At 38.1% G+C, this 288,358-nt stretch overlaps 1 protein-coding gene across 1 annotated transcript; it reads right to left on the bottom strand.

Annotated features, from left to right (window-relative positions):
* Positions 1-94,249: 94,249 nt before the first annotated feature.
* Positions 94,250-233,013, bottom strand: LOC109099811 (leucine-rich repeat and fibronectin type-III domain-containing protein 2-like). Its single transcript, XM_042742951.1, has 5 exons — positions 232,108-233,013; positions 191,735-191,869; positions 141,822-141,896; positions 110,892-112,287; positions 94,250-98,350 (listed from the first exon to the last, which is right to left on the bottom strand). The coding sequence occupies exons 4-5, from the start codon at positions 112,265-112,267 to the stop codon at positions 97,387-97,389; spliced, it is 2,340 nt and encodes a 779-aa protein (XP_042598885.1). The 5' UTR covers positions 112,268-112,287; positions 141,822-141,896; positions 191,735-191,869; positions 232,108-233,013; the 3' UTR covers positions 94,250-97,386.
* Positions 233,014-288,358: the final 55,345 nt, after the last annotated feature.

The following is a 288,358-nucleotide window of genomic DNA, read 5'->3' as shown; positions in this document are numbered from 1 at the left end:
AGATGGGGAGACAGCAGAAGCACGTGCAAGTAACCCCCGATCTACTGTTGAGCCTTGGCTTTTAGTGGACATGTACTATAGTGACAAAAGGGCCTGAGGCACTGCAGTATAAATAGAGTCTATTGAGGATGCTGTGCTGTCATTCAGCAGCAGAGATTCGAATCCCACCCAGCTGCATGGGCTAAGGTTCCTCAGTTTAGACAGTGGTTGCGGCTGGAGAGTTCGTAGTTCAGTGACCATGCCCGAACTTGGCGGCACAGTTCAAAACAATTGTCCAGTCGAATTGCTAACTCCACCAGATAATCCAGGTGAGCAGGGGGCTTGCGAGCATAGATCTCATCCTTAGGATCTATATTCAGCCCCTCCAAGATGCGTGCCACCAAGGCCGGCTCATTCCACTCACATGTGGCTGTCAGCATGAACGGAACTCTATGGGGTAGTCTGCAACGGAGCATCTCCCCAAGTGCAGCACCATGAGCAGACAGGAAGCCTCACACCTGTAAACAGATCGGTCAAACACCTTAATCATCTCCTCCTTAAACAGGGTGAACTGCTCACAGCACACAGCCTCTGATTCCCAGATGGCCTCTCCCCAATTGCTTGCTTGCCCTGACAGCAGAGAAATAATACAGGCGACCTGGACATAATCATCATCGTAAGTGGATGGCTGAAAGGAAACACAACCTCACAATGGGTTAAGCCCATTCAGTGGGCTCACCCACATAACAAGGAGATTGTTGACCTTGGGTCAATGGAACTTTGTGATGCTGGTGGGCTAGACTGGTGACAAAAGTGAGTGGTCAAATCCGTCACTAGGGCAGCCAGACTCTCCACAGTGTGCTCGACTGCTGACAATTCCTTTTTGTGTCTGTCCAGCTTCACTCCCTGCAATGCGTCTGCTAAGTGGATAGGCATCTCCTTTACTGGGTCCATGTTGACCAGATAATTATGTCAGGGAAAACAGAGGACTGAAGAGCAGAGGTTAGTTCAAACTCTGTCTGTATTTACTGAAGATAACTAAGGCAGTCTGCCATGCACCTGCACTCTTGGTGGTCGCAGAACTGGTAGAAAGCAAAACTCAAACTTGATAAGAGAGGTGAGGATTGTGGGACCTGGGGAGGACAGCGGGCATGTAGAGGACAGAGCACAATCAGAAAGAAAGAGAGAGCACAGTTAGGATTACAGGTCTGAGAACTGATAACAGCCACGCAGACAGAGAGCACAATCCCCAATCGGCAGAATCAACAACATGGGCACCGAATGTGCGAGCGATGTCAGACAGCAGGAAAACTGGGAAGAGAACAGTTAAGAAGTATATGACAATACAAGACAGGACTAAAGGCCATTGTTTACACCCTGCCTCCGAAACGTCCGTCATTCAAAATTCGGTTCGGGTTCGATTTTTGCATTTTTTGCATCCATAGCAAGCATTTTGAAAGGTGTTTTTACAATTCAGAGCCACTGTAGTGTCAATTGTCAAATTCATCCATTTCGTCTCACAGCAAAAAGCACTGTAAAGATTCTTGTGCACTGAGTTCACATAAATCGGTGGTCTGTAAGGGAAACAGGTCAATTTAGCTCAAAGGGAATCATTTAAGATTTTAAAGGGAATTTGAACAGAATCACTGTTTCACGGCTGATCACTGAAACGTCCAGCGATTCATTGAATGGGCCGTTTAACATCAAATCTGCACTGGATATTAATATCCAAAGTATAGTGAAAACACTATTAATTAGCACAGTAACAAGATCAGCAGTTTAAGACATTAACTTATGAATAATTAATAAATAATAATGAATAAACATATAAATAAAGCTGTATTAGATAAATCTAAGACATATAAACTAATCTAACACATAAGCACATGCACTCACACATTCACACAAGTTGCAGAAGATAGAAAGTTAGGAAAGGATGAGTTTAAGAGAATGAAAATGTGGAATCCCAAGTTTACAGCAATACGTGAAATTGCATATATTATCATCCCCATGGATATACCCATGGAAGTGTGGGATGCTATACCACCATGGCCCCTTCCTCCAGTAATGCCACCGTGGGGCACTACCTGGCCTCGCTGGTTCTCAGTTCTCCACCCCGGTGCTATTCTTCCCGGAGGTGCATGAGGGGCTTAGCAGGTCGTGGAAGGCACCTTTTTCTACTAGTAACCGACCTGCTAACTCCTGCTCCCTCACCAGGGATGGGTGACCCGGAGAGAGAGAAAACTGCTCTCTGGGGGATGGTGAATGCACCTCTCCCTACCTCGGAGGAGGGCCGGGTGGAGAATCTGGTTTCCAAAAATCTCGACAGAAGAGCAGTTTTCTCTTTCTCTGGGTCCCAAGAGGGCAAGGAGAGTTGCGGATGGACCAACACCAGACCACACTCATCCTCCTCTCTCGCCAGCAGGCAGCAGTGGGTGGTTCGAGAGTGTCAACAAAGGCCCTACTCACAAACCCTCTGCCAAACCATGGAACCAGGTAAGCATTGTACCGCACACTCAGACCCCTTTTCGGTCTGCCCACGGACCAGGTTCCTGTGTTCCACCTTGCAGCACCTCTGCAGGTACATTGGTGGTCCCCCTGGTCCAGCTTGTATGGTGTCTGGGTGCCTGGCTACCCAACCATCTCGCTGGCTCCTGTGGACCATCAGACTCGGCTATGCGATTCAGTTCACCCGGCATCCCCCCAAGTTCAGCAGCATCCGCTTCACATCAGTGAAGGTGGCCAATGCTCCTGTCTTGCGTGTGGGGATCACACTCCTACAGGCAAAGGATGCGATAGAGCCGGTCCCTCCAGCCAATATGAAGACGGGGTTTTATAGCACCTACATCATTGTACCCAAGAAAGGTGGTGGGTTACGACAAATCTTGGACCTGCGTGTCTTGAAACGGGCCCTTCACGGTTACCGTTTAAGATATTGACGCAGACACGCATATTCGAGTGCATTGAAGGACGAGCATATCAGTACAAGGTCCTGCCCTCCGGGTTGTCCCTGTCACCCCATGTTTTCACAAAAATTGTGGAGGCAGCCCTTGTTCCCTTAAGTGTGCAAATTCCCAACTACCTCGATGACTGGCTCATACTAGCTCAGCCTCAGGAACAGTGCGAACACAGGGACTTGGTGCTCTCACACTTCAGCCGGTTGGGCCTTCAGGGCAAACTCTCCTTGATGCAGAGCATCTCTTTTCTCGGTAGTTGGATTCGGTTGAACAGACAGCACGCCTCATGCAGGGACTTGTTGTTGTTGAACTGCCTGAATATGTTCAGGAGCAGGATGGCGGTCCCACTGAAACAGTTTTTAGAGGCTCCTGGGGCATATGACAGCTGCAGCGGCAGTAACATCCCTGAGGCTGTTTTATATGAGACCACTTCAACACTGTCTACATGGCCAAGTCCCGAGGTGGGCATGGCAACGTGGCACTCACTGGGTCCAAGTCATATTGGCCTGCCACTAAACCTTCACCCCGCGGTAAGACCTTGCATTTCTCTGGGCAGGAGTGCCCCTAGAGAAGGTCTCCAGGCATGATGTGGTTTACATGGATGCCTCCAGGACGAGGAGCAGGTACTGTTTGTGGCACCTTACTGGCCCACTCGTGACAGCCCCTCACTGGCAGACTCTTTTGAGGAAGGTTCTACTGACTCAGAGACGAAGCACCCTGTGGCACCCGCATCCAGACCCCTGGAAACTTCATGTCTGGTCCCTGGACAGGACGCAGAGTTTCTAGGTGACCTACCCCAAGAGGTAGTTGACACCATCAGTTCGGCGTGTGCACCATCTGCGAGACACACTTACGCCTTGACATGGAACCTGTTCATCGAGTGGTGTTTCTCTCACCGAGAAGACCCAGGACATGCCAGATCAGGGTTGTGCTTGCAGCAAGGGTTGGAGTGAAGGCTGTCTCCCTCCACCCTTAAAGTCTATGTCGCTGTGATTGCTGCTAACCATGCCCCCATGGAAATGAAGTCGGAAGGAAAGCATAACCTGGTCATCAGGTACCTTAGGGGGGCGATAAGGTTAAATTCTCCCCGGCCCCCATATATACCCTATTGGGACCTGTCTCTAGTGCTCAAAGCCAGTATAGTGGATGCCATCACCCTGGCTTATCAGGCATAGGGTGTACCCTGCCCGCTTAGGTTGCATGGTCACTTTACTAGAAGTGTTGCATCCTTCTGGGCGCTGGCTCGTGGCACCTCGCTGACAGATATTTGTAGAGCTGTGGGCTAGGCAACCCCCAACACATTTGCTAGAATCTATATCCTTTGTGTGGAGCCGGTATCCTCCTGTGTTCTCACCTCAAATAGGTAGAAGCACTGAGAGGCCCCAATTTAATGTAGGCTTGCTAAAACCGCTCCAGAGAATCCATACTGTAGACCCTGTCGAGCTCCTCCATCCCCTCGGCAGCCAGACGTGGCGGAACATCTGGCATCAGGTCCTCACTCAATGAATCTGTGAGAACCGGTAGAGGGCCGGGTTCCATATGTAGAGACCTAAGTGGATCCCATAAGTGTAAAGTCCATGGTATAGCCTCAGAGCCCGTGTTTCCCAAGCAGGCTTCTGCCATCGCCAAGAGGGTTACAATCACCTCTAATCTTCCATATGTATGAATGAGGGAATGGAGACATCACGTCCCATCGTTCGACTCTTTAGCGAAAACCTGGTGTGCATTGCACCTGCTACCTTTCTATGCTCACGCTGTGATCAGCGGCAGCTGGATGCAATCATCACATGCCAATGTGCATTGGCTTGTTTAGTTGCACTCAAAGTGGATTGGTCGCTCTAAGCGAGATCCCAATTCGTCTGTCATTATGTGATGTGACGTCTCCGTTCCCTCCTTCAGGGAATGAGGGTTACTTACATAACTGAGACATTCATTAATAGTACAGTCGTGGCCAAAAGTTTTGAGAATTACATAAATATTAGTTCCCTTTCAGTCGGTCACTCTCGACACCACGTCGGTGACCGACGAAAATGGGATATCGCTTCGATAGACCAATCTACTTCGAGTGTAAACTTAAACGAGCCAATGCACATTGGCATGCAATTATTGCATCCAGCTGCCGCTGATCACAGCGTGAGTATAATAAGGCAGCAGGTGCAATGCATACCAGCTTTTCGCTTCAGAGCCGAGCGTTAGTATCGTTCTGCTCAACTGTGTCTGCTGTAAACTACGAGTTCAGCACGCTCTCGGAAGCTTCGTGTGTTGGCGAGACGGCGCTTCAGCGGTGGTCGTTCCAGCGTCGAGTGGATTGCACACTTCAGGCTGCACTACCCCCTGTCGTGTTGCAAGCGGCCAATTCCCCTGTGTGCCTCAGCACTAAAAGAGCATTTCCTAAAGAGCAAATAGAGCTTCATGGGTGCGTCTTTGTAAAGACGACGGATCGTCCTTATAAGGATGCCGTTTCACCCGTGCGTTTCTGGGTGCGGTCGTTACCTGGCAACGGGTGATGGTCACGATTGCTGCCTCACGTGTCTGGGCAAACACGCTGAGGTAGCTTTCGTGGATGATTCATCTTCTCTCTGCGGGAAGGTGATCATCTCGGAGCTGCAAACCAGGCTCTGCTTCCTTCAAAAAAGGGGGCGGAGTCCCGTTGCCGCTGCCGCGATTTGGGGCTCGTTCTGGCGGCCGACAGATGAAAACCATTTCCAGCAGTAGCACGGGCGGTTTGAGGATTATAGTGGTGGCAAACCCCGCAGGGAACCAACCCTCTGGGGACCATCACTCCTCTTGCATCTCCGATCCAGAGGAGTAACCCACGGAACGCGCTGGGCCCTCTTCAAAGAGCGTACCAGTGGTATCCAGTGGGCCTCCCCCTGACCAGATGTCGATCTCAGCATCGGAGGGAGAGCTGTCAGATGAAGATTCAGCTGTGCTGCTGCCCTCTGGGACAGTGGCGGAGCCTGAATTGGATCCGGAGATGACAGCTATGCTTTCCCGGGCCGCCGAGAGGGTAGGGCTCGAGTGGAAATCTCCACCGCGTCCCGAGCCCTCGAGGCAGGATGATTGGTTTCTCAAGGTGGCGCGCGCTGGTTTTCATGTATCTTTTGTGTCTTTGTATCCAAGGTGTTTCTCAAGGTGGTTCGCGCCCCGCCCCGGTGACTTTCTTCCCCCGAAGTGTTGGCTGGTGGGCTCCTCCTCCCTCACCACCCTCGATGGCAGTGCAGCGAAGGGGTATTCGGTGATTCCCCCAGTGGAGCGGGCGGTAGCGATGCAAGTGTGTCCTAAGTCTGCCTCCTGCTGGCGGGGAGACCCGGGCTTCCTTCCCGGGCCTATAGGCATTCGTCTGGTCTAACCGGCGGTGCCTATATGGCTTGCGGGGGAGCTGCTTCTGGCTTACACGCTGTGGCGTTACTGCAGGTGCACCAGGCCAAGGCACTGAAGGACCTGCACGAGGGTGGTTACGATCCAGAAGTTCTGAAAACTCAGAACCGCCACTGGCCTCGCGCTCCAAGCGACGAAGGTCACCGTGCATTCTCTGGGTCGTGCGATGTCCGCGCTTGTGGTCCAGGAGCGCCATCTCTGGCTGAGTCTGGTTGAAATGAGGGACGCCGACAAAGATCAGTTCCTTAATGCCTGTGTCCCAGACCGGCCTCTTCGGTGACGTGGTTGAGAACCTGGCCCAGCAGTTCTTGGCTGCACGGGAGCAGACTGAGGCGGTCCAACCTTCTGCCCGGCGGGCAGCTGCTGCCTCCACCCGTCCGCTGGTTGCAACGCCCCAGCCTGCTCGTCGCCGAGGGCGGCCCCCTGCGTCCACCCGCTCCCGCGCCGCATCCGCAGCAGCCTCCAGCAAGTGGCGCCGTAGAGCTGGGCATAGGCAGGCCGCCCCACCCGTCCTGGCCCCCGTCAAACCTGGCGGTGAGCGGAAGAGCAAGAGGCCCCGGGACGGGTGGCCCAGAGAGAGGTAGCCGCTTTCTGGGGGATGGTGAAAGCACCTCTTCCTCCCCTGGAGGAGGGCCAGGGGAGAATCTGGAAATCTCGACGAGAGAGCGGTTTTCTCTGTCTCTGGGTCCCAGGAGGGCACGGAGAGTTGCGGACGGCCAAACACCGGACCTCACTCATCCTCCTCCTTCGCCAGATGGCAGCAGCGGGCGGTTCGAGGGCGTCAACAAAGGCCCTACTCACGCACCCTCTGCCAACCCGTGGAACCAGGTGAGCCCTGCACCCCTACACTCGCACCACACTCAGGCCTGCTCACAAGCCGCCCGAGATGGGTCCCTGTGTTCCACCTCGCTGCCCCACTGCGGGTACGGCTGTGGTTCCGCTGGTCCAGCTTGTACGGTTTCTAAGCGCCTGGTCAGCGCTACCCAGCCCGTCTCGCTGGCTCCTGCGGACCATCAGCCTCGGCTATGCGATTCAGTTCGCCCGGCGTCCCCCCAAGTTCAGCGGTATCCGCTTCACTACAGTGAAAGCGTCCGATGCCCCTGTTCTGCAGGAAGAGATCGCAGTCTTACTGGCGAAAGACGCGATAGAGCCGGTCCCTCCAGCCGATATGAGGACAAGGTTTTACAGTCCCTACTTCATTGTACCCAAGAAAGGCGGTGGGTTACGGCCGATCTTGGATCTGCGAGTTTTGAACCGGGCCCTTCATCGGCTACCGTTCAAGATGTTGACGCAGAAATGCATCTTCGGGTGCGTCCGTCCCCGAGATTGGTTTGCAGCGATCGACCTGAAGGACGCGTACTTTCATGTGTCGATCCTTCCGCGCCACAGACCTTTTCTGCGGTTTGCGTTCGAAGGACGGGCATATCAGTACAAGGTCCTGCCCTTCGGGCTGTCCCTGTCTCCCCGTGTCTTCACGAAAGTCACGGAGGCTGCTCTTGTTCCCCTCAGAGAGCAGGGTGTTCGTATTCTCAACTACCTAGACGATTGGCTGATACTAGCACAATCTCGGGATCAGTTGTGCGAACACAGGGATCTGGTGCTCCGGCACCTCAGCCTGTTGGGCCTTCGGGTCAAATGGGAAAAGAGCAAACTCTTGCCAACGCAGAGGATGTCTTTTCTCAGTATGGAGTTGGATTCGGTCGAACAGACAGCACGCCTCACAGAGGACCGTGCGCGGGTCGGTGCTAGCCTGCTTGAATACATTCAAGAGCAGGACAGCGGTCCCACTGAAACTCTTTCAGAGGCTCCTGGGGCATATGGCGGCCGCAGCGGCACTTACACCGCTCGGCCTGTTACATATGAGACCGCTCCAGCACTGGCTTTATGGCCGAGTCCCGAGGTGGGCGTGGAAGCGCGGCACTCACCGGATCCAAGTTACACCGGCCTGTCGCCAAACCCTCACCCCGTGGTCAGATCTTGCGTTTCTCAGGGCAGGGGTGCCCCTAGAGCAGATCTCCAGGCATGCTGTGGTTTACACAGATGCCTCCACCACCAGCTGGGGGGCCACGTACAACGGGCATGCAGTCTCAGGGGTTTGGACGGGCCCGCAGCTGCAGTGGCACATCAATTGCCTAGAGTTGTTAGCAGTGCACATTGCCTTGAACCGTCTCAAAGGTCACTTACGAGGCAAGCATGTGCTGGTCCGAACGGACAACACAGCGACCGTTGCATACATCAACCGACAAGGTGGTCTGCGCTCCCGTCGCATGTCACAACTCGCCCGCCACCTCCTCCTTTGGAGTCAGAAGGTTCTGAGGTCTCTTCGTGCCGTTCACATTCCAGGCCTGCTCAACCGTACAGCCGACGAGCTGTCTCGAGCAATGCTCCCAGGAGAATGGCGACTCCATCCCCTGACGGTCCAGCTGATTTGGAGACGGTTCGGAGCCGCTCGGGTAGATCTGTTTGCTTCTCCAGAGACTGCTCACTGCCAGTTGTTCTACTCTCTGACCGAGGGAACTCTCGGCAGGGATGCACTGGCACACAGCTGGCCGCGGGGCCTACGCAAGTATGCGTTTCCCCCAGTGAGCCTTCTTGCACAGACACTGTGCAAAGTCCGGGGGGGACGAGGAGCAAGTCATACTAGTGGCACCGTATTGGCCCACACGGCCCTGGTTCCCCGAACTAGTGCTCCTCGCGACAGCCCATCCTTGGCCGATTCCTCTGAGGAAGGATCTACTGACTCAGAGACGGGGCACCATTTGGTGGGATGCGGAGGTTCTAGGTGACCTGCCCCAGGAGGTAGTGAACACCATCACTTCGGCAAGAGCACCGTCTACGAGACACACTTACGCCTTGAAGTGGAACCTGTTCGTCGAGTGGTGTTCTTCTCGCCGAGAAGACCCCCGAAGATGCCCGATTGCGGTTGTGCTTTCCTTTCTGCAGCAAGGGCTGGAGCAAAGGCTGTCTCCCTCCACCCTCAAAGTCCAGGTTGCCGCTATTGCTGCGTACCATGACCCCGTGAATGGGAAGTCTTTAGGTAAGCATGACCTCGTCATCAGGTTCCTTAGAGGGGCCAGGAGGTTAAATCCTTCCCGGCCCCCCTCCATACCCTCTTGGGACCTGACTCTGGTGCTGAAATCACTACAGCAGGGCCCATTCGAGCCTTTGCATTCAGTCGAGCCAAAGTTTCTTTCATTGGAAAACTCTGCTCCTGCTTGCACTGGCCTCCATCAAGAGGGTAGGGGACCTGCATGCATTTTCGGTCGACGATTCGTGCCTAGAGTTTGGGCCGGCTGACTCCCAGGTAATCCTGAGGCCCCGGCCCGGTTACGTGCCCAAGGTTCCCACTACACCCTTCAAAGACCAAGTGGTGAACCTGCAAGCGCTGCCCCTGGAGGAGGCAGACCCAGCCCAAGCTTTGCTCTGTCCCGTCCGAGCATTGAGATGCTACGTAGACCGGACACAAAGCTTCAGGACCTCAGACCAGCTCTTTGTCTGTTACGGAGGCCGGCAGAAGGGGAATGCCGTCTCTAAGCAGAGGATGGCCCGCTGGATTGTGGATGCCATAGCCCTGGCTTATCAGGCACAGGGTGTGCCCTGCCCGTTCAGGTTGCGAGCTCACTCAACAAGAAGTGTTGCATTCTCCTGGGCGCTGGCTCGTGGCGCCTCGCTGACAGATATTTGTAGAGCTGCGGGCTGGGCGACCCCTAACAAGTTCGCTAGGTTCTATAGCCTTCGTGTAGAGCCGGTATCCTCCTGTATTCTCACCTCAAACGGGTAGTGGCACCGAGAGGCCCCGGTTAGTGTCGGCTTGCTAAAACCGCTCCAGAGTGTCCGTACTGTAGACCCTGTTGAGATCCTCCATCACCCTAGGCAGCTGGACTTCGGGAAGGATGGAGCCTCCGCAGCGTCCCTGTTCCAAGTGGAACGAGTACGTTTTCCCAGTGTTATCCAGTCTCACCCAGTGAGGTAGTGCTTTGACAATGGTGAGTGGAGCTACTTGTTCCGAGCCCCGGCCTACACCTAATAGGGGCGCAGGCGGCTCGCACAGGGCACTGGAAGGGGCAGCACCCATGGCGCTTTGGTAGGGATCCCATTTTCGTCGTTCACCGACGTGGCGTCGAGAGTTACCGAATGAAAGGGAACGTCTCGGTTACGTATGGTAACCCTCGTTCCCTGAAGGAGGGAACGGAGACGCCACGTCCCGTCGCCATGGTTGCTGTACCACCGCTGAGCCGCCGGGTCTCTGGCTCGGCTCCTCAGCGAAAACCTGGTATGCATTGCACCTGCTGCCTTATTATACTCACGCTGTGATCAGCGGCAGCTGGATGCAATAATTGCATGCCAATGTGCATTGGCTCGTTTAGTTTACACTCGAAGTAGATTGGTCTATCGAAGCGATATCCCATTTTCGTCGGTCACCGACGTGGCGTCTCCGTTCCCTCCTTCGGGGAACGAGGGGTACCATACGTAACCGAGACGTTTTCAAAAAGTTTGCTGCTAAACTGCTTTTAGATCTTTGTTTCAGTTGTTTATGTGATGTACTGAAATATAATTACAAGCACTTCATAAGTTTCAAAGGCTTTTATCGACAATTACATGACATTTATGCAAAGAGTCAGTATTGGCAGTGTTGGCCTCTTCTTTTTCAGGACCTCTGCAATTCGACTGGGCATGCTCTCAATCAACTTCTGGGCCAAATCCTGACTGATAGCAACCCATTCTTTCATAATAACTTCTTGGAGTTTGTCAGAATTAGTGGGTTTTTGTTTGTCCACCCGCCTCTTGAGGATTGACCACAAGCCTCATCTGGGATTGAGATCTGGGGAGTTTCCAGGCCATGGACCCAAAATTTCAACATTCTGGTCCCCGAGCCACTTAGTTATCACTTTTGCCTTATGGCACGGTGCTCCATCGTGCTGGAAAATGCATTGTTCTTCACCAAACTGTTGTTGGGTTGTTGGAAGAAGTTGCTGTTGGTGGGTGTTTTGGTACCACTCTTTATTCATGGCTGTGTTTTTGGGCAGAAATGTGAGTGAGCCCACTCCCTTGGATGAGAAGCAACCCCACACATGAATGGTGTCAGGATGCTTTACTGTTGGCATGACACAGGACTGATGGTAGCGCTTCCCTTTTCTTCTCCGGACAAGCCTTTTTCCAGATGCCCCAAACAATCGGAAAGGGGCTTCATCGGAGAATATGACTTTGCCCCAGTCCTCAGCAGTCCATTCACTATACTTTCTGCAGAAGATCAATCTGTCCCTGAGGTTTTTTTTGGAGAGAAGTGGCTTCTTTGCTGCCCTTCTTGACACCAGGCCATCTTCCAAAAGTCTTCGCCTCACTGTGCGTGCAGATGTGCTCACACCTGCCTGCTGCCATTCCTGATCAAGCTCTGCACTGGTGGCACTCCGATCCCGCAGCTGAATCCTCATTAGGAGACGATCCTGGCGCTTGCTGGACTTTCTTGGACGCCCTGAAGCCTTCTTTACAAGAATTAAACCTCTTTCCTTGAAGATCTTGATGAACCTATAAATTGTTGATTTAGGTGCAGTCTTAGTAGCCACAATATCCTTGCCTGTGAAGCCATTTTTATGCAACGCAATGATGGCTTCACGCGTTTCTTTGCAGGTCACCATGGTTAACAATGGAAGAACAATGATTTCAAGCATCACCTTCCTTTTAACATGTCAAGTCTGCCATTCTAACCCAATCAGCCTGACATAATGATCTCCAGCCTTGTGCTCGTCAACATTCTCACCTGAGTTAACAAGATGATTACTGAAATGATCTCAGCAGGTCCTTTAATGACAGCAATGAAATGCAGTGGAAAGGTTTTTTTTGGGATTAAGTTAATTTTCATGGCAAAGAAGGACTATGCAATTCATCTGATCACTCTTCATAACATTCTGGAGTATATGCAAATTGCTATTATAAAAACTTAAGCAGCAACTTTTCCAATTTCCAATATTTATGTAATTCTCAAAACTTTTGGCCACGACTGTATATTCTCTGTGGCCTGTATGATTTTAAGATCAATTTTAAGATTTGCAACCCTGGCTCCAAATGCATTGTGTTTCTTTCTTGAGCATCTGTGAATGTTTTTATTTATTTATTTTTTTTTTTAATGGAATTAGAGGCAAAGTGCCTCTCCATTGGTGATGGGAACTATATGTGATTTGAACAGGCTGCTCTGGATTAAATCCAGGATGACATTTACTGTATATTGTATTCTTGAATTGACTGTAGTTTGATATTTGTCTTTCCACAATCTCTGCATTTGGGATTTTTGGTGGGTCAAACATAATAAATAAATAAATAAACAAACAAACATCAGCATAATCATATAATTGATGTAGAAATATTGGCATACTCCACAGCAGAACATACCAGCACACAGTGGTTTTGGTGCCCATCCATCTTGTGTACATATGGCCTCTGCTATGGTTTTACGATATCCAGACACACAACTGTAAGAGTGTTTTGCTCCCAATTTCACATATCCCCAGTAGGATCTAGACATATGCTTGTCATGTAGATCTGCACATGCAATCTCTGAATAAGTTTCACATGCTTTTAAGAACATGAAATGAAATCATCCCCAAATTCAGAAGTATTTATCTAATCTTAACTTCACAAACAGATTTATAATCCCACTCGACATTATCTTTGCATCTAAATTATGTAATTGTTTCTTTTGTAAATAATAAACCAGTATTTTTCAGAGCAGGTGATCTCCACACTTTCTCCAGCTCTGAAAATAGTCTTTCCCTTTGGATTGATCTTTTTTACTCTCAATGTGGTTGGCTTAAGCTCACAAGTTACAGCTGTACAAGACATGATTCTATAGAACTAAGGGTAAAAGAGATAAAGCATCAAAAATCTGCTTAACTCTTATTGGTCTTTCGCAGGTGATAAATAATTGACTTTTTTTTTTTATATATCCAAAAAGCAAACAAAAAATAAATAATAAATAATAATAATAATAATAATAATAATAATAATAATAATAATAATAATAATAATAATAATAAAATAAAAATAAATATATAAATAAAATAAATAAATAATAATAAAAAAATAAAGGTATGTGAGTAAGTAAATAGATAAATAATAGTTTTTGATAAACAGAGTACATTTTGGTTTGCATATATAGACCTACTGTATTATTTTTATTTATTTATTTATTTAGAGTGCTGTATTTGTTAAACTACACTGTGAAATTATTTTTCTAAGTTGTAAATGAAACAAAAATTATTGGAGTGTATTTTACAAGAAATAACTATTTCAGTTTTTCTAAGTCTCAGTCTAGACTTTAAATCTTAATGTTTCAGTTCATGTGTGATGCTACCATATGCTATTATGGTGATACCAGATGCTATTATATGACTTTATTATATGAGAGAAATAAAACAACAAAAAATAAAAAGAGTGACTTTCAATATATCATACCCTCACAGATAGGGACAACATTGTTCCATCCTTGAGCTGTGCAGGTACAGTATGCTGATTGGTTCTGCTTGTCATTTTAAACCTGTTAACACAGTGTTTTACAAGTATACAGATTGTGAAACTGATGACAATTGTATACATTACATGCAATAAAAATAGAATAAAAAAGCATAAAGCACCGGTGGCGGCTCGTCTGAGAAGGCAGGGGAGGCACAGCTTCCCCAAAATTTTGAGGTGAAAATGAGGATGATTTAATCAGGGATTAAAGCAAAAAAAAAAAAAAAAAAAAAAAAAAAAAAAAATCCTGAGCCTAAACTTATTTCTGGGGGCAGGGTGGGGCGGGGCTGTATCACTGCTTATCGACACTAGAGGTGTGAGAATACACTTAGCTCATGAGATGAGACAAAATACAGATACTTGGTTTACTAGAACGAAACAATATTTTAATATTATTTTAAAGAAATTTTCAATGACAAAATATTTGTCTTTAAATTACAAAAAGTAAAACAAATGCAGTTGCATTTAGAAATATTTTAACTAATTAGGACTGTAACTAACGATTATATTGAAAATAGAGTAATCTACTGATTATTTTGACAACTGAGTAATCTGACATTTTTTAGTTACACAAATAGACCTAAGTGAAAACCAGGCTTTAGTATGACTATTTATATATATAAACTAACGATGAGGCAATAATAATTGGCTCAAATAAAATATCAAAACCAAGAAATTACATGATTGTTTTGAAGAGCACTGAGCACTCGTACCTTCATTGGTAAAAAAAACAAAAAAAAAAAAAAAAAACAAAAAAAACAATAGCCAATCACCAATTGAGTGCTCACTTTCAGCGCTGAGGAGTGTTGAGAAAAGAATCCTAGCAGGGGAGGCTAGCCTCCCTTCTGGTATATCAACCAGTCATCACAGAGGTGTAAATTACGTGATATTAGTTTGAACATCTCCTGCTGTGCTGATAATTTTTTACAATGTAGGCAACTTCTGATAGGTAGCAATACTGAATATTAGATTGCCTCTCTTTTAACACAGACTTTTAAGAAGGGATGGATGTTTGCTTCAAGTGATAGGCTGTATGTGTGTCATTTTCTTTACTTTTTCTGACTGAAAGCCACCAAAAAACTATTTTAAAGTGGTTAAGCAAATAATAATAATAATAATAATAATAATAATAATAATAATAATAATAATAATAATAATAAGCAGGGACCCCCACACCAATACAATTAGTGTGCTTCCTTTATTTGAAAACCCACGAGCTGCCACTGTAACACTTACAAAAAAATAAATTTATTCACGTGTGCTATTAGTATACCTATTCTAAACTAAAAATAGGAAAGTATGCTTTTAGTTTACTTTTTATGTACTTCTCAGAAATGGGCTTTATGTACTCCTCATAAATATACTTACAATGACATTTAAGTATACTTATACTTACAAAAAGTCTAAATATATTTGAACTATACTTATGGTCCTAGAATCTGTGTTTTCATTGTTATACGGTAGAGGGCGCTAGTACACATCTTCTGTACAGAATTTAAAAAAAAAATGAAAGAAAAAGTGAAGAAGAAAAAGAAACAACAGATACTAACCATAGACAGTAAAAGAAATCGACACAGTGACCCCATTGGATTCAACAGAGATAAGTGAAGTCAATTAGAAGCACGCACTTCCTGGGGGTCGAGCGTACTGCGCAGACTCAAACTGAGCTTGATGACGTAGATGTGACGTGAGTAACCTGTCTGACAATTGTAAGTCTTCTAACAGCTGTGCCAAGAGAAATCTGAATCACCCACCGAATCTTGCAGAGACGGCGAGCGCGAACAGTAGCAAATTTTGGTAAGTATTCTGGTTAATTATTTTGTTATTTTGCATAATCACAATCCCCCCGATTGCCTCATAGACATAGCTTCTCCTCCTGTCCATATGGTAATTTCTCTACTGTGCGACAGAGAGTCGCAGGTTATGACACAATCGTTAGCCTATTTTTACAAAAAACGCTTCTACGTGGCCATAACGTAAGATACAAGGTAATTGGAGCCTTTTATACATTTTTGTGTGTATTTAGAAATAATTAATGGACAGATGGAGTCTTAAAACGCCTCAGATGTAAAGTTATTCGCTGTCAAAGTGACGCCAAAATGAATGGGAGTCAATGGAATGCTAACAGCAAGTGGGGGTCCGCTAATCAATGGCAGCGCCCGGGGAAGCTTCAATAAAATATGAAACCCTGCCCCCCTGATAATAAAACATGTAATCTAACACGATCATCTGACATGAAACAGCATCAAAACTGTAACGTTATGGAATATAATGTTGACCGATGAAGAGGTAATAATTACAGTCAAGCTTTGGGGTGTTGATCGACTCCATCTACGTTTTGATTATCATTCTGAATCCAATTCATAGTCTTTTTTTAGCTTTTTGTTCAAAATGTTATTTCATTATTTTTATTTTTTATTTTTTTAATAAACTTACCTACATTAAAGTGTTAAAAAAAAAAAAGAAATGCATGAAGCTAGAATAAAATGCTTTTGTTTACAAGCAGATACCCTGTTCTTTCTTTGGATGTTTTGTATGTTCAGTTATTCATATAACAAAATACAGTATATACAAATTAAAACCTAAATAGGGACATAGTAGGGTACTTAAAGTATGATGTAAAGTTCACTTAAAGAAAACTTATGAGTATACTTACAGTATAAATCTACTAAACTAGAAGTTTACTGAGACTATACTTCAAACTGTACAAAGTATTTAATTAGTAAACTGTCAGTATACCTATAAGCTCACTTTTAGTATAATTGCATTGCAAACTACAAACATAGAGGTAAACTAGTTGTGTACTCAAAGTTTGCTACTTTTATACTTAAAGTATACTTAAAAGTATACTTTTATATACTAGAAAGTGGGCCAATTTAGTCCCAAGGAGTATTGAAACAGTACACTTACAAGTATACTACTAGTACACTGATATTTGTATACTTGCTACATAAAGTATACTTAAAAATATATTTGAACTTTACTTAAGTATACTTCATAAAATAAACTTGAAGTATACTACTTTTTGGTAAGGGAAAGCACGCATAAAGAACTTCAATTATACACAACTGTTGCTTCAAAACAAACTCTGTTCCCTTTATAAGTTTAAAATCACCATTTGGTGTGTTGCCTGGGTGATTTTTTTTTCTTCTCTGCAGAAATCAAACAACTTTTACTTTACATGATAACACCGATTTAATAGAAAACAACCAAAAGCCGAATCCAATAAGTTTGACATGAACTCTCATTTTGAGCTCTCTGAAACTCTTGCCTGCTTGGAAAATTGTTTGGAGTGTTTACAGTGTTTGTGAAAATTGTAATGTTTTTTAATTGTTTTTGAAAATGGTCCAATAATTAAAAATTGCATGGCATGATGATTTTGTCATTAAACTTTTATTTTTGGAAATAATCAAAAGATCACATTAGATCACAGTAACCAAATTGTGTATAAATATGGTCTGAAATAAATTTAAAACAATTACTACTCTGAAAAGGTGAAACGAATATGCACTGAACATTACTGTCCACAAGAGGGAGGTCTTACACTGCACAAACATTTATGTGCTGGTTATTGGTAAATGGAATGGTGGTGTATTTACGCCACATTCAGGAATCCCAGAAAACAGCCATGAGAGATCAGGGAGAGCTTATGAAGGTAGTACAGTCTTACAAGTAGCTGTCAGTCAACATAAGCACTGTTGTTGTTCTTCAATATTATTATTATTATTAATTGTTAATTGTTTTTTAATTTTTTTATTTTTTTTGTATATATATATATTAATTGTAATTACTCATACAATCATACAAAAACTATATTTTTTTTTTTTTCTATCTATCTATCTATCTATCTATCTATCTATCTATCTATCTATCTATCTATCTAAAATTTATGGTTTAGGTAAATTACTGTCATCAAGCAGATTTCATGAGTGGTGTTTTAGGAGATGATTTACTTGACAACTTGAAATATTTGGTCTTGACAAAGATAAGGACAACAGAAAAGAAAAAAGAGAGAAAACACATCTATGGCTTCAGATGAAACTATAACTGTTAGAAAAAAGTTGCGCTGGATGTAACACCATAATAGATAATGATAGTTTAATGATACACAATATAGTTTGGAGGTTCTGCAAAAGCAGGCATATCATAAGTTTAAAATGTCTGAAGTTTCTAAAGTTCAAATTGCCTGTAGCTAGTTTTGCTGAATCTAACATGAAAGTGTCAAGTACCCGTGATTAAAAGTATTCTCATCTTTATGTGAGGTGTCAAGAAAAATGCATACTTGAATTTTTGAACTCAGACCTGTTTCATCAAGCAAGCACACATATATCATTTTAAGCCATTTTAAGTCATTGTCATTTACAGTAGGTCACGCTAAACCTTTCTTCTTCAACTACAGGTAAATGAACCTATTTGTTTAGTGATATAACTAATAATATGCAATACTTTCATGTATAAATAAATAACAATTCAATCATACTCCCTTATTCATTAAAATGGGATTTTCCAACCAACCTTTACTTATTTATTTATTGTATAAAATGTGATATTACAATCAAGTCTTTCTCAGTTTAGACATTTTAATGACCCTAGCACATACTGTATATATTTATTTTACCACAGTTTTGTAATACTCTGTCAGTTATAAAGGAAAGTGTACACAATTTTACAACTGGCCAAAGTCTCCCTAAAGACTCATCTTTTGACAGCAAGAGCTGAGGAAGAGAATGTCATGAATATAAATTAGAAGACAGTGGACTAAAAGCTACCCTAGACTAAGAGCAAAGATTTGTCAAGCAGTAGTTCACTTCATTCGTAATATATTTAACGTCCATAAATAAATGAATGGACCTAAAGGCAGTACCTAGTTACTCTTTTTTAATGCTTCCCATCTGAAATCACCCAATAGCATGAGCAATACAATAATTCCGATGTAACTCATGGTAAGAAACAATCATGCAGTTCACATTCAGTTCAAATGATTAAGCATACTTGCATATGCAGCGTATTTCAAGCAATTTACTGTCATTGTAAAGCTTGTGCAGAAATGCCACACATGAAAGCATATGATGTGTTGTTAATTCAGTCACACACAATAAAACTGTCATGACAACAATTCATATTTATCAGTAACTGCATACATGCACAGGTGATTCATTCATTCATGTTAAGCATGAAAGACGGCAGCAGTGGCAATGGATAATGTCAGTAAGTGGTTTAACCCAACTGCTGTACAAAGAGTTTGCATGGTGATTTTCTATTCAAACAAGTCTCTGTTGGCCATTCCTGAGAAAGGATGTACTATACTGTGCTTAAGGAAACTTTCAAGTTTCAAAAGCCATGCAAATGATATCTCCAAGCATTATGCAGTATGCAGTAAACACAACATCTAACATCATTCTTATGATTTTGTCACTCTCTGTCTCAGGCAATATTGGTTATTGTGTATTCAAAAGAAATTCAAGGCTGTCTCTATTTCTAATCTAATCACCCCAGATAAATGGACTAAACTGAACATTTGACAGGTGTCTAAATAGTTTAAAAATACCAATATTTTGAAATCTGACATCTGCCCCACAACCTTTTTTTTTTTTTTTTTTTTTTTTTTTTGACAAATACATCTAGATAAATCAGCTGAAGACAGATATTCCAAATGTTATGCCATAAAAGAAAACAAGGACGAAAAACTGTCTCAGGCATTATTGGTTATTGCGTATTTAAAAGAAATTCAAAGAGGCAATTGCTTACAAAATAAAAAAAAAAATATATGGAAATATACTTGAAAATATAATGCAATATATTACAAAATACATTCATATATACAATAAACTAGTATATATGAATAAATATATTGTCATATTAAATACGAAAAGAAGCAATTACTTATGTATTATTCAATATTTTGGAATATGTTAACACAATATATTATTCCATATATTTTCAATATTAAATAACTGAATATACTTATTGTTCTTATATAAGACTGCTTAAGTCTTTCCATCAATGTGTTTTTTGTCTTTACATAAAAATTCTAAGATCTACTTCTTGGCAACGCTGTCTCTATTTCTAATCTAATCACCCCAGATAAATGGACTAAACTGAACATTTGACAGGTGTCTAAATAGTTTAAAAATACCAATATTTTGAAATCTGACATCTGCCCCACAACCTTTTTTTTTTTTTTGACAAATACATCTAGATAAATCAGCTGAAGACAGATATTCCAAATGTTATGCCATAAAAGAAAACAAGGACGAAAACAGAAAGGAACCGCTATGGTTATTAGTAGAGTACATGCTGTTCAGAAGCACATTGGCAAACAGTGAGACCCAACTTGGCATGATTTGATCAAACACAAGCAAGAGAAGTCAGATATGGATTTGCACAGTGCAGTCTCAATGTTTTGTCTACCTGTTTTTATATTAAATAAACAAAAAATATCTTTATTAAATTAAAATGACATTGGATCAGACATGCAGCACTGCTAGTGGATATTGCATGCTCCTGGTTGTTGCTGTGGAAATGGGAATACTCTGCTCATGAAACATTTGTAAGGAACATTAATTAAACATTATCTTTGTCTCTTATGGATAGAGTTTTTTTTTAATGACAGAGCTATATATATATTAGCAAGTTGACAGCATGCTGTGCTTTAGCAGGTTAACACTAACAATGACTGTTAGACTGTCAGCATGCTCTCAGAAAAGCTGCATCTATATTCCTCCCCTTCAAAGCATTGCTAAAGCCATCAAAGCACCACTTTTGTAGCAAATCAGCCATCTAAAATAACAAATTTGGAGGAAATTGCTGTCAGTCTCCAAATATATTTAATTGTTGGTCTACAGTATGTACACATTCAGACGTATGTGTACAGCTGTTAATATTTTTCATAATCTTGTGCCATGAGTGTTGCATGTTTAAGACAACATATCAAGTAAAAAATTGTGCATTTGTTTTTAAAATGCATCTCAACATTTGCTTGTTTCTTTTTTTGAATGGTGTGAGAACTATTCCTGTGTGAATAGCCCTTTATAGTGATAAACAGAAAAATAATGACTCAGTGATGTGAAGTGATTCTGCTGTAAAGCTCTAAAAAGACAATAGTAAACAGTCATTATCAGTCATATTCAGTTCCCTGTTGATTCAGTTTGTTTCTATAACTGTAAGGTTAACCAATTGTGGAATTACTTAATTAATCTACAGAGCAGCTCTGAAGAAAACAGTGATGTCATCATCAAGCTCACTTCTCATCCAAATAGTGTCTGTGTAGTCAAGTCAAAAGTATTGCAAATATTAAGTGTCTATTTAGTCAATGAGGTCTTCGCAGAGGATCTGTCTCTATAACTTGTCTAGTTGTCATTGTCTCCGCTGACATTGAAGGATATTGTGGTTGTCTGTAGGTGCTGATCCACTGTCTGGTCTGGATACGGGCAGGACCCGGGTGACTACAGTAACCTGAGAATATAAATGAGAAAGACCAACTAATATTAACATAGATGCCTGTAACAATGTTCAAGTTCAGGGAAGAAAAAGGATGGAATGGGCAGATGTTTAACATAAAATGTAATAATAAATTAAACAAACAGCAAAACGAAAGTAATGGATGACTGATACCCAAACATAAACAAGACAGCAACGTATATGTCCCAGGCCTGGTCCTCTCTTGTCCTTCACTGTTGGCACTCCTCCTTTTATCCTTCCGGAGCTCCTTCATGGGACTCGAGACTGGTGTGTGGATCTGGTGTCGCTCATTATCATTTTCTTCACCAGCCTCGCTCTGCTCCCATTGCCCTTGGCCCATCACAATGCCATTCCACTTGCATTATATCCAGTACATCGGATGTTTTGGAAAGTGTTTCCAGTTCCTGTTGACCTAATTTATGCATCCTAACAATCCCATAAGGGATTTGAATGTGTGTTATGTGTATGCTAGTTTTATCCGATTAAATAATAATAAGATGGCGCAGAGGACAGCTGTGTGTTGGTGCACTTTGTTTTGTGTTGTTTTATTTGTTAAAACGGTCTTTTGTGATGATACATTGAGCTCGTACACCAGAGAAGAGCTCATGAACATTAGAGCTACAGTCCCTATGGATTTATTTCCCATTTTCATCGACACATCCGTGAGTTTTTTGGACATCCTGGTCAAAGGTGCGCTCACCTTTGCATATGCAGTGAAAACTCTGGAGGAGGGGGAAGCGTGCTGGTGCGCTCGTGCGCCTCCGCCAAAGCGAACATCATACTGTGCAACAAAATGGACGAACTTCAGCTACTGGTAGGAAAAAAACAGAGACTTTTCTTTGGCCTCAGTCCTGTGCTTCACTGAAACGTGGCTGTGTGAGCTGATACCGGACTCTGCACTGCAACTGGCAGGATTCCAACTCTTCAGAGCGGATCAGTGTGCGGACCTTTCAGGAAAGACAAAAGTTTTTATACTAAAGTTGGATGGTGCAATGATGTGACAGTGGTTCAGCAGTACTGTTCTCCTGATCTTGAGTCATTTTTCATTAACTGCAAGCCTTTTTACTTCCCACGCGAGTTCGCTTCATTCATACTGGTCGGTGTTTACATTCCACCGCAAGCCAACATGCAGGACGCAGAGCGTACGCTTGCCAAACAGATGCTGTGTGTGGAGCGCACAAACCCGGACTCTTTTGTTATTGTTCTTGGTGACTTTAACAAAGGAAACCTCACAAGTGAACTCCCCAAATACAGACAATCCATTAAATGTCCTACAAGAGAGGAGAACATTCTGGATCACTGCTACACTACAGTAAGCAGTGCCAATCACGCCGTCCCACGAGCTTCACTGGGTGACTCTGACCATGTCGTGGTCCATCTGATTCCTACATACATGCAGAAATTAAAGCTTTCCAAACCTGTTGTGAGGATATCAAAGCAGTGGACGAGAGAAGCTGTGGGGAATCTTCAGGCATGCTTGGATTGTACTGACTGGGATGTATTCAGGAATGATACCATCAACCTGGATGAGTAAACAGAGGCTGTGACATCGTACATAAGCTTCTGTGAGTTACAACAATAACAAACCCTGGTTCAAAGCCAGGCTCAGACAGCTTAGGCTAGAGAAGGAGGCTGCATTTAAAAGTGGGGATAAAATCAGGTTTAAAGAGTCAAAGTACAAGTTTAGCAAGGCGGTGAGAGATGCTAAACATATAGAGTCAAAGTACAAGTTTAGCAAGGCGGTGAGAGAAGCTAAACTACTCGTCTGGAAAGGACTCGCCAACGACTGGCCAACAACCTGAATGAGTCTTACTGTCTCTTTGAAAGACAATGGGACAGTCCTGATACGATCCCCCGTGACACCAGCCTTCAGCTTGAGCTTGAACATCAGCTCATCAGCTTCACCACAGCAGGAGCTGAGGCCTCTTCACAGCTCCATACCTCAACTGCTCCCTCCCCCTCCAGCACCATCACAGGAACGTCTCTCTCCATCCAGGAGAAAGATGTTAACATAGTTTTCAATAGACAGAACCCCTGGAAAGCAGCTGGACCAGACTCTGTTTCTCCATCCACCCAGAAGTACTGTGCAGACCAGCTGTCTCCAGTGTTTGCAGATATCTTTAAGACCTCTCTGGAGATATTTCATGTGCCAGCCTGCTTCAAGACCTCCACCATCATCCCTGTCCCCAAAAAACCCAGGATCACAGGTCTAAATGACTACAGTCCTGTCACCCTGACATCTGCAGTAATGAAGTCATTTGATTGCCTTGTGTTGTACCACCTCAAATCCATCACAGACCAGAGGCAGATCTACGGGGTGGCAGCTGCCACCCCTGGGATACAGTCTTGCCACCACTGTTGCCACCCCATTTATAAATCAGATAATATTTTTAAGTATATTTTATGTTCATAGCCTACACGTTGAAGGCCAAGGAGACCCGCACCAAACTCCTCTCAAACAGAAATTGCTGATTTAGAATCCCCTCCCCCTCACGGTCACAATGGTTTCACCCATCACCAGCATGGCAGCGACCCCCGCAATACTTTGTTGTCTCATCGAATTTTTCTATGATCGTCAGGTCAGATAAGGGTCTAACATTAGTCTAGCTCTTTGTGTGTGTTTAAACTACTGCTGTCACAAAATTTTTCATATGTTTTCTGCTTACAGTATGAAGCCTCACAAATGCCTGGCATCCATAAATGTTTATCTTGGGCTGAAATGCCCAAACTATAGTTGATATGAATTCCATAGTTCCTGTGGATTTTGAGGTCTTGCCTCAGAAAATTGTGTTTTTGATGTTTGCCCTAAAGTGATCAGCAGTTTAGAGAGAGAGAGAGAGAGTGTGTGTGTGTGTGTGTGTGTGTGTGAGAGAGAGATTATGAATGACATTCTTATGTACATTTTAAGTTGTTATAGGTTATATTGTATAATATATATAATAAATCCAAAAATAATGTTTGACTAAAAAGGTACTTCACTGAGTCTTTATTAAATCAGAGGGAAATGTTTTGACAGTCATGGTTATCATTGCCAACAATCCTGCATTATAATCTTGTTTCAATCCAGATAACCTAAATCTATTGATGGCTTCTGTTGTATGACTAAATCTGTCCATATTTCCTCAAAACTCACTAGAAGACATCATTTGAGCGGTCTTTTTAAAAAAAAAAAAATCTCCTGGGGAGCATACCCCCAAACCCCCCAAGAATAGCTTTTTCACACAGTACAATTTAAGTATAGACTACACAGACTGTTGATAGTGATTACACAGAGAAAGGGTCCACAATTCACAGATTAAGACCCACACCATCCAAAAACCCAGCTACATCTCTGATTTGACTCCCACTCCGTGTAATATAGTGTAGAGAACAAAACACATTCAATAAAAACCGTAGCATTTTAAATTATGAATAATGTCCATGACCCCCCTCCTGAAACCTCATGCCACCCCTTTGCCACCCCAGGAAAAAATCTCTAGATCCGCCACTGTCACAGACCCTCTCCTGGACCCCCTGGAGTTTGCCCACAGTCAACAGGTCTGTAGATGATGCAGATAACATGGCCCTCTACTTTATCTTTCAGCACCTGGACTCCTGCAACCTTGCATTTCTTCAGGACCTGTACAATCCAGGACCCTGAAGCAGAGGGTTAAGATTGTGGCAGACACTTCTCGCCCTGGACACAAACTTTCTGAAGCACTCCCATCTGGCAGAAGACTGCGCTCCATCAGGACCAGGACCTCATGCCACAAAAACAGTTTATTGCCATCCGCAACTGTACTTATCAACAATACCCATGACCCATCAGGGGTTCTTACTCATGCCCATGGACATTACACTTGACACTAAAATAAATAAATAAATAAATAAACACCATACACACACATGTTGTTTCACACGTGTTACATCAACACACACAACTCTGGCTGCTATATTCTCATATTCTCACATCCCAGACTATAAGCTTTGCACTGGCTCCTCACTGCACATTTTGCACAATGTTCAGGAATGTACAAATTATGTTTCAACTGTGAAAATTTGCACTACCCCACTTTACATATTCTGCACAAATGTAAGAGTAAATGTTCATGTTTATTTTGTATTTTAATCTCGTTTATTTTCCCCCTACTCTTATTGTATAGCTTTTATTTGTCTTGTTTTAAAATTGTTTATCTCATTGTTCTAATATTTATTCTTGTTTTTTTTTTTCTTTTGTCTTTGTCAAGCACCAATTTACCAAGACAAATTCTTTGTACATGTATACATACAGTACTTGGCAATAAACCTGATTCTGATAGTTTAATCTAGATTTAAAATATATTTAAAATAGATTTTAAAGTGTGCCTGCCATGCAAACAATGCTAGGAAAAATAAGCAGATCTAGCAGTTTTAAAGGCCTCTTTGAAGGTTGAAATACTATCCTTCCAAGTAATGTAAAATACCTTTAGTATAAATACTTCTAATACTTCTAGTTGTGCTCCATTTTCTGGGTTGTTTTCTTGAGGGTATGAGTGTGCTTGTTATACAATGGTGACATACTGTTCTCCTTAATATTCTTTAAGCATATAGGAGCAATAGTAGCTGGGTTTCCATCCAAATGTGAAGTGAATCTTTTTCGCAAAAAAACAAACAAACAAACAAACAAACAAACAAAAAAAACAAACAAAAAAACATGCAAATTATGTGTGTTTCCATCAAGTTTTTCGAGTGTATGACAGTGGTTTTTGGTTATCTAGTAGCCAACAGTAAATAAAAAAAGCAAGCATAGTAATTGTGAATTAAGGGATTAAATCCAACCCCCCCGAAACTTCGCATTTCCATCACTTGTTTCTGATGCAATACTTCAAAATGCACAAAACAACATCTGAGATGTATCTGAGATCTGACATGCCATTACCCTGCTGCAGAATTTCTACGCCATCAACACTGATTCCATGACACTATATTAAATATGATTAAAAAAAATGTGTGTCTTGACACGTTTTGTAATTTTAGAAGGACTATAATTGCTAATCCCAGTTCACTAATTTAAAGTATTTCAATTGGCAGGTTTTAGCCAGGATTCCTTAAGACTTCAACAAAATGTGCAATTTCAGTAAGCACACTGTTACGACATGGATCTATTAAACTTGTGTACAACATGCATACAGACTGTATGAACATGGCACTCTTTGACTCGTACGCTACGACATACATTATGATAGAAGAATATAACGTCATAAACATAGTGGTAAACAAATAGCATGGTGAATCACACTTTGGCAGTTGTAGTTTTTATGTGTGGTGAAAAAAAAGAGGAAGTGGTGAAGAGGTAGGGATAAGAGCTTGAATATTAAGCAGCTTTAAATATGATTTCATATCACATTTTTATTGGCTGGTCAGTAGACGTAAGTTGTAGAAGCAAACACACTGTGCAATGCAGTGGTGGATAAAGTACCTGAAACCCAAACTTAAGTAAAATCACAGATATCTTACCAGAAAATGACTTTGGTAGAAGTTGAAGTCACCATTTAGAATATTACTTGAATAAACGTTTTAAAGTATGTGATATTTATTGTACTTAAGTATGAAAAATATATATTTTTAAATATTAAACATACTTGAGCATTGAAAGTAAAAGAAGTACAGTAAATGCAAAATGAAAAATGAGCAAATAATTATATATATACGTTTATACACAGTTTGAGTAGCAAGATTGTGTTCAGTTTTAACTCTTTCTTCCATTTTGTATATTAGGGTAAGAATAAGAGGTACTTCATTAGGTTCTTAGTCTCTTTCATTCCAACATTAGAAAACATTTCTGGAATCTGCATCTGAAGTGATATTTAATGTATTTACACAGTTTAATGTATCTCAGAGGGGACATGGATGCATTTAACCTGCAGTTACAAATGCATAAATAGTGTTTTGTTTTAAACATAACCCCTTGAATACTGATATTCAAAACGATTTAAAATATGCAAAAAATGTGGACTTAAAACCGCCAGTAGTTGGCTGCAAGTACCTGTTAATGAGTAAGTCATTGAGATTCAGCCGATTACTGCTGATTTATTCAGGAACAAAGCATTTGACCGTGTTAATGAGTGAGTCACTGAATCATTCATTCGACCGATTTGGTCAAAAAGCTGATTCATTCAATAAGTAAAAAAAAAAAAAAAAAAAAAAAGAAAATCCCACATGCATTTTTGCCATCTACGAATTAAGAAAGCCTTGAATTTAGAGTTATAATAGATTAACCACGTGCGTGCACTCTCTGTGTGTGTTTTTGTGATATACTCAATATTTCAGATCGCACATCATTACAACAACACATACCATATTATTGCATAAGATATACTGTTTATCACACACCTCAGCCTTGACTTGAGGGGAAAATGAAATCACACAAGGATGTGTGAGCACTTTGCACATGAGCAAAGGTTTATTTAAGGAGCCTAACTTGCAAAAACCAGATCACTGATTTGTTAAAACCTCCTCGCTTGTAGTCTGTGTTCTTCTGACTTTATTTTTTAGTAAGTAACGTATATGCTTTGGGGAAATGGATGAGAGTAAAATAATATATTTTAATAAGGAAATGTAGTGGAGTACAAGTGAAAGTTGACAGAAATATAAAAGCTCAAGTAAAGTACAAATACTCCCAAAAAATACTTTTTTTTTATTTTATTTTGTTTATTACTTATAACTTTGTTACATTACACCACTGGTGCAATGATCATGCTGAAATTCTGACACTGTCAGAAAATTATCATAGGATATCTTTGGTTGCAAGACTGTGACAACAGCTGTCTTTGAACCTCTCTCACCATACAGCATAGGACCACCGATTAGAAGCCATGATCACAGAAATTGGCATGATTGTTTCACGATGGCAATTTTTAGTCTGGGAAAGCTGAAAATTGTGCAGTGTCTCTGGCTTTTTATGGGTTTGGGAGAGTTTTCAACCATGTCTTTGATGGGGTTATTGATTCCTTACAAAAATTATCCATGGTTTTATAATAGTAAAAGTGTAGTAACCATGTTTTTGGCATATCAATTACCATTTGTATAACCACAGTTTTACTACAACTACTATGGCTAAACTATGGTCAATGTAGCTAAACCATGGTTAATTTATGGTTATCGTGGTTTAACCATGGTAACCATGGGTTTTTGGTTTAATTTGTAGTAAAACCATGGTTAATTTTCTTAAGGGATGGCAAATGCTGGCTCAGATGATTTAGCTCCAGCTCTAATCAATACATGTAAACAAGCTAATCAAGGTCCTCAGGATCACTAAAAAGCTACATGCAGCTAAGTTTGATCAGGATTGAAACCGAACTCTGAGAGTAGATATCAGAACTGCCTAGCCCTACATTGAGTCCATGGCTGTATCTGAAATTCCATATTTACCTACTATATAGTAGGCGAAAAAGAGTATGTGACAAAAGAAGTATGTCTGAATTCACAGTAGTCTTAAAAGAGTAGGCAAAAAGTACTAGGATGACCTACTGCCGTGATTCTGAAGTGTGCATATGATGGGCACTTTACGATCCCATGAGACCATATAGGAGGATCTATAAATGGCAGTGACGGAACGCAACTGATGCTAGTTGGTCACGTAGCAATTACAACATCGCAAGTACATCCAGATTACATTCGTACTACACACATTCATGCGATGTAGAAAAGGCTATGCTCTTTATGGAGTCATGAAGTAATTTATTATTCAAAAGAGCACCTATTCAAGAGAGAATGCAAATTCGGACACAGCCCATGTCTTGTCTTCTGTTAGGAAGCGGACACACACTGGATGTATGCATGACAGAGACATCCAGATGTTCTTTTACAAATGTCACCCACAGAAACAGGTATCATTATTATATACAAATTATTATATACATTATAAATCAACACTGGATGTATGCATGACAGAGACATCCAGATTGCTCAAGTGCAAAGACCCAAGTGTGAATATTGGGACAGGCACTCTGTTTACTGTAGTATGCGGTAACCACTACAGTTCTGTTTCTCTACAAATGCCACTGACTGTCATAGAGTGATAGTGCACATTGAGACGTACAAGCTCTAATGTCATCTCATAAAGATGGTGGTCATTTATGATTTTATCCCTTTGCCCAATTTCTAAGCAGTTAAAATGAGCAGGTTAAAATGGTGTTGCAACTCACCCCTTGTTAGCAGCATCTCATCGCTCCTATACTGAAAAGAGTGACCTTGATATTCTTCAGAAGTTCATGTTTTATGTTTCATGTAGTTAGAATTTTGTTTTTTATGTTTCTTTTTTATCCTTATGTCATGCAAGTTAAAAGAGGAGGTTTTTTATTAAGGATTTTTTTATTTTTATATCTTTTGTTTTAGGTAGCAGTGTATGCGTTCAGGTTTAGCATTCATGCTGCAAACTGCCTCAAGCGCTATCTGAGAACAGATATTTTTCTACTGTAGGACTATGCACACTGCATGCTAACGTAAAGAGCTACACGTGTTGATTCTACCCATCACGTTGCAGACAAGTTCATAATATAACAATCTCCATTTCGCATGAGCTCAGCAAAGCCCGGTGTTGCTTTGCCTTAAAGGGATACTCCACCCCAAAATTAAAATTTTGTCATTAATCACTTACCACCATGTCGTTCCAAACCAGTAAAAGTGCTGTTCATCTTCAGAACACAATTTAAGGTATTTTGAATGAACACCGGGAGGCCTGTGACTGTCCCATAGACTGCCAAATAAATAGCAGTGTCAAGGTTCAGAAAAGTTATAAAAGGATGCGCTGTTTTCATTCTAATCAAAGCTAAATACATGTAGAAACAGTGGATCTTTGTGGCGCAGATGATAGAGAAGAGGATACGCAGCATACGGTGATATGGAGAGAAACAGAGGAGACTGTCACAGGCCTCCCGGTTTTCATCCAAAATATCTTAAATTGTGTTCCGAAGACGAACAAAGCTTTTATGGGTTTTGAATGACATGGGGGTACGTGATTACTGACAACATTTTCATTTTGGGTTGGAGTATCCCTTTAAGTCAATGTGAAAGCACTCCCAGGAGCTCCCAGGTCTTAGAGCTTTAAAGTATTGGACCTAAAATGTTCAACTTTATCTGCCTCTGACTCTCCAAATAAACATCAATAAACTGCCTCAAGTCCAATCAGGACGAGAAGGGTCTGGCTGCAGACTTGCACTTGCACTCTCAGACTTGCACTCTCAGACACTTGCACTTCTGCTAGCGACGTCACTTGCAGTCTTTATTTTTTTTATTTTGTTCTATTTATTGATAACTTTTTGTTTGAATCTCTCAACATTTTACAACAGTAGCCAAGTGGTGAAGACAAGAAAAAAGAAACTAAATTACAATGTCACTTGCAATCGCTACTTGCACTCTCCGCTACCTGTGATGTCACTTGCAATCAACACAAATCGTGCATGTTGCCAATGGAGACAAGACGCTGTGGTGGTGATTAAACGATTAAAACTAAATTAGTAGGCCTACTACTATAACATACAGGGAGGGCAGGTCCTGCAAGAAAAAGACAAGACCGGCAAATCTGTGGCCAGAACACCAGAATATGAACGCTTGCGCAATGTCTCTCGCTAAGCGTTTTCCTCCCGTAGAAAAAACAAACACTTAATATGGCATAATGTATTAAGATACATTAAGTTCAATTAAAAGACCAAATTCGATATATAGTTATTATTTAATGTACTACAAGGCAACCAAATGGCTATGAACACAATGCGCAAACTTTGTCCTCCCATACAGCAAAATGCTTAATGTGGCCTAATAACAGATAAAGACAATTCAGTAGGCCTACCCTATATGTCTTGTTGTTGACTCAACATATATACAGACCAGCAAATATGAATGTGCATTATGAAATGCATTAAGTGATTTTAAAAGGATCAACTCCGTACAGGCAAGCAGACGAGTACAGAACGCAGTGTGTTAAATTGTGCATTAAACGTTTTCCTCCTATAGAAAATCATTATAAATAAAACCCATAATGTAGCTTAATGGACAAAGACAGTGATATAAACGAGTTGTAGACAGTTTATTCTATATGGAAAAATGCTTAACGCAAAACTTTGCGTGTTGCGTTTATTCTGGGCTCACCTGATTTCCTGTACATATTAGTTATGTATTTTAATAATGTAGAGAAGCATATTGAGTTTGGCCTTTATCATCTTAGTCCATTATGCCACATTTTGCGGTATTTGAGGAAAATACTATATACATATTCATTATATTAATGAACTGTATATTTAATTTGATATTTTAATAGCATCTTAATACATTAAGCCATGTTAAGTGTTTATGTTTTTCTACGGGAGGAAAACGCTTAGCGAGAGACTACGCACAAGCGTTCATATTCTGGTGTTCTGGCCACGGATTTGCCGGTCTTGTCTTTTTCTTGCAGGACCCTGTACGTTATAGTAGTAGGCCTACTAATATAGTTTTAATCGTTTAATCACCACCACAGCGTCTTGTCTCCCTGGCAACATGCACGATTTGTGTTGATTGCAAGTGACATCACAGGTACAGTAGTGGAGAGTGCAAGTAGCGATTGCAAGTGACACTGTAATTTAGTTTCTTTTTTCTTGTCTTAGCCACCTGGCTACTGTTATAAAATGTTGGGAAATTCAAACAAAAAGTAATAAAAAATTCAACAAAACAAAAAATAAAGACTGCAAGTGATGTCACTAGCGGAAGTGCAAGTGTCTGAGAATGCAAGTCTGAGAGAGCAAGTGCAAGTCTGCAGCCAGACCCTTTTGATCAGGACATTAATTTGGTAGTAATACCTACAGGAATCACTTGATGGCACTGTTGGAGAAATGATTTGGACCAGTCTTATCTGCACAAGTGATTGCAACATGACTCAAAATGAACATCTAATGATGTCCAGTGATGAATTGAGATGTACATTCAGAAAACTGGTCAAATTCATCAGATATTTGAAATATAAAAGACACTGGCATGCTTAGGGTCTTACATGTAGATTTATTCCCTCAGTAAAATGTATTGTGACCAAAAGGAATGAATGATACTTGGGGGGTTTAGAGAGACTAACAAAACAGCCCAATATAAGCTCTTTTATTCTACACGGAGTGGGCCTAATGGGGGTAGACATATTGAGGTTGCATGACCAGCAGAATACTACTTGCTTTATCTCGGTGACACCCTGTAATAAATAAATAATGGCTGACTGTGAATACCACAATTCTACAAAAGCATTTTCAATAGAAATCTTTTGCAATAAGGTATAATTATTATTATTATTAAATATCTGTGTTGTCTTTTGTCAAATACTTAAATTTAACTAGTTACTTCAATCAATCAGAATACTGTGTTAATATTATTTTCTGAATAACACCTGTTCTCTACTGAAAAAAAAACTGTATGTGCCTTTCTCAAACTGCACATTTTGCAGTAACATTCCCTAATCTTGTAGGAATTTCACTTTATCCTCTAAGAATCCTTTTGGATATTGTGTGATCTGTACCAGATCCCATTTTGTTTTGTGTGGGTATAATATATTGCTGCTGGACAGGTAAAAGAAATCACAGGGGGAGATTTTTTGTAAATCTTTTGATATCTACCAGAACACTTTATTCTATTGGTATCATAATAGTCCTTTTGGAAATATGTGTTTTGAAAGATCTCTCTCTCTCTCTCTGTATGTGTTATGTTGTTGTTGTTGTTGTTGTTGTTTTTTTTCTTTTAATATTGAAATTCTGTAACACCCATTATAGGGTCCTTAAAGAATTTATTGATCTCATCATCTTTGATCTAAATCATCTTTACCTCTGAACAATGCTTGCCATCTTTCCTGACAACAGAGCTGAACAGAGCTGAGGCTGTTTATAATGTTTAGTCTCCTCATTTACAGTCTGTCAAGACTCTCTTAACACTCACATACGTCAGCACTTTCATCTGGAGTTTAGGTGAGAGATCACTCACTCTCTACACTTGAGTGATAGTGGCACGGTGGCCCATTGAAATGTCACAGACTCCCCAGGGTCGAGCTGAGGAACACCGAACTCTATCGTTCTGCTTCTTTCTCTTTATCCACCAGCTAAATGTGTATGCCTGCAGAAAGGGCCACTTCCTGTCTCATTTACACTATTCAAATAGACCTTCATTAATTCACCACTCAAGACTTGCTTCATTACCAGGTCTGTATTAAAAATACACATAAAAGAGAGAGGAAGTGAAGAAACGTGATATCATTGCCTACTCACTGAACTGATAGAGTCACTTGTTTGTGCTATTAAAGTTGCTTGCCATTCTGCTGATACATGCAAATTGGTTACAGTGCTCTTATTTTAGGATTAATCCCAGGAGCTTCATGCACCTATTTATTTTGAGCAGGCACAAGTTTCAGTCCTATTTCACTTGACACCTTAGGTCGATATATTCTGCTCAAAAATAAATAAATAAATAAATAAAAAACTTATCATAGTATAACATTAAGCCAGTTGAACTTCATGGATATCAGTCTAGCCAGTTAGGAAGCATAAGTGAATGTGAATCTGTTTCACCTGTGCACTGGAGAGGCAACAGCAAGACATCCCCTAGGTGGTGGACAGAGACAATTGCTCTCTTTCTCAAGAGCATGGAGGAGATACCTCAAGATGGGTCTTTGGCCAAGGAGAGCTGGACAGGACCATAGAAGGGCAACAACCCAACAGCAGGACTGATATCTGCTCCTTTTTGGAATAAGAGGAGCACTGCCAGTAGCCTACAAAATGATCTCCAGCAGGCTACTGGTGTGCATGTTTCTGGCCAAACTGTCAATAGCAGACTCCATGAGGGTGGCATGAGGGCCTGATGTCCTGTGTTTACAGCCCAGCACTGTGCAGCTCGATTGGCATTTGCCAAATAACACCAGTACTGGCACCCCATTCTCTTCACGGATGAGAACAGGTTCTCTGAGCACATGTGACAGATGTGAAAGAATCTGGAGATGCTTTGAGGAATGTTATGCTACTTGTAACATCATCCAGCATGACATTTTTGGCAGTGGGTCAGTGATGGTCCGTAGAGATATGTCCTTGGAGGGTTGCACAGATGCTGGTGCAATGGGTTCCTCCTGGTGCATGGCAATGCCTGGCCTCATGTGGCCAAGTAGACAGTTTCTGAATAACGAATGCATTGAGGCCACTCACTGGCCCTCACATTCCCTAGGCTTTAATCCAATTGAGAATCTCTGGGAAGTTATGTATCGGAGCATCCTAATTTACCAACTAGAACCCCAGACTGTCCAGGAGCTCATTGAGGACGTGATCCAGGTCTGGCAGGAGATCTCCAGGACATCATCTGCCATCTCATCATGAACATGCCTAGATGTTTTCAGGAGTGTATACAGGAATGTGGGGGCCATAAACATTTGCTTTGATGAAATTTATTCATATTCATATTTGAATGGTTTTTAATTCATATTTGAATGGCTTGTAATTTCTTTTTTCTTTTTTTTTTTTCAACTTTGATATTCATTGTGATTTTGAATCTAGCCCTCAGTGGGTTGACGCTTTCGGTTTACATTGACCATTGTCAAATATTTTTGAAGCAGTGTATATAATTCGGTAAGTAATTCAATTGACATACTCATAATGCAGGAAGTATATTTTTGACATTATAGTGTCAATTCTGAGTTTTTTTTTTTTTTTTTTTTTTTTGTCAATCGTATGCACAAAAAAGTGCTACTCTGTAATTGTTACTTGATTTGACATATATAGAGTAGTTTTGTTAGTATAAGTGAATGTATTTAGATTGATTTAACATTTTAATATATATATACATACAGTATATTACATTATGGAAAAACCTGTCATGATGCTTGTAAAAGAGTACAGCTGCTCAAGCAGTATTTTCTTTTCTTGGAAAGAGAATAAAGCAGTTTTTCTCTTCTTGGGTCCCTCCTACTTTGGACTTGTGCTGCAACCACTGTATTATCAGCTGTGGTCGCTAACCATTAGGCTGCCACCATTCAATAAAGACAAAAGGGGCAGTATATGATGTGAAACCTGAAAAATACGGTAATGGAAAGGGCCGGAAAGAGCAATTTAGTGGGCCAGTACAGGTCAAGACAACCTGTTTCATCAGCTTTCAGTGATGAGTCCACCTGTAATTGTGCACAAGATAAATATCAGACATGCCAAGGATTTCAGGTCAGGACCACATGTTTCATCATCTTTCAGAATAAGTGTTTTTTTTTCTTTCTTTTTTTTCTTTTTTCATGAAACTCTAGGTAAGACCCAGTGAAATGTCTTAATAACTGCAATTCATTTTTTTTTTTTTTTTTTTTTTTTTCGTGTTGCTGATACATTACCAATTGGACATTAGAGCACCTGCCTCGTTTTCAAATATGCAGTAGTTTTTAGTTTACATCACAACAATGACATGTTACTGACTAATAATTGTCTATGCCAGGTGGTATTAGGGGGAGGGATATTCTCATTTTAGAGAGCTTTGATTAAAAGTACATTTGCATGTACCTGCTAATTAGAGTAACTAATTAATTTGAGATATTCAGAATACAGGTACTGTATACTAGTGACATTATATTGCCATTATAGATTTTTTTTTTTTGGGCATTTTTGCCAGACAACATTTAATTATTATAACATTTACTTTACCTGGAAAATTTGTCAACATTAAACTGTTGGATTAAAACCAATAATGAATAATTATTTCTGCATTGTAATCTTCGTCTTACTAACATGTTTATTCCATAAAAACAAGACTATTGCACATATTATGACTACATAACATATGACATGTACATTTAGTGTAATATGTGCCATGCCAGAGGAGGGTGCACAACCCCCCGCTCATACAGAGGATGCTTCCTCCCAAAGATTTTCTCCCTTTTCACCTCAACATCTTATAGAATTTTCCCACCCTTTGTCATAGTCACCTTAGACTTGCTCACTCTGGGATTTGTAAAGATCTATGTTCTGTAAAAATGCTGTGAAACAATATGTGAGTGTGAAAAGTGCTATAAAAATCGACATGTTCCTGAATCAAAGCCGTCTGATCCTGGAACAACACTCCTTTCAATCAATCAGCTTGTAGGTTAAAGGTAAGGGTTGGTTCTTACCAGTCACATCACATCAGTTTAGGGGTAGCTAAAGTTTAGAGCTGAGGTTTGAAATAAGTTTAAGACTAAGTTTTTTTATTTATTTATTATTTATTTATTTTTAGCAAAAGTTAAAAAAGGGAGAAAATAGAAATAGCCAGACTGTTTCTGTGATGTTACATTATTGACCATACATCAGTTGAGTTTGTGCAAAAGAGATTCCACCTGAGCATTGTGCTACTGGATTATTGTTTGCTGCTTTTCTTGCCTACAATTCCTCATGCTGTTTGTTTGCTCCTGAATGAGAAGTTCAATAGTGTGAGTAATTACACTTGGGGGTATTAATGCATTTGGATGAGCAATTATATTGGAAACTAATGTGTTGATCAATAGATCTGCCTGTTGAGCGCTGTGCGTTCTGCTGAAACAATCCAACCAATCCTTAAAGAGTCAGTGAGTCTTTGCTCCGGCGGTAGTGATATTTAGTTGAATGGAGGAAATAAAATATGCTCTCAGAGAGCAGAGACAGAAAGACAAATCAACACTTTCTGTGTTGATTTGGCATTCATTGCATGTGGTTTGGCACCCTAATTTGGAATCATGTGTAGACAAATTATTTAATATGGTTAAATACATGCATAGTTCATCATGGACCAAAAGGCCATGAAGTAGCAGTTGGTGGTCAGTGTGTGACTCTGTTAAATACAACTGTGGCAGACTGAAGGATTAATAACTGAGTAAATGTTCATCTAATATTAAAGTAATTTATCAAATGAGATTAAGAAATCCACCAGTGTGCTTCAAGTCTCATTACAATTCATGAAGTCTCATTTCAAAGCATTCATTGGTTTTAATCAGGTCGTACACCTATCCAGGTTACATATATTATTTTCATACATCACTCATTATTTTTCCTCATGACCTCTGTATAAATGATTCAAATATGAACAAAAAAGGACACCCAAAAAAAGACTGATATTGTGGAGGGATATGAATTTCATAGTCTTATCACACTGCATTGAAACATGGGTTGGAATATTTTATGCATCTATTCAAGCTAAGCAAATGTGTGTGATAAGCCCAAACCCTGTTGAATAAGATTGTTTTATTTTTGTTTTTGTTTTTTTACACAAGAGCAAATATGTGTGTTTGTTTGGAAACCTAAAATCAATAAAACCAATCCCTGCTCAAGTCTGACCAAGCAACCAGAAAATGTTCTACATACAGTGTTTTTTCCTTTCATCACACTAAATGAGCAGATGACCAGAAGGCAGTTAGTGTCTTTAAAATAACTGAATGCGTTTGAGTGTGTCATATATATCCCAACTAATCAAAAGGTTGGGATGAATTGTATTTATTTTATTTACAGAAAATTTGTGTAATGTATTGTAATGTAAGAGACAGAAGACCCTATTACGCATTATTATAACGTACAGTCATTATCTGAGATGACAGCAGTTGTGTTTGAATCAGATTTGAATGAAATGACTGAGAGTGTGGCAGTGTGATATGAGAGATGTGAAAAAGAAGCACTGACCTCAAATACCCGGATGAGTGGTATGTTGTTCGGCATTAAATTTTTACCTTGAATGTTGTGACTGACCAATCAGAATCAAGTGTTCCAGAGAATCATGTTATAAACACAAATAACAGATGCTAACGGTAGCACCTTGCGCATTGTGACGCCAGGCACAACTCAAGTGTTTTTTGCTAGTTTCAGCCCAACGCAGTTAGCATTCTCATGTCCAGTGCCATGTTGTTTAACCCTCATCCATCCCTCCCAAACCTATAACAAAAGTATCCCTCTCGGGTCAAAATGACCTGAAGGCTAAAGGCCTTCATATACTTCAAACGAAGTTCATTTTTTTTCTTCGTTTGGGGACAAATATAAGTTTGAAAAGGCTGAGTGATGGTATACTGTTTCCGAACATTCCGACACCCCCGCGCTGCTGGAGGCACTTGCGCGAATGCCTTAACCACATTGATGCTGTATCTAGGCGTGAGACAGGTACCAATGGTTAGAATATTATAGACAAAAGAATAATGATTAGGAGCAGTTCAGAGTCAAGTATCATGTTTGCAATACAAAAGAACCATTCCATTTTTTACATTTAAGTGTGAATGGCTCATAGTCTGAAAACTTTAGCATGATGTGGAAAAAATATTGGAGTCATCTCAATAACACAAACCTCTTTGTTACTTTATTTTATTAGTGTTAATTTATTTTATTAAACTGGATAAATTATTACACCTTTTTATATTTTATGTGATTTTATAAAAACAAAGGTTTATTATTGTATGTTCTTTTGGCATTTCATTTATTGTATACACATACCTTTTAAATTTGCTTATTGAAAGAACAACAACAGCAGCAGCAGTATGGTGTAACATTTATTTGAAACACATGTATTTGGTACTTGTTACCTTATATCTTATACATTATACATTATAAACATTATATACATTATATATTTACTCTTTCCTTTCATTCTTTTCATGGCTTTGGAAAACTTGCATCCAATGTTTCTCTACATTGCTTTTTGCATAACTCAGGTTGTCGGCACCAAGCTTCGTTGCAATTTCTTTCTAGGAATTAAATGCTATCTCTAAATTTTTAAAATCTCTCTGCGAACGATTGTACAGGTGCGGATATATCTGTGGCAGTTCAGCTATTCAACAGTGTATTTATGTTGCTAGTGACTTGGAGATGTTCTCCTGCTAGCCTGACCACCGCTGAATGAGAAATGAACCAGAAAAAAAAAAATCGCACGTCAAAGAAGGTGGAGTTCCAGAACGCACCCACCAATTGTGCAATCGTGAGTGTACCATGTGTGTGTTTGTGAATGTGTGTGTGGGTTTGCGTGTGTGTGAGTTTTTCTGCATTTTCATGCACTTGTAAAAAACACAGTTTTCTCGTAAATTCCATTCATTCTTACGTGAGTCAAAATTACCCATGACACTTTTGTTACATTTTTATTGCACCCATTTAAACTCCTTTGTGTGTGTGTTTGTGTAGTCTCGGTGAAAGTGTGACAAAAGTAAAGAAATATTGGACCGGTACGATCAACACCCGATTTTTGAAAGATTTTTTGAAAATCATTTTCGGGTCAAAATGACCCGAGGGACGGATGAAATAGCAAATGCACTTGTACCCATCTGTTCATCCATGGGTGTGCTGGTCTGAAAACGAGGTGTGTTCAGGCACATTGTTGGCACATTGATTGGCAACTGAAAATGATTGAGCCATTGACCAAATAAAACCTGGTCTAAAGTCAATGGCGCAGTATTTTAATTTTTTTATTTATTTATTTAATATGTGATAATATGTGCCTATAGACGGGTGCACAACGCGTGTGCAATCCGCTTATTAAACACACAGAGATGCGCAACAGCGCACAAACAACAGAGATGAGACAAACTAATGGAGCGAGGTGAGCCGCCTAGCCGGGTGGTGCAGTGACAACAATCTCTCTCTGAACGTGTAGAAGACGAAGGAGATTGTTGTTGACTTCAGGAGAGTGCACACCCAGCATGTTCCTCTGACCATCAACGGTGCGACTGTGGAGAGAGTGAGCAGCACCAAGTTCCTGGGTGTGCACATCACAGAGGACCTCTCCTGGACCGACAACACTGCAGCACTGGCCAAGAAATCACAACAGCGTCTCTACTTCCTCCGCAAACTGAGGAGAGCCAGAGCCCCACCCCCCATCATGTACAACTTCTACAGAGGCACCATCGAGAGCATTCTGACTAGCTGCATCACTGTGTTGTATGGTGCCTGCAACGCGTCCTGCCGGAAGACTTTGCAACGCATAGTGAGAGCAGCTGAGAAGATCATTGGTGTCTCTCTCCCCACCCTCCAGGACATTTACGGAACCCGTCGCACTTGTAAAGCCCTCTGCATCACAGGTGACCCCACCCACCCGTCACACAGCTTCTTCAGTCTGCTGCCATCAGGGAGGAGACTGCGGAGTCTCCAGGCCAGGACCAGCAGACTGAAGGACAGCTTCATCCATCAGGCTGTCAGGAAGCTGAACTCGCTCCCGAACTTGCCCCCCCATCCCTCTTCTGCCCCAGGCACCACTGAACTATGAACCCCCCCCCCCCCAGATCCCACATCTCCAGGTCCTTCCACCCCCCCTCCCACTTACATACGATGACATGCACCAGTCACTTTGTGCAGCATTGGTCTGCTCACTACCTCATTCACCATGGAACTGACGTCATTCTACCACCTCATCAGTCAGTTTAAATAAAATAACTGCTCTTGAGCCCTTTTGTCACTTTAATCAGACTGAATAAGCTTTTTCTATGCACTAAAAATCTTTATTATCTTGCTTTATTTAACTTTATTTTCATTTTTTATTTTATGTCTTTTTTACATTCCCTTATTAGTTAGTTAGTTAATAGTTATATCTTATATTTTATATTTGATCTAGATTTTTGGGCTCTACTGTTAGTGTTATCTGTATGCACCGGGGGTCTGAGAGTAACGCAATTTCGATTCTCTGTATGTATGTACTGTACATGTGGAAGAATTGACAATAAAGCAGACTTGACTTGACTTGACAAATATGCCAAATATTAAAAATGAAAGGATTACAATATAAAATATTATTATTGTATATTATTTTCAGGGTGCTTTGGTGTTATCTGGCTTGTCCTGTAAATGGTCTGCTCGCGCACTTTAACCTTGCCATTTTAACCGTTTCCTCTCTGGAGATGCATTCAGTCTTTTGCTCTTGCAAATTCCACTATGTAAATAGCGAATCTGCCATGGTGCAAGCGCAACTGGCTTTTAAAGGGAATGGGATGAGACTCTCATTGGTTTATTGCATGTTACCCCCAAAACACACCCATGACTCATTAAGAGGATAGGTATGACCATTTTGGACCATGACCGCCAACTGTTTTTTTTTTGTTGTTTTTTTTTTTTTTCTCGTTGTTGAACTAGCACAATTGGATTCAGACACACCCTAATGCACCTGCAACATGTGCTTCAGAACATGCCCTTAGATCATTTTTTTTTTTTTTTTTTTTTTTTTAGTTGTTAAATTATGAAAATGCAACATGTGCTTTTTAACCTGCAACATGTGCTTCAGAACATGCCCTTAGATCATTTTAGCTATACCTAAACTTAACAACTAATTTACTAACTATTAATAAGCAGCAAATAAGGAGTTTCTTCAGGGAAAACTCTTAATAGTAAATTTGTGTTCCCTATTCTGAAGTGTTACCATGCTAACTAAACAGATAAATAAAACATTATACATAGTATACATACATGGAAATAGAAATGGACATTTTATTTTCATATTAGTATGGTTATCAGTCTTACATGTCAACGTAAATGTAAAACCATATTACCAGGGGGTTTCACATCATAAAGAAAAGTGAAAAAAAAAGTGTGACTAAACTGTTAATGTTAATAATGGTTACTAAACTGTTTTAACATGACCTAAACAGTGTATGGGCCATCAGCATCTAAAAACTGTTAGTATTCAACTGTTAGTATTCAACAAGCTAATTCTTACGATAAGCAATAATTAACAATTGTGTCAGTTTTTCCTAAATATGTATGTGCCTCTCTGCTGGTATTAGTGTGTCCCTGTCTGCCCTTAAGAAGCTCCTACTGAGAATAATTACTTACTGATAAAAAAAAACAAAAAAAAAACAAACAAACATTTAGTCTGTCAGTCATCCATTCTTTTAATTGAAACAGTGCTTGGAAGCTGTCACTTATCATTTTACTGCCAAAGGGCTCTAATAAAGCCCCATTGCTATGATCACTTCAAGAGCATTTGAAAATTAATTTTGCAAATAAACAAAGAAGTCATAAAACAAATATCGTTGCCTCACTGTATCTGTAATTAGAAAATACCTAAAATAAGAGTTTGGGCACTTCAGAAGATTCATAGTACTGCACGCTTCTCTCATTCTGAGAGTAAGAACAGCTTGGATGTTCAGCTTATAGGATGTCTTTAAGGTTCTAGGAAACTAGCTTTCTCGTCTTGGCTTGCTGTCAGTCAGCTTTTTCACAGTCCCTCTTTGTCTATCCCTGCTGTGTCAAAGAAGCTGCAGAATTTTTTAAAGTAGACTTGAATATTTCACAAGCGGCACCACATGGCCAGGACCTCCTTTCAACAATAGCATTGTTTACATTCTGTTTTGATACTGATAAAAAAAAAAAAAAAAAAAAAAAAAAATCCCCTCCTCTCCCTTTTATTGTCTTCAGAATGTATTAGTTTGTAATGACCTATTTTTGTACGAACGAGAGCCTTTCAGATTCTTTTTGAAAACAATCCCTATTATGTGTGATTGAGGAACAAATAAATAAATAAATATTTAGTGATGTCTGTTTCAAAGCTGAGAACGTTTTATTAATAGCTTCCATTAAACTCTAAATCCATACCAAATTCAGATTATCACACAACCACATCTTAAGGTTCAATTTCACAGGGACTGTCAAATATTTGTGATGCTGTGGCATCTAAATATGCAAGACCATATGGTGTCTCTAATGTTTGTTACAAACAGGCCAAGAGCACTCTTAAGAAAATCAAAGCTCAGAGCAACAGCAGTTAACAGTGTAAGCTGTATACATCAGTTAGCCATGCTCATGTTACATTGCATGTTACATCATTAGGTAGTCTTCAAACAACCTAACCTATGGTGATATGCTGAGAAAAAAAATATATATCTTTTGACATGTTATTAACTAAGAACTCAAACGCTATTGCATAGCTATTCATAGAGTTGCCAGATGGATGTTCATGAAAATGATTATTATTAGGCCTGTTTCGCACCACACGTAAGCACTCCATATTTATTATGGTTCCCATATTAACAGGTTACAGTATTCACACTGCCCTCAAAAGCAGCTCTGGTCTGTGTAGCAGGAGCTGTAAAAGTGCAGCTGCAATTACAGTTCCGGCACTGAGGTTATTTTTGCACATATCACACTGAACTGAAGTAAAAGACAAGTTAGAAATGCACTTAAAACCTTCACAATATAGGCTTTTGTAAAGCAATATGAATTAATTAATTAAACTAGATTTATTTTCTTTGTTGTTTTTTTTCAGCATATTACCATGGGTTAGGTTAAACTTCCTATTAGGTTAGGCTATAATTAGGTAGAATCCATTGATATAAATGACTGGATTGCTCATTGCATTCTAATGAAGTCACTGGAAATGTTCAAGAAGCCATAATGATATTCCCTACCAACAGTGGGCTTCACTGACTGACAGCCAAAGACTAGCTTGTAGTATCTTTGGAATAAAGAGCTTTTAGAATGTTAAAAACCTATTCTTATGAAGTCATTTTTGAGATTTTTGAGTGTTAAGTAGTGGTCGACCGTTATTGTTTTTTTGACAGCCGATGCGATATCTTGGAAAGCAGAGTGGTCGATATAAAGCCGATATATATATACACTTCACAAGATCTCACAGCTGGATTCGACTAAGTTTTCAAGGTTTGTGATATTAAATGTTCATTAGCCATTCAAAGATTTGTTTAAATGATATAAATGAGTATTTGCTTAATGCTAACGTCAAACAAGAATGTATTATAATATTTGCCTTTCTATTACTAATAATATAAAAGCAATTTTTAGAATACTTTTGTACAGTGCTTTTATAAATTAATTCATTTGTTTAACCATTCTGGTTATTAGATGAACTTCTATCTGTATTAGACAGAACTGTTAACGATGACAGTAGAGAGAGAATATGAGCTGTGTGCGCTCAGGCACTGCCTTTCTCAGCGCCATCAAATTTATGTATTAGTCATAACTGTTATCGATGAGAGTAGAGATTTTGATTGGTGATATATATGTGGACCACTAGAGGAAAGCAAGCAATTTGGATGCTAAAGGAAAAGAGGAACCTAATTAGAGCTATATCAAAAAACAGTGTGCATGGACAAATGAGGCAAAGATTAACCTTTTTCTATGTGATGAGAAAGCAGATATGTGGAGAAATAAAGAATAATCATTAATCTTTTACCCCCATGTTGTTCGAAACACGTAAAAGTTTCGTTCGTCTTCGGAACATATTTTCAGATATTTTGGATGAAAACCGCGAGAAAACTGGACACTTACACTGCCAAGGTCCAGAAAAGTATGAAAGACACCATCAGAATAGTCAATCTGCCCTCAGTGGTTTAATCAGAATTTTATGAAGCAATGAGAATATTTTTTGTATTCGAAGAAAACAATAATAATGAATTTATTCAACAATTTGTCTCCGCTGTGTCTCTCCGCATCTCCGTAGAGGCATTTTGGAGAACATCCGTTGAACGCAAGCAGCGTACGCTCTTCTGTGTCAGCCACGCTGCACAGATGTGCTGTTTTTGTTCAAATCAAAGCGTAAATACATGTAGAAAACAAATCCTTGTGTTGCGGCTGACACAGAATAGCGTACGCAGTTTGCATTCAGCAGATGTTCTCCAAAATGGTGCTTCAGTGATGCTAATTTTGTTTGGCTTTTTGTGTGTGTCAGGTTTTGTACATTTATGATTTAGTTTGTCAGGTTTTGTATATTTACGATAATGTCAGATGATTTTTAATTATTTGCCATCTTGTAGTTATTGTATCTTTTCAATATTGGTTTAGTAACTGCATTTTGATATTCAGTCTGTACATTACAGATTCCCATAATTACGAAACTAAATGTTTTAATTACATGTTTATTTCTAAATGTAGGTTAAGTCACATGGAAATTTGTACCAGTGAACAAAAGAACAAAACTCTTATTCATATATCAATAGAGTTCTCACTATGTGCTTCATGCAGATTACTGTAATTATCTTAATAAGCACACACCTCTAATTTCATCAGACCTGATATGACTGTGCACTTGCAAACCATGGATGGCTTGACTTGAGTCATCATACATATTTCCGTTCTGTTGTATGGGTGTCAAATAAATAATTGATGTTTAAAAGACACCTATTATGCTTTTATTTATTTATTCAAATGTTCCTTTAGTGTGTGATATAGCTGTTGGTGCATGTTAATGATCTGCAAAGCTACAAATCATAAAGTCCACACCAAAGAAATTTCACCCAAAATGGAAATTAGCTGTTAGTTTATCAAGAACTCCAGTTTCACTATTTTCCAAAACTGCAACCTACCTGGAGTCTCTAGAAGAACAAGGTCTCAGGTTCTCAGAGACATAGGTTAGGTAAAGAATCCTACAAAATGACTCTCACTTAATAAGAATCACAAGTGAATACATGAAGACTGATTTTTTATTTTTTATTTTTTTTGAAGTTCCCAACGTAGGTTCGGGAGGAGCCTAATCATTCAGTCCTGTCAATCATCATTACAAGCCTATATAAGCAGCACTCATTGCACCGTCCCAGCATCGATTCTTCTGACATTTGTCCCTGCCCTATCCTGTGAACAGTGTCCCAACCCGAAGAACTCCAGCACTTCACCTTTAATGAACAATGTTACGCAAAGGCTCTCTTAATCCTATTCTTCAGCTCATAACAAGGAAAATCGAGCCCATCAACGACCTCCTGCAGTTTTGCTATCCTACAAGATAGTGTTATAGGCTGTTTTTGCTTTTGTTAAATGTATAATAAATAAAAATAAAACAGATAGAATACAAAAAGATTAGATAATCTAGTGTTTTTTTTTTTTTTTTAGAAAACAAGCAGTTAGTTAATGAGTCTAAAGGGGGAAGGTTTTTTTTTTTTTTTTTTTTTTTAAGAAAAAAACTTGAATAGAGAGTGCTAGAGCTAAAGGGTCAAACAAAAATGGAAGAAATGTGTTTTTAGCCGATTCTTGAAGATGGTTAAGGACAGGTCATTACACCAGGAGGGAACAGTTAATTTAAAAGTCTGTGAAAGTAATTTTGTGAAAGTGATTTTGCAGAATGCAAGTTTTGTCTCCAAAGCATTTATAATGATCTGATGCCTAAGAGGTGTTCTTAAAGGTCCCATGTTGTGAAAATTGAAATTTCCACTGTCCCACCAGACAACATCGCATGCATGCCATTGCTGAGCAACAACAACATGGAAACATGTCGTGAATGCACTGTTCAATCAATGGATGTCAGGAAACTACATCATTGCACAGGCTTCTGAACAACATTAATATAAGAGACCAGTGGCTAATGCTAATTTATCCGGAAATACCACAGCAATTTAGTTTGAACTTAACCATCTGTTCTGTACATTTCACAAGTGACTGCTTCGTCAATCAGGCACAGTTCAATGCCAGTTTTTCAAAGAAGCTACTCATCAAATATGCTACAGTCCCTACTTTGTTGAGTCCGACCTCAAATCTGCAACCCATAAGTAAACTTCTCACAGATTTTAAGTTACATTATGGAGCCAGCATAATCTGAAATTATAGTTGTAAATGATTATGCAACGCTAACATGATGCTAACATCAACTTACTGTATCAGTAGGAAAGCAATAGTTACATAGCTTACTGCATTCGGTGTTGAAAACAAACAAACAAACAAGCAAACAAACAAACATCAATTACCATTCTGAAACATCCCGTTGTAAGCATGTTTGAGGAAATGGTTGTTTGTCTCCTGTCGTCGCCGATTCTGGGTCTGAGTTCGGCTCAAACATGTAAGGCCAGATACCATCTCCCTCAGCAGTGACCATCATTACCAGTGTTTCTATTTACCTTACTTGTGAGTATCACCAAGCACAGCAGGATACCGCATACATGACCCTAGTTACCTGTGGTTGGCCTGGCCGTGCGTCACTCAGAAAACAACAGGCTAATCAGAAGAGAGTTTCATGAATATTTATTAGACAGGCAAAAATCGACCTGTTCTTAGCAGAGCTCCTGAGAGAGGAGCTGTAAAAATATATTGCGGTGGTTTTTGGTACTTATACCGCAAATATATATTCTTAAGTACATCAAAATCTATAATAAAACTCCAGAAAGGTGTAAAATACCTGTATGTGACCTTCAAATGTATAATGGCATTGAATAAGTGACAAAATAGTGAACTTCTCCCACCACTCTTGCAGCAGATGTCATACTAACTTCCATTTCTCACTGCCACAGCAATGATTTTGCATAGCACTCTCACGCAACTTCATATACTTCCTTCCAATTTTGCAAGAGCAGTGTTTTCTCCTCCAACTATTTTTTTTTTCTTTTACATCACTGATTTCTCACTTCTTTACTACAGGAGCCCTCTCCATTCTTAGCCCCCCACCTGCCTTATATTTTCCCAATGCAGCAACAGTGAAATGTATTCTGCTTATTCTTGGGGGCAGAGGGATTGAACCATTAAAGTTATCTATACTTGTATCACCAAAACTACTCGCAGTTGATTACCTACATGGACAACTACTATCTCTTATAAATGATTAAATACAAAATGAATAGTAGTTATTAAGATTGATGTGGTTTGGAATTGGTCAAATGTGCTTGGAAAAAAAAATTATCAGAATATCTACTTGCATAATAATTATGCACACACTGTATCTAGGTGTTAGAATGTAAAAAAAAAAAAATTTATATATATAAAAAAAAAAAAAATGCATCACCCTGTTCTGTGCTATTACTGTATCCAGCTGAAAGTCACCTTGTGCAGTGTTGAAGCAAATTGTTGTTGATGAATCAGGATGCAAAGTACAGAGTCAGAAGACAAGGAAATAGTCTGATTGATGCGGAGAAACTATAGTGCTGTTCAGTTTGTAAAAAGGTTTATTACACGGTTTTATGGAATACTTGATTCTGATTGGTCAGTTGCAACATTCCAAGGTATGTTATCCCTGGATAAAAACCTGTAAAATCTAATAACACAGGCTCATCCGGGTAACAGCAGTCAGCGCTGTACTCTTGCTTGAACTATTTTTTTTCTTGGTGGAAGCTTTTCGTTTGTTTAGCTAATAAAATATTAAAACTTGATTCAAAATGGTGTACAATTGTTTAATTATGTCATCCTGTTATCGCGGACTCGCTCTCGTTTCATACAAACGCAGCTGCTGCCATTTTGCTACGATTGTTTTGTACGCTGTAATGGATTATAAGAGAACTAACGAACTGGTAAGATTTGAAAACATTTTCGTCTTAATTCTTTTATTGCCTTAATTAATAATGTAATACATGGTTTGCCTGCACCCTTTCCCTTAAATGTCCGTTTAGTTTGAATTTGCCGCTTGTTCGCAACTGCTGTCTCCACGAAAGCTTTGCTTTCAAATATTTCAACACAAATCAATATTTTGCATCTAATTATTTACTTATGTGGCAAGTAGCCATGTAAAAAACGGGATAATGTACATCCAGCCAGTTGTTCTCACAGATTAAACCCCTTCAGGCTGATGCAATCAGATCACCCTGTCGGGGTTTATTCTGCTAGAACAACCGGCTGGATGTACATTATCCCTTACTTAATCTATGAGTTCCTTCTTAGGTCTTAAAAACTACCACAAGAATGTGTTAAGAAGAGTCACTTTTGGAAGAGCAGGTCAAGTTTTTCAAGGCAAAGAGTGGCAGTTCAAGAACTTTTAGTGCCAGTAGATGAGATTTTAATGATACAGAACAGATCTTTCCACATGGAGTAGTAATGGAGGAAGAAATGTGTCAAATTGAGTGTTACCTGCCTTGAGTCATGCCTAACATTGATCCCATGCATTAGACTAGGTTGACTCACTGTTGGCAGAAGCAAGAACCGTATTTTAAAAATCTTATGTTGGACTTCAGTGATACCACTTCAGCCTACTAAAATCTGTGTCAGTTAGAAGAAATACCAGCCTTTCTACAGTATTAGTAGTATCAAATATCGACTGAGTGATGGGCCTTTCAACACAATATATGTGTGCATGTCTGTGAAGAGCGCTCTCAACATGTCTCTGCCATTAATATACTGTATGTTCTCATATACTGTTGATTTGTGTGAAAGGAATAGTTCACTAAAACGTAACTTTTGTATTATGACATTGATTGTGAAAATAAATAAAAATTGATCGTAGACTATAAACGAACTATACCAAAGTTGCATGACTTCACTATTGCCACCATTAAGCCTCAGACAACTCAGTTTTTTTTTCTTTCTCATTTAAATAATTTGTGTGTTATTGCTTTTTTGTTTTGTTTTTCTCATGCTTGTTAACCTTTTTTTCTGTTATGTGTGGAATTTTGTTTCTGTGAAACACATTAGGTAAGATAAGGTCACCCCATTTATTATTATTATTATTATTATTATTATTTGTTTTTGTTAGAGAAAGTAATGTTAGTTATTGCATATTTTACATTGAAGACCTTTCTCTGTGTTGAATTTTTACGAACAGAAGAATTACTGGGGAGTATAATAGTAAGCATTTACTACCTCTTTTAGACCGCCCTGACAAACATAAAAAAAGCTATGTTTATTTAATTTTTGTTTTTTTTCCTGCAACTGAAGTACCTCAGTTTTGTTGTTTCCTAATGAGTATTTACACTATATTTTACACATTGCACACTTTTGCACAGCCTGAAAGACTTTGTTGAAATTTGTCATGTCTTAAGATTCTCATGTGATTTGATTTTTTTCCAATTATTCTTTACTTAAAAAAGTGTATACTGTATTTTGTTATGAAAGCCACAATTGAAAGTGGAAGTGACTTGACATACAGCCAAGTATGGTGACCCATACTCAGAATTCATGCTCTGCATTTAACCCATCCAAAGTGCACACACACAGCAGTGAACACACACACACACACCGTGAACACACACCTGTAGCAGTAGGCAGCCATTTATGCTGCGGTGCCCGGGGAGCAGTTGGAGGTTCAGTGCCTTGCTCAAGGGCACCTCAGTCGTGGTATTGCCGGCCCGAGACTCGAACCCACAACCTTAGGGTTAGGAGTCAAACTCTCTTACCACTAGCCCACGACTTCCCCAAAAAGTACAGAATGTGCAGAATGTGAGTATAGAATGTGCACATTTCAGATAAATGTTCAAGCTATATATTTTATTTGCATTAGTGAGTTGATAAAAATTTAACTGCTTGTGTAAAATAAGTACATAATATAATAGTATCGAAAAATCGAGCTATATAATCATTAATCGAATCATATTGAAATAATATCTTATTGTAAATATCGTATTGCTGAGTATGAGAAACGATATCATATCATATCGTGCTGAAGTGTATGATTTAGATGGCTATTATGAACCTGGAAATGTTTATGTTTATCTTTTATGTTCACTTCTCCCTCATTCCTTTAGGCAGCTGACATAAAATATCTTCTTTTGTGTTATATATCGAGATACTTCAAAACATTCCAGTACGAGTATCCAGTAGTTCCCAATGGTGGTGAAACAGGAATCCTTCAGGAGCATTTCAGTCCCTGGGCCAGTGAGGATGCTTTTGCCTTTGGCATAATGGAACTGAAACAAGTGGAAGCATCTTGGATTACAGCATGCTGTGATAGGCCTCCTGCTCTTGGACATCAGGTAGGTTGCTTTTGCTGTGGCTTTGTTGGGTCTGTGGATAAATCCAAACACTCATTTTCAGACAGATGACATAACATAAGCTCTGGCAAACGTTCAAGGAACTCGTTACCACTAAGTAATGTGCCATGCAACGGATGTGGTCATGATTAGTCATGGCCCTGATCATATTGCTGGTGTAATCAGTCACAAAATCCTCCACTGAGATTATCTCCCTCAAATCTGTCTGAAATATACAGTCTGATCAATATGTTCCTGAATGTTTGCAGGATGTGGCCCTCGTTTAACAAATCAATTTGTAGAAGTGCTGTCATGTTACAGCACGTGCCTCCCTGACTGCATGGCACAGTGGCCTCTCAAGGGCAAATATGCATTTGTGGAGAGTTTTTCTCTTATTTGTGTAGGTTTTTTTGTTTTCTTCTTGTCCCACCACAGATTCAGTTGACTCTTTCACCTTATTGTGCACCTGTGCACTATGAGCTGGGAGACACCTTTAGGTGAAAAGCATGACAGAAAGGATATTTTGTTGTGTTGGATGACAAACGCGGCATTATAAACACTGGTATGTAGTAATAAATCAGTGCAAATCATTTCACAGATGGCGCTGGTGATTTGGATTGCCTCCAGGTGATTGGAGAGGTATGTTTTTGCATCAAATACAGACATGAATTAGAAAGATTTAGCACTAATGTATGCCTATGTGCTTTTAGAAGAAGAGCTGGGCGTATGATCTAGTGGCAGGGCAGTAGGGTGCTTAAAATGCACATGATTATGTTCTACATAACATAAGTAGTTCTGTGTTTAATATCCTTGTTGTTGCTAATGGTGGCATTGCATAAGTTGGTTCAGTCTTTGCTATTGAAAGTAAAATAATTGCATATATTATTCTATGTCCTCTTACGAACTCAGACTGAGTAGCTGTTGTCTGCTGTACTGTAGATTACTCTGCCGCACCATATTCATTATTATTATATAATTATTATAGAGTGACCATGATGAATAATTTTCACAATAAAGAAAATGGTAAAGAAAAAAAAAAAGTTGTGCTTAGTTTAGATACTGTACAGTGCTGTTTCTTTATATTTATATTGGTTGCATGTAATGATATTAAATGTAAATAATCTAAAAATGGCATGTGGTGTAACCATCAAGTCAAAAAAAAAAAAAAAAAAAAAATGTACACATGCACTCAAACAATCATTTAGTTCCAAAAAACATTTTTAAACATGTTAAAATGTTTATCTGATGTTTTGAATGTAATGACTTATTAATTAATAAACATAATAATGTTTTTGGATAGTTGCACCACATTAAGTTTTACAACCTAAACTAACCTTGTCTTCTAATAATAATAATAATTATTAAAAAAAAAAAATAAAAAAAATACTACTACCACTGCCACTACCACCACTATTTTTAAAGTTGTGACATTTGCCAAGTATGGTAACCCATACTCGGAACTGGTGCTCTGCATTTAACCCATCCAAGTGCACACACACATATAGCAGTGAGAAGTGAACACACCGTGAACACACACCCGGAGGAGTGGGCAGCTATATATCCAGCGCCTGGGGAGCAACTGGGGGTTCAGTGCCTTGCTCAAGAGCACTTCAGCCATGGGTATTGAGGGTGGAAGCACTGTTCATTTACTCGCCACCCACCTACAACTCCTGCCAGCACCAAGACTCGAACCTGCGACCTTCGGGTTATAAGTCCAACTCTCTAACCAATAGGCCACAGCTGCCACTATTACAAGTCCAACTCTCTAACCAATAGGCCACAGCTCTACCACCACCACCACCACCACCACCACCACCACTACTACTACTACCACCACTACCACTACCACTACCCCTGCTAGCCACTACAGTAAATGCATAAACAGTTGTTTAAGCTTACTTAAGAAGTTAGAAATAATTTACACTACTACCACCCACCACCACCACCACTACTACTTCTGTGTACCATACCACCACACCACCACACACTACCACTACTACTTCACCACCACCTGTTAGAAATAATTTGAGTGTGTATGTGTGTGTGTGTGTGTGTGTGTGTGTGTGTGTGTGTGTGAAACCTGTTTGAAATGTTTCTGTAGCTTAAAACAAATTATGTTTGTCATGTATGCAGTCCAAACACATTCATACACACTAAATACAGATACACATACACATACAGATACAGATACACATTCACATACACATACACATACACACACTCTTCTTTCTTTTGCCATTTGCCTGGAGACAGACTGATTGCAGGTGTTATCCAGGGGTTTGTGAAATCTGAACTGTGGTTCAGAGTTCGTTCAGGCCTTACAGCCTTTACACCTTCCCTGTATTGTTAATTAGCATTTCATATCAGAGAAAACACGGACACCTGCCAAGACATCTTATGTCAAACTATTGTCTCGAATCACTGGGGATGAAAAAAAGAGAGCCCTTTTAAGTGTTTCCATGGAGACAGTGTAGCCTACAACAGTTTATAAGAGGTCATGTGTCAAAATATTGTCTTTTTTAGTTTTTGATTGGAGACAGTGTAGCCTACAACAGTTTCTTAGATGCCACCATCTTATGTCAAACTATTGTCTCGAATCACTGGGGATGAAAAAAAAACGAGAGCCCTTCTTGCTTCCATGGAGACAAACACAGACAGTGTAGCCTACAACAGTTTCTTAGACACCATGCTCTGCTTGAAAACCGCTGAATAATTGTTATTATTAAGTATAAAAATAAATTACAAGGCATTGACATGATCTACTTGTCAACTGAATCAGCTGCTAAGGAACAAGCTTAACCTGAGGAAATTACCTTGAAATTGGAATTTATGCTCAGAAAACATCATCACTGCCAGCAAGGACTATCTGGATATCTGACACAGATGAACAGAGAAATATTTTATGTGCAAGATGACTAGCAATGAAAGTATGAATAAGCCAGTACATTACTAAAAAATAATATAATTTCTTCCAGTGCAGCAAGCACGAAAGTATTAGTTTTTTTTTTTTTTAAGGACATTATTCACATGGATTTTGATTTGTTTTATTTATATTATTTTTTATAATTTTTATTTTAAGACTATTATATGCTGAATGCTGAAAGCAGAATAGAGCTCTCCCAAAAACAATAAATATCATTCATCTCAAAAAACCTCTTTATTTAGTGAATCCAGCACTAGTGTGGACAATGTGTACAACTGTGCAGTTGAGCTTCTTCTTATTTATTATATTATTATTTGCATAACACAATCTCTGAAGACACAGGTTAAACAGGACATCTGTTTCTTTTGTATCTCCCTAGTTTTCAAAGACCTTAAAAACAAGGATACAAAGGAATACTCATTTATTTGACTTAATGCAGCTGCTCTGTTCTGCATAGCACCCTGAGCATCTGCGCTGTAGCTCCTGTCTGCATGTGTGGCCTAACTGGTGCTCCCCCAAGAAACCAAACTGGATTGTTAATAAACAGGAATACCTCTCAAAGGACTTTAAATGCAAGATAGCATGTTTGTGAAATGGCCTGTGGCTAAGTATGCTGGGGAAAAAGCAGTATTACCAAGTCTTTTGAGTGTTGATTAGCAGAATGAAAGGCATTCTCTGGCATTACGTTTTTCTGGCGTTAAATTACTCATTCTGTCAAAATAAATTATGTGCTCTCTACATTAAATAATCGGTGTCCTGAAATCAGCGGTATATATACACATTTTTCTTCAGCAGAAGTGGTTTGTTTGCTTAGTTTGAAGGAGATTTACTTGATTTTATCCTGATTTATAGCATTCACATATTTGTTTAGGACAACCTATATGATAATTCCATGTAAAGTTCTGTACTTTAAATAACTACTACCATGCATTCTAGTGATTATGCAACCCAAATTAGCTAATCATTGTTACTTTTAATTAAGAGAATAAACCAAACTGACTAATGGACCTAGAAAGCATTTTGCCACTAACAGCAGTTGTTTATAAGTGGCCATAATGTGTTTAAATAGATCTAAATGTGTCCTAAAATTCTATTTAATACATTTTAATCATCAGAAGCTATCAAGTTGATTTTAATTATTTAATTATATTTTTTAATACCTAATGCATTCTGAGCAATCTATGAACTGACTCTCCTTTTTTGTAGCTTTTTATACTGTATTTAAACTATACAGTATTTTTCTGTAATTCTATTAATACTTCTTCTACATGCAATCACTCCATTGTGTTTGGGTATATAACCGTGGAGATAGACACAACATCAATAACGTGGACCAAGAATCCTCTTATCAATGTATAGGATGAATAGAAGAGAGAGTTAAACTTTTCGCTAGGGCAAAGAGTTTCCCTTAATGTCTGCCTATTCCATGTCCAAACAGTCTTTACACACATCAGGTGAGAACTGTGGGAAATTCAAACTAATTATCTCATGTAAAAACCAGCCAGAATCTGAGAACTGCTGCATGTCAGGGCCACAGGGATTGTATGTGGGTGTTTAGATCATTCCCTACAGGAAAAGGCTTGCGTGTCTATTTATACTGATGTTCTGCAGAACTAATCACAGAAAACTTGTTGACAAGACTTGAACATTCTTGGTAGGTTTGTAGGGATCATCTAAAAAGCAAGTTACAAAGTGACTCTAATTAAATTAGTTGCTGAATGCCTTTAAGTTTGTGCTGTTACTTTCAAATTAGGGATATCAAAAATACCGGTACACTTTAAGCCCCCCTACCCCCTCAAAAAATAAATAAATAAATAAATACAATAAAAAAATAAAGATATCTTTTAAAAATAAGAAAAAGGCAGTGATAATTCTCTGCTAGAACATTATTGTTCACTGACATTTTCTTTAAACTTTAACTGTATATATATTATACAGTATGTAGGTCAACACGTGGTCTATAATTGGTTCAGATGTAAATAATTTTAAATAATTTATATAAGATACCATTTGTATGTTTATACTTAGATCCCATGAGCAATTTTCTGCTTGAGCCATAGTAAGCAAATGGTAGTCTCTGAACACAACATTTTAAAAGATATAAAACTGCTTTACTACATAGACACATCAAATATTTTTTATCTATGTTTTTTACTCATAACTTATTTATTTCATGGTGGTGAAATCATGACATACCCTGTTTTGCTCTAACATACGCATAAGGAAGAAGAAAGTAGGAAAGAATTTTAAAAATTTAGAAACATCATAACAAAGCAGCTGTGATTTCTTTAAGACTAGGCAGTAAACCTGCATTAGAATTACACCAAATAATTTATAAATAATCCATGTAGGCTCCATTTGGCTACTCTTGGTGCAATTCATTATTTTAATGAATAAATAGTGCAAATATTGCCACAACATAAAGTCTATTGGGTTAATCAAAGTCTGCTTTAATCAGCTTTACTGAAAGTATGCTTTGAGTCTATGGTAAATCCTGTAAAATAAGACTATAATTTACAAAATAATGGTGTGTGCCTCCACTTTTTTTATACATATAGAGCAAATATTGCATTTTCATATGAGTAGAGGATGTCAGATCCAATTAAGATGGACTGATATTATATTAAAAGGTAATATTATTGTACAGGTGAAATCTCCAGAGATTGACATGTGATTACATTTTTGGTGACTGTGAAATTAACCTCTATGCGCTGAGTGGATGAGATTAAATTCATTGATTCACTGCTATTCACAACGTACATTTTGTCAGAGTTTTCAAATGCCACCTAACGTCTATGTTTGACAGAAGGAAGTTTATTTATTTAAGAATAAATAATTTATTTTTCTTTACACTGGTTTACTTTAAATTAAATTTCTCTATTTCTGTATAACATGTCCAGTTTTGGGGAATCCTGTCTGTCTTTTTAGACATTTATTTTTCTGCCTTCAATGATTTAGCTAATATTTGTTTTTACAATGTATTTTATGCTTATTATTGTGTTTTTAGCTTAGCAACATGCTAACAGATTCAAGTTTATTGGAATCCACTATCATATGCACTTCACATGAGAAGTGATATTTTAAATTTGCTGCCTTCGCAGAGTTCACATATGAGGTTTCATATGTGTGTGCAGGTTTTGCTGTTCTTGTGAAAATGTCTAAACAAAAATAGCAAAACCTGATGACATAACCTTGTCAGGGAGAAAAAAAAATTGATTTGTACCTGTAGGGGCAAAAAGTAGAGTGTGAGAGAGAAACAAATCCCTTGATTTTCCCCTGTGGTTTAAAAATGGGTCGTGGGATTGTCCCCAGTTGCATATACCAGTGTTGCCATCCAAAATAACTTTCAGAGTATGTCCTGCTTGCGATGAAGAATGTACTTCGAGTATAAATAAAATAAATTTCTTAAGCATATGAGTAGTATGAATAGTTCTATAAGTAGGCATAGTTCTGTGACCTACAGTTCAAAACTAGCTGATGATTAGCTGAGATGATTCCTTTTCCATGACTTAATGGAATTTGGGTATATTTCACCTTGTGTTTTATAAAAAGTTTATGTTCTGTCATACTACTCATCTGACCCACTGTATGTTCGAAGGCAGAAAATATTCAGATAGTCCAGTCCCACTCCAAACTCATATCATTGGTTGAGCCAACTGACCTGGTCAAACAAGACTCACACACAGACTCACATTTCTTTCTGAGAAATCAACTTATGAATGGTTTACTTGGTTATTTCTTCATATTAAGCAGAGATGTGCACTTCAATGTAGAAAAAAATGGACACATCAACTTCAAGTACTCCACAACAGGAAGTGCAGAAATACTTGAGAGGGCTAGAGATTCAATTAGTCTCCTAAGTCATGTGAGACATCGTAATGGGGATTCAATATATGAGTCTTATGAATGCACCCCACCACTGCACACCAAAGCTCATTTGAGTTAGTGAGACCAATTATACTTCCCTCCTACCACCACTTGTGTTATCCTCTTAGCTCAAAAACCCTGGGTTGATGGGAGCGTCTCCAGCCTTCCTGAAAACGGCTCTAAAGATTATTCAAATGAGTGTATTAAATCTATTCTATTTTAAGACTTCTATCCCTCTGTGTCCTGTTTACTTCAAGATTTTGGACTCCATCTGTAATCTACTATCTGAGGCCAGTCTTGGTTGAGTAGTGTTTACTTATTGATTACAGTTCTTTCTGTGGGTTTGGCAGTTGCAGCTTAGATGCAATCAAGTGAGATTTAATGAGTCCATGCATACAAATAGACTTTCCCTCTGCCCTGTTTTGACCAGTATTGATTAACTCTCCTGAGTTATCAGGCTGATCTGCAAAAGGGATCAGTCATTTTGTTCGCATCATGACACTTTTTCTGATGCTTGTGACTGTGATTGACCATCCTTTTCATGAGGATCTTAGGCAAAACTAACAAGGCATAGCTTATGGCTATGTTAGGCTTCACACTTCTGCATGGGCAAGGTCATAAGTAAATGTAATAAACAGTGAGGAAGAGGATGAACAATCCATGCCACACCTGAAATCATAAGAAGAGTTTCTTCGATCTCATTATTCACTTGCCAACAGGCAAATTCCCTCCAATATTAATGCTGTAAGGGATTGTATTACTTTACATCAGTAACTCTTAAGTCAAATTCCTGTTTCCAATTACATTTATTGATCATCTTGTTAGTGTGACTGGAAATGTTAATCAGTTTATTTTTTCATACCTACTTGTATGGTGCTTCTCAGAATTACATTATTAACCAATCAATGTTATGTTATTATTGATCACTGGTCCAGAGAGGAGAGAGAATATTGTAACTCTGACACAATATCAGTAGAAGGAAGTTGAAATATCACATTGAAGTAAGCTCTAAATATTTATTCCTATTTTCACATTTCAGATCATTATAATTGTCCATTAAAAAAAAAAAAAAAACCTTGTCTCTTTGTGTCTTTTGTCTCTTGTGTTTAGACCACACAGGCAAACATGTTTGATGGCTAGCCAGTTCATCACACCAACATAAACACGAACACATGGGGAAGTCGTGTCCTAGTGGTTAGAGAGTTTGACTCCTAACCCTAAGGTTGTGGGTTTGAGGCAATACCATGACTGAGGTGCAAGGCACCGAACCCCCAACTGCTCCCCGGGTGCCGCAGCATAAATGGCTGCTCACTGCTCTGGCTGTGTGTTCATGGTGTGTGTGTGTTCACTGCTGTGTGTGTGCACTTTGGATCGGTTAAATGCAGAGCACAAATTCTGAGTATGGGTCACCATACTTGGCTGTATGTCACTTCACTTCACATACACCAATTCACCTACTGTTGGATGTCTTTAGATTGCAGGGATGTACTCTGCAAACAAGCAAACTTCACACAAAAAGTCCTGGTTCAGCTGAGACGAAAACCAGGGACCTATCTGCCTCATCGATGCCTGTGAGATATGATTTATATCTGGACCTGTCAGCAACTCACAGTCCTGCAGTGTTAAATGTATTTTGACTGAAAATGACATCATCAATGCCCTACAGCCAATGAGAGAGTAAAATAGAGGGCAAGGGAAAGTTCAGGTGGCGGAGTCATAGATCTGCAACAAAACACCAACATACATGGCATCTGCAAGCAACCATCTCTCCTTCATATTCTTCTTACCCCCCCCCCTTTTTCTCTTTTTTTTTTTTTTTTTTTTTTTTTTTTTTTTTGCTGCAAACCAGCATAGGCACCTTGTATGGCAAGCTTGCGAGCTACAATTTCTACATTAAAGAAATTCATAATTTCTCTGCATCACTTCTCAAATGTTTGATTCTGAAATGTAGTTTGGATACCAGGAGTTGCTGACATGCCCATAATGAGTGTAATCTCTAGGGAGAGGTGTGTGCCCCTGGTGGACAAGAGAACAAAACAAAAACAATCCAAAAGACTTACATCAAGGGTTAGCATGCCATTGTCAAGCATGTCATTACTGGTCAGGCAAAGGAGTAATCAGCTCATGAGTGATATGAGCAAAAGTGATTAATATTAAATAACTTTATATATATATATATATATATATATATATATATGGGTTGAGTGTTGAGATTCTGTCACCATTGTGACATAATTTGCTTTAAATTAAAATTGTCTTCTAGATGTCACAAAAGATGAATGGCTCATTATTTTAAGTGTCATGACTTTCCGTGCCTAAAACTTTCCACGAGAGAAGCTGTATATTATAGGCATTGTTTAAGTAACAATGCCTGTACTGGTAATGTGAACATCTCTCTCCTGAGTTTTGAAGGAAACAGAAAAATAAAACAATATATAAAGAGACAGCAGTCTTGTTTTGTTTTCCCCTCTTTTCTGATGCCATGCTGTTCCAATAGCTCTGGGCAATTCACAGATCCCTCAGTGAAAAGTAAAAATACTTTAGAACACAGTTCTTCACTGAGTTTGCAACAATCTTTGATGTGTGATTTTTTAAAGAATAATTTAGCTTTGTCAGTTTCACAAATCTTGGCAAAAAATGTTAAAAGTGTCCTCAAATGTCTGTCAGTAAACTCACATTTAAAGGCCAAATGCATTACTCAGCACTGGGAAAACTGCAGTGAAAGGACTAAAAACTGGTGATTGTAGTAGAACGCAAATAGTAAAGAACCAGTAACTCTCAAGCTCTTTCAACCTAATTTTCTAGTTGAAATACACTAAGAATACACAACAACATGGCTAGTTATCAAACTGTTTAGATACTGTGTTTAGAACACTTGCAGTATAGTGCAAAATAAGTTTAAACACATTTTTGTAGCCTGACAGTAAGCAAGTGACATAACATATAAACATAAACATAAACATAAACATAAACAAACATAACTTTCATTTGAGTATTAAGTTTCATTAAGTTTAGTCTTCGGTAAAGTAATAGAGTCTTCAGAACATGAAACAGCATAACACCGTGTCTACACCCGATGCAAGCAGCGCGACAAATCCCAGACAGGAAACTGCTGCTGTGTTCTATTTATGACGTATTGAAACAAATTTCAAATGACTGTCAACGGTCGTTTTGTCATGTCCAGTGTAGACAGACTTTAGCTGTTGCGGTGCGACAACTGTCACGTCCAGTGTAGACACAGTGTTAGAATGACTGGAATTACAAGATAAAAGTGGTTAGACAAAAGTGGTTAAGCATGTGCGGTGGATACAGCTTCGGGTAGAATGAAGGAAGCACTCGCAGGGATGCTGGAAGTATGGCAATGAGACACAGCGTCTAGAGATGTGACGTGAGCCAGGAATGCAAGTATAGAACCTGACAACATAAACAGAGTGAACATCCTGCAAAGTCCTGAAATCTAACGGAAGATCAAAAATCAGACGCAACCCTCCATCCTTCTTCTGAACAATGAAGTACTGACCGTAGAGCATGGACTCTCAGTAGAGAGGAGGGACCACTTCGATGGCTTCCTTCCTCAAGAGAGTGTTTACTTCTTGTTCCCTTAACAGAGCCTGCCCGGAGCCCACCAGAGTGGGAATCAACCCATTGAAAGGAGGCGGAGGAGAACCAAACTGAATGTGGTAGCCTCTTTCTACAGTGTGCAGAACCCATTGAGACACATTTGGCAGAAGCTTCCACACTGCCAAATAGTCTCCTAGGAGAATCGATCTCTCGAGACTGACCTCTGGTGTACCTAGCTCGTGTGAAGCAGTACCAGGAAATGATGGATCTAGCTGAGTGGCTGTTGAGGTAGCTCGTACCGCTATGGTGCCCGGAGTCGATCAGATGACTGAGAGAAGTGCTCGCTTGTACACATGCTGCTCCCTGAAGCACGTGGGTGGCAGGGCTCGCACACTGCCCTGATCCCCTGAAAATTGGCAGAGAAAGACTGTATGAGGTGTAGCCTCCCCAGAGGGGCCTGCAACTCAGTCCTGGAGCATGGCCCTGGCCCGAGTCCTCCTATTGGGCCCTCAGACATGTCATCTCCTTGGAAGACTTAGCCTAACACAACCAGAGCCTGCTTGGGGCAGGACACAATCAAATACATTTGGCAGGGGCTCCCATACCACCAGGTGACCTACTAAGGGAACTAGTCTCTCGAGACTGACCTCTGGTATACTTATGGAGGACTGGCAGGGGAAATCCTGCCAGAAATCCTGGGCCATAGGCGTCAGGATGTTTTATTCGAAACCTGTCCAGCGTTGCATATCTATCTTTTCAAAGTCAGATGAATATACAAACAACCAGACAAGTAAATAAAGTCGTATTATGATAAAGAGTTAATATAGAGAATCGTGAATGACCATACCCAAGGCAATGCCTGAGTCACTTGATTCTACATTGAATAAAACTTTCTTCCCTCAAAAAGAAATGCCAGCGGGAGTAGAAATAAACATCCAATGTAATGTTTCCCTTTTTTAGGGACATTTACAGAATGAACACAGCCAGCCCCCTCAAGACCTGACTGTGTGTGCTCTGCTCCAAAACAGACTACACATAAATCACATAAATCCCCACCCCTTATTTTAGTGAAGGCAGGGAGAACGAGCAATCCAAAACCAGTCTGCTCATATGCAAACAATATCAATCTTCTCGGAGAAAGATAGCTGCAGCAGCGAGCTCTCACTCAAAGGGAGTACTAGGGAGTACAGAAGCTGCCGCTCTATCCACCGCATGCACTTTTAAGTTGCCTGGTCTCTATATCACCCCGTCCGTGACGTCCTGCCCATCCATTGGACTGATTACACAAGTGAGACAGTCCAAGATTACACAAGTGAGACAGTCCAAGACCGCTTACGCTCTCTTCCTCTTACAGCTCTCGATGGCACCGCACATGGCTGCTTCAGTGCTTGGCTCTCCAGTGTTTTTCCTGTTTTTGGTTTAACAAACACGATCAGTTTCACCAGGGAAGAACTGCTGAACATTCGGCAGAACACCACAAGATCTTTTACCGGATTTCAATTATTCAGACGTTTTACCGAATGTTGTTATTGGAGGAGCAGCGGCGCTGATCAAACGCTACAAGACGCGCAGACGGGGACAGCGAGCTGGAGCGCTTGTCAGACTTAGGAAGCGCGGATTTTGAACGCCGTTGCCTAGCATCCATCTGGCAAATCTCCGCTCTCTACCCAACAAAACGGATGAGCTCCTTCTGTTCTCTCGGACAAATAAGGATTTCTCACACTCTGCTGCTCTGTGTTTCACGGAAACCTGGCTGAATGACGCCATACCGGACAGCGCACTCCATCTGCCAGACTTTCAGCTGTTTAGAGCAGATTGTGACGCAGAATCAACAGGGAAATCGTGCAGTGACGGGACATGCTTTTACATCAATGAACGGTGGTGTACAGATGTAACTGAGTTAAAGAAGATGTGCTGCTCAGATCTAGAAGTGCTCTTTGTCAACTGCACACCGTTCTGTTCGCAGCGGGAGTTTCACTTGTTCATTCTGGTGAGTGTTTACATTCAACATCAACACCCGGACTCCATTTTAATTATTCTTGGGACTTTAATAAAGCCAATCTCTCCCATGGACTGCCAAAATACAGACAGCATGTTACATGTCCCACCAGAGACAGTAACATATTGGATCACTCTAACACCACAATAAAGGATGCATATCACTCTGTTCCACAAGTAGCTTTGGGGCTGTCTGATCACTGTCTGGTTCATCTTATACCGACCTACAAGCAGAAACTTAAATCTGTTAAACCTGTAGTAAGGACTGTGAAGAGATGGACCAGCGAAACAGAGCAGGATTTAAAAGCTTGTTTTGACCTCAATGATTGGAGTGTTTTTGAGGCTGCTACCACTGATCTGGACGAACTCACAGAGACTGTGACATTCTATATTAGTTTTTGTGAAGATATATGCATTCCAACCAGGACTTATTTAACATTCAACAATGATAAGCCATGGTTTACAGCAAAACTCAGACATCTTCTTCAGGCCAAAGAGGATGCCTACAGAAATGGGGACTGAGTCTTGTACAATCAGGCCAGGAACACACTCAACAAAGAGATTAGAGCGGCTAAAAAGACCTACGCTAAAAAGTTGGAAGACCAGTTTACTTCCAACAACTCAACTTCAGTGTGAAGAGGACTGAGAGCCATCACTAACTACAAGACACCATCCCCCTGCACTGAGGCTAATCAGCAACTTGCTAACGACCTGAATGAGTTTTATTGTAGATTTGAAACCCCCAACACCCATTCTGACCATCTCTCAAAAAAAATGTTAACACCTCCTGCAATCCCCCTCTCCACACATCCTGCTCTTCAAATCTGTGAAGATGATGTGCGCCAGGTCTTCAGGAAGAACAAAAGAAGAAAAGCACCAGGCCCAGAAAGCGTTACACCAGCCTGTTTGAAAACCTGTGCTGACCAACTGGCCCCCATCTTTTCACAGATCTTCAACAGATCTCTGGAGTTGTGTGAAGTGCCTTCCTGCTTCAAACGCTCCACCATCATCCCCGTTCCAAAGAAACCCAAGATTACAGGACTTAACGACTACAGACCTGTGGCTCTAACATCTGTCGTCATGAAGTCATATGAAAAACTGGTTCTGGCTTATCTGAAGGTCATCACTGGACCCTTACTGGAACCCCTGCAGTCTGCTTACCTAGCAAATAGGTCCGTGGGTGATGCAATCAACATGGGATTGCACTTCATCCTGCAAAATCTGGACAAAACAGGGACTTATGTGAGGATCCTGTTTGTGGACTTTAGTTCGGCTTTCAACACCATCATCCCAACAGCCCTCCAGACCAAACTGACCCAGCTCCTTATTCCTGCTCTATCTGTCAGTGGATCACCAGCTTTCTGACAGATAGGCAACAGCTAGTGAGACTGGGGAAATTCATGTCAAACAGCCACTCCACCAACACTGGTGCCCCTCAGGGATGTGTTCTCTCCCCACTGCTCTTCTCGCTGTACACCAACGACTGCACCTCTAAAGACACTTCTGTCAAGCTCCTGAAGTTTGCAGAAAACACTACAGTCATCGGCCTCATCCAGGATGGTGACGAGTCTGCTTGCAGACAAGAGGTTGAGCAGCTGGCTGTTTGGTGCAGTCTTAACAACCTGGAGCTGAACATGCTCAAAACTGTGGAGATGATTGTGGACTTCAGAAGAAACCCCCCTGCAATCCCCCCACTCACCATCATGAACAGCACTGTGGCTGCAGTGGAGTCATTCAGATTCCTGGGAACCACCATCTCTCAGGACCTGAAGTGGGACAATCACATTGACTCAACTGTGAAAAAGGCCCAACAAAGGTTGTACTTCCTTTGTCAGCTGAGGAAGTTTAACCTGCCACAGGAGCTGCTAAACCAGTACTACTCAGCCGTCATTGAGTCTGTACTGTGCACTACAATAACTGTCTGGTTTGGTTCAGCTGCAAAATCAGACATCAGAAGACTACAGAGAACGGTTCAAACTGCTGAAAGGATTATTGGTACTCCCCTGCCCACCCTTCAAGAACTGTATACATCCAGAGTGAGGAAAGGGGCTCAGAAAATCACTCTGGATCCCTCACATCCAAGTTAGCCCATCTTTGAACTTTTGCCATCTGGTCGGCGCTTCAGAGCCGCAAATACCAGGACAGTCAGACACAAGAACAGTTTCTTCCCCCAGGCAATCTACCTCATGAACAGTTAAATGTTCCCCACTTATGCAATAAAAAATGTGCAATATCCTTATATTTACTTGTTACCCCTCCATCCTAGTATATCCCTGCATCTTACTCAGTCCTATTCCATTATAATTTATAGCACAATTGTTTATACACTTATTTATTTGCAAAGGTTTGTTTCTTTTCTTTTTTTTTTTTTTTTTTTTTTTTTTTTTGACTGTGTGTTGTTTTCTCTGTGTACTGGAAGCTTATGCCACTAAAACAAATTACTTGTATGTGCAAGCATACTTGGCAATAAAACTCTTTCTGATTCTGATTCTAATTCTGATTCAGAGTGTGGTCACGCTTAAGGCATTCCCATAGCGTTTCAACGTAGCTCAAGTTCCTGAAGGGGAACTTCAAGGTACAATGTTACTTACTGCCTGTACTGCATGATACCTTACTTACTGTGCCCAAAAGCATGATCTGTTTAAGTTCAGATTAAACTATGCTTCTAACCACTTGTCACAAGCTGTAGTTAGTACAAAAATTTGATTATTTTATAAATTTAGCAGGTGTTTGAAACCAGCAGTCAGATACACAGAGAAATGTCCTTGTCCTCACCATGTCTTACTGAGGGTGATAAACAAGTTTCTGTAGTTTTCCTTATGGAATATTGTAAGGGAAACAGGTCAGTTTTGCTCAAAGGGAATTATTTAATATTGTGTAGGGAATTTGGACAAAATCACTGTTTTACAGCTGATCGCCCAGCGATTCACTGAAGGAGCCGTATAACATCAACTCTGCAGTGGATATTAAAATCCAAAATAAAGTGAAAACACTTTTAACTAGCACAGTAACAAGATCGGCAGTTTAAGACATTAACTTGTAAGCACAAAACAGAAGAAACTTCTCTTTTCAATATAAATAAGGTTTTATTGGCTAAATCTAAGACATATAAACTATTCTAACACATGAACACACATTCACACAAGTTGTAGAAAGAGAGAAAGTGAGGAAAGAATGAGTTTAAGAGAATGAAAATGTGAAATCCCAAGTTTACAGCAATATGTGCAATTCCATAGACCTGAACAACTATCAATCACCTAATTAACCCTCAAATTGAGTTCCTCAGTGAGGTTAAAATTTTGCACCACTTCAGCTAGAATCTGGAGGTACTTGAGTTGCCTGTGTTAGGGGTTCCCTTTGTTGTCATTGTTGCAGAAAAGGGGGTTTCCCGAGGTTGCTGATTGGCTGGAAGTTCAGTAGTCGTTGAAGTGACGTCTTGGGATGCCAGTGGTTGGGCGTTGGCTGAAGATGCAGAGTTGTGGGCTGGCTGAAGTTTTGAGGCTGTCACAGACACGAGGTGAACTCGAAGACAAAACTTAACTCAGAACACAAAACTCTCAACGGAAAAGAAAATAAATTACAGTAGAAGAATAGAAGTAATGAGACTAGATGGTTTTCTTCTCATTGTGGCTAAGTAGGAACGGGTGTGCAGGCCGAAGCACGCTGGAATGGCGCTTGAAGAACGCAAAAATGAATGGCAAAAAGCATGGCTGAAAGCAATGACTAAAAAAGTGAAAAGCTAAAAGCTATGAATAATAAAAAAAAAAAAACACTTGACTAAAAAGCACAATTTGATGGTGTCCTGAGTATTTAAACCGTGTTGTTGGCCACATCCCAACTGTTGTCTTGACCAATTAGATATTGTCTTTGCTCTGGGTTTTGTATATTTCTCCTCCCAATTCATAAATCAAATGTTATCTTATCATTCACATGGTCCGGATTTTTCCGCTCTTGCAGAGTATAATTTTGGATATGATTTCTATAACAAAAATATGATACATTTGACAACGTATTGATTGGAAGAAACGTTTCAAGCAAGCAGATTCAAACACACAGCATGATAAACATTAGTATGAACTCTTAAGCTATTCAATGGTTATTAAAAAGACATACACTTAAATTTGCATATTCTACTTGTGGGAAGAAAACGTTTGTTGAATGTGCTATCAGCAGATGTGGTTACCTATGGGTGTTGGTAATGTTATGCGTGTTAATGGTGTAGTGTATGTGTGGTCAGATCTGTTTCAGTCTGTGTTGTCTCCCCCCTTTTTTTGTATGTCAGTGAAGACTGGCTCTCTGCATCCTTGGCTTGGATGAGAGCGTGTCCATGATCTAATGGGGGTCAATCCAGCAAGGCAAGAAGTTATTTTGCTGATGATCGGAGGACGTTCGGCATGGCTGTGTGAAGCTGGGGTGCAAATTTTGTCTCCAATGTTGCATTTCTCTTGTGATGCCTTCTGGTTGTGGCAGACTTTCTGGTCTTCCGTGCTTTGGTTGTTGCTGTTGTACAGACAAGAATGTGGTTCTTGGTGTTAGAGTTTATTTGACAATTTGTTAGTGAGTGATGAGTGACTGAGTTGATGTTCTTTGGTACCTCAGAGTTTTCATCAACGGTTGGCCGTGAGAGACTTGCATGTTCTGGCTGGTTGTTAAACTGGTGCTTGTCATCTTTGATGTAGTGTACCAGGTGATCACCGGCCTTCTGTTCTGTCACTGGTCATAGCGATCACGACTCAACTTTGTGGTCATCCGTGTTCAGCTTGTCTTGAAGGAACTCTTTAATTTGTCTCATGACTTGTTCCATGTCTTCTGATGGTAACTTGTCTTGTTCTTGTGCATACTCAGCACTGTGCATGTCTGAGTGGTTCTGAGGTTTCTCTTGGTTGAGTTTGGTGATTACCTTTGGATGTCTGGATAGGTTTCCAGTTGTTCTTATCTTTTGGGTTTCTTGAGAAGCGTGGCTACTCCCATGGATTTTTTCAGCAGTTGGGCTGAAAGATGTCGTGGACATGGGTGTCACTTGGGTGTTCTCTGTGCTCTTGATGGAGGACTCTGGTGTTGTGATGCCACTGGGTGTCATCCAGTGCAAGGCTTGAATCTTTGGTGACAGAGTTAAAGAGTGTGGATGTTTTGTTACCTTTCTTTGAGGCCATCTTCTGCTTGCTGTAGGCCTTCTGTGTTAGGTCATGCAACTGTTGGATGGAGTGCGGACACATCCTTTTTTAGTTCACATCTTCTTCAAGGTCAGGTTTGTTGTGTGCACCAAAGTAGGCATGTCGGAGTTGGTTGTAGTAAGCTTGTGGAGCCTCTTGTCGACCTTGTTTGGTTTCCAAGGCAGTTAACAGTCCATGCTCTGACTCTGGGTCTGTAAACACTTTAATCAGGACCTCATGAAGTCACTGGTAGTTTGACTTTGTTTGACTGGGTTGACGATCTAGGAAAGTTTTGTACCTCAGGACTGGACGTGGCTCTGAGGAGGTATAACCTGTCTCTGTCAGTCATGAGGTCTCATTTCCAGATGAAATTCCCCAGGGAGGCTGCGAAGGCGACAGTTGTTTAACACTTATCTCTATTAAATTGATCTCAGCGTTGGATGAGATGCTAAAATTTGGACTGTGTTTCCAAACGTAGGGAGGTTAGGAAGAATGAAGGAGGGGTTGATTACAATCAAATTCATAAGGTTGATTTGTCTTCTTTGACAAGATTGTGTATTCATTCACATAAAAGACAGTTTTCATGCCATTCTGTAAACATAAGGACATGTTCTGTGAAGAACTTTGTCCTACGTGGGGGAAACCAGTCCGAGGAAGTATGTAGCTCATGATTTCTATCATGGATTTACATATGTGATAGTCAGATTGTGCATCTCTTTGACCATTAATCTTGGTTATTTGCTCCAAATTTGACAGTCTCCTTTCTGAGTTGGAATTGTCAATAATTGTTCTTTTGTTTAATGTTGAAAGCTGTTTGAAGCTGCTAGTTTGTTAGGCTCGCTTCAGACTGGCAGCACTAGGATCTGATTTACAAACAATCCTGTTGTCTTCGGCCTTTCTGTGGAATTCGGCTCCTCATGTTTCAGCCATGTTCTTGATTGAATCTTAAATTGTATGATTTGAGGTCTGATACCCTACAATATGTTTGCACTTCAGATAAATGGACAATGTTTGTGAAAAACAAAACCTATAAGTGTTCTGCTGAAAGCTGTATTTTGTTTTGCTTTTTCAGTACTATTGAATGCTTGGAATGGAATAATTAGTTAACATTTCAACAATGATCAGTTCTCACCATTAATTTTTAAGGGACAATTTAGGAAGTTCCTCAAAGGCTTTTCATGTCTTTTGATTACCCCTACAGCTGTGGCTTAACCACAGTCCACAACAAATCCCCTGTTTCCGGTGGAAATGCAAGCTGTACACAAAATAGTGTGCTTTGGGACCTATATATGCTTGAAATATTGGAATCCAGTGGGTGATGTAGGTATGTGTGTGTGTTTGTGTGTGTAATATGCTTGTTACAGATGATTTTGTTTTGTATTTTAAAGAGGAAATCAAACTGTGGTACTGATTGGACTGATGTTGTTTCTGATGATCTAGCACTTGGTTCCAACTAAAGCATGACTAGCATTTCTAAACAGGAAAAACAGTGTTGGGAACTTAAGTATGAAACTGAATAACATCTTTCAACTGCAAATATCTTATCTATTAGCTTTTTCCAACAACAATAATTTTTTCCCCGACATGTTGCAGTGTAGCATGAGAAAATGTTACATCACTTAATACCATTTTAATTTCCCTGTGTGGCAATTTTTATATATATTTATTTATTTAGTTAATTAGTTCTGTAAAATAAATAAATAAATAATAATAATAATAATAATAATAATAATAATAATAATAATAATAATAATAATAATAATGAAATAAAAAAAAATCTGTTATACTGTACTGTGCTTATACTCTGTTATACTCTATCTCTACCATGTTCTTGCTGTTAATTAGTTTACTCAGTCCTTAGAGTCAAGTGAGAAGTTGCGTTTTTAGATTCTGTTTTTTGGCAGGGTTGCTTGCATGCTCATTGCAAGCTCTGAAAACTGCCAAAATTGTCCAATACACAGATTTGTTAATTGGTTTAATTGTATAATTGTTTTTTTGTGAGATTATTGTATTAATTGATTTTGTGTTGAAATTAGGGGATCTTTCAAGATTTTGTTGCAATTAGAGGATTATGGCACTACTTTAATTTGTTTATGATGAAATCGGCCATTTGTCCATCCCTCTTAGTCTACAATGGGCATAAACACATGCGGTGACTTATATGATAACCAAGGACTCTGCTTTGTTTACCAGTATCATCATATTTTGTCTTTTTTCAGTTACTCTCTGCTCTCAAGGACTATGGAGTTCTCTGGGCATCCCCCATTTCCTCTCATCCTATGTGGGATTGGATTGCACCATCCTCTGGTCGTCCATCTGTTTCTTTAATATATAGTAAACTTAATAATCACACTGCAAAGCCTCTTTCTATTAAATCTATATGGAATCGTGAATTAACAGATTTTGACTTATTGGTCTTATTGGGAGAGGGTGTGGTCTAATCTAATCTTAACTTCTAAAAACTTGGCTCATCGTCTTATCCATTTCAAAGTCATCCATAGAGCATACATAACTCCTTACAAGAGGTTTAAAATGAAACTGCAATCGACCTATATCTGCCATATCTGTAACACTGTATCATCAGATACTTTTTGCCACGTTTTGGGAATGTCCAACTGTTGTCAACCTATGGACTCATGTGACCATAAAAAGTTATTTCAGATTGTAAAAATATTGATATGTCTGTTGCTCCCCCTTCCCTGTTTTGTTTGTTTGAATAGGTGTTGTTTTGTTGAATCAAAAAAAATAAAATAACGCAATTTGATAAAAATTGGCCCAAGTGTTTTCAGGGCCTGTCAGTTACCTGCTAGAAAAGAGCTGGAATATACAGAACCAGCTGTTATTTCTGCTGGGGTCGAGAACACGTGTTCACCCGTGATGTAATCAATTACAAGAAGTCAGCCCACTCACTTATAAGATGTCACAAAGATCCACCAAGTGTCAGGCTCAATTAATTCCCATCAGCCTCTGCCTCATGTAAAATGCATTGCTAACCTGCACAACAATTTCTTTTGGTAAATTAGAGCTGCAAGACAAAGGAGGAAGGCAGATGGGGCCTCATGTATCACATTTACTTTTAATAACAAAAATTATTATAGCACAAGGATCACAAGGGCTACGGAGAACACCCCCCATTCATTCATGTAACTGGAGTCAATCGATAATGAGGACAATGTATGATAATTATATTAAGAATTAAATTAATTGAGGAGTCAGAAGAGATTTGGTTGTCGGGTAAACCTGCAAGGCTAATTAAGTTCCTGAAGCAAACTTTCCAATCAGCATAATAATCCGCAAGCCTTCGGTCTATTATAGGAAAGATTAATTGGTTTGCTGTTATCCCGGAGGCTTTCACTTCAAATAGAAGCCCTAGATCGGGGGAGTGAATAGCAGACTACAGCGGGTGAGTCAGTAAAGCTGGAGAGATCTACAAAACCATGTGCTGCTTCACTAATGTTGCTTTGTTTTGCTGCATAGGTCTTTTTAGGATAATATTAAGCAACTAATGTACAGTACAAATGAGAACAGCATAAAAATTACTGCTGTGCTGACTGACAGAAAACCCATCCATGAGGAATTTAGTGATTTCAATTCCACATAACTCTAAAACAGTTCTATTAAGGATTTGTTATGAAATATTCAGTACCATCGTACATACATATGCAGACAGACCAAGTTGAACATGATGAAAATAATCAGTAAAGACAGGAAAAATTTTGCCAACATTTTTGCGGTATGGACGAGTCTAAACTCTTAAAAATAAAGGTGCTTAAAAGGTTCTTCACAGCAATACCACAGAAGAACCCCTTTTGGTCCACAAAGAACCAATCAGTCAAAGGTTATTTAAAAAAAAAAAACATCTCTTTCTTACCTTTTTTATAATGTAGAACATTCTTTTGCCACAAATAATCTTTTGTGAAACAGAAAGTTTCTTTTGATGCTAAAGGTTCTTTATGGAACCATTTAGACAAAAAAAAAAAAAAAAAAAAAAAAAAAAATATATATATATATATATATATATATATATATATATATATATATATATATATATATATATAAAAAATCTATGGCATCATGAAGCACCTTTAACAATAATGTATGTTTGTGACAATGTGCAATGCAATATGGACCAGTGTGAGTAGAGAATGTGGGGCCCCATGAATGTGACCCATATATAGTCTACAGCCAGAACTTAAAATTTTATAAATTAAATCAAGTTAAAAAAAAAATATTGTCCTCCCTTCTTTGTAATTTTAGTTTCAGTTTTTTGGGGGGGGGGATGGTTCTCAGTTAGGATAGCACGTACAGTAGGTTATTTTATCCTTCAATTTGTATACTCGGTTGACCCTTCCACAGTCATTTTACATCTGCTTGGCTCCTATTTCAGCACACAGGGCCTTAAAATGTCGGATATGAAGACCACTACCTTTAATGTAGTTAGAACTTTAACAATATCTCTCATCACCACTTCAAGCTCGGGTGGGATTCCTTTTGATGACAAAAGCTCATAATGAATAAAACAGTGATTCCAAATAATGTTCCCTTTTGGTGCATTCTTGATCCTTTTGACAACTGAAAACTGTTTTTGTTAGTGATGCTGGTTGCCTTGTCACTGGCGATGTCTTTGCAATTGGCTGAATCCAAACTACATTTTGTCATGAAAACATTTAACTCTTTACAAATATGTTCACCTGGTATATTGGAAGCACAGAAGATCTTCAACAAATTAACTTAGGGAAACATACTGAGCATAAACCATTAACATGGTGCTTGATGCGATGCCAGTGCTCTCATGCCACTGAATATCAAAACCCTGAGTGAGTTTTTTTTTTCAAATTCTGGGCAATATCCCCAATTCACAGCGACACTGTATTGTCGCTAAGAGGAATTATTTTTAGCTTTTCAGATGTCCTTTCATCCAGAACTATATTAAGTCTGTCTAGCAGCAGGCAATTTTAATCTTTCTGCAATTGTGTGGGGTGCTTTTTCTTTGGCAACATGATATGACAATATAAGGACGCCAAGTGCAATTTGTGATTGTGCGTTATGCTTCTGCTGATTACCTGAACTGATGACTGAATTTACCCTGAGAAAAAAATGAATAAATAAAATGTAATGGCTTGCCTGCCAGTCTTTCCAAATTTGCTGTGCCCACTTTTCCCTGCAGAATGACTAGTGTTGTTATATGGCCTTACTCCAGATGTCCCAAGGACAGCCCATTATCATAACGGTTAAACAGACTCACCATCTCCCTGTATTATGACTATTACTAAATAATCAGAAGTGGAAAAGTACACAAATTCCATACTTCATTAAAAGTACAGATACCACACCTAGTAAATGTTACTTTAAGTACAATAAAGTACTACTAACAGAAAAATACAAATATCTGGGTAATAGAGTACTGCGGGGATGACCTATTTTTGTAGGCCAATACGGAAGTTAGCATCACACCGATTCCCTTTACAAAAGCCAAATAGATTTTTTTTTTCCTTGGCATTTGAATTATTGCAGGAAATTTGCTCTATTGACCAGCTTTGACTGAAACTAATTTACAGAGTGTGTGTTTACACTAAGTGCAAATTGCCCACCTTGTTGGCCGAGGCTGTTTACACTAACTCCGCCCACCAAAGTGTGATTGGGATGGTCAATACTACAAAAGAAATATGTTAAACATAGTTTGATTTGGATTGTATGTTATAACACATGCTTTTCAATGTGATTGACCCAAGCTCAATCCAGCCTTTTGCCAAACATTTTCCTCCTTTTTCAAAACTCATATCACATCGGAGAGGCATTTATTTTCAATAAAAATTAAGGACATAATCAAAAAAGTTGAAAATTAAATATCGGGTAGGGTTAAGGTAGGTGAAGGGAGGGCTTTATTGTCCCAATAAGGTGGCATCCATTTAATAATTGAATTCAAATTCAAATTCAAATTTACACTCAATTTGTTATAACTGCGTACTGTTTTATAATGTACTACAATAGTGAGGTGCACTGCAGATAATTGCCACTATTTGCAATAAGTAGTATAGATAGAAGTAAATCCTGCTATTTTAACATTATTTTAATCCATTGCTATTTGCACTTAGTGTAAATTGCATCTATCACTAAGAAAATATGCTATTTTCACTTAGTGTAAATAGCATCTATCACTATTTACACTTAGTGCAAATAGCCGCTGTCAACAATTTAAAATGCTCTTTGGAACATTCTCAAATCATGCGGAATTTGAGAATCAAAAAGGGGGCAAACCAAAATACTTCTAGACTACATTTGACAGACATTCTGAAATTCATGTAAATTATTCAGTTCAACTTCTTATTCAAATTGTTCAGACACTATTTTGTAATTTTGTATTAAAAGGGTAAAAAATGTGAAAAAGTGTGTGCTCAATATAATGTATTAATGTACTGAATTAATTCAATACTTGTTTATGTCTATTCCTCTGTCATAAGAATTACGGATTTGATAAGCAACCTAATGAAATTATATTAAATCTGGATTAAAAGAGATTAATACAAATCTCCTGCATCATGGTGGGCACTGATGTGTTACATTGGTAATGACAGATACTGGAATGACAGCCTTAAATAAAGTTAGTCAACCTCAGTGTCTTTTATATATCGCTTCAGAGCTTTAATCATGAATGTCTGGACATTTTCTGATGGGGTGTCCAATCAAATTTCCTGATGAATTATTGTCTGCAGTGTCCCCTATAGAGGTCATTTAACAGGTACAGATGAAAAATGAGTATCTGTATTGCACACCTGGCAAGCAGGAACCTGCCAAGTTCTTCATGGTCCATTGTTGAAAAGGTTACCTCCTCATTGGAGAAAGACACTAAATGACCAAGTCATAAAGATAAATTATCAATATTCTCACTACAATTTATATCAACAAAAAAATGTGCAAATCTTAAACAAGTAGATCTGCTTAGTGATACTGTACACTAAATGCATTTAGGTTGTTAGTAAATGCATACGTAATGGAGTATTTGTCTGCAATTCTGCAACATGTTGCACATACTAATGCATACTAATTGGACTGACTGGATTTTTTTTTTTTTTTTCTTTTCCTTTTCCTTTTTTTTTTTTTTTTCCTGGGTTGAAGCCAGTCTAGAACACATTTGTATTCAAAAGCATCTTATAATATTGTTGACTATAGTCTTCTTGAAAGCAAGGCTACTGTGTCACACTTCTGTGGCTACAATGACGCATCCGCCTCATTGACGTCCCTCTCTTGGGTTTTCTCACTTCTAGAAGTTATTCCAAGGAACCGTTTTCATAAGTTACAATGCAATTCAATAAACAGAAGGCACATACCTCACACAAGAACAACTGAGCAAGAAAGCAGTCAAGAATAAAAGTCTCTATTGAAAAAGTTGTCATAAAAACAACAACGACGTGTTATAGGCCTCCTGTTGGGAGGAATGCTGTTGCGCCGAACAAAGAAACCTTGAAAGGAACACTGTATGAAAATATCAAGTTTGAGAACGAACACGCTGGTGGCAATCTTTTCAACATGTAATTCAATCTCGTTGTCAGATGGAGTCTGCTGAAGCATTTCAGCAAATATAAATTTCACATACAGTAGCACAACAAATATCTACTGATATCTAACCAATCTCTAATTTGCACATTCCCGTAATTAAATGTTATTAAATTTATTTAAATATGTTTCAAGGCTCGAGTATTTGTCTGCAATTCTGCAAAATCCCAATTCAAACACCCGGGTGAGCATGTGACTGCAAATTTTCCACGTTCATTTGTGACACAATTTCATGTCGCATAGTCCAGGCGTGCTGCCCACTTTTAGAAAGCTTGCCATCCATTACACACAAATGAGAAACAATTAACACATCTGGAAGCTGCTGTCGGATTGGAACAGACAGATCTAAATGAACAGGGCCTTTAACAGATAGGGAATCAATCACTGTGTCACAACACCGCATTGCACAGTTTGAATATCAATAAGTGTTGTATTAATTGTTTTAAACCAATGTTTTAAGTGAACAAGTTATTCTTGTTCACTTTCATGCACTGACTCATGTGTAATAAAGACTAGTGCGAACAAATCAGAGACTAAGCAAACAGACTTATAGTGTGGGCTGTGACAGAGCGTATCATTGAATAAATATACCCTTGCACAGAGCGAGTTGGTGATGTTAGCCTGAATAAATAAATGAGCGAGTGGAGTGGCACTGAGCAAGACATGTAATTTGTGAACAAACTGGAGGAATGAGGGATTTTGATTGTAAATGAACTGAAGAAACTGGAGCATTTAGTTTGTGAACAAACTGAGATTTGTTTCAGCGATGGATGATCTCTTGAGTCAAGAGAAAGCTATCTGTTAGCATTTCCATTTATCTCAATGACAGTTGCTTGGCTGACACAGGACCCTCCGGAAGAATGCAGTTTGAAATATATCATCTTTGCTCTGGGGCACTCAGTTGTTCTTGATCCAGTTTTACTAATAACTTTCCTGATTGATATGAAGTATAGATAAATACTTACTAGGTACATATTTTTTTTCAAAATTACTGTTGAAAGATTTCTAGCAATAATTTTGCATATATAATGCATATAATAATAATAATAATAATAATAATAATAATAATTATAATTATAATAATATATATATATATATATATATATATATATATATATATATATATATATAGTATCAATGTTTATTTATTAATAGTATATATTTGCAGTAATGGTATATTTACATGAATTTCCATATTTGAAGTGGTAAACTGCACCATGCCATCCCAGCCCATATATATATATATAATATATATATATATATATATATATATATTATATATATATATATATATATATATATATATATATATATATATATATATATCAGCTTTTCCATTTGTGATAATTGTGAGTACTGGTTACCAAAGAAAAGAAAAGAAAAGAAAAGAAAAGTAAAAAAACAAACAAAAAAAAAAACATGTATATCTAATTTAGTTTGAGCCATGATTTGACTGTATTAGGAGGGCCGTGATGATTTCTGGCATTTCTCGTTGGCTTTTTGCCCAGCTGGTCTTGTTTTGGCTTGTTGCCCATCAGCTCAGTATATATTTGTATTTGGAAGAGATCCATACTCATACAAAAGAAAACCTTAGGTGTCAACAAATAACGATCATGCTTCTGAGTCCATTATTCCCTGTAGGATGTTGGTTTCTTATCAGACTCGAACAGAAGGTTTTCATCTTGAAATACTTCTTATTGGTTATTTATACAACACCCTTCATAAATCATCATATGCAGACACCTTTGGGAGTATTATGTGTTTGATTTTAAGATCAAGTTATGAAATCCAGAGATGCTCATATTAATTAAATGTTCTTGAAATGAAGCTATCTTCAGGGGATGCAAAGCAAACATGCATCTTTAGTGATGAATTTGATGTGGCTGAGTAGTCACTACAAAATTTTCATTTTCATTCATAAACGTGCATATGATTTCTTAGCCAAGCAAATTGCAATACAGATACTCACATTACTAGCAACTAAGAAAACTAATAGCTGATAAGATGCATAATTTTTGTTGAAAAAAGGAGCTGGCATGGGACACATGAAAGTGATTTCCTTACCTTATTATTATGATTATTATTTAAGAGTGTTTAGTTTATGTTACAACAGAAGGATTATATAATACCTGTCAATAATTGTCAAAAGAAAAGGTATCAAATGTAATCTCTCTCTGTCTCTTTTTTTTTTTTTTTTTTTTTGCTATTTGTCCCAGTATTAGTTATAACAAAAGGATTGTCACTCCAGGTGGAATTTGGGGCCAGAATTCATCACACCAATATACACACACATACTCTTCAATCCTGGTGTGTAACTCCTGGGATAAGTGTTGAAATGTAGTGGGTGGAGGCTCATTTGAACAGAGACGGCTGGGGTACATCAGGAGGGAACTCAAAGTGACAGAAATTCCCAGGTTGCTTTTTATGGAGTCTTCCTGAAAACAAAGTCAATATGAACTGGTTTTCTGAGCCATAGTATTGACTAGCTGTCTAAGACCATGAGTTCCAGAATGCGAAGAGGGAGGTGCAGATAGAAAGAATTTCCCAGCAGGCAGGTAGGGAATTAGGACTTTGCAAAAGGTAGCTCTGCTGCCCATGATGCTTCTGCTCCTAGACACAGCTGGTATGGCAGAGATTTGTCTTTGAATCTGGGAAAGGAAGTCCCTTTGAGCTTACACTTCAATATATAGAAGTCTGTGGATTTTATTTCTGTATGTTGTGTTCCAAAGACAACTGTGTAGATCACTGCGATCACTTCACTTCCCAGAGCAGTGGAGTTCATTTGCCTGAAAGTGTCAGACTTCATGAAAACTAATATACAGAGAAGATTATAGGTTACCATGATTTTACCATGATATGTTCTTGGATCATCATCTGTTTTTGCTTTGGGGGCAATATTACTGTCAAAAAGATATACTGTAGTCTTATACCTAATCCTTAACTACCTCTACATTTTAGGAAATAGCATCCCATTCTTTTTCTAAGTAAATATTCAAGTTATAATGGCTAGTCTCACATCCCTTTATAGCTCTTATCCAGTCCAGGATATGCTTCATATAAGGAGGCCAGGGTACACTATTTATTTCTTTTTTAATAAAAGTTTAATGTGTTGTGCTTTTTTGGTACTCTTTTAAACAACTTAACACATTAAATACAACATTTTGCACAACTCACTCCAGGCCTGGATTGTGAGTAGTCTTTTAGACATTCACTGTAGAATTACAACTGTAGGATTAATGTAAAATCATATCTGTTCATACCATGAGCTTATAGTTTTGGAAAACAAACATTCCTGTAAACAAACAATAGCTTCCTGTATTTCAACAGTGTATTTGCACTATGAAGGCACCCAGCATTATTTTGTTGCTACTTGTTTCTTTAATATTTCATAACATAATTGTTGAATTTTGTATGTATTTAGAGAATTTATGAGAAAAAAAAAAAATCACATGGGTCATGATCATCAAGCATGAATTATAGATCAGTAGGTTTTTTACTATTGTGAAATCTTTAAATAGACATAAATTTAAGATAGGTTATTGGTAACTGTTTATATATATATATATATATATATATATATATATATATATACTGTTTTTATATATATATATATATATATATATATGTATTGATTGTAGGTTGTTGGATAATTTGAAACCATTCAGTTAATTTATTTTACATTACATCTTACCATGGTGTTAACAAATGTCACACTTTTGACTTGGCTTGAACTGAAATTTAAGAATATATAGAATTCAGAGATCCCAAGCAAAAGCAACACAAATCACCATAGCAGTGACGTCAAATAAAACAATTGACATTAAAGTAACAACATTACAATTTAGCCAAAACTAAATTAACATTTATGTATTTGGCAGCAACCTCCATGAAATACAGCACAAACAGTTTATTAATATTTAGGCCTATGCCCCTTGAAAATGTAACCTATGGCCTTTGCTTTGTTAGTGTTATGCAGGGATCTCACAATGCAGAAACATATTTTATTTATTTATTTTGTATTATTATTATTAATATTAGGTATTATTTTATTATTATGTATTTTTTTAGGTAGGTATTTTCTTTAATTAGGTATTAATGTGTTATGATAGAACATTTTCACACCGCCATAATGAACATGCATAAGGAAGAAAAATATATATATATATTAATGGTTTGAATAATATCAAAATCCACATTGAGACTCACGAAATGCTGCTTTATAATGAATCTGTACTCATGTGTCCCTAAGAAAGACAGTATGACACACTGATATGAACCAATAACCAAACAGAAACCTGTCGCAAATATAAAATAACTAAGATGTAAATATTTAACTTTTCCCTGTTTTTGTGACTCTTTGAATTGCATTCAGATTGCATCTGAATTCAGCAGTGACTCAGTCATGTTTTAATGAACACTTCATCTTACATCACCCTCAAATCCAAAACATTATCTCTTTCAGAGCACTAATACGGAGCCGGAGTAGACTTGAAGCTAATCCAGGATCAACAGCAGACACTTGCGTCCCAGCCAGCAGAGTTAACCTGGACTACTGCAGCAGGATAGATCAAAAGACGGGGGTGATGGAATGGGCAAGTTCAAATGTAGAGGTGTCAGAGGTCGGGAGTAAAGAGACACAATTACTCTGAGTCTTTCTTTCTTCTCTCTCTCTCATATAGACATATAGAGTGGCAGAGATGTGACTTTAGAGGTGTGAAATGAGTTTTGGCAGAGAGATCAAAGTAGTAAAGCTGACAGTGATGAAGGCGGGAAAGCCAATGAGTTGACGAATCAATCTCTGAAAGACTTAACCGACTCACTCCACCATGACCCCCTCTCATCCTCCCTTCCTCTTACTTTAAACCTCTCTTTCATTTTTTTTTTTTTCTTTTCTTCTGGGGTTGAGTAACACCCTAATTGAACTTCACAAGTGACAATTAAATTTGTGTATACTTTGATTTGCAATATTGCAAATTCAGGTCCTTGTGTAGGGTCATTTTCATGATATAATTGCATATAAACCATTGCCAAGTCTTTTCAAGTTATATTATTGCTTACCATCTATTTGTGAGCAAAAAAATTGTGTGTGTATGCTACATACTGTAAATGGCTGTGTGAAAATGAAATTAACATATTGCAGGGACACTGTACAGGCTGACACAGAACTCAGCCATCTGGGAAATGGGTCGACCTTATGACTCTGCAAATCACAACAGGTTAATAATCCAAAGATGTTATGCCATACACAGAGTAATTTTGGTGACTTAAATATCAAACCATGCAGATGATTGGCTCACTCCTGAAACAAACATGGAATTCAGATTGTTTGCAGGAGATCTGGTGTTATGGTCTACCTATCTTTTGTTCCATTGTTCCATTGTTTTTTTTTTTTTTCTTTTTTTTTTCTTCCAAATTCTATTGTTTCTGTTCTCTTCATTTGAGTTGTAATTCTATGGCAACATCATGTGACAGATGTAGAAATACATTTCACCACCCTAGTTATGTGATAAAAAAAAAAAAAAAAAAAAAAAACAGTTGTGTTAGATGCTGTTATTCTACCTTGTCCTGTTTCTTCACACCTTTACAGTGCGTGAGTGGTTTACATTGAAGAGATCCTTTTTCAGGCTTGTTGATTAACTGTTAAGATAGAGTTTATGCTGCATCGGAGATCTGCAAATCTATTGATTTCAATATTATGGTGCATCACAAGAGCATAGTGGAAAAATGTGAGCATTTACGAGAGTTTTGGCCATATATTTCAGGCAAAAACAAAGAACTAACTGCTGCAAGGTGATTTCGAACAAAATCAGGCCAAAAGTTCACTTGGAGTTTGTTTCAGGAGTTGGAAGAGTGAACTTTATGGAAAAAGTTATCTTCTGCTGGCAAACACCCTTAGAACTGCTACTAGTCTGTGGAAATTACATAATAAGTAGGTGATCTTGGGCTTTACCTTCTTTGATGAATCTGTAGTTAATTTCTACAGTTCAATTTGTTGAGGTCAGATGGGAGTAAACCAATGAACACACTGGATAGCTGCTTTATAGTAGAAAATAAAGTTGAACTTCTAAATAAAAGTGACACTTACACTGTTTATTTGTGTTTAGTACTGTGAAGCTGATTGCATTTAAATTAGTGCTGTCAAATGATTTATCACAATTAATTGCATCCAAAATACTTTTTTTTTGTTTACATAATATGTGTGTACTGTGTATATTTATTATGTACGTATATATAAATGCACACACATACAGTATATATTTTGAAAATATTTACATGTATTTGCACATATATATTTATATTCATATACACATATATTCATATACACAGTATACACACATATACTATGTAAACAAATACTTTTATTTTGGATGTGATTAATTGTGATGAATCATTTGACAGAACAAATTTAAAGTAAACTATTATATAAAGTGCTTGACTGGTGAGCCGAATTTCAGAGCTATCAAATTGCTATGATCAGATGCTTTATTAACTGCTGTTTTCTCACCACTGTGTTTATTTTGTTATCAAGAGGAAAATTCACAGTACATATTTACACATTCATCTGAATGTTGCTCCCAGCAGCTGTGCTGGGATGTTCGCTAACAGTATACCACTGCTCAGGTATTTCAAACTTATGTTGACCCCTAAGAGCATCTTAAGACTTTAAATTAAGAATTTAGACCTCTATTAATAAATACAGATATAAGGTGGGTCCATTTACTTGCAAACACAATTTTTCTGCAACTTGTTTAAACTGTTTATTTTCTAAACACATCTTATACAGTCATATCCACTAAAAGCTCCATTATCGCTTACTGTAGTATGCAGTCTCCTTCAAGCATTTTAGCAAAGTCCATTTTCATCATTTTAAAGGTACTGCGTCCCCACTGCTGCATAATGGGAAACAAACAAATTTCCACTGCACTGGGCAAGGTAAGTTGGGCACAAGGTCAGATTCCTTTTGCCCAGCATGGAGAAACAGTTCATAAATATTGCACGACACATCAAACTGGGTCCACACCAACAGTTCCTGGAACTCACTCTCATTCTGTCCAATGAAGATCTATTCTGAGTGTAGATGAAACCTCTGTCCTTGGAGGGAAGGAGAAGAGTGCATGTCACCGTTCCCTCTAAGGAGGCAAATGATATGGGTGACTATGGAGTCAGCAGTGTGTTGGTAGAGCACTCTGTCCTACATGGCACCCGAGCCAGCAGACCCCCGACCAAAAGCTCATGTTTTAGTTATTAGCGCATGCAGCACGAGGTCATAGAAATAGTCACGCAAGCAGGCAGCCGGTCAGAGGGGGATTTATATTCTACATAGAGCACCCGCTCTTCAGGCATGCACACATGTATAATGCTACAGTCCACCCAGAATCATTTCAGTAATGCAATGCAGAATTCATGTGGTTTTTGAGATGGGGAAGGGCTCCAAGAGCAGGGAATGGTAGCCTTGGTATCTTCTCTGTTGTCAGGCACTGGCAGTGTAAATTGGTGCATTTCATAAATTAGCCCAAAATATTTTTTGTACATTCATATTAAATGCAATATGAGGCAAATCTGATTTGTACCAAAAATAATACATCAAATTGACTAAGGATTCTTTTTATCTTGTTGTGTACATTTAATGGCGTTTAACTTTGCAAAAGAACTGCATACAATTGTCCATTTAGTTGACTTCCTGCGGACACAGTGAACATTTGTGAAGTGCTAATTTTAAAATAGCTGTTGTAAGCACTATAAAGTTCACATTGTGCTTAGACTATAATACAGTGTTGTGGCTGGGGAAATACTCATAAGCTCTTGCAACTGAATAATTTAACTGTGTTTGTTTATTTATTTATTTATTTATTTTTACATGGTGACATGGGGGGCTAGGAAATAATTGCTTTTTGGATTTATTAGATGTTTTAGCTCTTTTCCGTTTTTTTTCATAGTGCTTTGTTGTAAATAGTTTTGTTTTGTGCAAAGTCACTGTAATTAGTATTACCTGTTTAGTGAAGTTGGACCCTGCTTAATTTAAATAGTAATAATAATAATAATAATAATAATAAAACAAAATAAATAAAATATCCCATCCCCTGAACACAACGTACATTAAAAAAATGGTTCACCTAAAAATGAGCTTCATGTGCTATCATTTATATCATCTGAGTGTATCAAATCGAATCAATATAACTACACAGGTGTGGTCAAATTATTTCTTGTTTAAGTGATCTCACATGTAAAGCCTTTGTTGACATTTTGTTCACTACAAACTAAAATAACCTCTAAAACAACATTTTTTCTTGCTTTGAAGGCATGTTACAAACTCCTTCTGTGTGGATTTCTGTAAGCCCTACCAGTCCAACTTTATAGCCAAACTGTTTTTATTACGATAACGACTAGACTGAGACAGCCTTCACATTTGCTATGAATCCATGTACCTGAGCTCCAGAGGTGAGGGAGGTGTGAATCTCAGGTCTTCTTTTTCCTCTTCCAGCTCTAGCTCATTACCAGCATGTGTTACTGTTTGTTCCCCACTGGCATGGCAAAATCAATTGGCAAGATGCTGCTGCATGTTAATTTGACATGGATTTTTTTTTTTTTTTTTTTTCTGGGACCCTGAAATAGAAACAAATAGATCCTGGAATAATACGAGTGTACTTCAGACTTGACAGGTCTCGCACTTTACTGGAATCCAGCATGGGAGCAATCACTCTTTCAGTCTGATTGCACTGGTTGACAGAAGTGAATAGTATTGCTCTTCAAAAGACCCTCCAAAGCTGCAGACTATTCCCATTCATCAAACCAACTGACATATGGAAATAAAGCAAAATTAATATTTAACATTTTCAATCTTGCAATGGAACACAGCTCTAGCAATGTTTTCCTGTGTATTGCTCTAGACATGTTTTCTTGTGTAACACCAAAACATCTTGATGAGTTGATGTAAATTAATATTCCTCGTGCATTTCTAGCAATGTAACATAGCAATATTTTTCCATAAAAAAAATAAAAATAAATAAAAAATTCTAAACAAATAAATAAACAAACCTGGTGTGGTGGGGGTCTCCTAGTGTTTGAAATACTAGAACTTAAACTTAAAACTAGATTTTTTGCTTAATTATTGCAATGACACAACATGACAAATTTTTTGTTATTAATTATTTAAAGGGGTGGTTGTGGTTTTCTAGGTTTGAATGTGTTTATGTTTGTTTGCTGCATATTCATGGGGGTTTATGTATATTTATGGGTTTGTGACATAACAAACCCAGTAAGAAACTTGCAGATATTGTTTATGCTCAAATAGCTATATTACACAATAAATAACGTTTAAAAAGTGAAATCGCAATCAACCACCCCTTTAATTATATTAACATTTATTTATTTAGTTTCTTTTTTTTTTCTTTTTTTCTTTCTTTTATCTTGATTAAGGTTTTCAGTTTATTTGTAGGACTAGAGTTGGTCAAAATAAGAGATTTTTCATAGTACTACAGAGGCACACCTGTGTCCAAAAATGCTTAATCTATACAATAATACTCAAAAAGAAATGTGAAATAAGCAGTATGGCTAAATTCTAAGTATTCATAAAACTGTAGACAAAACGTTTTTGTAGAAACAGCACGTTTTTTTTTTTTTTTTATTTAATGTTTACATTTTCTGTATACTTTCTTTCTCTTGATTTTCAGTTTAGAAGTAAATCACCTCATTTCTTGAGGTGTGATTATTGCTGTAAACATCATGCTTTTATGTGCACACAAACAATAACAAACTTAGAACTGAGACCACTGCATTTGAATGTGCTTTTTTATTGTTCCAATATTTAACATTTTCCTCTTGAAAATGTTTTCACAAATCTCTCATTAGATTTAGCGTGTAAAGAGTGGTGGTTGCATTGTTCATTCATAATTTATAGAGCAGAACACTAAATTAGGTTGAAGGCGGCACCCTACACTTGTGCAAAATGTTTTGTGCCAAATCTAGTGACGGGTATCATGCTGATCTGTGAAACTGAAGACAAAATCCATTTACACAAAATACTCAAGCCCTATAAAGTGCAAAATAGTCAAATGTTTTCAGTTATGATTAAATAAATAAATCATCTTCTTTCCCTCGTTTGTGTTCTTGTGCTCACTTGATTCTTCTGATTGTCAGAGCATGAGACTTATTTCCACAAGGTACACTGTATGAAAGCATGATTTAGCTTTCCACATCGCATTGGACCCGTCTGCAGAGCAAAGAAAATAGATCAACATACCATCAATCTCAGAAATCAATAATTTAATAACCTCTCTCATGTCCAGCTTCCTTTTTTTTTCAATTAATTCTGGATATCACTTCGGAAGATTATAACAGCAGGGGATTTTATTAGAAGATCTGTTATTATATGGCAATGGTTTGCACCCCAGATTGTTGATATTCTGACTTTACGTATATATGTATATACATTTGTGTACAACACATGCGCAAAATGCCATCTGTTTCCTGTGTCTGTTTTTTTTTTTTTTTGATTCCCTTCACTATTCTTATTGCTTTAAGCATGGACCCTCAAATGACATGAATAATTAATCAATATTGACAAATCACACATGCTTTTCAGTTAGCATGTATTTTCCCATTCAATCAGTTGCTGATGGATATGACCTCACTCTACAAAGAATATCCTGTTTCATTTAGAAATGTCATTGTGAAAATAAAATGGGTTGGAAAAAAAAAAATGTTTTTATTTTTATTTGAAAAATTTAAACAGTGCAGTGCAGTATATTACTGCATTGTTGTATTTTGAGATATAAAATAATGCATAAAAAATACAAACTCAATCAATTATATGTAAAATCACCACAAAATTCTGATATAATTATATAATTTAAAAACGAATGGGGGGGGGGGGGGGGGGTAAAGAATTATATATATATATATATATATATATATATATATATATATATTCATGAATGTCACCCACATATTTTATGGCTAGGATTCTCCCAATCAAGGGTAAAATTATCCTAAATTTCCTCTGCAGACGTACTGCTGTGACTTTACAGCTCCTGATCCAATCCAATCAAAGCCAATCAGAACTGCAATTTATTACTGAATACTGTAGGGAAAAACGACTTGAATTTCATTTCCCACAAACACACTCTTTGAAAAATTTAATATTAATAAATAAAAAAATCATAATAATAATACAAAAAAAAAAAAAAAAAAGAGGAGACGGATGCTTGTAACATTTTTTTTTTTGCTTCAACATATGCAACAATTAATATAATATAATATCTATCTATCTATCTATCTATCTATCTATCTATCTATCTATCTATCTATCTATCTATCTATCTATCTATCTATCTATCTATCTAATCATCAAAAAAAAAAGCCTTGTCAGTTTTCATATCAGTGACAACTTTGAGAGGAGTAATTTATTCCATATAGACATACCATGAAAGCCACACACAGACACAGCTGTTTCATTAATTCATTTGGCTCACTCATGCTGCTCATCCGCAGCTGATATAGATGCATTTGCTGGCAGTCTTTTTCTCTGCCTAGGGTTTTCTCTCCCTCGTGAAGGCACTGGAAACTGATGATTCCCAAAGACAACCTCTCACCTGGCAGATAGAGCCAGGAAAACGTGATTTACCTTAACACAACTGTAGGACGAAACCAATTTCCTCACCCACTTGCGCATGGAAAATGTGCCATAAAATATTCTTGATTGCTATCAGTGGGGCAACATCACTCACCTTAGTTACAGAAGCAGCCTTTATTGCGTCGGATTTCACACTAAGTTTGCCAGGGAATGCCACGACGGCTGATAGAATAATCCGCTCTACGTCTGAGCCAATTCATCAGATGAAACAACAAAGGTGAAAGAAAATGCTGCCAAGTGAGCCAAGAGAGAGCTACAATTATTTAAAACCAAACAAAAAAGATAGAGGCTTTCACTAATGCATGTCTGGCGCCTCACCAACAGTTCACTCTTCCTGTCTATTAAAGGATAGTGGCAGTGACGTACTTTCCATACCAAGCATTTGTCTTTGTGAGTGAGAATCACTTTTGGGAATAATGCTGTGTAATTCAAGAGAAATGGCAGGTTTATCAGAGGGGGGTAAATTACAGTTGCCAGAGTTGAGGCACTGAACACCATTACATGGAGAAATGAGGTAAATCAATAAAAATGGATACGATTGCCCCATTATGAATATAAAACATCCATCTAGTAGTGATTCATCAGTACAATCATGAGCGAGTAAGAAATTATCTATCCCCCAAATGGGACTTCTAATAAAAATTAAGTCAGATTTATTTTTTTATGTATTTACTTTTTTTTTTATTTTTTTTTTTTGTTTATTTTTTTTTTTTTTTATTTTATTTATTGTATTTTATTATCCTCGTATATGATAGTGTATAATGTAGTAAATACTGATTTGTTTGTACGCTCTTGTGAAGTTTCTGACTTCCCTGACTGCCTTTAGAAGAACACAAAACAAAATGAAACAGTAATGTCACACAGATGCAAACTCATAAAGGTTATAATAGGTAACAAACATGTAAACCTATTTTGGGGATCCGGGGCATGGCCCCTGGGAAGAAGTTTTCTTAAATAGCAACGTCGATTAACACAAACTTAGTTTACATGGGAATTTAGGTTTGCTATGCATATGAGCTGCATGATTTCTCTCAGGTGTGGGGAACTCTGGCTTCAACCCTCATCAAATACACCTGAGTAATCTACCCGAGGTCTTAAGGATTACTTCAAAATTAAATGTAGGTGTGTTTAATTAGAGTTGAAACTAAGCTCTGCACTTTACCCTGAGGGCCAGATTTGCCCAATGCTGGTTTACCATATATTATATTTTGGTATTTTGGTTGCTTATTAACAATTTATTAATGACCCTAAACATTTTTCCCACATTATACCCAACCCCATGACATACATAGCCTACATACTGTATATACCTAAATATACAAAAGACTCACAAAAAGCATTTGGCTACGTAGATGCAATCATTAACACTCATGGTGGTATTTTTGTATTACACACCAAATGGTAGCCTAATACAATGTGAAAAGAGACTAGCAGGGAGAGGGGTGGAATCACACTTGGATTGAGACCAAGCAATTAAACCAAGCATTAAAAAGCTTTAAATTGATAGTTCATCCAAAAATGAAAATTAGTTCTTAATTTACTTACCCTCAGGCAATCTAAAGTGCTTTTTCACTGTCAGGCCAAAATGTTCTCATTGCTTAACTGTTCAATTCTGTGCCGATCTGGTCCAGCCAGTATGGATATGGTTTTGTTTTCCACTGTGGGGCTGATGACAGTGCTCATCAGTATTGGGTTAATTACTCAAATAAAGCAATCCTCTAAAATTGTATAATTACTACTTTAAAATTTTAATTTGATTGCATTACTGATTACTGCATTTAAAAAGCAATCAGATTACTAATTACTTTACTCTGAAGTGACTTTCAAATTTACTTTTCAAGTTATCAAATCTAAAAAATTTTTAAATAAAAATAAAAATAAATACACTACAAAGTACAGTAAAACCATGGTTACTATAATTAAACCATGGCAACAACAAATTAACCATGGTTTTGCTACACTAACCATAATTTAACCATGGTATTTGTGTTATTGTGACAAAAATTTGTACACATTCACTAGTTGAACTTTACCCAAAATATAATGCCAGACTAAAATATGTCAAATCGAGTGCAACATTTTGAAATATGAAATATGACAATCTTTCATTACATCAAAATGTTGTACAACTCGTGTGCATTTAAGCTCACAGTCTCTGGTGATTTATAAAGGGCATACTGATAAGCAAAACATGATTTTTACTTAATATTTTTAACACTGCATTTGTAATTTAAGTAATGTAATTTTATTGACATTAGTAACTGTAATCAAATTACATACAAACCCAATTCCAAAAAAAGTTGGTACACTGTACAAATTGTGAGTAAAAAAAGAATGGAATATATTTATATTTATACATATATTTTATTCACAATAGAATATAGATAACATATCAAATGTTGAAAGTGAGACATTTTGAAATGTCAAGATGGGCAAAGGATCACCAATTTCCCCAATGCTGCAGCGAAAAATAGTGGAGCAATATCAGAAAGGAGTTTCTCCAAGAAAAATTACAAAGAGTTTGAAGTTATTATCATCTACAGTGCATATTATCATCCAAAGATTCAGAGAATCTGGAACAATCTCTGTGTGTAAGGGTCAAGGCTGGAAAACCATACTGGATGCCCGTGATCTTCGGGCCCTTAGACGGCACTGCATCACATACAGGAATGCTACTGTAATGTGAAAATCACAACATAGGTTCAGGAATACTTCCAGAAAACATTGTCGGTGAACACAATCTACCGTGCCATTCACCGTTGCCGGCTAAAACTCTATAGGTCAAAAAAAGAAGCCATATCTAAACATGATCCAGAAGCGCAGGCTTTTTCTCTGGGCCAAGGCTCATTTGAAATGGACTATGGCAAAGTGGAAAAACTGATCTGTGGTCCAGACGAATCAAAATTGAAGTTATTTTTGGGAAAACTGGGACGCCATGTCATCCGGACTAAAGAGGACAAGGACAAACCAAGTTGTTATCAGCGCTCAGTTCAGAAGCCTGCATCTCTGATGGTATTGGTGTTGCATGAGTGCTTGTGGCATGGGCAGCTTACACATCTGGAAAGGCACCATCAATGCTGAAATGTATATCCAAGTTCTAGAACAACATATGCTCCCTTTCAGACGTCGTCTCTTTCAGGGAAGACCTTGCATTTTCCAACATGATAATGCCAGACCACATCATGCATAGAAGCAAGAAGAAGGTGCATAGAAGAAGGATCCGGGTACTGAAATGGCCAGCCTGCAGTCCAGATCTTTCACCCATAGAAAACATTTGGCGCATCATAAAGAGGAAGATGCGACAAAGAAGACCTAAGACAGAGCAATTAGAAGCCTGTATTAGACAAGAATGGGACAACATTCCTATTCCTAAACTTGAGCAACTTGTCTCCTTAGTCCCGAGACGTTTGCAGACTGTTATAAAAAGAAGAGGGGATGCCACACAGTGGTAAATATGGCCTTGTCCCAACTTTTTTGAGATGTGTTGATGCCATGAAATTTAAAATCTACTTATTTTTCCCTCAAAATGATACTTTTTTTTCAGTTTAAACATTTGATATGTCATCTATGTTGTATTCTGAATAAAATATTGAAATTTGAAACTTTCATGTCATTGCTTTCTGTTTTTATTCACAATTTGTACAGTGTCCCAAATTTTTGGAATCGAGTTTGTACATTTAAAATGTAACGCATTAGGTACATTACTGCATTTTCAGGAAACGTCATTAGAATACAGTTGTGTAAGGCATTATACTGTACACAGCTCTGGTGCTCTAATACAGATTCATCAGTCATTGCATTGTTAACGCAAGTATTTACATTATTAAATCTAATCCAAAGCCTTAGGCTAACAGTTGGAGTGATGCCTTGGTTCGCGAATGAATCATTCTTTTGAACCAGTTCATCAAATGAGACAGATAAGACAAGACCACAGGAATCAGATGAGTCCTCTGCACAATCTAACTTTGCTGCAGCAGAGGAGAACTGGCACCCTGACTGAGCCTGGCTTCATCCAAGGTTTTTTTTTTTTTTTTTTTTTTTTACTTTGTTTTGGTTTTCTTTGGGTTTTTTGCTGTTGCTTGCTTAGTTGGGGACACTTTATTTCCAGCGATATCTTCGACTTGATTGCATAGATACTATTTAAACTGAACTGAGCTGGACGATGACATCACTGAATTCAATGATGAACTGCCTTTAACTGAAAAATGAGTGTTTACTATTGTCATTTTGCATTATTGACTCACTATTTTCCTATTTGATATTTTAAAGCTGCTTTGACAATCTGTATTGTTAAAAGTGTTGTATTAATATATATGTGACTTGACTTGATTTTCACAGATTGTTTCACTCCACAAGACCTTCATACAGTATATCATCAGGAGATACGGTATTAATTTCGTGTTCCCTGATGTGCTTTTATTTTTTATTTTTTTTGACTAAGTAATTTTTAGTTTTTGACTAATCATAGTAAATGTAGCTGCTGAAATAAAATTTATGAATCACCAAGGACCACAGTTTCAGCTAAAAATATTTTTTACTGTACTACTGAAAAAGGCACCTGCATCATGGATGCTAGTCTACTTTTTTTTTTCTCTCTTTAATGACATTTATCAATTAATACAATTTGATATAAATATCGTATATATATTTTTATTATTATTATTGTTATTTATTATATATAGTTATATATATAGTATGCAGCTGATAGCTAGCTTCATAGCTTATAAAAAAATAAAATGTTTTTCATGGGTCATTTGGATTCTTTTCCCCTCTAACATGACACACCTGTGCTCAGAGCTTAATCCAGTAAGTAGTACAAGCCTCTTCTTGGCTTGCTCCTAAATTACCTAATTCTTACCACTGAACCATCTCTTGTTTACTGGTTTGACCTTACTCAACCTGTTAACAGTGCTCAGGAACAACATAACTTTTGAATGACTCTGAAAGCATTGTATCTACTGAGACCCAACAGTCTGGGGTAAATGCCGCAATTCTGTGAAATGTGGCACAGCGTTGCAAAGGTCAGCACAACAAACCCTCCAAGAACGACAGATACCAACCCATGGAGAATACTCTAAGTAAACTGAAATTTCTATGTACCATGAAACCCTTTAGTATCGACGTTGCAAGGTATACTGAGAAACATGGAAATGCTGATTGGAATTGATGTTCTGATTGGACGTTATGTTCTACCCAAACACTGTTTGCGGAGATTATAACTGTGTGATGTATTGTTAATCTTATTATCCTACAGATTACATGTGTTAAAATCTTATTCTATGGCCTGGCCTGCAAGAGTCTCCTTCCTGGTAAGAAGGGCAGTGCTGACGTGAGCGGACACTCAGGACCCTGATTAAGCATTGAGAAGAGACCTTGTTCTAATCAGAAGAGAATATCTGGTGTTCATGCATACCCTTTGTCCAAGACATCATTCCCATTTTAATCTCTCCAGCTGCCAAACTGAAAGAGTACTTCCTGTTAGATTTCATATCATGTCATGACTTTTTCAGAAAGGTCAATGATTTGCAGACAAGGTCTTTTTTTATGATGCTTTCTTATTTCTGTCCTTCTTTTGTGCTGTTACAATTAACCTACAATTAACCCAATAAAACAGTTTGCATCACATTTTGAAATGCAAATGTCTAATTACTCTAAATTATTTAAAGGCCTTTTAGTATAACTCTAAAAATGTTCCACTTAGGTTGTAGTACATGTGTTGTTTTGACGTAAAACCTTTAGGGACTTTAAACAAAAATAATAACTTTTATTATTATTACTTGATTATCCATCGGGTGTCAGAAAAAAATAAAAAATAATCATGTTTGATAAGGTATGATATATATGCTTTTGAGGAACAGAATCATGACATTTGTACAGATCTCAGTGTTGTATTGAATTGCAGTATATTTTTCTACCCCCCGATATAAAAGAGCTCTGATCATAAAACTAAGCAAAATTTTAAATGTCATCTTACTAAAACATTTGATTGGGCAATATAGCGTTACAACTGTAATTCATATACATTTTATATAAGTAGTATGCTATACTATTATAAAAATCTTGTTTTAAAATCAGTTACAAGCTATAAAAAAAATTATTTATTTTTGTGGCCATATAAATGTCTGCACTAAATGTCTGCCTCAAAAAATTACTTTTACTAATGTGAAATAAATAATTATTTGATCCTGGGTTGTGGTTTTAATATTGAGCCAGTAGAATAATCTTTCAATAACAGCCTCAGCCTCTTTTAAGCCTTTATTACACAGCTGATAGTTTCAATCTGCTCTGAAATGTGCCACACAAACCATTAAAATCAAACTGAAATCATCTAGGACCTTGTTAAATGTACACTTCACCTACTCCTACTCTTTCATAATGCTGGAATCATTCAAAATGATGCACTGCAGGCACAGCATCAAGTTTAGCAGACCTATTTTTGGCAGAATTTATCTACATGTTTCTAATCATTTAGCGTTAAGGAATAATTGCATCTATGCTAAATTTCCTTTATTACCTCATAGGTTGTTATATGTTAATGTTTTCATCTCACGCAAAGAACACAACATTTTTGCTGTTTACTTTCAAATAAAATGACTTTTAAAAGGACGTTTTGGACTGGGTAGTTACAGAATGAATGTATGTTTTCATAAACTCCTTTATTTAAAATAAGATGAAAGTTGATTGTTTCTAGATAGATCCCTTTAAATAATCATGGACCATGGTAAATTAAATTACAAAGCTTAAATGAAACTCTATGGGAGGTATCTGAGGCAGCAGACAAAATGGATGACAAGTATGTTTTATATGAGATTACACGTCATGGAAATTGTGCACATCTCAGTGGGCTGCGTGTCATATTTTAATGTTTTATGACTACTACAGACTACACTCAATTAAGTTTCTTGTGCACCCCATGAGTTCCTTCAGCTGATCTTTGAGGATATCCCCTCAGAGTAAATTCGTTAAAAGTATATCTTGCTAAAACTATGCACACTTTTTGGTGAGGATGAAATTCCCAACTGCAATGACTCAAGTCAGACATGAGTAAGACAAATTATACTGTTCGAGAACACCTTAAGGCAGAAAAGCAGATACAATAAGCACACACACACTAATAAAAAAATAAAAATAATAATTCTGAGAGGCTGCGAATCAAGTAGACAAAAAACAGACAGTTTTAAATTTTATGAATTCTGTGTGTTTATCTTGTTGTAGCAAAATCTTTTGAACACAGAAATGGTTTAGAATGATTTAGTCTCTTTTCTTTTTTCTACAACTCCAAGTGAAAAACGTGACTATGCTGCTTCACATTTACACGTATGTCAGAACAATATGTTAAAGCACCTTCTATTTTTTTTTCTTCTTTTTTTTCTGACCAGGAAAATAAGAGGATCACTGTACAGAATACCATCATACATTCTTATATAATTTTTATACAAAAAAGGTCATAAAAAAGGAAATAATCATATACCAAGAGCAGTAACAAATTATAAACAACGGATGATGCAAATCGAGAATGTGGCTTAAATGTTTAGCTAAAATAAAAATAATAATACTAATAATAAGGAAACAAATAAATTAAGAACTGTATGTTGTGTTTGTTTATCCATGTCTTTCTGTATATAATATAACTGTAAAGTAAAACATAATCAAAACCATATGCAGTGACATTGTATCAGACAAACAAAAAGGCAATGAAACTGTTAGCTTTTCACAAAATAGAAAAATAAAGATTTTTGTTTTCAAAATAAGAAAAATAGACATGTATGTTATGATCCTTTGGGTAAAACTTCCTAGGAACACCAGATCTATAGTACACACTTAACAAAATTAAATAGCCATTTTGATGTCTGAAATGCAATTTAACACGGGGTTGGCTGGAGATTTTTACAGATATGTCTAGATAATTTATTTAAAAAAATCAATAAAATAAAAAAACAGTAAAACAAAATAATGTGTCATATTTAGGAAGAAGATAAAGGAACAGTCATAGAAACCTGACCTTACAAAATCCAATTCTGATTTAATACTGCATCTTCACTCAAACTCTTGCCCACCTGCCTTTCCCCCCTCCCCCTGTGCAAGACAGTAACAATATTTTGTTGTAAAGCCTTACACTCGTAATAATGTTTATGACTGCTTTAAAATTCCACTAAAATATACTACAAATGCACTATAGATGTGTTCATAGAAAGTATCACCACATTTTGAAATAGTAAAATTGGAGATAAGGACTATACATGATTTATCCAGGTCTTTAACATTTTCTTTTGTCATTTAATAATCATGTAACCAACACTTTTCATCCAAATCAACTTGCACTGCACTAATAGCAAGAGAGTCCCCTTGGAGCAACCTGAGGTAAAGTGCCATCGCTTAAGGGCACAATGATGATAGAGGAGCTCAGTTTTTCCCCAGTTCATGACCTCTGTGAGAAATTAAGCTTGCCACAACCATTTGGCACTAATAAAGGTTTCTACACAAAACTGTGATCCTGTCCTAAATGTCTTTCAAAACATACTGTCTAGCGTAACACTCTGACCTATATTTCAGGCTTAAGTCTTGAGGGGCTTGTTGCGGAAAGGACAAAAGTAAATCACCAACACTAACAAACTAGACTTACAGAGGGAACAGATCGATAGTTACAGTGTTAGAAAATGATCATTGAGGGGGTAATTACCATCATTAAAAATCAAGAAATCATAATCAAACATTATTTTGAAAGCATATTCCAAGGGTATAATCACAACTTTGGAATATGCTTGCAAAATGTAATTTAATCAATTATTCATATAGTCATATAGCATGTTACTTTAAAGAATACTGCAGTATTACAGTGGTACCATGTCTAAATCATGTTGGTATATAACTTTTTTTATTTATTTATTTGTATTTTTTTTAAAGGGTAGACAAAGGGGACATCGAACAGTCTCTTCTTGGTTGGGTATGCAAAGTATTGGTTGGGTATGCAATATGTAGTAAATATCGCTTTGTATAAATAATATGTACCTCGGACAGACTGACTTGTACTGTGCTGTATCAATAGTAAAGGAAATTTGCAGCAATCTGATCAGACGACAATCAGCTTTCAAACTCTGAAACTAAAATCAAATGTGACAGATGCACTGATAAACTGAAAAAGAGGCACACAATGTCAAGAAACATCACAGACAATTAGCAGATTAAGTTTGCAGATTTGATTATGACAAAGAAATCTTCATGAATTTTAGATTTGTATTTCTCCCTTAGTGTAAAATATGTATGACAGGCTGTACTGTATTCTTCAATTGTTCAGGAAAAATGCAGGGGAACAACACTAGAATTAACTTAAAAAAGTAAAAACGACAACAAAAGAGAGAGAAAAAAAACTACAAAAATTCATTACATTTGCATTTCTTTTTTTTCATTTCACCTGCTAAATTATGTAGTCCTGTCTCATGTGAACGTTTGGTCCATTGTGATGCACATCCACTTAGCTGAAGAAAATCCTCTTGGCAAACTGCAGTGCACAGTCGGATAAATTCTCTCTTTTATTCCCCCCTGTTTTTCTGAGATACCCCCATATCCCTTGTTCTTGGGTATTTATTCATATCTGCTTTAATGTTTGAAGGCAACTGGAGATATCCTTCATCCAGCTCTCAATAAACGGGGCCAGCCCTGGCCTCGGCTGCTTGCCTAGCCCGGACACAAATCTTTGAACTTCTTTGTGATCAAGTGAACAGAAGGACAATATTGACATGGAAAAATCATGCATTACACAGTCATGGCCACTGCTGAGGTGTCTTTTCATTACCGCCATTTGAGTCCTTCTTGATGTCATATGATGCAGCAAGTTCATATCTTTTTCACCTGATGAGTTCAGAGAATGGTTTGTTTTTTGTCCTTTTTCTTTTTTTGGCAGAGCTAATCCGAAATCCCTGTCAGACTGTACTCTCCATTACCCACTCAGAGCTATCAAACGTTGCCTTATCCCCTTCCCCCTCGCTCTCGTCGCACTGCAGGAGCATACCGTTGACCGAGAGACTCCTCTTAGTCCAAATGTTGCTGATGCGTCGTGGGTAACTAAGGCACTGCGAAGCACCAAAGTCGCCCATGTCGAACGAGTGGCTGCGCTTGGGTTTGTTCTCTGATGGCAGCATTACAAGCTTCCCAAGCTTGGAATCTCCCCGGCCTAGCAGAGGCTCCTTGTCAGTGGCCGGTCTCATGGCCATCACCATGGTCCCTGAGGAAGACGGTCCTCCCGGATCTCTTGCGGGAACCCTCAGGTCCAGAGAAGCAAATGCCCCAAGCAGGTTATCCAGGTTTGGTCGTGCCTTAGTTGACGACTGCTTCCACCTGTTGGGCAAGGTGTTAGAATCCACGTGTCGGTTGAAGGACTCAACTTTCTCACTTCCAAGGGAGTCAGCCGAGGAGGATGAAGAGGAGATGCTACTCTGCAAGGATCCACACTTAAACTCCACCACTTCATCTCGCATCACCACTACAGTTTTTGGAGCCTGCGGTGTAGGAGCGCCATTGTTTAGTCGCTGTGTAGCCTGTTGTCTCCCATTGGTCTGGGAGTAGGTATTACTCACCGTCACCAACTTTGCAACCTGCAAGCCACTGTTTACTTTATACCTTACCATAAGGATGACAATAAAGACCAATAAAGTGGCTACGATCACTCCACCAATCACCAAGATCATGGTTCCTCCTAAAAACTGACTGTGCAGCGACTGGCAGCGGGGGTACTCGTCACGTGTCTCAAACTGCACACAACCCACTATGTTCGTCGCAGTGAGTGTGGTGGCGGTGTCTTCCCAGATTGCCAACACGCATAGGTCATACTGCATCCCTGGCATCAGGTTGTTTACCAAGAAGGATTTGCTGATCGCCGGAATCATCCTGTGAACAATAAGACACAGACATTAACACTGACTCTCAAAGTTCAAAAGTAGACTAATCATTAAGTATATGCAGTAGATTGAAACCAGAGGTATATCATACTGAAGGTGGTTATTAAAATGCACATACTGATTGCTCATTGCTTTATTGTGGATGCACATGATGCTCTGTGCGTTGGCAGAAAACAATCATTAATCCTTTTATTATGGTGAAAACTTAATTACTTGGAAAGCGCTGATCATATCAACCTTGGAAGTTCATTTAAATGAAATGATTTTGAAATGAGGTCTATTGTGCAGTCAATGGAGCCAGAGATAAAAAGCAGTTGTTTTTAACTGACAGGAAGCAATGTTGGGATTACGTAAATATCAGTATTTGAAAAAGTACTTGATGCACACGCAACATTCTTGTCAACAATGAATCATTCAAACATGGAAAGCATTTTTTTAATGGCAAGTAAATAAATGAATACAATTTTCCTTTTAGTTTTCTGAACCTAAGAGGATAAATCTGGCTTAATAAAAATATATTTCCTTAAGTTAATTTTATGTAGTACTCCAGCACTCATCCTCCCAAAAAGCACCTTGAGTACAGAGGGCATGTAATCACAAATGATCTTTTTTCTAACTGCATTAGCTCATCATTATCTGGTACGTTCTTTGCAGATACCTTGCTGTGGATGTAGACTGAGAATACTAATTAGACTGCAATCATTTACCTAACTACCCTGCTCAGAGAAGGTTAAGTAGTTGTAAAGGAGTGATAGAAGTGTCTGTTTTCAGAATCTGGGCAAATAGAATAAACAAATTACAGTTATATGAATATGCATATGGAGATATTTCACTTTTCTTTTTCTTTTTTTTTCTTTTTTTACACCACAAGCAATAATAAGAATAAGAATAAAAATAAAATTATTATACTTATATTTGTCACTGGGGTTCAATGCAACATAAGACATAAAAATAGGAACACAAAAATGAAAATGATGTCATCATTTACCTACTTACTAACCCTTATGACTGGTTTCCATTTTATTTTTCATGCAGATTAGTGAACAAATCATTCTTTTGTGTCAGATCTTTTCAATGAATTAGCTTTCAGTGATCTAGTTTTCAATTTATGTGATCCAGTTGCAGCACTTGCCCACTGGAAGGGGAATTTTCAGTTCTTGACAACATCTGCTTTGGTTTATTTCATAACTCGAAATGAAAAAGTAAAAGGGCAAGTAAATGAAGACAACATTTCCTTTTTTGGGGGTGAACGAAAAATGTACTTGACAGTTGATATGGTTCTTTATCTTATGGCTCTCCTAAAACTGGCACATCATAGTATCGTCTCGGTTACGTACGTAACCCTCGTTCCCTGATGGAGGGAACGGAGACGTTATGTCGAACGACATATGGGGTCTCACTTGGGAGGCCAATCATCTCTGAGTTTAAGAGAAAACGCCAATGAAAACTTGGCTAGTGGATTTAACATACCTGAGCCACTCCCCGTGCCTACGGGTATAAATAGGCGACAGGTGCATCCACTCATTCAGGTTTTACGCTGAGGAGCCGAGAACGTGTCCCGGCAACAGCGAATGGTTCAAGGTTGTGGCATGGGGACATAACGTCTCCGTTCCCTCCATCAGGGAACGAGGGTTACGTACGTAACCGAGACGTTCCCTATCTGTCGGTCACTACGAGTTATGTCGAACGACATATGGGGTCCTATGGAAAACGCCACAACCTGAACACCGTCACAATCCTGTGGCGCTGCAATTGTCGACAAGCCGCAGCGTGTCACAAAAGCTACGCTTAAGGTCGTGACCTTCCCAAAGCCCCAGCGCAAATTCACTGACCTTGGTACCGAAGGGGACCAAAAGGGTGAGTACATCGCTGCTGGAGAAGGCCATGCTGCTGTTCCGTCCACAAAAAGTTTTTGGAAGGGATTTCAACCTTCAGTGAAAGATTGCTTCAAATCTTCCCTATTTGTTCTTTCAGCTTGGCAGAACGATGGGGAAGCGAGCCTTAAGGAAAAAGGTCGCTACGGAGAACACATCCTACCCGTAGGGAGGTGACATGTGGAGATACTGATATGGACTGACCCAGAGGGCAGTACTACATATGGAATGGGTCTCTGAGGCAGGTCCTACCTTGGAGTAGGGATGGAACAGCTGCCAGAAGAGACTGACAGAGCGGGTCTGTCAAGGGAAGACACGGGTTTACCAAGAGGGAAACCTTACCGTGGAAGAATACACATATGGGATTACCCGTAGGGAATCAAGCCATATGGACACCTAGCCCAGTACAGGGGCTGACCGGAACTCCGGGCATGCTAACACCAGTACTGGGCCTGGCGCCAGACTGCTCCGCCAAGTCTGACCGCCGAGGGTGCTGGAGGATGCTCGACCAGGGTACACCAACCGGGGAACTCTACTGGGAGAAGAAAGGCGCTCGCATCCCCGTGTTAGGGGGAATGGCGCAGCAAGCGTGACACCGAGCCAGTCCTTCCCGCCAATTACCTGTTACCCCAACACACGGGAAGAAACTGGGTCTACACGAAGGTTGTAAAACCTCGCAAAGGTGTTAGGTGTCGCCCAGCCCGCAGCTCGACAGATGTCTGCCAGAGAGGCGCCGTGCGCCAGCGCATAGGAGGAGGCCACACACTCCGTGTGGAGTGGGCCCTCACCCCCAGGGGGCACGGCTCGCCTTGGGAATGGTACGCCAAGGCGATGGCATCCACTATCCAGTGGGCCAACCTCTGCTTGGAGACAGCCTTCCCACTTCTGCTGACTTCTAAAGCAGACCTGGAGCTGCTCAGAGCTTCTGAAGCTCTGGGTGCGGTCCACGTATATGCGAATCGCACTTACAGGACACAGCAATGTCAAGGCTGGATCTGCCTCCTCCAGGGGCAGTGCTTGCAGGTTCACCACCTGGTCTCGGAAGGGAGTGGTGTGAACCTTGGGCACGTATCCAGGCCGGGGTCTCAGGACAACGTGAGAGTAGGTCGGCCCGAACACAAGGCACTCTTCACTTACCGAAAATGCTTGGAGGTCCCCGACCCTCTTGATGGAAGTGAGCGCGACCAGGAGCGCTGTCTTGAGAGACAGGAACTTAAGCTCGACTAAATCCAGCGGCTCAAAGGGACCCCCCTGAAGTCCAGCCAGAACAATAGAGAGGTCCCAGGAGGGAATCAGGGGTGTCCTAGGAGGATTTAACCTTCTGGCACCCCTCAGGAACCTAACGATCAGGTCATGCCTCCCCAGGGACCGGCCGTCCACTGCATCGTGATGGGCTGGAATGGCAGCCACATACACTTTCAAGGTGGAGGGTAACAGCCCACGCGCCAAGCTTCCTCGCAGGAAAAGAAAGCACGACACTGACCGAACATCTCCGTGGGTCTTCTCGGTGAGAAGAACACCAATTCATGAACAGACACTTCAAAGCATAGGCCTGCCTCGTAGAGGGAGCTTTAGCCTGAGTGATAGTGTCTACCACCGGGGAAAGCAGATCCCTTAGGTCAGCCGCGTCCCATCCAGAAGCCACACGTGGAGGTTCCAGAGATCTGGACGCGGGGTGCCAATGGTGCCCAGCCCCTGAGAGAGGAGGGCCCTCCTCAGGGGGATGCGCGCCAGGGAGGGGCTGTCACGAGGAGCATGAGTTCCGAAAACCAGGTCCGGGTGGGCCAGTAAGGCGCAACCAACAGGACCTGTTCCTCGTCCTCCCTGACCTTGCACAGTGTCTGTGCGAGCAGGCTCACTGGGGGAAACGCATACTTGCGTAGAGCCCGAGGCCAGCTGTGTGCCAGTGCATCCGTGCCCAGGGGGGCCTGGGACAGGGAATAGTACAGCTGGCAGTGGGAGGACTCGTGGGAAGCAAACAGATCTACCTGGGCTTCCCCGAATCGACTCCAGATCAGCTGGACCGTCTGGGGATGGAGTCGCCATTCCCCAGGGAAAGTGAGCTGTCGTGAGAGCGCATCGGCTGCACGATTGAGCTCCCCTGGGATGTGGATAGCGCGCAGCGACTTGAGCCGCGTCTGACTCCAGAGGAGGAGATGGCGGGCGAGTTGAGACATGCGACGTGATCGTAGACCGCACTGTCGGTTGATGTACGAAACAGCCGCAGTGTTGTCCGTGCGGACCAACACGTGCTTGTCCAGCAACAGCGGCCGAAAACCGCCGTAAAAGCTAGATGCACTGCCAGCAACTCCAGACAGTTGATGTGCCAAAGCAGTCGAGGTCCTGTCCAGGACCCTGAAGCTGCCTGCCCGTTGCATGTCGCGCCCCAGCCCGTTTTGGAGGCATCTGTTGTGACAACAACATGCCGGGACACTTGTTCTAAGGGCACGCCGGCCCGTAGAAAGGCAAGGTCTGACCAGGGGCTGAATCGGCGGCGGACACATCGGTGTGTGATGGTGACACGATGTGTACTGCGGCGCCATGCCCATCTCGGGACTCGGGAGTGCAACCAGTGCTGAAGTGGCCTCATATGAAGCAATCCGAGCGGCATGACTGTGGCTGCGGATGCCATATGCCCCAGGAGCCTCTGAAAGTGTTTCAGTGGTACCACAGTCCTGCCTCTGAAGGAACTCAGGCAGTTCAGCACTGACTGGGCACTCTGGCTGGTGAGATGTGCCGTCATACTCACAGAGTCTAACTCCATACAGAGATAAGAGATTCTCTGCGCAGGGGAGAGCTTGCTCTTCTCTCGGTTGACCTGAAGCCCCAACTGACTGAGGTGCCGGAGCACGAAGTCCCTGTGATCGCACAACTCCTCTCGGGACCGGGCCATAATGAGCCAGTCGTCGAGATAGTTGAGGATCCTGACGCCCACTTCCCAAAGTGGGGCAAGGGCGCCCTCCGCGACCTTCGTGAAGACACGGGGAGACAGGGAGAGCCCGAAGGGGAGGACCTTGTACTGCCATGCCTGACCCTCGAATGCAAACCGCAGAAACGGTCTGTGACGAGGGAGGATCGAGACATGAAAGTATGCGTCTTTCAGGTCGATCGCTGCAAACCAGTCCTGGGGCTGAACGCATTTGATAATGCGTTTCTGCGTCAACATCTTGAACGGGAGCTTGTGCAGGGCCCGATTCAAGACTCGCAGATCCAGGATAGGTCGAAGGCCACCGCTTTTCTTGGGTACGATGAAGTAAGGGCTGTAAAACCCCGTCCTCATCTCGGCTGGAGGGACCGGCTCGATTGCATCCTTCGCCATGAGGACAGCAATCTCCTCGCGCAAGACAGAGGCGTCCCGGACTGCCACCGAAGTCTCGAGCACGCCATTGAGCTTGGGAGGTCGCCGGGCGAACTGAATCGCGTAACCGAGTCGGACCGTGCGAATGAGCCAGCGTGACGGGTTGGGCAGCGCAAGCCACGCTCCCAAACTCCGTACAAGTGGCACCAAAGGGACAGTCGACATACCCGCAGTGGTGTTGCGATGGGGAGCTGTGTCGGATGGCCCAGAAAGCATCGCGTTCCGAGTCATCACAGCCACACTCCCCGTGTTCCCGAAGGAACTGGCCAGAGCCGCGTGGAGAGGCGTTGCGTCTCCGAACCGCGACCTCTTGACCGCTGGCGAAGGGGGGCATCGTGGGTGAGAATGAGGAGGCAGTGCGTCGCTCATCGTCAACCCACGAGCCTTGCAAATCGGAGGAAAGGGAAATTGCTCTGCCATTGAAAAAGTGGGTGCCGCCGGCCGTTGGACCAGCGGCGGAACAGAAAGAAACGTAAACTGAAGATTCTCCACCCGGCCCTCCTCCGGGGGAAGGAGTGGCGCTGTTTCCGCCAACTCCTGAAGAGCAGTCTCCCACATCTCCGAGTTGCCCGTGTCAGGGCCGCTTAGTCGTCTTCCTCGAGGACTTCGCAGCCGGGAGTGACACGGGGGGGCGCCGCTCTCCTGCGCGGGGGCTCGACGCGCCGACCTCGAAGAACTCTCAGCACGGGGCGGAGCTGGTGTGGAGGACGCAGGGGGGCGCCCACGGCGACGAGCAGGCTGAGGCGCTGCCCGCGACGGAATGGTGGCAACCGGAGGATCACGTCGGGGCAAGATGTGTTGGATGGCCTCAGTCTGCTTTTGCACTGCTGAGAACTGCTGGGCAAAGTCCTCGACAGTGTCGCCGAACAGGCCTGCCTGGGAGACGGGAGCATCAAGAAAGCGAGCTTTGTCGACGTCTCTCATCTCGGCCAGAGATGGCGCTCCTGGACCACTAACGTGGACATCGCCTTCCCGAGGGACCGCGCCGTGACTTTCGTCGCCCGTAAGGCGAAGTCAGTCGCCGTGCGCAGCTCCTGCATCAACCTCGGGTCGGTACCACCCTCGTGCATTGCTTTTAGCGCCTTGGCTTGATGTACGTGCAGGATAGCCATGGCATGCAGGGCAGAGGCAGCCTGGCCCGCAGCACTGTAAGCCTTGGCAGCCAGAGCCGCCGACAGCTTACAGGCCTTGGACGGGAGACGCGGACGATTCCTCCAAGTGGACGGCGTTTTGTGGGCACAGGTGCACCGCAACCGCTCTCTCCACCTGGGGAATGTCCACGTACCCCCTGGCTGCCCCGCCATCGAGGGTGGTGAGGATGGAAGAGGGAGACGAGCGGCTTCTGGCCGTAAAAGGGGCCGTCCACGACTTCGTCACCTCTTCATGCACCTCCGGGAAGAAAGGAACCGGAGCAGAACGCGGTTGTGAGCCGCGCTCCGCGCCGAGAGAAACCAATCATCCAGCCGCGAGCGCTCAGGGCTGGGCGGTGTAGTCACCTCCAGCCCGATGCTCACGGCTGCCCGGGCAAGCATGGCTGACAACTCTAAGTCAGATTCGGCAGTGGCGACAACACCCGAGGGGGGCAGCCCCGCCGAATCCTCATCCTCAGAAGCCGATAGCCCATCCCCCGATGCTGCAATCGACATCTGATCCTCGGGCGGCGCACCGAAAGACACGCTGGGGCCGCCGTGAGACGGCTCAGCAGAATCAATCGGCAGCCGCACGGGACATGCGCTGCGGGAGGAGTGAGAGGTCCGTGGGGCGTGGCCCGGCGGAGAAGCTCTCACTGTCACCCTCAGATCTCGCAGAGCGCCAGCCGGCGGTCCTCTGCTCGAGCCAGAGAAACCGGGACGGGTGGCGACAGAGGGGTCTGCTGCACTCCCCTTGAGGAGTGAGAGACGCGATCGCAGCGATGCCATGCTCATACGCCCACAATAGACGCATGAGTCATCCACGAGTGCTGCCTCAGCGTGTTGGACGCCCAGGCACTGCAGACAACGCTCGTGACCGTCAACCGCGGACAGGAAACGACCGCATCCAGAAGGACACGGACGAAACGGCATCTTGAAAAAAAGACGCGAATCGTCCGTGATTTGCTCTTTTAGGAACTGCTCTCTTAGCCGAAGCGCCCAGGGGAATCACTGCTGCAGGGGACACCGCTGTAGTGCGCCGTCACGCCGACCAGGAACAGCTCTCCACAACACAAAGATGAAACGGCTTTGTAGTGATATCCCATCAACTACTCGGCTCCGAAGCAAAAATCTGAATGAGTGGATGCACCTGTCGCCTATTTATACCCGTAGGCACGGGGAGTGGCTCAGGTATGTTAAATCCACTAGCCAATTTTCATTGGCGTTTTCTCTTTAACTCAGAGATGATTGGCCTCCCAAGTGAGACCCCATATGTCGTTCGACATAACTCGTAGTGACCGACAGATAGGGAACCCGTGTTTTGTGTTAGAGACATCCTTTACCACACTAAAACTACATCTAGCAGTGCAGCCTGACACATTGTCTACGGTAAGCCTCTATGCCAGCTAGTCCATTACTCATTCATAATTGCTTTCCCATCACAGGAGAAGACGCTACATTCAGTGGTGACAGTTTTACAAGAGAGCCCAACCTTTTTCCTCTCAAGCCTTGTGATTGATTTTTTTTTTTTTTTCAGCATCCAGGCTAGCACTGCTCTTCCAAGACAGAAGGAAGAAAACAGATCTATGGATAATAACATATGCAGTTCACTAGCATGAATTCATTAAATGGGTCATGAACTGAAAAATCTAAATTCCCTTGATTTTTTATATATATATAAGAGGTGATTGTGCTATAAAAACATTCTGTAAGTTTCAATTGTCAACTTTCTTGTTAGTCTAACAACTAATTATATTAAACTCAATCTGCCAAAACAACAGGTTGTGGAATGTGCTACTTTATGACATACTGTAATAGTGTGGCTAAACACTGCCTTCTGTTTAGCCTCGCCCACTGAATAACGAACATAGTACAGTAGGTAAATGACAAGAGCGGTAAATGAAGGTCTACAGAGAAACCAACTAACAAACTGTATTTGATTAACTTTATTTTTAAAGAAGATCCAGACCCCATCAGTAGAAATTGGTCCTTTGTTCACAAAATTTTACATCTAATTTGTTTACAAACAAGGCACAGACAGATTGAAACTAAAACACGATGCTGTGACTATATTGTATCGAACCACACAAGTGTGAGTAACTGATCACTGTGATCACTATCTATAATGGATGCAGCCTGTCAAACACACATAACCACTAGCCAATCATACCAGTGGGAATTTACTTCCAAGTCTACAATCTGCCATATCTATTCAAACAAAGTGTTCTGAAGAGTGGGCTTAAAACAGGACAGAGAATACCCTATTGCTTCTAAATTTTTTTATTTTTTTTTTGTCATGTAAAAAACCCTGATAACATTATAAGTGGACCTCAGAGAACAGTACAAAGAAGAAGAAAAAAAAGGCAGTTCACAACCCCTTTAAGTAATAGAGTGGCACCAGAAAATTAACAGTCATACTCATTCTTTGTAGATTATATGTTTTTCATAAGTCAGGGAAACCAGATAGCCTAATGCTTATGCATAGCCTTTCATATTTAGGCAGTCTGATAGGGGAACCCATCACTTTGATTATAAACTGCTGTAGATCATGTAGATATAAAGAAAGAAGTAAGAGAAGTGAGCTGAAATTAAAATCAAAGGAATAAAGCATATTCTAAAAGCTACTGTTGCCTCAGGCTTGTAATGGTGATGATCATGATGGTTGTATTATGCAAAGAAAAAAGCCTAGAGGTAATAGGGATTTCTACATCTTTTATTTCACACAGATAAAATGCTGCATTCGATTAAAAGATGGAGAAATCAATCTTTCGACAGCTAATAGAGGTTTAAAAAAAGGCTGTGCCTTTTGACTGTAATACAAATTTTATTTATTCATTCATTTATTTATTGTTTATAAAAGTTCACATACATATTTCTTATAGTTTTAAGCATGCAATCGTAAAAAGGCTTGCTTCTATTGCAAAGATATTTTGATTACACTTTATGTTACAGTACAGTATGTGTACTTACAGTGTTATTACTGGGTATAAGGTAGCTACATGGGTTAAGTTAGGGGTTGGTTCAGGGTTAGTACAGTAGTTATTACCCAGTTATTGTAAGTGCCATAATAAGTACATAGACGTAGAACAAGGCTGTAAAATAAAGTGCTACCAATATATTTCCTAGAAGAAGGTTATTTTATGTGCCATAATAAGTACATAGTTTTAGTGTTTATTTGTTTGCTTGCCTAAATACTCCACAGACAAGGAGGACTATGGATTATCAAGTGCTGTTGGTGGGTTTTAGACATACAGTGGTGGCCAAAATTATTAGACCACAAGTACTTTCACCAGCTAAAAATGGGTTTAAGTCAGTCATTTCTATGTTTTGCTGTAGTGTGTCAGTTTACATTTCTAAACATTCATTTTGCTATTAATTGTAATAATCTGGTGAGATTTGTGTTTGCACAATGAGTCTGACAACAGCCAGTGCTCCACACAGAGATCTGATCTCATCTCATCATCATCCAGTCTGTCTGGAATGACATGAAGAAACAGAACACACTGAGACAGACTAAATCCAGAAGAACTGTGGCAATGTCTGTGAAATGCTTCTAGAAACCTACCTGGAAACTACAGTACTGTTACAAGTCTTAGGCCATTTTGTAAAAATGCTTTGTGGCTGCTGTCAAAAATAATTATGTGATTATTGATTATAAATTAAATTATAAATGTCATAAATAGATTTTCTTTATCAATTAACTTGAACAAAATTAAATCAACATTTGGTGTGACTATCCTTTGCATTTAAAGCAGCTTTGCAGGGAGGTCTCTGGAAGCATCTTTGAGACGTTGCCACAGTTCTTCTGGATTTAGTCTGTCTCCGTTTGTTCTGTTCCTTCATGTCATTCCAGACAGATGGATGATGATGAGATCAGATCTCTGTGTGAAGAACTGGCTCTTGTCTGACTCCTTGTTCAAACATAAATATCACTGGATTATTACAAAATGAATGTTTGGAAATGTAAACTGATATTTCCTACTCACACACTAAAGCAAAAGATAGAAATAACTGACTTAAAACCATTTGTAGCTGGTGAAAATTGTAGTGTTCTATTAATTTTGGCCACCACTGTACATAATTTGTAGGTAATTGATTCGGTAAAGGGTAGGTGTGCCATTATTGTTTTAACTATAACACTTACAGAACACCATTAATACATCTGATATGGGCTTAAACTGTATATGCATGTGACTGGTCGATTAAAAATATACAAAAACAATCTCTAACATAACTCAGCATAAGTGAGTCACCTTTTAAAAGTATTTACTATCTTCAGAGTTAACCTATTACACAATATTTGCTTAAATTAACTGAATTCAGTTAACTTACAAGACTGAACTGAGTTATAGAATACATCATGTATCTTTAACCCTCTGGAGTCTAAGGGTATTTTTGGGGCCTGGAGAAGTTTTGTCATGCCCTGACAATTGTGCTTTTTTCAATTTCTTATAAATATCTAAATGGCTAAAGTCTAATCTCACTGTAATCAGCACAAACTGGGCTATAATAATATGTGAGCAGCATGTATGTACATGATTGTGTTTTTGAGAAAAAAAAATGTTATGCGTGGTTAGTGAAAAACTAAAAATGTTAAATCACTTGAATAAGGCAATAAAACACATAGAGAAAATTGGTTCCCGGGACTTTTGAGAACAGGAGCTTGTAGCCTAGATTTTTTTTTTCTAAATGATGTGAAAATCATCTTGTTTACTCACTTACAGAAAACAATATATTGATTTAAATTTTCTAAGACACTTTTTGTTGGTAAAAGTCATATGCGAGTAGGCGTCAACTATCATGAATTCACACCTGAGAAGACAAAGGCCTGCATAATGAGCTGCATAATGAGCCATTCAGTCAGCTGTGTCACTGAGAGGGATGAGTTACAAGAAAGAATGTGAGGACAAAATAAATGTATATCATTTTATGTTTGTAGTTTATTTAGAATATATTTAATTATCCCACAACATAATTTAATATTCACTTGTGAGTGCAGTTAAACAGTTTATTAGGAACAATCAAAGCTGACTTTCAAACTGATTTTTTTTTGTATCATTACTCCAGTCACACAATCCTTCAGAAATCCTTTTAACAATCTTATTTTCTACAAAAAAAAAACATTTATTGTTATTATTATCATTATTATTATTTTATTATTATTATTATTATTATTAATGTTGAAAAGAGCTGAGAATATTTTTTTCAGGTTTTTTAGGGGGGGATAAATTGAAAGAACAGCAATGTTTGTTACATTTGTTACAGTTACATTCATTGTTACATTTATATTATTTATATCAAGCTTTTGAATGGTATAGTAGTGTATATTGTTATTGAAACTTCATTATATTTCACTTGATTATACATTTAGTCAGGAATTATAGTTTGGAAAAATTATTTGGAAAAAGTCTAACTAGTAAAATGTTTACACGTTATGTGAAAACTAGTACAAGTATATTAATAAATAAAAAGAGACTTACTCATGTTTATGATCTCTGCTGAATAAAGTGCTTCATTCTTTTTTCTGAAGAAAAATCAAATCTCAAATCCTCAACCACATCACATCTTTTTGGGGTGAATTATGTCTTATTCCTCTCATCGCGAAGCAAACAGTAAAATAAAAAAACTTGAAGAACAATCTCGCTGCGTTGTCTTCTGTTGTGTGGGCGTATTCAAAAGCAGCGCGCTTCAGTGAAACATTTGAATCTCAATAGCGCGTTCAGCGCGGGGGCGTGGTCGCATTAGAAGATAATGAAGGGAGACGTGAAAAACGGACACCGCGTTGTTTTCATATGGATTACTTTATCACAGAATATTTGTTTTCAGCAGCACTTGTATAGTTTAAAAGTAGACATCTCAAGCTTTCTATAGATATCTCTTTCATGTCTCTGTGTTGAGTATTCACTGAGTTACAGTTCATTTTAATGACGCATTTGTATCTGAAGATCAGCGCAGACAAGGGCTGCAGACAGCACTCCTTGTTTGTTATCTTTATTTTATAAGTGCACAAAGTTCTTTTCGGGGGTTATCAGGAGAAAATACCCCAAAACGCGTATACGCGTTAATCGACTTCATAGGGTTAAATCTAATGATAAGGGTAGGTGAAAGCACAAGCCTAATTAGTGTGTAGTTGGGTGGTTTAAAGAAAAATAAACATGGAGTACGTACCTATAAATCAGGACATCATCCTCTGAACAGTTGTATTGGAGCTGGTACATTTTGACTTTGGGTGACACTTTGCTTACTGTCCACTTGATCAGAGCAGAGACCGCGGTGACCTCTGACACTGACACTACCTGTTCTGGTTGGGCTTTGGTCTCCCCTTTACTGGTTTTAGTGGAGCTGGTGATGTCAGACAGCCTGGACTTTGGCTGAGCTGTGCGGTTAGTTCCATTGCTTAGGTGGGGGAGTTGGATAATGGAGAGCTCAATTGAGGCTGTTGATTCTCCTGCTGCATTTGCAGCAATGCACGTAAATGTCCCATAGTCCTTAGAGGTGGTGACCATAATGTCTAAAGTACCATTTTCATACACTGTAGCCCTGGATGAGTTACTAATTAGTCGGTCATCTGGAGCAACCCAGTGTATGAAAGGCATAGGGTCACCCACTGCCTTGCAGCGTAAACTGGCCGTCTGTCCCTCCAGAACCAAAAGCTTATGGGTATGTTGGGTAATTAAGGGTGGTTCACACACAAACTCTTCCTCTCGCACATACCAAAAGTAGCGACCTTTCAGACTAGGAGGGGAGGCGCATGTTTCCATATCGTCCTCCCGTTCTAAACGGCGCAACCAAAGAATTTCACAGTTACAGTGAAGAGGATTCCCCCCAAAACTGAGAGACAAGACCGGGGCAAACGGTGTACTTAGAATGCTGCTGCTCTGTGACCGAGCAAAGATGGGATCTGGCGGAAGCTTCTGGAGACGGTTTGATGTCAGATCCAGCCTTGCCAGCTTCTCAAGATCAGTAAAAGTGCCTTCAGCTATGTGGCTGATGAGGTTGTGGTCCAGACTCAGCTGGTGTAGGTTGAGCATTTTCCGAATGGCCTCCCAGGGTACGCCTCGCAGGTTGTTGTACGAGAGGTCTAGGTCCTCCAAAGTGAGCAGTAGGTCATCGAAAGCTTCTTTGGAGATATGAGTCAGTTGGTTATTGTTTAGGATGAGGTGCTGCAAGTTCACTAAGCCTCGCAGGGCATCTGGGCCCAGCTCTGTCAACCGGTTACTGTCCAGGTGCAGCGAGCGCAAGGTTTCAAGATCCACAAAGGAGAAGGGCTGGATGAAGCTGATGGTGTTTCGTGACAATGTGAGGTCCACAAGGCCCGTCATGTTGGTGAAGTCCTGCTGGGTAATTTTGATAATGTAGTTTCCTCCCAGGCGTAACTCCACGGTTCTTCTGTCAATGTCAGGGGGCACGAACAGCAGACCTTTGGATGGGCACAGTGTGCCCAAGGACTCTGATAGGTTCTGACAAACACAATATTTAGGGCAGGCGGTGGTCATCATCACTGCGCTTCCCAGGAGAAGGAGGCTGCAGAGCACTTTGTCCATGGTAAATCACAAGCAGGGACCTGGATAGACAACAAGAAAAAAAAAAAAAAACAAGGTCAGTCCTTTCCGGCCTTACAAACAGCAAATGATTTATTCCCTCTGCAAGGACTATCTGATAAAAATAGTCCTCCTTTCTTAAGCAAATTTTAGTCCTCATTATGAACCAGCTTATGCTATTAGAGGCTCTTTTTGCAATCCTCAGACTCCTGTCAGAGAATTGAGAAGATACTGAGGTATAAAATATGTTTTATAGTTGCCGGAAGCAAGAGTGTTTGACGCTATGTCCGTATGTGAATTCTGCAGTAGGCTTCATATCTCTGACACAGAGAGAACGGATGACTGCGCTTGCCCTCAGACGACAGCCCATAATTCCTGTAGACATTTGTATCATCAATTCCAAATATACTCAAAACTTAAATCAATTTTAATCAGTGCTTTGCTAGACTGATTCTCTAATGGTAGGGCAGGGTTGGTAGAACTTGCACGTAGAAGAAGGGGTGATTGTCATTTCCAGGCGAGAATTAAAGGATAATAATTCTCTCAGCTGGCAGCACTTATACAATAAATCATCATTGCCTCAGTACCGATAATTTATATCTTCTAAGATTCCTATAAACCCCAGTACACAGAGTTCTGGATTCCAAAATTATGAGCACATCTTTCTTGCTAGACTCATTATGAGCACATCTTTCTTGCTAGACTCAAGTTTATTGCATATATCAATATATCTCCGAGGTGAAAGCATGCAGATCACCCACCCCTGTCCCAGTTCCAAACTGGAAAGGTAAAAGAAACCCCCTCAAACTCCCCCCGGGGCCGGGGACCCCCTCCCTTTGGGGGGGCACCCCCCCCCCCCCCCCCCCCTGCGGGGGTCCCCTCCCGTTTTTTTCCGCCCCAAAAAAACCCGGGGTTGGCCCCTTGGGGGGGGGGGGCCTATCCCCCCCCCCCCTTTTTCCCCCCCCGGGGGGCCCCCCCCCCCCAAAAAAAAACCCCCCCCCCCCCGGGGACAGGTTTGGGTGGGTTTTTGGCCCCCCCCCACCGGCCTTTTTGTGGGTTTTTGTTTTTTCCCCCCCGCCCCCCCCCCGCCCCCGTGGGGGGGGCCCCCCCCCCAGGGGGAAAAAAAAAAAAAAAAATGGCCTTTAAAGCACCCCCTTTGGGGTTTTCCCCCCCGTTTTTTTTTTTTTTGGCTTCCCCCCCCCCCCCACGGGGGTGCTTTGGACCCAAACCTTGGGGTTTGTGGGGGGGCGAAAGGATGTTGGTTGTTTAAAAGCCCCCCCCCCCCCCCCCCCGCCCCCCAACGGGGACACCCCTTTTGTGTTTTTCGGGCCCCTGCAATGGGCCAAACCCCCCCCCCCCCCCCCCCCTTGGAAGGCCCCCCCCGGTTTTTTGGGGGGTTTTTTTGTGTTTGGGGCCCCCCCCCCCCGCCCCCCCCCCCCCCCCCCCCCCCCCCCCCCCCCAAAAAAAAAAAAAGGCCCCCCCCAAGGGGGGGGGGGGGGGGGGTACCCACCCCCCCCCCAACCACCCCCCCCCCACCCCCCCCCCCCCCCCCCCCCCCCCCCCCCCGGACCCCCTTTGACCCCACCCCCCCCCAAAAACCCCCGGGGGGGGGGGGGGGTGGGGGGGGGCACTAAAAAAAAAAAAAAAATTTTTTGGGGGTTTTGGTGGGCCCCCCCCAAGAAACCCCAAAGTGTTTTTTTACCTTTTTTTGGGTTTTTTTTTTGTTAAAAAAAAAAAAAAAAACCCTTTGTCTGGGCAAACCACCCAAAAAATGGGGGCCGGGAAAAAAAACTTTAAAAAAAAAAACAACTGGGGCCCCCCCCCCCCCTTTCAAAACCCTTTGGAAGAAAAACCGAAAGTCCAAAAAGGGCCCCCCCCCCCCCACCCCCCCCCCCCACAAAAAGGGGCCGGTTATGGGTTTTGCTCCCTTTCCCCCCCCATCCCCCTTTTAAATTTTTGGGTTTTTTTTTTCCCCCCCCCCCCCCCCCCCCCCAACAAAACAGCATTCCCAAATTTTAAAAAAACAAGCTCCCCCCCCCCTTTTAAAGGGTTTTGTGGCCCCCCGGTGTTTTCCCCCCCTTGGGGGGGGGAAAAAAAACCCCCCAAATTTTTTTTGTTGTTTTTTAAAAAAAATTTTGGGTCCCCCCCAGCTTAAACCCTTTTCCCCCCCCCCATTTAAACCCAATGTTGGGGGGCTTCTTAAATGGGTTTTTGGAAACCCCCCCCCCCCCCCCCACAGTTTTGGGGGCAAAACCCCCCTCCCTTTGAAAAACCCGCCCCCCCCCCTTTTTTTTTTTTTTTTTTTTTTTCCCCAGAAATTCCCCCATTCTTTAAAAGGGTTATCCCCCCCCAAAAATTTACTTTTTAAAACACAAAACCCGGCAGTTTTTTTTTGTGGTTTATTTGTTTCCCCAAAACCCACAAAAAATTTTTCCCCCCCCCACCCCCCCCCCCAAAAGAAACAACTTTGGAAAAAAACCCCCCCCCCCCTTTAACCATAACCCAGGAAAAAAAGGGCCCCCCCCCCCCGCCCCCCCCCCCCCCGGTTCTTGTTTTTTAAAAATTTTTAAAAAGTTTTTTTTTGGTTAAACTCCATAAAACAATGTTCTTTATAGTTTGTGTTTTTTTTTTTTTTGTTCCCCCCCAACAATATCACTTTGCCGAAAAAAAAGTCTTTGTGAAGTATGAGCAAACTACTGTAAGTAGCTTTTGGGGTGAACGTCTTAGTGCAGTGAATACCTTTTCATTTTCCACAGCTCAAAAGTCTTTGGCAGAATTTCACAGTAAGAAATAAGTTTCACATAATTGAATGAATCCATGTGCTCTATGAAGACAGCTTTGAACTAGTTGGATGTGCTTGGAAGCTTTTTTGCAGTACTTCTATGTCTCATTTATTAAAAAGCTTCACAAAAACTATAGGCTATTACTTAGAATTGTACAGCAATACTTCACACAAAACTGAAAATTGTCTAGGAAAATATATATTGAAGAGCTTACTTCAGAGGCCATATATATATATATATATATATATATATATATATATATACATACAGGTCCTTCTCAAAAAATTTGCATATTGTGATAAAAGTTCATTATTTTCCATAATGTAATGATTAAAATTAAACTATCATATATTTTAGATTTATTGCACACCAACTGAAATATTTCAGGTATTTTATTGTTTTAATACTGATGATTTTGGCATACAGCTCATGAAAACCCAAAATTCCTATTTCAAAAAATTAGCATATTTCATCCGACCAATAAAAGAAAAGTGTTTTTAATACAAAAAAAGTCAACCTTCAAATAATTATGTTCAGTTATGAACTCAATACTTTGTCGGGAATCCTTTTGCAGAAATGACTGCTTCAATGCAGCGTGGCATGGAGGCAATCAGCCTGTGGCACTGCTGAGGTGTTATGGAGGCCCAGGATGCTTCGATAGCGGCCTTAAGCTCATCCAGAGTGTTGGGTCTTGCGTCTCTCAACTTTCTCTTCACAATATCCCACAGATTCTCTATGGGGTTCAGGTCAGGAGAGTTGGCAGGCCAATTGAGCACAGTAATACCATGGTCAGTAAACCATTTACCAGTGGTTTTGGCACTGTGAGCAGGTGCCAGGTCGTGCTGAAAAATAAAATCTTCATCTCCATAAAGCTTTTCAGCAGATGGAAGCATGAAGTGCTCCAAAATCTCCTGATAGCTAGCTGCATTGACCCTGCCCTTGATAAAACACAGTGGACCAACACCAGCAGCTGACATGGCACCCCAGACCATCACTGACTGTGGGTACTTGACACTGGACTTCAGGCATTTTGGCATTTCCTTCTCCCCAGTCTTCCTCCAGACTCTTGCACCTTGATTTCCGAATGACATGCAAAATTTGCTTTCATCCGAAAAAAGTACTTTGGACCACCGAGCAACAGTCCAGTGCTGCTTCTCTGTAGCCCAGGTCAGGCGCTTCTGCCGCTGTTTCTGGTTCAAAAGCACACGCCTGTGCACGGTGGCTTTAGATGTTTCTACTCCAGACTCAGTCCACTACTTCCGCAGGTTCCCCAAGGTCTGGAATCGGTCCTTCTCCACAATCTTCCTCAGGGTCCGGTCACCTCTTCTTGTTGTGCAGCGTTTTTTGCAACACTTTTTTCCTTTCCCACAGACTTCCCACTGAGGTGCCTTGATACAGCACTCTGGGAACAGCCTATTCGTTCAGAAATTTCTTTCTGTGTCTTACCTTCTCGCTTGAGGGTGTCAATGATGGCCTTCTGGACAGCAGTCAGGTCGGCAGTCTTACCCATGATTGCGGTTTTGAGTAATGAACCAGGCTGGGAGTTTTTAAAAGCCTCAGGAATCTTTTGCAGGTGTTTAGAGTTAATTAGTTGATTCAGATGATTAGGTTAATAGCTCGTTTAGAGAACCTTTTCATGATATGCTAATTTTTTGAGATAGGAATTTTGGGTTTTCATGAGCTGTATGCCAAAATCATCAGTATTAAAACAATAAAAGACCTGAAATATTTCAGTTGGTGTGCAATGAATCTAAAATATATGAAAGTTTTAATTTTTTATCATTACATTATGGAAAATAATGAACTTTTTATCACAATATGCTAATTTTTTGAGAAGGACCTGTATATATATATATATATATATATATATATATATATATATATATATATATGTATATATATATATATATATACAGTATACAGTGCCCTCCATAAGTATTGGAACAGTAAAGATAAAATTGTTCTGTTTGCTGTGGAGTCAAGAAATCTGTAAACATGATTAAAAGATGAATATGAGACAAAACTACAGAATGTGACATTTTATTATTGGGTGATTCAACACATAGATGTTTTACCAGCTTTAGAGTTTCATCTCTCTATCTGATGTGAGCATAAGTATTGGAACAGTTGCCTCACAGGTCTTTCTAAGTTTTCAGCTGTGTCCTGTTGCATTAATTCTTCAGATATTAAAAGCAGGGAATGTTTCTTATCAGTTATATCCATTGCTTCTGCATTCTAAGTCTTGCATTTGAAGATGACACACACAAACCAGGAAGAAGACGAGGAAGCTGACTCTGAAAGAAAAGCAAGCAATTTGGATGCTAAAAGAAAAGAGGAAGTCAATTAGAACTATACGAAAAACAAAGAGCGTGGAGAAATCTAGAGTTTGTAAACTACCAGTGACATCAGCAACCAACGACGACCTGATCAGCTGAGAAAAACAACAGAAGTTGATGACAGACCAATTATAAAAGCTGTCAAAATGTACCCTAAAATACATGTCTGTAAAATCACCAACAACCTCTAGAAAGCTGGGGTGATGCTCTGTCAATCTACAGTCCGCAAGAGAATTTGACACAGAATTACAGAAGCTACACAGCAAGATGCAAACCTCTGATCAGCACCAAAAATACAAAGGCAAGATTCTTCACAAATGTGAGCCAGTAGAGTTTTGGAACTGAGTTGATGGACCGATGAGACAAAGATTAATCTTTATCTAAGTTATTGGAAAGCAAAAGTGTGGAGAAAAAAAGGGAAATGCAAATGATCCTAAGCATACATCTTCATCTGTATAGCTTGGTGGAGGTGATGTCATGGCATGGACATGCATGGCTGTTTCTAGAACAGGATCTGTTAATTTTAATGATGACTTAATGTGTGATGGCAGTAGCAGAATGAATTTGGAAGGGTACAAAATCATCTTGGCTACCAATATTTAAGAAAATGCCACCAAACTCATTAGAAAGCACTTCATATTAGATCAGGACAATGACCGAAAACACCCTGCCAGTTCAGTCAAGGACTTTATCAGGGCAAAGAAATGTAAAGTCTTTGATTGCCCAAATCAGTCTCCAGATTTAAATCCGATTGAACATTCATTTCACCAGCTGAAGAGGAGACTAAAGACAGAAACTCCCCAAAACAAGCCACAGTTGGAATTGGCTGCATTAAAGGCTGGGGAAAAGCAAGTCCAAGAGTCTGGTGATGTCTATGGGTTGCAGACTCACTGCTCTGATTGCATGCAAGGGATCTGCAACTAAATATTAGATTTTTTTGTTTTTAATCTTTTTTATATTCATTTGTTTCAATACTTATGCTCACGTCAAATAGCGGGATGAACTTTAAAAGTGCTGTCCTTTTTATTTGGTAAAACATGTATGTGTCGAAAGACCTAATAATAAAATGTGACATTCTGTAGTTTTGTCGCATATTCATCTTTTAATCATATTTGCAAATGTCTTGACTCCACAGCAGAGAAAGCAATTTTGTCTTTACTGTCCCAATACATATATATATATAAAGCTCAAAACATACATAAATACATATGCAAACAACTTCAGTTTTCTGAGCCCCTTTACTGACTGCAGAATTATTGTTATTGCTGTGGATATTATTACTTTTATTTCTTGCTCTTTTTTTCTTTCTTTCTTTATTGTTTTTTTTTTTTAAGACAACACAATAAACATTCTTTCAATGTTGTTCAGTGTTGAAAGTCTTTCAAATTTGTTATAGCATTATTGACAATTAATTCTGTAAGTTTTATCTTAAGTGAAAATGTTTACTTTATATCATAGCTAAAACAGTACATCAACCAGTCCGAAGTAGCAGCAGTGTCCAAATAATAAATAATAAATAATAAACAGAGCAGCTTTTAATCTTTTAAACAGTGCAACTTTTATTATTCTAATGATGTCACGGTTGGTAAACCGTGATCTCTGGGTGTTGGCACTTTGTGGTGAAGTCTGTGTATTTCGCGTCTGCACTGATTAGTTTGTGGGCGTCTCCGTTAATTGTCATCAGCAACAGCTGTCACTCATTACTCATTCCCTTTATATTGGCTTGTCTCACGTCTTGTGTTTGTGAGATCGTTGTTTCATGTCGCTTACCCTGTTTGTTTGGCTTCAGTGTTGTCTGCGTTGGATGTTCGTGTTTTCCCGGAACCTGATCCACTCTACGCACTTCCACTCAGCCACAAATACTTACCTTCGGCTCTATTCCCCGCAGTTCCTGTGCCATCCTCTCCTGCTGCCTTCTCACCGTCATCATCCGGATTCCTCACCACCTCACCACCATCTTGGATTTTTGTCTTCCCAGCATCATTGTCTTTTCCCTGTTTGTTTATTTATTTTCATTAAAGAACCATAACTCGCTATTGTTTCCAGTCCTTCCTTCACCCAGCCGTCACAGAACGATCTCACCAACATGGAAGCAGCGAGCACCAACACACTCACGGACTTTATGCATCACAGTGTGAAACTTATGGATCAGCAGCAGGAGAGCATCTCGAACACCGGACGCGCTGTCCAAGCGCTGGTGGCACAGGTGTCCGAGCTCACCCAGCAGATCCATCAGCTCACCTCTCCCACTGCGCCCATCGCACCGCCTGTGCTGTCCGTCCCCCGGGAGACCCCCCAGGATCATTTCCGGCCAGAGCCGAGACTTCCGGCGCCTGAAAACTACTCCGGTGAGCCAGCCTTTTGCAGAACTTTCTTGAATAAGTGTTCTATGCATTTCGCTTTGCAGCCCCGCACCTTCGCCACCGAGGAAACCAAAGTGGCGTTTACGCTCACGTTACTGTCGGGCAAGGCAGCCCTATGGGGGACGGCGGTGTGGGAGAATCAACATCCGTGCTGTGCCTCGTTCCACGCCCTCTCTGAGGAGATGAGGAGGGTTTTCGATCGAGCCGCGGCCGGCAGGGAGGCCGCTCAACATCTCTCAGACCTTCGTCAAGGCACGTCATCTGTCACGGATTACTCCATCGAATTCCGCACCCTGGCGGCCGCGTGCCAGTGGAACGAGGCGGCGCAGTGGGATCGATTCCTGCATGGGTTATCCTACCGTGTTCTAAAGGAGATCTATCTCCTCGAGCTGCCCCCCACACTAAATGGATTAATCGACTTGGCCTTACGAGTTGATGCCCGGATTAATCGCCTGGGTCGCCAGTCCAGTCCTACACGTCATACCATCTCTCCAGTTAGGGGGCGCTCGAGTCGAGAGAATGCGGTCGGTCCCATCGACGACCACGAGCCCATGCAGGTGGGTAGAGCTCAGCTGTCCCGGAGGGAGAGGGAACGGCAGAGATCCCAAGGACTATGTTTATACTGTGGAGGCTCAGAACACAACATCTACTCATGCCCGGTAAAACAGCCAGCCCGGTAGTAAACTTGAGGCTACTATCGGGTGGGATCTCTGCTGGGAAGTCCTCAACAACATCATCGACCCTCCTTCCGGTGAAACTGCGGTGGAGGAATCACTCTCATGAATGTCACGCCCTTCTGGACTCCGGAGCCGAAGGTAATTTCATTGATTCTTCCCTGGCACATCACCTGAACATTCCTGTCCTGCCTGTGTCTCTCCCCATCCATGTCACCGCACTCAACGGCCAGGAACTGCCGCACGTCACACACCACACAGAACCCATCACACTACTCACTTCTGGCAATCATCGCGAGACCATTTCCTTTTTCCTAATGGACTCCCCTGTTGCTCCCATTGTGTTAGGTCACCCCTGGTTAACCAAACATAATCCACGAGTGGAATGGGGTTCCAACACAGTCACATTGTGGAGTGAAAGTTGTCATGAGTCTTGTCTGGTTTCTGCTTGTCCTGTTGTCCCTGTTTCTGTCTTTCAGAAGGAGAACATGGTGTTGGCAAACGTGCCCGTAGAGTACCTGGACCTGAAGGAAGTGTTCAGTAAGTCCCGTGCTGCTACTCTTCCTATTCCTGAGAGGGAGGCCATGGAGAAATACATTTCTGATTCCTTAGCATCTGGGTTCATCCGTCCTTCCTCTTCTCCAGCGGGGGCGGGATTCTTTTTTGTGGGTAAGAAGGATGGTTCTCTGCGACCTTGCATTGATTACCGAGAGCTGAACAACATCACGATAAAGAACACCTATCCTTTACCACTCATGTCTTCAGCTTTCGAGAGGTTGCAGGGAGCGTCCGTATTCACAAAATTGGATTTACGTAATGCTTATCATTTGGTCCGCATCAGGAAGGGGGATGAATTGAAAACCGCCTTTAATACCCCTAGAGGGCACTTTGAATACTTGGTGATGCCGTTCGGGCTCTCCAACTCGCCCGGGGTTTTCCAAGCACTCGTTAATGACGTGTTGAGAGATATGGTAGATCAGTTTATATATGTTAACCTGGATGACATACTGATTTTTTCTTCATCTCTCCAGGAACATGTTTAACACGTCAGACGAGTGCTCCAGAGGTTACTTGAGAATGGGCTTTTTGTCAAGGTGGAGAAATGCGTATTCCATGCACAGTCTGTTCCCTTCCTAGGATATATCGTCTCGTCCGAGGGAATACGTATGGACCCTGACAAGGTTAAGGCTGTGATAGATTGGCCATCTCCAGATTCCCGTAAGGCCCTACAGCGGTTTCTGGGGTTCGCCAATTTCTATCGGTGTTTTATTCGCAATTTCAGCCAACTAGCCTCACCTCTGACAGCCTTGACCTCTCCCAGTACTCCGTTCAGGTGGTCGGACGCAGCTGAGACTGCGTTCGCTAACCTCAAAAGCCGCTTCGTTTCGGCTACCATCCTGGTGGCCCCTGATCCCACACGGCAGTTCGTGGTGGAGGTCGACGAGTCAGAGGTGGGGGTAGGAGCAGTGTTGTCCCAACGTGCTGCTTCGGACGATAAGGTACATCCTTGCGCGTTTATCTCTCATCGATTATCTCCTGCTGAACGTAATTATGACATTGGCAATAGAGAGTTGTTTGCCGTCAAATTAGCGTTAGAGGAGTGGCGTCACTGGCTGGAAGGTTCAGGGGTACCTTTCATCGTTTGGACTGATCATAAGAATTTAGAGTACATTAGAACTGCCAAAAGACTCAATTCCAGGCAGGCTCGGTGGGCCCTTTTTTTCGGTAGTTTTGAGTTTACTTTATCGTACCGCCTGGGTTCCAAAAATGTCAAACCCGATTCTTTATCACGTCTTTTTGATCCCTCCGCCCGCCCGGTGACTCCAGAGTGTATTTTACCTGAGAAGTTAGTGGTCTCAGCACTCGTATGGGAGGTCGAGTCGAAGGTCAAGACGGCCTTGCAAGGGGTAATGCCTCCGTCCGGTTGCCCACCGAACCGTTTATTTGTGCCGGAGGAGTTAAGGTCTGAAGTCATTCAGTGGGGTCACTGCTCTAACGTGGCTTGTCACCCAGGGATAAGTCGAACTAATGGGTTGGTTTAGACAACGATTCTGGTGGCCACGTATGGCTCGCGACGTCCGCGATTTTGTTTTGGCTTGCTCAGTGTGTGCCAGTGGTAAGTCATCTAACCGACCTCCTGATGGGCTCCTTCAACCGCTGTCTGTCCCTTCGAGACCCTGGTCACATATCGCTCTAGATTTTGTTACCGCCCTCCCGCCCTCTAATGGTATGACGGTCGTTTTGACCGTAGTGGACCGGTTCTCGAAGGCGGCACATTTCATTCCCTTGCCCAAATTACCGACAGCCAAGGAGACAGCGGTCACTGTCCTAGATCACGTCTTTCGGCTTCATGGCCTCCCAGTAGACGTGGTTTCTGACAGGGGATCTCAATTTATATCCAGATTTTGGAAAGAGTTTTGTAAATTGCTAGGAGCGTCAGTTAGCTTGTCTTCGGGTTATCATCCCCAGAGCAACGGACAGTCTGAGCGAGCCAACCAAGATTTAGAGAGGACGTTGCGATGTTTGGTCTCCAAGAATCCTTCTTCCTGGAGTCAACAACTCTCTATGGTGGAGTACGCTCACAATTCGTTACCAGTGTCAGCCACGGGCCTTTCTCCGTTCCAATGCAGTTTAGGTTACCAGCCACCAGTTTTTCCCAGTCTGGAATCTGAAGTTGCGGTCCCCTCCGCTCAGGCGTTTGTCCAGAGGTGCCACCGCACCTGGACCAGAGCCCGCGAGACTCTGCTCCGGATGAGGGACTCATAACTCGCTATTGTTTCCAGTCCTTCCTTCACCCAGCCGTCACAAATGAAGACTGCTTGCTTGTGAGAGAGAGGTAAAACAGAATAGGCTCTCTCTTTAGCTCTTCCATTTGGTTCTCACAGGTCATTTAGGCAATAATTCACACACATCGCCTTATATAAATCCATATCCAGAAACTTGACCCATCATATTTTACTCTCAACCACCATTCACTCAAACAGCACATACTCATCTCCTCAGACATCTCATCTTCAGCACACTGGCGTTCTATCTCAGCGTTGCCATGCAAATGGTCTTCTTGCCCCTTGCTTTCATTTATTCCCTGTGCCAGCATCTTTCATAACAAGTGCACAACAGAAAAGGTCAGATTTATTAAAAGCTCTCTCTCTATATATTTTCACCCTCCCTCTCTTCTTCTATCAGTGTAGTCACATCCACGGCTGCTAATCATTTTCGCCTTTACACACAAACATCCTATATCTCCCATTCCTTTGATTAATGTGCAGACGACACAGCGCCATTTTAGTGGGAAGTGATGAAAGCCCTCAAAAGGAAAGCAGAGCGCAGCCAAAGGGGAGGGTGACAATGGGTTTATTTCATACTGCGGCCAAATTAATTTTCACAGCAGGATGCGGAGGTTAAAAAATCAGATTGCTTCTCTGTTCGACGGCAGGCTAATTAACCTTAGCAGCTTATGTTGTGTCTACGCTACACTAATCTACAATTTTGTGTTTATTGTTGCTAAAGTGTGCGGCTCATTCACACACAATAAAAAAACACTCCATTTGAGTGTGCCTTCGCTCTATAATTTGTTTGTTGATAATGAGATAATGTAAAATGGTAGACATTCAGAACATTTAAAGATTGTGTTTATTAGCATTACCATTGTGTGAATTAATGTACATTTTACACCGCTTACACGACTGGGACTCACATTCAAATCCCACTCTTTCTCTCTGACTAAATGTAGATGTATTATTGGGGGAATTTTGACTTAACACTTTAGACAAACCTGTTTACCTACAATAATCATTCATCTCAATTATTAAATATGCAAATATTTAATCAGACGATTTGGGGAGCATATACTGCAGAAAAAGAAAAGTATATTTAATATTTAACATTTAAATATTACACACTTCACCTTTAAATGTGCTATTGTGTTTACTAAGTTATTTGAACTGCTTGTTTTTGCACACCTACATAAAAGTATGTATATTTTGATAACAGAACAAACAGTAATCCATTTGCTCTCTTTAGTCATTTATTAAAAAGAGCTGTTCACAGGAGTCAAATTTATTAAATATTATGTCCTCTAAAAGCAAGACACAATCATGGGGCTATGTGTCTGATATTGTCAAGCCCTGAAAAAGGTAAGAGCTAGCTGTCAGATTTTGTTCTCCAGTGAATATTTCCCAGGGTAGGTTTATTTTTAAAACTGTAAAATTTCTTTACGCACATACCTTAAAATGATGACTACAAAAAGCTTTTCAACAAGTCCACTATTATTGTGAAAGAAAAACGTATGATGATGAACAGAAGCTGACAAGCTGGCATGCCGTTACACTATATGTCCTCATTTGTAAGTCGCTTTGGATAAAAGCGTCTGTTAAAGGACTAAATGTAAATGTATATGGGGCAAGTTGTAAATACTTTAAAGCCAAATTTAATCAGCAAAACAATTACACTTAAGCAAGTAAGTAAATAAATAAATAAACAAACAAACAAACAAACAAACATTTTGAAAAATAAAATTTAAAAATAAAATTAAATAAAAAATTAAAATAAAATAAAAGTTAATCCATTAAAATGTATACATATATCAACACTTGCCCATACCTCAAATCCCTGAAGAAAAAAATAAATAAATAAATAAATAATAATAATAATAATAATAAATAAATAAATAAATAATAAATATAATTGTTATGGTTGTATTGGTTTTATAGTTTTTGATATTAATGAGCCTGAGAATATCATTCCAATATCCTAAATTTAGTACTCTTATTATTATTATTTCAGTCTAACTTACCACAAACATTAAAATGGTAATGTATCATGGTTTCTAGAAAAATATTAAGCAGCAAATCTGTTTTCAGCATTGATTATAATGTTTCTTGAGCCCCAAATCAGTATATTAGATTGGAATAATGGCTGCTGACAATTCAGGTTTGCTATCCCAAGACTAAATTCCTTTAAAATATTTCAAAACTGAACAAACCATTGCTATAGACAACATACACTTTTGTATTTGGACTTTTGAGTCAAAAATAGTTCCTGACTTATAGCACATGCGACAACTTCCCTGTGAGACATCTAGCCCCAAATCTCCCCTATTAACATTCATATTTATGACTCTTATGAATTCTCTATGCAGTGCACAGCACCATATCCACCACATCATTGAGTTTTCCTCCAGGAACCTCAGAACCCCTGAAGCATAACAGAGTGAAGATCAGAGGGCAACAGATCTCTTAAGCACAGCAGACATATATGCATGCATCTGTGAATACTTTTGACAGCGTTCTAACTGTGCATATATAGTACAGAATGAAAAATGGAAACAAACACAGCATGCCCATTTTTACTGCACAGTGCTCTTTCCATTGCCTTTCAAACAGACAGTCAAGCAGAGAGGGCTGTTTGTGGCATTATCAATGGATCCATGCTCTCATGTGTTGACAGCTGAATAATGGATCCCAAATTTCAATTTTAGGAGCTAAACAACTGTCTTCATTTTCTCCTGTCTTCTCACCATCCAATTCGTAGGCTGATCTGGAAGTAAGACATCTGCCATGACAGATACGGCTCTTTGGGGACAAATAATCCGTCTTCTTATTGCATTTTGGACAATGACTCCATTTGGTTGCTAATATGAAGTATAAAAAGGCCACTAAACATGAATGAAGAGGTTCCACTGTGGGAGGTGAACGACAGGTCACATATAATCACAAAGCCACCCAACTCGCTGCAGGTAGTACCACACAGAACAATCAGTGCCCTTTTCCTGTGTCTGGCCATAAAACCAACACTCATATACAAATTTGTCAGCTATGTTTGGAGGGGTATACTAGTGCTTACTGCATAAAACACACATAAATTCTAAATATGCAATGTTTAAAAAACACATGCGCTCAAACGAAACACTTTTTTTTCTTTTTTTGGAGAAAACAATATGATGGAAACACATTTACCAAAAAGAAAATAATTGATGCACATCAAAAAAGTCAAGTGATTTTGCACAATGGGATGCCATAACTGGCCTAACCAGTGGACTGCTCTCATTGCATGGTCATTCTGAAATCCTCATTAAAATGGTTTGGTATACGACTGCGTTCCCAAGCAAGATGACCTCGTTTATTTCATTTTGTCTCGGCACTCTGAGGCGCAAGTAATTTATTATATATGAAAAAAAGACCAACTGTGGCTTCTCCTACTGTAGCAAATCACTTTTATCTTGATCGTGATATTTGTCGCCAGTTTATCAGGAAGTTACAATTTTGTTTTCTTCATCTTGCTAGATGGAAATGGTGCTTTATTTTCAAATGTTTTATGTGATATTCCAATTTTGCACATAAGTTTAATTTGCTGTTTTATATGGAAACCTAGTATGTGCAGGGTTAGTTCTCTTTTAAAACCAGTCAACAGACCAGCTCGGAAGACCAACAATCTCAGGCCATTTTTCCAGCAGGGATTAGACACATGCCTATAAGGGTTAAGTTTTAATTCTCATTTTGATCTATAGCTTCAACACTGTAAGGCAATAACAGAGCATTTTTTAATATACAGTTAAGACGTAGGTTAATCACTTTTACCTATCACCCTATATTTGGTCCAGACTAGACCTATAGGTCACCAGTTAATATGTAACTTAAAAAAGAAGAACACATATCTACCATCTACTCAGCCTGTCTTGACCTTGTCTGCAGTGTCAAAGACTAATGTTATCATCCTGTACAAAGAAAGATTAACATCAGCATGAACTGTTAGCTTGGTAAGCTATCTATCTTGACCCAGCAGAGCTATCTTTTTTAACATGATGTAGCCAACCTGTATCAAATATCGGAGACTTCCTCGCATCATAAATATGGAACCGTCTGCAAGAGTTTAACAAGGGACCACTTCTACAGAGAGAAGAGAAATGGACAGGTTCATCTGAGGGAATGATAAGTGTTCACTCCGTCAAGTGGAAGCTACTGCTGTAAGCTATTTTTGAAACAACGCTTTATTTCAGGACACAACTGGAAGCAAAGTCAGTCATCAGAATATGAAGGGTTGGCAGAACACAGCAGTGCAGATAAATTTTGGGAATTATGTGATAGCTTGGATGCTTAAATAGTAAAAATAAAAATAAAAAATAAAAAGTTATGGATTTTCATTTCGTGGAACATGCAGTTTCAACTGTTGTTTGGGGGAAGTACAGTACTTAAGAGAATCAATGAAACGGCAGTTTGCAAACAAGGCAATTACCTCCATTTTCACCGATTACATCGGTGGGATCAGACAAAATGTTAAAATCTTGTATGAAATAGCTGGTTGTAACAAAACACTGCAATTTGGATTTCCAAAGAAAGAAAAAAAGGATGTGTACAACCCAGTTTCTTGGACAACTAGGCCTGAAAGACACCTTTCTCAAATGTGTAAATGTCTAATCTGTCTACAAACCCTTTCCATTTAAAATTTCTAAAAAAAAGAAAATAAAAAAAAATAAATAAAATAATTTTTTGTTGTTTTTAATATTTTTATCCAGGTGCTGCTCTTTTTGGTAACCCAGCATTTTAACCCAATGCTGGGCTCAGCTTGTTGGGTCATTTTATTGTCTCAGACAAAACAACCTAGCTGCTGAGTGACAATCAGAGCGTGGACGTTCCCAGCTGTTTATTTGAGGTAGGTCAGATAGTTGTCTTTTTGAGTAATTTGGTGGAGTTATTGGTTGAAATAAAGGTTTGTATACATTTTATTTCATTTATAAATGTCTTTATTGTGCTGTAAATTAAATTATTTTACGCAACGCAGCATAAGGACGAGATGTCAGTCAACTAAATGCATCAGCAGCAGTTGTTTTGCCAGATGGAAATGTATTTTGCCTTGCATAATACACATGGATTTTATTCGCTATAATAATGAATTTAATCTAATATTAAAATATGTTCTCTAATCTCAGTACTGTTTGTTTATGGGCAGGTTTTGGAGTCAGTCACGGCATCTTTCAGATATGAGTGAAAAGCGAGGCCGCGGTCTGAAGTTCGCAGTTCCCCCCGCGAACAGCAGCCCATCACCGGCTCAGATTTTGGCGACACACTAGCACAAGAATTAGCACTATTTTGGTAAAAAGTGATTACAGAGAATGGTTGAATACACTTTAATTAAAATACAATTTTTAAATGTTACATTTTTTTATTTCTAAAATGCTTGTTAACCAAATTTTAATGTACTATTGTAAACTATGCTGTATATTCGCCCAAATAAATTCAGTTTGTCTTGTATTTTCTCCATGCATGGGTGTTCTTACTTAATAATAAATGTTCATCATTTGATTATTGCTGTTGCCTCTAGTAATTGTGTGTGTGTGATTTTTAATTTACAGCCCATTTTTAAGCCAGCAATATAATACTTTTTTAAACAATAGTTTACAACAACCCAGCATGTTGGGTGAAAACATTTAACCCAACCAGCCGGGTCAAAATAACCCAGCATGTGTTCTGTCCAATATTTACCCAGCGCTGGATTGCCAAATGGATATGCCAAGAAATCATTGTTTTTAACCCAGCATCTTTTAGAGTAATGGATTACAAGGGCATCATGGACAAGTCAGCATCCAAGGAGATGAGGAAAAGGCAATGTTAGTTGAGTCTAAACTTTTTTAATTGGTGTTTTGCATCAGGTCAATCAATCAAAAATGATTTATGCTTCTTGCTCAGTTATAGTGAGTTAAAATACCCAATACTTGAATATTTTGTTTCATTTTAATTTGCAATCAGTTTAAATTGTTACACATGTATGTGTAAAATGAAAGTTGCCTTTATCGTTTTATGTTGGGACTATATTAACACTTTCTGTTGCATTAAACTGGTCAGTCAATTTCTAGTTCCCAGTATGCTTTGCATAGAGCTGCTACTCTTCAGAACAGTGATAACCACACACACACACACACACACACACACACACACACACAATCACACACACACAAAAAAAAAAAAAAAAAAATATAGAAGCATATTTAAATGTTAAGCTTACAGTTTTTAACTTTTTGTATTTTAAATTGAATTTGTATTTTTAAACATTTTTTTATTTGTTTTAGTTTTATTTTAAGTTTATTTTAAGTTTATTATAATTATTATTATTATTATTATTGTTCACTTTGACTGGGTTCCTAAAACACCAGTGTGAACGTAATGTGGACTGAGACACTATTGCAATTAAAAAAAGATTTGAGTCCACATTAAAGTCCAGCTACGAAGTCGAAATAGAACATATTTTATCTTTCTTGTTTATCATGTGACCATTAAACAACATCAGAGTTCCTTGAACATGCAAATGTGACATTAATGAAATAAAGGTATAATCTAAAAGTAATATTTTATGTCCAAGGGGTTCAGCTGGGAAAAATTAATAAATAAAATGTAACCAGTATGATGACATATCATCAGTATGTACAATGGTAGAATATGGTATAATATCTGTTTTCATGTTCCTTTTTTATTTATAATGCTTTACATTGGGATCTAGTATGTAACTGCTTATTGGTGGCCCTCCCTAACCGGGTATGCAGTACATGTACATTGTACACTGTTAAAGACCATATCCAGGGGGATTTCCTGTCACAGCCGTGCCGTAAAAGCACCAGTCTCTACCTCCCACATCCTCAATAGATTTTAGCACAGCACCATTGATGCAGTCCATAACCAGGTCCTGCGGGTGGGAAAACCAGGTCCTGCTCTTATCTGAGGCTGCCAGACAACCCACCACGAGCATCCCACGCACAGCCTCCAGACATGCCTCGGCATGAAGGGATGGCACCCATATCACAACCGCTGAAAGAGAGAGTGAAAGCTTGTTGCCTGAGAGGGTTTGAAAATGACAAAAAAAAAAAAAAAAAAAACACTACTTTTCCACTCGGTTCTGTAGGAGGAGGCGAGGTTGGTCCACCCCCTACCTTTTGGCTAATCTAATGTGGAGAAATGACATAAAACCTCCTAACGCTTTGAGAGAGCATGGCACAGCACGTTCTTAAGTGCTGTGATTTATGGCTGCCACTCCACCTCTACAGTTCCTGTGTATCGACGGTAAAGATGCAGATTTAAGCAGACCTAAGAGCTCCATTCATCATTCACAATACCTCACTAACATATAACACCTCTGGCAACACACAACTCACTCATGTGATTCAAAAATGAAGGTAAAAAAAGCCATTGGGAAGAAGTAAGCCGACACATATATATTCTCTATGTCACTGATATGATGTGTTGTTCCGACATGAGTCAAAATGCAATACATAATCCAAAATAAATAGACATGGCTTTCTCAGCATATATATAAGAAAACATGTTTTAGGTGTTATGAAATACTATGTTACGAATGTAATAATAAATGTATTTATTTTGTTAGTTAGCGTGTCTCAACGTTATTTTATTCTTCTTCTTCTTATTATTATTATTATTATCACCACTACTATTACTACTAATACTAATATGCAAACAACATGCAGAAAAATGCAGAAAACAAAAACAATAGATTAAATAGGAAATAATGTGCGTCGAGATCAACATGTTTCTTATATATATAACTGGACCATGTGCCTGCAGTGTGTTGGTCAACTATTTGTGTCTATTTGCTTCTAGCCACATTCATTGCCTGGATAAAAGAAATTAAACCATATTTAGATTGCCTCCGCTTTGCAAGTGTTGAAGCTCACAGAACTGAATTTTCCAAATGGTCTCTTTTACAATCTGCCAAGCCATCCCAAAATCCTTTTCTCCACAGCCGGCCCGCTGTGCATTCCTCCTAGTTCCACTATCATACTGCTAGAAAAGCTAATTAACAACTGCCAGAACACCCTTTCAAACATGAAGCTGAGTTTATGAGAAAGAGATTAATACAATTCAGAGAGAGAGGGGAAAAAAAATATTTAGAGGAATACAGATGGAAGAAGAGAGAACAGGAAAACAGAGTGGGAGAGGCAAGAGAGGGAAAGAAAATTGTAAGGCTGCAGAAATGTTTATTGGTTAAAGGGTTCATATGATGTTGCTAAAAAGAACATAATTTTGTGTATTTGGTGTAATGAAATGTGTTTATGCAGTTTAAGGTTAAAAAACACATTATTTTCCACATACTGTACATTATTGTTTCTCCTCTATGCCCCGCCTTTCTGAAAGGCGTAATTTTTTTACAAAGCTCATCGGTCTGAAAAGCGAGGTGTGCTCTGATTGGCCAGCTATCCAGTGCTTTGTGATTGGCCGAATACCTCAAGCGTGTGACGGAAATGTTATGTCCCTTGCCATTCTGTGATGCGTGTTCCAGTCAGAACACTGGCACAAAAAGACAAAAACAATAAAACCCATTACAAACGAGCCATTTGTTGCATCCAGTGGGAACATAATTACGGATTATAATGATTTATACTGTCTTTTTAGGCGTTGTGTTGCATCGCGCTGCATAAACAGAAAACCATGTCTGCATTTGTGATCAGAGAAACGACAAACAACAAGCGCTACTCTACACAAGCAGGTTCTCAATTCCAGTCCTCACACCCCCCAGCTATGCATATTTTGCATGTCTCTCTTTGTTAACACACCTGATTCAGATAATCAGCTCATTAGAAGTGAGCTCTGTGCATGAACTGTGTTCCGATTGACATTGTTCCTATACAGTGTTCATTGCTCCCTACTCCCTGAGCAGGGGAAAACTGTTGAAGTTTATCTCACTTCGGAACATTCATTCATGGATTTGCGATGCGCAACGTCTTCAAACAAGGACAAGTGTGACATTATATACGTCTGTAAATAAATACAATTTAAGTTCATGTCTCGCACACTTCAATGCACTTTGAAAGCAACATATACGTTCGATTCGAACTGGAATCATGGCGGAATATCCTGTGATGTCCACTTTGCAGGGAACTTATGTTCGAATAAAACAAACGTCTGAAGCCATAAGAGAAACATATACTGTGTAGAGCGGGGGGGCGCGGGGACTGGAATTGAGAACCACTGCTCAAAACTCGTGTTTGAATTATCAGTGGCAAATCCTTTACATATGTAAATGTACTTACAAACTGTGAGTCAGAACAGCCGGCATTGAAGTCTTCTCTCCCAGGATCAGGAAACAGTACTCCATAAAATCTGCTGCACACACCTAAATGTTCAGTCGAAATGTTCTGGAACAGTCTTGTAAATACAACTTAACCACTGATTTCTAGTCGTGTCCACTTTCGGAAGGCCAAGCTAAGTATTTTCACTATCACAACGAAACACAGCGTCTCCACGATGCACCAAGAGCACCAAGAGCTTGTAACACTCCAAAGAGAAAGGAAAACTTGAAATCGCATCCTATGACCCCTTTAAAGATATAGCAGCATGCTAAAAGCTTTGCCTTTTGTGACTTCAGACAGAAACTACCAGGAGAGGAAAGCAATTGCAGTCCCCTCTATATGGTAGGTTTCATAGCACCTCATTGAGACAATCAGAAATGAGACGCTTTCAACCAAGGGTCTCAGCCTCCTGTTCCGTAATTGAAGCTGTGTAGCACAAACAAAACACATTTGGCATCTAGCAGCTGCACTTGTTGTTCATTTGCGAGCACCATGTTTTTACGTGGCAGAATTTGTTTGTTTATGCAAAAATAGGCAGACCCAAGGTCCCAAGGAAGTATACTATATAATTAACACTGCAGATGCTTGAAGACACAGAATCCAGTAATAAGGAACAAACAATCCATAGATTTGCATGCTGTGCTGTGCATGGTTTTAATAATCAACAAGCTTGTGAAAAAGACCCTCAACACTGTATAGTAGGTAAACAATACTGGCTCATTCTAGATTCAAGGACTAATTCCTTGCATGCTACAGTAGCAAATACTCAAAAATGCAGATGGTCTCAGGATAATTACTGGGCACATCAGGGCTAAAGGCCCCCCAAGGCACCTGTGATTTTATTTCCCTCACACTAAATAAGAACAAACACACCAGCACAATCCTAAACATCTGTCTCTATGCACATCAAAATTGTCCTGATCCATGAGGTCAGTGCTCATTGTCAAGTACTGGTAAAATATGATTTCTACAATTATTGTGTCACAGAATGTTTTATTGAATGTTTTATAGCTGAAGAATAAATGCACTATTAGATGCAGGTAATCACACTTAGTCAGTCTCTCTCATAAAATTATACGTAATAGAATATGCTTTCAATGAAGCAACTCAATGTTCCTTTGTTACTAGTTCTAAAGTGACATTTTCAAATTAGTGACAGAGCTTTGAACCTGTGGTGGAAGGAAGTAGTTCTGCCCACAAAAAAAAGGTCTTTTTTAAGACACCCAGTTGTTATTTCTTATTTATTTGCACACTTATGCCACTGAACTGTTGTATAAATGCAATATCACACTTGTAGCCATTTGATATCACTCTATATCAGTATGACACTGCAGTCTCATGTCTACGGCCGAATCACAGCCATGCTGATATAGAACGTAAATCATTGTTCTTTGTACTAGTAAAATATGATTACAAAGGAATAAAATAAGTGCATACTTATTTAATTATGTATATTTACTCTGAAAACATTTTAAAAACAAATGTTAAAACTACAGAAGTTATTGAAACTTAGTCTAACCACTAATTCATTTTTTATGTCAACAGAAGCAACACAATTTTGATGTAAGAGGTAGTTTAAATAATATTAATAGTAATAATAATTTGCAAAAAATAGTGTTAATATTCTTTCATTATTAATAAAAAATATAATATTTATAACATCAGTGCATTTACATTTTATTCCATGACAACTGCAATGCAGTAAAAACCGCAAAGAGACTGAGATAAAACAAGCTTATGACAAAAACAAACATGCAATATAACCACAATATATATGTCATATTTTGAACACGGCTATGTAATGTCATTTGTACAAAGCCCCCATACTCTGTAACAAAAATAGCAGGCTTAAGCAGGCCTATGTTCTGAAAAGATGTTACATGAATATATTCATAGAGAGCATTGTGCTTAGAAGAAGCCTATAAAAGGCTGACACACCAAGTGCACACTCAGAAAGCCGGCGTGCCCTGTTTTCAGCAGAAAGGAAAACTTTAGTCTCTAAGTCTTGCATGTAGCCAAGAGTAACCCCTGTTTTACTGGAGTTCAGTGTCAGCAAACAAAGGTTCCCGCAAAGACACTGGGCGGCAACCGTGGCATTTCTGGTGCATTAGTCTCACACTGACACTTTTGTCACACTGATTCCCCGGGATAGAAAACGTATGCAGCTTTCAGTAGATCAATGCTGCTCCTCCTGGGGAATTTTTGCATTGTGTGCACTGCTGTGAGAGAAAAAAAAAAACATCAGTGGTGGCCTACTTTTGTGATTGTTCTTTCCCAAGTTGTTTAACTGATGAGTGCTCTATTGGAGAGGAATTAAAATGGAGGGAACTGTTTTCTCTGTGAGTGATTAATTACCACGGAAATAATTATCCCACAAAAACAGAGCAATCTCAAAGTAATAAGAAACAATACCCTGTTGAGGTATGACTAAGGACTTTTGGTTGGATTATTCATTCTGCAGAGTCAGAGTCTTGTTCTGGGAGGATGCTAAAAGACACCTAATTACAAAATTATCTTTGATGTAATGGTAGATGGAGTCTACTGTTCTTCTAATCTTTGAATCCCCTTGGTTGCTATAAGACTAAAGAGTATTTATAGAAATTTAAATAGTTTTCACTTGATGTAACTGCATATAGTATGTAACAAACAGAGAGAATACTTATTAACCATCTGGTATGCTGGTACTGTACACTATGTCCCAGTCTTGAGTACAGGCATAGTGAGTTGTAGTTCTGCTCTCAGCTTGTTTTATTTACGAGGATGTATTCTCTGCATCCTTTCCCATTCCTCTAGTGTATGAGGATGCGCCTTCTATATGAAATATGAATGCAAATGCCAATACACAATAATATTAGTAAAGCAAACTTCACAAATAAATATTGTGTGTTAACTGAATTGTTCTGCATTGTTAAATATAAATATATAAGGGATCGTTATTTACTGCTATGCAGCTGACAGGATTTATGGCTACAACTTAAATGTGAAGTCGGCATGGAAAAGAACCATGAACTCTCTAAAGGGACAGTCCCGTCTTGAACAACCTGGGGTTAAGTGCCTTGCTCAAGGCCCAATTGTGATGGCTCCTGACCCACTTCCCCAGGGGTTTGCAATCGTTCAGTTTTTTTTTTTTTTTTTTAGGAAAAAAAAAAGAGCAATTGCTGGATTCATGTAAGTGATTTGGTGTAACATTACTGAAGGCGGAAGTACAGATCACAAGGCAAAGAAAGTATTCTGTGGCTAATAAGTAAATGTGGTTAATAAGTTTTGTGGACCCATTTAAAATAGAAAAAATAAAAAAAAAAGATCTGAACTGGATTAATGGAATGAGCATTTCCTGGTGTTCCTGAGAAGTGAAGCACACTGCACAACTACTAAGTGATGTGTATTGGTATTTATATAGATTTTTCTTTCTGTTTACTCAGACACCTTTCAAGCCATTCAGGTTGACTGGTTCTGAAGTCTTGCATCACTCTACTACTAGCTGGTGTTTTGAGCCACTGGGGTTTTTCTCATTCTACTCAGAGCTTTTCAGATGTGCAGTATTTGCATATGAATTCATTATTCACCATGACAGGAGTGACAGGAGTTTCCAGGTTAGTGAATGGTTCTGTTCTTTTCTCTGGATTAACACTGTCCAACTGTTAATACATCTGTGGCACATTTTGCAAAAGCATTGTAAGTCAACTATGGTCAAGCAAGATCCATAGTTATCAACATAGTTCAACAAATTTGATTTGGTTGATTTGGTTGGACTTGTGTAAATGAACTATAATCTACTACCATATTTACTGGCATATTGCTTGAGACTTTCTGATATAAAATTATAATTAAACACTATTTGGAGTACTACTTGTGCACAATGCATATTTCTTAATATTAAGTCTAAAATATGTTTTAATGTCACTATTGATGAAGATTGCATGATTTAGAATAATATCTGTCTTTAAATGCAAGAGTTTAAGTGGACCTGTTGTATACTTGCAATAGTTTCTTACTTTAATATTTTAAAGCACAAAATTAGTTGTTCCAATTTAGCAGACTTTAAGTATACCAGTTTAATATACCAAAGTACATTTGCAGGGTATTTTTATGAAGTAGCCTACATAAATATGCAAATATATTTGTAGTATACTTAGCATAAAACAAAAAAACAGTCCAAGAGTGCACATCAATTAGGCCAAAAGGCTCAATGTGGGTGCTCTACCACACAAAAAATGAGAACAAAACATTAAAGTAGGCACACCACAGCTCCAGAGATAGTGTTCTCACCACATTAAACAAATGTATTTTAACTACATTTTAGTATATTTATTTTTCACTAGAGTAATCTCACATTAACTGCAATCTCAAATCAATTAATCATTAAAAATAAAAGTTATTACTCCACCACATGTGTGATGTCACAGAGGTGTGACCATGTTATGGCAGTTTCAGGATAACAATCATGATTAGTTCATTTCATTTTCATTGCCAATGTTCCATTGTACTATGGTGGATAAGCAGTGAATTACATTGTTTTACAGCAGTTTTACCAATGGTTGGGAGCCTGCAAAAAGTTGAGTAAGTTACTTAGTTTCTTTAATCAGCAAATATTGCTCATGCAGGTCTATGCTACTTTATGCTGGTTTGTGAATAATTTTGAGTAATTTTTTTTGTTTTTTTGATGGTTGATTATTGTTCTTTTAGGTTTATGGACTTGGTGGTCAGCTAATTTGATATTAATTTATGGAGGTTATGTGATTGAACATGGGAACACACACATCTTCAAAAACACATGTTTTGGACAACTCAAAGTTAGAAGGATTAGCTTTTTTTTTTCTTTTTTTTTTTTTTTTTTGAGAAATTATAGTGAACTGTCCCCAGTCCTTGGGGATTGTACCAAAGGTGGATGCTAGAGTTGAAGAGATGTTGTATGTGCACATGTTTTTGTCAGGTATTGTTTATTTTAAGAAGTTGTTGCTGATGGTACTGCAGCCTTAAATCTGAAAAGTTCTTTGGAGAAAAATGCATTTATTCTTTTAGCCTCTGATTCTTTAGCACATTTCTAAATCCCCAGTGCAGTTTTAGGTTAGGAAGTGTCAGCTATAAATATGCCATTGAGTTTTTCAGTAGCCAGGTGCTATCCGTCGGCAATGACCTTATGTTTCTCCGTAGCTCCCACATGTATCTTAGGCTTTTTTAGTGGATTTTCTGAACTGATGAAAATGTATACGGTAAGTTGCGTTGAATAAAAGTGTCTGTCAAGAGTAAAATTGCAAATTACAGTCAGAGGCATATGTAGCCTATACAGCTGTTTTTAGTGCATTGAGAATTGAATGTTAGATAAGTGCAAAATGCATTTATATTAAAACTGAATACTTGCTATTTGTTGACTCTTTGCTAAAATACTGCCATTCATTCCAGTTTCCTAATGAAAGTTTAACCAGTCAAGGACATAGCTGACCAAATGCAGGTGCAGATGAAGTACCAAGTCACATGGGAATCCCTGTAGGGAATATGAGTTGTGGTCTATGTTGAGTGACAGCTGTCAGACAACACCGACTTCTCAACCTCCCAAAATCTTCTTCAGCCTCCTTAGAACAATGCTGACCCACAAAATGACAGGTTTAAGTGGCAGGCCAGTGTATTAAACTAACAAGTACATTATGCTGTGTCAAACCACAAAATAGCTACAGAGATGTGCAAAAGATTTGTTGGTTAAGGCACAAAAATCATATCCAGCAACACATCAACATATACCAGAGAGGGCATACAGAAGTTGTCTAAATTTAATATCCACAGATCTTTTCACCTTTAGAGGAATAAGAATTGGGTGAATTGTTGCCATTTGCTTTGCACTTCTAATTGGTTGACCTTTATACAGAAATAGAATTGACTGGCTTTGTCAATCTCCTGAATGAAGAGTAATGTGGCACAGACATCAATTCGCTGTCATCGTAGAGGGGCTCAGTTCAGATTTAGAGAAAATTAGGGTTTTCGGGTTTGTAGTTCAATCCTGTTAGCTCTGAAGCTATCGCTACACTAGAGTACTCCAAAAAGTTGATCAGATTAAGTTTTAGAATACTTATGAAGTTCTAACAGATGGATTTCTCTAGCTATTATAAACAGTAGATGTCCAGCCATTTCGAGTTTACAAAACTCTAAAGAACTTCTTGTTTCTTCTCTGCTTATGAACTCAATGCAACGCATCTGTTTTGAGACTGTTTGTGCCTACACAAGCTAATTTGCAACAGGGAAGTTAAAGAATGTATTCTTGGAAAAATAAACATGAAAAGTTTAGCTGTTAAGGGCTGCTGATGAAAGTATTTTTTCGTCTAGATCTAAAGGCTTCTTTGTAGGTATGTTCATACTTTTGCGAAAGTCTGTTATTTTCCCTGAGGGTGCGCATGTTGTCGTCAGGACAGATCTGTCATAGCTTTGTTGCTTCTGGTAGTGTAGAGTGGCGACACAAACCGAGAACAACAAACAATTCCCCATTTAATTTTGATAGGTATACACAAAGTAGACTCCATGCTCTAGGGGTAAAAATATATGTTGTGGCATTGAACATCCCAAAGTGAAATGCTAGAATCTTGTTCTTAAAGCAGATCGTAAAATAATTGAACTCATACAACAACAGTGACAACATCTCTGATTATGCAATAAACATCCCCTGAACTGAAAGAACAGAGTGAAATATCCACCACAGTTATTTCAGTCTCAATGAATATTCAACAGACCTTTTTTTTTTTTTTTTCTGACAGATGACAGGAGAAAAAAAAAGGAAAAAAAAGTGAAGAAGGCACTGTGTCACATTTTCTCACGCTTTGTGCACTTCAATAATGTGTCGTGTTACATTATTACCAAAAAAACCTACCATGACAGAATACGCGGACTGACTGAGAATACAAAAGTGTCCTTCTATGCTGTTGGCTTCTGTTCCTATTATACAGTAAAAAGACCAGGGACAATTGTAGCATTTTCTTTTATAAATCTCAGAGTACAAGTACATATTTTGGTATAAGAACCATTTATATGTGCCAAAAGTAAGTGCAGTTATAAGCAGATTAATTTATAATTTGGAATTTAGTAGAAGACTAGTGTGATAATCACCCCTGCAATGTGGATGATTATAACTGTAGCAAGGAGCAATTGTAACACTTGAAAAAAGTGTTAACCTATAATAAGAGCACATCTCAAAGTAATAATATTACTGCTTTAATACATCTAAATATCACAGATTAATATTATTGAATAATTTTCACCTTACTAATTGTTTTAGCTGCCAGAAATGTATTTAAAGTACAGTACATTATAATACTTACTAGAAATTGGTTAAATGTAATATCTTCAATCCACTGCTAGGCCAGATAGGAATGTTGGAAATTTCTCACAAAGGTAAACATTCACAATTCATTTTCAGAAGCTAAGTGAAGACTTTACTAAGTTGTTTTGTTCAAGTGGTCACTTTAACTTACTTTTAATTTAATGCATGCAATGAGACAAAGCTATATACGGATAGTACGTTCTCCATTGTTTTTGATGGTAAACTCATCTGCCATGACTCCCAATGACTTTGTCTTTTATTAGTTAAATTGGCATATGGCTTGATATTTTACTGTTTATAGCAGTGGTTCCCAACCCTAGTCTTGAATCCACCCCAACACAACACACCTGATTCAGGTCATCAGCTCATTAGTAGAGACTTCAAGATCTGAAATTGGTGTGTCAGAGAAAGGAGACATGCCAAATGTGCAGTGTTGGGGTGTTTCCAGGACCAGGGTTAGGAACCACTGGTTTATAACATTCCATCATTGGATGAATATGAGAAATTAATTAGATTTCCTGTCACAAATATTTCAGTGTGGAAAACTGAGAGGATCAAAATACTATTCAATATACAGTATATAGTTTGGGATCAAGATTTCTTATGTTTCTTATGCTCATCTGCATTTATTTTATCAAAAAGTATACTGTAAAAAAAATATATAATAATCTCACATTAATTGCAATCGCAAATCAATTAGTAAAAAGAAAAAAAAAAGTTACTACTCCACCTCCTGTATAAAGTCATTAGCAACAGTCCTGTATTGTTAAACCAATGTGGTTCAAATGACAGAGGTGCAACCTTGCTACTATACTTTCACAGAGCAGTCATGACTAACTAGTGATTTCTCCAAAAAAATGCATTGGACTACGGTGGTTATGAAGGAAATTTACCCATGGTTGGGAGCCTGCTGCAAGTTGACTAGGTTTCTTCAACCAGCAAATATGATTACAGGTCTATGATAGTTTATGCTAGTTTGTTGTTAGTTTGCCTGGTAGACCAGAACAGCCATTGTGTTCACTAGCAAAAACCTGGGTGATACTCATTAGCCGGCATGAAATAGCAGTAATATTGTGAAATATTTGTGGTATTTAAAATAATGGTTTTCAGTTTGACATACTTTAAAACAAAACTTATTCCAGTGATCTAGTGCTGAATTTTGAGCATCATGACTCAAGTCTTTAGTGTCATATGATCCTTTATTAATCATTCTTGGTTTCTTTTTTTTTTTCAATGTTGGAAACAGCTGTGCTGCTTATTGTTTTGCTGAAACCTGTGATATGTTTCTCTTTTTTCAGAGTTATTTGATGAATAAAAATTTAAAAACAGCACTTATTTAAAATAGATATATTCTGTAACCATAGTCTACCATTCAAACGTTTGGGGTCAGAGACTTTTTTTTGGAAGAAAAGAAATACTTTTATTGAGCAATTTTATTTACATATGTTAAATTGTAAAAAAAAAAAAAAAAAAATTGATAGTAAAGACTCACTGTATATTGTTAGTAAAAACTTTTTATTCAACTTTTTATTCATCAAAGAATCCTGAAAATCACAGATGACAAATAAATAAATAAACAAAAATAAAAATAGTTTCTAACATTTAGCATTTTATAGTGATTTCTGAAGAATCATAGTGATTTCTGAAGAATCATGTGACACTGAAGACTGGAGTATTTGCTGATGAAAATTAAGCTTTGCATCACATAAAAAAAAAATAAAAAAAAAAATAAAAAAATAGTTATAGTCAACTAATTACAGGGATCAACTACAATCTAAGCACCCTACTCAAGGGTACAATACCAGCAGAGCAATAACATGACCTTTAAAATTATGCAACTTATCTTCAAGTTCTCTCTCTCCTAAACTAATTTAATGAATGAGTTATATGCATAACTCTCTCTCTCCACCTTTGTTCAGTAGTCAAACAATAAAAAGGACAGGTGAAGGAGGTGTAAATTGGCAGAATCAAAGTGGTGTGAATACATGAACACTTCCACATCAACAAGTAGCTCATTCTTACCTATATTGTGTTTTGTGCCATATGGTTCCTTCTCGCAGCCTTGATTTTGAACGATCCCACACAGCAGGCTTATACCTTAGTATTCAAAAAAGAAAAAAGAAAAAAAAAGATTACACAATTAGTGTCTTCCAGGAAAACCTAATATATATATATATATATATATATACAAGTGCTTCTCAATAAATTACAATGTTGTGGAAAAGTTCATTTATTTCAGTAATTCAACTCAAATTGTGAAACTCGTGTATTAAATAAATTCATTGCACACAGACTGAAGTAGTTTAAGACTTTGGTTCTTTTAATTGTGATGATTTTGGCTCACATTTAATAAAAACCCACCAATTCACTATCTCAACAAATAAGAATACTTCATAAGACCAATAAAAAAAATAAAAAAAAAACACATTATTAGTGATTTGTTCATTTACTGTACATGTACTCAATACTTGGTAGGGGCTCCTTTTGCTTTAATTACTGCCTTAATTCGGCGTGGCATGGGGGTGATCAGTTTGTTGCACTGCTGAGGTGGTATGGAAGCCCAGGTTTCTTTGACAGTGGCCTTCAGCTCATCTGCATTTTTTGGTCACTTGTTTCTCATTTACCTCTTGACAATTCCCCTATACTGTAGATTCTCTATGGGGTTCAGGTCTGATGAGTTTGCTGGCCAGTCAAGCACACCAACACCATGGTCATTTAACCAACTTTTGGTGCATTTGGCAGTGTGGGCAGGTGCCAAATCCTGCTAGAAAATGAAATCAGCATCTTCAAAAAGCTGGTCAGCAGAAGGAAGCATGAAGTGCTCCAAAATTTCTTGGTAAACGGGTGCAGTGACTTTTTCAAAAAACACAATGGAGCAACACCAGCAGATGACATTGCACCCCAAATCATCACAGACTGTGGAAACTTAACACTGGACTTCAAGCAACTTGGGCTTGTGAGCTTCTCCACCCTTCCTCCAGACTCTAGGACCTTGGTTTCCAAATGAAATACAAAACTTGCTCTCATCTGAAAAGAGGATTTTGGACAACTGGGCAACAGTCCAGTTCTTCTTCACCTTAGCCCAAGTAAGACGCCTCTGACATTGTCTGTGGTTCAGGAGTGACTTAACAAGAGCAATACGACCACTGTAGCCAGTTGTGTGGTGGCTCTTGGTGCCTTCAGTCCGTGTGCATTGAAATTATTTAAAACACGAGTTTCACAATTTAAATGTTTTTGCTTTCTGCACTTATATACCAAGATTTTTGGATTGAACTATCATGTTGTCTTTAAAATGGCGATTTATTTTGCTTTGACATCCATTTTATTTTCTACAGCTGTGTGACTTCAACCCCCAGGAAGGCCATATGCAGTTTATTTATGAAATCATATCAGAATATTTTACAGCAGGGGTGTTACAGCAAAACTGCAGTTCTGTGGTCACAATGGGATTTATTCCAATTCCATAAAGAGTGTATAGCATACTCCTCACTGTTGGATGGCCTATCTATCCACACACAATGTGCCTGTACTATAATAGTACATGACATGTTGGCAGTGGGTATGTGGTTGAAAGCTCAGAGCTTGTTTTTATTACTTTTTTTTTCTGTTCCTTTTTATGTGTCTGTGGACGCAATGTAATGTGCCATGATCTTTGTTTCTCACTGGAGAGAGTCTCTTCATTTGTCATGGATGGCCAAACACAAAACACCCTCATTTCCAAGAAATGTTTATTTGAAACAGGGAGGGTGACATTCCAGATGATGAGACTAATAATATGAGAGAGCACCAGTAATATCCTGTTTCTGTGTATGAATTCTTATCTTTCTACCTCTCCCTCTGCTCTTTCATGTAATGATGCTCAGTCGCACAATTTTCTTTCTTTCTTTCTTTTTCTTTCTTTCTTTCTTTCTTTCTTTCTTTCTTTCTTTCTTTCTTTCTTTCTTTCTTTCTTTCTTTCTTTCTTTCTAGGTCTTTCTTTCTTTCTTTATTTCTTTGTTTTTTTGAATTTTGGAGAAAATCTCTCTCTCTCTCTCTCTCTCTCTCTCTCTCTCTCTCTCTCTCTCTCTCTCTCTCTCTCTCTCTCTCTCTAACCTTCTTAACTGAACGGCAAACACTCAAGATGGGTTTGGTGCACACAGGGATAAAAAGTACTCCATGTGCACATATACTGCTGTATCTTTAATGTTGTGGTCCTATTTTTCTACCGGAAATCCTGGACATCTTGTTTAGATAGATGGCATCATGTATTCTATCAAATACCAATAGATAAAAAAAATCTAAAATTGACTGCCTCTGTTAGAAATCTTAGAATGGGCCATGGTTGGATCATCCATCAGAACAATGATCCCAAAAAAAATTGGGCCACTGAGCACAAACCCAAGCCATGGCCACTACAGTTCCCTGACCTGAACCCTATAGAAGATAGGTAGAAGTAGGGTGAACTGAAAAGAGTGTCCATGATTTTGTGTATTCATATATTGTATGCCAAAGAAGAAAGAAATCAAGCAAAAACAATATGAGGGTGAGTAAACAATGACAAAAAAAAAAAAAAAAAAACTCTATCCAAACATCAGGGTTAGAATGTTTGTTTGTGATCCTAGTTTATCAAATAATTCCAGTGAGGATGCCGATAAGAGCAAAACACGACAATTTGGAAAGCAATTTCCACACTAATCCATTTGCATTTCTTTCTGCTCTGAGGCCCCACCAATTTCCATATGTTCAGCGTCGGATTAGCAGCACACTTGCTCAAGTTTAGCTAGTGTTATTTTTATTTCCTTTTCACCAGTTTACCGCATCACATGTGAAGCGTATTCCCATATTCAGCTTCAAGTCAGTGCAGTCATGCAAGCGACATCAGATGGGCTGGGTATTGACAGCTCTGGAAATAGAACTGATGTGTGTGTGTATTTGCACAGTGTAATATAATGCAATTCCCTTTTTGAGGGAATAAAGAAAAATAAGAATAATAAAAAAAAATCTGACTATGATGATAGCTCAATGACATGTGAAGTGACATAAAAGGGTTTACCTGCACTGAAATGCTTCAAAACTAATTTTACGGTAGGAGAATACCCACCATTAAATGAAACCGTACAAATTGCTGGCGCGATCTTAAAGCACCAGCATCTAATGGAGGGATTTGACCTTTTTAAAGAGACTTTAGAGATAAATGAGGAAAGACGCTGTAAAGCGTTCAGTGACAGACTCTGACATTTGCATTCAGAATAAACAAACACCTCTGTTTGGCTAAAAGAGGCTCTTGAGATGAGTACTCTGCTGCTGAGCCTCAAGAGAACAACTGTTGAAATATCAACAATTAACATTAGATTTAGCTAAAATGTTTTAATGTCACTGTAAAAAAAAAAAAAAAATAATGATGGATGACTGGTCTCATTTCAACAATAAGTAGGGGAATGAATGAATGAATAAATAAATAAATTTAAATTGTGCATTTAGTGGGTCATCTCTTATGCCTACCCATCCATGAAAAGCAATTGTTATTGATCATATAATAATAATAATAATAATAATAATAATAATAATAATAATAATAATAATAATAATAATAATAATAATAATAAATACGTTATAGACACTGTAAAAAAATCTGTTATTTGTAATTCAATGCATAATTGTTACTTGCTCTTTATTTGTAATTAATTGTGAAATATACTAGCAATTTCTGAGTGAAAAAAAAAAGCTCAAAAGCTCAACATGCTTTACAAAGAACAAATATAAAAGTGCATCTAAACAGAACAAACAAACCAAATTATGTAACAATGGAGATGATATATTATACATACTAGTGAAACAACTTAGTCTCAGCTTGAGATGTTACACACTTGGACCACTGGCATTAGGTATATAACATGCAAAATATGATAATACTTCAGGAGTTTCGAAATCATTGGATTTCTGGGAGACAAGAAACAAAGCCAAAATTCCCTTTTTGGAATAAGAAAGCCATTGTGTTTACAGCTGTGACAGTAAGTGCTTATGAGGATCAACTAAGCACTGGGTTTTCAAAAATATATGAAGTTCACAGCACCATTAATGTAGTAATCTTGCACTACTTTCTTGAATTAATTGCATGCTGGTCTCTTAGTATAGGGACATCAACTTTACATTTTGATGCCCTCAAACTTGAAGTTGAACAAAACATACTGTGAGTGGTCACTTTACATGTCGGTCAGACGTCCTCTTGGGCAACCCTTGGCCAATGATAGCTGCTATGTAGTCCAAACCTTCTGCTGTCACTCTGAAGTTCTGGCTACATTACAGAAGACTAAAAACAACCTAACAATGAAGCCAGCATCATAGTGCAGAGTATTGGAGTAGATCAACATGTAATCCCAAAGAGACTCCAAACAAAATGAGTGTGCAGAAATAGAACAAAACAAAAGAAAAACAGCATTGTGAAAATAATGTTGAAAAAGATTTAAAGCAAGTAGTTTCTTAAAATAAACGGCCAAAAAGGCACACATGAGTAAGAATATTGAGAATGATGCAGCTGAAAGAACAGTCTGTTCCACACGGTCTGTAGTCAGCCTCAATTTGCCTGCGTCAATACAGAGGCTTTATGAGGGTCAGTGCTTTCAGAGCAGGCTGCGCAGACAAATCCTAACACAAAATGGGAGTTGCTCAGCCACCTGACAAAAACAAGCCCACTCTTATTATAGAAGTAACCTGGGCTAACCTTCTCGCCTCTGTTCAATAAGGTATACTGACTGAGCTAAGAAACATAGATGTTACTTTCCTCAACTTTGGAGGCATAAAAAGTTTCATAGCATGAATCTTACATGAAGTTATTGTGTGGCGCAGTTTGAGCAGTGTTACACTAATTAATTAACTTTATTTTATCAGTATTTTATCATATAATCAGTATGCTGTAAAACAACAGCACAGCCCACTGAATGCACAATTACATATGCTGCTTAAAATAATAATAATAATAATTATAATAATAAATAAGGAAATAGAAATAGATTTCTCAGGGAAATAGATACAGAAAACAAAGAATTGCTAGCTCCCATGCACGTGCATTTACAGTACAATGCAATTTTTTTTAACCACAGAGGTCGTTTTTATGTATGCTGTGTGATAACTATGTAATAACATATATATTACATAGTTAATACTTAGCATTACAACTAATGTTGTAACCCATGTCCCTCAGAAATTTATCAAACACCATTGTTCTTTACAAATTATTATACAACTGCACAGCTGACTTCTCAGTGTAAGAACTCAATACAACACCTCATGCAAGACATATTGGGAAAGGTCTGTGTTTAGGAGGCAAGTAAACTTTTTTTTTTCTTCGACTACCTTACACTCATGGTTCTCCTGTGGAGAGGTGTAATCACATTTTCCACTAGGTTTGGGACAAGTGCCCCCCAGATAAGAGCTTATCATATTCCTTCATGTTGTCATTACGTACCTACTGCTTGAGGCCCATGGGCATGTCCACTTATCTGGGTTCTGCAATTTGAGAGGGACCACTGGGTTCAATGCACAGCTCATGTTCCTTGCTATGAGCTGCATTTTGGAAAGAGATGCTACTTGGCATCAACAAGGTTACCTAGATAATAAAATAACCTAGAAATATAATGTTCTTGCTGTTGAAAGAAGGCCAGCAAAAAAGTAATTAAAACAGGTTCACCCTTTGCATTTTTGTTATTTAAATTTAAAATTTTCCAGTGCAGCAGTTTTTGCAAACTATCATGCTGGACTGTAAACATTCACTTTATTATGTGAATACATATATGCCAAACAATAAATATTGGAAAGCTTAATGTAGTCAATACAGTTGATTTCAGTAAGGATTACGCTACAGAATCAGATTTATAGGGTCTGCCAGAAAATAATAAAGAGGCTTAATTTTTATTTGTTGCTTAATATCGGTGACCCCTACCTGAAAATACAAATATAAATCTCAGGAGTAGGGTACCATGACATGAAAGGTTCTAGATAAAACAATAAATCTTTAGCATGACAAAATGACGCCAAACTAAATTCTCATTTAACTTGGTACATGGCTTCTTTCTGGATTAAATGTATTGATCAGATTGTAGTAAAATTTAGGATAAGTTAATAATTATTTTGTGTATTTCTTCAACAGATTCATTAACCAGATTTACATCTCCAGAAGGAAATACTACTGCTTGCAAGACAACAATAGAATAGTCTGGCAAGTTTAGGACTGAGGTTCTGTATAAAGAAATGTTGCTTGTCATGATACCACATAACTTGTTTTCTGTTGGAAGCCTTGCAAGAATTGTAATGTATCCAGCAGCTTTTATGTGGATGACGAGTTAATGGATATAATCACAGGAGAGTTGGCTGGTTAGCATCGACAGTTAGCCCCCACGGGTTTCCAACTATGTGAGGGAAACATCAGTCTATTGAGACCACAATGATGAAATCTGGGGCATATCACAAAGACAACAGCTGTTATAGAATCAGCAATAACCCACATTAAATTAGACCAAAATGAGGGTGAACAGAGGGTGTATATCTTATCCATACTCTAACCTAAGAGATGATCCTGAAAGTTGCCTTGTCCTTGATCTCCTGTTTCAAAACATTACATATCTTGAGGCTCAGGTTAGAGATATGGTATGAGACCACAATCAAGGAATCTCAAGAATCTATCTATCTATCTATCTATCTATCTATCTATCTATCTATCTATCTATCTATCTATCTATCTATCTATCTATCTATCTATCTATCTATCTATCCAGTATTAAATAGCTTCATATCAAATGAGCAGATCTCAAAGTGATGCTGGTGTTGCAGGATTAGGCCTATTTTGCATATCATCTAAATAGGGCATGAGTGGCCCATATTCAGTTTAGTGCCCATGCTAACAGATTACAGCCTTCACACTGAGAGCGTGACCTGCAAGGTGCTGCATCCAAGACACAGCAGTGAACGATTAGTTAAAGCACCAAAAAACATATGAAAGCAAATCTGAAACATCTGCCCATTAAAGAAAATTCATACCATTAAAACACACTCTATGGACAGTGGGTGCTGTATGTGTCCATTAAAGTATGTAAGTACTGTACATCTCTGTTTGAGCTCTTAGCAATGGGGTAATCTTTTGTTGAAGCAGACGTAATTATATTTCATGTTTGTTTGCTGAAATAAATCAGCTAGCATTGGGTTGTGAATTCGGTGTGTGCCCCCTGGCAACAAACACAAAAACAACCATTAAAGAAAAGCCAGTAAGGTGGGCTTTTGCTTTCACAGCATGCAACATTAAGTTGACATTTAAGAAGGGAGCGTTTTTGCAGAATATCCTCACAATACCTTTCAATTTATTTCCACTCGCAACCCGTCCCACTTTCCCTCCTCCAGTTCTGTGTAAACTATTTAAAGCCTGAAAAATGACATGCAGTGTGAATAAGCTCAACCCAGTGTGTAGACGGGAAGATGTTTACTGTTTTTTTTTTTTTTTTTTAAGCTCCTGATATTCAGCACTTCAATGCTTTTTCCTCAGTCTTCTGCTGAACCTCAACTCACCCACCATTCACACTGGGAAGCATTGCACATAGAATTTAAAGCCCAACACTTCATCCCTTTTTCCTGTGGAGGTTTGAGAAAAGCTCCTCTCCGAGACTTATAAGTAGCTCATCTCATCACTCTAAGCATATTTGTAATACATCGTATAATCTCGCTTAACTTTCTGATAGCTTGTCTCGGTGGATTACAAGCAGCCAGCTGCCACTTCTTCTTGCCTGATGCTGTCTCCCCACTACAGTTATATGTAACTTTGATTTTATTTATTTATATATTTTTTTTGGACTCCACGCTAAGCATACTGGAAAGCATACTTGTTGGAATAGATAGACCGGGATGTATATTGTGGTTGGCTTCTTGCTCCTTGAGGTTCCCTTGAGCAAGTTGCATGAATAATGGTTTTGGGAAGCATATGCAGACTGGCTGTAAACATAAATGAAATATGCTTTCATTCCAGACTTGTGATGGTTGCACTTACTTCTTATGCACTTATCCGTATCTGTAGCAATCTCAAAATTATTTGTTTCTGTATCTGTATTCAGATAAAATTCAGAAATGGGCGGAGCTTATTCCAGACCACTTATTCCTCTACCACTTGTTTCTGTAGCTCAAGTGGTAGAGCATTGCGTTACAAAGCGCAAGGTTGGGGGTTCGATCCCCGGGAACACATGATATGTTAAAAATTGATAGCCTGAATGCACTGTAAGTCGCTTTGGATAAAAGCGTCTGCTAAATGCATTAATTTAATTTAATTTAGAAAGTCCATCAAATCACATTCTGCTCCCTTGATAGTTTTCAATTATTATTTTGTTATTATTATTATTATTATTATTATTATTATTAATATTAATATTATTGTTTTTTTGTTGTTTTTTTTCAAAAATGTATTTAAATATATTTGAACTAAAACTAAGTGCAATAAATTAAGTGTTAAATAAAATATCTGATTTCTGAAACAGCAAGGCCACCTTTTGTGATCAAATGTGCTGTTGGTACACTCTTCGGAGTATCATAAGGCTGGGAAATGATGAACATGACAAACTCTTGCCACTCTTGCAACTGACAAAACCACATTTATTGCTTATGTTGCGTGCTGTTAATTACCAGAGTTTAAAAGCTGTGACTTTGTTTCATATCGAAAGTAACAAAGCTGATTGAGATTATTGGATGCCATTTGCGATACAAATATTTAGTTGAGTTCACACATCAACAGAAAACATTGTGTCTTTAAATTTAGGAATCCAATCCAGTATCGATTAAAAATGATTCAGCAAAATTGTTAATCCAGCAGTAATGTACACACAGATGACATTTGTTTACCATATCCACTTTGTGTGCACAACAGACACTGACAGAGTCAAAACATGCCATTGGAGAAATGTAAATCAAATCATATAAAAAAATTAGCCTATCGTTATTGTTTATCACTCAGCCTTAGTTCAAGGTTCAAAACATTTAAATAGACATATCAAACAATAGAAAATATGTATGCTTCAGTATTTTAGTTTATATTACTTTTGGCAAGCTCTAATTTCTGAGAGATATACAGAAACATATACGCTTATTATTGCATCATGATTTTAGAGGTCTATGTATAATATTGCACTATCCATGGCTCACCTGTTATCTAGAAAACACGGAAGTGACAATGTCTGCAGAATATTTGTCCTGTTATTCAGAAGAATTTGTTATTCATTATTCATTCTAAAGCCATTATCTGTGTCTTTCTGAATAAGGTATTCAGCACATCCCTAGTAACATGGGTTAATATTAGTTTTAGGGGTAGGTTCAAGGTTATTACCCAGTTATTGTAATTATTACAATAAGTACATGGTACTGTATGTACATGTAGAACCTTTGTGATTATAGACAGCAGGGCCTACTGTATGTGTCGTGTGAGCAGAAATCGCTTGCAAAACTCTCATTTATGATTGCCTGTGCATCCATCCATCTGCATATTGTCATAGTCCTTTTGTGAACTTATTATTATTATTATTATTATTATTATTATTATTATTATTATTATTATTATAGATTCAACAAAACAACATCCATTCAAACAAAACAGGGAAGGGGGAGCAACAGACACCATAGTCCTTTTTGGAGGATTTTACGTATGTGGCCTGATCCATCCTATACATTCACATTGGCCAGATACAATTACACTTGGCCAGGCTGTATTTTGTATGCAACTCAAACCACATCCTGATTGCTATCAGACTCAAATGTATCTCCACAGGCATTTACGCAAGTCTTTTCATGCTCAAGTAGCTGCCCAATCAGCAAAAAAAGTGACCAAATAAATGGTCTCAAAAATGTCCAAGATTTGTTTATATGTTCAACCTATTGCTGCAAACTCAGAAGCCGAAAAAAATTCTGATACTATGCCTGTATAAATCATCTTGTTTTATACAAACACTTGATTTTGTCATCTATGCCCTACAGAAAAATGGATCCTGCTCTTTAAGTGACACTTGAAAATGCGGGTGTTCTGAAGATATGAGATGTTGCAGATTGAGTATGTTTGTGTGGGAGTTTGTGTGCAAGTGCGCTCGCCTGTTTACGCGTGTATATGAGAGAGAATGAGTCAAAGATCGAGGCGGAGAAAGAGCGAGAGAGACTTACTGTGCAGTCTTAACAGTGGCATGTTTGTTCATCTTTCAGTATGTGTGATGCCTTGAGACATCAGTGAGCTCACAGCTGCAATGCTTTGGACACCAGCGAATAAAATGTCAGACACCCGGGGACAAGACACAGATCTCAGCCTTAGCGTATCAGAATATCAACACAGCCCTCCAGCTAGATAAAGAAATAAACTGCTAAAAAAAAAAAAAAAAAAAAAAAAAAAAAAGAAATGTGCCTAATGTTTTCCCAATCGAAGGGTTGTGGTTCGATCTCTAGTGGGGGGGAGTGATGTGTTCTCTCTCCACCTTCAATCTCCGACTTAGGTGCCTTTTCATGCATAGCAATGTCCTCTGTGTTGAGAGAGATGGATTCGGTTCCGGTCCCATTACGTGGCTCTCATCATCCTTGTCCAGCTCAATTTAATGCTGATTGTCTCAGGTCACATATCAACCGGATCATCCACTATTTGTGTCTCTCGCTCTCTCAGTTTAGTATACGATCTAAACAAAACACATCATTTCTAATTAGGGTTGACATTATCAACAAATTATTGTCAATTACAATTACATTCTCAGTGTAAGAAAACAAAAGAAAAAATGGCAATATCTTTTCAAGGTTATATACAGTGTTTTCCCATGGAATTGGGCTACTTTAACACTGTAGCTACTGGCTGCTTTTCATGTCTGCAGGTTGAAGCAACCCCAATAATGTGATTTTTAGTCCCTGGAATGCAAATTTTACTGGAGGATTCCCAGCGAAAAAAGTGTATTTTACCCCCTGGAATGCTATATATATATATATATATATATATAAATTTTTTTTTTTTTTTTTACCAGGGAACCCCCTGGTAAACGTTTGGGCTAGTTTTGTGTAGCAATTGGGTGGGTTTTGTTGTGAAAACCTGGCAACCCTGGATATATAAAACAGCTCAGATTATTGCTTACCAGGCTCATTAGAAAAACATGCCTCTAACTCATACATGGGCAATATACGGCCCGGGGGCCGGATCCGGCCCGCATATTGCTTCAATCCGGCCCCCGCCATGCGCTCGATGCACTCGCAATTTGGACATTCATTTTTTATATGAAAACCCCAAATCGCACGAAAATCACACACAAAACACATAATCGTACAAATACTTAAATTGTGCATTTATTAGCTTCTTGTTTCAGTGAAGAAATGTCACTTTAGCTTAGTTATCACGCATGATGAACCACGTGACGTGAGATGATTGACAGGTCTGACGCAAATCAGGAAGAGGAGACACTTCTGGCTGCGTTCGCTGTTTGAGCTCTTCAGATCGCATAATTCAGTGAAAAATGAATAAAAATGTTTTTCTGTATGACGAAATATTTTACTAACATGATAACTAATCATTATTTCTCCAAATATGCGCACCATTGGACTAATAGGCCTGGCGGATGCTGTATTTTTTATGTATTTGAACACAAATAAACCGGAGAAGACGGAAATAAATGTTGTGTGAGTATAATGATTTCTATTCAAAATAATGATCGTTACAGATTAATTATTTTGCACTCCTAGCATAAATTAAGAAATTAATGTCACTGCAAACCAGTTTTAATCATGAACAGTGGTCAAATATCGAAGCTGGAGTCTTAAACCTTTCTGAAGTTTCTAAAATGATGCTCAGATTGTCCAGAAGTAATAGTGTGATATTTTGACGAGTAATGAATTTTGAACAACAATAATCTGTGATCTTTGACGTGAAAGGGGTTAAAAACAATCCAACAGATGTCGCTGTGTGAAATTACAATTTGTGCCTTTACTTCTCTTCTTCACTCCTCAAAGTAACAAATTCTAAACGGCCGGCGGCATAAAAAAAAATGTCAAAATGAGTGCAGTAAAAAAGAGAAAAGTTTTCTTTCCAGAACTTGAAGATTCTGATTGGATGCTTGACTTTGCATTTGCTGTGGATTTAATGGGCCATTTAAATGACCTCAATCGGAAGCTGCAGGGGAAGGATGTGTTCGTGCACGAACTGTATTCCTACGTGCGAGCATTCAGAGCAAAGCTGACCCTGTTTTTCCGACAAATGACAAACAAGAGCTTTACACATTTCCCAACTCTCGCCACAATGAAGCATGTGCCATCCCGACTCACTGTCAAATACACCACTACACTCGAGGATCTGCACACTGAATTTAACAGGCGTTTCTCTGATTTCGGAACAATTGAAAAAGAGATGGAGCTGGTGTCCGCCCCCTTTTCCTTTGACAGCGACCAAGCGCCTCCGGAAGCTCAGCTTGAGTTGATTGACATGCAGTGCGATCCCACTCTCAAGGAGAAATTTGCCTCGTCATCATTGGACAGGTTTTACGGTGCATTGAACGAGGGTCCACGTATGTATGCGAGCAGACTTTCTCTGTAATGAACTTTAACAAGTCACGCTACAGATCACGACTAACCGACACACACCTGTCGTCCGTGTTGCGCATCTCAACGTCGAACACAACCCCAGATTTCGGTGACTTAGTAAAGAAAGGTGACCGTCTCAATTGTTCACATTGAGTTACAGAACACCGACAAAAAGCTCTTCATCTCAGTTGCATAGGCCGAAATACATTTTTCTAAAGTAGGCCTAGCCAAAGTTCCATTAAGTTACCCTTGATTGATGATGTTATTTTTACAGCATTGTTCAGTTTCATGTTGCCATGTTGTTCTTATGCATGTCCCGTAGATAGTGATGATACAGCTAAATCAAATTAAAATTTTGTGAGATGCATAGGCCTATATAGGCCCTTTATTTGTTTCAGGATTGAATATTTTTTTTGGAGTTTATCTTTTATTTTTAATTTCCAGTAGTTAGGGTACCACCGTTACAATATGTGAAAGAAAATTACAAAAAAAAATAATAATCACAACTGAAAACTGAATATGTTTTTTCATTCAGTGATGAAGGTCTCCCTCTGATATATAGCCTCAATTAAATTTGATAATTCCAAGCCAGATTGCCTGAAGTCTGTATGTTAATGTAACTTGCACACATACATTTGCAGTTTTGTTAATAGTTTTTCTATCTTGAAAAGCTACAGCTGGTATGAATGACAGTTGAACAATATGCAGGGTAGTGTAGGAAATGAATCCTTGAAAATAAATCCAGTTATTGTAACCTTAGAGTAGCCTAGGTCAGACAGGCCTAGCAAAAATAAGTATCAGGCCTTGAAATAGGCTGTCAAAGTAACTGTAGAGTAGCCTTATACATATTTGCGTTGCATTAATTTGTACCATTTAATCATGTAACTATGTTTAATTGCAATTGTCCAAAGTGTGGCCCTCCGTTTACTTTGCCAAAGTAACTCTGGCCCTCAGACTAAAACTGTTGCCCACCCCTGCTCTAACTGCAAAATTTGAATTATGATTATGATAGTGTGTACAAAACAGTAACGAATGGCTCAAAACTTGGAAAATACCTGTTTATTTTTACTTATATCTGTCTGCCAGAGACATCAATGTCATTGTGGTGCTATAGATTATGTGCGTTTTAAACTAGCTCAAACTTCATTGCAATGTTAAGTGGAGCGGTATCTTTCCAGTCTTATTTATAAATCAAAAACTACATAGCTATTTTCTTCATTCATTTTTAAACCTGAAATTGCTAAAGTAGAAGTTGCATTAATTGTAAGTAGGGTTTAATTTACTAATATTTGCGTACCACATACTGATATGTCGTTTACTCTTTGATGACACTATCATTGTTGGTTTAATGACACCCAAGTGCCACCAACCCAGGCCTATTATGTGAAGTGCAAGCAGTTAAACTTACAGTACAGTTTCTTACACAATATCGTTATGACTTGATTTGAAAATTGATACTTTTGAACATTAGTGTCACATATACTGCTTCAAATGTATTTGTTTTCTGTAGGTTTGCCTGGTAGGTCATGCGATACATAATTGCATTTGGGAAGCAAATCGCCCTGTTATAAATCTTGTTAAACTATTGTTTGATGAACCAGCTCACATATAAGGTAGTTAAAATCGCATGATTGCATCTGTGAATGTACTTTTATATCAATTTTGAATTCGTTAACAATATTGAGTAGGTTTGGGGTTGGGTTTGGTGAAGAGGTATGTTATTTTCCAATACAATAGAGCACTAACCTTTTAGTGATGCTACTCGGACATTCAAATTCTGAACTGCCGCAATACGTATCTGAAGCAATGTAATAAAAACACAGCGATGGATGCCTGTACCAATGTAATAAAAATGTGGCCACAGTCATATACTGAATTTCACTTTGAAACTGCCATAAAACTTAAGTTATCACTTGCAATAAGGCACATAATATCGGCATTGCAGAAACGTCAATAAACATATGTTCAGTGAGCCTGGGTTGAAGTATAACTCAGTACACTGCAAAATAAAGTAAGAGACAAATATAATATGCAATTGTAGAGATAAATTCTAATTTTAAAGTCAAAATGCGAAAAAAAAAAAAAAAAAAAAAAAAAAAAAAAAAAAAAAAAAAAAAACTATGAAGCATATATAATCCAGACATTTTTTTTTATGAGATTTACTCTAATGTTCTGTCGATTTGAGGCCCTACTCTCTCTCTATCTCTTTCGATAATATAACAAACCAGTTCAGAGAAGCCGCAGCAGAGAGCAGCTCTACTCAAAGGGACCTGTGACCAGAATACCCGATTTAACCGTTTAATTAATAAATTCAATGCACCAAATCAAATTCTGCCACAGCACTGCTGCCTGCCATTGAGTAACCCATTCACGCCTCAGTCTATGTGACCGTACTAACACTATTACCCTATGCCATGAAGGATATTTAATTATCAGTGTGAATTTTTTTGAGAAAGACGATTTTCTTTGCTTGAAGAAGGCAAGAGAGTCATGCATGAGAGGCAGAATAAGAGCTTGTCAGGTCTCCAAATAACTCTGGCCTCAAATAAGAAAATCTATGTTCCCAACAAGTTATAACAACCATTATTTACACCAGCTTTTGCCTCAGTAAATGGAGGGTGCCTTTTTCTTGTGTTGGGCAAATAAAAGCTGCAATTTAGAGGAAGGAGAATTTTAAAAGGAAAAGCTATACAGTTCAAACACTGGTTTAACAAAACCTCCTTTTGAAACTGTACACTGATGCTTTTTAAAATGTGCTTTTTAGATTACGCCTCAGGCTATATTTGAAATCAAGCAGCATAGCAAATAATCCTATGAGTCCTGCACATTACACATCACATCTTTATCTACGATGACTAAGATGTCAGAGTTCTGACAGGAAATTAATGTGACGATATGCATTTATATATTCATAAGTGCAACTTGATATGCAGGGTATGAAGCCGAATTAGACAAAGACAAATTTGTAAACCTGAGGCAGATCTTATGCCTAAAGTTGATAGGAAGTCAAAAAATTCACTGCAGACATCTTATAGCTCACTGGAGGCCACTAGCATAAAACTGATGGATGTCTTTGCCCACACCCGGGTTTTCAGGAAATTGATAGAAGAACAGAGGAAAGACGCTCAAGATTTCTATCATGAACTACTTGTAGTAATAAACTATGGTGCGAATGAAATATTAGCATGTTATGGAGACAGCCTGCCAAATTTCACCACTTTGCATAATGTAATACTGAATAATGTTCTCTTCATTTGTGTGATAGGCAAGCTATATTTGAACCCTTGCCCCCATATGAGAACCACTACCCAGCATATCTGGAGCTAACTGTAAGACCATGGCTCTAGCACTACATTAACTATAACCTATACATACATATATATACAGTACGAACTGCTGCAGTTTCCAGTTGAAAAGATTTACAGGGCCAGTTTTAATTAATAAAGTCTAATTTTCACACAATTTCTTGCACAATATTATAATATGTCTTCAAAATAATTTTAACATGCTGCAAGATTTAAAAACTGATATTTTGAATGTTAGTATCACTTATAAAGTTTCATATGCATGGGTTTTCCAAAACAGTAGGTTTGGGTCGCCATGATTTTGCCAAGTAAGACATGTTCCTGGATCATTATCTTTTGTTGATCCTGGATCAACATTATTGTCAAAAAATATAGACTTAACCCAATCCCTACCCCTAAACCTAACCCTACCCATAGTTTATTCCTAAAATCAGTGGGAAATGATAGCTGATTAACAAGGTTGTAGAAGCACCTTACCCCGCTTTTAAGCCTAAATTCTGATTGGTTGATTGGAATGTTGTACTTGGTGAAAGTATGCTCACCGTAGGTTTGCATGGTAGCTCACGTGATACGGTAAAGTGCTCCTGTATGAATCCCATGAAGCTACAGTTTGACAATGAAGCTCAAACCCACGTAGAAGGATACATGGTTGCGTAATGTGAATGTGTTTCACTTGCTTTCGTTAACACTATCGGGTAGGTTTATAGTTGGATTTGGTGTTATTTTCCAACATAATAGAGCATTAACCTTGATATTTGAACTCTGAACCGTAGCAATACGTGCCTGAAGCTACATAATAAAACAATGTACCAGTTTGGCCACGGACATGCAATTTAGTGCCACTCACTGGACATTTCACTGCTGCAAAACATGCAATAAGGTATTTAATATATGTGTTGCTGAAACTGTGCAACAAGCACATATTTTCATGGGTTGCCAAACACACACAAACTCACACACACGCAGCCACTTATACTTGAATTACAAACACAAAATAACCATTTTATATTTCCATGATAAAACCTGGCTGCCACTCATATGCAAAGGAATTATGCAGTGTATGCTGCAAAGCATTCAGCATACAATAACCAAGTCTTCTATTTCTAAACACGGTCCATATCTTTATCCTATACATGAGTGAAAACCCTTCAGCTCTACCTTAAAATGTCCTGTCCATACCTGTTAGCAGCATCAGTCAGCATGACTTTGAATTATATCAGCGAGGCTACTCAGCCATTAAGAGTTTAAGGCCTGTTCCTCCATGCCAACAAACTCTGAGCATAAGCCTATCAGTACTCCTGCCAGCACTATTTAGTCTGACATCTCAATCTAGTCAATATGCCATGCCTCAAATTCTGCTGTTATCTTTGCTCAAAACATCCCGCAATCACAGCATTCCACAATCAATTTCCTCAGGGGTGATATGGTCTTCTCTATCCATCACCTTCAATACCTTATCAGTAATACAAGCAAAATAAAGCTAACATAGACTAACTCAATGCCACACTGGTTTTGTTTCCTCCGCCTCAGGGAAACAACATGCCTCATGGGTAAGTTATTTAAAAGGTAATTCATCCTAGTTTTCAAACTAGAGGAGCTTGTGGGACGAGGCCTATGCCAACTACCAAATTTAGTAAGAAAAAACCCGGTCAGATCTGCTGACACGGGCCATACTGATTTAAATTAATTCATATTATCCATTGACAGAACAGCCAGTGGTGTAACTTCTAGTAACAATCCAATCAGTGAAGGGCTCTTTTAAAGGGGATGAAAAACGGCTAGACTACCTTAGCTGGCATGTTCTTATGTTTAACTGAAAAATGACTTTGGCAGAATTTTTTCCTTGCCCCAGAATTTTGCTGTGCAAAGCTTTTTCAGAGTCCAGGGACTGTATTATGTTAGGCAGGCTTTTGATGGAACAGATCTCTGATACTTTATCATCTGCCTAATAATTGCATTCATAATTACATTTAGGACAGTTATTATCCCGAAAGAGCTGATCCTGGGCTGATGGCCTAAAGCAGCAGTTTTAAAAGTTTGAGGTGTCAGAGTATAAGGTATCTGTGAAAAACAATTGACAAAGTAAAATCATACATACATACATACATATATACATAGATACATAAAGTGAAGTGCACATTACAAAAAGGCTGATGTGATCAGCTTATTAGGTCATAATTCTGCCATTGTGGATGTGTTTTTTTATTTTATTTTATTTATTTTTTTTATTGAGGAAATAAATCCAGGTTGACATATTTACGGATTCATTTCTAATGAGAAAATGACTTCAGGTATCTGTGAAAAACAATTGACAAAGTAAAATCATACATACATACATACATATAAAACTATAAGAGTTGCTGGAATATCACACACGTGTTTGTTTGCCCTATTTTATGGGTATAATTAGAAAGCAAATTTAGGCTAAAACACAGTCAACTGAACTCAAAGAATGCACAACATTGTATTACAAAAGTGTTCTCATTGTGATTTTAAGTATATAAATCTTGACACTGCACATATTTATTTTAACTGTATTTTAATCTACGGTATCAAGGTTTTTTTTTTTTTTTTTTTTTTTTTTTTTTTTTTGAGTGAGTGTTAACCAATCAGATCTCACTCACTCTCACTTTTTATGATAAATTTTGAGAGTAGTCAAGTATTTGGGTATATGTGCCCATCACTAATAGAGAGCTAACAGAAACACTGAATTAAAGAGTCTTTGCTATGGAAACAAAACAGTTTTCTAGTCACATTGGTGTGAACTGGTAGGTTTTACACCTTGACAAAGTGTAAGAATATTGCAAACCATATTCTTTTGCAAATACAGCCGCTTTAGGTTTCATTTCTTCTTGTCATGAACATTTGGTGTAAACTTAAAAACAACCCCCAAAACACCTCAATGCCCACCTTTAAATTATTTATTCCAATGTTCTCTTAACGCCCTCGTTGAGAAGCTCTGTATTAGAATAAATTTCTGCCATTCTGAATAGAAAATGTAATATCTATGTCTGTAAGTTTTGTCAGCCTTTGAAAATCCCATGGGGGAAAATACAGTAATGAATGCTAAGACAAACTAAAGGGCTTTTATACCCCCTATATTTTCAGAGGAATCAATAATACTAGCAATATTTGGTGTTCAAAACAGTCTTAGAACTGCTGTTCTGTGTTATTCCTTTGAAGTGTAGATTTGGGTTGTTAATGTAAGATCAGATGTGCTGACCTGCTGAGTCCAGGGTCTCTGCTTTCACACATTACCAAACACTATTACCATATTCCTTTTTCAAGTGGTGACCACTAAGTAGGCGAGAAGGCAGCAAGCACTGAAAGGAAGAAGGAAGACTATTCACTAACACCTACATTGAAAGAAGCGGTCTTCACTTTTAGTGCACTGGAAAACAGAAGCATTGTATCATGCTGTAAAGCTACTTACTTTTACCCAATTTGTGCTGCAAATCTATGTGCCTTAAGCCCTCTCTGTGTCCAAAAGCCTTGTATAAAGAGGCTCTAATTAAGGATAAGCTAATGAACATCTTTTACCTTAATTCAGAATGATAAGACAAGAACCACAATGAATCTGTAAAATGAAGCCTGTTTTACATCAAACTATCCTATGCTACCATCCATGCTCATGGCCTCTCATTTCTCTCTCTCTCTTTTTTTTTTTTTTTTTTTTTTTTGAACCAATCACCACAGGAATGACATACTAATTGGCTAAAGTTTGATTGGTTGATGGCTCCACATGAATGTGCACTGCCCTTCACTACCAACTATTCTGAAATATTATGTCAAAGACAGCAGACAGGGAAGTCTATTTCACGGTTTTAAGAGCCCTCCAGGAAAATCTGTCACAGGCAAAACATAATATAAGGAAATAGAGGTGATTTTTACAGTGCTCACAAAAATGTTGATAACTACTCATAAATGTCTTTGAATGGAGAAAAATCAGAACATCAGAAAACTACCTGCTGCCATATCATTCCATTTAGATTAACTTCAATACAATTTAAAATACCATTGAACCTATTTACCGAAAACATACATATTTAAATATGACAGCTCTGTTCCAAGTGAACTGCTTAAAAAATGTGTATGTTAAGGCATAATAGGAAGCTTAATTATGCTGCCTCCAAATATACCTCAACTTTATTTGGCCTACTTCTAAGACACAGTTGCACACTCACATTTCACTGCTGGTTATATATGCTCTATATAATTTTGTATGTGACAAATAAAAATCTTGAATTTTGAATCTTGAATCTTGTATCTTTCATGAAGACAATTCAAGAACCTCGGTGAAAAAATAAATAAATAAATAAATTCCTAATCACAGAGTCAAGACAAATAAAAAGTTCTGCCATGAAACTCTACATGGTGCAGTACTATAGATCTAACTCGGTATAACATCATAACCACATGTCACAGCTGAATGGTTCTCTCCTGTATCAGAAGCCAATGAACTCAACATTCAAATACTTAGCTAATGTTTGTGGTGGCAGTTTACAGTACACTGCAGAAACTAGTGCTGTCAAATGATTAATCGCATCCAAAATAAAAGTTTTTGTTTACATAATATATGTGTATACTGTGTATATTTATTATGTATATATAGATACAAACACATGCATGTATATATTTGAGAAAAAATAGCAGTAAATCTCAATCACATGCTTTCAGATGGAGCAGCATTTAATACACAGAGCCGTAGATCACTGACAAGCTACGCAATATCGCGTTCATAATCGAAGGCAATTCTTCTGCGATTGTGAACACAATATAGCGCATTGTGATTGGTTGAGCAAATGTATCGCATTCTGCTGAGAGGGGAGACTGGCGTTTGTCGCGGTTTGGAAAGATAGGGAGAAAACATGACAGAATATGACGGCGGATATCGCAAAATTAAAAACTGACTTTTCATTACCGACCAGTTAGAATACTGATTTTGGCGAGAATTTTTATTTATTTTATTTTTTTTTTAAATGGTGTTTAACATGTTTTGGAACCAAACTCTCTCTGTCTATAAATGTATAAACGTAAATATTTTCAAAATATATACTGTATGTGTATTTACATATACACAATAAATATACACAGTACACATACATATATAAACAAAAACATTTTTATTTTCAACGCGATTAATCATGATTAATCGTTTGACAGTACTACCAGAAACCCTTCACCTTCCCCAGCTCCACCTGCATAGATCTGCTATGGGTTGATCGTGCATGCTATGGGGGTTATTCATGTTATGTGCAGCAGCAGTATTTCTTAATGCTTACAGCTGCATGATTTGGACGTATTGGCAGTAGCAAGTCTTGGTACTTGCTGTGACATAGCAGCAGCATAGCAGATCTATTGCACCAAGACCAAATACATTAACATTGTCATGTACATTACCATGCAAATCACTCTGAGAGTCGTCATGACAAAAAGGCTAATTAATAAAATCCAGTTATCATGCTTTTGGTGAAAGATAGATATTATTCTCAAAACAAACTGCTTATAAATGCAATATAAGAAGAAAGGGTAACACTTTAGAAAACTGTTCAATCGTTAATGAATAACTACACAGGAACAAACGACTAATGCACTGCGAATATTTTAGTAACTACTATTAACTAGGCCTACCGTTTTTTTTTTTTTCATATATCCTGGAGAACTTCTAAGAATTATTGTATATTGGTTCATAATAAATGTGAATTATGCATAATATAAAATTAATCCTAAAGTCAAGATGATGATAATCTACAAACCCAATTCCAAAAATGTTGGGACACTATACAAATTGTGAATAGAAACAGAATGCAATGATGTGGAAGTTTCAAATTTCAATATTTTATTCAGAATACAACATAGATGACATATCAAATGTTTAAACTGAGAAAATGTATCATTTTAAAGGAAAAATAAGTTGATTTTAAATTTCATGGCATCAACACATCTCAAAAAAGTTGGGACAAGGCCATGTTTACCACTGTGTGGCATCCCCTCTTCTTTTTATAACAGTCTGCAAACGACTGGGGACCGAGGAGACAAGTTGCTCAAGTTTAGGAATAGGAATGTTGTGCCATTCTTGTCTAATACAGGCTTCTAGTTGCTCAACTGTCTTAGGTCTTCTTTGTCGCATCTTCCTCTTTATGATGCGCCAAATTTTTTCTATGGGTGAAAGATCTGGACTGCAGGCTGGCCATTTCAGTACCCGGATCCTTCTTCTACGCAGCCATGATGTTGTAATTGATTCAGTATGTGGTCTGGCATTGTCATGTTGGAAAATGCAAGGTCTTCCCTGAAATAGACGACATCTGGATGGGAGCATATGTTGTTCTAGAACTTGGATATACATTTCAGGATTGATGGTGCCTTTCCAGATGTGTAAGCTGCCCATGCCACACGCACTCATGCAACCCCATACCATCAGAGATGCAGACTTCTGAACTGGGCACTGATAACAACTTGGGTTGTCCTTGTTCTCTTTCGTCCAGATGACATGGCATCCCAGTTTTCCAAAAAGAACTTCAAATTTTGATTCGTCTAACCACAGAACAGTTATCCACTTTGCCACAGTCCATTTTAAATGAGCCTTGGCCCAGAGAAAACGCCTGCGATTCTGGATCATGTTTATATATGGCTTCTTTTTTGACCTATAGAGTTCTAGCCGGCAACGGCGAATGGCACGGTGGATTGTGTTCACCGACAATGTTTTCGGGAAGTATTCCTGAGCCCATGTTGTCATTTCCATTACAGTAGCATTCCTGTATGTGATGCAGTGCCGTCTAAGGGCCCGAAGATCACGGGCATCCAGTATGGTTTTCCAGCCATGACCCTTACGCACAGAGATTGTTTCAGATTCTCTGAATCTTTGGATGATATTATGCACTGTAGATGATGATAACTTCAATCTCTTTGCAATTTTTCTCTGAGAAACTCCTTTCTGATATTGCTCCACTATTTTTTTAATTGGTGATCCTCTGCCCATCTTGACTTCTGAGAGACACTGCCACTCTGAAAGGCTCTTTTTATATCCAATCATGTTGCTACTTGACCTAATAAGTTGCAAAATGGTCCTCCAGCTGTTTCTTATATGTACATTTAACTTTTCCGGCCTCTTATTTCTAACTGTCCCAACTTTTTTGGAATGTGTAGCTCTCATGAAATCCAAAATGAGCCAATATTTGGCATGACATTTCGAAATGTCTCACTTTCAACATTTGATATGTTATCTATATTCTATTGTGAATAAAATATAAGTTTATGAGATTTGTAAATTATTCCATTCCTTTTTTACTCACAATTTGTACAGTGTCCCAACTTTTTTGGAATCGGGTTTATACTATATGTAAGCAGGTACACTTATGTTGTATTTAATTAGCACATCTGGGCAAAGAAAAAAAAAAGTCATTAGAGTACAATCTATCCAATACTAAATACATTTGTGTCTACTATGTATTATTATTATTATCTATTATGTATTATTATTGTAATGTATATTAGTGTTTCACAATAATTACAGAAAGCTGTCCATCCTGCCATCTTGTGCATGAAAAGTAGATGATTAGCTTAGCAACACTATGTTGCACACTATATATAGCACACTTTATTGGAATCAAGATGAAATTAAATCTTGTATAAGGACTGTTCTTTGTGTGTTGCTATTTGTGAGTTGCTTTCTATGTAGAGAGTTGCATCTAACACATTTTTATGAAGGCACCTAGAAGGCAGTTGTCAGTTCACTAAGTTTTGTACCAGACCAATATCTTTAGATATTACATTATATAGTATGAGTGCTTTACAAAGTATTATTTTTTATCTACCTGGTCTCATGGCATACAGGTACCTGGGGGCACTTTTTAGCGAGACGCGAAATATGTACCAATAAGTACATATCACTGCAGTTTCCAAAATAAATGAACACCAGAGGCAGTAAAACTCTGACACCTTTTATTCCCAAATACACAAATTTAAAGAGTTTTGATTAATAAAGCGTAATTTTCGCGCAATTACTTGAAGAATATCATGTTATGACTTCAAAACAGTATTAGTATGCTGGGAGAGTTGAAAACTGATGCTTTTGAACATTAGCATCGCACATATCCAGCTTCATATCTATTTCATAGGTAGTAGGTTTGTTCAGTAGCTCACGGAGTACGGAGATGTACTTGAGAGGCAAGAAGCTCTGGTTCGAATCCCTTGTAACCGTGGTTTGACAACACAGTTAAAATATGCAGGTAAGAAAGTTGAAATGGCACGGCTGTATCAACAAATACATTTTATGTCAGTTTTGCATTTGTTAAAGCTTGTGTCCATGTTCTGATACAAAGACATAGCTAAGTTCACCAACCAAGGTTAGACTGACAGATATCTGCTCTGCCAAAAGGATTTATATATCTTGATTCTAAACGTATCTTGACACATCCATCTGTCTATGTAGCTTACTAACAATGGCAGTGTAGGACGTCTCAACACCTGTCATGAGTGAGTGACCGCATTGCGAATCAAAGTGACGTTGTCATACAATGTGATAAGGCTAGCAGTGGTTACCAGAGATGCCAAGCATAAAACAAATCTAAGGCGCTTCTCGATATCACAGTGATTACATTTGACTTTGAGATTTCAGGATTTTTGATTTACCAATCCACTGGGAATGGCAAATTTATTTTCATGCTTGCATTGTTGTGCTCTCTTGTCACTCCAAACTATGAGATGGAATGAATCATAGATTTGTTTATCTGTATCTTATCACTGGTGTTAAGTGAAATACAGTCCACTTGCATATGTAAAACAATTCACAAACAGCACATTACCATCATGAGCATTTTTCATATTGCTAGACAAGGAATAAGAACGGGAATATGTGTCTTGTTTACAAATATATATTTGCAATAAAAAAGACAGAAATAATTTCATCCAATGCAGCAAGTTGTCTTATTTTATTTGATATACCACATCTGCACACAAGCTTTTCATCTACAAGCTAAAAAAAAACTAGCAATATCATAGCTGAGCAGACAGGGAGGATTGTAACAAAGATTTCATAAAATGTATGGACAATGTAAAAGCCTACATTTTCTAAAAAAACAAAAACAAAAAACATACACATTACATGTAGGTGTAATGGTTTTTATACTGTACAAACTGTATTTTTTATCCCCTTACCCTAACCTAAACCCTCACACAAACATTCTGCTATTTTAGATTTTCAAAAAACTTCATTCTGTATTATTTATAATCTTGTTTCTCCATGGGGACCAAGAATGTTCCCACAAGGTCTCAATTTACTGTGGGGAAATATGGTCCTCATAATGTAGGGAAAACCACACACACACACACACACACACACACACACACACACACACACACACACACACACACACACACACACACACACACACACACACTGACTGGCCATTATGTTTTGATTAAGTATATGCTAATGCCAGCACAGCTGTGATTACCAGCGGTACTTGGTCTGCATCCTTGTGATGATATTCAGTGTTACAGCAAAATTGCGAGTGTAATTTTTATTTCTATACAACAGTTCTATGAATAACCCAAAAAACCTAAATCTGAAACAAGCGCAGAGATACAAACAGTGACATTCACATGGCTGTTATACTTTATATCAGCATTTGAAAGCAAATCAAATTGGATAACAATTTATGTAGATTGGATGCATTTAATTATTTAGAATTAAATTGGACCGGGTTGGTGATAGGGCATAAACAATATAGGTTTATTGTAAACCTCAACCTACATTTTTTTTTTTTACATGGTTCCTTGCACATACTATGTTATGACTTTAAAACAGTTTGAACATGGCGTGAGGCCCATGAAACATGATTTATGATACAAGAACTCAAAGACTTGTAGAATCAAACTACAAAAAAAAACTCTCTTTTGCTTTTGTTAACACTATTGGTTAGGTTTAGGGTAGGGTTTAGTGAAGATTGTATGTTATTTTCAAATGAGAATAAACTTTTAGCATCACTCACTGGACATGTCATTTCCAAACTGCAGCGATATGCACAACAACAAACTTAATGAAACATGGCCAAATTCATGTTCATCTGTTTTGAATAAAATCAAACATGCTTTTAACCACACTCACTGAAAATTTCACTTTGAAAGTTTGGCGAAGTGTGCAAGAAGAAGCAATATCATTTTGCTGAAATTTTGCCACAGGCACATTTTTCCAGTGGGCATAAAATTCATTTTCCATTACCACAATAATTTCAAGCCCAAAAAAATTAAAACAACCATGTTTTTATAAGTGTTAAATTCCTTGGGAGTAAAACTCTCTTTTCACTTGATACGTAAATGTACAAGTAGATTTCTATGCTATTTTAATTTGTAACAGATTATTAAAACCATTTTATCTACACAGTTAATCTATCATGTTAATCTAAATCTTATGATTTAACATTTTATATTAGTTTGTAATTTTGCAATTGTACACTCACTAAATCTTCTGAGGGTCCACTCTGTGTGGACAAAGAAATTGAGTAAAGATACAGAATCATTAATTTAATATGATAATGCAAACACCCTTCAAACTCACAAAGGATCATACAGGGAATCCTTTATATGGCATTAAATCAAATGGACTGTGCATATGATATTGTGGTTGCAAATGAACTGACAGAGGACATGAGGATGCACTACACAACTAGACAGTATGCGACCAGAAGAGATTTGATGGAGAGCTTTCAGGGTGAGGCACAATGAACCCCTTTGAATTGAAATAGCTGAAGTCTTCAAAGAAGCTACTTTACAGCAGTCACCTTATGGTGCAGCGTCTGATCTCAAAGACAAAGCTTGGTTGCTATATGTCTTTAGGACACATCAAAGTACAGGCCTTATAGAAGACATATGTCTATTTTCCAATTTAAATTACCATGCTGACAAAGAGGGGGACATTGTAAAAAGGAAATATTGAGATTCAGGTTAATTGAGAGGCACTGTCCAGCTGGTAATTTGCTAAGAAGCATGGCAATCAGGAAAATGTGCTGAACAGTAACTAGTGTGGGGTTTTGCCCTGGATGTGCATAAGATGTTTCCATCTTTCAATAGCAGCTACTGACGGGGTGTAAGGAAAAATACTTCTGTAAAAAAAAAATAATAATAATAAATAAAAATTCATTAATAAATAAAATAAAAAAAAACCTTAATAAAATATAACTGAGAGTACAGTATATGCTGCTAACAAAACATTTGATTACATCACAGTATACAACTACTTTTGACTACTGACGGCTTGTCAATGGAGAAGTAAGCTTTTTGCTTGTGTAATGGTGCACTGCACCATTACATGAATTAAAATTTTATCAAAATATAAGGTTGAACCAAGCCATTAAGATCACTTGAGGAAAAAACAAACAAACAAACAAAATAATTAAATTTAACTGTAATGTGGCCTTAAGTATCATTTTATCAGTGTGTAGTGATGGGATCTACCAGCAGTGGCTATATGATGCAACAATTGGATAACAAAGCAATGTAAACTTTTGGAAAAACCTACCCTGGAAGTCTTGGAGGCTATGTGGGGCATCTCAATTAACATTCACCAAAGGAATCTACAACATACATATAAAGAGGGAGACTGCTGTGTACTTGTACACATAGTTATGAATGTTATCTTCAGTCTGTAAACAGCAGAAAGCTCAGCCTGTTCCTCACTGCTGTTGCAGTCTGATTTAATGAGTGTAGGGTGGATTGGGGCGTACTTGCCTCCCACTATGTTTAGAATTACTCTCAACACTGTTGCATTAGTTGAGTGATGTCTGATGCATTATTCATTTGCCAATGATGGAAACATGCAGCCCAGAATTACAGAGTCTCAAACCCTCTAACACTTTCCCTCTAATAATGGTAATGGTGTTTTTTGAGATTGGAACAATTACTGTAAACAGCAATGACCATTTCCTAGTATTAAAACAGTTTTCAGTGCAGAAAGGTAGGGATGAAGAGATACAAGAGAGATTGGTAGAGGTAAAGATACAAGAGGTAGAGATACAAGAGAGATTGGTATAGATATAAATGTGCTATTACTGTTGTTTTTATTTTGCTCATATTTGTTACAGCATTGCATACTTATGTGAATATTCTGTTGTTTAGAATGTGATGAACCTTTTCTTGTCAGGAAGGTTGGAGAGCAAGCTGTATAAAGGTTGACATTTTTAAAGGCCAGCTCATTCGGTTTTGCCATGGCCTATGTCACCTTTAGTTTAATTTGGTTACAAAAAGAAAAAACAAAAATAAACAATCCCTGCAAGGACTAAAGTTTAATGACCTTCTGTGTAACTAAAAGTATGAAACTAAGGTCAGCGGAAAGAGGTTATGAAGTCAAGGTTATAAAGTTATAACTTATTATGTAAATGCTTTGTAAATAACTAGCTTGCAGTAATTCACTGAACATCTGATACGAATCTGAAGGACAACATTCAAAGCAAAGTCAAGCCCATACATACATACATACAGTGTTGGGCAAGCTACTTGGAAAATGTAGTAAGCTAAGCTAACAGTTACTCTTCATTAAATGAAGCTTCACTACACTAAAGCTACAGCCCTGTGAAATGTAGCAAGCTAAGCTACAACAACACGGCAAAAGTAGTTTACTACATCTAAGCTATTTAAAAAAAAAAAAAATCATTGTTATATTGAACCAACATCATACCAAGTCAATGCTCTCTCAGTGATCAATACAACTGTCAGTCAAGCAGATAGACAGGCATAATAGTTCAGTTTAGTTGTTTATTCAACAGCTGTTCCAAATCAATTTGGCAACAAAAATCTTAACCATCTTCAAGAATCAAGAAATAAAAGACTTGCACTCTAAAAAACTATTTACTAACTGCTTGTTTTCTTAAAAAAAAAAATCTAACACTTGCTACTCTAATCTTTTTGTATTCTATCTTTGTTTTCTTTTTATTTATTATACCATTAACAAAAGCAAAAAAGGCCTCTAAATTAAAAAAAAAAAAAAACCTTGCTACATGTACTGCGTTAAGCTAACTGAGACTTTTTATAGCACTTATATATCATTGCTCTTTTGTTGATTTTGATTTCTTCCATTGTGCTCATTTGTAAGTTGCTTTGGATAAAAGTGTCTGCTAAATGACTAAACGTAAATGGTAACCCTTCACAATAAGGTTCATTAGTTAACTAGTGTAGGTAACACGAACTAAGAATGAACAATACTTTCAACATTTACTAATGCATTATTAAAATCAAGCTGTGTTTGTTGTCATTAATTAATGCACTGTGAACTAACATGAACTACAAATGAACGACTGTATTTTCATTAACAAAGATGAATAAATACTGTAATGTATTGTTCATTGTACGTTCATGTTAGTTACCATACAGATGTACAGGCCTACAAATAACTTAGGCTACGTTTATTTGCATCGTTGCATGTGTCATTCATTATATTAATAACGTTTCACCAAAATCAAGTTTAAATACTAAGTTTTTGAATGTTTCGAATGTCTTCCCCCGTCATTAACGCCACATTCGAAGGCAGTACGGCCCGGGCATCTACGGGCATCATGAACTTGCAGGTTGCACAGTTTTCTGTCGCTATGTGGGCGCTCAGTTTTTTTCTGTTATTTGGCCAAAGTATTATATTATAAAAGATTCAGCGCTTCTCACAAGCTATCTGACTGTGACTTAACAACAAATGCTAAGACACTCTTCCCCGCTCCTCAAATACAAAAAACATTAGCCTTTATAAATATAGTGTTTCTTGAGTAAAGAGAACGCTGTACTTATTGAACGCTGTACTTATTCAATCAACAGTTTATTGAACGCTATACCATACTGCAAACAAACTAAGACCCTCCAAACTGCGCGCCGCACTTCATTCACGAGAGAGGCGGGAAGAATAATGAGGTTTGACTGACAGTTTGAGGAGCCAATGACGTTACGAGGTTTAGTGGTGGTGGCCTCACTTTTACTGGTCCAGGACCAGGATCAGTGATCCTTAGCAGTGATGCTTTGGATAATGTAACGTCAGCTTTTGTTGACGCTACCACGCTACTTGATCAAAAAAAGAGCTTAGCTACTGAAAAGCTATTTGATTAAGAAAGCAGCTACGCTACCACCACGCTACTAAGAAATGTAGTTAAACTACTAGCGTCACTACTTGTAGTGACGCTACTGCCCATCACTGCATGAATTTGGAGAGCTATATTCTAATGAAAGTCTAGACAATATTGCGTTCATAATCGCAGATGTATCGCCTTCGATAATGAATGCCATATTGCGTAGCTTTTCATGTGAACTACGGCTCTGTGTATTAAATGCCACTTCATCTGAAAGTATGTGATGGAGATTTACTACTAATCACAGTACCGGCTTTACTGACGAGATGCGCATTATAATGGAATATTATTTATTGTGCAGCCCTAATACACACACACACACACACACACACACACACACACACACACACACACACACATATATATATATATATATATATATATATATATATATATATATATATATATAGGTACATATACAATGACATACATACACACACATACATACATATATTTATGGGATATATATGTGTTGGGGATAAGTACATAAAATTATTTGAAGAAAAAAAAAAAAAAAAAAAAAAAAAAAAAACGGTCATTTTATGTAAATCTAAATCAGTTATGGAAGCTTCCGGGCAAGCGGATTCACAGAGGCTTTGGCGCCTCTGCTCTATTGCTATGATTTTTCAGGATTGTTGCATATTCTAAGTGGTTTGCTGGCATGTGGCTGATTTCATGAATGAAGCTCTCGCCCAACCTAACCCTAACCCTATGTTTAATGTATATAAAATGTTAAATAATAACAAACATCAGGAAAAAAAGGAAACAATAAAATCCACAGAACATTTTTAACATTCTGAAGATTTTATTTTTTCCCTTTGTGTTCCATATCCTTGGGTCACTTACAGTTAAAGACCTTCTCTGATTGTATTGTTGTTTGCAACATTACTTGGCAATATTTTAAATATATTATTATTTTTTGGCATATTTTAGGTCTGTTATTGGAGTATTGTCACCCGGTTGGGAGTGTTATCTCCTATTGACTGGGAATAAATAATAATAATAATAATAATAAATAATCATTCAATCAATGCAGAGACATATAGACTGGTGGAATCCCCCATCTCCCTACCCTATGAATATTATTACGTAACTATGTGTAAACATTATTTGGTGGTTTTTACTTGGAAAACAAGCTATATGTTTTTCTAGCATTCAAATAACAATGGATACACCTGAAAAGATAGAAGAAGGATTGGACATGAATTTAATTTACAAATAGAAAATGTATACTTTTAAATCGACACCTGCCAAGGTGTTTCTTGTCTGTGATTCCTCTCTGAATGTGTCCTAAAAGCCAATAAGGAAGGGGATTGTAATCTTAGCACTCAGCAAAAAAAAGTAACTGATATACACACATTAGGCTTATTGGAATACATTATCCCACCAGTCACAACTCTGACTGCACATAAAACACAATAAAACACACAAAATAATAATTATAATAATAATTGTTATTATTTCAAAAGGTTATCAATTACACTGAGGATTTTTTTTTTTGGGTGGGGGGGGGGGGAAATAATAATTATAATGGTTTTTGTTGGTTATACAACAGTTTGATGGCATAATGGTGCATATACATAAGAAATAACAACAGAGTGTCTTCAAAAACCCTCTTTTGTGCAGAACTACTTCCTTCCAAAATGGATTCAAGTATCAGCTTGACAGTTTAGCAGCTCAGCTCAAGCCTCCATTACTAATTCAAAAACGTCTCTTTAGAAGAAGTAATGAAGAAATGTTGAGTTGCTTCATTGAAAACTTATCGTATTACTGCATTAAAAGCTGTGTATTTTGTGGAATATTATGAATATTATGAGAGAGATAAACTGAGTGAGTGTGTTTACCTGGATCTGATACAGCATTCATTCTTCAGCTCAATCTCATATTCACAATAAAATATTAGTTTGAACATCAGCTGAGGAAAGCAATATCTTTGTCGTACTATCCTTTCATCTGTTAATTGAGATTTCCAATGAAAGCGCTGCTCAGTGCACTTGTTGGCTGCGTCTTACAAGCTGTTGCTGAAACTAAAAATAACTTCCTTGTTTACAACCCTCTACTTCTACTACTACTACTTCAGTCTCTGTCAATATAAAAGTCTTTACCGCCAACTCATTTATATATATATATATATATATATAAACGGAATGCAACATGATATACAACATTAATGTTTCATAAAATATAATGTGATGAGATTTTGCCCTCAACCAAATCTTTTTGCTCTAAAATGCATAATAGATTGATGAGATCAAAGACTGCCCATTAGATTTACCCAAAACAAATTATATATCATGTTTAAACACTATGAGACATCAGACCCAGCAACAAATTACAGACAATCCGTCCGAGATAAGGCTGCTCTCTGTGGGTTCATCAGCGCTGAATGGCCATTGATGCCCTGGAGCTCACATCTCCGAAGACATTGAAGCAAATTTTCAAATAGACATTATTAACAAACTGCATATCTGAAGTCAAAACAAGTATATTCTCACCTAAAAAAAATAAATAAAAAAAAAACACTTAAAACTACATCCTGTGACACAAAAACAGTATTATTTTTAAAATGATAGTGGATTTGGGCATCCATCATGACACTCCCTGTGAGAAATATAGTATATATATATATATATATATATAGTTCTTTCTGGCCCTCAAACGTAATTGACTGATAAGAGTGTGATATTGTAGTGATAACCCAACTCCAACTGTTTTACCATTTATATCATTCCGCTTACTGTTTTATTAATATTTATTACTATATACACTTTTTTATTTTTATTTATTTATTTTTTTATACTAGATCTATGCAATGCCAGGCCTTTCTTTGTATGAAAAAAACTCTGGGGAAAAATAAAATAAATAAATAATGCTCTAAATTGTCAAATAAGTGCCAAACCAAGTGACATAAATAATCACATATCTTAATTTTTTCAAATTAATTTAAAAAATGTAATAATATAATAATATAATTAATATAATTATATAATAATTATAATAATATAATTTTTTTTTTCAAATTTCATACGGTAAACTTAGAAATGACATATATTTTGCTTTAAGTGTCCTAATAATGCTACATTGCCCTTATGCATTTAAACTAAAGTAAGTCAAAGACCACCAATCCAAAAAATCAAAATCAGTCAATGTAAGCATGCAAATTTTGCAGTAAGATGCATGGTGAATTGGAATAGTGCTGGTATTTGCCTTGTTTGTGTAATGCTTAGCTAACAGAGGATATATCCTTCAGGGACGCCTGGCCTCCAACCAAACTGGCACAATTTTAACCACAGTACTTCTGAGGGTGATAACATAGTAGAAAACCTGTTTCCATCTCCACTGGTATGGCTAGAGCTAAAAAAGTGCAAAGTAGTTGGCAAATGTCCAAGTGGTTGCTAACAAGGTGGGCCAATTCTAGTGGTGAAAACATAGTTGTTTGAATCACCTGCACTAAGGACAACAGGTATCCTGTAATGCCATCAGGGAAGCACTTCCCACCACCTACTCCTTTCCAGATGCAGATGGTGGATCCCTCACTCCTGGAGGTTCTTCTAATGCTAAACTCTTTGTAGCCTCAATACAGCAGCTATGATTGTTGATGTAACAACTTGGAGGAATATTGCCTGCAGTAATATTACCTAAAATGCAGGGGTGTAGCAATTGATTCAAAGGTAACCACTAACCCTTAACCAAGTGTTTGTTCCTTTTTCTTAATTATATCTGAGCATATATTTATTGCCTTAGGTCAGGGTGTCTGATTAATTTTATGTTGAGGGACAGATTTAACAAAACATCAGCCAAGGGATGCAGAACTTTTAAACTGTTAAACCTGGAAGAACATGGAATTTATTCACTTTATTTACCAAAAACAAATTAGCAGGTTTCAAGATAGAATGGCTAAATGTCTTCCAAGCATGAGACAAACAAGTATGAATATCCAATATCTGATTTTGAATGGAACACAGCAAAGGATCTGGTCCAAATTTTACCACCCAACATTCTGCTAGGCATCCTGGTTTATTTTCACCTTAGAGTTAAGGAATGTATATGGTTCAAAAATGTCCTTGGCAAACACTGAATTATGTTCACATACACATATTTTGTTTTACAAAATCACTCGATAGATGGTGTGCTGCACTGATAGGTGTTGAGACGGTAAAGATCCCACAGTGAGTCATTTCTTGTTATGACTGTGACCTCCTACTACAGAATAACTGGCAAGAAACTAAAGAACATCTTGAATTTACAGATGCAATGACTTCTGTGGGCTGAGAGAAAGACCACCAGTGTGCAAATGTCTTTTCAGACATTTAGACAACAGATAGGCATGCAAATGTTCCTCTGATATTCTTTTGTAGATGTCGGAGCCAGCAGTTTGACACCAGGGAACCTAATTGAAATGAAAGGAGCAGTGCTCTGAGGCAAACTCGACTGCCTGCCACCCTTGTTTCTAATTATACCACCTTTTTAGACTATCAGGCAAAGGCCTTGACATAAATGAGAACATTCTGCCACATGATGTTTAACGCAGCCAGTCTTCTTCCTCCACCTTTGGCTCACTTTTTTTTATTCTACCGAATGATTCATCAGCCCACTTTTTCTCTTTTGTTTGTGTGACAAGGAGATATGATTTTGTTTTAATTTGTTTGCTCCTATCATCTTTTTAGAGCAACTGTTCTGCTTGAATTCTGTGACTTAATTTGCTGCCAAGTTGAGTGTGATTCGCTCTCTACCTCGATTTCTCATCTGCACCTTCTCTGCTTTATTCAGACAAGCATGCTTTCAGTTTTTATCCTGACCGCTCTCCACTCCAGGAAGAGCGCTACCATCCAAGATAAACATGTTTGAAGTGGCAAAACTAACAGCCTGGGTTAGATAACCCTCGACCTATACTGACGGACAGGAACAACAACATGCAAGGCCTCAGCAGAGAATTTTATAAGAGACTCTCCAGTGGGGAAGTGCTGATCCATTACAATAAGCATAAGAAATAATTCTCAGTGGTTATATAACACGGTAAAGGATAAACAATTATAGTAAGACAAGTTAGATCACTGTAGTTTAGTGGGTAGTACTTTCACCATATAGCAAGAAGATCCATGGTTCTACAGTCAGGTCCATATATATGTGGACAATGACACAGTTTTTATTATTTTGGCTGTTGACCAAAACATTTAATTTACAGTTATATAGTAAATATGGGCTTAAAGTGCACACTCTGAGATTTAATTGGAGAGTATTCTCACCACAATTGGAGAAAAGGTTAAGGAATTACAGCTCTTTAATATGTACCTCCCCCTTTTGTCAAGGGACCATAAATAATTTAACAGTTGACTCAAAAGCCATTTCATGGACAGATGTGGGCTATTCCTTTGTTATTTCTACATCAATTAAGCAGGTAAAAGGTCTGGAGTCGATTCGAATGTGCCATTTGCACTTGGAAGCTGTTGCTGTGAATCCACATAATGCGGTCAAAGGAGCTCTCCATGCAAGTGAAACAGACGATTGTTAGGCTTCAGAAACACAACAAAACTATCAAATAGATAGCAAGAACATTAGGAGTGCCCAAATCAACAGTTTGGTACATTCTGAGAAAAAAATAAGAAGATGCAGTGGTGAGCTCAGCAACATAAAAAGGCCTGGACATCCTCTCTATAGTAGAGAAAAACCCTTTCACATCATCCAGTCAAGCATTTGCAGACTGGCCATCTGGGGCACCAGGAGTTTTCCTGGTGGGCTGCTGTACAATGTGGGCCGGCCCATTGCATAAATATAAAGACTGAATTATAGTAAATATACATAGCCTATATCTGTCCATTGGCCCAGGCGAATGGCCTGCGCAGCCCACTTGAGTCAAATATTCTAGTGCGCTATGGCTCAATGCAGCAGCTAAAAAGCACTCATCGATGTTAAAGGGATCATATGATGTGATTTGAAATTTTCCTTTCTCTTTGGAGTGTTACAAGCTCTCGGTGCATAAAGAAGATTAAAGTCTCAAATCCAAAGAGACATTCTTTATAAAAGTTAAGGGTCAACTAATGCCCCCCCCCCCAAAACGGCTCATTCTAACATGCCCCCACATCTCTACTTCACTATGTGGGAAGATTTGCATAACCCCCCCAAATGTTCACACAAAGAAAGAAGGCGTAACTTTAATTCTCTCTGTCGCCGCAGCTACCATGCCTTGAAGTGAAACTTTGTTTGACCTTCCAAAAAATCAGTGGTTAAGTTGTATTTCAACACTGTTCAGAACAGTTCATCCCAAATATTCCGATGTGTGCTGCGCATTTTATGGAGGGTGAGAACCAGTAGCCTACTGTACTGTTTCCTGAACCAGTAGCCTACTGTAGTCTGTGGCACAACGGTTGTTTCTATAAAGTTGGGCAGGTCAAACTTTGCAAGGACAGTCTGGCGCTTCTGACTCACAGCCTGAGGTAAGTTTTTTTAGATTTAAATAATTTGCCAATGATGATTCAAATGCAAGTTTTGAGCAGTAGAGTAGGCTTGATGTTTCTCGGATCACAAATGCAGACATTTTATGTTTACGCAGCGCGATATGCAATGCAACGCGTAAGAAAATAGTATAAGTCATTATAATCAGTAATTATGTCCCCACTGGATGCAACAAATGCCTCATTTGTAATGAGTTTTATTTGTTTTGTGTCGTCTAGTGATGTCCGGATTGTGAACAAAACTTTCTATTTAACCAGATCTTCTTCATGTACAGGTCGAACCAGTTCACCAAATCTATCTGAATCGTTTGAAACGGTTCACGTCTCCAGTACGGACTAATCCACAAATAACTTAAGTTATTCGGTTTATAAACGTGCCTAACACTCCCTCTGATGCAAAATAAACCAATATCCTGAGTTATTCAATTACTCCTAACAGTACATTGACTGAGCTGCTAAAAGAAAGCGATGATGAAAGTGAAAGTCATGACATTTGTCAAGTATTGGAAACCCATACTCGAAATTGGTGCTCTGCATTTAACCCATCCAAGTGCACACACACAGCAGTGAGAAGTGAACACACACCTGGAGCAGTGGGCAGCTATATATCCAGAGCCCGGGGAGCAACTGGGGGTTCAGTGCCTTGCTCAAGGGCACTTCAGCCATGGGTATTGAGGGTGGAAGAGAGCGCTGTTCATTCACTCCCTCCCACCTACAACTCCTGCCAGCACCGAGACTCGAACCTGCGACCTTCTGGTTACAAGTCCAAATCTCTAACCATTAGGCCACAGCTGCCCCCGGATCTGCCCCCGGATCTGCCCCCGGATGGGATGTGCACGAACACAGCAGCTGGACTGAGTCTCGTGCTGCTGGCCTGGGAGATGGCATCACAGTATGTTAAGGGGCATAACATTTCCGTCACACGCTTGAGGCATTCGGCCAATCACAATGCCCTGAATGGCTGACCAATCAGAGCACACCTCGCTTTTCAGACCGATGAGCTTTGTAAAAATTGACGCGTTTCAGAAGGCAGGTTATAGAAGATAAACTATAATGTACATTATATGGGAAATAATGTGTTTTTTTAACCTTAAATCACATAAACACATTGCATTACACCAAATACACAAAATAATGTACTTTTTAGCAGCATCATATGACCCCTTTAAAATTGAATAAGGCAGGATTTACCTTCCACAGAGCTGAGCTGTGCGGCACTTGAATGCAAGCTGAGGTAAGATGTAAGCTGAACATGATGAGACAATTAAGCAATATTTGCCAAAAAAAAAGTCTGATTTCTGATTTTAATGCCATTTACATTATTTGCCACAGTGTACATAGAAACATTATAAATGTCACGACTATTTTAATCTGGGCCTGTTATAAGAGTAAAAGAGGGGGATCAATTTTGCAAGAGGTCCTATAGGTTATGGTGTAATAAAGTTTTGATTACTGCAAATGTATATATATATAAAATGCTTCACCAATATACAAATTTCCCCAGCAAACAGTAAAAAAAAAAAAAAAAAAAAAAAAACAACAACACGGTGTCCAGAATAAATTAGCAGGGTTTTGAATGCGGAATGTCCAGCAATGCTGATGATGATTTGTGTCAGTTTTGTAAATTAGTGCAGCTCATGAGCAGTTTAACAGTCTTATCTGTTGATGAGATAATGTATCCAATGTAGAAATCCTTGCAGAGGTAGGCTGGGTAGTCTCGCGTAGCCAGACCTTTGGCTGAAGGTCTGAAATTCATGGCAGCTTTCTTTTGCCAAGGCCCCATGAGGCCATTTGACCGACATGTCAAACAACCAATCACAGTTCGTTTCGTTCAGCATCATGTTTCGGGGAGTGGAAATGTTGCCACGATAATGTATTTGAAAGATTCTATGCCGCGAACTTTAAATATTTCACATACTTTTGAAACTCCAGTGTTTAGTTGACCCTGATAAGCACTCGTCGTCACAGTTGCAAACACTATGGCTTTCTTCTTTCGTGAGGGGGTTTGGCGTCACGGCATCTTTGTTTCCAGTTAGAACGTTAAAGAATGCGACACACGTCTCCCAGAAATCCTGCAGAATTCATCCAATCCGATGACGACTTCGACACTCCAAAAGTGTTTCCACTTTTGTGTCCCATATGCATCAGACGTTTAGCAAATGGTCCGTGGGCATGACATCTGAGGCTGAGACTATAGGATGGGTAGTTTAGGGGTATAATCCTTGGACAAGTGCGATAACGCACTCAAAGGAACACTGAAGTTGTACATCCACTCCTCATAGTTGTTAGCATGCAACACTAGCATGAATTGGAACAAATAAAAATCCTCTAGAAAAGATAACAACTAATCAGAGTCCATACAGTAACCAAACAAACATAATACACACAACATTAAACAGTAAACTCCACTAGTGGTTAATAAATATTCATTTATTTTAAAGCATTTTTATTTCTGTATTGAAGTGAAGTGAAGTGAAGTGAAGTGAAGTGACACACAGCCAAGTATGGTGACCCATACTCAGAATGTGTGCTCTGCATTTAACCCATCCAAAGTGCACACACACAGCAGTGAACACACACACACCATGTACACACACCCGGAGCAGTGGGCAGCCATTTATGCTGCGGCGCCCGGGGAGCAGATGGGGGTTCGGTGCCTTGCTCAAGGGCACCTCAGTCATGGTATTGCCGGCCCGAGACTCGAACCGACAACCTTAGGGTTAGGAGTTAAACTCTTTAAACACTATGCCATGACTTTCCCAATTTTTGTGTTATGTTTGCATGTTAGTAAGTGGCATTAAAGGGGTCATATGATGTTGCTTAAAATAACATTATTTGGTGTATTTTGTGTAATGCAATGTGTTTATGCAATTTAAAGTTCAAAAACACATTATTTTCAACATAATGTATATTATTGTTGCACCTCTATGCCCCGCCTTTCTGAAGCGCGTCGAATTTTACAAAGCTCATCATTCTGAAAAGCAAGGTGTGCTCTGATTGGCCAGCTGTCCAGTGCATTGTGATTTGCCGAATTCCTCAAGTGTGTGACGGAAATTTTAGGCCCCTTACCATACTGTGGTGCTGTGTGTCCCAGCGCGACAAGACAAAAACAATAAAACCCATTATAAACTTGGCATTTGTTGCATCCAGTGGGGACATAATTACTGATTATAACAACTTATACTGTCTTTTTATGCATTGCACTGCGTATTGTACTGCGTAAATATAAAACCATGTTTCCATTTGTGATCGGAGAAATGACAAACAACAAGCGCTACTCTACACTGCTCAAGACTCACGTTTGAATCATCAGTGGCAAATTCTTTAAATATGAAAACGTACTTACAGGCTGTGAGTCAGAAGCGGCAGATTGTCCTTCCAAAGTTGGAATTGCCCTTCTTTATAGAAACAGACACTGGCAGTGTAGGCTACTCTCACAGGAAACCGTGGGAACCGTGTTGAACCACTGATTTCTAGTTGTGTCCTCTTTTGGAAGGCCAAACAAAGTAGCGTCGCTTTCACAACAAAACACACAGCATCTCCACAACATGGCAGCAGCGGCAACAGTGAGAATAAAAGTTAAGCCTTCCTTCTTTGCATGAACGTTTGGGCGGTGTTATGCAAATCGTCCCACATCGTGATGTAGACATGTGGGGTCATGTTAGAATTAGCCATTTTAGGTAGGAGTGGTTGACTCTTAACTTTTATAAAGGATATCTCTTTGGATTTTAGACTTTAGTCTTTGCAACTTTACAGATCTTCTTTATGCACCAAGAGCTTGTAACACTCCAAAGAGATGGTGTGGTGAGCCGCTCTGTGCCAAAAAGTGCAGGGCCACTTTTTAACCCCAGTCCGCCCCTGCAGCCAAGTGAAGAACACTCTCCAGGAGGTAGACATGTCACTGTCAAAGCCAACAATCAAGAGAAGACTTCACAAGAACAAATACTGAGGTTTCACCACAAGGTGCAAACAAGGCCAGATTAGACTCTGCCAAAAAAAACATCTAAAAAAGCCTGTGTATAAAAATGGATGTAGTTCCCAAGGTTTGTATGTTATACTTATGTTTAACCCCTTAAATGAAAGCTTAAATGAAAAGTCTTCCCTTCAATTTCATTTTGATTGTTTCATTTTAAATTCATTGTTGCTGTTGGTTTCTAAATGCTTTATTTTCCCCCTACAAACATATAAGACTTTTTTAGCCATATGATAGACTGACAATCCATCCAGAGTGTTTCCTGTCCGAGAAACTGGGATAGGCTCTATCCAAATCTGATGGATGGGTGAAAATTAGAACATTCATACATAATGAATCGGGGTCATCCGTTTTAGCAACACAATCATGATCCACATTTAATGTGAATGTAATAGACTGATTTTGTTGTGATTCAGATGCTACAAGCCACTGTCTGATGAGACTGGTTGCGTTTAGAGTATGTGTACATGTACAGTGTGATTACTGTCAATGATGGAAAAAGAAAAAAAAAACCTTGGAGTGAAATGTTTACAGGATATAGTAAAATCCTGTTTGCATTCTGACTACTTTGATTTTAACTATGGATTAGTCTTGTTGTTACTACCATTGTGTTGCTATTCACTTCACCCAAAACAAAATGTTCTATTCAAAATCTGTTTTTATTTGCCTCAAATGCAAAATCCAGTCCTCAGACAGATATGATACATATTCAGGAGGGCCAGAGATGATCTACTAATTGTAGTGATATTGTTCATTTGCAGCATCTCTAGATGTGATCACACAATCATAATGTGAACGTGTGGAAAGATTACAGTTTTTTTTTTTTTTTTTGCTTAAAATAGGCAGCTATTATGCCCTTCTTTCATACACAGACATGTTTGTCGGCTTTAGGGTACTCAGAATCCCATTTTTTGTCAGAGACACAACTAAAAAATGTCTCCATTGTTGTGTTTCTGACCATTAGTAAAGCACTTGACATCTGAAAATGAAGTTCAGCCATGTTTTTAAAACTTTGAGCATAACACGTCACTCATCTGCAGCAGCAAGACATGCAGACTTTTCAATGCAATGCAACAAAATTGAAGTGTTAATATATCTATCAGTGGATGAACCCAGTACTCCACATATTATACTGTGATTATGAATATTTTAATTATTGACATAATTACATTATAATAATCACAGTATTCACTTTACTACCTAATCACTATGCTGCATTAATTGCACTATGGGGTGAATAAGCATAACCACTTTTGACTACTACTAATCACATTGTTTTTATATATAATTAATCATGTTTGTTGTTGTTGTTTTGTTGGTTTTTTTTTTTTTTTTTTTTTTTTTTTTTTTTTACATCTCGGGATCTCAAATTTCATGGAAAGGAGCATGTCTATGGGCGACAACCTCAACATTCTAAACTGAAAAGGTTTAAGTTCTGAAAAAAATAATGAAAGGTTTTAAGCTTTGAAAAGCAGTGTGCATAATATCAGGAACTGAACTCCAAGACAAGTATATAACAAGCAGTTCTAAAACAATTAAAGCCTGAGCTAACAGAAGGCCAGCAATTATGTATCATACTTTTCACTGTACCAGGAATTAATCTTCCGCACTGGCAGTTCTCATACAGTCCTGACACTCTCTCTGTCCCCTGGCCTGTCACAACACTAAAATTGTTAGTCTCCTAATCGCAAGTCAAAGTTTATCAGCATTTGGTGTATATTAAATCTAATTCAGGCCAAAAATCCTCAGTTGAAATAAGAAGGGGCTGTTTGATGTGTTAAAACTCAAATCACAATTCACTTTTATCTGACTTTGGGGATTCTGATTCAGATTCTGAGAAGGCCTTAGTTATTATTTCATAATAAATGTCATATTTAAGTATCTATTATGTCATAGTATGTTAGATGCATCTTTAAACAGTGAAGCTAAGGCAGCTCTGTAAGAGCTCCAGATTCTGTGTATCTATGCCAATTTTAGCTGTATTAAAATAGTAAAGTTGTATTCAGGCAACTGTAATAAGCTGTTGGTTCTGCATAAATGAAATACCACATCCGATGTTGCCTTTATATGACAATTAAGCTCTGTTTGAAACCAACTTCCTTATAAATGACTGTTTTGGAACATTATACACTATCAACACTTCTGTTATTCACTTCAAATGTCTAATACATTTTGTGTGCCTTTTTTTTTTTTTTTTCCTCTGGCTATCATCATAATTCTGTGTTATATGTTCTTTCCTGATCCAATGTCAGTATGACGTTATATTGACGTCCAGTGCCTGCTGGGTATAACATGGTCTTCACGATGCTGCTTCAGATTCTGTGCAGCCTTTGTACTTTAGACTCCATTAGTGAATACCAGATAGATTTTCCTTATACTGTATATGTGAAGCTTTACAAATTCTGCAGTTTTGTCAGATCTGTGTGTACAGTATGCCTTTGTTAGTGTGATTTAAAGGGAAGGTCTTTTAAAAAGAACATATGGAAAATATCTGCATCAAACTTTATTAACATTTGCATTCACTTACATTTAGTAGCTTGTCTCAGATTGTACAGGTAGAATTGTGTAGAGGCACTTATTATTATTATTATTTTTTTTTCTTCCCTCCAACATTCGTTCACAATTGCAGGCAATCATAACCTGTTAAAGTCACCATGAAAACAAAATTTAAAATTCTTATTTTTGAATGGAATACTGTAGTGTTTATGTGACAAAGTGACAATATTATTATTGTAATTATTATAAATAATTTATCCTTGTACTTTTTTTTTTTTTTTTTTTTTTAAATTCATGTGCCCTTGTAATCTTTAATCAAAAACGTGAACCTCCCCTCCCCCTCAAAACGACTCATCTTCTCTTCTGGTCACGAGCTTTGGCACAAGGGTGGAGCTAGTGATGTGATGGGTAAATGCTGGGGGAAAAACTGAAGCTAACGCTTCACTTTATAGAAATCAATGCATTGATCAGTGCTGACGCAAGCCATGAGGGAGTACACTACCCTTAAAAATGTAAATAATATTAGGATATTACCACAACTTTACTCGTAGGTCATCGCAAACTATTTTTTTTTTTTTTTTGATTATGATTTTGGAGGACGCGCTCAGTCATTCAGGCAGTCTCTCTCTCTCGTGCATGCATGCTATTTTGTGCCATTGATTGTCGTTGTCTTCCTCAATAAATAAAAAAAAATTCTGCATGCTAGAGTGTCGCTGGTGAATCCAGTGGTGAGAAATCCCTTCACAACTAACTGCAAACTGGCATTCAGATCTGCCTCCATTTTGTTAGCAACGCCCCAACTTCCAATGATCCAATCAATTCCTGAAGGATGAAATCAAGTCCCGCCCTCTCATTTCAGATGCTGTTTCACTCTGATAGACATCACAGTAGAGATCACATGCCAACTTGAAAGAAATGTGCTTTATTCAATCAGTTTTATTTATTTATTTTTTATTTTTTATTATTTTTTTTTCTGTAACTCTGGCATTGATTTCAAAATGGAAATTATCAGCTATTGTTGTTTTTGCTTTATTTCAGGGGAAATCCTTTTTAGAATAAACAGATAAAAACAATTTTTATAATCTAATCTTTTTAGCTGGCATTATTTACAAGCAATATGAGAAAAAATTATTTATTTATTAATGTTTTATTTATTTATTTATTTATTTATTTATTTATTTATTTATTTATTTATTAAGCACTGCACACTTTCAAGGTAATTGTTTCAGGCTAAAAAAATCAAAGAAAGCATTCTTACAAAAAAAAAAAAAAAAATGAAGACTACTGACAGTAAGCACATTGTTCCTCTTCATGCATTCTCAGATAAGAGTCTTGTTATTTTGTCTTGCTATATATATATATATATATATATATATATATATATATATATATATATATATATATATATATATATATATATAATTTTATAATTTTCTTTTTTTTTTACTTGGCAGAGCTGGTAGGATAAAATGGACAAGATTCAGTGAATGTTTTCCTTCTTGTTATCACACCATGTTTCTACATGACAGTACTCTGTTATCCAAATGAGTATGGATTTTATTACTATCTGACAGTGCAAATTATTTTTAATTTATTTACATAATTAGTCTTAGTAGTAGTAGTAATAGTAGTAGTAGCATATATTTATTTATTTATGTTCAAGTTAAGTTCCAACTAATAAGGCATCTTGAAAAAAGCTTTCAAGTTGGAAGATCAATCCAAGCTTGGAATGCTAGATAACTTGAATGAAATTTACCACCCTTAATCTGCATAACCTGATCAGTTACATTACTTTCAACAACAACAGATGCAGTGGTAATGGAGAAGTTATGGATTATTTATTTATGAGTGCAAATTCACGTTAATTGATAACCATATTCATAATTTAAGGATCATACATTTGTGAACCATAACCTTTTAGCCACACCCTTCCCCAAAAGTATCTGTAAATGTATCTGAGAGAACAAAAGAAAAAAGAGAGAGAGAGAGAGAGAGATAAATAAATAAATAATATTATTATTAATAATAATAATAATAATGTAAATTATAGCTTGAAATGTCATTTAATGAAATGACAAAACAATCTTAATCATCTTCAATGTTGGTAATCATATTTGCTTTTGAGTAGTGTTGACGCTTATTTTTAATCAGCATTTGTCATTTACTCTCATTCTTACTCTTATTCTCTATTTTGTGATTTTACTAATGCCAAATTTTAAGCCAAAATTTAGAAATAGAAATAGAAAGAGAAAGATAAAATGTGCATTTGCAATAAGTTTCTGGGAATTGCATCACTATAGCACATGAATATATCTGCACAGGTGCAATACGGTGTAATACAATCTTTGTAACTAAAATATAATAACTTATTAAAACATGCTGATACAAACACAACATGCAAAACTCACACATGAGGCAAAGGATAGAAATGGCAAAACCACTGACACTCAAGGGAGTCTGGTACTTGTGTGAAAAGCTCAAGGACTGAGTATTGTATGTGGGAAAGCACACACACACACACAAACAACATCACTCTCTGCAGTCTAACTAAGCAGTTTTTCACACTCATTTCTTGGAGTTTGCAGTGGAACTGTTGTCATTTGTGTGACAGGCAAGTGCACTTAATCCCGTCTCAAGAGAGAGAGCAGTGCCAGATGGCTGAGTACAGCAGCAGAGACAGTGGTCAGGTGGTGGACAGACATCCACCCTCGGAGTACACTGACATACTGGTTGACTGTCAGCAGACAGCATGTGGCATGTAGGCAGATTACTGGCAGGTCACCAGCTAATGGTTTACCTGAAGTGCTAAACATTTATACAGTCTGGAAACAACCAATCTCCTGAGGAGCTCTGGCTAAGCTGACGCCTGACAATCAGCCATTGTTTCAGTGTACTTTACAATCATATTTTAGCATGTCAATTGAAAAGCACTTGGCAAGGTACTCTATAATACTGTTAATTTTACTACATTGTTAATAATATAACATTATATTATTATGAAAAATAAATAATTTTGCCTAAGGGCAAGTTATTTATTTTTCATTGTCTCAAGTTAAAAAATATAGATGTGAATCATTACCCTATTTTTTTTTTTTAATTGGATGAATGAAACACTTTTCTTTTTCATTGTATGTTGCTAAGCGGTTATTAGAGTGTTCTTGTTAGCTACATTTTAACAGCAACAAAACATAGATAAAACTGCACATAAAAAAATAAAAAAAAATAAAAAAACCTTACTTCTGAACCTGTCCAATTTTGATGGGCAAAATGGCAAAAATCTAAGCAATTTGATCAGGTTACACATCTATTACTGCTATCTGAAAAATTAATGTGATTTCATGATTTTATGGGTTAAGAAAAATTGTTGCAAAATTATGCATGTAAACACGCTCAGTGTAAGTCATTCTAAGTTATTTCATCCATTTTATCATCTGGTAGGTGAAAACCTCTCCCCAGCAAGTCACAATATTATGTTGTAAATTAAAGAAGCAACGTAATATCATTTTACAGAAATGCTCCACAAGCATTTTAAATGTCCTGTGTGACACTACAGTATGTGTACAAATTAATGTTGTCTTGAAGGATTGGCCTTTTTATTTTGGGAGCTAGCCAACTCATTTCATACGCAATAGGAGACAAACCTGTAAACATTAAAGCTTGAGAAATGTTGTGTTTGGTAATGCTTGATAAAGGTCATGAAATGGCTTTCCCAGCCCACACAATTAACCCGCTTTCTCTATGAAGCAGCAATCTGTTGGGAGGCAATTAAAGCCCACTGCTTCCTGTTGCGAGTCATCTTTATACTATAAGAATCTAGTTGCAATAACCACTGCAATTGTAAAACATTTTATTAACCCTTTGCTGGAGTTTCCAGGAAAACAATACCTAAAAAAAAATTTTAAACAACAAAGAATATAATCTAAATTATACACCACTATGTCTCTCTCTCTGTGTGTTAAATGGGAAGGTATGTTTCATTTTGTTTTAAAGAATTTATTTGTGGCCACCCATTAAAAAAAATGGATTGTGGATGTCACAAGATACATTTTTTTTTTTTTATTTTTTTTTTTTTAATAAAATGTATGTGAATTGTCTTAAAAATCTGATTGCTGGCACAAAGGCAGACACATTTGAGGTAGGTTAAAACGGTGTACTGGTACATTACTAATGTTTGATTCATGAGCAAATCGCACTTGAGTCTGACCTCTTCAATGACTTAGCTAGGGCTCGAATTGAGAGGAAATGTGGGGGGATGGTCCTTGTTGAAGAAAAAAAAAAAGACTAAAATCGTTCCCTCTGTAAAACCACCATCACCTTACCGTCCACTTTAGATTAATAATGGTGTATATTATGTACAATTGGACATGCAAATTAAATATTAAAATAATCTACTTATAATTTACAAACTAAATAACGGTGATGGGCTAATCAAAATTTAGTATTGCAACAAGCAGCAAGCTTTGCTAATTTTTCGCACAAAAAGGTTCAAGCACAACTTTTGATGTTCTGTAATAAAAAAACAAAAACAAAAAAAAAACAAACACGATATATCCTTTATTAGAGTTGAAGACATTCCCCTGACAAAACATTATTGTGCTGCATGTGTGACTGTGAGGGACAGAGAGATGATATTGAGAGTGGTCACTGACTTTGCAAAAACACATTTTAAGAGACCAAAAGCATTCACTGCATTATGAAGCATATTGAAATGCAGTTAGAATATTTTTCTTTGCAAACAAAATATTTCCAAACAAAGCTGGAACAGAGCCATTGTGCGTGAGACCAGCACTGTCTTGTTTTGTTCCTGTCCGTTAATCTGTTTTTGAAAGAATCGAGTGAGTCATTGTTTCAACAATCCATTCATAAAGATAATCACTTGATTTATTTCTAATTGAATCAAGTCGTTTTAAACGATCATTTTATTTTAAGGATTCAATAAATTATTTATTAAAACAGGGGCTTGCAGCAAACCAAAATCCCCCAATTTTAGGCCCCACAAGGATGATAAATCATAGATCATTTAATAAAGCAATTTTGTTGTTGTTGTTGTTGTCGTTATTAAAAAAAAAAAAAAAAATGTGAACACTATTTTGATAGTGTGCATTAGACATTTTGTTGACTATAAGTAACTTTGCAACTACGTTATCTACCAGTCACTGGAGTATTACCAGACTACTTAATATTCTTAATATTCGCTTACAATTTATTTTGATTCGCCTCCAACAGATATTCTACTGACTCATTGCAAAAAGTAATTTTGCAAGTACAGTATGCCAAATCATTCTGCTAACCAAAACCAAAATTAGTTAAGTTTGCCTGCTTACCCTAAAGATGAAGCAGCCACAACAAATAACAGCATATTTAATGCTTCATATTATTATTGTTTAAATTAAAGTTCCAAACGTAGGTTCAGGAGGAGCCTAATCATTCTGTACTGTCAATCATCAATACAAGCCTATGTAAGCAGCACTCATTGCACTGTCCCAGCATCAGTTCTCCTCAAGTGCTCAAGCCAAGCCTCAGTTCGACAGCAAGCCAAGTGTGTTTGTCATTAACCATCAGGACTGGATGGGCAGACGAACTCATGTATCAAAGCATATAGTACTGCCCAGATTGAGATCTTCTTCAATTTTAAATGTGTATCAAAGTATATAGCACTGCCCAGAGTCTTATTCATTTAATATTTTTTTTTTTAAATCATTTATTATCTGTTTGTTTGATTGCTTGCTTGCTTGCTTGCTTGCTTAGGGTATCCGGGGTCTTCCACACATCCATCAAATAAATTGGGTATTACTAGACAATAATAGCTGACTTAAGACTATTATTGCTACTCGTTTTAAAAGCTCTAACCTGTTCAATAATATGCCATGTCATAGTCAATATATTTTATCCTTTATTTACTTATTATTTTTATTACCTTTTTGCCTGCGGATGTAAATCAAGTTGCTTATGCAAGACACTTACATTTACTACAGCAAGAATACTTTCTGGTGGGTAATGCTGAACCTCTGATTCCATTCCTCTTTTTCCCCCTCTCTCTCTAAATTACAGCCGCTCTGCATGTTATATAAATCAAATGTTTCTTATTTATTTATTTGCTGTTTGTTTGTTTGTAAGTTTTAGCATTTTTGGACATTAACCATATCATATTACTGTTGCTTAGATATCAGGGTTAAAAGAACATAAAATTACACCGAAACAGCAACTTTTATGTTGGAAAGGATGTGCAAAAACTAGAAATTGCAAGCAATGTGTATTGTCTCCAAATTGCATCATGTTTTGCTCAAAATAAGGAGGTACATACTCTTGAAAGGTTAAAAGAACAAAACCCAAACCTCTTTCAGCTGACCCCAAGCTTAAAGTGACTGAAAAAAACTTAAATATTATATTGTATTAATAAAATGCTAAATAATAATAATGTTTAATAAACATAAATGTTAAAAGATAATAATAAATAGAGCAAATTTTACAATGCATGTCATAACCGCAGCACATAAATCACACAAAACTCAAAGCAATGCCAGATGGAGTTTGTATCGAGCAAGCATCTATAGATGCTTTGAGTCTGCTAAAAGCACTATAACATGATGGCAGAACAGACTGCTGCCTCTTCATTTGCAAGCCATAAACAATATGCAGAAGAATAAATTGAATAAATTAATTAAATTGCCTTTCGTGGTTTAATAATCACACTATTCCATATTGCAATTTCAATTTAAATGTTATTAATTGTGCAGCCTATTACACAGTATTTAGAGAGGGGAAAAAAAATAAAAAAATTCAATTTAAAGCAGATTTAGTCATTAGTCAAATTGTCATTATTCAACAGTTTTGTTCCAAATGGTAAAAGTAGATTTCAGACTTGCTCAAAGATGCTGAAATCCAAATCTTAATCTGTATTCAGTGACATTTCATGCATGGCATTTTGAATGGCAGTGTTTACACTGACAGCAGTCACATGCTGATACATCAAGCGGGGATCCAAATATCTCTTCTTGTGCTGACATGAGTTGAACATCAGGCAGAATGACACACTGCAGCAGAAGAAATGCAGTCTAGTTTGTTTACTGACCTTCCCGTCTCCCTACTGGCAACAAACAATCAGAGATGTCTGTCTCTCCCTGTGCTCTCGGAGAACTGGGGCAAGTAACTTCTCTTCCAGCACTCCGCTAAAGTAGTATTCCACCTCATTGGGTCACTTGTTCACCTGCGAGACAGAGAAAATGCATTTGTCTGAACATGTGCTTTGGTAGCTCACAGTATGTCACATTTTAAAACCTAGATTTTTACATTTTCAGAACAAAATGTGAGTTTGCACGTGCAAAACCACTACGCTAAGGTGGCTGCTGTGGTCAAAGTCACTTTATACTATTCCGATCTGGTCATTTGCACCACTACCAGGAAATATTTGAACACACTGCTACTAATACTGGCTTTATGGTAGCCATTATCAAGTAAGATCCATTTTATTTAATTGATGTGTTGAATATGGATCTGCTTCATTGTGCACCAATGGAGTTAAGATAACTATGGTAACAAAATAAATACATATATAAATAAATAAACTGGATGGATAATGACGTTAACTTTATAACCTTGACACCATTATTGAACAAAATTGAATCAACAGTGAAATGATTTGAACTGACATTCATGACACTTTTGTCTTCTGTAGAGTTGCTTATACAGTAGCTAAATTTAATTAAATAAAAAAGATACATTTTGTAACATTGACACAGTTGTTGAATTTAATTGAAACAAAAATTATCTAAATTGAACTGTATAATTACACTATTATCTACTGTTGAGCTACTTTTCCGATTAAATCAAATTTCATAATTGATGATTTTTACAAGTGTGCATAAATGTGACTTGACTTTGTATGTAAATACAATACATAGCTACATAAATATGATAATCTCTCAATGTCATGGCATATGAATATGCTAATCATTCAGTGCCTAGGAATATATAATTTTGCCCTCTGACACCATTACTCTACAATGGTACCACCTCAGTCCTTTTTTGAAAGTGCAAGATCATGATTTAGTAGAAGCTAGACAGATATAGACAGATTTAATGGCCAATTCGGAGTATAAAAACTATGTCTTTCTATGGCATAGAACATTTACCACACTACTCTATTTTTCATATTAGTTCAAGGAAAGTCAGTATTCTGCCACTGTCTTTCTCTTCAGGGATTCAACACTATTACCCATCTAGAGATTCACACTTTTGTGATAATGCTGCTGCTATCAGTGTCACTCTGACTGTCACATTCACCTATCTGAAGCTGTAGCCTGTTCCATGTTGTCATGTGTTTCATTGACGCAGTTGTTCTTGCTCACTGTAACTCATGACAAAATGTCATACACAACCCATTCTATTTTGGTAATAGCTATGACATGTTGATGTTCTAATCATATGCTGCTGCTATGATAAGCCAAGAAAATGACATGGTTTATTCATCTTATCTTTAAACACTCCTCTTAGTTGCACTTGGGTACATCTGAGTCATAAAACGTTGCTGAGGCAGATTATAAAGCATTAAACAAAAGGAAATTTTCATATTGATATGATGATTTTATCTCATGAAACATTATAAGACTAAAATGCGTCATCAAAATATGATACAGTATCAAGGACACACCTGCAGGCAAATATGATTTATGCTATAAAATGGTGTGCAATCTATCATTGGGATGAAAGTCTACCGCAATTACAGTGTGCTGCTGTGAGGTGGAGATTCGCCTCAGATATTATGATCAATGCTATAGGTATACTAATCAAAACTACATTTTGATATTATCTGAAGAAAATGTGAGTCGTGCTTGCAAGTGTAAAACTTGCTACCACATTGCTAATGTCAGGGTTATGTTTTTGTCTTTTAGTTTGTTTTTTTCTTGTTTGTTGCATTGGTTACTGATTCAAGATACACATCTGTTTGTAGTTGAGTTGCTTGTTACCTTGTTTTCTTCCTTAGTTCTCCAGTGTAAATATAGTCCTCTGTTTCCTTGGTTGTCTGTTCTTGTCTATGTTTGGTTGTTATCTTTGTATGTTAAGGGCTATTTTGATTCCTGAGTTTACTGTTCATTTTGGATTTGTTAATAAAAAGAAGCTGGCTGCGTTTAGGTCCTGTATTTAGAACTCATCCTTTGCTGCAGACAAATGTGATAGCTGAGGAATTGTGGGTGGTAAGTTTGAAATTGTTTTTAGCTTTTATGTGTTTGATAGATGTCTCAAGTCACAACAGCTCACCCTAAATCTCTACGATACATATTCTGGTCTCTCTATGCTGTAACATCTGCCCTGTTAGCCCTGACAGAGTGAAAAAAAAGGCTGAAACAGCCTAAGCTAGGTGGTTTGTTTTAGTTGGTCTTTCAGCCTGGTCATAGATGATTTTAGAAGGGGTTTGACTGCTTGTTTAGCTGGTCAGGTTGGGAAAATTAGCTGAACACTAGCTTGGCCAGGCTGGAAAACCAGCTTAAACCAGCTAAGACCAGCCAACCCAACCAGATTTGTAAGTGTTTTTAATTAGCCGGGTTTCCATCCAAAGTAGTAATTTTAACTTATGCACAAAATTGGAATATCCCACAAAACATTGCGAACAAGCAATGTTTCCATCCCACGAGTCAAAGAGAACAAAATTGCCACTTCCTGATAAACTGGCACTATACATCACTAAGAAAAGTAGGAGAAGCTACTGAATATAATAATTTTCATATATAATAAATTACTTGCAGCTCAGAATGAGCAGACAAATCACAATGAATGCGGTTATTGCTTTCGAAGGTGGATGCTTCTGTTTGGGAATCCAGTCGTTTAACAGTTCTGGGATGCAATTATACAAAAATACTTTGATGACAGACTTTGCTCGGGCATTTCCGAATGACCATAACAACATTTTAGATGCTGTGGAATGAGATCAGTCCGCTGATTAGTCAGGATTTACAATCCCATAGCGTAAAGTCACATGACTTTTTTGATGCAGTTGGAGGAATGTATTTCCAAAATGCATTTCCATCTCCCATTATTCGCATTAACCCTTTTTCGCACAAGTCAAAAACCACCTCAAGCGAAGGGAGTTTTTTTTGCGAATTAAGGCATTTTTATTCGAAATTCAGCGTTTCTATCACTTGATTCTGATGCGATACTTCAAAATGCGCATAAAAGCAGGGTGATGGAAACCCAGCTACTGTTAGTTCAAATTAACTAATATAGTTAACACATGAAACTTTATTGTACCTTATAACAAATGTACCTCATAAAAGTGCCAATGGGAGAGGAAAGTTTTGTAGGTGATTTACTGACAATGTGCAAAATAAAGAACACAGATGCAGCCAGCACATTTCAGTGAGGTATGTGTAATCTACATTACTAACAACACAGGCACAAATAAATAATTAATGGCACAAATACCAGTAAACTGACAACCGCAAACCTTAGTAAATCATGTTACATAATTCATTTAAATATTTTCTCTCATACATTTTGCATCAGAAAGGGAAACTTCTAAGAAAGAATTTTCAATAAGGTCAGCCACAAAAATAACTGAAAACACACAAACACTGGACAAAACCAATTCTTCATAGAGTGCAGCTTCAATATGACACTATCAATGGCCAATTAAACATAGTGCTCTGAACTTCAACTGAATTTAAAGTTATTCTCTCATTCTCTCATGTGGATCCAGCAATTATAGTGTTACTTCATAAAAACAGTCCCTTCCCCTCATTGTTTCACCATAATACATCTCTCTGAGGTCAACAACAAGAGACACTGTAAGTGGAGGAAAGAAACCCTCATCACAGCATTAACAGACCAAGAAGTTATCAATAAAAGACAGAACATTTCATCATTCACTCAAGAAAAGACGTTCACAAAATACATTCTATCATCCCCTTCATAACTTTAAGATGAAAGTTGGATCAGTGATTAGAAAAGAACCAATCTTGCTTTGAAAATATAAAAATACGTTGTTGTCTTTCAAGGTTGAGAGGGTCAAAAGAGCCTTATTGCAAAGCTAATGTATCCTTTTATCACACAGCAAACCATTGAAATATGAATGAATAGAACCACATCTGCTAATTAGGTGACATAAACAGATGCCAAACATAGAGAATTAATTATAGTAATTAGTAACGTTGCTGGCAAAGCTTTGCCCAGAGATGTGATACTACACAGCATCCACACCCGGGAATCATTTTAGATAACTGAGGCAGAGAAACCGCATAAATATTTATGATTTCTGAGGCATATCTTTACACAGATGTAAAATAAAAATTTCAAACAGCCAACTTATGTCCGGGGTCTGAAATATTCATGAGTGATGATGGAGTAGTTTTTGGTCAGAGATCTAATTTTATGATATGATGCTTCACACAGTGATGACCTTCAAGACAGGCCAATTGCTGTACATATTTTATCATAGTGACCTGACTCATTCATGTCAACCAAATGCATTATTTAGGCACATATTTGAGCTTGATTCGTTGGATTCTTTTAAAGAAAAGCTCTCATAATGTTTGAGATTATAAATGATTTTGTCATAATGATTCTTTCATCCTGTTTTCCTTTTTCATATAAAACATTTTACCACAAACCATTTTGCATACGCAGCGAGGCAAAGAGTAAGCTGATTAGTTATATTGTTGGATTAGTTTTAACTAGAGCTGAAACAACTAATCGATTTAATCGATTAAAATCGATTATTAAAATAGTTGTCAACTAATTTAGTAATCGATTCGTTGCTAAATAATTTTTATTTGCCGTAAGCGGCTCATTTCGTGCATATTTTAAATCTGCGGTGACCAAAGTGTGGCAGTAATGAGCCACCGGAGGTTTTACACAGCCAGTACAGCAGGAGAAGTAGCGAATAGCCAATAGCTGGCCTCGTTATATGTCACGTGCTTCCCGCACAGCGTCTCTGCAGCATTCAGCGTGATGGGTGAGGCAGGCGGCAGTGGAGTAAGCTCGAGAAAGAAAAAGAAAAAAGCGGAAGATAAAACTAATCGGACGAAGTCATCCAAAATGTGGGAGCACTTTACTTTGAGCCTTCAAAAAGAGGAGTAACCTGTAAACTGCGGCTGTTTTCTGCGGCAGGAAACATATCCTCTAAAAAGAGAGCAAGCCTAACTGTTAAGCCCTGAACATTTGGACATGTTGACGTTTTTGCACTGCAATGCAAAGTTTTTCTCAAATAATGAGTGAATAGTGTTCTGCCTCATTTCCCACAGGTAGTCGAATTCCTGTCAGTTCAGGCATAAGCTGTTTTGTTAACATTTTATCCCTTTATTACATTTTTGAATTTTGCACTGTTAAAAGGACCACTACATATTTAAATCCGATGAAAATCACAGTGTGCAGACTTTTATTTGTGCAGATTCTGCAGTACAATGTTGTTTGCAAATGTTTAGTCGTAAAAGCTGATAACATTGCTTTTTAACAATTAACATTTAAAGCTTTGTCGTTTACCAGTTCATAATTCAGTCTTGCAGCCTAATTATGACTGACTGAGAGAGGTTAATGTTTAAATGTATTTGAAATGCACTTTTTTTCTAAGTATTCACTGCACTTTTTCACACAGCAGGTTTTTTGTGTGTGTCCAATTTTTTTCTGGACAACCTTCTGATGGTTTTAACTTTAAATTTTACTTTAAAATGTGAGTTCCATTCAGGTTTCATGCCATTGGCACTTTATTCGAAGGATTGTTTACAATTTCACAGCATAAGCTATAAAGCTGTTTCCCAGGTATAAGCTGTGTGTTTACAGGAAAAAAATAATAAAATGCAATTTACTGCAATTTTATTCTGTTTTATTCTTATTCTTCGTGAAAATATGTTCTGAAAGATTCCTTATTAAGCTTTGTTCGGGATGTTAAACTACTTTAGGAGCCCTAAGGACTGCCATGGTGAAAACATTATTTGAAATCTCCTTGTGAAATTTGCTAGAGTATGTATGGGTCAGTGTTTTGATTGGAGAAGAGTTCGACAAAGGATAACTAACATAATAAAACACAACTCCAGGTATGTTTTTGATGAGGATATGACAATGCAAAATGGTTAAAATCTCTAAAAAGTCTATGTATATAAGTACATAAACCGATTCATCGATTAATCGTAAAAATAATCGACCGATTAATCGATTATCAAAATAATCGTTAGTTGCAGCCCTAGTTTTAACAGATTTTATTTTTTTTGAATCTGGTCTGCGTAATCTGTAATCTGATTGAATTTTTACCTCAACTGTGACATTTTATCTCAGAGCCAGATCAAATGACAAAAGCATAGGTACGACTTAGAAATTAAGCTCACGTGTGCTGTTTTGGAAAATGACTAATCACAATAATTAATTCAGTAACCTAATCACTCCAGTAAAAAAGGCAGTTGTGAAATGCACTGAGGGAAATTCTGCTTACATTACATGCTTCAGCAACACACCTTGTACATCTGCCACAACGTGCACCCTTCAGGGAATGCTTAATAAGCACCATTAAAATCTCACACGATAAGGAAGATTGGCTGCTTTTCATTTTTTTTTTATGCACTCTGCAATCAAAAACCCTACAAAGCAAGTGTCAAGGCCCAATTTGTAAGTTGTCTCAGGGATGAGGAATTCCTTGAGAATCCATAATTCAAACAATTCCCCAACGAATCTTGTCTTTCAACATGATTGGCAAAACAGCTTTTTCTAGTCTCATTTGCTACCCACCAGCTGAGATGTTTCTCCCTTGTCTTAAGTATTGTGCTGTGTGATATTCTTGCTTGAAGAAACCCAGATGCTTTGTTATATAGAAAGTGGTCTCATTTGTATTCATAGGCACAGTGTTAACATATCTACAGGCAGAAACTAAAACAAAACCTTTTCATATTTGATGCAAATATTTACAGATGTTCAAATGTTGTAAAAATTCCAAGATGTCCACAAAATATGAAATTCACAACTTTGACTTTGTGTTATTAATGTTTAACATAAAATTGATGTTAACATATTATGTGATTTCCACAAGAAGCATTATAACCACACACAAGTGTACACAAGTGTACAAACAAGCGTTTTGTTTTATTTAATTTAATTCGATAAAAAAAAAAAAAAGTGGTAACACTTTAGAATAGGGGACACTCATTCACTATTAATTACAACTTGGGGACCAATTCTCATGATTAACTAACTATTAAGTATGACTTTTGCCTCAATAAACTCCAAAATTGCTGCTTATTAATAATTAGTAAGGCACTTTTTAGGTAAATTTTAGGTATGTGGTAGGATTAATGGATCTAAATTATGGAGAATAACATGTTAATGTGTGCTTTATAAGTACTAATAAACAGCCAATATGCTAGTAATATGCATGTTATTAAGCAACTAGGTAATAGTGAGGATTGGTTCCTAAACTAAAGTGTTACTCCGATGTGTACAACTATAAGTATACAAACACGAGTAAATCCACCAAGGTATGACACTGCTTCACAGTCAGGCGGCAGGATTTTTCCCCCCTGTCTGTCTTGCCCCTGACTACTTTACAGAGTGACCTCTTCACCTGATCATGTAAAATCAATAAGTATTATATTAGGGAGGTTGTGGCAGTTCACCAAGGGCTCAGAAGAAACCACTAACGATCCTTCATTCTTACATGATGTACTGCTAATCATACTGAACAAATAAAGATTGTCTCTGATGTTTTGTTGTTAAGGTCTGTTGTTGTTGTTTTTCTCTGTACATGAGTAATTATATGGTTGTATTGTTTGACCATTTGATAGTTTTATTTACACTCTTAATTTGTCTTGAGATGTTGCAGAATGCATTATTACCCTTGAAGTGTTTCATATAAGCAACGTCCAACACAATGGCAATTTGTAACTATCTTACATTTTGCCATGTACACTTCATTTCTCATAGAAACCATGAATACATTAAATTATTTAACCATTGCAAACGAAAACAACAATTTTCATCAGTCTTGTTTTCTTAGTTAATTAATACATAAGTAATTCTCACAGTGTTGGGAGAGTTTAAGTCACTGAAAACCTGGACTGGATGATTTTTAGTCTAGAGTAAATTATTCAATCATGAAAAAAATCTTTAAAAAACAAAGACTGCAATGATGTCACATTTTAAATATATAGACATTAATATGCAGTTGGTCCCCTCTTCGCATCTCTAACAGATTCTGCTCCTATTCGAAGACTTTCCACAAGATTTTGGACTGCTTCTGTGATAATTTTTGCCAATCATCCAGTAGAGCATTTGTGAGGTCAGGCACTGATATTAGACAAGAAGATCTGGCTCACAATCTCCTTTCCAGTTCATCCCAAAGGTGTTCGATGGGGCTGAGATTAAGGCTTTATGTGGGCCAGTCAAGTTCTGTCACACCAACCATGTCTGTACGGGCCTTGCTTTGTGCATTGGGGCACAATCATAATAAAATAGAAAAAGGCCCTTTTCAAACTCTTTCCACAAAGTAGGAAGCATAGCATTATCCAAAATATCTTGGTGCTGGTTGCTGAAATTTCACTTCACTGGAGGGGCCTAGCCCAACCCATAGAAAACAGCCCTATGCCATTATAGTTCTTTTACAATTTTTTTTTTACAGTTGGCACAATGCAGTCAGGCAGGTAATCAGGTTCTCCTGGCATCCTTCAAACCCAGACTGAACCATCAGACTGCAGAACAGTGAAGCGTGATTAGTCACTCCACAGAACATGTTTCCACTGCTCCTGAGTCCAGTGGTAGCGTGCTTTACACAACTTCATCCAGCACTTGGCATTGCACTTGGTGATGTGAGGCTTGGCATGCAGCTGCTCGGCCATTGAGTTTACAGTTTGCCTCTTTCCCTCAGGTAGAGGAAATACACAAAAACTATGATCAAGTTTGCCATTTCATGAAAAAAAAAAGAAAAAAATAACAAGCCTAATATTTGACAAAATCAGTTCAGTCTCCTGTTGATGCAATGTGCCAGTGGTTATTGTTTATTTTATTTTATTTGTATCTTATTTATTTTTATTAAAAACCTTCACTGTGTTTTAATTTGTGCATACTTTGTTTAAGAAAGACAACAAACTCTTGAAAAAAAGCTATACATTGGCTATTTGGCAATATAATACACAAACGTAAAATAAAGAACTAGACTGTTATGTGATTTTCTGGTGGTGTATTTCTGACACATATTTTCAGATGTGAGCATGAGTGTTTCTTTTGTTGTAGATCTGTGGGAAATGAAGCAAAAACAGGCACCACTTAAAAAAAAAAAAAAAAAAAAAAAATCACACTTCTGTTGAGTCTGCAATTTATGGCAGTTTTCCAGCCTGTTCTCATTTCGTAGTTGTGATGATGTGTACAAAAAAAAAAAAAAGAAGAAGAAGAAAAAAAAGAGTTCCAAAATGAACATCAGCAGATAAAAATACATTGTTAACTTGTAGAGAATGTTACATTTCTCAAACGCAGCACATACAGGAGCAGTCTGCTATTATATTAGCAGAAATACTATATGAGAGAATATAGGTACTTGTATATTTTGTAACATTTTATTTAGTCTTCAGATGCACATTTATGTAAAAACCTGTGAATATGCTTAAATACGACATAGTTGTGAGAACATGTTGTTAGTTCTTGTTATGCATTTTGAATAATGAAATGTGCACTATGAGAAACATGTATAATTGATGTGAGTTTAACAAGATGTAACAGGATGTTTGAATTAACTAAACAGAACCGTGAATGCAATGTCTGCAGTTTTATTTAAAACACTCTCATGTGATCTTTCAGCTAATTTGACTCACAATTCACCGCGAGGTGTGGAAGTTACATGATAATTACTTTTGGGTTGTTCTTAGACAGAAACCCATTTAACAATGGTAAAACCATTTTAAAACATTATGAACAGCAATATGAAAAGACTGATAAATATGAATAAATATTTAAATGTATTAATTATATATATATATAAAAAAAAAAAAAACTATAAAACTATTTTTGTAACATACAGTACTTCCCTGATTGCAGGTTTTGTAAATCTGGTAAGTAATTTGCTGTATTAATATAGAATTCAGCTATGATAAAGTCATAAGTGTGTGCATATCAGCTAATACACAATGGCTTTGAACGTACAATAAAAAAAATAAAAAAAATGTACAGTCATTATATCTACGATTCTCTCCATACACTTTATAGACAGACTGCATGTTGGAGTTGCTACCAGTATTTTGTGGGGCCCTGGATGAGATCTTTGTGTCAGAAGTAATGATCTGCTCATTTGTTATGGACCATCTTGTGGTGCCCCCCAGACATGTCAGGGCCCTAGGTGGCTGCCTGTATGATGGGCTGGCCTTGTCTCTGCATTTCATATTAGTCAAAGAAACCTGGAGCACTGGTAAGCATAGAGAGACAGATCTAAGCCCTGCTTGGACACACTCTGGCTTAAGCTTTGATGTTCACTTCATCCCTCACTGGCAGCAAGTCAAGACGAGCTTTACTTATAATCAGACAGCTTCCAGTCATCCGGACAGCTGAGGAGCAGATGGCAGACTCTGCACACAGGTGAGAGCGCACCAACACACTAACATGTCACCTATTTGCACTCAAATTAGACCCTGTTAGCCTCACATCAACACACTCTCAAATGGAAATGACATTCTGAGTTTATCTACATACCACAAAAAATATTTCTCTGGAAATATTTTCACTTTGATTTTGAAAAAAAAAAAAAAAAAAAAAAAAAAATCTGTTGAATTCCATTTCCATTCCAGTTGTTTATCTTTGATCTTATTAGCACTATAAAATGGGAAGGTAGGGTAATGTAATATTGGGGTAGAGTAGAGTAATAGTGTAATAGGGTAGTGTAATATTTACCAATGCTTCTCTGAAATTTTTAACTCTTGACAAAAAGTTTCAGAACGATGATCAAAATGTAGAAAGAGTAGATTGCTTTCATTAACACCCCCAAAGCTTTCACAGTCCTCTACCACTTCCTTGGTTGACATTTCATTTTGGCAGCATTGGTCAGTTTTGATTTATGTGCTGTTTAATAGTTGATCATTTTACATATTCATCTGCTTACATACGCTTCCACTTGTTTCTGCTTCTTCTTCAAGTGTGCTTTGATCCTGAGATTCTGTACTATTTCAGAAGATGTGAAAACACAGAAACACTGTCATTGGCAGGGAAAGAGTTAATCACATCTCTTTTCCATTAAAGTGCCCCAATTATGGGTAATGAAAGGTTAATATTTCAGTTTTGGGAGTCCCCAATAACAGGTTGACATGCATGCAAGGTCAAAAAACACTTTCATTGGCTTATAATATGCATTTATTTTTTACCTTAAATTTAAAATAAATAAAAAATAAATTTATAGCAGACGCTTTTATCCAAAGCGACTTACAGTGCATTCAGGCTATCAATTTCTACCTATCATATCAATATCATATCATATCAATTTCTACCTTACTTGATTAACGACTCCCGAACGTTTCGCTCAACGATTCATTTTCCCAAACCCCTCCTTTGAGTGACGCTAATCTACAGTGATTGTTCTGATTGGTCTTATTTTTATTTTATCGTGCCTGTAATGCCTGATAAAGCAGCGTTTGTGAGCGCAGTGCTGCTTTGTTTAAAGCGTTACCAGGGAAACCACTATTTTTACTGCTCCAAAAGCGGCACCTAGTGGCAAAGAATAAATTTGCATTTTCATTCAGACCAACGCGAAAAGACCAACAAGTGGATGGGAAATATGCTAACGTTTCATGTTGACGTCAAAATTAAACGGCTTGGGATTCGTTTTAATTAAGACGATAATTTTTTTGTGGAATGTACTTTCTTATTTAAAACTTTTCAGGACGTTTACATTCATTTAGAGCTATGTTACACACTGTATGAAAGGTCATTTTCAAAAATACATAATAGGGGCACTTTAAAGATAATAGCATCTCTGTCTTTATGTCTTTCACTCTCTCTCTCTCTCTCTCTCTCTCTCTCTCTCTCTCTCTCTCTAAATAAATAAATAAATAAATAAACAAACTAAATTAAAATAAAATAAAATAAAATAAATGATAATAAAGATATACTTTACAACTACTCAGAGAGACAGCATTTGCCACAACACCCCCCTCCCCCCACCCCTCAATAATACTATATTTTTCTCAAGTGTTTCTGTGTGGAAGCTCAGAGCAAAACAGTGTGGCATTTAAGTGCTACGACCTTGTCTAATAGTATTTATTTCAGAGTCACTAAACTAGATAAAGGATTTCAAATGCAAACCATTCATTACTGCGTGACATTTGTTAATTGCGTAAAAGAGAGAAAGAAAGGACTGTGTTTTCCTACAGTTAGCCTAATTCATGTGATGGTATGGGGAAAAGCTGCAAAACACAAATGTACCGTCTGTCTTTATATTGTGAAATGAAGGATTATGAGCTCGCTGACATCAACAGAACTGATGTGTTTTGCCTGAAATCAATTTCTCCTTATTATTCCATATGCTCATATTTGATAAATGATAATTATTACAGCCATCTTCCTAACTATGATTACAGAGGCGTCCTGATAAGTAATTCTATCTGAAATTATTTTGATTTGAATGTTTAAAGAGAAATTATGAGAAAATATCACACATGTTAGCTTTTCATGCACATTTGTGTTGCATTAAGTCTGTTTGTATGCTATGATGTTCAGATCTATGGGCCACAAAGTGACTAATTTCATAGATAATGAATTATGTGACACGGAATGCAATATTCCATGACCTAATGAGCTTTAATGTGTCTTGTACACAAAAAGCCCAAAATCTTGTAAAAAAAAAAATTGTAAAGTAAGCTCTTTACAAAACTCTAAAACCTAAACTGACCTCATGCACAAAATTCAACTTCCCCAATGTGTTATTATTGTATTATTTGCCAGTGTCAGAAAGCATAATCTACCTGTGCAGTTACTTAGGCCCCATTTACACTGCATGGTTTAAGTGACCCAATTCCGATTTTTTCCTCTCAAGTGGCACAGATCGGATATGACCGGTGAACGTGTAAGCAGGAAAAAAATGCATGGATTCCGATTTTCTCAAATCGGATTCAGGCCTCATTCATATGTGGTAATAAATCGGACATGAATCGGATACGTGCATTTGTGTGTGCATGTAAGCAGACAAATTGGATATTCCCCAGTAAATGTGAGTCGTACGTCATTAAAAAAAAGTGATGTCAACTCAGGTGGACACCACCAACTGAGATCACATGACTTATTATGGAGGACGATGGATACACACAGTGGAGCAATGCGGAGGTTTCATGTCTTTTAAGTCTTTGGGGCGAAGTGACAGTGCAGGCTGATTTTTTGTTGGCCTTTCAAAATATTGTGGAAAGCAAAACACTGTATAATTTTATTTGCATCTGCATCTGCAAAAAAATCGTATATAGTCAGAAAATCGGATTTGGGCATCAAGACCTGCAGTGTAAATGCAGCCATATTGTCTGAAAATACTTTGGTTGTCAAATTGGAACTTTTTGAATTAGTCTAATTGACCACCTCTTTCTCTGCATTGGCAACAAGTTGCAATGAAGTTTTTTTTTTTTTTACAAGCTTTCTGCTCTTTTCAACCTTGCCATCAATGTGACATTTTCATCAAATTAAAAAATAACAGAGTGGCTGACGAGAAAGTGGGATGACAGAACGTGTGCAAAAAATCACTTACAAGAGGTGACACACTGTCAAAACAAAGCCAATATCAGAATTTTCTGTCTCCTGGGCGACGCTTAGAGGTGAGAGGAAGCAAGACAGTCATGAGATAAGCCATATGGAACAAAACCAGAATGATAACATTGCACAAAAGTATTGCAGTTGTATGTCAGTGTAGTTTTAATAGGTGTTACTTTTCAAATAATCTGTTTCCGACTGATGTGCTCAAAATTGTTTGGCGCAGATTACACAGATTTGGCAGATCTTTCTGTATACTGCTGTCAGACACTGATGTCAAAAGTACTGTAACTTTGTTGCCAGTTAGAAAAACAAAAAGAAAAATGCAATAATACCACTTGTACTATTGGCAGTTCAGACTCGACAACTGGGAGTATTACTGATTATAGTAACTAAATAACTAACAGATGGCTGTGTTTAAACATGTCATTTTATCTACTAGAATTAAAGCAATAAACAATGAACACATGACATCAAAAAATATTTAGAAATACGGTTAAAAAAAGTGTTACTCAGTGTTAGTATCTAAGAATAATACTTCATACTTAATACAGAGCCTGGTACCTATAATTAATTGATTTGTTCTCGATAAGAATCTGTTATTAACTTGTTATTAACATGCTTTTAACTTCAGTTACAATTTGTAGATGTTGTAGATGATTTTATTTCTTTGCAAAATGACAAGGTATAAAAAGTTATTGCAAATATTTCTGAACTGTTACAGCCCCATGAAGACAATCATTTGTTATGTGCAGTGTTTCTTGCATTATCACAACGATCAGCAGTGCCTCACTGCACTCTCCAGACAAATGCAGGTAATGTAGAGGATCCTTCTATACAGAGTTAACAATATGGCCTCATTATACGCAGTTTAGCATGCTTCCCTCACCAGTACAGGGCATAAAAATTCACACTGCACATCCATTTGCAATGCCTTTCATTAAGGAACAAACAGGAATCCATGTAGAGTAGACGAATCATGGAGAACAAGCTCTGGCATGGAGAGTGCTTTGAACATTAATCTTAATGCTTCATATTGTGCATACTAGTTATGCAGACAGTATACTATAATGCGTTAAGATAAAGAGCCTATGGATCTCTGAAAAAAACAAGAAAGAGAGCAAGCAATAATGAAATCTATCTATCTATCTATCTATCTATCTATCTATCTATCTATCTATCTATCTATCTATCTATCTATCTATCTATCTATCTATCTATCTATCAAGCCCAGCACCTTAAGACATGATAGTAATGTGCTAAAACAAGTTCAGAACATGCTAGTTATGTGTTAAAACATGCTAGCAACAGGTGCTAACAATATGCTAAAATGATACAATCATAAGAATACATTCTAGAAATGTGTTAACATGATGACAGCACTGTGCTAAAGCATGCATAAAATGGAGGCTAGATGGTCAGAGTTCTGTAGGTAAACCTCACTCTCCTGATCTTAAGAAGCACCCTAGTGACTGCCATGCTGGAAGCGTTGGTTCGAATCCTGTTCAGAGTGAGTGTGTTGAGTAGAACCAGAGGTGTAACATTGGTGCCATGACCTGGATGGGAGTGAGGTTTAGAAGGTTAGTGTAACGGAGACCAGCTGGTAAAAGCTGTGCGGGTAAACATCACTCCCCTGCTCTCATGAGGTGCACTAGCGACTGATGCTAGAGGGTATGGTTTTTTGCATCTGTGTTAGCATGCCCGCTGCCCATGCCAGAAATGCTGATTTGAATCTCACTCAGAGTGAGCATGGTGAGTAGAAGCAGAGGGCTTACAAATGCTAGTATTGTACTAAAACATGCAAGCAAAATTGTTGCTAAAACATACTAGCAACATGCTAAAACATCTTAGTAACATCCAAGCTTTTAAAAGTTATTTCAGTCTTTCAAAGAAAATCAAAGTCTGTGTAACTTATTGCTTATTGCTACCATTTGTTTTACTGATATGAATAAATTGTGAGGCTTATTGGGGAGAGGATTGAGTAGACTTAAGATTGATGGTAAAAATAAACAAACTAACAAACAAATAAATAAAAAAATCACAGAGGAACCCAAACCATATTTGGAGATCAGAACAACATTTTACGACTTTAAGATGAGCTTGTTTGACTTAGACGAGTACCCAAACATCCTACCATCTACCCAGAATGACTTAGCCTTAAAAACGAATACACCATCAACCATTCAGATCACATTTGCAGCATCATAACATAATAGCATCATAGATAAACAAATAACCACAAATTTAACCCAGTGAATTCAATTCACTGGCAATCCTGTATTTGTAAGAAAGCAAAAGTGAGTTTTGCAATGTCACAACAGCTTCCTGGCATCCCAACATGTGAGCCGCTAGTCATGTGTCTCAGTCTAATTAATCTGATTCTGAGCTTTGCCCCACTTTTCCCATCATAGCCTGGGTCATTATCAAATGACTCCAGCTCATCTAACAAATCTACATCTTGTCACAGAAATCTCCAATGTAACCTGTCCTTCTAGTTCAAACAAAACCATATCCGTAGTGGTCTTGTGCAGCAAGACCGCAGCGCTAAGGGAGTCATTGGCATACCACTGACATAGCCGCTAAAGCCCGTGTGGCAGGAAATCTTTAATCCAGTCCTTCAGCCCCACAGGTCAGTCGGCCCCTCCTTGCACACAAGATAATGTCTTCTCTCTAAATGCTCAAACGTTCTATTTCCTCTGTGGAATTCTCTCTCTCTCTCTCTCTCTCTCTCTCTCTCTCTCTCTCTCTCTCTTTCTTTTTCTGATAGAAAGCTTTCCAGTTTTTCCAAATTGAGAGCTGCATTGTCACTGCAGGGGAGGAGGCAATCTTTTTATGGAGTATGGAGTGGGCTCATAATGTTTCATTGAATTATCCCCTTTTGCCAATAGAAGTCAGTCAGCAAAGCCTCTTACACTGACTGCGGGACTCGCAATGAAGCCTGATGCAATCTGATATCTCCTCACACCAATTCCAAAGCAGAAAACAGTATGAGAAGAGGATTTCCAGCCACACACTCTGTCCTGTTAAATTGTAAATTGTGCTTTCTCTGCATGGTTTGTGGTCTTGCATGGGCTCACACACATTTGTTAAAAGCCTTTAAGACAGGTTTTTGTTTCAGATTTACTTTTATTTACAAACACTTACATTTTATGAACCATAGTCAAAATAATATGCATTATATAGTCAGCAGATTGAAATTTTGGTGTCAGTTTTCATTAATGCATTGTCAAAGGTTTGAGTGCTGGCATCAAATTTGCAGCAAACAGTTTGGCAGTTTGGCACAAAGCTCTTTTGCATGTGAGAATTTGCTGCAGCTTTCACCTCAAGTTTGCCACACGGGCTTGTCGGTACACTATATTTGAAACGTTTGTGCATTCTACCCACGGCTTGTGTTAGTATTGCATGGGCTCACAATAATGATACGTTTGCAAGGAACTGAAGCTTTTAAGAGCCTTCAAGAGAAGCTGTAGCATTAGTCAAAATTGGAATGGAATAAACATGAGCTCACTGCTCACTGCCATAGACCTAAATGTCAAAGACAAAATGTTGTTTGTTTTTAACTACCAGGACATATTTTGAGACATTAATCCAGCCTTTTTCACATTTTTTCCTAGTGAACTTTTATCCACAATTTATAATAGGGCATGGGCTGAATATTACAGTGTGCTGCACTGCCTCAAGGAAAACCTCAAAACTTTGCAGTTAAATTTCCAATTTACACAACAACAATGCCTGCATTTATCATGCAGTGAAAGAAAACACCTCCTTCTCCTTTAAAGAGCGATGCCATTGCCATTTGAGTCGTACATTTATCTCCACCAAATACGGCAGTTCCCTTTTCATTGCATGCTTTGTAAATGTCATGGAAGTCATTGAGTGAGAAAATAAGGCTTTTGGTCTCTATTGTATTTATTTATGATTTACTTTTGAATTGGCCCTTTAGAAGCTGAGTGTGTGGAGTTTGTTTGATACGGCAAAGCGGAGAACAAATCTAATGGAAATGTGGCTTCAGCTCCATTATGTTTGAAGTTTTTGTCTCCCTGAATGTTTGTGATATTTTTTGAATTGCACAATCTTACATAAGTATCAAACACATGGTTCACTAAACAGAGTTTATTACAGTTTATATAATGATGACTGTTCTATTTCAGACATTGCTTGATTGTTTCTAAGAAGTACAAAGAAAAAAAAAAATAATTTAATGTTTAAAGTTATGAGTGTAAAAGTAAAGTAATGCCATTTATGAGTGTTTGTTCCAGTACTTTTCTTTGTGGATTCTTTAGAAATTATCTGAAAACACAACATCACATTTTCTTTAGTTAAGTTGTCTACTAGCAATGTCAAACAGTGGAACAGTATGTGCGTCACATTCTCTCTTTTAATTAATTAATTTATTTTTTGAACATTTTTACCACATCTAAAATGTACCACATTTGTATTACTAAAGCAAATTCCCTAGTTAGCATTTCAAATACTCCAAATGCACACAATTAAATCATATTTCCACACTTAATTTGACAAAATTACAGCTTGATTGGAAATGATCCACAATCAAATTATTCTGGTCACATCTTACATTTATTTTTGCATAACATTTCAAGAATGCTGTTTGCTGATATAAATGTGTCCTTTGTAAACATTTGTTAAGTAAATGATATAAATAATTGTATATATATATAAATTAAAAAATTATGTTTATGGATAGGGTGATGTAAATATGTTTATCCGATTGATGGTTAGCATCTAAACAGGTACTGTACACATAAAACTTTCTCTGAAAAATCATTGTGCCTTCTCCCTCTAGACAGACTTTATTAATTAATAATTCATTAAACCTCAATTAACCATTTTCTTACAATATGGAAGCTCTTAAATGCTCCCCAATTAATATGCAAGTTAAAATTATTTCTGAAAGAGTAAGGCAACAAATTTAAAGGGAAGTTGTGGCCTAATGGTTAGAGAGTCGGACTCCCAATCGAAGGGTTGTGAGTTAGAGTCTCGGGCCGGCAGGAATTGTGGGTGGGGGGAGTGCATGTACAGTTCTCTCTCCACCTTCAATACCATGACTTAGGTGCCCTTGAGCAAGGCATCGAACCCCCAACTGCTCCCCCGGGCGCCGCAGCATAAAATGGCTGCCCACTGCTCCGGGGTGTGTGTTCACAGTGTGTGTGTGTGTTCACTGCTCTGTGTGTGTGCACTTCGGATGGGTTAAATGCAGAGCACGAATTCTGAGTATTGGGTCACCATACTTGGCTGAATGTCACGTCACTTTCACTTTTTAAAATAATTTTAGTCCCTATAGTGCCCAGTTCAAAGTAGATTCGTTTTCAGCATTAAATATGGACATTATAGAACGCTAAACACCAGAAAAGGCTAGAGAGGAGAAAATCCTTCATTTACAGTTTTTCTCTTCGACATATTGACTATGGTAAGTGTAGAGAAAAGTCCAAAAATTGGGTTTTGCTTCAGCACCCAGCTATTACTGCAACTGTGTTGCTAGTTGACAAAAATTATATAAATAACCGTGTTTTGGTCAATCTGCCAAATGTTAAAAAGAGTCTGAAAATTACTCTTAAAAATAAAGTTCTTAGAAGCACCTTACAATACGATATTTTCTTATTAAGGGATAAGGCTCAATTGTGCCTTTTACAGCAGAGTTACCACTGCCATCAAAATCATTCCTCCTGAAGTAATAGGCTAAATGAAGCCAAGCTTTTAAAAAATAATCACAGGTCCTGGGCTTCAGTCTCATTAATATATACTGATTTGATCCTGCCAAAGAGCAGTCTAGGCACGCTCATTGTTTCAGATACATGTATTCCCTGGGCCATGGGTTGCTTTATTATTTATAGCTGTTATATCAGTGCTGGAGGCAGCAGTGGGGCAGTTCACTGTGAGCCCAGCCAATGAAAGAGATACATGTCAAAATCCAGCTGGGTCTCTGCAATTTCCTGCAGCGCATTAACAAAGCTCTAATTCCGCAAAAAAATCACGTATCACACCAAACTTGAAAAATAACTATTTATAATCCCATGTAGTCAATTATTATAATCTGGGTAGCCATCTAAAATCACACATGCACATATGATCTTACCTCATGTTAAAAAGTCTAGTCACTAGGGATATGCCGGTATAAAATTTTCATGTTACGATTAATTGCTAATGCTTTGATCACGGTATATGGTATTATCACAATATTGAAATTTACTTTTAGTATAAGAGGTTTAATAGCTTTTTTCTTTTAACAAAAATAACCGAACATTTAAATACAATAAAGCAATACACACACACACACACACACACAAGTATAAACTTAAGAATTTTACACAGATTAAAGTGCAAAAAGAATTATAAAGACCAATAGGTATAACTTTACAATAAGATCGCATTAGTTAACCTTGCATTAGTTAATGCATTACTAATCACAATGAGCATGTCTACATTTGCTACAGCAGTTATTAATCTTTATTAAAAAATACAATTCTTAGTTCATGTTAGCTCATTAAATAACACAGTTGCAATTTTTGATTTTAAAGTGCCCCATCATGGCTAATAAAAGGTTCATATCTTGGTTTGGGGAGTCTCAAACAACAGGTTGATATGCATGCAAGGTCAAAAAACACTTTCATTGCCTTATAATATGCATTTATTTTTACCTTACTTGCTCAATGACTCCCAAACGATTCGCTCAATGATTCATTTTTCCAAAACCCTCCTTTGCGTGATGCTAATCTGCAGTAATTGTTCTGATGGGTCTCATTTTCATTCCATTGTGTCTGTAATGCCTGATAAAGCAGTGTTTAGGAGCACAGTGCTGCTTTGTTTAAAGCGTTACCGGGGGAAAACGCTATTTTACCGCTCCAAAAGCAGCACCTAGTGGCGAAGAATTGATTTGCATTTTTATTCAGACCGATGTCAAGAAAGACCAACAAGTGGGAGGGCAATATGCTAATTTTTCATGTCGAAGTCAACATAAAACAGCTTGGGATTTGTTTTAAAAATGTCTCGTTTCAATGATTCAGGGTCGACTCTTTCTTTTGAAAGACAATAACTTTATACACTTTCAGATTTAAACCTTTGCAGGATGTTTTCATTCACTTAGAGCTGTGTTACATACTGCATGAAAGGTCATTTTCAAAAATCCATAATAGGGGCAAGTTAACAACGTGTTATTAAATATTGGAATTTAGCGGCATTACGTCCATGTAAGTTGCGATTGCTACGCATACCCAGGCCATTTGAGAGAATAAGTTCACAGGATAATTCATATACTGTAAGCTGATCCCTTGTCATTTGAAATGTAACTTAAAGCTTAAAGAGTTAGGAATAAGTACGTAAAATGATTTATTTACCAAACGGTAGTAGTTTTCTTTATATCTACCAGTTGCGATTGAAGCCATTCTGGAGAATCTAAGCTGTACGCAGGCAGCGTAAGCTCTTCTGTGTCAGCCATTCCACAAGGATACGTTTTCTATGTATATTTACACTTTGATTTGAAAGAAATGGAAAAAAAAATGCTTAAAATGCATTCAAATTTCTGAATAATTTGTAATAAATAATTGTTCTCTGTATTTTCAAGTGCCCATGATAACAATATGCATATTCATTATTGTGATATGCCATATATCGAATACCGGCACATGTCTACAGTCACTAGTTTGTTCCTTTCAGGAAAGTATGTTAAATCAATTAACTCATCTTTTATTCATGAAAATAATTTGCAAATGCAAAAGTTGCACAAACATTTACCGGAGTCTTATATTTCCGAGTAATTGATTTGTTGAAAGCTCAACAAAGTCAGATCAAGCAGGCATACAGTGTAAGTTCAAGTGGGCACATTTACATTAGCATAACCTGTTTCCAGATCAAATGATTAAGAGGACAGGTTCTGCAGTTGTGTTTATGAATAATTAACACATCACATGAATAATCAAAACCATTCGGCTAGATACATTTTTATAGACTTTCACAGCCAAGAGTCATCCCTCGTGTCTCTTTCCATAGCATCCATCCCCCACAACACTGATCTAAACACACATAAAAAAGCCTTCAACTTCTTTTAAAAGATAAATGGCTATAAAATCAGGAAATATGAAAAGCTTTCTTCAAAAAAAGTTACATCACAACTTTTATTTTTTTCAAAAACATTTTCAATGTTGAATGAATGCCATGCTGAATAAAAAAAAAAAAAAAAAATAAAATAAATCTAAATGACAGTTAATGATTATATTTTATCTTATTTTTTACGTCATTGTTTTTAGTTCATTTTATTCTGTTTTGTGTACATGATTGTTTTGTCTGCTTAATAACATATTATTCAAAAGTTAAATTAATGTATATAAGAACAATGAAATGTGGAAAACATTATCTTACACACCACTATTGTCACTAAAACAATATGAAGAAAATGCCAAAATGCCACACAGTGACCAGCACTGATCATACCCAAGAAGCAGAAGAAGAACATAAAAGGAAACTATAGAATAACTTGCATAACCATAATAATTTATTCATGGTGTTTATGCATCCTTTTTGAAGCATAAGTCCACATTTATTACAATTTCATTGCAGTGTTGTGTATAAATATATACAATTAAGTTAGATCTCACTGTCTCAGGACCGGCCCAACTTTTTATGGGTCCCTAAGCAGAATTTTTTTCAGGGGCCCCTTGGTGCTGCCAATACGACTGATTATTTTCAATGCTTGATTATTCGTACACTATAAATCTAACACACCCGTTATCAATATTATTTGTTGAAGCTGTGTTGGTTACATCATACCAATGTGTTTACTCTTCTACGATTTTTAATTGCAACAGTAGCAAACCCACAAGAGTGGTCAGGTGTTAATTTGCACTTTAACATTTAAAGTCAGTACTAAGTGGCATACTTAATGTGGTGTGCTGAAAAGTAGCTAAATAAACCAGCAGACAATGCATTTACAGTACATAATGTTATTTTAACAACATCAGTTATTATACACAGCAGCAAGACATCTACGTAACAACAACTCTTAATCTATAACTAAGCTAACTGAGGCATAATGATATCGGAATATAATAGCAAAGACCCCAAAGATAGGGTAAGGTAAATAATGTTAAGCTGTTATCAATACCAGGTTTGTGTCTCCTGGTAGAAATCAAAGACTTTTAAGATGAAAATGACATGAAATTGCCATTGTTAAAAGTAGATGGCAGCACAGGATCACTCATCAGCTCAGTTGCCATTTCCACTCACTAGTTTTTGCCACATCTTGCTTTTGGATTTATTATAAAATTACTATTATACAATTTTTTTTTACATTTCTTCTTCTTCTTCTTCTTCTTATTATTATATTTATTTTTTTACTGTACTAAAGTATGAATAAATAATTTAATTAATTATGGTATAATAATTAAATAATAATCCATTTAGTAATTTATCTTTAACTGGTAGAAGCTGGTAAATATATTCTGCCAACACAGACTTGTCGCTGCTGTAGGTTTGTTACTCTGAATTTACTCTACATTACTTAATGAACAGCTCTGTTTTGTCATCGCCTTGTCAGATAGTTCGTTCCATCCATTGATTCAATATTTGTCACTATCAAAAATGTCAATCATAGCAATGACTCACATTTAGCTGATTCACTCGCTATTTTTTTTTAAAATCGATTTTTTGATTCCTGAAACAGTATATGTGGTCGCGTAGTAAGTCTTTTCTTCAAATTTGAAATGGATTACGATTAACAGTTTTTCTTGTTATAATGGGAAGATCTGTGAGTGCGTAGAATTCCATAAACTAGTGAAAACATTTAGTTCAGAGTGGATTCTGACTAACCTACAGTAAACACCCCTAAAATAATATGATACATATAGATTATTTTATTATTTAATATTGTGTTTTTGTATAATTACCATTGTCCACTGACACAATATATCAAAAAAAAAAAAAAAAAAAAATTAAGGTGTCATTTCATGTACTCTTGGGGGCCCCCTGGTGGCCACGGGGGCCCTAAGCAGCCACTTAGTTCGCTTATGCCTTGGGCCGCCTCTGCATGTGGTTATCCACAGGAGAATTAAATTAAGCCTCCATGTGCATTGGAGCTGTAACTATACAAATTAGTCATTCTAATGACTCTTTGCAGATAGTTCTACTGTGGATATTTTGTCAATACACCAACAAATGCTTCCAGTGAGAGTCTTATCCAAAGGATTTATTTGAATGCCAATAGACACAGCAGTCAAGGATGGGACTCAAAAACAGCCCAGAACTTATGCTGGCCCATCACAACTCAATTTGACTTATCTCCACATAGACACACTTATTTGTACACAGACACACATACTCACACAGTGAAAAATGAGTTACGCTACTGCCAAAAAGTAATTTATGAATGAATATGTCATGTCTAGACATGCTATATATAATCCAACCCAACTTTTTACGTGACAACAGGTCATTCGAAATTCCAACTTAAACATAATTGTGAAACTTCATATTTGGTTACTACATAGAAGATTCAAAGTTGAGTCAACTACTGAGGATAAACCACAGCTGATATCCATCCACTTTGCATATACATGAGATTAGAGAGGAGCTGCATTTTTAGTACTGTGCAAAAATGCTTTCTCTACATGTACATTAAATATGAGAGTCTATCTGAGTGATAACAGTTTTGAAGCAACTTCTTCAAAGAGTAAATTTGATATTTGTATATATTTTGTTAATCTTCAAAACATTTTTAAAGAATATTAATGAATGAATGAAAAGAAGTAGAAGAAGAAGAAGAAGGAGGAGGAGGAGGAGGAGGAGGAGGAGGAAGAAGAAGACACAATCGCTTCACAATGTTTATAAAGCCATTGACAAGTTAAATCTAAGCTTCCTGAAGGGACACAATTGCTTTAAATAAAAAATAAATAAATAAATAAAATTAAGAATACCAGAGAAAGTCATATTTTATCAAATATGGTAAAAGGAAGCTTCAATGTTCTTGTTTGAAGTAAACATATTTATTCTCACTGTGTCATGCAAACACTTGTTAGACACAAAACAGTTTTGTATTTATTTATTTATTTATTTATTGTTCTATCATGACAACTCTCAGATGATTTTAGCATGGTAATGTATATGACAATGTTAATGTACTTGGTCTTGGCAGAATAGATCTGCTGCTGCTGCTGCTGCTGCTGCTGTTGGTTATTGCTGTAGTTGTAGATTATTGCTGCTGCTGCAAGCAAGTACAGGAACTTGCTACTGTCAATGCAAAAAGCAATACGGTGCTATGAGTATTTAAGTATTTTTTACTGCTGCTGCACAAATAGGATATAAAATAACCCATAGCAGATCTATACAGGTGGAGCTGGGGAAGGTGGAGGGTTTCAGAGGTACTCTGAAAGTGTGCTGCAAAATGCTTAAGTGGATGCTAACCAGCCATTTAAATTTAAAGCAGCAAGCTCATTGGCTGTGTATGCAACATAAACCAATCAGATTGTGCCAAGTCGTTTAACACTGTGAATGCCATCAGTTACGTTAAGAACCCACCAGCCTGCGCCATCTAGAGTTTCATGAAATAACTAATTTATTTGATGTAATATTTACTAATTTAGAAACATTTGACCATATATTGACCACGCTAATAAATGTGTATAAATATCATGAAAGGCACAGTGGACATGATCAAATGTTTCAAAGAAACTTGCTAAAGCAGATACTGTTAACAAAATAAAAATGTTTTTTTTTTTTTTTTATGCTGTTGATATTAGCATAGTATCGCCTTGTGCCAATAGTGATGAGTGTTATACTGCTTAAACATTAAATAAAATCTATGAACCTCTCAAAACAGCTGCAGCTTGAAAGGTGTCAAGGAGCTGTGGTGCAGGCACCATATGTTCCTGGAAGTCTTCTGGCAACCTCTCGGCTCCCTACCCATACCCCCTCTGTTATGTCCCTGAGAAGCAGACTGCACCCACGCACCTCATATTTCTCAGATACAATATGTGGCCTCCCAAGGAATCGCTTACAACCGCACATATTCTAGAGCAGCAAGAATAGCTAATGCATCATTAGCTGGATTTCTTCCGCTTTCAAATTTCTGTTAACTAGCATAACTTGAACCTCACCATTGCCTCTTGCCAACAAAAGGCTGTTAGATAAAAAAATATAAAAATAAAATGTACAGACAGTATTTTTTGAGCTACTTATTTCAGTAGAAGGAGAAAGACAGCCGGAAATATTGAGGAACAGTAAGAGAAAACATTGTGTTTGTCTAAATATGCATACTTCCCAACAACATAGAATTCAAAAAGCAGCTTGTCAATTGAGTTAATTGCTAAAAAAAAATTTTTTTAAATTACAAAGACATGGCAAGAAACACATTTAATTAGTAGAAGAACTTTCTCCAATAATCTGTTTTTAAAACATATTATTTTTAATGTTTTTTTTTTTCATTTATTATTTATTATTAATATATGTATTATTATTATTATTATTTTATATTTATTATTATTATTATTATTATTATTATTTAAATTTATATTTTATTATTATTATTATTATTATTATTATTTACAGTGCTGTAGTAGTCTTTACACAGTGATTTTGCAAACAATATTCTTTTCAATCAATTAAACAATTCAAAGAAACATGACATATTACAAATAGGGTGCCACAAATATATTGTTAATTTTATGGTACAGAAATTGGTGGTTGTTGCAGAAATTACTAGATTATGAGAATGGTTTTATTTATTTTTTTTATTATTATTTATTTATTTAGTTATTTTTTTCCCATACGGTGAAGAAATGTTTACTGTGGACCTATTGTCAGATTCTCACTTTAGCATTTAATTTTTTTTTTTCTGTGTGTGTGTGTGTGTGTGTGTGTGTGTGTGTGTGTGTGTGTGTGTGTGTGTGTGTGTGTGTGTGTGTTTGTGTGTGTACTTAGATTTTTCTTTACAGTATTTATTTACATTTTATTTTATGATATACAATATAAGCTCTCTGTGCTGTTGTGCTATGTGCTACCAAACTCTTTTACTCCTACAAAAGCTTTCAATATTGTACCTCCTTACTATTCTTTTACGTAGCAATTAATATCAATTAGCTACCGTCATGGTATACTAACCTGAGAAAGGCGTGTGGTGATAAGTTGGATGTTTTCATTGTAGACATTAGCAAAAACTGCATGCTAGTCAAGATGGTGTGAAGATGATTATTAGTTAGCTTTGTAGCAGGAAGTTCTAGAGAGCTGTTTTTTCAACTAATTGGTTTTGCCGTAGGGGTGTGGCAACAAGCCAGAAGAATCACACTACTGAATACGGAGCATCTATTTGAAAGAGACGCTAATGAGATTTAAATCACTTGACATCACACGAGAAGGGAACGTATCTCGCTCAGAGGGGAGCGTGAAAATCGGCACTCTGTATTTTCATCCCTTTGAAACTGATAACACGATTATTTCATAATTGATAATGCCAGTTGTGGAAGATGTTAAAAGATGCATTAGCTTGAATTAAAATCTCTTTGAATGTCAAAGATGACGACAACAACTGCACAACTTAATTTCATTTTATAGTCAACACCTCTGCTGTTGTGACAAAGTTAGACAACAAGCCACACTATTGGAACAAGTAATCCTTATAAACATTCCCATAAATCCCATAAAAGAAGAGAAGGCTGTAAATTTTGGTGAAGGCAGCTTGAGTCCTTTACTGTTTCGCAGAGACAGCAAACAGCAAACTGACACAAACTGGTATTTATGTGTCTGGAGAAGTTTTGGCAACTCAACAAACCTCAAAACTCAAGATCAAACCTCAGTGAGCATCATACAATAACAGAATTGAAAATCTCACTCTCTGGTATCCTGCTGTATTTGTGGGAATGCCGTGTAACAGCGTTGTTCAGCTGAATCGATCAGTCGCACAGGGTCTGCTGTGGCAGCAGTGATGGACTGTCAGCCATCGGTGGCCACTGGAGTGGCACTCAAGACCTTGAGCTTGTTTGCCATCACTGTCGCATGACTGACATCTCAACAGGGCACATGCCACGTTCAGATGGGCGGCTATGGAGCATGCAGGCGAAAAATTGCAATTTCGAGATGAGACACATGCTAGATGGCAGTAGAATACAGAGGAGGTGACTTCTCTGCCGTATGTGTGCGCTTATGTGAGAGACTGTTCAAGCCTTTGTTGTTACATGCCTGCCATGTTTGTGACTGACAATGTCAATAATCGTTGTGAGTGGTTGTCGAGCCACATGGATTTTGTGTGTGAGTTTATGTTTACAGATGCCAGCAGCACTTTGTCATCGTTATTTGCTCTAAATCATTGCTTTTTTAACAGTCCTTGTTGTAATCAGCATGGCCATGTGAACACAGCAAACCATCAGAGTGAAAAAACAAATCATGACATGGAGACTAACACACTTGTACTTTGTGCTTAAAGGAAATTAATGTGTTTGCCTGTTGCATACAGCTCTAATAAATAAGATACTACTAATCATACTTTGACAAGTAAAACTTTCCTCTTTTTTTTGTTATATTCATGGGCTTTTTATGCCTCTGTTGTGAGAGGACAGTGGAGAGCTGACAGGAAAGCACTGGGAGGAGAGAAGGGAGCAGGATCGGCAAAGGACCTTGAGGCGGGATTCGAACTTGGGTTGCCATAAGCGCAGTTATATATGCTATTTGCTATATATCATGCTATATATCAGTGTACTAACCACAAGGCTATGGGCGTTAAGTTAAGCTTTTATTTAAGTCAGTAATGCTGATTTATTAATCAGTGCTGTCTGCCTAAAGTGTACTATTTAACTAAAGCTGCTTTTGGAAAGCAATTATGCTCCAAGGACACTATCTGTCAGGGGTGTGGCATGTAACATTTTTACTTTGCAAGATGTCTTGTCTACGCTAATTGTTAAAAATTCCTATTCATCTCAATGGCAGGACTAACAAAGTTATGCCATTTGAAATCTGCCATCTATAAAAAAAAAATTAAAAATTAAAAAAGGTACAGTGCTGATCTGTTTGTTGCATTGCTCCTAATGTGAAAGGAAAGGAAAGGAAAGGAAAGGAAAGGAGAAGTGCTGATCTGTTTGTTGCATTGCTCCTGAGGAGAGGAGAGAGAGGAGAGGAGAGGAAAGGAAAGTAAGGAAAGGAAAAAGGAAAGGAAAGGAAAGGAAAGGAAAGGAAAGGAAAGGAAAGGAAAGAAAAAAAAAAATAATAACTAACTGCATTATCATGGCAGTATGCAAGAATGATTTTAGGTACACAATGCCATTACAATCTCTCTCTCTTTCTCTCTCTCTCTCTCTCTCTCTCTCTCTCTTTCTCTCTCTCTCTCTCTCTCTCTCTCTCTCTCTTCTCTATCTATATATATATATATATATATATATATATATATATATAGATCATTGAAATGCATTATCTTTGTTTTCATAATGGAAGTTAAAAAACCAAGGTACTGAAATTGCTTAGTTGACAAGCGTACAGTTGTGACTACAGTGTCTGATGGAGACAGATGAGCATCATAAGCATTGCTGAAAAGCTGCAGCAACATGTTCAGCAGGAAACACTGCTAAGAAATGCTACAGACAGAAGGGTATGACCTGGACATGCCAAGGTTTTCTTTAGTAAAGGCAGTAAATTAGTATTTACAAAACTGGATATATAGAATAGAAACTGAAATACTACGCTCTCACTACCCCTTCCATCCTGCCACCATTCGCCTAAAACTCACCTCATTGACTAATTTAGAAGTTCAAATGCTGGACATCTTAACTTATTTTCTTTTGACTTTCATAATACAGGTCCCCTGTCTTAAAATGTTTTGAAGTTTTTAATTACCGCTGCATTAGAACTGCATTAGTTTTGTTGTCTAAAATAGAACTGCCCAGAGAAGTTACCACGATTGCCGCTGAACTGACTTAAATAGCTTTTTCCTCTTGTCCTGTAAAATCACAACATTAGGATACATACATTGCTAATACTATGTAGGTTTAGATTTATTGATTGTTTTGACTGGCTTGTGAAACTGAGCTTTGTGTACTGAAATGAAGGCAGACCTGATTATGAGTGGCTACTGTGGCATATATCAGAAGCATTTTACCGAGTGTATAATAGTGAAAACACGAAAAGCCGTAAAAACCCTTCTTTGGTGGGGAAGCGTTGTCTTCTAAAAGACGAGATAACTCGTCAATGGCGGGGAAAGAGTTAATAGTCATTCACAAGTAGCCTAGTAGACTCAAAAGTAGCAATAACAACGACAAATTACACTCTTGTCAGATCAATATTTTTGTATGACTGTAATTGGACTCGTTTCAACGTTGCTGTCCTTTTCTTTCTTGATTAACAGTGCTGCTCTCCAATGCACAAGGCACACCATATGATTCAAATGTGGGTCACTTTGACAGTAAACCAAAAACCTTAGTAAATTTCTTAGGGATATTGATCTTCTTCATTGTCTGTTCAGCTTCAGTCAGAGAAGATCGATAATCCCTTTTAGCCTCACAATATAGAAATAGTATTAAATTACTGTGGAGCTTTAATCGTATTATAGCGCATTCTCAAAGTACAACAGAATCCTGAAGAAAAAACTAATTCTGGTGTTCATGCATTCAAAATATTTATATGCCACAGGGGGTTTTGGCGCTTTGATGGAAAGAGTCAAGTTACTGGTTCTGGTCCCAGGCAGGGCGCCTGGAGATTTCTGATGCTAAGCACGCCAGTATTTCTGCCCTCCTCCGCCTGCCAGCAATGTATCCTTGAATGGCACACATAACCCAAATTGTTCTACCAAAATACATTCAGATCAGGTTGTTCTTAAGGAGCTCTGGGCCCACTCTGGAGACTTTCAGACAGCTGTTTTACTAGCGGTGTTCTGGATTCCTCATAATCTACGCCTACCTGATCATACGGTATAAAGAGTTAATCAGTGCGCCCACTTACTCAACTCGGTTCTCCTCAAACTTGGAGGACGATGACAGACCCTGCTCTCCAGAGAGCTGGTTTGCTTTGCAGAGGCTCAGCATGCAGAATACAGCATCTCTGTGTTTTTCAGAGCAGACAACACCCAGAGGCTCTTGACATGAAAATAAATGGAGATGTTTCTGTCTGTGTCCTTGAGCAGACAATCATCTTACTGTTCCCTATACGCAACCCTCACGCCACTCCAGTGACCTTTTACCACATCCACACCAGCAGGATTTTAACCCTACTGCTAAAATGATATCTCTTTTCTAAGGCCTGCCAAAAAGAAAAAAAAAAGAAAAGATTAATAACAGTATTATTTTTATACAGTATCAGAGGCAGATCTACTACCACTGCCAACCTAAGAAAAAGGATTTGCCACTCCAGCATTTGAAATCCCAGTATATAAAATATAAATGTAAGCAGTTTTTGCTGGACTGATTTTCAGCAGTGCCACTTCAATATAACGACATAAAAGACTGCATACCTCGAAATAATAGCAGAAAAGCAGGTTTCTTTATAAGTTGTCCTCACAGGGCTGCAGCACACCAGTGCAGTCCGCTTCACATACAAATGATCTTATGGACTGGTTATTTTTTTGGGAGACAAAAAAGCACACAGTGCAACCAGTGTAGCACAAATTGACCACATCTGTGTTTTGTTGTTGTTGTCATTGTTTTGTTTTGGAGGAACTATGCGGTAAAGTACTTTGTTTAGCTAACTCTGAGGTTAATTTAATCCTGTCTGGATTGGATCTCTGTGATGGCAGTTAATTATTTCATTTCCATGTATTCTGGCCTTTGTTGAGGATCATAAGTAGCATTTTCTTGGCAGGCAAATTCTCTGACTGTCCATTCTATTTTAATTCTAGAATGCTTTGCTGTCCGACGGGGAAAAAATAAAGTAAATAAATAAAACTAATCAGTAAGATCTCTGAAACTATAATACCAGTGACAGTTAAGAATCTAATCTTCTTTTATAATTTCCCTGAATTTTTGCATGATGTTATTTAATAACATGAACATTATTACTTGAAAGTGAAACTTTTTGTTACTCTTAAACTTGCACTAAAATGTATAATTTAAATATAATCATCAAAGTATGTAAATATATTCATAATACAACTTGTCTTCTCTGTGTAGTGTTTATGTATCTCTACTACTACAGGCATCAGCAGCCACTTCAAATACTCAGGCTCTTTAAATTTATGTGGATTCTGATTGACTGTCAATGTTTTTTTATTGCTCATCAGCTGGAAAATAAAAAGCATTATAGCTGTGGTGCGAACTTTACTATTCATCGAATTATAGAATTATACAGTATAGCAGTTATAGTGAATGTATAATCATTTATAGTTACACTAAAAATTATACTTATCATTCTTGATGTAAACAGCCTTTTATTATAACCACATGTTGCTAGTAACATGCTAACATTAATTCTATTCCTATAATGAGCTTCCATTATAGTAAGATGCTGCCTTAGAATAACAGCAATGCAGCTCACTAGGTTTTGGAACAGAGCTTATATGTGTGTGTGTGTGTGTGTGTGTGTGTGTGTGTGTGTGTGTGTGTGTGTGTGTGTGTGTGTGTGTGTGTGTGTGTGTGTGTGTGTTGTTAGCTATGTTTCCCTCTCAAAGTGACTCATCCCTGGATTTTTTTTCTCTCGCCAACACCAGGATGCCGACTGATAAGCCTTGGATCCTTTCTAAATTACAGCCTCACAGAGCCAACGTCCCCAGCTGAGCCTGAATGTTATCGCCCTGCCGCTCTACAAGTAGCTCTCCATTTTCAGGCCGTAGAGCGAAACTGTTTTAACAATTTCCTAAGGGGCTATAGCCCCCTCCCCCCAACAATCCTTCAGAATGTGAGACCAGAGAAAGGCAGTGTCCAAAAACATCTGATGTCTTTCCTATCCATAAATATCTGGTCAAGTCAAGTCAAAATGTATTTCGATAGCACATTTAAAAGCAAAATAGTTGCGCCAAAGTGCTGTAGAAACAAAACACAGTACAAAAAAAGCATAATAGGAAACATGTATTATATGCAAAAAATAAATAATAATAATAAATAAATAAACACATAAAAAAAGAATTAGAGCAAACTGATATCAAAACCTTAAACTGATATTAATCAAATGCCAGTTAAAATGAATAAGATTTGAGAACAGACATAAAACTGGCTAGTGAAGGAGCAAGTCTCATATTTACAAGCAAACTATTCCAAGGTTTAGGAGCTGCAGCTGAAAAAGCCGAACCACCCTTGGTTTTACAATGACAACATGGGACAGTTAGAGAAGCTGATTACTAGACCTAAGTGCTCTTTGAGGAGAGTAAGGAATCAGAAGGTCACTGATGTATTTTGGTGCAAGACCAGATAAAGCTTTGTACACTAAGACAGCTATTTTAATATCAATTCTAAACTTTACAGGAAGCCAGTGTGGTGCATTGCGTTCTGATACAAATCTAAACATCAATGTTAAATGTAGCTGGATCCAACTGCCCAAGGGTGGATGATAAAACCACATATGATACTCTGGCCTCTTGTCTAAACATCCAGTTTCTTTTTAGTGTGATCGTTTATGTGCTGTAAAACCCCGGTGGCACTGTAGTACATTGGTTTCTCTGGACATTATGAACTCAAGCATGAGTACACAAGGATCCCTCAGGGAATATAACAAAGGAATAGGACTCCCATTACCACATGCAGAGGTTGGCAGCTATACAGACTGTATGTAAAAGCTTGTCTTTTTATATTTATGGACTCCAGAACATACATTCAAACTGACAGGACCAGCCTGAAAAAATGAAAAATAATAATAGTTTGAGCAAAAGAAGCTAATTTTATGTTAACATTGTCAGATGATATTGATCATTGTAAATTGTAAATGTTATTGAAACATGATCTTAACAAACTGTTTTAGAGTTTATGAGTTTTCACCTGTGGTAAAATAGCGAATGACAACAATCAAATAATTCAATAAATTATTGATGATTTTTTTTTTTCTTTTTTCTCATTCGAATAGCAGTTTTACTCAGAGATAAGTCACAATAGGGAAGAAAGGGAGATCTTAACTTCAGTTTCATGCTGACTGGTTATTATCGTTAACTAAAACTTAAATATATATATATTATATATATATATATATATATATATATATATATATATATATATATATATATATATATATATATATATATATATATATATATATATATATATAAACATTCAACTTTAGTATGAAATGTGCACATAGGGTAGAGTGGGGGAAAAACACCCCCATGGGGTAAAATGTACCCAAATTTAATTATACTTTAATTAGAATTTTTTTTATTATTATTATTTATTTATTTATTTATTTTATTATTATTTATTATTTGTTTTCTGGCAGCAAGTATTGTCTTGTGGGGCATCACAGTTATATATAATATGAGAACAGTTGAGCCTGTAGATAAGGAGCATGTGTTGTTTAAGAAAAATATAATTCTATTTTCAGAATGACAGAAACTTTATTTATTTATTTATTTTCAAACATAGTCTGTGGGGTAAAACACCCTCCATTGAACATAGCTTAATTACTGTAGTTACTTTGTTCTGATCATCAAATCCTTTTTTTTTTCATCAAATAACTAGTTGGTTGAATAAAAATATTTGAATTTCATGTTTGAAAATACCTCACGTTAGCATCAGTTGGCTAGTTAGCAAGCCAGTTAGCATCAGCTAATGAAATGTTTCAAAAAGGCTATTATAATTTTGTAATTCACAATTATTGATTATATTCTTTTTAATTTTAAGCTAAAACTGCCTTTACTCTGATTTTGCTGTAAATGTATAAAGCTAATTGCTTTTACGCCACCTGTGGGGCAAACTCTGGTATAAATTTAATTTTGAAAACTCTGGACATTTTTAATACTTGGTTTATAATTTATGTAATTGTCACTAAAACTATGACAACTATTCTGAAAACATTTAACTTATGTTTCACAAAATAAAATTACATAATCTTTAAGGGGGCATTTTCCTCCACTTTACTTCTTGTGTGATCATGATACAGACCTTCAAATTTTGCATTTTTTTCTAGGAGTTGTGCACTAAATAGTAATTTTTTTTTTTTTAGAAAGACAGAAGATCATTAAGAATCCACACAGAACACCACAGCAACATACAATGTGCTGCTATGTCCTTTACATCCCACAATATACTAAAAACAATCAGAATACCTTAGCAACAGCATAGATATTTCCTGGCAGCCTCTCAGAATAGACCACAGATTTACTGCCATATATATATATATATATATATATATATATATATATATATATACACACACACACACACATACACACACACACACACACACACAGAGTATTATTTTTTTCTTTTTTCTGAAAATCCTGAAATCTAGTGCACTATTAATAATATTTACACTAAACAACTATAGTGTAATCTTAACATTAAATGCAAATAGCACATGCCTGAGGCCGCTTTTTATATGTTGGGGAAATGGAGAAATGAAGTTATAAACCCAACTCCATTCCATGTCTGAACGTGATCACAAAGGCCTCATCTCTTTAGGCACCTCTGATCGTGGATGGGAGTAATGATGTTCTTATATTTCATGGTGAGATGAGAACTGCTCCCCCGAGTCCCTGGAGGGGTCTCTAATTCAGTGTGTGGCTGCAGGGCATGGCCTAGCTCCTTTCCATTCACTGTCCCTGAGGTGCCATTGCTCCAGTTACTTTCTGCCTTTGTCAGAAATCAGCTCTTAAAAGCCGCTTCTTCATCATCACCTTTATCATCAAATCTGACCCGAGATCAGTTCATTTCCCCAAAAGGAATGTGATCACAATCTTTTTAATGGACAGTGAAAACCAGTAAATGGCTTATGCTGAGGGCCACCTCACTGGATCCAATTTAGCATCACGATCTAGATCAAAGGTTTAAGTTCATGTGATATCCTGAAAACATATTTCTGTAGCATAACTAAAAGAAAATGACTCTGTGCTTGTTTCCGAATGCATATGCCTTATACATACATTCATATATCAGACCATAAGATATTAAAATTCTCATAGTAAGCCTGCACACTTAAACATATTCAGCAAGACATAAAAATAATAGGCTAGAGTTCTGCTAGCATTCATTATGCAGTGAAAGCAGTCTAAGCGGATGTTTTTGTTCTGTGTAATTAAGGAATGTCAGGGAGCATTTTTAAACACCAATCAATAAGTCAATTAAGTTATTTATTGCTGATCTTCAATAAGACAAGTACACTCGCTCTTGCACATGCATGTAAACTTCACACACTAAATATGGTGTTATCTTGTTTTTTTTTTTTGTTTTTTTTGTTTTTTTTTGGATATACTGTATAAGAATGTCTGGCTTTATCCAGATGCATGCAATATACCATATGGCACAACTCAATGCTTGATCGCTTTATCATTACTAAATATGAACTATATCATTGCCCAGCTCAAATCTTCTAAATGTGACTATAGGGCAAAAAGGTAATGACATATTTTAAACATTACCATCATGGTTTTCTGTAAAGCTGCTTTAAAACAATGTGTATTGTGAAAAGTGTTGCATAAATACATTTGACAACTTGAAATGTTGACTTGACCATGCACACATATACCTAGACTTGCACAAAAACACTGCTACACATTTATACACACACTGCCTCTGTCACAATGGCTATAAAACATGATTGTATCTTCCTGACTATCTGACCCTGTACACTGTAGAACCCAGAAAATATCATCAGCTCTGATGGTCATGATCTTTTGCCACCAAAGGCAGTATTATTGGTCATGACACATTAGTTTTATAATAAGACGCTAGAGGATGACAAAATAGTTACAGAATGTGGCATAGCTGTTTCAGAGTGGCCCCTAAACAGCAGGTTTGTTCTAATTCAGATGTTGATATATTAAACAGATTAGAAAATTGTTTAACTACTGTAGAATTTTAGGAAGAAAATTTCAGAAATTCTCAAGAATTATAATTAAAAACAAATGGTAACTTTATTTTAAGGTGACGTAGTTATATGCCACATGCACTATAGTAATGCTATAATACTGTAGCTTTATAGTAGTTACAGTAGTTATAAGCAACTAAACCTAAACCAAATCCTAAGCATACTATTAAACCTATAATAAGTACATATAGGTACTTAATAAATATGAAGTATATATAGTATTCATTAAGTACATGTACTTAATAATTATTAAAAAATAATGTTAAGAAGTATTAAATAAACTGTTTATTATAACCTTATTTGACAGTTGTTTGGACATTATGGTACTGTGTGGTAATGTGTTGTAATTTTAATGCAGTACACATACTATATATATGTATATATAGATTACATGGAGTGCGGGCCCCAGATTGATGGTAGAGTTACAGGGCAGCCACTGAACAAGGTTACCGGATTTATATATCTAGGTTTGTTCGTCAGAAGTGACGGCGACTTCCTCCCTGATGCCCATGCATGGGTCAGTATGGCATGGCTCACACGGTGACAAGTTACAGGTGTTCTCTGTGACCGCCAAATGCCCACACAACACAAGGACAAGATCACAAAACCGTCATATGCCCAGTCACGCTATATGGTTCAGAGTGTTGGCCAGCCACCACCAAGCACGAGCAGATCCTCCATGGTGTGGAGATGAAGATGCTCTGTTGGTCTCTTGGCCTCACGCGATTCGACCGTGTCAGGAATGAAGATGTCCGAAGGCGCATGCATGGCGCCCATAGTCAACAAGATGTGTTTAGCCCAACTCCGCTGGAATGGCCACATTATCCGAAAGCGTGGATGAAAAATTGGCGAAAACAGCCTATCACTACCAAGACGACAACTGCGTGGTCATGCAAACAAGTGGACCCTGCGCCAAACATGCTAGGATGAAGAAGATATACTGTACTGTGCTAAAGTCTTAGGCCATTAGTATTTCTACCAAAAAAATTTAATAAAAATGGTTTTAAGCCAGGTATTTTTATATGTTGCTTTAGTGTGTCTGTAGGAAATAACAGTTTACATTTCCAAACATTCCTTTTGCCATTAATTGTAATAATCCAGTGAGATTTTTGTATGCACAAGGAGTGTGACAACAACCAATGCTCCACACAGAGATCTGATCTCATCATCATCCAGTCTGTCTGGGATTACAAGAAGAAACAGGAAAAAATGGAGACAGACTAAATCCAGAGGAACTGTGGCAACAAATCAAAGATGCTACAAGAAATCCACCTACAAAGCTACAGCACTGTAAAAAGTTTTAGGCGCTTGTGTAAAAATGCTGTAAAGTGAGGGTGCTTTCAAAAATAATGTCTTAAATAGATTTTATTTAGAAATTAACTAAATCAAATCAACATTTGGTGCGACCACACTTTGCATTTAAAACAGTTATATATATATATATATATATATATATATATATTTTTTTTTTTTTTTTTTTTTTTTTTTTTAAGTCTTTATAAAACTAACAAATAATAAATAAAGAGGGCTGCAAAGATATCTTCGAGCAATGGCGTAATGCTCACTCCAGACTGATGCATTTATATGCAGAGTCCAGGGTGCTTCAAAGAAGGCTCTGTAAATTGGGTCCAGTGGGTGAGAGGCTTTAACTGTAAGTTCATTAGGGAAATTTCCTTAATCCCCTGTGGGCTAAGGCAGTGTAAGTATTTTACTGCCAGTCACAGAGATTAAGTTGGCAGCACTTCTAGCCCGCCATTCCTCTGATTGAGTGGACGTCAGTTAAGAACCCAGAGGTCTCTATAGCATTTTTATAGTTGAATCTCCATCTGGAGGGCCTTTTCAGAGTTTGCATAATCTCTGTCTTGTGAGAATTCAAATTATAATTGCCCGACAGACAGAGATTACACAGTCTTAGTCTAGATAATGTCAGCTCCTTAAGATGAGCAGTACAGCAAGGACCAGATGAACTCAAATTTTCAATCAGACATAGTGATCTCATAAGCATGTGCTCACATATTACTGAACTACGGAATTAACTATTGAAATGGAAACCACCATTCGATACACCATTTGCATCACTTTCTATAGAATAGCTGCTTAACTGCATATATTAGATATAGGGAAGACCAATGAGGCTGAGCAGTTCAGAGCACACTGGCATACAAATGATGGTGGCACCATGGGCAATTTGTGTCAACAGTCTTACACTGACACCAGCTGGGGGGGGGGGGTGTTGTTAGGGACAAGTACATGAGCCCTGCTATGCTCGGCCAGCCCATGAAAAGATGGTAAACCATCTGTCCAGCCCACTGGAATGGTTATGAGAGCCTTTTAAGTGGCTAAGTCTAAGCTAAGACGGTAGATGTAAGGTTAATCAGAGGCCAATTGGAAGCAATTGTCTGAAAGGTGGAGTGGCTTTAAAAGTTGACCATTGGTTTGAACTCTTCTCGCTTTCTTGACCCTATGGTTTCCATTTGATGGTATCATCTTGAGGCATATCTTCTGGCTTGTGTGCACTAGCGTATTCACATCAGAGGCAAATTAATATTTTTCAACATTTAATGAAATATTATATTACACATTGGAACTATAGATTCAGTACAATAATCAATATTCTAAAGGCTTGATCTGCTGTTATATTTAACGACTCCTGACAATTGCAGCCTTTGTTCTCAGTTATATTTGGAAAGGTTGGGAGCAGGTACACAAAGGGAGGGGACTTCTTAGAGCTGCAGTGCACGTAAGTCCTAATCAAATTGGCTTTGTGCTAGAAGCTTGTTCATCTAATGAATCTGTTCCTCATACATTGACAGGCTGCATGAAATGGCTCTCAAGGTGAATGCTCTTTGTGCCTTCCCGATCATCATTGACATCTGCCAGAGAGTCTCATTAAGGTGCCATAAAACAATTTTCTCATTCAAGTGGCATCTTTGCGATCTATTGGTAGATATCTGTGCAATGCAAAATGGCAAGCGAGTGAAACTAGACTCAGGTGCTGTCCGTGGTACTGAAATCTCCCAGTCTCTCCGTTCCTCTGTGCACTTGTGTGGTGTGTTTTGCAAAGACTATAATTATCTGAGCCAGTGTGAACTCGGGTGGTATTGTACCACTTGATGGCCACCCAGTGCATGTGAATTATATGCTTTACAAGGTTATAATAGCATTGTGACAAGTGCAATAGAAGAAGTATGCAGACATAATTAGAAACTCAACTACCACTCCCATGAACACAGGTGAGTACAAACGGTATCAGTTTGCATAAGCTTACTATGTACACAACATGATGTGAATTATATATTCCCTGTTTTTTTGCACTGGAAATAACACAATGAAAAGAAGCAATTATTAATAAGCTTTCAGAATGAAATGAGGCAGATTGTAGCTCTCAAACATAAATCCAATCAAACATTTATACCAACAGAATTATAGGTGCGGAACCTACTAGATGGTCAGGAAATCATATAGAAGTAATAGAACCGTGAGAAATCTCATCTGGTAATCATTCTGGGTGGGCAGCTAATTGAAATTCCTGAATTGCCAACGGATGCTTAAAAAGGACCAATAATGGACACCTTTTATATTTTTTAGTAAACTCAACTATCCTTATCACCAATATCTTAACATTTTTGGAAGTGCAAGAAACCCTTCTTTAGGATCGATGGTGATATGTAGTTAAAAGGAGCACGTGAAATGCAGAGTTTCTGTTCAACTGTAATCGACTGAACGCGTTAACTGATGTAAACAAACTAAAAGCCGTGTCGATGTGTTTAGTAATGGTTTTGAAATTATTTTACAAATGACAGCTAGGTGCTCAATAATCAGCGTGACAAGCCCTTCACCTACCTTAAACACTGGAAACGTATCCATTCGCCTTGATTCCACTTAATTCTAAACGGAGGCGCTTTAAAGCCTTTGCTGTTTTAATACATCTTCTTTTCTTGTGTTATGTAAAGAAAAGAGAAACGGAGCAAGGTGAATTCTTTTGCACGCCGACCTGCCCTGAAATCCGAGTCCTAACACACCATCCTTGTGTAGTTTCCACCAAGTTGAGCTGAAAACGGCCACACGCACTTCTAGAGCAGACAATTATCCCAGATCTCTCGTTAAATTGTGTATTCCTCTCCCAACGCCAACCGTTTATTCCCGCATTTCAGTAGCTGTCTGTTTCTCCATTGTTTAGTAGTGAATCCATTAACGTACAGACGATCCCGTTCGCAAACTAAAGCGATATCCAGAAACACCCCGAGGAAAGCGATTGAGCGTATTTTTAAAAAAGAAAAAGAATGGTTTGCGAGGAGCGCAGGTCAGATAAAACATGTATCGAGCGCGTGTAGACGGTGATCAAAAGCTCTCCAGAGCTGTGCAAATCTGTAGATGGCACAAACGAGTCAGAACGGACAATGGTGCGTTGCAGGGACAACTCAGAGAAGCTTATCGGGATCAGAGTAATGCACAGACGGACGTATGGCGCATGCCAAGGCGTCCGGATTTACGCATTATCTGTACGTTCACCGAAGCTACATAATTAGACTTTGCAGGGAATGGTCGATCTGGGTTGACTGCGCTTACATGCAGGATGTCCGATTGTGTCGGATCAACTTGAATTGAGAGTATACGGATTATCTTTGCCCTTACTTAACCTACATGATTAGTCTTTGAGAGATTTGTGTCAAATAACTTGCAATGCATAGAAAGCATTTAAGGTCATTTAAGGAAGAAAAAAAGAAAATAAAAATAGAATAAAAAAAACAATAAAATAAAATCTAAAATGAAATGAAATTAACGTTAGTAGATAACTTCCATCAAATAGCACAACTACTGATTGTGAAAAAGTGTATTTATATTATGTTTCTAAGTGTTTCATTACTGTCAATATTACAATTCTGATCATACAACAGTCAATTTCAGCCCTTAAATTTGATTGGTCGAGCGTTATTCCAAGAATAGTCTACTGATATTTAATATAACTTGGGACATGTCCCTTTCTATCACTTTGCTTTTGTCTGTTAATAATAATAATAATAATAATAATAATAATAATTCCAGACTAGAGTATGTGAGTGGTGCAAAAGTACAAGGAGACACGTTGCTTAATATGCTTTACAGGGATAGTTCATCCAAAAGTAAAAACTGTCATCATTTACTCACCCTCCACTTGTTCCAAACCTCTGAGTTTCTTTCTTCTGTTGAACACAAATTAAGATATTTTAAAGAACCAATCAGTTGAAAGTACCCATTGTATATCATAAGTCAATGGCCACCATCAACTGTTTGTTTCCCAACATTCTAAATAGATTATTATGTGTTCAGCAGAAGAAACTAAGAAACTCATACTGCTTTGGAACAACTTGAGAGTGAGCAAATGATGACAAAATTGTCATTTTTGGAGTGAACTATCCCTTTAATATGTTTAATATACATTTTTAGTTTAGAGATTGTTATGATTTTTTTTTTCAACATACAGAAATAAATGAATTAATTAATGTTGTTATTAAATATGAATCCAATTTGGTGCTATGAGACAAATTCAAGTACATGAAGCTGTCATCTCACACAGTAATTAGGACATGGCATATGTTACAGCCATGAACCATGATTTGCTTCTTACTATTGCTATTCAGTGGCAGGTGGTATTGAGGGGAAATAGTCATTCTAGTGCATATTTGATTGGACAAGAATACTGTACATATCTGAGTGTAAGATAATTCAGAAATATCTCTGGACTCTTGCCAGTGAAAGATTGTATGCATTACATGCTTATGTGTAATAAAAGTTTATTTTATCAACTTTTAATAGGATACCAACATAGATGTTTACCTCAAAGCTAAAAGGTAAAATAAGTCAATTACATTTTGATTAGGAATGTTCCAGGTTCCACATTTTGTAAAACAAACAGAAATTCTGTTCCCTTTACAATGATAGTCTATAGGGAGGAAGTAATTAAAATCAGAAACGTGCAGTTTGCAGTCTTGTCATATGAATAGTAAAGTTCTCAGGCATTGTAGTGAATGGCATACCTTCCTAAGCTTACTTCTGGTTATATGTACTACCAATATGTAATTATGTTGAGTGGATTGTTCTTATAAACTTTCTTTCTGTTATCCTTGAACTTATTATACAAAAGACAGGAAGTGAAAGACAGCTTCTATCAGGGCACAGACAGACTAAGCAAGTTATTTTATCACATTAGTCTTATGGTAACACATATAATAAGTCATTTTTCATTTTAGCATTTATATCAGTCAATGCCTCGTCTCACAGACTTCAATTGGAAGTGCTTTACTGGAAAGACTTGGCTCCATCCAAATCTGCACACCATACCTTTGTACTATATTAGATAAGTTGTAAGTTTTATATATTGTAAATTGCATTGCTTAATAAATCAGTTGTTTGCGATTATTTAACAAAGTGTGTTGTTTTCCCCAGACAGATGATGGGAGGATTAATTCTCTTGACATAGCGTTATGATATACATTTGATATGTCCATCCTGAGTGACACAATTGCAGCATGAGATTTACCTTATCCCTTTTCTGCCATTGATATGGAAGAAATATCCCTGCCACTCATATGGCATAATGTCTATGAACAATTAGGTGGCAAAGATTTCTCGCTGACAGAAAAGCGCAAAAACAATTTTCCTATTCATTTTTAACTCATCAGCGGTTCCCAAGAGGTTCCTTTTTTCAGTGAGAATGGCCATTTTCCAATAATGAAAAATGGAAAGTACAGAGAAAGAAAGCCACTGCTCACAAGAAAAAAACAGTTCATATTTGTTTCGTTGAAGATGTTGCTGATGAAAGCAGAATAGATTTGCAGTATGCATACACATTGGCTCAGACTCAAACAAATGCCATAAAACTCAATCAATGCCAATCTACCATGCAGTCGGACAATGACCTAAAAAACTGCTGAAGTGACCAAGAACTTTTCAAGGCTAAAGAGCAGAATGATTACCACAGGGCAATAGAATCACTCTACTACAATTCATTTGAGACTGAAAGCAAAAAGGTCCAGAAACAAATAGGAAACGTGAATGACTGCAGTACAGCCTTGACAGAGCATTACTCTTTAAGATAGGAGTCTTCAACAGGAGGTCTGCAGATGTACTACTGCTGCAGAGTTTCAGTTCTTTTTAATCTTCCATTAAAAAGGCTATATACAATTTAAATAACGTGACAGCTGTAGGAATATAATGTAGCCTGAACAAAAATTCATAGGAATCTGTATTTTTGATAAATATTCTCATTGGTTATTTACTCATTAGTTTTGCACATTAGTTTTTAAACAGCATCTTTGTTTAAAATATCAGTAGATAGATCTGCTTAGATAACTTTGAGCTTGAAGAATGGTAAGTTACTGTTTGTGCTTGCCGGAGGTTAACCCAGCCATGAATGTGTTTTTTGGCAGATACTCTCGATGAACACCCCCTTTGATTGGGTTCACAGAGAGGGCTCCCACAGCCTCCCCTTGGAGAATGATCGATGTAGACCGCAGGAGACAGAATGAGGAGCCCCCTCTCTCCCCTACTCTCAGCTGCACTGACAGCTGTGTCCGAGCTCCATAAAGTACCAGAGCAAAAGCTCACAAAATCAGCTTTAGGAGAATCTCCATTCAAGATCTCATTACTGAAGTTAGAGTTGAAGTAGAAGATGGAAAGACTGAGGGTAGTTCAAGGTATTTGTTGTAGCCCTGTGTCTTTAAAGGGATATTTCACCCCCAACTCATCATTTTGAGTATTGAATTGAATTTCTTTCGGCTGTATAAAAATATTTTGAAGAGTGTTGGTAACCAATCAGTTAAAAGTAGCCATTTTATCAAATGTTTGGTTAACAACATTCTTAAAAATAGCTTTGTTTGTGTTAAATTGAAGAAAAAATCTCATATCAGTGTGAAACAACTTGAAAGTGAGTAAATCATGACCGAATTTTCAGTTTTGGGTGAACTATCCCTTTTATATTCCATTCATATTTTGACTTAAAAATTTATTTATAGTTTGCATTCCATTTTAATGTTATATTTTTTACAGTGTAATAATACAATTGGAGAATAATATTAAATAACAATGTGTACTTACTATAGGGTTAGGGTTAGGATTAGATTTTAAGGATAGGATTAGGTTTTTAGAAAAAAAAATGCATCATGAACAACTTATATTTCCATACAAATAACATAAACGAGAAAATATATTAAATGCACGATCCATACTCGCATTCTATCTTGTAGAATCGTATTTGCAGTGCTCATATTTTCATAAACTAGTAATGAACAGATTTAATATTCTGAACCTTTAAATGCTGAGAAACATTTTTATACATTTTGTAGTAGTATATCATATATTTGTAGTAGTAATATTGTTTTATTGTATTTACTGTATTTGGGTCAATTTAGAAACAGATGAGTGCTCTGCACAATGTGACTTTGCTGCAGCCTGGAATTGAACTGCTGGTTTTGTCTGGCCAGAGGAGAACCCCCCGACTGAGCCTGGTTTCTCCCAAGGTTTTTTATCTCCATACTGCCACCGATGGAGTTTTGATTCCTTGCCGCTGTCGCCTCTGGCTTGCTTAGTTGGGGACACTTAATTTCCAGCGATATTGTTGACTTGATTACACAGATACTATTTAAACTGAACTGAGCTGAATAATGACATCACTGAATTCAGTGATGAACTGCCTTTAACTGAAAAATTAGTGTTTACTATTGTCATTTTGCATTATTGACACACTATTTTCCTAATTAATGCTTTGATACAATTTGTATTGTTAAAAGCGCTAAATAAATAAAGGTGACTTGACTTGACTTTGGAAACAGTTAAGGTTTAATAAACTATAAGCTGAGCCACTGACACAAATTACTGTGATGCATCTGAAACAGTTTACACCACAGCTAACACTTTAGCAAAATTGTTGCATTTAGTATATTTTATTTCTAACATGTATTTTACACATTAATTTGCCAACTATTATGTTTTTTTTTTTAGACTTGAATATTTTCTTTAAAATAAAATTTACTTTACCTACCATGTAGAAAATGTATGTTGTCTAGCTAACAACAGTTTGTAGCATTAAAAAACACAAACAAACAACAAACAAACAACAACAACAAACTGTTTATTACCTATCTCACACAAAGCTCTCAGTCACAGACAAACATTCTAAAAATATAGTAACATGAAAATGCAACACAGCAGATTAAGGAGGAGACACATTTTTTGTCTTTTTTTTCTTCTTCTTTGTGCTCAAACAAGCATCAAGAGGAAATGATAGTTTAACTTTTACCTGGAAACTACACCTGAAAAGATGAAGGAAGCTTGGGGATCAGGACAACATTACTCATGTGTCTTCATTATTTTTAGGTAAGCCTGCTGGTAGGGCATTGATCCGTAAGGAAAGATGCTCGTTAAGAGCAGCACCTTAAGAGATGATATCACATATTGTGTGACTCTTGATATATTGTGACTTTTAACAGATTTAGCATGCAAGTACTGTTGATCATTCAACTGACAGAATCACACCTTGTAGAATGTATTATATATTTACATTTACATTCATGCATTTAGCATACGCTTTTATCCAAAGCGACTTATAGTGCACAATCAGGCTAATGTTTTTTTTTTTTTTTTTTTTTTTTAAAACCTAAACACCACACACACACACACACACACACACACACACACACACACACACACACACACACACACACACACACACACACACACACACACACACAGTATTCTGTTAGCATGTATGCTCAACACCCATAATCGTTGCTATGTTGCCTTTTTTTCTATCCTGGAAGACAAATGTCAACACAGGGGACATTGTGTCAGATGCACATTTGCTGATTATACGTGTGCAAGGCACATACATGAAGGGCATGACAAGTTGTTTCATTCAGGGTCGTACATCAGCCCAACTGCAGTGTAATTCTTTTCAAGGCATTCAGGGCACATAAGATTTGACCTGAAATCTTAAAGGCAGAACAGAAAGATACATTTATGTAAAGAAAAACATAAACAAACTTGGCACATTCAGGTATTGCATTGTTTACATTCAAAGACTGTGAAATGTTCTCCAAGGTCACCAGCAAGGAGTTTCAATGCTGTCTTAAAGAGGCTCTTTTACACTACAATTAACAGTGCTGTAAACAGCTTGTTCATGGATTCCATTTCGCTGTGCCACCAAGTGTTACTAGAGTAGCTATTTAGCCTCTGTTCAACACTGCTCACAGCATTTTTGACCTTGGCTAAGTGCTTCATAGCTCTGAATGATTTATTAAAAATAACTGCATCTGCCTAAAGACTCAGTGAGATATGCTAAAAGAGGATAACTGTAGTGCAAAAGAATAAAAAAACCTCTGCAGATAACTGAGAATCGTGCACAAACAGAATTTAACAATAGACGATTTTAACTTTTTTCTTTTTTTTTTTCATGCCTTTATAGTTTATTTTCTTGGATTTTTCAAATACACTGGTAACACATTTCAAGCAACTACTCTATTTTAACAATTAACAACACTAACAATACATCTTCAGCATTTATTAATCTTAGTGTTCTTTTTGACATCTAATGTTTTTAAAATCCAAAGTTGTATCTGCTAACATTAATTAATGCACTATGAAGTGATATGAACAAACATTGAACAGCTGTATTTTTGTTTAGTTTAATAATTGCAAAAAAGAAAGAAAGAAAGAAAGAGAGAGAGAGAGAGAGAGAGAGAGAGAGAGAGAGAGAGAGAGAGAGAGAGATTAATAGTGCTGAAAATTTGCTAAAGCATTAAATAATGCCAGCAAATGAGAAATAACTGTAATTTCATTTAAATTTTAGTACACAATAAACAAAGACACCTGGTAATGAAGTGTGATCAAAAAATAATATGACGCAAGCAACCAGTTTATTTCAATATATTTAAATGATTAAATGTGAAAATGGTTAATATCTTAATAATAATAATAATAATAATAATAATAATAATAATAATAACCAAATGTGCTAGCACCTGAAAAAAAAACACTCAAAATAATAATAATAATAATAATAATAATAATAATAATAATAATAATAATAATAATAATAATAATTTGACACTGTTTTACATTTATCAGTCTGTGGTCTTTTATGCATTCACCAGCATCACTCAATTTCAAATGTCTTTGCATTCATGTTTCCACATAAATAATCACACCTCTGACGTTATTGATTGTATAGTCAACACACTGAAAAAAATCTGGCATAGTTATATTGACTGTCTAAAATTGACTGTGCGTTCTGATACATTTGGATTTTACAGCATTCCTTTTTTTTTTTGACACTTTATTGGATAGACCATGGAGATGAGACAGAAGATTATTAGATAGTGGAAGAGATATGAGAACAGATCCAGGACAACTCATAGGTCAGACTCAAACCTGAATCACTTGCATGAGCTGAAAATGGCTGGTCTCAGTTAAAGAAGTGCTAGAGAAGGTTATGTTACCTGGATTTCTGTTGTTCTGTGTATCACTGTTCCTGATTTGGCAGCAGGTAATCACAGTCATGCCGATATTCAATACAATAGCACTATTGCAAATATTATACTAACTATATATTATACTATATAATTGCCTCTAACTTACATTTTACTCATAATTTGGGTCTCCCTGTAACAATTGTCCCCTGTTTCCACAACATTAAAACATCACTTACTGTATCTGGTTGAGCAGTTACACATCTGTTTCAAGAGGATAGAATTTTTTTTTTTTTTTTTTGTACTTAAGAGGCAGGTAGTACATCAGAGATAAGGTCGATAAGCCAATTAGTATCCCAGAGGGAGTTGAAGATCATGTTGTCCCCGTTTGTGAGTAAGTGAGTGATTGTGCCTTTGCCTGAAGCTGACCATTCCCGTTCTCCTGGGACATGTAATGCTGGCTGGTAGTCTAAGGCCGCGTTCAATACTGTGGCCTGCTTATGCCAGTAAACGAGAGCAGTAAAAGCTTCTTCCGTGTTTTACACATGGTATTAGCGCAGAGTAAGGCGAGTTAATTCAATTCCTTTCTGATTTATTTGTATAGCACTTTTAGCAATTGGAACTGTCACAAAGCAGATTACTAAAATTGTGGCCTAGAGCCAGACAGAACAATCTAAAGGTGACAGTGCAAGGAAGAAGAGTTCTACCAAAATTGGGAGGAACCAGGGTTCAACATGGGCTCAACAAAAAACAAGAATAATGCCTTAGTTCTATGGATATAGTTTATTATGGTGAGGCATAACAATGTATTGTTTCTTTAATTAAGTACTTCTGCTTGTATTATTCTCTTTTGCACATTTTGGGTAAATTAAACAAATGTAAATGTATGTAATTATTACACTTCTTGAATATTTGATTCTGTCTGATCAGTTGCAACCATTTATTTATTATAAATGTGCATTTTTTATCAGGCTCCTATGAAATTAACATTGGACATTTTTAAAATAACACATTTAGTTACTGACTAAAACCCTTTTCACTGCATTTAACCTTTTGATGCACAAGCTTTGCAAACCCCTTCTAATGAATTAACAACATGGGTCTAAATTGACCCATATTCATGTTATTTCATGCTTGGCTGGGCATAAAACAAAAGTTTTATCATTTGAAATTAGTTTATTTCAACATTTAATATTGCCTAATCTATAAATTCCATGATCCATGAATATTAAAAAAAAAAAGATATATATTATTATTATTATTTTTTTCAATCACCACAAATTATTTTATTTTTTATTTTTCCTAGGTTTTGTGTTACTACATAAAGTTTACACACATGGGTCAAAAACAAACCATCTATGCAAGTGTGATAAAAGAATAAAGACATATTGTTAAAATAATTAGTTTAGTAGTAATTTAGACCAACACTTTGTCACACATAACATACACATATCACTGATAACCGATAACACTGAGATTAAATTGTCTTTAGCACAACTGTAGTGAATTGTACTGAATGGGACTGAATAGATGAAAATAAAACGGACAAAATTAAATCACGCGGGTACAGTGCGATCTCAAACTGCCATCTCAGTGCTTACATGCCTCACAAATGAAACCACACGTTCCTTGCACACACACACTCTTAAAATGATCCTTTCTCTTCCTAAACAGTTCCTAAAGAACCATTTTGAAGAATATTTTTACAAATCTAAAGAACCTGGTGGTTAACGTCAGTCCAGGAAAGCCACAGTCCTGTAGAGTTTTGCTTCAACCTTGATAAAAACTCACAAGCCAGTAGCTTTCTAGTAACCCTTAGACCATGATTAGCTTGTTCAGGTGTGTTTGATTAGGGTTGGAACTGACCCCTGCATGACTGTGGCTCTCCAGGACCAATGTTGGCCGTCCCTGGTGTGGTAGTAACATCCAGCACATTGCACCATAGCACCACAAGCCACCTAGGTGTTCTCTGCTTACATGAGTAGATGCGCACCATTTTTACTCAATCTATTTGACTGGGTCTGAGTTTCCTCTTCAGAGGACTCATCAGATAAGTCTTCACATAAGTCTAGGTAGGTCATCAGCATCAGATATTTCAGACTCTGAATCAGGACTAAGAATTGCCTCATCTTCCTCATCCTGTTCTTCATGCAGCATCTCTACAACCATTTCAGAATGCATTTCTTACAAAGATTCAGCAAAGGAACACTCAGCCATGATTGAAATAAAATAGGAAATTAATACGGGTCATTTTAGACCCATGTGCGTAAAATTGACATAGAAATACAAAAACTGTTTGTTATATAGTAAAGTAAGAAAACATATAGAAAACATGCATAATATATGAATATGCATAATTTCATGCAAGTAACCCTAAGCCACACCCTAATCCTAACCCTACCCATATAGTACTGTAAGTACATGTACATTGATATTACCCAGTACTTAAATGTATAATTACTCTGTAAGACAAAATAAAGTGTAATCAATTCTGACAGTGTGAGGACTATTGTATTTCTATTTTTCATTTGTTTTATTTATTTATTTTTTATCCCTATGGGGAAACAAGCTTCAAAACCATACAGAATTAAGTTTTTTGAAAAATGGTGTTTTGTGTGAGGGGTAGTGTTTAGATAAGGGGATATACTGTAAAATACAGTTTGTACTGTATAAAAATCATTACATCTATGGAATGTCCCCACAAAACATACTGTAGGAACCCAGCATGTGTGTTTGTGTGTGCTTGTTTATGCTACATTACACAGGGATAGTAAAACCTGAAATTTTTGACATTGTGGGGACCGGGTCCCCTTATATATATATATATATATATATTTTTTTTTTTTTCTTTTTTTTTTTAATTTTTTTTTTTTTCTCTTTATGCCACCCTCATTTCAAAAGCCTTTTTGTTTTTCCAGTAGCTGATTAGAGTACCGAAAAATTCAGAGCAGACTGGTGAATGAATACGATTTACAACTGCATATCCACTAAGAAGCTAGTACCTCTCGCCAAGTGACCACACAAGGGAACTGGGAAAGTGGTGACTGACCACAAGGACAATTGACTCCATGGATGCTTGCCAAGCAGTAAATGCTATGATTCACTGAAAGCACTAGGGGGCAGCCACATGCGATACCTCCCCCTACTGAGTTGAACTGCTTTAAAGTCTTTAATCCACCAAGAGGCATCTGCTTCTGGCTAGTTGGCTGGCGTCTTGCCAAATGTGTGGTGTCTACTGCTGGGCAAATGTCACCAGAGTGTTGGGTCATTGCTGGTGACGGTAGGATGGCTTCAACCATTTGCTGGAGCTGACAGCCGGCAAATTCTTCTGGTTATTTTTGTTTTATTTTTAGATGTTTGCCATTTTATTGGATAGAGACAATGAAGATGCTTTTACTTTTATCACTGTTATTGGATAGAAACACTGGCAATGCTTCACTGTTGTAAATGCTTCCATGTTAATCTGTTTTAAGTAACTGCTAAAAACTCATCTTTTGAAGATGGCTTACAATGCTTGAATTGACTTATGCGTTTTAATTGGGTGATGAGTTAATTAATGTATTGGTTTATTATTTTCTTGTATTTTATTTATATTATTGTAGTGCTTTGGATATGAGCCAAAAGCCTATTTGAAATAAAATGTATTGAGTACATGCATCCCTAACATGCTAGAACATGGCTTTGAAGACAGTTTCCCAATTCAGCTTGCCATTCTTAGTTTTTGTCTAGTTATGGCAACATTTGTGCACACCAGATATTCAGAATAAAATCTATAATTCATTCCTATAACAGTTCTAACTCCGAGCATGATATACATAGCTACAAAGCCAAAGCAATATAATGCATAATAGTTTTGTTTAAACCATTAGCTTTTCTCACAGACTACCATGGCCTAAAGCAAACTAACTGCTAAATGAATTTAATAATATAAACAGGAAGGACACATTAATTGTTGCCTGTGGTGTGTAAATAGCTTAATATTAAACTTAGAACGTGTTGTTGGAAGAGTATGGATAATTCCTTAAATATAGATTATTTCATAATGATCTTTTTTTTTTTTTAAGAATGCATATTTGTTTAAAAAACAAAAAGAACTTGAAATAATGCATTGAGAACTGAATGTAACAAGAACCAACAGATCTGCTGAAAGATACATAAATACATTTTTGTGAGCATTTAGTTGACAGAGGCCTCTCTCTGCTTCCACTGCAGATTTATTGATCTCCAAAGCATTATCTCCTAAAAATAATACAGGTCTATTGTACATGAATCTCCATATCAGCTCCATGTTTCGTTTCTCAAATAGACGCACCGTCCCTTAAGAGCTCCCAGGAGCAGATCTGATTGTCATTGATGTTGTGCGCTGGAAGAGATATGTCAATACAGATTTGAATTATGGGGTCTGATTCTCTCGTTTTCACAGGCCATTTTGTGTCACATAAAGAAAATACTGTTGCAGACATTTAAACTCCACTGGCAGATTAGACTTTGCTGTTGAAATAAATAAATAAATAACATATCAATCTGCTTCTCCTTAATCACTACTTTATAAAATCCCCTTAAAAAAAAAAAAAAAAAAAATACTGAGCCTTTAATGGCTTCTTGTATATCCAGAGTTAAGCTTAAATCTGTGAACTGTAAATTAAATGTAGTTGCAGCTGAAGACATGATGAATATGAAACAAGCACACTTGATAGGACAGATTTTCTTGGGGCCTTGGGCTGTTTTAAAGTGCCCCTATTATGGGTAATGAAAGGTTCATATTTTTGTTTTGGGAGTCCCCAACAACAGGTTGACATGCATGTAAGGTCAAAAAACATGTTCATTGTCTTATAATATGCATTTATTTTTACCTTACTTGCTCAATGACAGCAGATTCAGCAGTTTTTTTTTTTTTTTTTTTCCAGTGTGTGCATTTTCAAATTCACTGAACCCTTTTTTTCTGCAAAAATCCAGCCTGCTATCTGCTAGGACCTTTCAGTGTTGCCAAGTCTTACGGTATTTCTTAACCTGCAGTTTTCCATGTAGCTTTGAATGGATATTTGGCTTATTTTTTTTATGCAAATCTGGCAACCTCTGGACCTTCCACGCTAAACGAAACGTCTGCACTACTGTACAGCATTCTCTAAAAAGGCAAATAAGATAATGAAAGACGGAAAAGGCACACATTTATAGTGTGGTGTGATCATATGTGTGTTTACCACAGTGATTTTAAAGAGACTACTGTATGTGATGCCTTAAGTAGGCCGAGCGCTACGATCAAGGATCATAGAAGATATACGGTAAATAAAAATTACCTACACCTTGATCTACATGACAAAGAAAATTTATAGTTTTTATTCCATGTGAAATCGCATGTGTATGTGTTAACTCATTAAAGCTCTTTGGAAAATTAACCGTTTTTTCCGTAGTAACTAGTTTAACTGTGGTTTTTGTGGTAAAATCACAGTTCTCACAAATTTACTATTCTCTCACTATAGTAACCATAATTATGCTGTTTGTAGTAAAACTACAGTAACCACAAATTTAACATAGTTTCATTATAGCAACTATAGTTTAATATTTGTAGTTAAACTATGGCAATACAAATGGTAGGCTAATATATCCATCCAAATTGGCTGCTATTACCATATATATATATATAGAAAAAAACTTTACTACTCAGGCCTACTGGTAAATTGCTGCTAAAAACTGGTCAAGGAAGTATATAAATCTGAACATTATATTATTGTCAAAACACTGCACATAAAATCTTCTTCTTCTTTTTTTTTTTTTTTTTTTTTTTGCAAACAAATGATCAATAAGTAGGTTAAATGATCACACAGGTCAAAATGTTTTACTTCACTTTTTTATACAACTTTGGAAGCTAAACTGGGAATCGATAAGAATTTAAATCAATAAGCGAAATCAGAGTCGGAATGGATAAAATTCAAACAATACCCAACCCTAGCCAAATGTTATAAAGTTCACTGATTTATGAGAATTTTATTAAAGGGATCTTATGATGCTTTTTTAAAGATAATTATTTTGTGTATTTGGTGTAACAGAATATGTTGACATGCTTTAATGTTCAAAAAACACATTGTTTTTTCAAATACTTTACATTATTGTAGGTCCTCTATACCCCGCCTTTCTGCATTGTGATTGGCCGATCACCGCAAGCACTCATCAGAAACGTAACGCCCCTTTCCATAATTGCGTTTTCCAAGCCATTCCAGTGGTGATGACTGCCCTGATACATTCATTAACATTTGGGGACTCGACTGCTGTCATAGTGATGAAGCACGTTATCGTGTGACTCTTTTACCAGGTGTTTTGAAGGCAGAAAAAAATATGTGCAAATTGTAATGAAGCAGAGATCAGTTAGCTCCTCACTATCCACGCTGAAGCTGAGATCTTTCGCCAGCTTAAGTGAAAGTTAAGGTGCCTAGCTTTTTTGACTCGTACATTACATGTCACATCCTGATGTCACGTGTCATAACGGGACCTTTATGGGTTGTGTGTGAATGCACGCACAGATTCCGGGAAATCACTGGCAGTGTGAATGAACCAAAATCTAACGATCCAGGGACAATTGCCGGGCTTAAAAGTCCAACAAGTGGGTGGCCAATATGCTAATGTTTCATGTTGACATCAACATGAAACGACTTGGGATTTGTTGTAAAAATGACTTGTTTCAATGATTCAGAGTCAACTCTTTCTTTTGAGAGACAATACACATGTTGCAGTTTCAGATTTAAAACTTTGCAGGATGTTTTCATTCAGTTAGAGCTGTGTTACACAATGCCTGAAAGGTAATTTTCAAAAATCCATAATAGGGTCACTTTAAAAAATAGAAGCAATTAAATGCAGTGGCAATCACCACTCAAGTGCAAAACACAAGGATTATGCACATAAACCACCATGGCGATGTTTCTAGAGGTTAGACAAATAATTAAAGTATTTTTATTTTACAAATCTCTACCACATTCTATACTTTATAGGTTAGAAAAATTTGATTACATTAATTTAACTAATGCCTTATTTTATGAAAACTGATGGGGAAAATGAAGGTGTTAATGGGGAAAAAATATGCATAGAAGCTTATCAGATTAAACAGAGAGAAAGAGAAACAAGAAAGAAAAAAATATGCAGAAGATATTTATATGCACCTATGCCAACATGGCCAGAAGCTAAATGGCAAGTTTAATGCCATATTTCTTTTTTATCTTTGTGAAGCAACTAAGCATAGCTAAAAGGTAGTTATTGTTCTGCCATTGGCATTCAAATTAAGCTAATCATTAAATCAATCATTTTATCTCTATAGGCCAAACAGGAGGATAAAAAAAAAAATTACTGCCTTCGACAAAATCCATGAAGCTCATTAATTTAAGTTGTTATACAGGGAACACAACTAAACTGTGATCAATGGAAAAATATCGTCTTTGTGCTGTACCAGTGTATATGGATAACATTACTTTTATACAACATATTTGATTTATTTATAAATGATTTATTTATGGAATCTGGGCAATATAACTGATGTGAAACACCAAGTCATTGACTTGATTTAGGTCAAGTAGTGTTGAATTAAACAGTGTGATATTATACAAATACAGGACTGAATTAAATTAAAACAAACCATCTGCTGTAGAGATGCCTTTCACCATTTTTATGTTCCCCACTGGTAAATATGAGACTTATGACCATGAGATATTGTTAGATAGGCTGAGAAGTGTTGGTCTATCAGACAATGTAATCTCATGGTTTAATGCTTATTTAAAGGTAAGAATTCAATGTGTGCAAGTGGAAGGTATCAAATCAGACTTAATGGAAGTGGGGTAAGGGAGTCCCCCAAGGATCTGTATTGGGGCCATTATTATTTACTATTTATATATATATAAATTGTTTAGATGTTAATATTGAAAATGCAAGGTTCCACTTTTCTCTGCGAGGGAAACTGATCACATTAGTGTCAGAGTTTAAGTACCTGGGCATCATAATTGATGACAAACCAGGCCTGGTTCTACGGGGGTGCACCCTCAAACGAAATCAAAAGCACCCCCAGTTAAAGCTGTATCAATGGCATTTTATTGCAGATATGGGAAACTATCCAGTGCGTTATGGTTATGGCAAGATTAACATCACGGAGCGCTAAACACTCATGTGGTGTGTATTTCATTAATAATCAAAGCCGGAGGTCACTCTCGTGCAGAAAGTCATACAAGGATATTCCTACAGTAATATGGACAAAAGCATCCAGCTATTGCTGTATGAAAACAGTTGTTTTCACAGAAAAACTGAAACTTTTGGAAACATGAAGACATTGAACATACGATTGCGACAATATGTGGTTTATTTGTGTTTTTCAAGTCATCTCCAGCAGGTAATAAATAAAGTATTTTTTAAAGTACCTGAAGATGGTACTCCTCTGGTACTGCTTGGTGACTTCAACATCCACCTAGATAAACCCCAGGCTGCTGACTTCAACACTCTGCTCGCCTCATTTGATCTCAAGCGAATCTCTACTACAGCGACTCACAAATCAGGCAACCAACTGGACCTCATCTACACGCGCTGTTGCTCAGTGGACAACACTTTAGTTGCTCCACTGCACACCTCAGACCACTTCCTCATTACTGCTAATCTAGCACTTACTCCTGAAGCGGCACACGCTCCAACGCGGGTCACGTTTCGACGGAACCTACGTTCACTCTCTCCATCTCGCCTATCCTCTGTGGTTGCATCCTCACTTCCTTCACTCTCGCAGTTTTCAGCTCTGGACACGAACAGTGCTACGGACACTTTTTGTTCCACTCTGACCTCTTGCTTGGACAACTTTTGCCCACTGTCATCTAGACCAGTGCGCACCACCCCATCTGCCCCCTGGCTGTCCGATGTACTCTGTGAACATCGCTCTACACTCAGGGCTGCAGAGAGGAAATGGCTTAAATCAAGAAACTCTACCGACCTCAGTGTGTATCAGTCTCTCCTCTCTTCCTTCTCTGCAAATGTCTTCACTGCTAAAACATCATATTACCACGACAAGATTAACAACTGTTGTGATGGTCGGACACTCTTCAAAACCTTCTCTTCTCTTCTTAATCCGCCTCCACCTCCTCCTCCATCGACTCTTACAGCTGACGACTTTGCAGTTTTTTTCACAAATAAGACAAGAACCATCAGTGACCAATTCTCCACACCGCAGACTGAGGATAACTTCACAATGACTAATGCTCACTCTTTCTCCTCCTTCTCTCCACTCTCAGAGACGGACGTTTCCAAACTTGTCCTGTCCAGTCATCCTACTACTTGCCCACTGGATCCGATCCCCACTCACCTCCTTCAAGCGATTTCTTCTTCAGTCATACCTTCACTTACTCACATTATCAACTCCTCTCTTCACTCTGGAACATTTCCCTCAGCATTTAAGCAGGCTCCGGTAAGCCCACTGCTGAAGAAACCATCTCTAAATCCAGCACTGCTAGAAAACTACAGACCGGTATCCCTTCTTCCATTCATTGCAAAGGCACTCGAACGAGCTGTGTTCAACCAGCTCTCTATGTTTCTTGTACAGAACAACCTCCTGGACAGCAACCAATCTGGCTTCAAAAGTGGCCACTCAACTGAGACTGCCCTGCTCTCGGTTACTGAAGCCCAGCGACTGGCAAGAGCAGCTTTAAAATCCTCAGTACTCATTTTGCTGGACCTGTCTGCTGCTTTTGACACCGTTAATCACCAGATTCTCCTGTCCACCCTAAGAAAGATGGGCATCTCTGGAACCGCACTCCAGTGGCTTAACTCCTACCTTTCTGATAGATCCTTTATGGTGTCTTGGAGGGGTGAAGTTTCTAAGTCACAACAACTTGCTACTGGGGTTCCTCAAGGCTCAGTACTTGGACCGCTTCTCTTATCCATCTACATGACGTCATTAGGATCTGTCATTCAGAAGCATGGCTTTTTTCCTATCACTGCTACGCTGATGACACTCAACTCTACTTCTCATTCCAACCAGATGACCCGACGGTAGTTGCTCGCATTTCAGCCTGTCTGAGTGACATTTCTAGCTGGATGAATGACCATCACCTTCAGCTCAACCTTACTAAGACTGAACTGCTGGTGGTTCCAGCTAACCCATCGTTTCATCACAACTTCTCTATACAGCTGGGTTCATCAACCAACCATAACTCCTTCCAGGACAGCCAGAAACCTAGGAGTTGTGATGGATCATCAGTTAAGCTTCACAGACCATATTGCTACAACGACCCGGTCCTGCAGATTTGCCTTATACAACATTAGGAAGATTAGACCCTTCCTGTCAGAGCAAGCCACTCAACTTCTTGTCCAAGCTCTTGTTCTCTCCAGACTGGACTATTGCAATGCTCTCCTGGCGGGCCTTCCGTTTGTAGTATATAAACAAATCATTATTATTTGATATTGTCCAACAGTTATAGATTTCTAAGCCAATTAAATGCTAGAAATTAGAGAAAAATTAAAGTTGCCTGTACACTACCAGTCAAAATTTTTTGAAAAGTAAGCTTGTTAATTAATTAATTAATTTATTTAGTTTTATTTTTTTATTTTTTAAGAAGTCTCTTTTGTTCACCAAGCCTGCATTTATATGATCCAAAGTACAGCCAAACAAGTACAATTTTGAAATATTTTTACTAGGCTATTTAAAATAACAGTTTTCTGTGTGAATATATTTTAAAATGTAATTTATTGTGATTTCTAAGCTATATTTTTAACATCATTACTCCAGTCACACGATACTTCAGAAATAATTCTGATATTCTGATTTGCTGCTTAAAAAACATTTGTTATTATTATTATTATTATGTTGAAAACAGCTAAGTAGATTTTTTTTTTTTCAGGTATTGATGAAAAGAAAGTTCAGAAGAACAGCATTTATCTGAAATAGAAATCTTTTGTAACATTATAAATGTCTTTTCCATCACTTTTGATCAATTTAAAGCGTCATTAAAAAATAAAAGTATTAATTTCTATAATTTCCTTTCCAAATATATATATATATATATATATATATATATATATATATACACATACATATATATATATATATATATATATATATATATATATATATATATATATATATTGTGGCGGGTCCGTGTGTGGGAACCGGGCCCTTCCCAAACGGTCCAACAACTCCCCGACGCGGGGCATTGGGTAACAATCAAATTCGGAGACTCCGTTCAGGTGGCGGAAGTCATTACAGAAGCGGAGGGTGCCGTCGGGCTTCGGAACTATGATGATGGGGCTGGACCATAGGCTGTGCGATGGTTCAATTACCCCTAACCTTAGCATCTCATGTACCTCGTCCTCGATGGGGTGTTGCCAAGCCTCCGGGACACGGTAGGGCCGCTGCCGATGACGATGGTCCCCGGTGGTGTGCGGACGTCGTGCTCCAAGACGTGGGTCTGCCCAGGTTGGGGAAGAACACATCCAGAAACTGACTGACCAGGTGCTGCAGCTCCGACTTCTGGGCGGCGGAGAGTTGGGGATCCATATCAACAACCACGGGAGTCGAGCTGGTGTAGGCCGAGAGCTGGGGCCCGGTCCCGACCCAGCGCTTCAGAAAATTGACGTGGTAGAGCTGATCCTCCTTCCTTCTACCTGGTTGCCGCACACGGTACGTGACGGGACCGACCTTTTCCGTGACTGTAAAGGGACCTTGCCAGCTGGCCAAGAACTTGCAGGCGGCTGTGGGAACCAGCACCAGGACGTGGTCTCCTCGCTGGAACTCCCGTGGTTGGTCCGCCCGGTTGTAATGTCGTTGCTGCACCTGTTGCGCCTTGACGAGGTGCTCCCGGACAATGGGCATGATTTGGTCTATTCGCTGGATCTTCTGTGGTTCATGTTCGATGGTGGTCCGGTGTACCGCCTGCTGTTGTTCCCAGGCCTCTCGGGCAACGTCAAGCAGACCGCGGGGTTGTCGGCCGAAGAGCAGCTTGAACGGGGTAAAGCCAGTGGAGGCCTGAGGGATCTCTCGAACACCGAAGAGCACGTAGGGGAGCATCTGGTCCCAGTCCCGCTTATCTTCGGCCGCCACTCGGCGCAACATCTGTTTGAGGGTCTGGTTAAAGCGCTCAACGAGCCCGTCGGCCTGGGGGTGGTACACCGTGGTGCGGAGCAGTTGGACCTTCAGGAGTTTACAGACATCTGCCATCATCCGGGACATGAACAGGGTGCCCTGGTCAGTCAGGATCTGGGAGGGGATGCCGACCCGACTGAAGAGGAGGAACAGCTCCTGGGCTATGGCCTTTGTGGTGGCTTTATGGAGGGGAATGGCCTCAGGGTAGCAGGTGGCATAATCCACGATGACAAGGATGTGTTCATGCCCCCGGGCGGACTTCGGCAGCGGCCCCACCAAATCCATCCCAATCCGCTCGAAGGGCACCTCTATGATGGGCAGCTGTATCAGCGGGCCGGGGGGGAGGGGTCCGAGGCGACGTCTGTTGGCACGTTGGGGAGGGCTGGCAGAACCGTCAGACTTCGGCCTCTATGCCCGGCCAGTGGAATTGGCACCAGCAGGGTTTTCTCCTCCCCCCTCCGCTGGGCAACACAGTAAAGCAGGCCATTATTCACGATAAAGTGTGGCGTTGGGTGGGGTGCTGGCTGAAGCGCCTTTCCTTCTGCAACCCTCACCTGAGCCCAACAGTGCTTGAGGCGATCGTCCTCGTGCTGCTCCTTGGAGAAACCCCCGGCCCCAGTCACCTGCTGGAACAAATCAAAGTAGAGGTAATGAGAGGGACGGGGTGACTTACCATCCCTGGGGCTGTCGGAGGCCAGCAGCACGGGATGTCGTCAGGCTTTCCTGCTGGGCTTCCGGGTTGGGCGGTTCCCGGCAAGGCTGGCAGGCTGAGTGGTGGTGGCGAGTAGGCGGTCGAACCCTGGCCAGTCCCTTCCGAGGAGGACTGGCACTGGTAGATCTCTGACGAGCCCGACATCTACTGGCCAGGCGCCGGTTGGTGCAGCGATGGTAACCCGCCGCGCAGGCACTTCTCTGGTGTCGCCGTGCACACAGGTGATGGGGAGCTTTGTCTTGGCTTCGGCCCGCGGGGGTAGAATCAATGTTTTGACCAGGCTGACCGCACTGCCAGAGTCCAGAAGGGCGCAGAACGGGCGGCCATTTACTTTCACTTCCGCCCGCGGCGCGTTCTCTGTGTGCACAGCGCAGCCTGCCAGCCAAGGTCGTCCTGGGGAGCAGGCTGCTTCCGTGGGCATGGGCTCATCCTGTGGGCCGGGAACCGCCGGCCTGCTCACCTGTCGCTGGGTGCCCTCTGGCACGCGCCGCTCCTGGACCACCCTTCGGTGAAATGGCGGCGCTCTCTCCCCTACCTCCCGGTGTTGGGTGGCCTCCGCCAGCTCTATGGCCTCGACCAGTTCGTCCACGTTGGCTGGGTTCCGCATACCGGCTGCCTGACGTAGCGGCCGGGGAAGGGCACGCAGGAGGCGGTCGACCACAACGCGCTCCACTACCTGGTGTACAGTGGGACCCCCGGCCAGCAACCAGTGTTGGGTCAGACCGGAGAGGCTAGCGGCTTGAGCCCGGGCCGGCTGCCGCTGGTCGAAGGTCCACTCGTTGAATAGCTGGGTAGCGCTGATCGGAGACAGCCCCATTCGGCCCAGGATCTCCTTCCGTAAGTCCGTAAGAAAATACGTGAGGCAAGGAGCATGGGAAAAAAAAAAAACAAAAAAAACAATCCAAACCAGTCCAATAGTATGTGTGGAGGGGTCGTCGGTGTCCTCTTCACTGTCCTGCCCGCATTCTCCACCAGTGTGGCGGGGTGAAGTAGGACATGACTCGAGGATGAAGGTAAGTTCCCCGAAGGGTGGATTTTATTAAGGTAAAGGGTGGTGAAATGGCATTGTCATGAGGTGGCTGGGTGCTCGGCTTCCTTGTTATGGGTGTGCTGGTGCAGTGTGGGTCCGTGCTCTCTCGTGGCATTTAAGTGAGCAGCGCTTGATGGGGTGCAGGTGTGGCCGCTGATGAGAGCTGATGAGAGCTCGGGACACGTGTCACTATATATATATATATATATATATATATATATACATATATATATATATATATATATATACATATATACATATATATATATATATATATATATATATATATACATATATATATATATACATACATATATATATATATATAAATATATATATATATATATATATATATATGTACTGACTAAGATTTTGAATGGTATAGTGTTGATATATATTGATAATAATAATAATAATTATAATAATAATAATAATAATAAAAAGGTTTATTGAGCAGCAAATCGGCATATTAGAATGATTTCTGAAGGATCATGTGACACTGAAGACTGGAGTTATGATGCTGAAAATTCAGCTTTGATCACAGCAATCAATTACATTTTAAAATATATTCAAATAGAAAGCACTTATTTTAAATAGTAAAAATATTTCACAACATTTTACTATTAATATTTCTAATATTACTAATATTTCACATCACTACTGATTTTGCTGTACTTTACCACAAATAAATGCAGGCTTGATAAGCAGAAGAGTTATTTATAAACCATTAAAAATCTTACTGTTCAAAAACTTTTGACTGGTAGGTTACATAGATTACAGAATGTTATATTGTAATGTTATATATACACATATTAATTATTTAATTAATAATAATTTAATTAATTGACAAAAGTTAAAGAAGCAGCTAGGATTTCTTTTAAGTAATATGTATTGCTTTTCATTTAACGTAAGGACGAAGCTTGTGTCTGGAACTTTTTACAGATTCTTGATTATGAGGATGTAGTATATCTGCATGCCTCTTCTTATCTTCTTGCCTCCCTGGAAACTCTGTATAAAAGCGCCTTAAGATTTATTACAGATTGTAAATTTTCTACATATCACTGTACATTATAATAGAGTTGCCTGGTCCTCACTTGCTGTTCAAAGGAAAATGCGTTGGTACTTATTGATTTACAAAACAATTCTGTTTTTTTTTTTTTTCATCCTATCTCTGTTGTTTGATTCAAAAAATGTAGTTGGTAAATATTTATTGAGTTCCCACTCTTATTATAATCTTCATGTACCTTCAGCTCGAACTAACCTAGGTAAAACTGCTTTTGAATATGCTGCACCATCAGACTGGAACTCTCTTCAATTGAAACTGCGGCTAAATCAGTTGGTGTCTTTTAGTAATTTTAAAACACTTTTGCGTGCAGTGGAAAATTATTAATGATTTGCAAATGCTTCTAGTGTTGTATTTTATTGATATTTTATTGTTGTGACGTATTGTTGTTTGTCATATGTGTATTTATATAACTGGGCCGTCTATCTTGGCCAGGACACTCCTATAAAATAGATTTTTAATCTCAGTGAGGTTCTCTCCTGGTTAAATAAAGGCAACAATAATAATAATACTAATAATAATACTAATAATAATAATAATAATTTAACATTTATTGCGTGTGTGTGTGTGTGTGTGTGTGTACGTTTTTATCATAATTACAATATTTGCAGCTCCACTTGGAGGCCGCATTAAACATCATCTGTGGTCTTTTGATGCAAAAAACAAAAAACAAACAAACAAACAAAAAAAAAAAAAAACCCAGCAGAATATGAAGATTGAACAATCAGCACTGCACAACCCTCTGTAACTGCATTTCCTTTATTTCAAGATGAACCTACAGAGACATTCCCACCACCATTGCCCTGCAGCCTAGCCTCACACAGACAAAATTAACAAATCAAGTCAAATATTATTTGTATGGTGCTTTTCACAATATGCTTTGTTTCAAAGCAACTTTACAGAAATGCATGATGTCAATGCTTATAATTAACATATATTATATAAGCAAATGTCTCCTGCTTTTATTGTTCATGCAGTCCCTTCTGGCCAGTATCACATTAATATATATATATATATATATATATATATATATATATATATAATATATATATATATATATATATATATATTATATATATATTTTTTTATTTGTTTGTTTTTAAAGTACTAAATAAACAAAGCAAAAGCAAAACAAAATCAATCATTCTACATCACGGTTCCATGTTTAATAGGATGATTACTTGACGTTTCTTTGTAATTATCTGTGAAATTTTCTAGCAATTTCCTAGTGAATTAAAAAAATGTTATATATATAATAAAAAAAAAAAAAAAAAAATTCCTTTACACCTACTGCACTAGACAGACCTTGTAAAACTCTAGACATTAAAAGCCATTACATTCCAGCCATGTGTTAGTTGTAGATAAAACAAGCCATTTAAAACAAGTGTTTGGAGAAATTATGTTAATATGAGAGACAAATGAAATCATTTGCAGCAATTCAGGCATACAGTATGTGCATGCCATTGGGCCATTTGACACTTTAACAAATACATAAATCATCAAATGTTACATAACACACAGAAAAATAATAAAATTAATTATATATATATATATATATATATATATATATTTATATATATATATATATATCATATTTCCATTTGTAACTTTGAGTGCATATAGGGCCATGTCCTCCTTCATTGTTGGCAGGGTGGGAGGTGAGTAATGCAGTCTTATCGGCTGTCCCAGCAGAGGCTGCATCTGCAGTAGCCAATCCTATTAGTATCACTGTGAAACTTTAAAGGCCACATACTGGCAAACACATTTAACACTATGTGACTACTCCATTACCTTACAGCACTCACAGGAAGAAAGATTTTTTTAAGCCTTATAAGGATTTTAAGCCTCATTCTGATGTATATATGGAATTATGAGATTTTTAGATGGCGAGAGAGCGGGAACATGGAATAAAAGACACCATTCGTTTCTTGGATGATTGGTATTCGAATAATCCCCCATTGTATTAAAATATTTAAAACATCTTTCAGATTGTTTTTTTTGTTGTTGTTGTTTTTTGTTTTTCTCGGGTTTACATTGCTATTGCAAACCTGTTCCTTCCTTTCTTTTTTGTCCTCCTTCATGGAAGGAAAAATTTTGCTGCTATTTAACTGGCCAGTGAGGTTTGATCCCAACACACTCCGGTATCTGACGATGCAAGATGCTGATTAATCAATACTTCCACCCAAGAGGTGCCATTACTGAGTCTGCACAAATCCTGCTTTTTTCAGTCCTGCTTTATCACCATCTTTAAGGTGGAGGAAAGAGATGCCTCCTTACTCTAATTATCCAAACCCTGTAATCAGACCATGGAGATTCTCAGAGGAACTAAGTCATGAAAACAAAATCAGAAAGGTCATCACTAAGTTTCATCATGGCTTGGAGGAAATCCCAAAGCTGGAGGCATAGGCTGTAGGGGGTCTGAAGAGCTGATACAACCACTTCCTGCTCGCCCCCTGACCACCCTCCAAACCTGCCACCACATCGGCATGGATTACACACCCGGCCTTTGACAAATGACGCAGCTTTCAATCAATATATAATTACCAGCCATTTAATTGCCCATTTTAAGTGCAGATCGGCTTCCCGTTAAGTAGTAATCGATAAGCTGCCTTTACGTGCATGTCGGATTGAAAGGGCAATTTCAAAGCAAATTATAAGTGCATTAAATGTCATCAAGGATCTTATTCATGGTGGGGTGGGGGGATGAGTCTTTTGAAGCTGAATCATATGTCTCTAATTGCCAGGGATTACGGCGTTACCCACAAATCAGCAATGATAGCTTTGGTAACCATGTGTTCACTCTAGTGAAAGAAAAAAAAAAGGAAAAAATGAAAAAAAAAACCTTTAAAGCTGAGGTAGAAATAAGTCCTCAACTGGGTTTTTAAGAATAACATAAAAGGAACTCACAGTGGTTAAATGGTCACAGTGGTGCTGTTGGTCGGATTTGGAGAGAGAAAGAGATGTCAAACAAAACATCTGTGACTACAAATGTTCGGCTGAGCCATCTTGCCTTCGTGACACCCGTCACTTGTTACGAATGCAAGACGGTCTTTTCTCATTTTTCCTTCTCTATCTGCTTCTGTCTCCCTATTTTGTGTGAGCAACTCGTGCTTTGTATTCTTTCATTCTGCATAAACTGGCAGAAGCGATTTGCCAGAAATCCTCCAAGAATTACATTCCTCAATATGTTTGACAAAGAGCCTGAGCAGCTCAGAGCAACAGTGTGCTGGCGAGATTATGATGACTTTTTTTGTAGATTGAGACGTGAGTGACATTTATTTTCCGACCTATCTGCCTCCTGTCTTTCTACATCCAAAGACCAGGGACTGCTATTTGAATGATTTCAGGCTGCAGGTATATTGTTGGATGTTTTCCATGATGAGGCAAAATAAACTGACTAAAACAATAAAAATGGTGTTGTTGCAATTTTTTTTTTTTTTTTTTTTGCTTTCAAAAGACAAAAAGGCAAATGTCAGCACAGGAAAATAACAATCTTGCAAATAGGGAACAAAATAATTTAAATTGGGGAGTTGCAGCAGTTGTGGTCTTAATACAGAAAAAGATTGAGCCAGGGAGATGGGGATTCATACTGGGGCTATAATCCTGTGGATATGTAAAATATATTGTGACAGACTGTTCTGCTGGTTTGATTTAAATCTCAGCTTTCAGGCCAGAGGAAATCTGGTCACCAGACTGAACCTGGTTTCTCCTATAGGTTTTTACTCCATTTCTATCACCCGTTGTCACCACTGTCACCTTTGGCTTGCTTAGTTGAGGTTTTAAAAAGAATTAATATTATCATCTAGACTAAAACTACTGGATGAGAATAAAAGTTGAACTAAATTGTGCTGGGTGTTAACACTGTTGTTTGCTGTACACCTTAATGATAGCTGAATCCAGTTTGTTTCATAATTGGCAAATGTTTTCATTAGGTGCTATATTAAGTAAAAATTTTGTATTGCCAAATAAGTTTTGACTAAGTAAAAATAACGTTTTAAAATAACGTTTAAAAATAAAGTTTATTGGCCAAGCTAAAGTTACTTATTTTCTCTGTTAAATTTATTTAGCTTAGGTAAGTAGATTTGACTTAATTCTAAAGTGAAATTATATGTAATTATGTATAATTTACTTAAAAAAAGTACTTAAAATCTTAAAAAAGTACTTAAAATCAAATTGTTATGAAGATTTTTAAAAGGGGTCATATGATGTTGCTAAAATTAACATTAATTTGTGTATTTGGTGAATTGAAATGTGTTTATGCAGTTTAAGGTTAAAAAACACATTATTTTCCAAATACTTTGCATTATTATCGTTTTTTACAAAGCTCGTCGGTCTGAAAAGCGAGGTGTGCTCTCATCGGCCAGCTATCCAGTGCGTTGTGATTGGCCAAATACCTCAAGCGTGTGATGGAAGTGTTACGCCCCTTACCATACTGTGATGCTGTGTCCCTGGCGCGACAAGACAAAATCAATAAAAACCATTACAAACAAACCATTTGTTGCATCCAGTGGGGACATAATTACGGATTATAATGACTTATACTGTCTTTTTATGCATTGCGTTGCATTGTGCTGTGTAAACATAAAACCATGTCTGCATTTGTGATCGAAGAAATGACAAACAACAAGCACTACTCTACACTTCTCAAAACTTGTGTGTGAATCATAAATGGCAAATCTTTTAAATATGTAAACCTACTTAGAGACTGTGAGTCAAAACAGGCGGCATTGTAGTCTTCTTTCCCAGGATCAGGAAACAGTCCTCCATAAAATGCACTGCACACATCTGAATATTTGGGTTGAGCTGTTCTGAAACAGTGTTGTAAATACAACTTAACAACTGATTTCTATTTGTGTCCTCTTTTGGAAGGCCAAACAAAGTATTTTTGCTTTCACAACGAAACACAGCGTCTCCACGACATGGTGCCGACAGCGAGAATAAAATGTTACAACTTCTTTCTTTGCGTGAACATTTGGGCGGTGTTATGCAAATCTTCCCACAATCATGACATAGACATGTGGGGGCATCTTTAAACGAGGTGTTTTATGGGAGCGTGGACCAGTCTTAAATTTTATAAAGAATATCTCTTTGAGTTTGAGACTTTAGTCTTTGCAACTTTAGGGATCCTATCTATTCACAAACAGCTTGTAATGCTCCAAAGAGAAAGGGAAACTTGAAATCGCATCATATGACCCCTGTAAAGTATTTTTTTTTTCAGTGTGTAATTTACCTAGGCATACTGTAGTATGTTACATATTCAGTCAGCAATATGATCACACTATAGCAATACTCTCCAAATTCTGATCATAAATATGCACTTTTCTATTACTGAATCCTTTACAGTACTTTTTTTTTCTTTTTTTTCTTTTTTTGTCACTTAAGCACTTCAAAGACCCTGTACAGTGAAAGCACCCTACAGTGTATGTATCTCACACTTCAACATTTGCTACTCATCACTAATGTTGACCATTGGAACACTGACAGAGCTCCCACAGCTTTTCTAATAAAACATTAGCCCAGGAAAGAGAGAACATGTGCTGTGTGGCCACCTGGGTTGAGCATCATAGATTCCCCACAGACAACTGTGTCGTTTACTTACTTTCTGCCAAACTAGTGTACTGTGACAACAGTTAACACATTGTTACAGTACCCATTCAATCTTCTTTGTTTTAAAGCATGTTTGTGAACAAATTAAATAAATCTCCCCAGTTTCTTTCTGGTGTTCTGACTACACAATGCCAGAGATGTTCTAATCCAACCTCACCTTGCTTGTGGAGGCATGTCTGTCTTCGAAAGATTTGAGGGCTTCATGCTTAAAATGCAGTGGCTTAATGAGCTGCTGCCAGTAATAGTAGCAACATCTTGTGATTCTCCATCTGAATACCAAAGCTTCCACAATAAGGGCCTTGCTCTGTTTCCCTGTGCATCCAGAACTGGCAACAGCATCATGGCTGCTTTTATCTATTTTTAACCTGTTGTGTTAATGTTAAAGATTGCACATTTTAAAAGATCTTCTGCCAGCAGGAAGACTTCAAAACACAATTCCTATGGGATTTTTTACAAACCAATGTTTTTCCAGGGCCACCCTGTGCTTGACAAGATCATTAGCATAGTCCCATTAAAAAGTCTTGAATGCGTGTTTTACTTTGCTACAAAAGACTTTTAACCTTTTAATCTAGTGGCAAACAGCAGAAAAGATGCAACTGCAAACAAGCTAGATAAATAGGCACACTGAAATAATAATATGTCAGACCACAAGTACTCTCATTACAGCCAAATTTATTCGTTTTTCTATTTTGTTTAGGATCTAGTTCAAACTAAACTATTTTTTTTAAAAAAAAAAGGCACAGATGTGAAAGTATATATATATATATATATATATATATATATAATATATATATATATATATAATTATTTTTTAATATTTTTTTTTTTTTTTTTTTAATTTTATTTTTCTTCCCTGCTCCTGATCATTTTTTTTTCTTCCCTGTTCCTGATCAAAATGTCAGAGGAAATAATAAGGGCTCTCGGTTCATTATATTACAGATTCTGTGAACTTTTGAAGTGGATGAATTTATAGGTAGACCTTAAGTGGAATAAGATGGGATGGACATGCCCATTAGGAAGGCTGCTGACCATTTTTAACCAGTCTTTGAGATACTGGATACACGCACGCACGCACGCACGCACGAACACACACACACACACACACACACATATACAGCAGGCTATATATATATATATAACACACAGGCTATATATATATATATATATATATAATGTTTTTGTAAAGCTTTGTTGTTATTATTTCATCAACCTAAAAAAAAAAAAACTCAGGAACATTACTCTGGGACATTGACTCCCAAAATAACCTTACAGCATCCCAGCAGGCTTCATAACAAGATGAGTTTCGACACTGCCTGCCTTTGTATGTTCTGAGATGTTCTGCACCATCATTTCCTAATGTTGAGTTTAAAGGGAAAGGAAACATCTGTTTCTTTAATGTTTGTGAGTGAACAGCTTGCAAACTCTTCAAAGAAGCAACGTAACATGCAGTGTCTTCTGTCAGATTAATCTAATGCACACTTGTTTGCTTTCTTTTTGCCCTTGACAGTAACATCAAACTAGTGCACGTTTTTCTTACTGCAGTATAACCAGGATGAAATGGCAGCTCAATTTTTCACCCCTGCATGTCACTTGTGACAAGTGGCACAGTTTGTATCTAAACTACCTTGTAACACTGAAAATTTCAATTGGTCTACACTACTAAGGTCTTTAGTGTCATTACAGACACACAGTCTTTAAAGTAGTCTCATTGGTACTGATTTCTAACTATAAAAAGTGACAAATCTAGACTTTTAAAATGTGAATAATGTTTCCCGATCCTACAACATGGCCATGCAGATGCTAAAGAGCTCTGAATGATTGTTAGCAAATTGCTATGTGGTTCATAGAGTGTTTTGGTGGTTTCTAGGTGGCTGCTAAAATCAAGACCCCACCTGTATTTTCCAAATCTCTACGATAATTTTGTCAACGATTATTAGCTGATATTTTGGTGAGACTGTTTTTGTGCTGGTACCTTGGCTAGGACTTTCATGGGTAACTGACTCCCAAAGCTTTTCTTCATATTGTGTATGGTGGTTAATTCACAGTTCTGACAGAAATTAACTTGATTCCAAAGACATTTGACCTTTTATACAGGCATTGTTCTAGCCTTATAAAATTAAGCATTATAGTTTAATCCAAACTCTTACTTTTATATAACAATTTAAATTACAAACATAAGGCACTATAGGTTGTTACCAATTACATGAAATCAGTATTAATATATATATATATATATGTGTTACCAATTACATGAAATCAGTATTAATATATATATATTATATATATATATATATATATATTTATATATATAAATATATACACACAGACACACACACACTCACTGGCCACTTTGTTAGGTACACCTTGCTAGCACCGGGTTGAACCCCCCTTTTGCCTTCAGAACTGCCTTAATTCTTCATGGCATAGATTCAACAAGGTGTTGGAAACATTCCTCAGAGATGTTGGTCCATACTGACATGATAGCATCACGCAGTTGCTGCAGACTTGTCGGCTGCACATCCATGATGCGACTCTCCCGTTCCAGCACATCCCAAAGCTGCTCTATTGGATTGAGATCTGGTGACTGTGGAGGCCATCTGAGTAAAGTGAACTCATTGGCATGTTCAAGAAACCAATCTGAGATGATTTGAGCATTGTAACATGGTGCATTATCCTGCTGGAAGTAGCTATCAGAAGATGGGTACACTGTAGTCATAAAGGGATGGACATGGTCAGCAACACTACTCAGGTAGGCTGTGGTGTTTAAACGATGCTCAATTGGTACTAAGAGGCCCAAAGTGTGCAAGAAAATATCCCCCACACCATTAAACCACCACCACCAGCCTGAACCATTGAGACAAAGCAGGATGGATCCATGCTTTCATGTTCTTTACGCCAAATTCTGACCCTACCATCTGAATGTCACAGAAGAAATCGAGACTCATCAGACCAGGCAACATTTTTCCAAACTTCTATTGCCCAGTTTCTGTTCTTAGCTGGCAGCAGCGGCACCCGGTGTGGTCTTCTGCTGCTGTAGCCCATCTGCTTTAGGGTTTGACATGTTGTGCATTCAGAGATGGTATTCTGCACACCTTGGTCGTAATGAGTGGTTATTTGAGTTACTGTTGCCTTTCTATCATCTCTAACCAGTCTGCCTATTCTCCTCTGACAACAAGACATTTTTGTCCACACAACTGCCGCTCACTGGATATTTTCTCTTTTGCTGACCATTCTCTGTAAACCCTAGAGATGGTTGTGTGTGAAAATCCCAGTAGATCATCAGTTTTTGAAATACTCAGACCAGCCCATCTGGCACCATAAACCATTCCACATTCAAAGTCACTTAAATCCCCTTTCTTCCCCATTCTGATGCTTGGTTTGAACTTCAGCAAGTCATCTTCACCACATCTAGATGGCTAAATGCATTGAGTTGCTGCCATGTGATTGGCTGATTAGCAATTTGTGTTACCAAGCAATATAACAGATGTACCTAAAGTGGCCGGTAAGTAGATATTGTACTGCAAAATTATACATGCAAAATTCACATGTATAATTTACACTATAATTACTAATGCATAAATAATTATATGAGAATAATGTCTTTATATGAGAATAATACTTTAAATAAATTCCTGGAGGAACCAACAAAAGAGCAAAAATATGCAAGTGCTAACACAGTACAGATAGCAAGGTTTATATATATATACATATATATATATACACACACACATAAATATATATATATATATATATATAAACCTTGCTATCTGTACTGTGTTAGCACTTGCATATTTTTGCTCTTTTGTTGGTTTTGATTGCTACTGTTGTCCTCATTTGTAAGTCGCTTTTGATAAAAGTGTCTGCAAAAGGACTAAATATAAATGTAAATATGAAACTAAATCTTCCTGTAGGCAGCACAGGTCACTGTCTTAATGAATGAGTCATTGATGATTCATTCATTCAACTGATTCACTGAAACAGCTAATTTGCTGAGGAACGAAACAAGTGACTTTAAGAAATGGATAATTGAATCATTGACTCACCCGATTCATTACAACCACAGATTCATTTAGAAAAACACATCTTTGTGGTGCTGGGAGTTCTGTTGTGGCTTTGTTTGTAACTGATTTCATACAATGAAATGCAATAGACATGCTGACATGCTGATATTTGGGAAAAAAGCCCACTTGCTGATGTGATATATTGCTTAGCTATATCATATAAAAACACAAAACAAAAACTCATACAAGGGCATTTTTGACCTCATTTACTGAATTTTGGCAAAATTCTAACTGCATGTACAGTACTTGGTGCATCAAACTCTAAAGGTGTGTTTTTTTGGTGTTTTTTTTTTTTTTTTTTTTTTTTTTGACATGCTCGATAATGTCAGCTTCCACATATGCTTGCTGATGAAATCTGGTAATCTCTGTGCAGTACATAGTAAAACTAAGAATTATGGCATTTACTGCCCTTGCCCTTGAAGTGGAGGAATGTGTTTTATTAATGGTGGGAGGGAGTGTGTATCACAGGGTGTGTGTACAAGGTGTGACATGAACCGGGGAAGCTGAATGCATTTGCATGCAGAATCACATCCATCAAGGGGCCACATTGGTGCGCTCCCTTTCATTCAGTCCTGGTCGCCTGGGTAATGGACAATAATTGTGTTGTGCCTTTTGTCACAATGCCATAAAACTCTGCAGCCAGTCAGGCAGAGCAGCCTAACTGAGGACAGCTGGGGAAGCAATGTTGTAGTCAAACTCAGTGGTAGAAAATGCTAATGTTACCTGAGAGTTTTGCTTTATTTTTCTTTTTCTTTTTATTTCTATTTTTTTTTATATTGTTTTATGTAAAATCTTGTGCAATTTGTTGGGCAGTTTTGTTATTTTTAATTTTTATTTAGAATTATTTCGCGTTAATTTGAATACACTGTATGTGGATCCACATGCTGTCAAAGCATTATTTCCCTAATTGCACTTCTCATGCTTAGCTCACCTGTGGGCATTCATTCGGAATGCCATCCTGACATTTTTCTTAGATAGTCAATAGCATTTGGCAGGGGTAGTCTTACGAAGATAAAGTTGTGTGCTCTGCCATTGAAGAGAGCTGTCATTGTACCCAGCCACTGTACCATGAAATAGAACTTGTAGAGCAAAGAGAGAGCAGTGAAATTCAAGTGCAGCCAGAATGGCCCTGCAGAGGTTCAAAATAGTTGGGTAGTAGATCAGTCTAACTTTACCAAATGAGTGGGATAACAACTCTGAAAGCTATCATTATTCCCCAAAGTATGTCATGTTCCAGAAAACACACTCACAATGAGGAATAAAACAACTCGTGGCACACTGGGTTTCAAAATGTATTTCATATTTTTTTTTTCTTTTTTTTTTTTCTTTCAATTGGCTGCCAACAAGCAATGGCTGACCGCTGCACTTTCTGAGAAAATAATAAATGTAAACACACACACACACACACACTTTATTTTAATGCCCTGTAACTCCAACTTCTCAAGACAATCTGTTATTAATAGAATAACTGCATTGGAAAAGACATTATAATGGCTTTTGTGTCCACTCTGTGTGTGGATGATTGGAATTTAATGCACTGAGTGCTAGTTAACATTCTTGCGCCGCATCTGCATACAGTTGTTCAATTTCATTTTTTGCATAATTCCTTCAGACGTCAAGGGTTACGCATGAGGAAAATTGAAAATGAATAATCCATTAAATGTATGTGTCTGCAGTAATTGGTTACAGTAGAGGTGGGTAAGGGGTGGGAGTTAGGGTTGGATTGTGGGGCATGTGCCGCTAATTTGCTGCCAATGGACACAAGCACTTATCTTGCTTCTCTTTGTGAGACGATAAGACCAGAACAATGAGTTTAAAATAGGCTTGCTCCCCTCTTATTCTGTAATGCGGACATATGCTTATGGAAGTAAGCATAATACACTTGCCCCTAATAATAAGCTTAGCATGTAATAGGCTATAACTTGCAGTATCAATGTTACATATTAATAGCAGACACATTGCCATACCAAACATCATGCTTGGTCTAATAAGAACAACAATATAATACAAGCAATAAAGATGCAAGTCAGGACAAAAGTTTTTTTTTTTTTTTTTTTTTTTATCCCAGAATGAGCAACCCTGGTGACCAAGCAGTCAGGTCTTTGTTGCTTTAAATCAGCACTTAGCCCCTGCTGGGTACATACACTAACTGTACCACTGTGCTGTTTCTCTACTGAAGATCTAGTCTGGTAAAATAAAACATTGGCTATTTAGTTTAAACACATAGCAGTTTTTAGTAGCACAGCGACAGAGTTGTGCAACCGGATCCTGGCTTGTGGTCCTTTTTGATCTCTTTCCGGCTTTGCTTTTTGTCCACTCTGTGCTATACTATACTAGGCAAACACACAGAGTGGTGCCCAGCCTGGGGTATATAGAACGATTTTCATGTTGCTGTAGTTTCAGATTAATTAGTCACATGGCATTCATGGCTGAAATCATTACCACAAAAATAATGGTTATGGAAGTAGGTGCTTGCCAGCAAAGATGGCAGTGTGCAGGTTTTACATTTTCAGGGCTGCATGTATCACTTGGGCAACGGCATTGAGATGAACTGGAATTGAATTGTAACGGTTTCCTCCAGGTATTATAGACCTCTTGGTGCTGACCAGTCTGAAAGTTCTGAAGAGAGTAGCAAAGATGTGATTTAACCAGGTGCAAGAAGCTGCTGACTTTGTCTTTGATCAGTCCCACTGCAATCATTACTTCACTGTGAGCTTGCTTGACTTCTTATTCTGAAGGCAATCTCAAATAAAAGCAAAAATAGCTGCCCCAATCTTGCCTGCTCCATTATTCCAACTTTCTTGGCTGAATTTTTGTAAAGTGGAAAATCTAAGGCAGAATCTTGATTCTCAGATTTAAAGCTACTACATTTGTTAGAATATGTTGTACTTCATGCTGCCACATATTTAAAGAAAACTAGTATTCCCTACAAGTTTAGGATAATGTAAGATAATGATACGTCTTCTAATGTTCATAATTGTCATTATTGCCATTGTAATTATACAAATAATTAACTAAACATTAAAATCACCATTAAATTATTGTTTTAGTATTTTCTATTAAACATAACCTTTTAAAAATGCCTTAGGTAAGGGAAATACTTTAGTAGTGGGGCAAGATATTCCTTTTTATGATTTGTTGGTAAATATATACATTTATACATTTTATGTTAAATAAACTACAATCTCAGTCAAAGTGATACATCTGTATATGAAAATGTAAAAATAAATAAATAAATAAATAAATAAATAAATAAAATAAAGGTAGAAGTGGGAAGATACCCTCCCTAAACCAAGTATTTACTGTTAAAGCTAAATAATAAATAAATAAATACATTAATTAATTAATTAATTAATTTATTTATTTATAATAATAATAATAATAATAATAATAATAATAATACCGCAAAAGAGTAAATTAGATGAGTGGTTTTTACGATCTCAGCCATCACCTCCATGCCGGAGCCTGCCTTTTTTTCCCCTTTTTTCCTCTTTAACCTCGGTGTGGAGATCGTGGCCGAAACCATTCTCGGCCCGCTTATTCATCCCCGCCTCTGATTATAACGCAAATGTGTCGGGATTGGGTGAATGCGGTTACAGATCGATGCCCCAGGTAGAACAGACACTAGCGAGCTATCTGTCTCCCAACGCAGCATCATCTTTAAAGGCTCCGGGCTTGCCCTCCAAGCCACTGCGAACCACTTCAGTGCTGGTGGGCAAGGGGTACATGGCAGCAGGTCATGCTGGTGCATGTCTGCATACGATGGCTGTGTTGCAGGCATATCAGGCTGACTTGCTCAAAGAGCTGGATGAAGGCAAGGAAGTTAAAGAGGAAAATATATCAGAATTTAGGAGAACCGCTGATTTAGCTCTCCGCGCCACCAAGGAGACTGCCTGCGCGATTGGGGCGGTCCATGGCAGCTCTGGTGGCAGCGGAGAGACATTTATGGTTGACCCTGTCAGATTTAAAAGAGAAAGACAGGGTCTTCCTCATGGACGCCGCACTTGCGCCTTCTGGTCTGTTTGCCGACGCCGTCAGTTCCGTCGTCAACAGATACCAGGAGGCTCGTAAACAGGCGGCGGCGTCCATCGGTTTCTCCCTCGCCGTTCTCTAGCTCAGGGAGCTCCTAGGCTGGAGCAGCCCCAGCAGTGTACCAGCTCCTCATACAGGGAGGTGTAAAAAGTGAGCGTCGGCTCTCGTGCTCATCCGTAACGGGACCGAGGTCGCTGGCGCTTTAAGCCGGAAGCTTCCAAGACGAGGCCCGATCTGAGGGTCGTGCTTCAGTCCAGGAAGCCCTTGACAAAGCGGTCCTGACAACGAACATCCAGGACAGCTGAGGGTGACCCCTACTGGGGAAGAAAGGGGTGCACCGCATTACATGGTGTCCGTCTCTCCTCAGAGCCCTCAACAGCAGTTAGTTCAGTTGTTTCCTGCCGGTCTTCCGCTTCAGTCACCGAGCTAGCAGCTCAAAGTACATCAGAGACCAGTCTTGAGAGACTGGTTCCCTTAGTAGACTATTTAGCAGTGTGGAAGCTACTGCCAAGTGTGTCTCGTTGGGTCTTGCAGACTGTAAAAAAAGGTCATCGCATTCAATTCGGCGCTCCACCGCCGCCTTTCAACGGGGTCTTTCCCACACTAGTGGGCCCCGAGCAGGCTCTGATATTGGAACAAGAAGTAAACACCCTCTTGAGGAAGAAGGCCATTGAGGTGGTCCCTCCTCACGACAAAGAGTCCAGGTTCTACAGCCAATACTTTATAGCTCCAAAGAAGGATGGGGGTTTCGTCCGATTTTAGATCTGCGTCAGTTAAACCGCTCAGTCATGCGACTGAAGTGCAAGATGCTCACTATCATGCAGGTTGTGTCTCAGGTCAGGTCCGAGGACTGGTTTGTCACGATAGATCTAAAAGATGCTTACTTTCATATCTCCATCCTTCCCAATCACAGGAAGTTCCTAAGGTTTGCTTTCAGGGGCTAAGCTTAGCAGTATCGAGTTCTTCCCTTATCACTCTCACCCCGAACTTTCACTACATTCCACAAGTGTGTGGATGCTGCGCTGGCTCCACTGCAACTCCAGGGCATCTGCATACTAAATTATATCGACGATTGGTTGATTTTGGCTCAATCAGAGCAGATGGTGGTTCGACATTAAGATGTCGTTCTCTCCCGTATGAGAAAGTTGCGGTTAAGATTAAACGCCAAGAAAAGTGTGCTTTCTCCATTACAGAGGACCACTTATCTGGGCGTGGTGTGGGATTCGGCCACGATGCAGGCACGTCTGTCCCCTGCTCATATCGTTTCGATCCTCATGTCAGTCAAAAGAATCAGAGAAGGCTAGTCACTCCTTGTCAAACAGTTTCAGAGATTGTTGGGCCTGATGGCAGCTGCGTCCAACGTTTTACCTCTTGGCCTGCTGTACATGAGACTCCTACAGTGGTGGCTCAAGACCAAGAGGTTCTCCCCGAGGGGAAACGCACTTTGCATGATAAACAGATATAAATAGATATGGACTATATTTGGTCAGGCTCAGGTGGATCTGTTGGTTCCCCGAGGGGAACGAGACGCTTCATCTCTAGGCCATACTTCCGGCATCCCTGCCAGAGTTCGCTTCATTCCTAGAAGCTGACGCTCTTTCCAACTCACGTGCTTTTATAGCTTCCTGGTCGCTATGTCACCCACCTATGATGTCACGCCCATTCATTGGACTGATTACACATGTTATTCAGAGCTGGTCACGCTGAAGCATTCCCATAGCGTTTTCAGATGCAGCGTCTCATTCCCCTCGGGGAACCATGGTTACATACGTAACCTGGGACGTTTTTTCATTTGAAGATAATGGCTTTCACTGTGGTTCCAATAGCCTTTTAAATAACTTTGTAACCTTTCACAGATTTTAGCTGTATTTCAATTGCTTTCCTCATAATTTCTGGAATTTATTTTACCTTTAACAAAGTGTGTTACTGGGTAAAAACTTTTAATTAACTTCATGCTGTTGAAAACGTTTTCATTTAACGAGTGTTCATTTAACTGAACAGGGTTGTCAGACAGTAGAAAGGTCCTGGATGCATATAGTCCAGCAGAAACCCATTATGAATGCAGTTGCATAGATTTGTGAATTAGTACCTACAGGGGGTGACACAATGTACACTGTAACTCATTCTATTTTCATCACCTGAACAAAAATCACAGGGCAGACAATCTATAAAAACACATTCCTTCCTCCAATGGCATAACTTATTTAATGTCTCTATCTGATAACACTGTGAGTCTAAATTGCTAATGAAACAGAGTTTAGACAACAGTTGCTACAGGGACACTTGGTGACCTAACATCAGGGCTGTGTGCCATTCAGAATTAAACTGAGAAGCTTGAGGCTTTAAAATGCCAATTGAATTCCTGAATTTGAATTAGGATGGCAAACAGAATTAGTGCAGAATTGTAATGAGAAAAGTGCAGAATTATAAGATATAGATTTGTGATTTTAAGAAAGTAGAATTAAAATTCTGTGAACCTCTCGGACATGTATATATCTGCTATGTATGTTTTTTTAACCATAATAAAATTCAACAATTTTGAAAATTAAAAATATTAATAATAATAATAAAAAAATTTAATTGCTCTGCTCTGCCTAATGCACATGTGATGTTATTACAGTGATACTGTGATTCTCCTTTTGACACCTTGAACTAAATCAGAAAAGATTTTCACCTCCTAATCTTGTGAAAGTAGATTTCCAATAAACCCACAACAGTCATCCTAAAAATAAATAAATAAATAATACTCCTTGAAAGAAATAAAAGAACATCATCTATCATAGAAATAATGGTATATCACCTTCTGTGTAGTATTTCAGTTAACTTTCATATGAAAACCTCCATCTGTCTTGCTTTTCTTTCTTTCTGTGTGTGTGTGTGTGTGTGTGTGTGTGTAATTTTTTATATATATATATATATGTATATATATATAATATATGTATATATATATATATATATATATATATATATATATATATATATATATATATATTATATGTATATATGTATATATGGTATATATACGTATATATATATATATATATATATATATATATATATATATATGTATATATGTATATATATATATATATATTGTATATATATATGTATATATATATCATATATATTATCCATTTATGTCTTTTATGACTGATGCTTCTGGCAGGCCATTGTGTGAATGAACATTATGCAATTCACATTTACAGCAATATTTACAATGTTTATGCTGGCTGTCGTCAGGCTGTGTGACACCGGTCAGTACGACATTAATTTTTTAAACATGTCACTTTCATTGAATGGTGTACAGACACATTTTAATGTTTTATGACATGTTGCATAAATCCAACAAGCTTTAATTAAAAAATCTTGAATATGATATTAGCAATGATATTTGAATATGTATGAAGAAAGCAGTGAAAGATAAACAGATGAAAAAATGGTTACATTTGAAACATTCTGCAATGTTTAGTCAGCTGCATTCTGGTTTATGACCCGTTATTTCTTGTAATCAGTTTGTTTAGGGGAAAACAAACTTCTGCTGCTCTCACAGCATGATATAAGACAGTAGAAAAAATATATAATTTTCTTTGAGAAATGGCTCTGCTGGAACCTCAGGAAAATTACTGATTAGAATGTATTTGTGCCAGTTCATTGACAATTAATCTTGAGGATATTATTTGAACAACAGCTTTGGAGCACATAGCTTTGTTTTGCCATGGCAGCCTAGAGCAAGGATGACACTGAGATTTTTAAACCAATCAGAATGCAAGCAAGCAAAGGGGAAACAATTTTATACACACCCAGACACTGAATTGATGACAAAATGATTTGAACCAGAAAGAAGTGACTGGATAAAGGTTTTTGAGGGTGACTACATTTATTGGTAACTAATACATGACATCTCAGAGACATTTTCATGCAGAGAAATCTATGCATTGATTTCAAGAAGAAAATTCAACTATTTTAAACAAACATAAAAAAAAGAAAAATCAAAGACATCATCAATCCCTCTTATTTATTTATTTATTTATTTATTTATTTATTTATTTATTTATTCTCAAATTCACCCCTTCAGAAAACTGTCATCAAGTTTTAATCAGTTCAAATCAGAATTTCTTATTAAACATTCTGTTTTACCTGGAAATATGTCACAACAGATCCAAAATCCAAACCATTTATTGCTGAGTTCCAAATTTTAAGATAAATTTATTTTATAGGTAACACTTTATTTTGATGGTCCAAACATTCTGTTGACAATGAGTAATGTTTCACCTGTCAACTAACTCTCATTAGACTATTAGTAGACTGTCTGTCTCTTTATTGTGATAGTTGCCCAGCAGACATTCTACAGACTATAAGTAACTTTGCAAGTAATGTACGTCAACTTTTTCTAACCCTAACCCTAGCAGTCTACTAATACTCTACTAACACTATAATGAGAGTTAGTAAACATGAAGGTGCAGTGTTACTTATAGTCAACAGAATGTGTTAAAGGGACCTTCAAAATAAAGCAAAACCATTTTTCTATACTATAGTAACAAATTTGCTTTTACCACTGCAGACCAATTACATGTCTTGACTGTATGTGTTTTAAAATGTATTTATAAATGTAATATATAATTTCACAATTTAATTTAATTTATAAATAGGTCAATATTATTTGCTTATTTATTTATTATTTCACATTATTACTGTGATGTAAATATTTGTAATAATAATAAAACAACAACAACATCAGTGCCAGGTCATTCAAAAAAAAAAAAAAAAAAAAAAAAAAAAAAACTGCATGTCTGCTTTTACTGTTGACCAAATACGTGCTTTTGTTTTGATGCCATGTGTGGTTTGTAGACTGCAACTGACAGCAGGTCTTCGGAAACCCATTGTGTAAGATAGTCTGGCATAAAATCGATTTTAAAGTATGTGATGTATGAGGGGCTCATATAGCTCCAGACAAGCCAAGAAATAACAGACACATTCATTAATCACAAGACTGAGCTAATTGATTTTGTTGAGATCAAGAACGCTTACGACAATCCCGTTTCCCAGGGGTCTAAATATTTGAACACTGTACTTCATTCAGGTCCTGTTGTCAACTCTGCAGCTGAATAAACAATATACATGTGGACAGAAGAGGCCATAGACCATACATTACATCTATATTTGAAATTAAACCTTATAAACACAGTGAAACTAATGCATAAACCACATAGAGTGATTGCATTCATGATCATAAACTCTTAAAAATATATACCTGATGAAGATGATCATGGCATAACAACTTCATTTAGATCTCTGATTGCTGACATTTAATCTGTTCAAAAGAGCTGTGGCAGTTTTTTTCTCTTGTATGTACAGAGTTGATTACCTTATTCAGTCAATCTTTGATAAGCTTATTTAGTGAAGGAAAACACATTGAATCTCATTACACAACAACAACAAGGGGTACAATCAATATCATTCAGTTTTTTATGCAACACAAAATGGCTTGTGTTTAACCACCAGTTTTCATGTTGCATATCTTTGTCACATTACTGCTGCTGTGTAGGAGCGTGGAGCAAAGGCGAGGAGAATTTTACTAATTTCAATAATCAGAAGGAAACAGGAAAACAGCAGTTCAGGTTGCCATGGCAGAGCAGCTGACTCAGGAGGCCAATGGCAGAGCAGATGACTCAGGAGTCTGAGGTGGAGCAGGCAGTTCAGGTTGCCATGGCAGAGCAGGGGACTCAGAAGGCCATGGCGGAGCAAGTGACTCAGGAGGCTGAGGTGGAGCAGGCAGTTCAGGTTGCCATGGCAGAGCAGGGGACTCAGAAGGCCATGGCGGAGCAAGTGACTCAGGAGGCTGAGGTGGAGCAGGCAGTTCAGGTTGCCATGGCAGAGCAGGGGACTCAGAAGGCCATGGCGGATCAGGCAGTTCAGGTTATGGAGGGTGCTCTGGAGGAGTGGGCACTTGAGGGCTCTCTGGAGAAGTGGGCACTTAAGGGCGCTCTGGAGGGGATTCGTGGACTGGAGCCCTCCTTGGGCTAAACTCAGGAACTGGAACCCTCACTGGGCTAAACTTGGGGGCTGGAGCCTTAACTGGGCTTAATTAGGGAACAGGAGCCCTCACTGGGCTAAACTTGGGGACTGGAACCTTCTCTGGGCTAAACTCTGGGAATGGAGCCCTCCGTGGGCTAAACTCAGGAACAGGAGCCCTCTGTGGGCTATACTCGGGAACAGGAGCTCTTTGTGGGCTTTACTCAGGAACAGGAGCCCTCTGTGGGCTATACTCGGGAATTGGAGCCCTCTGTGGGCTATACTCGGGAATTGGCTCTGCCAGCAGGCTTGGCTGAGGAACGGCCAGCAGACTTGTCTCAGGAACTGCCGGCGAGTTTGAGAGAGCCACAGCCGGGTTGGCTTGACTGTTGAATGGCCAGTGGAGGGGTTCCGGATCGGGATCGAAAACTCTCCAGAAACTAATGAATGAATATAGGTTGACATGAACATGAACAATTCCAGACAAGGGAGAACAGAATGGGCTAGAACTGAAATGGGGCAGATAACAAGGGGCAGACAGGTGATGAGGATAACTAATAACAAGGAACAGGTGTTTAGTAATAATGGGAAAAGGAACTGGAAGGACCAAGTAAGGACAAACAGGAACTAAACAGGAACATACACGTGACAATCTTTCAGACTTCCTTTATTTTTTCTGAGTTTGAAGAAATCTTGCCAGAGCATTCTCTACACCAGGAGATCTAGAATCAGAAAACAAGCTATGGCATCAAAAGACGCCTTTGAATTTTCTTTTTCTGAAATTCTGCCAGTAAGGCTAGAGCAGATTTCTCCACTCATTACATGCTCATTTTCTTGCTCATTAATATACTGTGCTGATAAGCAGACTAAATGCTGTGCCAAAAGCATAATTAATAAATGAGTATTATTCATGCGGGTGAGCCAGTTTAACCTTCATCCTGCGGAGCTGAAGTATGTTTAAAGACTAGATGAGGAAATGTACTCTTCATATGGTGACTAACTGCTACATGACTTTACCAGGGTCATCACTGCAGAAACAGGAATCAGCAGAGGGATCCAACAGTACGGGTCAGTGCTGTATCTTCTTTCTTTCACACGAATGACTCACATTTCTGCTCTGTTATCTGTGAATGCTTCTCAGTGGTCCTGAGGCTGATTACATTTTTTTTTGCTTTTCTGCTGAGCTTGAGCTGATAAAGATGATTTGGCCAATTGACTTTCAAATGGAATAGAGAAAACTTTGTTTCTGTTTGGGAGCTGTGTGCCGATAGTACATTGCCCAACCTATAAAATATGACATTCAGTAACGAATAAGAGAAATAAAAAAGTCACTTTTTCCTAACCCAAGCGAGGTTAAGTAAATCTCTTCTTCCATTTATTGGAGAAAAAAAAAAAAAAAGGTTCTGGCACTAACTGTACCGTACCCATGCCAAAACCATAGAAGTAAAATATATTTATATTTCTTCAGTACTGTTGTTTGTTTCCACTTCCTGAAGGCTGTACAGCTCAAAACATTTTCACATGCAAATCTTATGACACTTCTAAAATGTTCCAAATGCTTCATTAAGCTCCTGCTGTTATCATGCTATGTTATTTGAGTTAATTAGCTACCACTGTGTCATTTTAGTTAATTAGTAAGCACTATGTTATTTTAGTTAATTAGTACTTATATTAGGACCCAGTGCTTGTTTTGGATAAGGTAATGCATAGGCTGATGAACCAATAACAAATCACCAAAAGGGAATCACAAGGCATGATTTGTTTCTGTTATTTAACAGATTTTAGCCATGGATTAATTGCTTTATCTATATTTGTTATTATATTTTAAGGTGGAATCAGTGTGAAATATTGCAGCCTGTGAGAAGCAAATTATTTATACATTTGTGGCTGTGATTATTTTAACTCAATATTGTCCATCTTATTCCATCCACAATCTGGTTTAATAAGTGCTTTTCTGTGCAAAAATTATCAGAAAACATTTCTGCCAAAAAAAAAATATCAACTTGAATGAATTATTACACACTTGGTTATTTGGATATTAAAAATTATCACTGCATTGTAGATGATTGTACAAGTACATGTTTTTCTTGTGCATTTTAAATATGTTTTAAATCTGAATTTGATTTCTAATTTATAAGCAAGTTTTGCTGAGGCACAAATTGACTAGAGGAAATGGACTATCGGTTGGCAATATAGTAGTAAATGATCAATTACAATGATACCAAATACAACAACAAAAAGTAATCAGACTAACCAGACAGAAGATGCTCTGCAGAATCCCCAGACCCTGTCCAAATGAGTAACTAATGCCTTTGCCCATTCTCCACTGAGAGTATAAAAAATTCATTCACATTTAGAGAATCCTTTGTACTTTCTAATAAGGTCTTCACTTATGTATGACTGCATTAAAAGTAATGACCATAAAACCCAACCTTTTCTTTTTTCTTGTTTTTTTTTTTTTTTTTTTTTTTTTTTTTTTTTTTTTTTTTACTCATTGCATTATCACAGTAAATCCCAGTGGGATTCATAATGAGTTTTTTACTGGTGCAAAACCTTCCATATGTAGCCCTAATGGACATGAAAATTAGTTTTAGTTAGGTTGAGCCAGGCTGTATTCCTGTGGCTCACAAACCTCTTTTTATCTAAAACTAAACATCACTGAGAGGCCATATGTCAAGACTGAACAAAAAAACTTATAAACTTATGACATCTAAATGTTTAAATGGAGGGGTCAGCAACCTTAGACACAAAGGCCAAATATAAATCTTTGAATAGCAAACTACCACTACCAGTAATCATTTCTCCTTTATCATAATCAGTCTGTTTTATTCAGTTATGAGGTGTATGTAAAGTTAAACGCTCCAACTGAATCACAGCTGTAATAATTTGCATAATTTATTCATTTAATAATGCATGCTGGGAAATAGAGTCCAGCTTCTAGCACCAGGTGGGCTGGGTGGAGGTGCACAGTGATTAACAAGAAAAATTTAAATGGCACTTCATGTCAAAAAGGTTTCCGACCCCTGTTCTAGAGTGTGTAAACACGGTCAAAGGTCCTCTCTTGGAGTTTAATGGTTATGCATTTCCCACAAGCACTTTGCATTAATTGCTTGCAAAGTTGCAAATGAAAAAGAACAGACTGCCTGCGGACTACTAATTTCAACCTGCGTGGATGTAACTTTTCAATAATCTAGTTGCAAATGATTTTGTACATGAATAGCAGTTTTTAACACATTATTCTGAACTTTAAAATGAAATATTAAGTTTGAAGCTGTGGGTGTATAATGTCTACATGCTCTTTCATTTAAGACAAGCTAACAGAAAGGAGGATGGCCTGTATCCTTTAAGAACAGTGGCAGAACACAATCTTTGCCAGAAGATTGTTCCATGTTTACAACACTCTCTGCATCACTAGCCAGAGAGTCAGTTAATGTTTCTTTAGAAAATAAACCGCTCAAGGCCTAGGCTTAACTGCAGTGTCTGATAAAGATGCCATAGAAGTCCAACAAAGGTGCAGCCACGTTGGCTAAAGAGTGTACAAAGGCAGTGAAGTTGACTAAAATAAATTGCTTATTTTTCGTAAATGCCTTGAAATGGCATTCTGGTATGCACTTTGCTGCATATTAATAAAATATGCATCATTATCAGGCAAAAGCTGGGTGTGTTAACCATGGCACACTTTCTTCTAGCTCATTAATGTACCAAGATCTTGTCGGCTTCTGTATGTTGTCACAATCCGTCGCCAAGGCAGTTACCACTTCTCAGCAGCTGCAGAGAGAGTTTGCTGTCTCAGTTATAATCAAGTTTCACCTTTGTCAGCCTAAATAAATGTTTTTTTTTTTCTTCTTCTTCTTTACTACACACTAAGTAGGCTCATTTCAAGCTTAGTGACAAGTCTGTGTCAGACTTTGGGTTCTAATTATAATCTTGTAAATGCTCATTTGCTTCAGATTAATGGTATACTCATACACAAGCTATTGTTTTCATGCCCCAGTGCATAACAGTCACATATCAATTTATATTTCACTAAATCATGGACGACTTTTGTTGTAATTAATTATTTTCTGAATTAAAAAGTTTTGCATGTAGCAAAACTTTGATTAAAACCAAAGAAAAACATGGAAGAATTGGGTCATGGTACTGTTCCTATTACATACAGAGACTTATGACTGTAAATTTACAATTATTTGCAATTAGCAGATTCTGGCTATCAGACAAAGCATGATTTCAGGGTAGCCAATAGTCAAGGGTGCACTGGTTGGCATGGATCTTCTCTTGTAAAATCTCTTCTGTTTGATGCCCCCAGGGCATGAAATGGTTCCTCCTTGGTAGTTTGTGCCCTACATAGACTGCATACTCTGCATATAGCGGGCAGTAGTACTGCATACTTTAAACAATTAAATAACTTGGGAACTGTAATTACTTGTAGCTGAACAGCTAAGAGTTATTGCAAATGTGTGTAGGTGTAAAGAGTCCACTGACGGCGAGCATAGTGAGAACCCAAGTGCAGTTTATTTACAAGTGATCCAGAAATCCAAACATAATCCAAACAATAAACAAAACTTGACTAGAACTTGAGGAGGCATAAACAGACTTGACGTTAAAAGACTTGATGTGACATGAACAGACTAGACTCACCGACAGCAGGTTACAACATTAATACATGACAGAACAAGGCAATAACATGACTACTTATAACAGACAATGAGGGTCACATGACATGAACAAACCAATGAGCAAACAGAACTGATAATCATATGACAAGACAATAACCAAAGAGAACATGACACATACACAAGGCAGAGATACATCAGGGCAAGGGAAGCATGACAAAAACAGCATAAATCAAACTACAAAATAAAGACATGAAAACAATGAACAAGAAACAAAACCCAAGAAATTCAGAAGGGTGGTGGAGTGGAGGCGGAACAGGGGGCGGGATGGAGGGCCAGGCCCATGAAGAGGAACAGGACCTGGAATGTGGAGCAATGATGGGCCTGGAGCTAGGAGCAGTGGTGGATCAGGATCATTAGGCAATGACAGACAATGGAGCAGAGGGGGACCTGGGCCGTGGAGCAGATCCAGAGCAGTATGGAGCCATGGCGGTGCAGGTAGAGCGGGGTGGTCAGGCGGTGCCCACAGAGCAGAGACATGGACAGACTACTTGGCCGTGACAGGACAGATAGTGAGTTCATGAGCGACCTCCATGGCCGTTGCGGGACAGGCAGTGAGTTTGTGAGCGGCCTCCATGGCCATGGCAGGACAGGCAGTGAGTTCATGAGCAGCCTCCATGGCCGTGACAGGACAGGTAGTGAGTTTGTGGATGGCCTCCTTGGCAGTGACAGGACAAGCAGAGAGTTCGTGGATGGCCTCCTTGGCCGTGACAGGACAGGCAGTGAGTTCGTGGACGGCGTCCTTGGCCGTGACAGGACAGGCAGAGAGTTCGTGGACGGCCTCCTTGGTCATGACAGGACAGGCAGAGAGATTGTGGACGGCCTCCTTGGCTGTGACAGGACAGCCAGAGAGTTCGTGGACGGCCTCCTTGGTCATGACAGGACAGACAGAGAGATTGTGGACGGCCTCCTTGGCCGTGACAGGACAGGCAGAGAGTTCATGGACGGCCTCCTTGGTCATGACAGGATAGGCAGAGAGATTGTGGACGGCCTCCTTGGCTGTGACAGGACAGCCAGAGAGTTCAAAGGTGGGTGCCACCACCTCGGGAGGTTCTGCAGCAGAAGCCGCCTCCTCTGGAGGTTCTGCAGTGGACACTGCCGCCTCTGGGGGCACTGGAGTGAATTCACTGCCAGGAGCGGCCTCAGGAGTAGACTCGTGGACAGGAGAGGTCTCTGGAGCGCAGTGTGCAGCCCACAAGCTCAAAATGGCGACTGCCATTACTGGAAGCACTGAGGTCATGGGAACAGTCTCTGTGACAGCCATAACATGGCGAGACTCAGGCTTGGCCGGAGACTCAGGCATGGCGGCCATCTTGGCCGGGGACTCAGGCATGGTGGTCATCTTGTGTGAAGGCTCTGGCTTGGCAGGCATGACGCAAGCAGACTCAGAAATGGTGGCCATGTCATGACGAGGCTCTGGAATGGTGGGCATGTCGTGACAAGGCTCTGGATGATCAGCTGTGACATGGTGAGACTCTGGATGATCGGTTGAGACATGACGAGAGTCTAGAAGGGCGGCCATTTTGTAGAGAGACTCTTGTGTGGCAGCCATCTTACAACGGAGCTCTTCAATGGCGGCCATGTTGAGAAGAATCTCTTGAGTGACCGGCATGATGTGAGCAGGCTCTGGCTTGGAAGACGTGATGTGAAGAGGACTTGGTGTAGTAGGCATGACGGGAGCAAACCCTGGGGTAGCAGACATGATGTTAGAGGACTCTGGCTTGGCAGACATGATGTGATCAGGCTTTGACTTAGTAGACATGATATGAGTAAACTGTGACTTAACTGGCAGGTTGGGAGCAGGTCCTGGAGTAGCGGGCATGATGTTAGCAGGCCTTGGCGTAGCAGACATGAAGTGAGAAGGCTGTGGCTTGGCAGACGTGATGTGAGCAGGCTTTGGCTTGACAGACGTGATGTGAACAGGCCTTGGGGTAACAGGCATGGTGTTGACAACTCCTGACATGACAGTTGGGATGTGAGAATGGTCTGGCGCAGAGGGTACAGCACAATTGTGGGGCTCCTCATCCACAACTCCCACAGTAAGAAGTGAACTAGCCAGAAAAAGAGCATGGTCAATATATTCTTCTAAGGTGGCAGAGGATGTGTTGTCTGGCATCAGATCAGATAAACAGTCTTTGAGTCCCTTACAAAAAAATTCCCTTAAGGGCAACATCATTAAAGTCCACCATATGGCATACCTCACAAAAATCCACCACATAATCTTTTATTGCCTTGTTAAATTGTTGAATTAAGGGGAGGTTTGTTAAATGCTGGGTTCATGGTAGCGGTCATGTATTCTGTAAAGAGTCCACTGAAGGCGAGCATAGTGAGAACCCAAGTGCAGTTTATTTACAATTGATCCAGAAATCCAAACATAATCCAAACAATAAACAAAGACTTGACTAGACTTGACTTGACTAGAACAGACTTGATGAGGCATAAACAGACTTGACGTGAACAGACTAGACTCACCGACAACAGGTTACAACATTAATACACAACAAAGAACAAGGCAATAACATGACTACTTATAACAGAAAATGAGGGTCACATGACAAGAACAAACCAATGAGCAAACAGAACTGATAATCACATGACAAGACAATAACCAATGAGAACATGACACATAAACAAGGAAGAGAAACATGGGTGCAAGGGAAGCATGACACAAACAGCATAAATCAAACTACAAAATAAAAAGACATGAAAACAATGAATAAGAAACACAACCCAAAACAGACCTTACAGTAGGCATGTGCCCAAAGTTAAGGCACAACTTAAAAAATGAATAATGGATTCAACTGAATAACAGAAACATATTTGTCATTAGTCAGACTGACAGACAAGCACAGGGACATGAAGCAACATTTTGATCAACATTTTTGAAATCACATGGCAGTGGTTAGTCTGTAAAGCCAATATGACAAAATTTTGATTTGAACATTAAACTAAGATACTTTACTTATTTTGAAATGTCTATGCTAATATTTTAAAGCTTTAAATCAATATAAACAATAACATATTTCTGTGTCAGTAGCAGCAACAGCAGCAGTAGTGGCATTTTGGTCATTAATAAACCAATGTTAAAGAATAAATCATTAAGTGTGAAAGAAACAGTTAGACCTGCTTTGTTGTCATTTGCAGAAGGCTTAAACATTTATTCTTGTAGCTCAGAACAGTAGATCATGAATCTAGCAATGCTAAGGGCATGGGTTTAGTCATCAAATTATGCATGGCCTAATGAAATGTATAACTTTAATGGAATGTAAGTTGCTATACAGTGCAGCAGGCTTTACAGGGTTACACTGGGTAAGAAGAAGGTATTTTAAATTAGAAATGATTGCACGCTACACCTTTAAATAAATAATGTTCTGCAGAATAAATATAATGCTCAGCATGCAACAAAAAAGCTGTAATTTGTCGCCTACTATATTTGACCACAAACTGCCATATGCCCAGATGGCCACAATTTTTTAAGAGATGAAGCAGACATTTGGAGATGGATGCATTGCATTATGGGAAACAGCTAGCAAGTTCTGGCTCTGTCAATGAGCAGGTGTCCCCATATTTTTAGCCATGAACTTAATTTATTCTTCAGCTCAGTGGTAAACAGCACATTGTTAAAGCTTCATTCTGGATGTGGTTTCTTCCATACTTTCCTTTCACAGAGGAGGAATTTGTTTGATATATCCTATCATCTGTCTGTTTTCTTCTGATGTGCAGTGGTCAAGCAGTCCCACATCATGCTTGCAGCTGAGGCTTGTGCTGGATCTCCACATGAGTGATGTCTGCTGTTTTCATCCCTTTCCCTGCCTTAAGCGACATGGAAAAAACCTTTAAATGAGGCCTACTTTCAAGTCGTCCCAGAGTGCACACCTCTAATATCAGCATTTTCTAACTGCCTGACAGCCGTTTCGCTCAATACATTGCTCAGGCCGGGAGTCCTGCTTCGGAGCAGAGCACCTGTCTGGATGTCTGGCACTCTGTGCCCGGAGCTAACAACCTGGCATATGAGTATTTACTTTGGGGCAATTCAGAAGTGCTCAAGGCCTGATCTTTCCTGCAGCATCTTCTCGGGGGAAATCACTGGCAAGGATGAATAGGAATCCAGGTGCTGTTACATAATTAGCAGCAAAAGAGCTAACAACAATGGCAGCACTTATGCACTCTTCAAGGTTTCTCCAAAAAATGCTAATCATCTATCACCTACTTTTTCAGGCTAGCCTTGAAGAAAGCAATATCAAATAAATAAAAAAGATCATAAGATGTAACTGAGTAGCAGTTATCTGAGAAGCGGTTATTATAGCCAATAGACATGGTCTGAAATTATGGGGCACATGATAATTTGATATCATGAATAAATCCAATAATCATCAGCATACAGTAATTCTTCTTTCTGATCCTTTGAACAGTGCTAAAAATCTCATGAGAAATACTTTAGATAAGGCTTCAGAGAGTCATGCCTTTCTTCAGAGGAGCTGGTGCATGACATTGTGAAACCTCTCATTTTAAGCAAAAGTGATATTTATTTTCATTAATGCTGTTTTTTTATGTTTTTGATCTTTATATTCATCAAAGAATCTTGAAAAAAAAAAAAAAAAAAAGTATCACAGGTTCCAAAAAAAAACATTAAGCAGCATAACTGTTTCCACCATTGATAATAAAGCAGCAAATTAGAATAAATGGAGCCTTGGTGAGCATGAAAGGCTTCTTAAAAAAATATATATATATATATATTGATCCCACACTTTTGAACAGCAGTGTTTGTGTGTGTGTGTGTGTGTGTGTGTGTGTGTGTGTGTGTGTGTGTGTGTGTGTGTGTGTGTGTGTGTGTGTGTGTGTGTGTGTGTGTGTGTGTGTGTTTAGACACATTCAAAATGATGAGTAATAATTACCCATAATAAGTAATAAACTATATGGACAACTGACCTTGAGGAAATGTAGTCAATAAGGTTGTGGTAATGAAAGCTTTCCCCTGTCTAACCTATCCCTGCCCCATGATAGCCCATTTCCAGGTGCAGGGTTTGGAAAGAAGCCAACGCATCTATTCTCAGCTGTCTAACGACTGGCAGCACAGCGTGCAATAACATTCCTCCGCCAGGAACATGTGCTCCAGTGATGTGCTGTTTGGCAGCCAGGGCACATCCCTTATCGGCTGTGAAATTTGTTCTATTGCATCTCTGAGCATATTTACCCAGCATTTATTCTTTTTAGCACTGTGTAGTAAGTTATTGTAGGTTTACATGTAATATTAGACTATTGGGAAAATCACCTAATTTAACACACAATGTTTAAAATGCATGTTTATATAATGCATGGGATTAAAATTTTTCACCCAAATATTTAAATTGTGTTAATATTTACTAATTCCTAAATTGTTCCAAACCCTGAATACTGTGTTTTTTTTTTTTTTTTCTGTAAAACACATAGCAGCGTTTTTGAATACTCACACAGCCTTTTTACATGTGACTTCTTTAGGTTTATTTATTTGGGGAATGATATGAGGTTATAGAAAAGATTAATTTAATATTTTGTATAAACTATTCCTTTAATATGAATCTGGAGCTGGGGATGATTAATCCATACTCCATTATAAGGTAGAAATTATTTATACCATTTTCTATTTAAAGGTCAGCAAGGCCCCTGCAGAAGATGTGCAGAGAAGTTCATTTGTGATTGAAGCCTTCCAATTAACCAGAAGATTGTGCCAGGACACGGGCAGTGAGAAAGCCAGAGGTGCCAATAGTTTTAGCAGTATGTGATGAACACTGCAGGGCACTACCTGGGCTGGCGTGTTCTTGCACCGCCTCAGCATGACCCATAGTTCCCAACTCTTAATTGAGTCGGTGATAAGTTTTCTCTCATTTTGCCACTGAAGGCCAACTAGGACATAGTCAATTCAACCTACTGTGGTGTGGGAGTCACAGACTCCATAAGCCCACGATTATCTCCATCTACTCCTGAAATGATCATCATACTTACACATGAGGGGGAAGCAGATTCAACTGTACTCTTCATTTGGAAATGGTATGTCACATTTTTGAATGCTGAAATACATACGTGGTTCCACTGAAGAATCAAACTCAGTTGTTATATAGATGCCATCTGTATATCTGATAATAAAGTATAATTAGTACAAGTACAATTAGTACAAACCTGATTCCAAAAAAGTTGGGACACTGTACAAATTGTGAATAAAAACAGAATGAAATGATGTGGAAGTTTCAAATTTCAATATTTTATTCAGAATACAACATAGATGACATATCAAATTTTTAAACTGAGAAAATGTATAATTTCGAGGGAAAAATTAATTGATTTAAAATTTCATGGCATCAACACATCTCAAAAAAGTTTGGACAAGGCCATGTTTACCACTGTGTGGCATCCCCTCTTCTTTTTATAACAGTCTGCAAACGTCTGGGGACTGAGGAGACAAGTTGCTCAAGTTTAGGAATAGGAATGTTGTCCCATTCTTGTCTAATACAGGCTTCTAGTTGCTCAACTGTCTTAGGTCTTCTTTGTCGCATCTTCCTCTTTATGATGCGCCATATGTTTTCTGTTGGTGAAAGATCTGGACTGCAGGCTGGCCATTTCAGTACCCGGATCCTTCTTCTACGCAGCCATGATGTTGTAATTGATGCAGTGTGTGGTCTGGCATTGTCATGTTGGAAAATTCAAGGTCTTCCCTGAAAGAGACGACGTCTGGATAGGAGCATATGTTGTTCTAGAACTTGGATATACCTTTCAGCATTGACGGTGCCTTTCCAGATGTGTAAGCTGCCCATGCCACACACACTCATGCAACCCCATACCATCAGAGATGCAGGCTTCTGAACTGAGCGGTGATAACAACTTGTGTTGTCCTTGTCCTCTTTAGTCCGGATGACATGGCATCCCAGTTTTCCGAAAAGAACTTCAAATTTTGATTCGTCTGCCCACAGAACAGTTTTCCACTTTGCCACAGTCCATTTTAAATGAGCCTTGGCCCAGAGAAAACACCTGCGCTTCTGGATCATGTTTAGATATGGCTTATTTTTTGACCTATAGAGTTTTAGCTGGCAACGGCAAATGGCACAGTGGATTGTGTTGACCGTCAATGTTTTCTGGAATTATTCCTGAGCCCATGTTGTGATTTCCATTACAGCAGCATTCCTGTATGTGATGCAGTGCCGTCTAAGGGCCCGAAGATCACGTGTATCCAGTATGGTTTTCCGGCCTTGGCCCTTACGCACAGAGATTGTTCCAGATTCTCTGAATCTTTGGATGATATTATGCACTGTAGATGATGATAACTTCAAACTCTTTGCAGTTTTTCTCTGAGAAACTCCTTTCTGATATTGCTCCACTATTTTTTGCCATAGCATTGGGGGAATTGGTGATCCTCTGCCCATCTTGACTTCTGAGAGACACTGCCACTCTGAGAGGCTCTTTTCATACCCAATCATGTTGCCAATTGACCTAATAAGTTGCAAATTCATCCTCCAGCTGTTCCTTATATGTACATTTAACTTTTCCGGCCTCTTATTGCTACCTGTCCCAACTTTTTTTGGAATGTGTAGCTCTCATGAAATCCAAAATGAGCCAATATTTGGCATGACGTTTCAAAATGTCTCACTTTCAACATTTGATATGTTATCTATATTATATTGTGAATAAAATATAAGTTTATGAGATTTGTAAATTATTCCATTCCTTTTTTACTCACAATTTGTACAGTGTCCCAACTTTTTTGGAATCGGGTTTGTATAAATATATGCCTTCACCAATGAGCTGTACTGTAGTCCAAAAAAAGAGCAGCCGCAGGAAAATAAATTGTATCTCTTCCAATGAAAGCACAAAAGAGAACATGACTCATGTAAACAAAATTTCACATGGTCAGATTATAAAGAATTAAGCATAAGCAACTGAAGGCTATATTGTTGTAACAGTTAAAGAGGTCATATGATACTTTTTTTTTCATGATTTAGTTTTCTTCCCTGAGGTCTATTTCTAATGATTAAAGTGTTTTTGTCAAAAACTTTTTGACCCATAGAATTAAAGAAATAAAAGGGCCATGTTTTGACTACTATGGGGTTAATGAACGCAACTTTTATGCATTTTGAAGTCTAAATGCAATCGCCGGAAGTAAATTGCTAAATTCAGGCTATAAACAAACTACACCACAGTGATATAAACGCAATGAAACTGTAAAAAGCAGGGTACTAAGTAGATTAGTCTACAGATAACACTTTAGTATAGGGACCAATTTTCACTAATAACTAGTTGCTTATTAGCATGCCTATTATTAACGTATTGGCTGATTATTAGTAAGAACATATTCTGCATGACTATATTCTACTGTACACCCCCACTGTACATAATATATAATTATAACTACCTTATTAACTATTAATAAGGAGTTAATAAAATAGGAGTTTGAGGCAAACGTCATATTTAATGGTTTGTTAATAACGAAAATTGAACCTTAAAATAAATTGTGACTAGTTTACCTGTTCAGCTTGTTACTTTAGGTTACCACCTTTTCAAGACAAGTGAAAATCTCAAGAGGGCAATCTCAACCTTACTTCAGATATTTAATTAAAGACCTATTCACTAAACCTATTGACTTCATGAGGATGGAACCAGAAGTGCTAAAATGCTAACTTGTTTCCAGGTATTGACCTACAAATGCACTCTATATCAGCAAATGCAAATCTGGCAAGGTTTGCAGAACAATATGTATGTACTGTACACAATAAGTATGCTGTATCAAACACCTAATTTTAAAATGTAAGTGCATGGTAGTTAAAGACATCTAATAAAGTAGAACACTGAAATAGCATGTGTTTAATATTCAGATAATAGTATCAGATAATTGTTAGTACTTAAATGTCATATACCAGTTTGAAACATGAAAATAAGAATCAGGATTCTGGAGTTTTCTGGCCTAGATCACTAATAATGTCTCTCACCTTTTCCAGCCAGTTCTGGCAATCCAGTTTTAATAGGCTTTGTCCACCTATTGTCATTTCTTTTATGTCACTGGCAATATTATTCACCACCTTTGTATGCTTCTCCTTCACTCTGCCAGGCTGCCACATGGAAAACAGCTCCTGTGTATCTGCGGCTCAAGATGTTCGGAAGAATTGACCTTTCCTTTTGAGGAGGACTGCCACTGGCCACACTCCTCTGGAGAAGGCCCATCAGGAATGAAAGGCTCTTGGAAATCACATTTGAAAAGGTCAGGGCGCACCCAGAATGAACTGGACCTGCTAGTCTGACAAACAACATGCTATTTCTTATACCTCCATCTCGTCTGACAGGGAAAAAGAAACAGCAAGCTCTGTTGAAACCGGAGTGTGTAAAAATACTTCAATGCACAGT

The sequence above is a fragment of the Cyprinus carpio genome, chromosome B17 (assembly GCF_018340385.1).
Source record: "Cyprinus carpio isolate SPL01 chromosome B17, ASM1834038v1, whole genome shotgun sequence".
Taxonomy (NCBI): domain Eukaryota; kingdom Metazoa; phylum Chordata; class Actinopteri; order Cypriniformes; family Cyprinidae; genus Cyprinus; species Cyprinus carpio.
The sequence above is the reverse complement of the archived record's forward strand: the minus strand, read 5'-3'. Positions and strand labels throughout refer to the sequence as shown.

Coding starts and splice junctions, on each gene's coding strand:
- LOC109099811 (XM_042742951.1), bottom strand. CDS start 112,267: ATGGACAAAGTGCTCTGCAGCCTCCTTCTCCTGGGAAGCGCAGTGATG. Junction 98,351..110,891: donor GATGATGTCCTGATTTATAG/GTACGTACTCCA, acceptor TATTGTTCACAG/GATGATTCCGGCGATCAGCA.